At 49.6% G+C, this 238,329-nt stretch overlaps 23 protein-coding genes across 47 annotated transcripts; 8 read left to right on the top strand and 15 right to left on the bottom strand.

Annotated features, from left to right (window-relative positions):
- Positions 1–4,773: 4,773 nt before the first annotated feature.
- On the top strand, positions 4,774–19,671 carry LOC120948528 (scavenger receptor class B member 1). Its single transcript, XM_040364959.2, has 10 exons — positions 4,774–5,716; positions 15,585–15,676; positions 16,651–16,814; positions 16,963–17,107; positions 17,520–17,720; positions 17,799–18,026; positions 18,109–18,226; positions 18,318–18,484; positions 18,593–18,718; positions 19,269–19,671. The coding sequence occupies exons 1-10, from the start codon at positions 5,440–5,442 to the stop codon at positions 19,476–19,478; spliced, it is 1,728 nt and encodes a 575-aa protein (XP_040220893.2). The 5' UTR covers positions 4,774–5,439; the 3' UTR covers positions 19,479–19,671.
- A 132-nt stretch (positions 19,672–19,803) lies between these two features.
- Positions 19,804–55,309, bottom strand: LOC120948527 (uncharacterized). Its single transcript, XM_049607200.1, is given in 23 exon segments — positions 19,804–20,256; positions 20,342–20,458; positions 20,551–20,723; positions 20,860–21,570; positions 21,709–21,716; positions 21,929–22,532; positions 23,363–24,046; positions 24,450–25,211; positions 25,358–26,362; positions 27,644–28,432; positions 28,890–30,161; positions 32,414–35,789; positions 35,865–38,594; positions 39,030–39,788; positions 42,399–42,833; positions 43,269–49,480; positions 49,552–49,764; positions 49,853–49,929; positions 50,001–50,301; positions 50,378–50,558; positions 50,646–50,764; positions 51,972–52,012; positions 54,275–55,309. Coding segments are annotated over 22 exon segments (20,622 nt in total). The 5' UTR covers positions 54,367–55,309; the 3' UTR covers positions 19,804–20,256; positions 20,342–20,380.
- A 1,033-nt stretch (positions 55,310–56,342) lies between these two features.
- Positions 56,343–62,590, bottom strand: LOC120961110 (uncharacterized). Of its 5 annotated transcripts, none has more exons than XM_040384780.2 (10): positions 62,485–62,590; positions 60,142–60,220; positions 59,725–59,825; positions 59,002–59,266; positions 58,680–58,884; positions 58,396–58,610; positions 58,155–58,319; positions 57,715–58,067; positions 56,871–57,631; positions 56,343–56,777 (listed from the first exon to the last, which is right to left on the bottom strand). In XM_040384780.2, the coding sequence occupies exons 2-10, from the start codon at positions 60,204–60,206 to the stop codon at positions 56,622–56,624; spliced, it is 2,286 nt and encodes a 761-aa protein (XP_040240714.2). In that variant the 5' UTR covers positions 60,207–60,220; positions 62,485–62,590; the 3' UTR covers positions 56,343–56,621. The 5 variants fall into 5 exon arrangements, with proteins under 5 accessions (XP_040240714.2, XP_040240711.2, XP_040240715.2 ...); XM_040384777.2 differs by lacking the exon at positions 62,485–62,590 and adding an exon at positions 62,089–62,391; XM_040384781.2 differs by lacking the exon at positions 62,485–62,590 and adding an exon at positions 62,081–62,390.
- A 419-nt stretch (positions 62,591–63,009) lies between these two features.
- LOC120952659 (hornerin-like) lies at positions 63,010–77,050 on the top strand. 8 transcript variants are annotated; one of them, XM_049611257.1, is made up of 7 exons: positions 63,010–63,345; positions 65,158–65,737; positions 65,817–66,172; positions 66,262–66,348; positions 66,425–66,525; positions 66,608–66,947; positions 67,025–77,050. In XM_049611257.1, exons 2-7 carry the CDS (start codon positions 65,183–65,185, stop codon positions 75,360–75,362), a joined length of 9,777 nt encoding a protein of 3,258 aa, XP_049467214.1. In that variant the 5' UTR covers positions 63,010–63,345; positions 65,158–65,182; the 3' UTR covers positions 75,363–77,050. The 8 variants fall into 8 exon arrangements, with proteins under 8 accessions (XP_049467214.1, XP_049467213.1, XP_049467212.1 ...); XM_049611256.1 differs by having other exon boundaries at positions 65,149–65,737; XM_049611255.1 differs by having other exon boundaries at positions 63,010–64,093.
- A 190-nt stretch (positions 77,051–77,240) lies between these two features.
- LOC120951920 (methyltransferase-like protein 17, mitochondrial) lies at positions 77,241–78,945 on the bottom strand. Its single transcript, XM_040370923.2, has 3 exons — positions 77,846–78,945; positions 77,482–77,762; positions 77,241–77,414 (listed from the first exon to the last, which is right to left on the bottom strand). The coding sequence occupies exons 1-3, from the start codon at positions 78,788–78,790 to the stop codon at positions 77,309–77,311; spliced, it is 1,332 nt and encodes a 443-aa protein (XP_040226857.2). The 5' UTR covers positions 78,791–78,945; the 3' UTR covers positions 77,241–77,308.
- Positions 78,946–79,044: 99 nt separating this feature from the next.
- LOC120951921 (uncharacterized) lies at positions 79,045–81,042 on the bottom strand. The gene is made up of 4 exons (XM_040370924.2): positions 80,015–81,042; positions 79,687–79,818; positions 79,354–79,615; positions 79,045–79,254 (listed from the first exon to the last, which is right to left on the bottom strand). The coding sequence occupies exons 1-4, from the start codon at positions 80,202–80,204 to the stop codon at positions 79,110–79,112; spliced, it is 729 nt and encodes a 242-aa protein (XP_040226858.2). The 5' UTR covers positions 80,205–81,042; the 3' UTR covers positions 79,045–79,109.
- A 1,113-nt stretch (positions 81,043–82,155) lies between these two features.
- Positions 82,156–115,332, bottom strand: LOC120949045 (protein Aster-B-like). Of its 10 annotated transcripts, none has more exons than XM_049606299.1 (8): positions 115,244–115,332; positions 103,602–104,559; positions 92,714–92,875; positions 86,576–86,793; positions 86,408–86,511; positions 85,951–86,344; positions 85,435–85,853; positions 82,156–85,362 (listed from the first exon to the last, which is right to left on the bottom strand). In XM_049606299.1, the coding sequence occupies exons 2-8, from the start codon at positions 104,324–104,326 to the stop codon at positions 85,054–85,056; spliced, it is 2,331 nt and encodes a 776-aa protein (XP_049462256.1). In that variant the 5' UTR covers positions 104,327–104,559; positions 115,244–115,332; the 3' UTR covers positions 82,156–85,053. The 10 variants fall into 10 exon arrangements, with proteins under 10 accessions (XP_049462256.1, XP_040221947.2, XP_040221943.2 ...); XM_040366013.2 differs by lacking the exons at positions 103,602–104,559; positions 115,244–115,332 and adding exons at positions 112,392–112,475; positions 113,585–115,211; XM_040366009.2 differs by lacking the exon at positions 115,244–115,332 and adding an exon at positions 112,392–112,476.
- LOC120949044 (ras GTPase-activating protein 1) lies at positions 111,033–128,200 on the top strand. Of its 3 annotated transcripts, none has more exons than XM_040366007.2 (8): positions 111,033–111,120; positions 121,947–122,357; positions 122,449–122,568; positions 122,660–123,645; positions 123,977–124,323; positions 124,393–125,305; positions 125,389–125,545; positions 125,613–128,200. In XM_040366007.2, the coding sequence occupies exons 2-8, from the start codon at positions 122,186–122,188 to the stop codon at positions 125,762–125,764; spliced, it is 2,847 nt and encodes a 948-aa protein (XP_040221941.1). In that variant the 5' UTR covers positions 111,033–111,120; positions 121,947–122,185; the 3' UTR covers positions 125,765–128,200. The 3 variants fall into 3 exon arrangements, with proteins under 3 accessions (XP_040221941.1, XP_040221940.1, XP_049462252.1); XM_040366006.2 differs by lacking the exon at positions 111,033–111,120 and adding an exon at positions 120,712–121,426; XM_049606295.1 differs by lacking the exon at positions 111,033–111,120 and adding an exon at positions 121,448–121,529.
- On the bottom strand, positions 115,847–118,776 carry LOC120949046 (protein prenyltransferase alpha subunit repeat-containing protein 1-B). The gene is made up of 3 exons (XM_040366014.2): positions 118,439–118,776; positions 117,132–117,613; positions 115,847–117,046 (listed from the first exon to the last, which is right to left on the bottom strand). The coding sequence occupies exons 1-3, from the start codon at positions 118,519–118,521 to the stop codon at positions 116,229–116,231; spliced, it is 1,383 nt and encodes a 460-aa protein (XP_040221948.2). The 5' UTR covers positions 118,522–118,776; the 3' UTR covers positions 115,847–116,228.
- LOC120949049 (iron-sulfur cluster assembly 1 homolog, mitochondrial) lies at positions 119,225–120,310 on the top strand. Its single transcript, XM_049606301.1, has 5 exons — positions 119,225–119,341; positions 119,422–119,475; positions 119,549–119,624; positions 119,817–119,891; positions 119,961–120,310. Exons 1-5 carry the CDS (start codon positions 119,258–119,260, stop codon positions 120,062–120,064), a joined length of 393 nt encoding a protein of 130 aa, XP_049462258.1. The 5' UTR covers positions 119,225–119,257; the 3' UTR covers positions 120,065–120,310.
- A 117-nt stretch (positions 128,201–128,317) lies between the features above and the next one.
- LOC120949048 (probable isocitrate dehydrogenase [NAD] subunit alpha, mitochondrial) lies at positions 128,318–131,560 on the bottom strand. The gene is made up of 4 exons (XM_040366017.2): positions 131,427–131,560; positions 130,302–130,466; positions 129,691–130,221; positions 128,318–129,608 (listed from the first exon to the last, which is right to left on the bottom strand). Exons 1-4 carry the CDS (start codon positions 131,451–131,453, stop codon positions 129,267–129,269), a joined length of 1,065 nt encoding a protein of 354 aa, XP_040221951.1. The 5' UTR covers positions 131,454–131,560; the 3' UTR covers positions 128,318–129,266.
- A 303-nt stretch (positions 131,561–131,863) lies between these two features.
- LOC120952646 (uncharacterized) lies at positions 131,864–133,177 on the bottom strand. Its single transcript, XM_049606300.1, has 3 exons — positions 133,032–133,177; positions 132,601–132,960; positions 131,864–132,522 (listed from the first exon to the last, which is right to left on the bottom strand). Exons 1-3 carry the CDS (start codon positions 133,141–133,143, stop codon positions 132,062–132,064), a joined length of 933 nt encoding a protein of 310 aa, XP_049462257.1. The 5' UTR covers positions 133,144–133,177; the 3' UTR covers positions 131,864–132,061.
- Positions 133,178–133,554: 377 nt separating this feature from the next.
- On the top strand, positions 133,555–134,415 carry LOC120952396 (uncharacterized). The gene is made up of 2 exons (XM_040371699.2): positions 133,555–133,695; positions 133,798–134,415. Exons 1-2 carry the CDS (start codon positions 133,570–133,572, stop codon positions 134,413–134,415), a joined length of 744 nt encoding a protein of 247 aa, XP_040227633.2. The 5' UTR covers positions 133,555–133,569.
- Positions 134,416–134,575: 160 nt separating this feature from the next.
- On the bottom strand, positions 134,576–135,335 carry LOC120952395 (uncharacterized). The gene is made up of 2 exons (XM_040371698.2): positions 135,132–135,335; positions 134,576–135,061 (listed from the first exon to the last, which is right to left on the bottom strand). The coding sequence occupies exons 1-2, from the start codon at positions 135,318–135,320 to the stop codon at positions 134,576–134,578; spliced, it is 675 nt and encodes a 224-aa protein (XP_040227632.2). The 5' UTR covers positions 135,321–135,335.
- Positions 135,336–135,484: 149 nt separating this feature from the next.
- On the bottom strand, positions 135,485–136,527 carry LOC120952397 (uncharacterized). Its single transcript, XM_040371700.2, has 3 exons — positions 136,306–136,527; positions 135,808–136,230; positions 135,485–135,729 (listed from the first exon to the last, which is right to left on the bottom strand). Exons 1-3 carry the CDS (start codon positions 136,318–136,320, stop codon positions 135,568–135,570), a joined length of 600 nt encoding a protein of 199 aa, XP_040227634.2. The 5' UTR covers positions 136,321–136,527; the 3' UTR covers positions 135,485–135,567.
- Positions 136,528–138,032: 1,505 nt separating this feature from the next.
- On the top strand, positions 138,033–171,504 carry LOC120949508 (uncharacterized). Its single transcript, XM_040366854.2, has 6 exons — positions 138,033–139,407; positions 156,147–156,446; positions 156,559–156,785; positions 168,044–168,424; positions 168,514–168,656; positions 169,543–171,504. Exons 2-6 carry the CDS (start codon positions 156,252–156,254, stop codon positions 171,225–171,227), a joined length of 2,631 nt encoding a protein of 876 aa, XP_040222788.2. The 5' UTR covers positions 138,033–139,407; positions 156,147–156,251; the 3' UTR covers positions 171,228–171,504.
- LOC120949509 (integumentary mucin C.1-like) lies at positions 160,587–161,392 on the bottom strand. The gene is made up of 2 exons (XM_040366856.2): positions 161,298–161,392; positions 160,587–161,230 (listed from the first exon to the last, which is right to left on the bottom strand). Exons 1-2 carry the CDS (start codon positions 161,307–161,309, stop codon positions 160,682–160,684), a joined length of 561 nt encoding a protein of 186 aa, XP_040222790.2. The 5' UTR covers positions 161,310–161,392; the 3' UTR covers positions 160,587–160,681.
- A 660-nt stretch (positions 171,505–172,164) lies between the features above and the next one.
- LOC120950425 (uncharacterized) lies at positions 172,165–173,679 on the bottom strand. Its single transcript, XM_040368429.2, has 2 exons — positions 173,038–173,679; positions 172,165–172,973 (listed from the first exon to the last, which is right to left on the bottom strand). The coding sequence occupies exons 1-2, from the start codon at positions 173,521–173,523 to the stop codon at positions 172,284–172,286; spliced, it is 1,176 nt and encodes a 391-aa protein (XP_040224363.2). The 5' UTR covers positions 173,524–173,679; the 3' UTR covers positions 172,165–172,283.
- A 2,138-nt stretch (positions 173,680–175,817) lies between these two features.
- On the bottom strand, positions 175,818–177,944 carry LOC120950427 (uncharacterized). The gene is made up of 2 exons (XM_040368432.2): positions 177,357–177,944; positions 175,818–177,265 (listed from the first exon to the last, which is right to left on the bottom strand). Exons 1-2 carry the CDS (start codon positions 177,495–177,497, stop codon positions 176,870–176,872), a joined length of 537 nt encoding a protein of 178 aa, XP_040224366.2. The 5' UTR covers positions 177,498–177,944; the 3' UTR covers positions 175,818–176,869.
- A 13-nt stretch (positions 177,945–177,957) lies between these two features.
- Positions 177,958–179,971, bottom strand: LOC120950426 (odorant receptor 4-like). The gene is made up of 7 exons (XM_040368430.2): positions 179,706–179,971; positions 179,291–179,453; positions 179,030–179,231; positions 178,664–178,921; positions 178,495–178,594; positions 178,160–178,420; positions 177,958–178,092 (listed from the first exon to the last, which is right to left on the bottom strand). The coding sequence occupies exons 1-7, from the start codon at positions 179,928–179,930 to the stop codon at positions 178,036–178,038; spliced, it is 1,266 nt and encodes a 421-aa protein (XP_040224364.2). The 5' UTR covers positions 179,931–179,971; the 3' UTR covers positions 177,958–178,035.
- Positions 179,972–181,146: 1,175 nt separating this feature from the next.
- On the top strand, positions 181,147–184,503 carry LOC120948234 (tryptophan 2,3-dioxygenase). Its single transcript, XM_040364356.2, has 7 exons — positions 181,147–181,340; positions 181,597–181,754; positions 181,830–181,963; positions 183,179–183,538; positions 183,622–183,871; positions 183,942–184,035; positions 184,110–184,503. Exons 1-7 carry the CDS (start codon positions 181,312–181,314, stop codon positions 184,261–184,263), a joined length of 1,179 nt encoding a protein of 392 aa, XP_040220290.1. The 5' UTR covers positions 181,147–181,311; the 3' UTR covers positions 184,264–184,503.
- A 108-nt stretch (positions 184,504–184,611) lies between these two features.
- LOC120948235 (cathepsin O-like) lies at positions 184,612–187,230 on the top strand. Its single transcript, XM_040364357.2, has 3 exons — positions 184,612–185,839; positions 185,929–186,297; positions 186,547–187,230. Exons 1-3 carry the CDS (start codon positions 185,364–185,366, stop codon positions 186,851–186,853), a joined length of 1,152 nt encoding a protein of 383 aa, XP_040220291.2. The 5' UTR covers positions 184,612–185,363; the 3' UTR covers positions 186,854–187,230.
- A 2,423-nt stretch (positions 187,231–189,653) lies between these two features.
- LOC120948233 (potassium voltage-gated channel protein eag) lies at positions 189,654–233,425 on the bottom strand. 3 transcript variants are annotated; one of them, XM_040364354.2, is made up of 18 exons: positions 232,671–233,425; positions 213,289–214,494; positions 208,931–209,051; positions 208,495–208,607; positions 207,776–207,907; positions 201,654–201,760; positions 200,893–201,036; positions 200,714–200,810; positions 200,455–200,609; positions 200,145–200,336; positions 199,594–199,752; positions 198,772–198,844; positions 196,564–196,763; positions 195,267–195,417; positions 194,684–194,993; positions 194,377–194,581; positions 193,018–193,299; positions 189,654–192,800 (listed from the first exon to the last, which is right to left on the bottom strand). In XM_040364354.2, the coding sequence occupies exons 2-18, from the start codon at positions 213,365–213,367 to the stop codon at positions 191,946–191,948; spliced, it is 3,375 nt and encodes a 1,124-aa protein (XP_040220288.1). In that variant the 5' UTR covers positions 213,368–214,494; positions 232,671–233,425; the 3' UTR covers positions 189,654–191,945. The 3 variants fall into 3 exon arrangements, with proteins under 3 accessions (XP_040220288.1, XP_049466906.1, XP_049466905.1); XM_049610949.1 differs by having other exon boundaries at positions 193,120–193,299; XM_049610948.1 differs by having other exon boundaries at positions 233,017–233,425.
- Between the last annotated feature and the right edge of the window lie 4,904 nt (positions 233,426–238,329).

Below are 238,329 nucleotides of genomic sequence, written 5' to 3'. Positions count from 1 at the left end.
ATGTTTATTCAATGAGGCAATTCATTACCTACTGCCCCCCCCCTGATAGGCTGACACACTAAACATGAAATCATCGTTGTAAGAGACAAAACCGAAATTCCCACCCACCCGCAGCCGCGCAATTTTCGGTTCACGCTCCGCTGAAAAGCTTTAGCGAAAAGCTTCTCCAGAAACGCTTAAAAGCTCGCTTTTGTTCCGAACCCTTACGACCGAAACCGAAACAAAAGCGAAAACCCTTGAACGCAAACTCCCTTGCACTGTGAGTGAGCTTAACGGTGGGTGAGAAAGAAACCTGCCCGAGCCGAAGCTTTTCTGGTCGTGGGTGAGTTTACCAAGTCACCCTTGGCGAAGTCTTCACTTGTGAGCATGTGCGAGCGAGCAAGCTCATTGACAGTGAGAAACCCTTAAAGCCTGAGGGCGGTCTGTGGTTTTTTATAGAGTGCGAAAGGCTTGAGAATGAGTAAAACAAACAGAAAAAGCCTCACGTAACAAACGGTTGACATGATATGGGTTTGTCGTTCGCAAGCGAAAGTATGAATGACTCTGGGATGTTGAATGACGACGTTGTGGAGAAGCTTTTTTTTCTGTCGTTTGAGTGGAGCTGTCTAGAAGGTCTAGAGCGGTACGCGCACCGTTAGCGGCGTGCGGCGTGGCCCTTGAACCTTGTGTTGAACGCAGGGCGGAAGGTTTCTAATGAAAACAAATCGATTCAAAACGTCTGTATCGCAGGATCGCACCGGGGTCAAACACCTGCCATTAATTCGATCAATGTGTGATGTTGTGTGTGTGTGGTGCTGTCTTGGGTGATGGAATGTTACTTTGTGTGCTTCTTTTAATGTAGAGAATGGTTAGTAAAGCTTAGGATATCTCATCAAATATGAACGTTCAAGGAACATCTTATCATAGTTCGAACGATGCTATTACGATTATTTCATTAAGTCTTCTTTTTCATTTGAATGTCTTGTATGACCTAAAAAGACTTTAATAAAACTCATTTAAGACTGACAGAGTCCCTCTACATAACTAGTTAAAACCATTTCTAGACCTTTATTTCTAGATATGTGATTGGTGCGGTAATGAAGTCAAAATAATGCTTAAGAATGATTAAAAAATGTTGGCTTGATATTTTCCTGATAAAATCGCTCGCGTTTGAGCAGAAATCAATGCCAAGCAAATGTCACTGTTCAAATACTTTCTTCTTCTTCTTTGGCTCAACAACCGATGTCGGTCAAGGCCTGCCTCTACCCACTTGTGGGCTTGGCTTTCAGTGACTAATTGATTCCCCCCATAGCAGGATAGTCAGTCCTACGTATGGCGGCGCGGTCTATTTGGGGATTGAACCCATGACGGGCATTTTGTTAAGTCGTACGAGTTGACGACTGTACTACGAAACCGGCTGTTCAAATACTTTATATTAATTTAAAATACATCAAAGCACATCAATAATATGAATATTTTTAGTGCAAACAATATCATTTAAATTAATACAGATTTGTCGTAAACGTTCACAAGTTGCACCAAAAGCTATTTCAATAATAATCATAACATGAAAAGCGTTTTGGAAATTGTCATTTATCTGTTTGTTATATGAATTATGAATTTAAAAAAATCTGTCATATAACGGAAACTCAAATCAACGATCATATCAATAAAAATGGATTCCATTGGCTTAAGATCAACAGGATGATCTAATTTTATTGATTTTGATATATTAACAGTTAACAGTAACATGGTTTTTACTGTATAGATGTGTTCCAAGTTCTCTTCAACTCATTCAAGACTGAATATGCATTCAATAAGATCAGTTGATCTTGATGCCTTACTCTCTAATGAAGAGTCTGTAAAACGTACTTCAAAATACGTTTACGGGTTGAATAAAGCCAGCCATCACAACCCCAATGCTGGTTTTAACACACAGTCTTGTAAGCATCTTCAGCACGTTTGAAAGGTTTTACAACTGTGTTGGGCTAAGAGTGTCAAACCTGTGTAAAGGTAAGAGGTAAGATTTATCATCAGCATCAAATTTTAAAGATTGTTTAGCATCTTCAGAAGACATGTTGGCACCTATGTGACAAAACTATGTGGCTTAGTACAGCCATAATAAACCATTTTTTACATTTGTTTAAGTGTAAAAGGCATAGGAAATGTTTCATGGGACAGTAGCGTTGGACTTGGTCATGATGCTCGTGCCCAGGTTCCCATTCGTAATTGGTTCACAATCCGAGAAATCAGGAAGCGTCAGCGAGTTCCACCTGGTAACTGACCATTCCGAAGCTTTAGGTTTGTTTTTGAAACATCCTGTAAATATGATCCCCCTTGTCCGGCTCTCGGAAATGGTGTGTTTTTCCCCGCGAGGCACCAGCCGGTTGACGTCGTTTTAGCTAGAACGCCTATCACCTAGAAAGGCTCTTTAGCACGCACGTGAGAAACGGTCAACATTTGTACACACGCTACAAAACCACATGAGTCAGCATTAATATTTATACCGTAGTAATGGACGCTATCGGATTACTGCATTCTAACACTACAGCTACAAGCACAATCCGCATCTCGACATCACGACTCGGATATCCTCGGTTCGGTGCACTGCACTGCACACACAGGTGACGCTTAAATGTGTAATCAATTATCCGCTTCCCAGTGACAGTTGGTAGGAAAATATAGCGCGCTCCAGTGCATCCACGGTTAGAAAAAGATATCAAGATATCAGAATCTCTCGGAAGCTCCGAGCGGGACCAATTACTCACGGCGGAACGATGATGAGCCGGCGCTTTCGCGTGGAAAAGTACTCCGGTGCGGTAAGTTGTAAGACGCCACCGCAAGCATTGTGTGAGTGTTTTTCCCGCGCACTCACTCACTTACTCACTGTCTCTCTCTCTCTCTCTCTGTGTCGTGGGCGCACTCCCGTTGCGGAAGAGCACCCCATAACGCGGTGCATAGTTTTCCGGTTGGGCGACATTCGGAGGGATTCCCCTGAGTCATGAGCGGGTGCGTACGCGAAGGTCACACACTCGCGCGCGGCTTGTTGTTTTGTAATCGTGGAACGCTAACCGAGAAAAGGATGTCGACGGCATTCTTGGCTCAACAAGAAAACTAGTTTTGTGCGAGACACTTACTACGGTGGATGTCGGTGGATCCACTTTCGAGATGAGATTCCCAATCCACAGGCCAATCGATCAGTACGCGCCAGCCGGGCACACGATAATGAGTTCACGCGACGCGGAAAAACAGTCGCTTCCGAAGGTAGCCAAGATGAGGAACAAAGGCAAATGGGTTGCTGACATTGGGTGGTAGGGGGTCGCACGCGTATGTGTGTGTGTGTGTGTGTGTGCACGCATTCGCGTGCGTCAATTAGCTAACGAGCTAGCGACGACGAACTCTAACTGTCCACGTTTGGACGACGAGAACTGTCCACCATCGCAAGAACACCGACTAACCCACATACACGCACAGACGATGCACACATACACAGGATGGGGAGGATGGGGGGGGGGTCTCCGATGGCAATGGAGTGCAGCTAGAATTCAAGTGCGGTTAATGCACCTCTCCCAACCGCACACAAATGCGCCACACAAAGTTCCCTATTTCTTGCATCCTCTCGCCAAGGAGTCGCACTATTGCAAGGAAGTGTGCGCGTGTGTGTGTGGGTGTGGGTGGTTCGGTTGTTAGGTGGTCTGGGTAAGGAAAGGAAGATATCACGGTTCCGATATCCGGGTGTCCGTACCGTACAGCCACGGTGTGACCTCGACCCCAGACTAATTGCAGTGTGAGTGTGAGTGTTTGTGCTCCTGTCATACGGCAGCGGTAACCATTATTAATTTCGTCTAATCGCTGTCCAAGCGGCGGCTCCAAGGCAAGGGATCCGATAGTGCACCTTGTCGTGCGTGCGTGTGTGTGTGAATAATAACGGCATGTGCACGGCACTTCCACGCAGTCGAGGGCAAACAGTGTGATCGACATTTTGCCTCAGAAGCTTCCACAACATCCTTGCCTGCATCCAAGGAGGTGTGTTAGAGAGAGAGAGAGAGACAGAGGGAGAGTGAGAGAGAGGGAGAGCGCGCTAAAAGATCGTTCGGCAGACAGGTTGACACTGGGACGAGCGTGTGATGTGAGGGTGTTCATTGACGTTTTCTTGCGATTTTACTAGCTGGACCTCACCGATGGAGCGTCACAGCCTCCAGCAGCTCCAGTGATGTTTATTGACTCACGCGCATACTGCAAGACGCCTCCCCCCCCCCCCCCCCCCTGCACACCACAAACGGACCGATGCATCTCACGAACGCGGTGGTGCGTACGTACAGATTGCACCGCCTGTGCTACCGCGTAGTAGTGGGTACACGCACTGCACTCACGAGTGCATATTCACTCGCTCGGACCACTAGCACTGGACCGACTGGGAAGGGAAAGAGGGGGGAGGGAGGGGGGGGAGCTGCAACAGTATCAACTGGTTTTGCAATGGTTCAACTCTTCTACTACGACAACAACCACTGCCACCGCGCCCCGCCATCCCTTCCCATTTAATAAACCACTGTCCTTTTTCATCTTAAAACGCTGAAGCCACCGTCTCGTTCGCACACACACACACACACCACGCGGGGTTCGAGTTCCAGCAGGTTCCAATCCGGACGGATCCATCCAGCGTGTGTGTGTGTGTGTCTGTGCGCGCAAGGCACGGCACGGCAGCTACGGACAGCTATGGGCCGGTGTGTGTTTGTATGTGACCCGGGGAAGGTGAAGAGGGAGGGTTACTTAACGCACACGGGCGGGTGCAAGTGCACTACAAAGAAGCCCGCGCCTGAGCACTCGCCACAGTCTACTACCGCGCGCTCATCACGACGGACGCAGAACGATCGCGAGCGAACGTACACGAACGCGTGCAACTAAACAGAAGCGGAAAAAGAGAAGAAACAAGAACGCTTCGAACTCGTCCGAAAGGAGTTGAAGTCCTTCCCGTTTTCAACTTCGTGCAGCGTGCTTCGTGTCAATGCTGGTGAATTGTGTGCGGTGCGATGCGATAACGATTCCTGGTGCCCCTGGCGCACGCGTCCATAGTTTATATGGCTGATTTGTCCTTTTTCGAGCAAGGATAAAGCAAGGTTTTGTGATTGCCGAGTTCGCGTTCTGGAGTGATTTTGCTGCACAAGAGAGTGAAAGATAGACAGTGTGAGAAGTGGAGTGACACCGAGCTCTGGCGGGGGTTCGATTTTCTGTGCTGTGGGATTTATCAACTTTGTGGGTGGGTTCTTGTGAAAGGTGCAAACGGTGAAGGAGTTGCGAGTGGACGCTTCCATTTTTCGCTTCCAAAAACGGCGTAGTAGGCTTAGTGAGTGAGGAGCGAAGGTTCCGCATCCTTGGCGTTTGGCTGTCAGTAGTGCTGTGTGACAAGTGAGCAAGCATAAAACACATACAAAAAGAAGGAGAAGAAAACACCACCACACCATGCGTGACTTTGCGAGTCTGTTCGGCAGTCAGTATCAAACAATATTCGGCGGCAGTCCGAGCTGCGCTGGTGGCAGTTTGGGCGGTAGCAGCAGCGGCAGCAGCAGCAGTGGAGACTGTTGCTCCTCGTCGGGCGGTGGCGGCAGCTCCGGGACGTCACAGCGCCGCCGGTCGGTGAGCCTGGGCCCGTTCCGGCGCCGGATTCGGAGTGAATTTTCCCTGCTCGACTATTTCTTCCACCAACCGAAGCATGGCCGACACACGCGCTACCCCAACCGTAAGTATGCCGCAGCAGCAGCAGGGGGGAGAGTGGTTTTGCATTTGTTTAGTAAATTCGAGGACGACAGTGTGTTTGGCGGAAGGAAAATTGTGTCTCGGCTTGTGCGGAGATTCGGAACCCCGGGCCAACGGACCATAGTCGGAGGCCTGCGCGTTTGCGTTCGTTCTGGCTGCAGCAATCCCTCCCCGTTCGATGGATGGATTGCACTCAAACCGGTGCGGCCCCGGTGCCGAAGAAATACCACATTCTCGTGCCCGAGACGCAGAAGTCGAGCCGCGCACACACACGCAGAGACACGCCGCGCCGATCGTCGTGAGTGCAGGGTGGGGGGGGGGGGCTTGACACTCGGTGCGCGAGGCGCAATGCAAACGGAAAAACAGGCAGCCTCCGAGTGCTCGGGTGATCTTTACGGGAGGAAGAGGGCAGAGAGTGTGCTGTGAACGAAGGCACGAAGGGACGGGGAAAGGCAAGACTTGGTGTGCGGGATGTTGCAATCATGCGCTCGCATCGAAGGGCAACAAGTGTAAACCCATCGCCACCCGATCACCCGATCCGATCGGTGTCCAAATTTTTGCGCCTACCTACCGATCGCGGGGACCCGGTTTTCTTCTTCTTCTTCTTCTTCTTGTGAGAAGGCTAGAAGACTTTGCACGCATAGTATGCTGCAGCGTGCAGCAGCAGCAGCACCATGCAGCAGTGGCAGCACTTTGTGCAAAGGAAAAGGAAAACCTGTACCGAGCCACACACAAGAGTGTTGGCGCAACAAGCTCCGACATCTTGATATGCGCGCACTACACATTGGCTGGGTGTTTTCGCGGCCCAGTGCCTTGTGTGTGACAGAACCTTCCCAAATGTCAAACGCCCGATGTTGTTTGTTTGGAAAATTCCACTCGATCACCGCATTGTTGCCTGGCCCGGGGTACGTCTATTTCCGCGTACGCCACACGCATACGACAACCAAGACATTCCCCGCAGGCGCACATTCTTTGCGCGTGTTTAACCTTAACCGCATGGTGTACCTTGTTTGGCGTATTGTGTCATAGGGCACCATCTCTCTCTCTCTCTCACTCTCTCTCTCTCTTTCTCTTTCTCTCTCTATTTACCTCTCTCTCTCTCTCTTTGTACCCCTCTCTATCCCTGTATCTGTGCTGTCCCGCCGAGACACCCCGAGATAGCGCCCGATATCGCCTAATTGCCGGGGACAGTAACGACCATTCCATTCGGCGGGGTTGTAAGAATATTGAATTATATGCATGATCCGACCCGTCCACCAGATCGGACGATCATTATTTTCCACCACCACCATCGCTACCGTTCACGGTGGTGTTTTGTGCATCTTGCAGTTACGGAGATAAGTCTTGCTAGAGCTCGTGTCACGTTGCGAAGAATAGCTAATTTCTAGTGTTCCGTGTGTACACAGCTCTGCACATTCACTGTCGAACAAAGCACGCCATTCAACCGGCACAGGATGCACGCCGGACTGATCGCTTCAACTTGGGTTGAAGGGTGTGTTAGTGTGCCTTATGTTCTGCTGTGCCTCAGTGTCTCAGTCCCCGGGGATGCCGAGGTGAGCGACTGGTGGCTGAATGGCCAACCGAACCGTTCGAACAGGCCAAACCAGTATTTGATGGACAGCGCGGGCTACACCATCAATCGAAACGCGCCCGTGTTTGCTGCACGCGCTCCGGGATGATCGTTCTTGGTGGAAAGGGGGGCGGGGGTGTGGGCGTAATTTGTGGTTGATTGATTTTAGGAAGCGATTTCGGATTACAGGTGCTTATGCTCACGTTTCAGACAAGCCGCCATTGGGTATGGGATTAATGGGACATTAGCAGTAGCTGAGTAGCTTGGTCCTAGGAGCTTTCGCTAGCGATTGGAATCATTTGGTGGGTTGCCTTTTGATCGTATGTTGTATAACGTCCATTTGTTGGTATTAGCGGCAGGAGTGGCATTAGTAAACAGGGTAGAATTACATTTCATCATGCCTTGCCTACCGTGTGCAGTTAGTAGAAAGGTACCCACTCTCTCAGTAGCAGCCTGCTTTAGGGCGCAAAAACGAACACTGTGCAGAATATGTGCGCGGAAGCAGTTCGACGTTTAGCAGGTGCACAATCAAACCGGTCCCGTGGTGTAGTTGGCACGGGGATCACCTAATAATAGGGACCCATTCCAGGGTTCGGTCCTCGAAAAATGAGATGTGATTTTGTGATTGGGGTTTTGTAAGGAGATTAGTAAAGGGAAGGGTATATAGAGCCATATATCATCTAAAAAATTCTTATCCAATAAGTGGGAACCCTTGAGCAAAAATGAGAAAATCGGTTCTACACACTACACTAAGCTGTTGTTGGTTGTGTCAGGCGCGTTTGTTTTGACGGCTGTGCTGCTAAACTGTTGCGCCATCTATTTGTCAGAAAAACAACTACTTCAACTTTCAAAAAACAACCTTTACGTCACTTTTAACAGCGTCAAGCCGATAATATCTCAGCTGCTTACAAAACTGCGATAAAAACATACATTTTATAAATTCCATCGGATAGATTCTAACACCCCCTGTTGGCTGATACGCAAACAAACCCCTCCAACGTCTCCCAGCTCCCCAGCTAGGACAACGGATAACGGATCGGACCCCCCCTCCTACCCCTTCTCCCAGGGCTAATGATTTTAACCCTTAAATGGTTCCTTGAAGAATGAACGGTCGTCGGGTAAAGGGCACGTAATGGGGCAGCTGCGACGAGACCATTACCATATCCTGTTACCTCTACCGTTTTGACCCTCTGCTGCACCCTGCTGACCGATTGCTGAAAGGGAGATCCAAACACGCACACACACATACTTCCCTTACCTCCCGCGCCCTTTTCCGCCCTTTTTGCATACGCCCGTAACGCTTCGTTTGCGTGTCATGTGGGACACAAATGTGTACCGATAATTATCAGCCACACACAGACCCACTTCATTGCCGCTGTTCTACGCACCCTGCCTCGCACCGCTGGACGCGTACGCCGATGGCCAATGTCGTCGGAAAGCGACAGCGACGACGCAGCAGATTTCTACCGACTACCGGCCGTCGTGCGATACGTTGTTTAGCAGCAGCAGCACCGTCGGGAAAGTTCTCCACTTTAATTGACTGTTCGAGGGTGTAGGTCGACAGCCTGCGCAGTTCTCAAACGTGCAAGGTTGGCCTTTCCGGGAGCGCGTATGAGGAAGGGATGCGCGAGATTTGAATGAACGAAGGGATTTGATAAACGGCGCACGCTGTTTATGCAATTCCGAGCCGGTGTTACGTAACGGTGGGGAAAGGGGGGGGAGGGGGAGCGGATCGCCCCATCACGCCGGGGTCGGGAGTCGGGATGAGCTTGCAACATGTCGCTCGTTTGATGCTGGATCCAGAATTAACTTCAGATGAGTGCGAGCGGAGTCGGGAAACAGTTGGGTTCTGACGGTTTGCTATGACGTCGGTATTTGTCCGTCGGTCGCTGCAAGTGAATGCAAATGTTAATTGCTTATTTGCCGTTTAGGTTGATAATGTTGCCCGTTTAACCAGGCTCGCATCTGTAGCCCCAGCACCGGACACTGATGATCGATTCGCCTTCAGGATCTAGCCGAGCGTGCGCTAATGAGTTCAGGTGCGCCGCATGCGTATGACGCACCAACGGCCAGAGGAATTTAACGCCAATTGGGTGGCAAGATCAGGGCAGCAAGAACATACACATACACCGGAATGTTGACACACAGCAAGATCTGGACGATTCGATCGTCCTGGCCGGTTATCTTCACCGATCACCATCGCCAGGGTCAAGGAGTACCTGTTTCTTTCGGTGTGCGCTGTTTTGTGTTCGTTTTGCATTTTTACCGCAACCCGCCACCGGCCTTCATCGGACTGGCTGGCCATCGTTTTCTTTTTATTGTTACTACTTTTCATGGCCAATAATTGTCGCTCCCTGAGCGGCCCGCTCTCTCACCGGCCTGCCTGTCAACTCGGTACTCGGTGCGATCGCGATCGTCCTGAGCTGATTGTCACACGAGGCACTCGAGGACAATTAATTACGCGTGCTGAACTTCAATCTTTTGCCCGCTTTGTCGTTTGGATGGTGGACCTTTTTTTACTAGTCATTTGGTGTGTGACATTTCAGTGTCATTTGTGAAGAAGTGCCTTGATGGATGGGTCTGTAGATAACAAACAAAAGAAAGAAAAGCTCACTGATAAGTGATCTGCACCGGTACACTCCTTCAACGGTGCGTTTTTCAACACGAAGCCACACACTCTTGCACGTCCTTCTAGCGATTTCCCATTAAGGCAGGTTTGTGCCAAGACTCTCGTCCTTCGAGGCCATCTCCCCGTGGCAAGAGTGTATGGGTGTGTGTGTGTGTTTCAATTTCGCTTGCGCGTCTGCTCGCGGAAGGTGAACACCGATACGCCTTTACGCAAATGCAACAAAAAAAAAACACAAAAACACAATAAAAAAAGGCCCGATAAGGTTACACACGATTAACGGAAGAATTACTAACGGTCGGTATCGGGAGGAGAGCAAAAAATGGCCCCAGCCCCCCCCCGAAACAATACACAAACCGGCTGGAAAGTGCACTCGCAATTATGATTTCCACATGACTGGCTAGCGATAGTGGATCGAAGACCACCGCACCTCTAAGCGGTCGGACGCACACTTCACCTGCTGCACCCGATGCACCTACCAAGCACACACACGCAGAGTGCAACCTTGCAACATTCGCAAGTGTCTCTTGTGGGTAGCGCTCTCCGTTCAGTGTGTGTGTGTGTGTGTTGTCCAGTCAATGGAGCGCGGCAAAATACGACCGCCGCAAGAACGGCTCTTCTTGATGGGGGGGGGGGGGGGGGAGATCGGGGGAAAGGGAAGAAGGGGTGGCCCCTTGGAATGTGTGCTCGTACATGAAGCATCTAGTCGATAAGCATAGATTTTCCGAATCGGTCAAATGGCTACACTGGTGGGGAGGAGATAGTAAGTCCCAAGGTCGAACGAAGCTCGCTTCGGCATGCATTAGATTGGAGTTTCTTGTTTTTCTCCATGCCCTGCTAGCGTGTATGCAAGATAGTGAGTGTATGTATCAGGTCGGTTCGATGTATGTTTTATTTAATTTAACAAAAAGAGAGGGATTAATTGCACTGGTGTGTGAGCCAACGCTTTAGGGCATTGAGGGTACAGGCCGGTTAGGGAGGGTTTGTTGTTTTTTTTTTTTTCGTAAACTGGTATTAAAAAGCCCTAAGAACTGCAATTAAATATCATGAGCATCGCCCCATAAGCATATATGCTTGTACATGCCTTGGGAAAGGAACTCAATCAATGTTTATTGAAACTCTGTACTAGATACTAAGATTTTCTGAAACTGACTCTGCTGAAATAGATAGCGGATCTGGATCATCAACTGAATTGTATTATCGGTGCTCATCTGACAGCTTTTTGACGATTTTGACAATATATTTGACGATTTTGTACTGTTCCTGACATAATTCACATGCGATTAAAGTAGAAGATTACACTAACAGGTGAGATTTTCAGAAATAGGCTAACAATTACAGTTTGACTTGGGGTTTTGGAATGGATTGTTGACAGAATTCGAGCTGCCAAAGGTCATACTGCATAGGATCAACATAGTTGATATCGTAAAATATCCCAATTTTGGAGATAAGCTATCTCTTCTCCTCTCTATGTGCAAATTCTAGCTAGACCTAACGGATATTAATTAGGTTTGTTACTTCCTGGATAGAATGACTAAATGTCTACCCGAACGATCCATCTCAAGACTGAGATTGATACAGCTACAGTTTTTGCATCAGAATACAATTTAAGGATCAATATTGGTTCAGAATCAGATCCAGAAATGACATGAGTAGGGGTTCAGTTTCAGGAACGTTATAGGTTTGTGATCACTTCAAGGATCGATATGAGTGCAGAACCAATTCCAGCACCAATACGGGTTAAGCATCAGTTTTAGGACCAATAGGGATTCAGAATCAGTTCCAGAGCCGGTGTAGGTTTAGGGTCAGTCTCAGCATCGATATGGGTGCAGGATCAGTTTCAAGATCAATACAGATTCAGCGTCAATTCTATGTCCGGTATGAGTTGGAGTTCAGTTCCACGGAAAAATATGGGTTAAATATCAGATCCTGGACCGACTTGACTTCCAGCAGACGGTGAAATCGATACTTAGATCACTAAGAGCTCTCAAAGATCGCGTGTGCAAAAATCAATCTTCAGAAAATCTCCCATACAAAACTAGCAAACAAAAATAACATTATCTTGCAAGATGCGAACAAGAGCAAGAGGAAGCATATACCGCACGTCAAGAATGACGCATCCGGCAGAAGCAACCTCGCCAACCGTACGGCATACGGCTGTGGCGGTGTATGCAAATATAGTCCGCGGTTAGCTGTCGAACCAAAGCAAGATGGTGGCTTACTGTAAACAATCCGCCCGCTTCCGAACCAGTCCCGGGGCTCGCTGCGCGATGTTAAGGGCGCAATCGGTTGATTTGAATATCGAATAGACGGATGGATGGACACTGACAACACCACAACATGTCCCGTTGCCGTGGGGGGATGTCGTTCGAATGCAAATCGTCCCAAAGCCGTGTGTGTTTGTGTGTGGTCAGTGTGCGTGCGTGTGTGCATGATGGGCTCCCGATTATAAATCACACAACGCCTCGCGTGTAATTATTTTATGAATCTCCTCGACCATACCCAGGAGATGGTAATTTGCTGATGAATGCCTTCGGCCGAGTCGATCGGCTCACGTGTCGGCGGTGGCCGATCCTGTTTGCGTGTGCTGATTGATGTTGTGGCAGATTGATGGGGTGTGGCCGGCCAGAGTGCTGTTGTTGTTTCCATTGCTCCCAAAAGTCCCAAGGACATGACATTTAGCATTGCCACTCATTACCGTAGGGCTTTTCGACTTTTTTTTAGCGTCAAGTTTTGGGAGAGAATGGTTGCGATCCAACCTCCAACTGAAGAACGGATTGTTGCACGCAGTCGTTCAATTGCGAGCGAGAGTGTATGTGAATGAAAAAAAAAACTAGGCTACACACCACCATAATACCCCCTACCGTTGGGTATGAATGCCTTGAACATTTTGACGATGTTCTTCTTTTTTTTTGCTTCTGTACAAGCTCTTTTAAATATTTGAAACCATTTTTGAAGCGCTATCTTGGGGGGCCTGGCGTCGATTTCGATTGTTCGATAATAAAAAAATGCGGCCATTTTCATCGAATCCAAGTAACCTTCGCTGCGTCCGGACGGAACGTTTTGTTCTCTTTCGATAAAAAACATGCATTTTATGATTTCTTTCGTCCCGCGCCGTTGTAGTAGGCGCTGATTGATCGCAATCACGCGATCAAGTACGATTCACCCGTGGCCAGTGAAGCGTTACGACTGATTTACGCATTTATGTTTGATCGCTAGCAAATTGATGTCTTCTTTCGGCGGCTTGTGGATTCAATGATACGGTTGAGTACCCCTGTAATTAATCACCGGTTCCATCACACACCCCCTCACCATTCAAGAGGTGTGGCCGGTATGTCCGGCGCACATGTCATTAACACGTTTTTGGTCGCCGCGGGTGTTGTGCGGGTGACAGCGTGCAACCGATCGATGGGCATTTAATTGCCTCTCACATGGAGTGAACTGTGGAATCGTTTTCTCGCGCTTTCGTTTTGGCCCTTCGAACCGGATTTCTGTGCAAAACTTCTCGGGGCTGGATTAGTGGTGGGTGCAAAACGTGATGTCCGCTAATCGATCGTACAGTCTGCTTAAGGATATGTATGGGATTTGTACGATGTTCCTGCTCGGTGGAGGATCATGTGGGCCCACCGATCAAGATCCAGTCTGGGCAAAGCTTCTCACGCAAAGCTCAATTCCAGAACGCTAATCTCACAGCACTGTCACCCCGGCAGAGTAAGTAGTAAGTAGGATTGAACTTTAGCCCTTCCATGCTGCAAACTACCTTACCTGATCTGTCTTTCTGCACAGCCACAATTACGGCGCTCATTGATGCGCACGAGTGCTAGAATGATTGCAACGGTCCTTTCCCTTTCCACGCCTTCTCACGCCCGGGGGGAGGGGGAGGTAATCGAGCTCGGGCGGAACAGGTTCAACTGCAACTTGGCCGGTCAGTGAGCGGTGCAGTGGTGTGGTAAATTAGCCAACTAGCTAATCCAACAGTGGTACACAGTAAATCGTGCTGTCGATTAGTAGTAGCAGATAAATCATACACACGCTGTTCGGTGCGGGAAAAAGGATGATAGGTTGGTTAGCTAATCTACCGGAAGTTCACGTGTTGGTGGCATTGTTTCTGGTGGTCGTTCCTGGGCACGTTTTAGCAACACCTGCTGCAGATTGATTTATAATTGTTGGATTCACGGAAGGATGATTAAAGGATGCTACGCGCATAACGCGGTGATTAATGATTGGTTCTAGGGAAATGTTTTTTTTTTTTATGAGGGGAAAAAAGTTGATTTAATCACGATTCTTTGGCGAATGGCGTTCAATGCAGAGCTGTTTGTTTTTTGCTATTAAGGTAAGGTCCCACACATTAAAGAGAATTTAAACAGTTCTAATGACAGTGACCTTTAGCATCACGTTTAAGGAAGTACGCCTCAAATCAATTTTCTCGTCTTTTTTCCATTGCCATTTCTTAGAGTTGACTAACACCCACTAACACTATCATTAAAATGCGTTTTATTTGTATGACTAAGGGTTTGAAAGTATTCCACCCCAATGGACATAATTATTTGAATTTGATGATTCATAAAAATAATATACACAAGATGTGTAAGCAACACGGTAATTCGCTATGAATCAGTTCAAAATAGTTTTACAGGGTGTTCGAGGAGTTCTCATAGTTGTGGGACACTTTAGTAACTCTTTCTTACGGGACGATGAACTTTATGCCATGTGAATTGGACTCTATAGCACCGTTGTTGGACAAATCCAATAAAATTTTCCAAGGAGCCTGTCCAATAGGGATGCCACACTGTCCAATTCCCATCATAAAAGTTTTACTTCCAACAAGATAAAGTCAAATAAGTGTCCTACAACTATGAGAACCCCTAGCAAACCCTGTATAGAAGACGTACCGATAAGTTTGTAGTATTTCGAATCGAAGTTGAACGCTTTTTGTAGTAATGGAACAACATATGCTCCAAAGTTTGTTGCACAACTTCTTCCGATGTTTTAGGTACATTTCGGCACTCGGCTCATTGGCCGCTATTTACGCATTGGTCTAGTTTTCGGATTAACCGTCATTGGAGAAGTGCTGGTCGCGCGGGTCAGACCATGCTCCATCGACCAGAACAAACAATAATTTCAAGGACCAATGTCTAGACCAGGGGTCTCTAAACTACGGCCCATCTGATCGTGCGATTAGAGTCAATAATGCGATAACTTTCTAAAGGTATTTTTGATGTATAAATTTTGGATTTTTAAAGCATAATCGAATGCTGTACAAAGTTAAAAATATTCAGCTATTATTTTCCCCTATAAAAAACGAACGTTACTTTTAGTTAAGGAACGTTTGAATCTCAAGTAGGACGCCTGGAAGTTTGGTCGCCTGGTCAAAGACCTTACAGCGAGTGAGATAGAACATCCCATAATGGTTATTTTTAGTACTGTTTAAGCTCTCTTAGTACTGTAGTTGCTCTCAACTACCCTCTCTAAATAATAAGTAGTAAACAGATGGGAACATCTGACACTAAATTGCTGCGATTTTAATATAAAAGTTAGTAGTGAATTTCTATACAATTCTTCAATGCGAAATAACTGAATAAGACCTGTTCAAAATTTAAGATCCTTCCCACTTAATTTAATGTCCCTTCTTTTTCTCTTTTCTCCTTCTCACAGGAACGTTTATGCTTATGGCCGCCGGCTTCATGCTCATCATCTGCGGTGCGCTCATTCACATCCTTGATCCTTATTTGCTAATATTTAAATGGGTAAGTAGTAAGTAGTAGTAGTAGTAAATGCAGAGCAACTTTGCTGTAACACCACAACAAGAGCGACATTTGCGTGTGGTTTACCATTTACCATGATGCGTGCTTTAAGAATACTAATGCGTTCGATTAAGTTTCGTTCCCCCGCGCTTTGCTATGAACGAGCCTCTCAACTTCATTGACATTCAACGCCTGCCCTGATATTACCAATGCATTACACAAAGCAAATGCAATCAATTCTGGTTTGCGTACTATTGGGGGGTCTTGCGGGAATTTTACGCAACATTAATACGCACCCGATGAAAGTTCCCTCACAAGATGGATGGGAATGAAGGGAAAAAGAAAAAAAAAGAAAGGAAAAAAACGACGACGACGACGGCAAATCAACCAAATTCCTAGTCGGTGGTTTTCTTTTAAAAATGCATCGCGCTTGTGGTACGCCGACATTTTTTCTTTTATTTTTTATTTTAATTTTTTTGCGCAAAAACTCGTCCAACCGCTCTTTGTGTTGCGTACTTTCGGACTAGACCTTGAAAAATAAATGCAATAAAAAATGCACACCACCAACGCGCGCGCAGTACTCAACGCCTCTCCTGGTGAACGAACTTGACGCGACGAAAAAGCGCCCTGTTTGTGTATTGAGAGTGTAGTGTGTGTGTGTGCAGCATATGCACCCGGTTTGGACAGTGATTGGCATTCCGAAACACGAAACGCGCATCTCAACAACAGCAAACTAAAAACTTGTCCTCTCCGGGTCGGTCCCGGTTGTTCCCTACGCGCACAATCGTCAACGTCTTTCCCTTTGCGCCGTTATTTGCGGGACCACCATCGCCACCACGTAATTGCCAGGAGTAGGAAAAACAAAGGAGTGTTCCTGTGTAAACTGATCGTACCGGTTTTTTTTTCCTTCTTTTTCCCCTTTTTCCATTGCTGCTCTGGTTCGGTGCCCCCCCCCCCCCCCCGTTCCCTCTCGGCAGAAACTAATCTTCCAGGAAGGGTCGGAAATTTTCAACCTCTGGCGCACACCGCCCGTCGATCTGTACATCAAGATCTATCTCTTTAACGTGACCAACGCGGAAGACTTTATGGCGGGCCGGGCCGAAAAGATGCAGATCGAGGAAGTGGGCCCGTACGTCTACAGGTGAGCGTCTACATTCCCCAGGTGCTCCAAGGACAAACGCGTACGATCGCTCGCAAAAAGGGATCGATCGATTGTGTCGATGTTGCTTTACCCCTTTTATTGCGGCTTCCTGTTGTTTTTTTTTAATGCTTGTGTGTCTATTTATAAGGGAGCTGATGTCGCACGACAACATAACGTTCAACGACAATGGGACCGTTTCGACGAGACCGCACCATCCGCTGATCTTTCAGAAGGGCATGTCCGGCAACCTGCGGGAGGATGACGTCTTTATGATGCCCAACATTGCGCTGCTGGTAAGTTTGAGAAGTAATGCGATCGACGCTAAGCTGTATCTAACTTCGGGAGGTGGCCAAGGGACATCTAACATACCTTTTTCCGTGTCTCTTCATCATTAAACCGGTTAACACAATGATGGCAGGTTAAGGCTTAAGTCGTCCTTTTCTTACTAATTACAAACGCAAACTTGCAAACTGTAGTAAAGAGTCTGTAATCTTCTTTCCCGAGGATTCACACTTCTCAATACGCACACACTTATTAACCAAAAACCCTTCCCTCGAGTGGAAACGGCTTGTATGTTGTGGTGGTGGTGACGGTGGTGTAATGCCTGGTAAGTATCTCTTTCTCTTCCTTTGTAGTAACTTAATTTAGTTTAATTCTAAAAATTGCTTCATTCTTCTCGCCCCCCTCCCCCCTTCCTTTTTCTAGAGCATAGCGCACGTGGCCGCCAAACAGCCGTACTTTATCCGCTGGCCAATCAATCTGCTCATACGGCAAACGAAGGTGCAGCCGCTCGAGCGACAGACGGCGCGCGAGTTTATGTACGGCTATCCGACCACGCTGACCACGCTCGGCTACACCTTCCTGCCGAACTGGATATCGTTCGACAAGGTGGGCCTGATCGATCGGGTAAGAATCGGGGCGCACGAACGCGGAGGTCTTCCGTTTAGCAGAGCACTACTAGCTTCTTCCTTCACTTCTCCGCAGATGTACGACTTTGATGATGATTTCGAAACGTTCTACACGGGGGAGACGACCGCGAGCGTTTCGGGCCTGTACGATACCTACCTCGGGTCGCCGGACCTAGCCCAGTGGAATGGTAGCCATTGCAGCAACATCCGCAACGCGTCCGACGGTACCAAGTTTAAGAGCTTCATCGAGCCGGACGATCAGCTGCTGTTCTTCCGGAAGAGCATGTGCCGTGCGCAGATACTGGTGAGTAGTGAGTTGCTTGAAACAGCAAGAACAAGAACATTAAAGGGAATAAATAATGTGACATTCTCTTCATTTTTTTTAGATCCAAAACGGTACCGACTACGAGGTGGACGGGCTGAAGGCAACCAAGTTTGTGTTTGAGGAAAATGCGCTCGATAATGGCGAGTACGATCCGCGCAACAAGTGCTACTGTCGCAAGGGTAAGGATTTGCCGTTTTTCTCTACTTTTGTGTTACAAAAAGATATTTTTTTTTAATGTAAAACCCTCTTCCCAACACACACACATACCAGGTAACTGTTTGCCGCGTGGTTTGATCGACGTTACCAGCTGCTACTACGGCTTCCCGATCGCCCTCAGCTATCCGCACTTTCTCGACGCCGATCCGAAGGTGCGGTCACACGTGAACGGTTCCCGGCCGGATCCGACCGCCCACCGGAGCCATTTCATGATCAATCCGGTAAGCAACAACAAAACCAGCGGCGAACATTGTCGTTCAGAATGAAGCCCCTTTAACGCCACCAACCATTTGTTATGACTGTTTCCGATCGCACTCGATGGCACGCAGATATCGGGACTTCCGCTGGAGCTGTCGGTCAAGTTCCAGATCAACATGGTACTGGACGATCTGAGCAGTATGGCGCACTGCGAGAAGTTCTCCAAGCTCGTCGTACCGGCACTCTGGTTCGAAATTGTAAGTGTACCGTTGTACTACCGGTTGTTGTGTTTCCTCCTCCCAGGGGCATGTTCATCTCAACGCGCATGAGCTTTTCGCCATCGTCGCCTCCATCGCCGGTGCTCATAGTAACTATAAACACTATCGCAATGTTTCCATTATCCTAACCAAACCGCATGGCCGCATGTGTGTGTGTCATTCATGTTTTCGTTCCATTGATGCCGGCTTGAGAACGGAGAAAATGCAAGTGTGTGTGTGTGAGTGTGTGTGAGTGTTTGTGCTTGTGTGTATGCGTGTACCAAAGAAGTACACACAGAAGACATCCCTCCGTCATCCGCTTTCTCATACACATTGAATCTCACAATTGCGCCTTCCCTTCAGGCGAAGACTTCATTTCGATCTTGTGCTGCATACAAAACCACCCGCCGCTCAATGTCGCGTAACTGGAAATAGGGGTGTAAAAACCCCCCTCTAGCCCCATTGTGACCGTTATTAACGTTTCTTTCTTTGCTGCATCTCTCCCTTTTTTCGAACTTTTGCTTTTTCCTTTTTCATGCGCCTCCACCAGATGATGCCAGGGCTGCCGCCAACGCTGCTGTCGCGCTTCCTCTTCTACCTAAAGATACTGCCGTTCGGCGACCAGGTGGTAAAGCACAGCCTGCTCGCATTCGGCGGCATCCTGCTGCTCGTTGCCATCACGAAGGTGTCGCTGACGCTCTCGTCCGCCTACTCGTCCGCGTACCGCATCTCGAACGAGCTGCGGGAAAGCCTCTGGTAGCCTAGGGGAAAGGACAGACAGGCACACACCCAACAACAACAACAACAACAACACCAGGCCAAAACTGAATTGCTTTCATCTCAAGAGCGGGGTGACAAGCATGCAAGACTAGTTTTGTAGGAGATTTCAGCTTAATTGTTTTAAGTTTTGTAACTAGGCTAAGGCTAGCTGTTAATAAACTGGCTATAGAGCACAAGTAGAACCACTCGGTCTAGACTCCGTCTAGCGGCTCCAATTGCTACCGCTAGCGTACAACAGATGGCGCTAGTCGTTTGCGTTCGGATACGGGCAGTTCAAGGTCATGGGTACGTCCGTGCACGATAAGTTTCTTTAAAATCGTTTCTGTTTTATTCATATACAAACACGAAAGCTTCTCTCTTTAACTAAATGATTGGGCGTTGGGGGTGGGAGGGGGGGAGGGGTTGTTGGGAGAAAAGGACAAGAGAGTGGGGGAAGAGAAGGGGGGTTCATAAAACTTACTAAAAAGGTAAACAATGTTTCTCGCAATGCAATCTCTTTCAAGTTTGAATCATCCACACGCAGATTCAGACGTTCGATGCGTTTTAAGGGATTAAGGGGTGAACATGGCGACGAACTATATATATACTGCCGGCTTGTGCTGTTGTGCTGCCGGTTCGCTGTTCACGCCAATGATGCTGATGCTGATAATGATAACTTAGCTGCTCCTAGTACCACCACACTAGTTCACTTCGCTTTTTTTTATTTCGCAGAAGCAACGTGGCGTCGTCAAAACACAATGTAACATTCCAAAATGAAACTAGAAAGGTTGGAGGAGGAGAGAAGAGCCAATTAGAATGTCGATTTACTGCCCAATTGCTTAAACCTCGAATCCTTCCGCTTACCTACAAGTGTAAAGTTTCAGCGCCCTGCTTTGCATGCATTTATTTCCGGCCCTTATCGGGTGCATCCCGATCAAGATCGTCCTCCAGGTGCTTCTTGTAGCCCCTCGGTGGCTTGATCTGCGCGGGGAGAAGAAGAATGAAGTAAAAAGCTCATTAATCCGGCCCGGCGGTGTGCGCCTTCCAAACCAAGGCATCTCCCTCGCACGTACCGATACTTTAGTGAACGAACGATCGATGCCGTGTCGATTTCTGGCCACGATGAAGTAGGCACCCTCGTCCGCGACCACTGCCTCCTTGATCGAGAATCGAATGTAGTCCGCGTGCACTTCCTTCACCGTTCGCGGCGAGTTGGTCAAATCCTTCGTGCCCTTCATCCATTGAACTGTTTGAACAGGGCGCCAAAGAAGAAGTGAAAACACGCGGGAGAGCGAAAGAAAGAGAGAGAGAGAAACAAAAAAGGGAATACGCTCATTAGGGGGCTTGCTTCCGCGTCGACCAGGTTCACTACCACCACTTACTCTTCGGTTTCGGGTCGCCGATGATTTTGAACGCCATCGACAGCGTGTCGCCCTGTCTGATCTTGATCTCGGGCTGCGGCCGGGACATGAAGATCGGTGGCTTCGCGCCCTTGATCGCGTTCGGGTTGATGATGTCCACGTTCGAGGAGGATTCCGCCTTGCCGAACGCGTTCGTCGCCCGGCACACGTACCGGCCGGACGCGTCCATCGTCGCCGCCGTAATGCAGAGCGCAAACAGGCCGGTGCCGTCGCTGTACGTGCGCACCTTCGGCGGCTTGCCGGTGACCGGGTAGCGGTCGCGGAACCACTGCACCTCACAGTTGCCCTGCACCTCCACCACCAGACAGATGTTGCCGCCGGACGGGATCGAGTAGTCGGCGAGGCCCTGGTAGAAGTGCGGCAGGTTCGGGTTCCGGTGGTACACGCTGTGCGTGCGCTCCATCAGCACCTTCTCCTTGCTGACGAACTGCACGTTGTGGCTGATCGCGTCGCTGCAGCCGCCGCTCTCCGCCTCGCACGTGTACGTGCCCGAGTCTTCCTCGCCCGGGCTGGTCACGATCAGCTTGCAGGTACCGTCGGCATGGTCGTACTGCTCGTACTTGTCGCCCGGGATGATGTACTCGCCGTCCTTGATCCAGGCAATGTTCGGCCGGGGCGTACCGCGCACCCGGCACTCCAGCACGATCTCGTTCGAGTGCAGCGAGTACGTTTCTGTTGCGTTTTGGTGGAAATATCGGGTGGAAATATATCGGGAAGGAAAATTGACATCACGCCCAAGAGGCAGGATTAGCATGGGTTTGGGGGGGTTGGGGGATGGTTCGATTGGCCTCCAGGTGACATTCTCGGCACCTTCAGTTCTCTTGCCCGCCGGTAGTCATGTAGAGCACAGGTACGATTTATCAAAACGGACACACGCAAACACACGGAACGACAGTTACCGATATACACATATACAGAAGAAGCGTACACACACAAACATGGAAACACATACATTCGATGGGAATTTGACACACACAGACACACAGGCAGCGGTTACGGACTAAATGGTGCTATCTAAACACAAACAAACACTCCAGCTTCTGCCCCCGCTTCTACTTCTGCGGGGAGTGCCTAAAACCGTCTCGTCAGCGTGTGGCGGTCCGGTCGGGTTTGCTTCGTCGACGACAGCCGTATGTGGTCCAGCACGAGAATGCAACAGTTCGTGACGTCCTCGCCACAGTCGTTCCGCACCACGCACTTGTACATGCCCGCCTCCTGGTGCGTGATGTCGTAGATCTCCAGTATGCTCATGCCCTGGTGGCGCGAGATGCGATACTTGGCCCCGCTGCTCAGCTTCGTGTAGTTGTGCACCCACTCGATCTCACAGTTGACGCCCCAGAACGAGCAGACCAGCAGCAAATTGGAGCCGCGCTTGACCAGCCGATCGCGCAACACCGTCTGCACGATCGGTTGGTACATCTCGAGCGAGCTGTGAAGCTGACTGTCGTGGCCACGGGACAACGTCGTTGCGAACGTGTCCATCCGGTAGTGGTACGGGTAGGTTTGGGATCGTTTACCACCGACGGTGGTGGTGGTGCGGTCCATCTCGGTGGACACTTGAAGCTGGGCGGTGCGTTGGGATTTAGATTCTTCGCGAGTCGTAGTTGCCGCCGATTCCGTTGTGCTGGTGGTTGCTGTGGAGAGGAATAAGAGAAATGATTAGCAGAGGGACATTAGAATAATCGAAGAACATGGCAATGTACTATTAGTTAATATACTAAAACTTTTGAAAGGGTTTTCAGCGGTTCTAATACTGTTGGCGCACTTCCAGAACTCTTTGTGATGTTATATCATAATCGATCAAATAAAAAATATGCGATTAATGTATCACAGAGTTTCAGAACAGCTGAAAACCCCTGTAAAGCCCACTAAGGCAATACGAAATTCAATCATCAGTCTCTACATAGTGGTTCTAGTGCGTTAAAGATGTCATAAGAATGCTGCTGAGCGATTCTTGCTTGGTCTAATGATTCCTATTCTTATAAATTCTTTGCAATGAAAGCATCGACTGGCTCGGTTGTCTATTTGATAGAGGCACTGGCACCTACAAGGTCGGACAGGATAGAATCCCATCCAGAACTTTCCTCCCAAACCTTTTACTGACGCAACTGGTAGACATACGAGGGGAAGTCTAACATGAACGCGCGCCGATGTTGGCCGTTTTACGCCATAGTACGTTAAGAATATCTGTCGCGATACAAACAATCAGTTGTGTGTAGCGTAATTGGTACAGTACATCAAGTTGTTATCGTGGAGTGGTGATCAAAGTCTATACAGCAGCACCTCTCAATCAACAGAAAATGATTCTACAAAATTGACACACTCTCTCGAGAACGATTGTTTGTTTGTGTTCAATCTGTCCACTCAAACCCCCCCCCCCCCCCCTTACAATGTTCCAGAGTGTTTATAAACCCATTCCAAAGTGGTTGTTCTGTTCTCCATCACAACAAACGGGTGTTCTTACCTTGCACGGCACCACCGCCAGTGCTGCCCCTGCCACCACCAACGGAGTGCCGGCCGCTTGCCGCCGTATCATCCTCCATCGTCTCGGTAAGTGGCATCACCGTCGGGCTAGTTCGCTTGATGCGGGCCCAGTCGCGTGAACGCCATTCCGTCCGCTCCACCTTCGTCAAACCCTGCTGCTGCTGCTGGTCCGCTACGGTCGGCGATTTCCGCATCGTTGTGCCGGTCGTCGTCGTCGTCGTCAACCGGTCGTAGTGTGAGAGGTAGCTGCGACGCTGTCTCGCCGCAACGTCTGAAGAGGTTGTTACATCACGAGCCGACGACTCACCGTGGCTCAAGTGGCCAAGCCCCTGCATGGAACTGTAATAGTACGGGCTGCTGCTACTGTTAAGATGGTGGTAGCTGCTACTGCCCGTAGAGGCACGCAACGATCGACGATGCTCGAAGGTCGTTTGCCTGCTGCTCTCACGGCTGCTGCTGCTGTACGCATGATGCTGGTCGGCGGTAGTACCGGTGTGCTGTTGATGTCTTCTGTAGTACTCCTTCACTTTGGTGTGATCGTACCCGGCACTTGCCGTCGACCGTGTCGAAGACCGCTGATGGGAGATGGTACTGTGGCCACTGACAGTAGCGGTGTTAGTATACGATTTGTCTGTGTAGTGATTTGTACTGGCCTGCTGGTACTCTGGGGAATCAAAACATTCAAAACAAGTGTAAGATAAACACACACACACATACACATACATATCTAGACATGTTACCCGGGCCGGAATGTGGCCGATGCTCTTTGTGTTAACAGAGTACAGTTGCTCACTGGTTATCGGTGCTGCTTAGGAATATAGAAAGACCCTTCTGCTTTGACAGACAGATACGTGCAGATACGGTCCGATGTAACGCGGAGACCGCTCAAGGTAGTGACAGTAGTTGACAGATAGATATTGACAGCGGGGATTAGCTAGTGTACGGTTTAGTAGTAATAATCAGATACTGAAGCAGTATGCAGGCAGTGACAGTCCCGGCAGCTGCCACCATGTTTGACCCGGGTGCTGCCGCCGACTGCTAGCAGCAGACGCCATCAGGCTCATTACCTAGGATGTTGCTAGCAAAGATTGGCGGAACGAACTTGGTGTACGGATTTTCATAAACAGTAACCGCCGACTTGGTCTCAATGCTACCGGCGTAGTTGCGCGCCTCGAGCTTGTACGTGCCGGCGTCGTCCGTCGTGACGTTGACGATCTCGAGCGTCACCTTGCCGTCGCGGCGCGTCTTCTGCCGGTACTTGCGGCCCTGCACGAGCGGTATGTCGTCCTTGTACCACATGAACAGCGGGAACTTGCCGTCGACGTAGCAGGTAAACTTGAGGTTCGAACCCTCCGGCACGGTCTTATCCTGCAGCTGCGTAATGAACCGCAGCTTGTACCGGTAGTCGTACTCCTTGTCGTGCTGGCTGCGCGTTTCCGACCACTTGATCAGCGCCTCGTCCTCCGGATTGTAGTCGCAATCCTTCGCCCGCAGGTGCCGGCTCAGGATGGGCTTTTCCGACTTCTTGTGCAGCTCATCCTCGAACACCTTCAGCACATCCTCGTCGCTGTTCTTGTAGTTCAGCCAGTACGACATGTCCGTCTTGTCGACGCTGTTCTTCGCCCGGCACACGTACCGCCCGCTGTCCTCCTTGCTCGGCTGAAAGATCTTCAGCAGCTGGCGGCCGTCCGGGTACTTGCGGAAGTACAGCCGGCCGCCCGTGTTGTGGCGCATGAACACGCCCTGCACGATCCACACCGTCTCCGGTTCGGGATCGCCCCGCACGCAACACTCGAGCGTCAGCTCGTCCTGTATCGGGTCATACTTTTCTGTAAGGGAGAATCAGGTGGAAATCAGGAAAACAGTCCAGAAAACAAACAAAATGCTCGCAATGTTCGGGGGATTTCCCTCGCTCGATGTCCGACCATCCGACGTTTTGCCGACCGCTTCTGCCTCCTCTTCATCTCGTGCATACCTTGCATGGGGCGGGTAAAGACCGGCGCTTCGCCCTTAATCTCCGTCTTCTCCACCACCGACACCGTGCACGTTTGCTCGATCTCACCGTAGGTCGGGCACTTGGCCACGCAGGTGTAGCTGCCCGCGTCCCGGTACTTGCACTTCTCTATCTCCAGCACGCACGTGCCGCACCGCATCGTGGTGTGCGTCAGGCGCAACCCGTTGCCCAGCACACGCCCGTCCCGCTTCCAGTAGGAGCTCACCTCCTCCGGGCACTTCACGTACGCGATCAGCCGTAGCGTCTTGCCCGGCTCGACCCGCACGTTCGCCATGTGCGACACAAAGTCGAACTTTTTGCGCCGCTCGAACTCTTCCAGCGCTACCTGCGTGCGGGACTTGCGCCGCTTGTAATGCGGCTCCGGCTCGGGTTCCTTGGCCGGGGCCACCGGTTCCGGCTCCACAATCTGGACGCTACGCGGCTCTGCCGGGGCTTGCGCTTCCGCCTCCGCTTTCGTTTCCTCCTCCGGCAGCTCCTTCACGTCGGGCAGCTTGGGAGCGCGCTTTACCTTCGGCGGTCCCTCTCCCTCCTCCCCACCTTCCGCTTCCTCTTCCTCCTCCTCGCCGCCGTCTTCCTCCTCATCGCCGGCTTCGCCATCGCCAAAGGTGGGCGGCGGCTCGACCGCAATGTACGATTCGGCCTTAAACCAGCCGGGCCGCTTCTTGGCCAACCACTCGAAGTACTGCTCCTTGCTGCAGAAGTCGACCACATGCTTGCACGTCGCCTCGCCGACCGTGTTCGTCGCGATGCAGATGTACTCGCCATTGTCCGTGTACGAAGGGTCGTAGAAAACGAGCGACGCGATCGTGTGCTCGGCCGTCTCGTCAAAGTGCTGCGAGATGCGCATGTGGCTGTCCGGGTAGACGCCCAGCTTGATGATGCCCTTGTACCACGTCAGCGTTGGCGTCGGATTGGCCCGGATCACAAACTCCACCGTGAGGATGTTGCTGTACGGGTCGTAGTTTTCTACATGCAAAAAAAAGAGAGCGGGACAGTATGCAGAGGTGTTAGAAAATAGAGTGAAATGTGTGTGTTGCACCACCACTGCTTTACTTTACATCCTGATTACTTGCGGTTCGTCGAAAAAGATGAATGCACTCGCGAGACATTAAGTATCTATTAATTAAACTGACAGGGTTTCTCTAGGCAGCCCAACATTCTAAGCAAAGTGTATGGAGACCAGATCACTTCTGCGTATGTAGACTCAAGCAAAGCTATCAGTTTCCGTAAAGATTCATTTCAAAGTTTCATACAAAGGTCCTTGGCAACCGTTACTCCCCTCCTATCAATCTCTATAGAAATTCCTATACATGATGACGTCCAAAATCAGACTCATAAGCCTACTTGTAGTCTATCTAGCCACCTTGTTAAAATCCTACTTCAAGGTTAAGAAATCTCAAATGAACCTAGTCCAACCAACCAATGACAGATTATTCTACTTAAGATTAACATTACTGAACGTTGAAATGATATGTTTGCTTATGGCTTGGAGCTGCCCAGAGAAACCCTGTACTATGAACTACATACAGTTCATCACATCGTGTAGCATGAGCTACAACACAGAAGTTTTCGAATATCTTTCCAATGTGAACAGCATTAGTCATCGTTCGCAAGATGTTTTTCAACAACTGTCACAAATATTATTTCCATCACAATATTTGTTTAGCTCTTTATACATGATTTTCAAAACGTCACTAACTGAATCCAGACTGTGACGTGTTAAGTCATATTTAAAGAATTGAACAAATATTGTTATGCAAATACAAGGTTCACCGAGTCAGTACCTAAAGTAAACAGCTCTATTCAACGCTTGCCATATGTTTTTCAACAGCTGTCACCTATTGTATTTGCATCACAATAAATCTTTAGTTCTTCCACAAGATTTTCAACACATCACAATAAAATTTAAAACTCAGTCAAAAGCTTGTGGTGCGTTGAAAGTCATGTAGAAGAACTGATAACTCACTGTGTTGTAAATACAACAGACATGTGACAGCTGTGGAAAACATCACATGATGTTCCACATCGGAAAGAGGCTCTGCAAACCCTGCAATGCATGCTATAGCTGTTGAATATCATATCACAAGAGGCGAATAATGCTGTTCACATTGGAAAGTGCATCGAAAACCCCCCATTGTAAGTGTGCACAAGCTATATGTCACGAATAGGTACCACCACACCCAGTGCTATTATTAGCTATGCCCCAAAATCTAAACCAAACTAGCATCGGCATCGGCGCAAACTTACCTCGAACCATGCGCACGAACGTGGGCGCAAAGGTTTGCACCGTGTTGACCGGCTCGACCACCGTCAGCCGGCACACGGTTTCGATCTCCTCCGTCGCGTTCTTCGCCTTGCACTTGTACTCGCCCGCATCCTTCACGGTGACATCGTTGACCCACAGGCAGCCGTACGCGCCCCGGTGCATGTCGTTCATGTCGACGATGTGGTCGTCGTACTCGACTGGCTGCCCGTCCTTGAACCACTCCAGCGTCGGATCGAACCCGGTGGCGCAGCACATCAGCTTCAGCCGGTGGCCGGCCACGAGGGCCCGGTTGGTCAGGTGCACCGACCACTGCAGCTTGTCCCGCTGGTGCAGTATCTTCTTGTGGTAGTAGCGGGCCATATCGCCCCCGATCGGCGGCGGCGACGGTGACTTCTCCGGCGCCGTTCGCCTGTGCTTGGCATGGCCACCCACTTCCGGTGGTGGCGCGGCCGGTGCTTCGCCCTCTTCGCCCGCGGGCTGTTCTTCGGTCGTCGGTGCGGCGGGTGCTTCGACGGCGGCAGGAGCAGGAGGTGGTTGTTCCTGCGGTTGAGCTGGCGGAGGTTGGGGAGCGCCAGAGGGAGGAAGTGCGGCATCGCCCGAGACGGGTTGTTCGGCTGCCGGAGCATCGCCAGCAGTTGCGGTAGCTTCTGCTACTGCTGCCGGTTGTTCAGGGGTAGAAGCAGTGGCAGCAGCTTCTGCTGCTTGCCCTTCACTTGCAACTACTGCCGGTGCCTGCTGCTGCTGCTGCTTGTCCTCTAGTGAAACATCATCTTAATGTATTAGTAAAATGATACAATACATCGAATTAGAATCCACCGCCAATCGACTATCACGACAACAGAAGGACACAGAGACACAGCTTTAGTGATAGCTCCGATGGATATCGACCGATGTGTGACGACGACGTGCGGCTACGACAGTAGGACGGACGGGCACAGTGACGACGACTGCTACACGCACACCACGGGCGAAGTTACACACACACACAGAAATACAAACAATACACATACACAAAAACAATACACACAATCGTAACGAAGAGTGGCCGGCCAATGCCTGGCGCGTACACTGTGCGGCTACATGACTCTATATCGCAAAAGAACTGCTCGATGGTCGAGAACTCCACCACCTCAGCCAACACCTGGAGCCCCGGTAGCATAAACACACGCTTGCACACAGCCTACTAGCCTACTACTACTAGCGCTTGGCAGGCAATTTTGGCGTTACCTTTGATCGAGATGAACGTCGGCGGCGTTGGTTTGGTTTCGTAATTTTCGTACACCGTCAGCGAGGTGCTGGTGGACGTTTCGCCGTTCTTGTTCTTGATCATGCAGCAGTACTCGCCCGCGTCGGCATTGTCGATGTCCTTGATCTCCAGGCTGAGCAGGCCCTCGCTCACCTTGAACGTGTGCTTGGTGCTCTTCTCGATCGGGTCACCGTTCTTGAGCCAGCGCACCGTGATGCCCGGGCCGGAGATCGTGCAGGTCAGCTTCACCGTCGAGCCCTTCGGGGCGGCACGCGCCTTCAGATGCGAGATCACCAGCGGCGGTCGCATCATCTGGCGCTGCCGCTGCCATTCCAGGTCGCGCTCCCGTTCCGTCATCTCCTGCGTGGTCGATTCGCGGCGCGACGCTTCACGGGACTTCTCTTTCTCCTTCGCTTTCGGTTTCGCCTCCGCTTCCGCTTGCTGCTGCAGCTGCAGTTCGAGACTGTCGATGCTCTTCCACACCGACGGATCGAACTCTTCCTTCACCGGGATCAGCTCTACGTCTGAGTCATATTCGGGCTCGGGCGGTGGCTTTATCGGTTCCGGCTCGGGCGTCGGCTCCTTCGGCGGGGGCGGCGTCGGCGCCCGAGGCGGCTCGGGTTCGGGTTCCTCCTCCTCCTCCTCTTCCTCCTCCTCTTCCTCCACCGGTTCCGGCTCTGGTTCCGGCTCGGGCGGGGGCGGCGGCGGCGGCGTCGGCTCCTTCGCGGACTTACCTGCCTCCTCCTCCTCCTGTATGCGGGCCAGCTCGGCGGCCGCCTCCGCCTCCGTTTTGGAGTGCTCCTCGGCCGGCTTCGGCGGCTCGGGCTCGACCATCTCCTCCTCCACCACCACCACCTTGACGGTCGAGATGTCGCCGCAGCTGGCCGGATCCAGCGAGCACGAGTCGGTGAAGAACAGCGAGATGTACTCGTCCACGTTCGTGACGCCGCCCGAGATGTCCATCACGAGCGCCTTGTCGATGATGGCCTTCTGGGACGCGACCTGCTTCTCCGGCCGCTCGCCGATCTCGAACGGCGACTTTTCCCGGTGCAGGCTGCGGAAATCGCGCGGCGAATCGCCCCGCCCCGGTATCTTCAGCAGGTCCAGCATCGTCGGCTCGGCCGGCGTCACCTCCACCTGGACCGGCTCCTCCGGCTGGTTCTTTTTCGACCGCGACCGGCGCTCCCGTCTGCCCGTCATCGTTTTCCCTTTTTCCTCTGTGTGTGTTTCTGGTGCTATCCGGGAATTACCACCTTACAACCTTACCCCTTCTCTTTGCGACGGCGTAGCGCTCCACAGCATACACTTACACAGACACACACACGCACGCACGCACGACACACAAAACACACAGACACACGCGGAGTTGGATGGTCGCCTCCCCTGCAGAGGCGCGATCAGCGACGTCCTGATCGCTGACGATCGATTCCGGCGCACCAACAACACCAACCACCACCAGTTCTCAGTACCACCAGCAGCTCCACCTTTCGGAAGGGGGTCGGGAGAATCTGGGAAAATTGGACAGGAGAAATTAGAACGGAAATGGAGTACTACACAGCACCGGCACCAAACCACCGTGTTTTGGGGGAAACTTTGGAAACGGAGAGCCCAACTACGGGCAACAACCACACAAGCAATTTTTGTTTTTTTGGGTATATTCTTCCCCGAAATCTCGAGCCAACCCACCAGCGAGACCGTGACGACACACTGTACAGGCGAACGCTGTCGGAGAAGTGAAGCGCACTTCGCACGGTGCAGGGTAGTTCAATTTTCTCGGCTGGTACGAAAGGTACGAACCATCACACAAATCCCCACAAATCGGTACTCACTCCCTCACATTAAAAAAAAAATCCCCACCGGACGTGGACACAATGTTAGCGCGAGGCCTAGAATCGGGGGCTACTTTGCTGCGTTAGCTAAAGCGCGCAACTATGTCAATCGGATCGTTTCGATCGGATCTGCTGGTTGCCGAATCGAACCCGAAACCCGACCGACGCCGAGACTTGGGGAGTTTAACGTGTATAGTTCGGTTTCGTGTGATGACGGAGCCTGCCACTATTCGCTATTTAGTGGTGACATAGTTTACGCGACATAGCTGGCTGGCTGTGACATAGTTTAGCGATGCGCTGTTCTACTTTATCGCATTATTTATAGGCATCTGATGACACCGACGTGTACGCGCGCCCGCCCCAAGGTGCGAAAAGAGGTTGTTTTGCTATCCCTCCCCAGCTCCGAGCTTAGTGGGTCAATACCTGATTGATTCAATGGCGCGCACGCAGCGCAACGCATATCCTATATATCCCATCGTCATTCGGCCGATTGGTAAGCACAAGGCATGTGGGCACACGCCGTACAAGATGGCGCACACCCCACCATCATGTTGAGCGGATGGTATGGCTCGAAATGGGCTTAAATAACATTGCGTTTAGCGCTTTAATTGATGTACAGGGCACTGCATTATCGGAAGCAGCGTAGGCGGGAAGGCGGGTGGTTGTTTTCCTTATGTTTTTTTTTTTCTTCTAGTCCTTGTGCTAGAGCTTTCCTTTGTTGAGAAAGGCATTATTTTCACTTGCACGAAGAAGAAGAGCAAGTACACGCAAGTCCGACAGGGGTTTAGCCGAAGCAGTTGCCCGATAACGATCATCCCCGTACCTCACGAATGCAAAAGGTATTTCTGGGTAATCTGCCAAAACCCTAACTGCGCACAGGGCTGTGGCTGTGTGTAATGGCGATGGGATTATGCCAAGTGTTACTACTGCATGCGAGGTCCACGAGATCTGTGAGTACCACGAGAGCCGACAGTACTCGGAACATTGGATGCTGGAATTTGCGTAAAGGATCCTGAAAGTAACATTTATAGTAGTAGCCGTAGGATAACCAGTGAGACTATTCCTGTTAACATTAGAGATGGTAGTTAGAGCATTGGTGATTTGTTCAATGGGAGGTTTGGGCGTCGCGGCCAGCTATGATCGGAATGATCGTCTCCGCCCACAGTAACATTGAGAATATTTCTATTGAAATTCCTTGAGATCATCCCCTGTTAGTAATTGAATCGAGCCGACCAACTACAGAGGATCTCTTTTACTTGATGGACAGAATGAATTCCTCGGATCATAGTCACACGGAGCTATCTTCGAACATGTGTATGTAGGGATATTTTTACCCCTAACAGTGTCGCACGACTGCAAAACGATTGTAATAAACGCTAGACATTGTCCACCGTTCGTCATTTCGGATGTTCCGCACATACGCTTTGTTCCGATCGCGACACCATGCCACCATGCCATGCAGCCAAAAATACTACCTACAAAGGGGCAGACCGCGGTTTGTGTGTGTGTGTGTTTGATCGATAAAATTAGTTCCCCGCACAACAAGTGCGACATGTCCGAAGAAGAAGCTTTCCGTCCGCCCGCGAGAAACCTTCATTGAACAAATCAACCAATCAACAAGTTGGGTTAAAAATAGAAGATGAAAACAAAAGAAAACCACAACAAAAAACACGTACCCATTTGGTGCGGTATGCTGAACGACGGGCAGATGATATCATCGCTCGTATCATACACCTCGACGGTGCACTTGTTGAACGACTGGCCGTAATTGTTGAAAACGTGGCACGCATACACACCGGTATCCTCGTACTCGGCGTGGTCCACCTGCAGCGTGATGAGCCCGTTCTTCTGCACCATATGGTACCGCCCGGTTGGTGCGATGTCGCTGCCATCCTTCGTCCACCGGACGTCAATCTCCGAGTCCAGCACCACGCACAGCAGCTTGAAGCTGTGATCGCGCTCGATGAACACGTTCTTCAGGTACACCGCAAACGATGGCCCGCGCTTGGACGGTAACGCGCCCAGGCTGCACCTGGACGAGCTGCGGGGCGGATCGTCCCGCTGCCCGACCGGGCTACGGGTGGCATGGCGCCGTACCGCATCAGCCCGGCTCTGCTGCGCGTCTACCGTGCGGCGGGCACTTCTTTCCCGGCCACCGCCCGTCATCGATTCCGCCTCGTCCGTAAGTCCCTGGCGTGCGGCAATCAGCTGGATGTGCGTCTGTTCCGACTTTTGCTCCCGACGCACCTCCTGGCTGCTGGCGATCTTGTAGTGCGTTATCAGCTGCTTCACCGCATGTATCGCATCCAGCGTGCTGGTGCGGGTGTACTTCTCCTTGCTACCGATCACTATGAACTGTTCCTCGCTCAGACAAAACTCGATCGTGTCGAAGATCTTGAGCAGTTGCAGCTGGTAGCGCAACAGCCAGTCGGAAATCGTCCCATTGCTGCCGAGCCTGCGCATCACGTCGCAGTACCGCTCCAGAGACTCTGCTAGCAAACGAAGATACTCGACGGAGTCGAGCTGCAGCGGGTTCACCGTTAGCCGTTCAATTACCAGCTCGAACGCGCCCAGCAGCTGGTCGTCCTTCTCGACCAGCGTCTGCAGGCAGCAGGTCGTCCTAACCTGCAGCATGACGCTCTTGAGCGTGGCCAAATTCTTACGAACCATTTCCAGCAGATCCTTCTGCTGTTCCGTCTTGCTGTGCAGATCAAGCAGCGCCTTCAGCAGCCGGTCCAGGCTAAGAAGTTGCCGCTTGATCTCCTCCACGATCGTAACTTCGCGCTCATTGCGCACCCTGGTAAGGTGCTGCTGCGAAATTAGCGATACGATGCGATACAACTGTCTCAAGTTATGCTTCAGTGCCGGATTCAAGGCTTCAGCGTCTCCCGCGCTCGTGCTTGGCGGCAGAACGCTCACCAGATCGTGCACGGGAATGGTAAGCTGCTGCAGAATGTTTACGCAGGTCGCGTAAGACGGCTTCTGGACAGTGGCCACCACGGACGGATGCAGCAGGGTTAAGGATTTACAAATTTGCACAAAGTAGGACTGTACGGTCTTTGAGGTAAGATCTACCCGATCCGAACCGAAGTTCAGCTGAATGTACTCAAGATCCTTCTGCAGCAACTGCAGTTCCACGCTCGTTTTGCTTAGCGCGAGTTCTGCTTCTGCCTGCGTTGAACGTCTTTGGTAAATGCATTGTCTTACTTCGGTGAGCAGTACCATTACGGTTTTGTAAAGTGTGTAAACGGTTCTCCATTCCGTAACTTGAAGCTGTTCGCTTCGTTGTGGCAACTGGCCAAATGAATCCACCAATTGCAGAAGGCTATCTTCCAGCACTTTCCATGTCTCGGACTGCGCTGAGTAAAGGTCAATCTGAGACAAGGTGGTGATCCATGTAGCGATTGGAGCGTGGAAATGCTTCACAAGTGGCATTTGAACCTCGCAACGCTCGAGATCGGCAGAGGTCATCATGCTAAGCTTAACATTTTTAAGTGCAGAGGACAAATTTTTTCCCGCACTATTGGTTAGGAACATACGCTTGATTTCCAGCAGCAGTTCATGCACATTGTCTAGGACGGTTTGAACCTTAGCAATAGTCTTTTCCTGCTGAATAGTATCTTCCGATTTCTTCATCATCACCACAGCGGCTTGCGCTGTATCTCCTATCTTCCTCTGAACTTCATCTTCTTTCTTTTGCTGCTTAGTTTCATTCGTTTCCTGTACCATCCTTACCTCAGCTTCTTCTGTTTTCTTGCTCTTTTTCCTTATCTTTTCCTCTTCCGCCTTCTGCTTAGTATTTTCTTCTTTCTGTATTGTCTTCTTAGCTTCGTCTTCTTCCTTTTGTTTCTTTGTTTCTGCTTCCGCCTTCTTTTGTTTTGCTTTTTCCTTTTCTTCCTTCTCTTTGATTTCTTCCTCATCTTTCTTCTTCATCTTTTCCTTTTTATTTGCTTCTTCTTCTTCCTTTTTCTTCTTGATGTCTTCCTCTTCCTTCTTTCTCTTAGCTTCTGCCTCGGCCTTCTTCTTGGTCTCTTCTACTTCTTTTTTCTTTCTAGCTTCATCCTCTTCTTTCTTCTTCTTGGCATTTTCTTCTTCCTTCTTCTTCTTGGCCTCTTCTTCAGCCTTCTTTTTCTTGGCTTCTTCCTCTTCCTTCTTCTTCTTGGCCTGTTCCTCTTCCTTCTTCTTCTTCTTGGCAGCTTCTTCATCCTGCTTCTTCTTGGCGTCTTCCTCTTCCTTCTTCTTCTTAGCCTCTTCTTCAGCTTTCTTCTTCTTAACTTCTGCCTCTTCTTTCTTCTTATTGGCTTCTTCATCTTCCTTCTTCTTCTTAGCTGCTTCTTCTTCTTGCTTCTTTTTGGCATCTTCCTCTTCCTTCTTCTTCTTGGCTTCTTCCTCTACCTTCTTCTTCTTGGCAGCTTCCTCTTCCTTCTCCTTCTTGGCAGCTTCCTCTTCCTTCTTCTTCTTGGCGTCTTCCTCTTCCTTCTTCTTAGCCTCTTCTTCCGCCTTCTTCTTCTTGGCATCTTCCTCAGCCTTCTTCTTCTTGGCTTCTTCCTCTTCCTTCTTCTTCTTGCCTTCTTCCTCTTCCTTCTTCTTCTTAGCTTCTTCCTCTTCCTTCTTCTTCTTAGCCTCTTCCTTCTTCTTCTTAGCCTCTTCTTCAGCCTTCTTCTTCTTGGCTTCTTCTTCTTCCTTCTTCTTGATTTCTTCCTCTTCCTTCTTCTTCTTAGCCTCTTCTTCAGCCTTCTTCTTGATTTCTTCTTCTTTGTTCTTCTTGACTTCTTCTTCTTGCTTCTTCTTAGCTTCTTCCTCTTCCTTCTTCTTCTTGAGTTCTTCCTCTTCCTTCTTCTTGATAGCTGCATCCTCTTCCCTCTTCTTCTGGAACTCTTCCTCTTCCTTCTTCTTCTTAGCTTCTTCCTCTTCCATCTTCTTCTTGGCCTCTTCCTCTTCCTTCTTTTTCTTGGCTTCTTCTTCAGTCTTCTTTTTCTTAGCCTCGTCTTCAGCTTTCTTCTTCTCGGCTTCTTCTTCTTTCTTCTTCTTCTTAACTTCTTCCTCTTCCTTCTTTTTAGCTTCTTCCTCTTCCATTTTCTTCTTGGCTTCTTCCTCTTCTTTCTTTTTCTTAGCCGCTTCTTCCACCTTCTTCTTGGCTTCTTCCTCTTCCTTCTTCTTAGCTTCTTCCTCTTCCATCTTCTTCTTGGCCTCTTCCTTTTCCTTCTTTTTCTTGGCTTCTTCTTCAGCCTTCTTTTTCTTAGCCTCGTCTTCAGCCTTCTTCTTATTGGCTTCTTCCTCTTCCTGCTTCTTCTTGACTTCTTCCTCTTCCTTCTTCTTCTTGATTTCTTCTTCTTCCTTCTTCTTGGCTTCTTCTTCAGCCTTCTTCTTCTTAACTTCTTCCTCTTCCTTCTTCTTCTTGACTGCTTCCTCTTGCTGCTTCTTTTTGACCTCTTCCGCTTGATTCTTCTTTTTGGCTTCTTCCTCTTCCTGCTTCTTTTTGGCTTCTTCCTCTTCCTTCTTCTTCTTGGTTGCTTCCTCTTCCTTCTTCTTCTTAGCTTCTTCTTCAGCCTTCTTCTTCTTAACTTCTTCCATTTCCTTCTTCAGCCTGACTTCTTCCTCTTTCTTCTTCTTCTTGGCTTCTTCCTCTTCCTTCTTCTTCTTGGCTTCTTCCTCTTCCATCTTCTTCTTGGCCTCTTCTTCTTCCTTCTTTTTCTTGGCTTCTTCTTCAGCCTTCTTTTTCTTAGCCTCTTCTTCCGCCTTCTTCTTGAATTCTTCCTCTTCCTTCTTCTTCATAGCTGCTTCCTCTTCCTTCTTCTTCTTGGCCTCTTCTTCAGCCTTCTTCTTGGATTCTTCCTCTTCCTTCTTCTTCTTGATTTCTTCCTCTTCCTTCTTCTTCTTGGCCTCGTCTTCAGCCTTCTTCTTGACTTCTTCTTCTTTCTTCTTCTTTACTTCTTCCTCTTCCTTCTTCTTGGCTTCTTCTTCTTCCTTCTTCTTCTTGGCTTCTGCCGCTTCTTTCTTCTTCTTGGCTTCTTCCGCTTCTTTCTTCTTCTTGGCTTCTTTTTCTTCCTTCTTCTTCTTGGCTTCTTCCTCTTCCTTCTTTTTCTTGGCTGCTTCCTCTTCCTGATTCTTCTTGGCTTCTTCTTCTTCCTTATTCTTTCTGGCTTCTTCTTCTTCCTTCTTCTTTCTGGCTTCTTCCTCTTCTTTCTTCTTCTTGGCTGCTTCCTCTTCCTGCTTCTTCTTGGCGTCTTCCTCTTCCTTCTTCTTCTTAGCCTCTTCTTCAGCCTTCTTTTTCTTGGCTTCTTCTTCTTCCATCTTCTTCTTGGCCTCTTCTTCTTCCTTCTTCTTCTTGGCTTCTTCCTCTTCCTTCTTCTTGATTTCTTCCTCTTCCTTCTTCTTCTTAGCCTCTTCTTCAGCCTTCTTCTTGATTTCTTCTTCTTTCTTCTTCTTGACTTCTTCTTCTTGCTTCTTCTTGGCTTCTTCCTCTTCCTTCTTCTTTCTGGCTTCTTCTTCTTCCTTCTTCTTTCTGGCTTCTTCCTCTTCTTTCTTCTTCTTGACTTCTTCCTCTTCCTTCTGCTTCTTGGCTTCTACCTCTTCTTTCTTTTTCTTGGCAGCTTCCTCATCCTGCTTCTTCTTGGCCTCTTCCTCTTCCTTCTTCTTCTTGGCAGCTTCCTCTTCCTTCTTCTTCTTAGCCTCTTCTTCAGCCTTCTTTTTCTTGGCTTCTTCCTCTTCCTTCTTCTTCTTGGCCTCTTCCTCTTCCTTCTTCTTCTTGGCAGCTTCTTCATCCTGCTTCTTCTTGGCATCCTCCTCTTCCTTCTTCTTCTTAGCCTCTTCTTCAGCCTTCTTCTTAGCTTCTTCTTCTTTTTTCTTCTTGGCTTCTTCCTCTTCTTTTTTCTTCTTGGCTTCTTCCTCTTCATTCTTCTTCTTGATTTCCTCTTCTTCCTTCTTCTTCTTGGCCTCTTCTTCAGCCTTCTTCTTCTTAGCCTCTTCTTCAGCCTTCTTCTTCTTAACTTCTTCCTCTTCTTTCTTCTTAGCCTCTTCTTCAGCCTTCTTCTTCTTAACTTCTTCCTCTTCTTTCTTCTTTTTGGCTTCTTCTTCCTTCTTCTTCTTGGTATCTTCCTCCTCCTGCTTCTTCTTGGCTTCTTGCTCTATCTGATTTTTCTTGGCTTCTTCCTCTTTCAGATTTTTATTGATTTCTTCTGCTTCCTTCTTTTCTTTATCAAGCTTAATCTGTATAGCTTCTTCTTCTTTCTTATTCTTAATGGCCCCTTCCTCTTCTTTCTTTTTGTTACTTTCTTCTGCCTTTGTCTCAGTTTCTGTTTCATCTATCTTTTTCTTATATTCCTCTTCTGATTTCTTATTGCTGACTTCAGCCTCTTCTTTCATCTTCTTGGCTTCTTCTTCATCTTTAGTCTTCTTAGCTTTTTCTTCTTCCTTCATCTCCTTATCCTCTTCCTCCTCCTTCTTTTTCTTGGTCTCTTCCTTTTCCTTCTTTATCATAATCGCATTATCTTCTTTCCTAATTGAACTATTATGTTTTTCTCGTGCGTCCTTCTCTATTTGGATACACTCACGGATGTCGTGCTGTACATGAGTGACCGTCTCGAGCAGTTTGCTATGAACTGTGCCCTCTTTGGCCTGTTCCAATGAATGCTCAGACTGTGCCTTTTCAAGCGACTCGCACATCTGCAGCAAACAATCCTCCATCACTACCGTCGACTCTACTTGAGCCGACTGCAGATCGATGTTCTTCAAGGTCTCGGTCACCTTCGCAATAGGAGTTGCAATGGCATTCACCAGCTCAATGCTCTCAAGCTTCATAGGCTGGCCGACGAGCTCGTTGATCGTACTCTCCAAAGCGAACAACGGCTTCGACACCTCCTTCACTACAATCTCTGTCTGGATGAGCTGTTGGACATCAGACAACGATTGCTTCAGTGACTCCAGAGCGCCCTGTTGCATCTGAGATGCCTTGGCCCGAGTGTCTTTCTCCATCTGGATACACTCGCGGATATCGTGCTGTACATGAGTAACCGTCTCGAGTAGTTTGCTATGAACTGTGCCCTCTTTGGCCTGTTCCAATGAATGCTCATACTGTGCCTTTTCAAGCGACTCGCACATTTGCAGCAAACAATCCTCCATCACTACCGTCGGCTCTACTTGAGCCGACTGCAGATCGATGTTCTTCAAGGTCTCTGTCACCTTCGCAATAGGAGTTGCAATGGCATTCACCAGCTCAATGCTCTCAAGCTTCATAGGCTGGCCGACGAGCTCGTTGATCGTACTCTCCAAAGCGAACAACGGCTTCGAAACCTCCTTCACTACAATCTCTGTCTGGATGAGCTGTTGAACATCAGACAACGATTGCTTCAGCGACTCCAGAGCGCCCTGTTGCATCTGAGATGCCTTGGCCCGAGTGTCCTTCTCCATCTGGATACACTCGCGGATGTCGTGCTGTACATGAGTGACCGTCTCGAGCAGTTTGCTATGAACTGTGCCCTCTTTGGCCTGTTCCAATGAATGCTCAGACTGTGCCTTTTCAAGCGACTCGCACATCTGCAGCAAACAATCCTCCATCACTACCGTCGACTCTACTTGAGCCGACTGCAGATCGATGTTCTTCAAGGTCTCGGTCACCTTCGCAATAGGAGTTGCAATGGCATTCACCAGCTCAATGCTCTCAAGCTTCATAGGCTGGCCGACGAGCTCGTTGATCGTACTCTCCAAAGCGAACAACGGCTTCGACACCTCCTTCACTACAATCTCTGTCTGGATGAGCTGTTGGACATCAGACAACGATTGCTTCAGTGACTCCAGTGCGCCCTGTTGCATCTGAGATGCCTTGGCCCGAGTGTCTTTCTCCATCTGGATACACTCGCGGATATCGTGCTGTACATGAGTAACCGTCTCGAGCAGTTTGCTATGAACTGTGCCCCCTTTGGCCTGTTCCAATGAATGCTCATACTGTGCCTTTTCAAGCGACTCGCACATTTGCAGCAAACAATCCTCCATCACTACCGTCGGTTCAACGTGAGCCGACTGCAGATCGATGTTCTTCAAGGCCTCTGTTACCTTCGCAATAGGAGTTGCTATGGCATTCACCAGCTCAATGCTCTCAAGCTTCATAGGCTGGCCGACGAGCTCGTTGATCGTACTCTCCAAAGCGAACAACGGCTTCGATACCTCCTTCACTACAATCTCTGTCTGGATGAGCTGTTGGACATCAGACAACGATTGCTTCAGTGACTCCAGAGCGCCCTGTTGCATCTGAGATGCCTTGGCCCGAGTGTCTTTCTCCATCTGGATACACTCGCGGATATCGTGCTGTACATGAGTAACCGTCTCGAGCAGTTTGCTATGAACTGTGCCCTCTTTGGCCTGTTCCAATGAATGCTCAGACTGTGCCTTTTCAAGCGACTCGCACATCTGCAGCAAACAATCCTCCATCACTACCGTCGGTTCAACGTGAGCCGACTGCAGATCGATGTTCTTCAAGGCCTCTGTTACCTTCGCAATAGGAGTTGCTATGGCATTCACCAGCTCAATGCTCTCAAGCTTCATAGGCTGGCCGACGAGCTCGTTGATCGTACTCTCCAAAGCGAACAACGGCTTCGACACCTCCTTCACTACAATCTCTGTCTGGATGAGCTGTTGGACATCAGACAACGATTGCTTCAGCGACTCCAGAGCGCCCTGTTGCATCTGAGATGCCTTGGCCCGAGTGTCTTTCTCCATCTGGATACACTCGCGGATGTCGTGCTGTACATGAGTGACCGTCTCGAGCAGTTTACTATGAACTGTGCCCTCTTTGGCCTGTTCCAATGAATGCTCAGACTGTGCCTTTTCAAGCGACTCGCACATCTGCAGCAAACAATCCTCCATCACTACCGTCGGTTCTACTTGAGCCGACTGCAGATCGATGTTCTTCAAGGTCTCGGTCACCTTCGCAATAGGAGTTGCAATGGCATTCACCAGCTCAATGCTCTCAAGCTTCATAGGCTGGCCGACGAGCTCGTTGATCGTACTCTCCAAAGCGAACAACGGCTTCGACACCTCCTTCACTACAATCTCTGTCTGGATGAGCTGTTGGACATCAGACAACGATTGCTTCAGCGACTCCAGAGCGCCCTGTTGCATCTGAGATGCCTTGGCCCGAGTGTCCTTCTCCATCTGGATACACTCGCGGATGTCGTGCTGTACATGAGTGACCGTCTCGAGCAGTTTACTATGAACTGTGCCCTCTTTGGCCTGTTCCAATGAATGCTCAGACTGTGCCTTTTCAAGCGACTCGCACATCTGCAGCAAACAATCCTCCATCACTACCGTCGACTCTACTTGAGCCGACTGCAGATCGATGTTCTTCAAGGTCTCTGTCACCTTCGCAATAGGAGTTGCAATGGCATTCACCAGCTCAATGCTCTCAAGCTTCATAGGCTGGCCGACGAGCTCGTTGATCGTACTCTCCAAAGCGAACAACGGCTTCGACACCTCCTTCACTACAATCTCTGTCTGGATGAGCTGTTGGACATCAGACAACGATTGCTTCAGTGACTCCAGAGCGCCCTGTTGCATCTGAGATGCCTTGGCCCGAGTGTCTTTCTCCATCTGGATACACTCGCGGATGTCGTGCTGTACATGAGTGACCGTCTCGAGCAGTTTGCTATGAACTGTGCCCTCTTTGGCCTGTTCCAATGAATGCTTAGACTGTGCCTTTTCAAGCGACTCGCACATCTGCAGCAAACAATCCTCCATCACTACCGTCGGTTCAACGTGAGCCGACTGCAGATCGATGTTCTTCAAGGCCTCTGTTACCTTCGCAATAGGAGTTGCTATGGCATTCACCAGCTCAATGCTCTCAAGCTTCATAGGCTGGCCGACGAGCTCGTTGATCGTACTCTCCAAAGCGAACAACGGCTTCGATACCTCCTTCACTACAATCTCTGTCTGGATGAGCTGTTGGACATCAGACAACGATTGCTTCAGCGACTCCAGAGCGCTCTGTTGCATCTGAGATGCCTTGGCCCGAGTGTCTTTCTCCATCTGGATACACTCGCGGATGTCGTGCTGTACATGAGTGACCGTCTCGAGCAGTTTACTATGAACTGTGCCCTCTTTGGCCTGTTCCAATGAATGCTCAGACTGTGCCTTTTCAAGCGACTCGCACATCTGCAGCAAACAATCCTCCATCACTACCGTCGACTCTACTTGAGCCGACTGCAGATCGATGTTCTTCAAGGTCTCGGTCACCTTCGCAATAGGAGTTGCAATGGCATTCACCAGCTCAATGCTCTCAAGCTTCATAGGCTGGCCGACGAGCTCGTTGATCGTACTCTCCAAAGCGAACAACGGCTTCGACACCTCCTTCACTACAATCTCTGTCTGGATGAGCTGTTGGACATCAGACAACGATTGCTTCAGTGACTCCAGAGCGCCCTGTTGCATCTGAGATGCCTTGGCCCGAGTGTCTTTCTCCATCTGGATACACTCGCGGATATCGTGCTGTACATGAGTAACCGTCTCGAGTAGTTTGCTATGAACTGTGCCCTCTTTGGCCTGTTCCAATGAATGCTCATACTGTGCCTTTTCAAGCGACTCGCACATTTGCAGCAAACAATCCTCCATCACTACCGTCGGCTCTACTTGAGCCGACTGCAGATCGATGTTCTTCAAGGTCTCTGTCACCTTCGCAATAGGAGTTGCAATGGCATTCACCAGCTCAATGCTCTCAAGCTTCATAGGCTGGCCGACGAGCTCGTTGATCGTACTCTCCAAAGCGAACAACGGCTTCGACACCTCCTTCACTACAATCTCTGTCTGGATGAGCTGTTGAACATCAGACAACGATTGCTTCAGCGACTCCAGAGCGCCCTGTTGCATCTGAGATGCCTTGGCCCGAGTGTCTTTCTCCATCTGGATACACTCGCGGATGTCGTGCTGTACATGAGTGACCGTCTCGAGCAGTTTACTATGAACTGTGCCCTCTTTGGCCTGTTCCAATGAATGCTCAGACTGTGCCTTTTCAAGCGACTCGCACATCTGCAGCAAACAATCCTCCATCACTACCGTCGGCTCCACATGAGCCGACTGCAGATCGATGTTCTTCAAGGCCTCTGTTACCTTCGCAATAGGAGTTGCTATGGCATTCACCAGCTCAATGCTCTCAAGCTTCATAGGCTGGCCGACGAGCTCGTTGATCGTACTCTCCAAAGCGAACAACGGCTTCGACACCTCCTTCACTACAATCTCTGTCTGGATGAGCTGTTGGACATCAGACAACGATTGCTTCAGTGACTCCAGAGCGCCCTGTTGCATCTGAGATGCCTTGGCCCGAGTGTCTTTCTCCATCTGGATACACTCGCGGATATCGTGCTGTACAAGAGTAACCGTCTCGAGCAGTTTGCTATGAACTGTGCCCTCTTTGGCCTGTTCCAATGAATGCTCAGACTGTGCCTTTTCAAGCGACTCGCACATCTGCAGCAAACAATCCTCCATCACTACCGTCGGCTCTACTTGAGCCGACTGCAGATCGATGTTCTTCAAGGTCTCTGTCACCTTCGCAATAGGAGTTGCAATGGCATTCACCAGCTCAATGCTCTCAAGCTTCATAGGCTGGCCGACGAGCTCGTTGATCGTACTCTCCAAAGCGAACAACGGCTTCGACACCTCCTTCACTACAATCTCTGTCTGGATGAGCTGTTGGACATCAGACAACGATTGCTTCAGCGACTCCAGAGCGCCCTGTTGCATCTGAGATGCCTTGGCCCGAGTGTCTTTCTCCATCTGGATACACTCGCGGATGTCGTGCTGTACATGAGTGACCGTCTCGAGCAGTTTACTATGAACTGTGCCCTCTTTGGCCTGTTCCAATGAATGCTCAGACTGTGCCTTTTCAAGCGACTCGCACATCTGCAGTAAACAATCCTCCATCACTACCGTCGGCTCCACATGAGCCGACTGCAGATCGATGTTCTTCAAGGTCTCGGTCACCTTCGCAATAGGAGTTGCTATGGCATTCACCAGCTCAATGCTCTCAAGCTTCATAGGCTGGCCGACGAGCTCGTTGATCGTACTCTCCAAAGCGAACAACGGCTTCGACACCTCCTTCACTACAATCTCTGTCTGGATGAGCTGTTGGACATCAGACAACGATTGCTTCAGCGACTCCAGAGCGCCCTGTTGCATCTGAGATGCCTTGGCCCGAGTGTCCTTCTCCATCTGGATACACTCGCGGATGTCGTGCTGTACATGAGTGACCGTCTCGAGCAGTTTACTATGAACTGTGCCCTCTTTGGCCTGTTCCAATGAATGCTCAGACTGTGCCTTTTCAAGCGACTCGCACATCTGCAGCAAACAATCCTCCATCACTACCGTCGGTTCAACGTGAGCCGACTGCAGATCGATGTTCTTCAAGGTTTCGGACACCTTCGCAATAGGAGTTGCAATGGCATTCACCAGCTCAATGCTCTCAAGCTTCATAGGCTGGCCGACGAGCTCGTTGATCGTACTCTCCAAAGCGAACAACGGCTTCGACACCTCCTTCGCTACAATCTCTGTCTGGATGAGCTGTTGGACATCAGACAACGATTGCTTCAGCGACTCCAGAGCGCCCTGTTGCATCTGAGATGCCTTGGCCCGAGTGTCCTTCTCCATCTGGATACACTCGCGGATGTCGTGCTGTACATGAGTGACCGTCTCGAGCAGTTTACTATGAACTGTGCCCTCTTTGGCCTGTTCCAATGAATGCTCAGACTGTGCCTTTTCAAGCGACTCGCACATCTGCAGCAAACAATCCTCCATCACTACCGTCGGTTCAACGTGAGCCGACTGCAGATCGATGTTCTTCAAGGTTTCGGACACCTTCGCAATAGGAGTTGCAATGGCATTCACCAGCTCAATGCTCTCAAGCTTCATAGGCTGGCCGACGAGCTCGTTGATCGTACTCTCCAAAGCGAACAACGGCTTCGACACCTCCTTCGCTACAATCTCTGTCTGGATGAGCTGTTGGACATCAGACAACGATTGCTTCAGCGACTCCAGAGCGCCCTGTTGCATCTGAGATGCCTTGGCCCGAGTGTCTTTCTCCATCTGGATACACTCGCGGATGTCGTGCTGTACATGAGTGACCGTCTCGAGCAGTTTACTATGAACTGTGCCCTCTTTGGCCTGTTCCAATGAATGCTCAGACTGTGCCTTTTCAAGCGACTCGCACATCTGCAGTAAACAATCCTCCATCACTACCGTCGGCTCCACATGAGCCGACTGCAGATCGATGTTCTTCAAGGTCTCGGTCACCTTCGCAATAGGAGTTGCTATGGCATTCACCAGCTCAATGCTCTCAAGCTTCATAGGCTGGCCGACGAGCTCGTTGATCGTACTCTCCAAAGCGAACAACGGCTTCGACACCTCCTTCACTACAATCTCTGTCTGGATGAGCTGTTGGACATCAGACAACGATTGCTTCAGCGACTCCAGAGCGCCCTGTTGCATCTGAGATGCCTTGGCCCGAGTGTCCTTCTCCATCTGGATACACTCGCGGATGTCGTGCTGTACATGAGTGACCGTCTCGATCAGTTTGCTATGAACTGTGCCTTCTTTGGCCTGTTCCAATGAATGCTCAGACTGTGCCTTTTCAAGCGACTCGCACATCTGCAGTAAACAATCCTCCATCACTACCGTCGGCTCCACATGAGCCGACTGCAGATCGATGTTCTTCAAGGTCTCGGTCACCTTCGCAATAGGAGTTGCAATGGCATTCACCAGCTCAATGCTCTCAAGCTTCATAGGCTGGCCGACGAGCTCGTTGATCGTACTCTCCAAAGCGAACAACGGCTTCGACACCTCCTTCGCTACAATCTCTGTCTGGATGAGCTGTTGGACATCAGACAACGATTGCTTCAGCGACTCCAGAGCGCCCTGTTGCATCTGAGATGCCTTGGCCCGAGTGTCCTTCTCCATCTGGATACACTCGCGGATGTCGTGCTGTACATGAGTGACCGTCTCGAGCAGTTTACTATGAACTGTGCCCTCTTTGGCCTGTTCCAATGAATGGTCAGACTGTGCCTTTTCAAGCGACTCGCACATCTGCAGCAAACATTCCTCCATCACTACCGTCGGTTCTACATGAGCCGACTGCAGATCGATGTTCTTCAAGGTCTCGGTCACCTTCGCAATAGGAGTTGCAATGGCATTCATCAGCTCAACACTATCCAACTGCATGTGCTGATCCCCAAGCTCGTTGATCGTACACTCTAAAGCACTGAGTGGCTGCTCGATGTTTAGCGTAGATGATTTAGCTTGCATAGTTTTTCTGATTTCTATCACGCTTGTTTTTAGCGAATCTAGTGTACTCGTTGATACAGTTTCACTAATATCCGTACTCTTTACCTGCTTTCGCTTACCAGTCATTATCAACAGATTCAAATCTTCACACAAGTTCTGACACAGCAGAGCCATACCGTTTTCATTACTTTGCGAATAATCGTCCGCAGCAGCATGGAGAAACTCCAAGGAAGTTAAAACCTTGCAATGATCGAATGAATTATTCATGATCTGATCTTCCACCGTCTCACAGGACTGGCGCATAGCAGTTGCCAACTTCAACAAAGATGCAAACGCTGCCTCATTGTCCGCAAATACGGACTGCTCGTGAGTTTTCAAACACAAAGTTGCACACTCGTCAAACTCATGCAAGCATTTCAGCAACCGGTGAGCACTGTCAGCATCTCCCAGCAGTTCGGAGAAATCCTTCTCCAAACCTTCTCTCATCCGTGCCGAATCGTTATGGATAGAAAAGAGCGCAATCTCATAGATGGCCTTGCGGCGTTCCTCCGTCGCCGTGACGGAAGACTCCCTTTCAATCAGGAAAAACACCATCTTTCTGGCGTGCTGCAGTATGTCCTGCCGTATCTTCTCGTACTTATTGTTCGAGCGCATATAGCTAAAGTGCTGCAAATTGTCATGCACGTTCAGGAAAGCCGTCGACATGTATGACAGCATCTCCTGCTCGGACTTCTCCTGCAGCGCCAGCTCAAGCTTCGTCAGATGGTTCATCAGCAGCTGAATCAGCACAATCTCCATCCGAGCGCACTCCTCGTCGTCGATCGAATCGGCCGTGTGGATGCAAAACAGCCGATTGAGACAATCTTCCAGCCGCACAAACACGTCCCCATTGCGGGTGTACTCCTTGCTCGTGCGCTGTATTTCCTCCTTGAGGTGTACGATCATCTCGTAAAACTCTTCAATCTGCTGCTCGAGCGCCTGATTGCTGCTGTACTCCCTTTCCGGCACATGGCGCAGCTCGCTCGACAGCTTCGACAGGGCCGCCTTCATTTCCTCCAGCGGCACAAACATATCGTTGAGACAGGTGATCACCTCCGCGTACGATGCGCTCGCCTCGACCAGCTCGACCAGGCTGCTCAGCTCGGTAACGGCCGGTTTCATTTCCTCCGCCACGATTCGCTGCTGGCGCTGCTCGGCGCTCTGCACCAGCAGCACCTCCGTCTTGTTCTTCAGCTCTAGCAGCACCTCCGTCAGCCCAAAGCGGGCAATTTCCGACCGCACGTTGCAGCTGTCCGACTGCGAAACGATCGTCAGTATGGTGGCGAGCGACTTCTCGAACTCCAGCACCGTGATCTGCAGGTTTTTGATCTGCAGGCCGCCGATCGGTTCATCCGCCTTCAGGATGAAATCGATGTCCTCGAAGATGGAGCGATTGGTGACGATGCTGGACAGGTCCTGCATCGCCGCGACCGAGTCCGCCTCCTGCAGGATGCGCTGCGACTGGATGCTTTCCTGCGCCGACTCGATGCTCGTCTGCACCTCCAGCAGCGCCATGTAGATCTTTTGCTGGGTGACAAAGTCCGCCTCCGGCTGCTGGCCGGCCAGCAGCCGCATATCGGTCAGACAGTTCAGGATCTGCTTACCGCAGCCCTCCACAATGCAGACGCTCGTGCGGTACACGAACGTGCGGCTGTACCCGCCGATCTGCACACACTTCTCCACCACGCTCAGCCCGCGGGCCAGATGTTCGACGGGGCCGAGCAGGTTCTCCAGCACCACCGGGCGGCCGGCCAGCTGTTTGTGCAGCTGCTGCACCGGATACAAGATGTCGGCCAAAATCTTCTCGCTTCGCTCCAAGAAGCTGGGCGTCATGGCAAGGTCCGTCTGATTGCGAACCTCCTCCCGTATCGAGGCGAGATGGAAGACGACCGTCTCCACCAGCGAAAGCAAGCGTTCGACCGTATCCGCACCGCCGGACGCTGCTCCTCCGTCCGTCGTCTTGGCCGGGCTCGTCAGTACGGGCAGACTGTCCCGGCTCAGTATGCTCATCATCACGTCCTGCTCCAGGTCCGAGTGGTCGGACGGGGTCATGCTGCGGAACTCGTCATGCTCGCCGCTGCTCTGACGGTGCGTCCGCACCTTCGACGACGCGATGCCGCTCTCGAACGTGAACGTGTTCTCGTCGTGCATCTCGTCGATGTCGAAGTCGGTGCGCCGATCGTCCTCGAACACGTTGCTGTCCTCGACCACCGGCACGTCGATGACGAGCGCCTCCATCACCAGCTGCCCGGACGTGGACGTTTCCTTCACGAACCGCAGCGACGGCAGGCTGGTCACGTTTTCGTTTTCGTTAATGTTCTGGTGCAGCTGGTCGGCAAACATCTGCACTATCTGCAGCGCCTCGTCGTTCGTCAGCTCGGGCGTTTCGTACAGCGACACCGACACCTCCTTGCCGTCGAAGGTGAACGAGATCTCGCCCCGCCCATTGCTGGCCGCACTCTCGTACGACGCGGCCGTATCGAACATCTGCGACGTGCGCTCCTCGTGGATGGTGGACAGGGACGCGTCCTTCACTAGCGGGCCAGCAGCCGCTCCATCCGGTGGGAGCGGCCCTTCGTCCGCTATCCCGTCGTAGCCGTGCAGCGAGGCGGTACTGCTTACCGAGCCCATGCAGTTGACCGCCTCGCACGTGTACGTGCCCAAGCAGCACTTGCCGTCCTGCCCGGTAATGATGCGATGAATGTCGCCCGGCTTCAGCTCGGTCCCGTCCTTGTACCACTTCAGCACCGGCTGCGGCACGCCGATCACCTTGCACTCCAGGTTGACCGTGCCGTCGCGCAGCATCACCGCCTTCAGGTTTTCCAGGAACTTCGGCTTCCGGTAGTGCTTCGGTATGATCAGCTTCACAAAGCAGGACGTGCCGGCCTGGCCGAACTCGTTCGACGCCACACACTTCCACTCGCCCTGATCGTCCAGCTGGGCCACCACGACGTCCAGGTGGTACGTGTAGGTGCTGTCGTCCGCCGTCAGCTTGCAGTTGTCCGAACCGTCCACCACCAGATCGTCCTTGTACCAGCAGACCGTGGGCTTCGACACGGAGCTTACCACCACCGTCAGGCGGAACGGTTCGGAAATGTTGACATCGCGGCTGTTCAGCCCCTGCTTGAACACGGGCGCCTGATTAACCTGCAGCAGGTTTAGCCACTCCTCCTCGTTCAGCTGCGCCTTGATGTCGTTCACCGAGAGGAAGGTGGTGCTCGATGCCTCGCCGAGACTGTTGCGGGCCACGCAGCAGTACGAGCCGAGCGAGTTAACACCGGTCAGATGGTACACGTCCCCCGGCTTTAGCTCCCGGCCGTCCTTGTACCAGCGCAGGATGGGCGTCGGGAAACCGATCACCTTGCACTCGAACGAGACGAGCCCCTCGTCCGTCATGACCGCTTTCAGGCCCTCCATAAACCGGGGCGCACGATAGTTCCGGGGCACTGGGAAGAGGAGACAGAGCATTAGCACAAACTTTCTCCCAGCACGTTTGCCACTGGCACCGCATGCTTACCGTCCAGCTCCACCACATTGGTGGTGATGCCGATCAGACCGTCCTTGCACGTGATCACGCACTTCCACTCGCCCGCGTCGCACAGTTCGGCCGCATTGATGTCGACCAGAAAGCAACCCAACCCGTCCTCGAATATCGAATACTTTTCGTTCGCTTCGATCAGCCCATTCTGGTTGTACCATCGCACACTGAGCGGAGCTGCAGATAGATTGACTGAAGAGCAGAACAGAAGAAAGAACCATAGTGTGAGTGTGAGGGGGGTGAGGAATGTCTTGCCACGTGTTTCCGATTGTTTACACACTTTTGCAACGCAGCTCCAGTCGATCACCTATTTTGCCCTTAATTCTTTCGAGTTCTTCGATAAACACCGGTGAAATTCTGTAATGGAAAGCACACACACACATTAGTGCAATGACGCAATGACCACCAGCGAACAACACCACCCATACTTATCGATCGTTTTTTCCTTCGCAATCGTGTCCTGCTCCTGCACGCGAACCTTCGAGCTGGAGCGGCTGCGGCCGACACAGTTCGTCGCCACGCAGGTGTACACGCCGAGCGATGCCAAATCACCCCCGTTGATGGACAGCCCGAACATATCGCCCGCCTTGATCTCCTTCTCGTCCTTGTACCAGCGCAGTTCCGGCGTCGGGTAGCCGATCACCTTGCACTCCAGCGAGATCGTACCCTGGCTGGTAAGGATGGCCCGCAGCTCGTCGACAAACTCGGGCGCTTTGTACGTTTCTGGCACTGTGAATGTGGAAAAAGTAGGTGAAAATCTGCTGTACCGAGTGGGGGCGGTTTTGCCCAGCCTCCTATTGCATACCTCGCACCGTTAGCTGCCCACTGCAGACACATTTGCCCAGCAGGTTCTCCGCCTGGCAGGACCATTTGGCATTATCTTCGGGCAGTACGGTCGCAATGTCGAGCGAGTGCAGCTGGCCCTTGCTCGTACACACGTACCGTTCCGACTCGGCGAGCGGTACCTCATCCTTCAACCAGGTGACCTGGCGCGGTAAAGCAAAACGGGAAAGCAGAGCAGAATGTACAACACATATCGCGACCAGCAGTGCAGGCGTGTACAGATACGATACCTTTACGTCCTTAGTGTTGGAAATGTGCACCGACAGTTTCGCTTTCGTCCCCACCAGCACCGTATAGTCACTAAGCTTCCTTAGGAAAAATGGTGCCCCAAAGTGTGGCGTTTCATCCACTGGAAAACAGAAGAAAACGGTGCCCCAAAACGGTTAGTTAGAATAGTTAATAATATTGTAGTAGGCTATGACTACTAGGACTACCTAACGCCAGGACTCCACAGAGCATAACGCCAGGACTCCACACAGCATAACACGGAGCGCAACATAACAACTGACAGCTGCCAAACGCTTCATAAAACGCTTTATTGCCGGTACCATGTTTTGAATATCCTTAGTAGGCCGCTCATTTTTCGTTGAAAAGCTACCAACCTACTGCGATGACCGATAGTTAATGAAACGCTTAACCTCCTTTCCCAAGCGTTTTCTCAAGCGTTTGGCAGCTGTCAGTTGTTATGTTGCGCTCCGTGTTATGCTCTGTGGAGTCCTGGCGTAACAGTGGGATTTTGCCTCAGCAATATTTCAGGGGGCAGCAATATAAAGGGGGAGATGTAGTAGGCTATGACTACTATGACTACCTAACAGTGGGATTTTGCCTCAGCAATATTTCACTTCCTAGGCATAGTAGCCTATGCCATGTTTAGCAATAAAGCAGTTCATAGTTAACCACCAAACTAGCAAGTTGGTTTTTATTTGCTCTCTGTGTGAACTGTAACCGCGCGGCTATATGAGGTGAAATATACAGCGAAATGAACTATTTGACAGGAGAAATATCTGACAGGTACAGCTAAAGGGTTGGGGGAGACACAACATCCGCTTTCGAAATTCGTTAAAAAATAATATCTTCTTAATCAGAACATTCCCTAATTCGAAGAAATTATGAACTGTTGACTGAAAATTGACGAAGTACTCGATATTGAAGTTATATAATGGATTTAATTACGATTTTGTGCACGTTATTTGTTTACATTGCACATCAGCTGATTGCTGTGATGCTTTATCCGTCAGCTATTTCGCCTGTCAAATAGTTCATTTCGCTGTATATTTCACCTCATGTGGCCTCGCGGTAACAAATGGCTGGTATTATTGAATCCGTTCGTAGCGGGAACGTACGGCGCTCACATGAAATTCTAGGGATGGCAACACATATCTTGCGCCCGGTTCTACAACGCCGCGGTGAATAACTGTAGCAACGATCTAGTACGTTAGGAAAATGAGTGTCGGGACGTACGCCGCCGCTACGAACGGATTCAATAATACCAGCCAATATCGCCGGGAACAGGTAAAAAAAGGGTGTCATTTGCTTTCATCGCCTCCTTAGCTTACCTTGGAATGTTTCCTCGCGCATCATCTCCACGTAGACGGGGCTGGAAGAGATGGAAAGAGAGAGAGTGAGAGTGAGTGAGTGCAGCTCAGAACTAGTGGTGGGAGCACGGAATCGGACCTAGCCGATTCCGATGCCGTGTTCGGAATCAATTCTGGAGTCGATTTCGTGGTTGACTCCGGAGCTGATTCCGGAATTGACTCCGGAGCTGATTCCGGAATTGACTCCGAAGCTGATTCCGGAGTTGATTCCGGAATCAGAATCGGTTTTGGAATCGGAGTCGACCTGGGAATCGCAATTTGCTCCGGAAACGGGATCAGAATTGACTCCAGAATTGGAATTAGCTCCGGATCAGTTCTTGAATTGAAATAAGAAGCTTCAGAAGCAAAATCTGTCCGAGAATCTCCATTAGAATGGATCTTTTACAAGTAAATTTGGATCTTTTGCGGCTATTAATAAGTAATCAAAACGCCTATACTTATGGAGATGCCGAAACTGATTCCGATTTCGAAGCCAATTCTAATTTCGGAGCCAAATTTCATTCCGGCGCGGATTTCAAAACCAATTCTGGAACCAATTCCGGAGCCGATTCCAAAAACTGATTCTGAACTTACTATCCACTAGTCGCTTCCAGCAAACTTCGGACCTAGCCGGAATCGATTCCGACGAAAACTTCATTTTTCCCATCACTACTCAGAACATCCTCGTCGGCTTCAATCGCAATTCCCGGCCACCGTTTGGCATTACACTCTGGGCCGCGCACAACCGCGGGTGAGTAAATTATTATGTAATGGGTCGAACGAAACCGTGTGTTGTTCGTCTTGTGTACGAGGTGTGCGGTCATGCTCTAAGAATGTCCAACAAAACTGCATGAGATCAGAGACGCCTGCTACGCCTGCTACGACTGTGTGCGGCATCATTTAATTAGCAACAACACACACGCGTCCCAGTGCGTAAGCAGCACACATGTCCCATCAATGTAGCTCATTTTCGAACTGCTAACCGACTAATTACGCGCATAATTTTGAACCGATTTCCTGCCCTGTGCGTCTGTGTCCTTTACTACCACACATTGTCGTTATTGCGCGAAGCAGATGTGTCGTCGCGCGAACGCGTTGTGCTGCTGCCGCCGTTCCATCTAATTTGTTGTGCAAAACCGTTTATCCATGGGCAGCGCCGTGTACGACCGTTGGACGAAGGGGGCTGGGCGCGTACGATAATGTTATATTTATAATCGGACCGCCGATGACGCGTTGACCGCCGCCGCCACAGCCGCTCGCAGTGAACTTGATCAGTCTGCAAAGTGTCGAAAATATTGCCCTCCCGGACATTAGCGTTGAGGGGGAGGACGCGCTCACGTTAAGTATTAAGTAATGCGCGCATGTGGGAGTGTTGGTGTCGTTCGAGGATGCGCGACCTCGCACGCGATCCAACCTTGCACGGATGGATGGCGTATACTCCAACAACCGTCGTCCAAATGGGGTGTGTGCGTGTGTGGACACGATGGACCAGAAATAGAGTCTGAAAAGGTGAGCACCAGCATACAACATTATGCTCAAGGATGCACACGAGACACAGTGTCCGGGACGGACGGCAACCCATGCCCATGCACCGTCCCGAACGTGCTGCTGCATTGCCATTTCGTATGGTTCGGTGAGCATAACAGAGAGCACGGAATACCAGCAGCTGTTGCAAGACCGGCCCGAGCTCGTCCTGGCGCGCTTAAAATATAACAATAATTAGCACAGGGCACACAGACAACAGATTTATGATTTCGTGGAACCGGGGGACTGGGACTGGCAGTGTTGGGGGGGGGGGGGATGGGAGGGAGGGTCACACCTATTCCCTTTCGATACGCCATCGATTGCCACACATCGCGAGCGAAAGTGGCGGTGCCATTGCAGCGAAGGTCACACTGTTTATTTTGTGACTGATTGTGACTATTGCACACACACACGCACAAGACAGGTCGGACGCCCGCAAGATGCCTGCCAGGACACCGACCGCCGATCACCGACCACCGATCGGTGCTGCTATTTTTAAGTCCACCGCCATCGCCGCCGACAGTGTGTGACATTGCATTGGGGTGGGCCACATCAAACAAATGGCGCAACGTTGGCCGTGAGCAGCAGCAGCAGCAGCAGTTTGAGGACCCAAGGACCACCCCCCCTCCGATATGCTGATCGATCCATCCCTTTCATTGATAAACATAAACTCACAAATAGCGGAGGGCCCTACGCAGTAAGAAGGGTCGAAAGGGCCCCATAGTCCATCGTTTTGCGACACATCCCTGAAACCCACTCACCTTTTCCGTTGCCGAGGTCCAATCGATATTTCGGTGCCATTCCCTTTGTACACCTGGGTGCCTGCCTCACCCTTGCAGCAGTTGCTCCCCATACTGTGGCCGGGGGCGGCGTCGTCGTCTCTGCTAGCAGCAGCAGCAGCACAGAATTTCCCTCAAAAACAAAACCTTCCTTCCGATCACGCAACTCGATCTCAACCAACCAAGCACCACGCGCCGCAAACACTTCACCTCTTCACTTCACTTTCGTTTAGTGTGTGTGTTGTTTCGTATTCGCTTTTCCACTTGGCAAGTAGAATTTCCAATTGGATTCCTATTACACTTTCGCGCAGAATGGTCCAATTGCTTAAAAACGATCGCTTTCCTACTTGAAATACTTTGCCTTTAACAGGCCTGGGGATGATACATTTCTCCCCCGGTACTACGGAAAATTCTGACCCCACTACCACCACCACCACCACCACTAAACACACGTCGATCGCGCACTGCTTCTTCACATTACGAAATCACGCAGACGAATGCTGCGAAATGGAAAACGTGGGAAATCGATCCTCCACAACACACACTGTAATCCCTGTTCCCTTTTCGACAGGTGTTTGATCTGGGCTGTGCCACGCTGATACTGCCACACACACACACGTTCTGCAGGGAAAATAAGCGAATCTCCCAAAAAAAAAGTCCCTTCCTGGTTGTGCGTTGTGAATTAGAGAAGCTCACTTTTTCACACACTTTCGCTGTTCGTTATACACTAATACGTAACGGGTTCGTTCGGTGATGTGTGCCCCGTCTTAAACTACACGTGCAGCCCAGTGTTCCGGGGGCGTGGGGAGTAGGCACAGCCCACGTTTTGCTTGCCGCGAAATGCTGGACGGGGAAGTTCTGTTTTTTTGCAGGAATTTCGTCGGGATCGTCGGTAGTATATCTTCGTCGTGTCGGAACGACGGAACGCGCGGCGCTTAACTAGAGCCACGACAGCGCTGTGTCTGGTTGCGCTGGTGCTGGGTACGTCCAACACACACGCACACAAACACTCTGGCTTGCTCTCTTTCTCTCTGTGCCCCCGGGTGCGCAAAGTCGTGTTTGCATGAACTTTTCCCTAGCGAACTATATTTAGACGCTTCTAGACCAGATCCAACAATAACGTATACTTTAAAAATAGTGTACCTAGATGGGAGTAGGGATAGGAGGGTATACACTGCTAAAATGTACGCACGCATACAGTGTGAAGGAACCGTTCCCACTAGCGGGGGTCGTCCGACAGTTCACTTTCGGTAGCGATGATAGTTTTACAATTTATTTTTTTAATTTAAGCTATTTTATTATTCGCTCAGTAGAAGAGCCAAGTATGACATTCTAAACATTGAAGATCTTAATTTGAGATCTTTTTTCAGATTTTTTATTCCAAATATTCAAAAGCCGTCGGTTGCGCATTTCAAATGTCATTTCAAATATCCTTTTGCAGTTGTCTCTGAATGTTTGGGACGTTATTCTACGTCCCCTGTACGCAACATACAACTCTGCCCTCATCAACGCCGATCTTTGCCGAGTTCAACCAGTCTGACCCAATTCCGATCAGTCGCCTTCAAGAACCCATTCATCACCACCCCGCAAGCATCGAACTATCGAACTAGTCCGGCTGCCTGTGCTATTCTTGGTGCTGCTAGGGGCACACACACACACACACACACACACGTGTACGGACGGGTATGTCAACCAGCATCAGCCATGACCATCCTCAATGGGTCGGATCCGGCCACAGTCCGGCGTGGTCTCGATCGGTGACCCTTCCCTACCAAAACGCGCACACACACACACGGTCACGCCATTGAACGCGCGTACGGGTAAAAGTGTCGTCAAAATATAGAACAGTGTAACGCAACCGGTGACCTTACCTACGGTGTCAAGTGAGTGGCGTTCTTCCCACTCGCCCACAGTAGCAACGTGCCGCATTCCTTCCGAGGGCGACATGGCGTGAACTTCGTATGTTTGGCCGTACCTTCAACGCAATTTTGGACATTCATCTTTTCCCCGTTTTCTTTCAACTGTTTCTCGATTTACACCAAAACAAGTGTTGCGATGTGTTGCGTGAACGTGTTTTGTGCTTGAGAATTATTAAATTATGTTATTTTTGCTTATTCTTTAACGGTTTTCCGTTCGGGTGTATGTGTGTGTGTGGTGTGTAGTTGTGTGTTGTGGTGTATAATTAGTTTAAAGTATTTCGGTTTGTTGGGTTTGTTAAAAAAAAAAAAACAGGCAATAAAATAAACTCTAAATCACATTAAGCGGGTACACCGGAGAGGGCGCAGAGGGCGGAGAGGGATGGAGCGGGATGTGAGAGTTCGATTCGATGCTAGGTTGAGTATCTTACAGTACCGTTCCTTAACCGGCTGATAACGCTGTCGAACGTTTCCTCCAAGCCCTCGTACACTGGAATGCCGTGCCGTTTGGCCAGATCAATCAAATAGGCCCGCCCGCGGTTGTAGTCTTTGATGGCGGAGGAGGAGAGCTGCAAAGAGGGGAGAGCATAAGCATAAGCGTCTGACCTTTGTTGGCGGAGGGGACGCCATTCACCCTCCCTTCCCCGGCCTTCACTACTCACTGTTGTGTTGTGCCCGTTCGGTGCCGATTCGTTCGAGGGAAGCATTTGCACGCACAGCACAACGTTGTAGCCGAGGCCGATGTAGTGTGCGGCCATTGTCATGGGTGCTAAAGATCGGGTTTCATTCGTGATCGCGAATATGACGATGCGGCAAGCGTCCAGCATGGCGGCATCATACCGGAGCGTGCTCTGGGGATCAAACTGTTGCTGCTGCTGCTGACCGGCGCTTCCATCACCGCCGACCGGTTGCTCCGGCTTGCCGCAGCAGAACCCTTCGTGCAGGGCCGACACGTAGTAGCTGAGATTGTGGCGCTTCAGCATCGGGAAGGCCCACCGCTGCCGCCAGCTCGTCTTCATCCAGCAGCTGCCCCCGAGATACACGTCCCGCGGCTCGATGCGCCCGAGCAGTGGTTCGCCGTCATCGCCGTCATCGCCGAACGGATCGCCGTCGAATGTAAATGCACGTGGTTCATCGATCGCGGGCGGCAGTGGCACGGGAGAGTGGAGCTTTCGCTCCTCCCCACCCGGACCCGCGTCGACCGATAGGGGGGTGGTGGTGGTGGTGTGGTTGAGTTCACTACTACCGCTGCTGCTACGACTGCTCGGTGGGCCAGCCACCGAAGCCGCCGCCGCCACCGCACTGGGATCGGTTGTACCGTTGACTGCGGGTTCGTGCCCACTTTTCGGCAACACAAACGTTCGCGGGCTCTTGAGGGAACCATTTTCAAACGGTGAAAGCTCCGGATTCGTGTGATTCCATGCTGGGAGGAACGAAAAAGGAAGCGAAATTACTTGCCTGGCGACAAAACAAGCCTCAAGCATAGCCGTGTGCGCCGCCTCGTACCTTGCAAATCTGTCAAATACACCGGCGGCTGCTGCAGGTTCGTGCCCTTGATCGGTGACGTGCAGTTGTGCTCGTAAAAGTCCAGCATCAGTATCGACACGCACGCGTCGATGATGCAAAACTCCTCGAAGCTGATAAGTACGCTTTCCGCGTCGCCCCGTCGGATGAGCTGCGTTTGCACGTCCAGCCCGGTCACCTCCTCGTAGCAGAGCAGAATGTTTTGAATGTTGCCCATCGTGCCGACGTTCGCCGGGTAGCCTAAGCTGCCGAGGGCCTGCTGACACTGGGCTAGATTGATGCGGGCCGACTCGGTCACATCCGCGGCAACGCGCTCGAACGTTCGTCGCAGGGAGCTACAAAAAGGAAGGGGAAGCGATTAGAACACGCAACGGGGGGGCGAACGCAATGATCGCAACGGTAAGGTGGGTTCCTCCATTTACATTAAGCGTGACGCTAGATTGACTGGCGGCTGCGGGCAGCAGTTCCCCAGCAGCACTTCCTTGATCTGCTCCAGCGCGGTTGGAATACTGTCCAGTACCGGTAGCCCACGGCGCAACACCAGTTGCCTTAGCATTAGCTGATTGCTCATGAGATCCATATACTCGCTGCAGAAAAGGGAAAAAATGGGGTTTTCGCTATTAGATGCTCCCATTGCTCAATGGCTTTCCTACTCGTACTTACTCTTCCAATAGCGTTTCATTGAGAATTTTCTGTCTGCTGGAGTACGGCAGTAGCACAAGCAATAAATATTTCGAGTTCTGGCCCGCGATGTGTGCCACCTCGATGGCCCCCGCCGTCGAGCGGGTCTGTGAGTCGAGCACGAAAAACAGCACCTTCGCCTTTTCCTTCGCTCGATGCTCGAGCTCGATCAGATCTGGTGTCCAGTGGGATACTTGCTGGAAATATGGCAGCAAAATTAAACCCCGATTAGCTCACTTCTACGCCCCAATCGGCTACCTGCTTACCGGATTGTAAAACGATATGCCCAGCCGGTCGAGCGTCGGTATGGCCACGTCCGCCCGCCAGGTCGTGGGATTGCAGGAACCGCCGAGAAACACCTCCGGCCCGGGCGACGGTTCCCCGTCCTTTGCCGTCCCAGCGTGATTTGCCAACACGCTGCCCAGTTCGTCGACGTTACGCGCCCTCATAGCATGGAACGATGACTGTCGGCTACAATGGCAATACAAGATACACATCGGCTACACGTTAATTAATGCTGTACTGGCGGGAGGGGGTGAGGTGGACGATGACGGTGCAGTCATGCGACGTAAAAAGGAGACCAACTACCCAAAACATTTCGTACAGGATGCTATCGCGGTGAACTCGCCGAACGTTAACCGTTCGCCCGGTGGTGATGGTGGTCGGTTCGGTCTGTCCTTTCGCTGCTGGGACGGTGAATGTTGCCGGTTTGGTTGCTGTTGTGATGGTGCTGCTGCTGCTGCTGATAGCGATAGTGTTGCGTTGGCCACCGGCGTCTGCACGCTGCTTGGACGCGTCGTGTTCATCGCCGGAGCTCGTGTGACATTTTTCATCGTGAACAAAATGTCCCGCACTGTGAGTGTGTGTGGGGGGGGGGGGGGGGGGAGAGCAATGAGGATGCAAAGAGAGGGAGAGAGAGAGAGAGCAAAATAAACACACTTTTTATAATTTGAGCGATTGCGTAGGTGGTGAAGGAATGTTTGAAAAAAAAAACACAACAGCAAAAATTACAACCATCGATGTGCGGTGCAGTTGGGGAATTCAGGAGGGAAGAGGATGGCACAGTATCGCTGTACCGGCGGGTACCGATCAGAGTGTATTAACGAACATAAATAGAAGATGATCGGGTTGTGATGAGTGCACCGCGGGACTGGGATAAGCAAAACGGAGTATGATGCAGGCGCACTGGGAAGAGTCAATGCAATGCGCGTTCACTACTGTTGGTTGCAATTTTGCCATTGCATTTTAAAATTTAAATTTAATGATAAAAGATTTAATTACATACAATCCAACACAAAAACATTGGCTTACCTTGCTTCCTAGAAAGGGACTGCTGCAGGTCGGCAAACAGTTCCGCGATGTAGGGTTGTTCGCCCGACTCCGCCCGTGCCTTCCAGCATCGGTAAGCGTCCCTGAAAGCAGGCGAAAGAAGAAAAAAAGAAATAAATTTGCAATTGCCATTGTCGTCCAATCGTCCAATCCGTTTCGCACAATTGCTCCGCTCCTCCATATCATGGCCGCCTTTAATCACATTATCTTCAACACGCGTGCTGCTAATATGACAACGTTGCAAAGCCCACTTTTCGTACGTTAATATTTGTTCGTTCCCCCGCCCGTTTCGCCTTATCGGGCCTCGGGGGGCATTAACGGAGCCGTAAATCAAATTCCCCACCAGGGCCATGAGCTGATCACACACAATTTCAGGGAAGGCGCGAAATCAGCTCTCACCTCATGAACGTGTAGCATCCATCGTGGTAGTTTGTTTTGATATCCAGCGTGCTGGGGCGCATCATGACCGTCGAGATAGCTGGAGGAAGAAGGAGGAGATAAGAGCAAAAAAAAGAAAAGTGAAAACACGAAAGTAAACAAGCCAGTCGGATTAAAGCTGCTAGAGGAATTAAATCATTGAGCCCTCATTGAGCCCAAGGGGGGGGGGGGGGGATTTTGTGTGTGTGATCGATTTCTTCCAAGACGAAATGTGTGCCAAGACACACAAACACACACACAAACACCGCTCTTTTAGTTTATAGTTCGGTTACAGTTTCCTGCTTCACGGCGCACACGCTGCCCGGAAGTGATTCACTGGAGGTCGCATAAACAACTGCCCCCTCCCAAGTGGGGCGTGGGAGAGGAATGTGAGTGTGCGCGGCCCGCCACGATCGCGCTTAAGCGTGTAAGTAAAAGAGAGTGATAGAGTGAGAGAAAGAGACAGAGAGAGAGAGAGAGAGAGAGAGAGAGAGAGAGAGAGAGAGAGCGCGTGTTCTTGCAGGTGACGCTGTTTTTCGTATTTTTGCCAAAGCAAACATTATAATGTTCGGGAACGGGACCTCTACTGGTCGCGCACAGCCTGCGGGGAAGGCTTGGATTGGAATAATTACAACGTGATTCGTGAAACGGCATTTAGCAGTCACGGCACCCTGACTCATCCGCGCACAGCACGGTAGAGAACGTGCCATGACACGATCACCCTCCCCCCTTCCCCCGGGTCAGTGTGGTGTGTTGGAACGCGGCCCTAGCAGGATGCGAGCGGTGGCCAAGAGGAGAGGAAAGACAATCGTCTCGAGTCACCACACAGGCGCGCACACACACACGATTGATCACCCCAACTAATCGGCAAAGTCGTTGGTAGAGAGAGAGAGAGGCAAAGGTTCGTCAGCAAACCCGCACCGTCGCGTCATCGCTACAGCATTAGATCATTCTGAGATTATCCGCACCAAAGGCTGACGCGCGAACGTTCGCTTGCGCGCGCACTCGCGCACACACACGCACGCACGCCTCTCAAGAACCGTTGGTCAAGCGCTCGGCCGTCCCCACGGGCAGCGTGTTTTGTTGTGCGTAATTATCTTTTAAGATCTTTATTTTGCGCGCCACTTTTACGCCTCGCCGATTAGCGCGGGCGAAAGGCACGGGACAACAGCGCAGAAGGCCATGGCTTTCATCTGCTAGTTAGAATTTGCGTGTTTTTTTTTTGTTGTTGTCTGCTTCTGTTTCGTTGGTTTCGCTCACTGGTACACAACACTACCCATTAATTCAAGTGCGTTTGTCATTCGGCGGGCGGTGTGGTGGGGAGTCACTTTTCGCAAACAGCGCGAACATCATATGGCCGCAAGGCGCGTCTCCACCCAACCCAACCGCACCCCAACCCACGGGGTTTCTGTAACGGGCGCGCGCGGTACGTACTTTTCAAACAACTGTGCATCACCGTTTAACCTTGTCCAGCTGGTGGTAAGGTTAACACCAGCGCAGTAGTAGTAGCACCCAGGCCAGAAAAATCGATACCGTGCAACCTGGAAAAAGTTGATCCGCCGTCCGTAGTTGCTGTTGTGTTGTTGTGTTGCGTGCGCCTCTTGACTGGGTGTTTGTGGGGAGAGGTTTGGTTGGCTGTTGTGCAGGCAGGCAGGCTCGTTCGTTCTCTCTCTCTCTCTCACACACACTCTCTCTAGGGCCTACGATATGTCTCCGACACGGTTCAAGGATGAGCACAGTGGGCACACGTGAACTGCTGTTTGCAACGGGCGCGCTCTAACTACTCCACGCTCCCGCCAGACTGGTGGACGACTTTCTCACAAACGACATCCGACGATAGGGGCATGCATTATCGCCGTACAACTCGGTACCACCACAAACAACAACGACAACTACAGTCGACAACACTGCACAGACTCACTACAGTACCAGCGCACAACAGCACACTTCCAGCGAGCGGAGACATTTGATCGACCGATTCACGCTTACGGCTACGAAAAACAGGGCAGGCGTGGGGAGGGAAGGGCAGCGCGGTCCTCCCTACGCTATGCTCGGTCGATGAGTGAAGCTATCCATCCAGGCGGCACACCGTACAGGCTAAGCATGCCATTCGCGCTTGATGTCGAAACAGTTGTATTTTTAGAACTGACGTCATACGCCAGCCAGATAAGCTTCGCCATTCGCTAGCCCCAGGGCCCCCGCACGGCGAACAATTGACCCGGAACCGGTCCGGCCCGCACTTCCTGCCGGTTTGGGCTGTCGAACGGGCGCCCCGGCCAGCGTCGGGAAGAAATTATTCATTTACAATTATCCAAAAACACTTACGGCACTCGGGCAGCGGTGCTGCAAATCAACAGACAAAACAAACTTTCCACACCAACAAACCCGTTTATTATCCATGCTTGACAGCACGCGCCAAGTGACGTTGTGTCAAACTGGCTGTCTACGGTGCCGGGCTGAGCGCTTGGTGCGTGCGCATCTGCCCTCGGCGGGGGAAAAAGCGGTTGAATATCGGGGAGTTTTTCGGTAATTTCATGAAAAAATTAATTAATATATGCTATAGGTATGCATTTTATTCGTAGAATAATCCTTTTGAGCGTTATGGCACACAGTTTTCACGTAGACATTGTGTCAACAAATGTCCAGCAATAAAAATCCCAACGGTTCTGGTGAGCGGATTCAAAAACAAAATCCCTCTAAAGGAGAACAGTAAATCAGGCTCATGTTATGAAAAATGAATGAGAAAAAATGGTACAATTTATCTACTTTCGTTATGGAATTATGATTAAAAAGCGAAAAAACGCCCGTGTGTCATTTCAAACCAGCTTCTGGCCCAGCAGCAAACGAACAGAAAAACGGACGCGCACCAATGTCAAGCCATTCGACCAGCGCCCATAAACGCACCGCCACCTGGCAGCTGAAGTTCTCAAAAGAAAGAAAAAAAAACGAGTCGAAGTATGCAGCACGCACCCTATTTTCGTTTTACTTTGTGCAAATGAGCGAAGAAATTGGCCATTTTATCAAGGCTGTTGAAAGTTGCCCCGCAGCGGGGTAGGCAGAGCAGTGACGCATCGGCTCGAGTGAACCCAAAGCGAATAATCAAACGCAGCAGCAGCAGCAGCAGCAGCTCCCAGCTCCGCCTTTCGGAAGCGGAAACGCAAACCGCGTCATCTGTCCCCTCTGCGCGTGAGTGTGTGTGTGTGTGAGTGTATGTGCGCGCGCGAGGGTCCCTTCGCTTACACCTCTGCGCTACGTGCCTGTGTGTGTTTTCTTCGCTTCTTTTCCTCCACTTCGCATCACAAAATCCGTCGGAATCCTTCCCGTCGTCGCACGAATTTTCCCGTGCCCGCGTCCCGCCGCTGCTCTCTCCCTCGCTACGAAAAAGCGAGCGAGCGAAAAAGGCGCAGCAATAAGGGAGTGCGAGCGAGCGAATGGGCGCGCGCGAGAAAGTGATGAACATGTATATAAATATTCACGACGAGTGCACCCCTGACCCGGTTACCAAGTGATATGTGTGCCCAACGCAAATGCCGTCTCGCTGGCTCCGGATGCTTGTTCTTGGCTGTTGAGCGTGTGCGGTGGTGAAGTGTTTTTTTTGTTGTTTTGCTCTGGGCGAAAAAGAATCGTCATCATCTTTCCCGCGAGTGTGCGTGCGTGCGTGCGTGCGTGCGTGCGTGTGTTTTGCAACGTGCTGGAGGGGCTGGAGCGGAACTTGCACACAAGCGCCTGTGTGGCCCAAGCGTGTGTGTAAATACGGCAGAACAGCAGCAGCAGTGGTTCGATTGCTTTGCTTGTGTGTACGGTGGGGAGCGCTAGCATAACGCACACACACACACACACACAAACAAACACGCTAGTCCGTGTGCGTTTGTGCGCCGCGATAGCGTTTGTGCGAGGCCCCGTGTTACCTGCAAAAGGGAGACCGAAGAAGAAGGTTCGTGTGTGTGTTATGTTCCGGAATATGCCCGAAAGCAGCGCCAGAATCGGTGTTGCGCCAAACGGCAGGGGACAGTGTGGCGAGGTGTGTTGAGGCTGTATGCGCGCAATTAAAACAATTTGTTATTAAAAAAGACAATCAAAATGGCGGCCGCTCGCGGTGCTGCAAATTCCGGAATGGATGTGTCCGATCGGCAGCAGAAGGATTAGCATACGCGCTCTCTCGTAGCGAACCCCCGTGTGTGTGTGTGTGCGTGTGAGATTGGTGATTGGTTCCAGCGGGGTGAGCAGTGGTGGTGTGTTGCGGTGAATACGTGTTTATGCTGTGTGCCGTTCTAGTGTGCTGTGCCCGTGCCCGTGCCATCCGGTAATAATCCTCCTCCTCCATTCTCCACTTCGTCCTCATCGTCGTCATCCTTCGTTTCGCTTCTCCTCCTTCTCCTCCTCTCTCGCCTCGTCCACGGTGAGAATCTATTTTTGCGAGCGGCCGCTGTCTAATTGGCGGTGCGCGTTTTTGCGCTGGCAAAACGAGTTAAAATTCGCATGAGTGTGTGTGTGTACTGTACGGCACCGCAGTGATCGGTCGGTGATGAGAGGAGGATTTTTTATTTCGTGTTGCTTTATTGCTTGCCGCACACGCTCTAATGTGTGTGTTGGTGCTTTGCCACACTTCCCGTGTGCTGGTTGGTGCCGGCAGTTGCGATTTTTTCGTTGCTGTGTTTTAGAAATAATATTATTTTTACGTTTTGGATTTCGAAAAGCTCTCTTGGCTAGCCCCCCCCCCCCCCTCCCCACCAGAATCATCGTTCAGCATTGCGTGTTAGTGTGCGTGTGTCATACGAGCGATTGAGCGTGTGTATGTGTGTGTGTGTGAGTGTGTTGCGTGTGTATGTTTGTGCTGGCAATGTTTACTATGATTCATTAGCACACAACACCGTCCTCTGGATGCACCTGCGTGGCTGCATTAATTTTTCGGCGCAGTAAACTAACGATCCCCTTTTTTCTCTCAACCCTTTCATCCTCCCCCTTCATCCAATTGCGTGTACCTACAAGTGTGTGCAGTGTGTGGAAGTAATTGGCGAGGAAAATGCGTGAAAATCCCGATGACGTGAGCCCGCAAGTATGGAAAGAGTGGATCCTGGAGGCGATCAGGCGCATCCGGTTCCAGAAGCAGCGGCCTAGCATACAGCGCATCTGTCAGGCGATCGGCAGCCACCACAAGTTCCACGAGGACATCGTGGCGGAGAAGCTGGAGGAGGCGGTCGAGGCCGGCTCGGTGCTGAAGGTGTACAACAAGGGGCTGCACTCGTACAAGGCGCCCACCTCGACCCAGCGGCGCGTCATCAACGTCACGAACGAGAGCAACCTGTCGCGGCAGGTGGCGAAAGCGGTCCGCGATCTCGGCGAGTTCGATGGGTCGTCGCAGAAGTCGATCGAGAACTATGTGCAGCAGACGAACAACCTGCACATCGCGCCCGACACCGACTACAAGAGCGTGATACGCAACGCGATCCGGATCGCGCTGGCCGAGGAGACGATCATGCAGGAGGGCCGGCTGTACAAACCGGGGCCGGTGTTCAAGCCGATCACCAAGCGCAAATCGACCTCGCCCAAAAAGCGGGGCAGCAGCAAGCATTTAGACGTAAGTGAACGTGAAAAGGGTTGTCCTTTTTACACGCACATATGTTCACAACGATCGTGTGTTTCTGTTTTTTTTGTAGCGTTCCGCCGAGGGAAACATGTGCGTGGTGTGCCAGGAGGCGGAAGGGAACGGGTCCGACGACGAGGGCGAACCGCTCACCAGCTGCAGCAGTTGCGGCGCGGGGCTGCACGACAGCTGCGCGATCGGGCCGGGGCAGAGCAGCCGGGCGGTGACGCTGTCGCGCCTGCTGGAGAAGGGCAACAGCTGGCACTGCGAGGAGTGCAAGGTGTGTGACGCCTGCTCGAACCAGGACGACGACGAGGACGGCGTGAAGGGTGTCTGTCTGCTCGACTGCTGGAGCTGCAAGAAGCATTACCACCTTTCCTGTCTCAGCCCGGCCCTGACGGAGATGAAAAAGTGCAAAACCGCTTGGAGGTAAGCAGCAGCAGGGTGGTGTGGTGGTGGTCCTGCGGGGGACAGTGTGAAAAACAGCGTCATTTACCGGTTATTTCCCTACCTTTCAGATGCTCCGACTGCTTAAGCCAATCAAGGGACAGTGATAGGAAGTCCAGCATAATGCGCCCGACAACCGGTGAAAAGAAGCGCAAAAGGTATGTCGCGCAGGGGTTACGGTTTACGGTCGCACTTACAAACGCGTTGATTCTAATTGATTCTGCTTATTTAAAGGTTGCTCACTGGCGACAAAGACCCCAAGGGAAGTTCGGAAGCTATCAGTCTACCAGTACCTTACAAAAGTGCATACGATTCTACCAACGAGGAAGCGATAGGTAACACTCTCCCCCCCTCCAATCGTTTTCATCCCCCTGTACCACCAACTAACGTCCCTTTTTCCCTTTTGCCACCACGCAGAAAAACAAACACTTCCGGAAGGTGTGACGCAGCAGGATGCGGAGCTGTACAAGTACGTGCGCGAACAGTCGACCAAGATCGTGGTCGGCGTGACCAAGGCGCCCACCATCGCCGCCCATCACAAGCACAACAACAACAACAGCGAGCAGCGGGGCCGACACTTCTCCCCCGATCGGGCCAGCCACCAACACCAGCACCAGGCGGCGAACAGCAGCAGTATTCTACAGCAGTCCCCATCGAAACTGATGGCAGCGCAGGATCGTTGTCCGGCGGCGATAGAGTTTGGCAAGTATGCGATCGAAACCTGGTACTCGAGTCCGTTCCCGCAGGAGTACGCGAGGTAAGGAGAAAACACGGCGTGTGTGTAGGCCACGGAAGAGATCATTAACCAAATTTTCACCGTTTCGCCCCCGATAGGCTGCCGAAACTGTTTCTGTGCGAGTTCTGCCTGAAGTACACCAAGAGCAAGGCGGTACTGCAGCGACACCAGGACAAGTGCTCGTGGCGCAATCCTCCGGGGACGGAGATCTACCGCCACGACGGGGTGTCCGTGTTCGAGGTGGATGGCAATGCGAACAAAATCTACTGCCAGAATCTGTGCCTGCTGGCGAAGCTGTTCCTCGACCACAAGACGCTCTACTACGACGTGGAGCCGTTCCTGTTCTACGTGCTGACGCGCTACGACCGCAAGGGCTACCATCTGGTCGGGTACTTCTCGAAGGAAAAGCACTGCCAGCAGAAGTACAACGTGTCGTGCATTATGACGATGCCGCAGTACCAGCGGCAGGGGTACGGGCGCTTCCTGATCGACTTCAGCTACCTGCTGAGCCGGGAGGAGGGCCAGCCGGGCACGCCGGAGAAGCCGCTGTCCGATCTGGGCCGGGTGTCCTACTACGCCTACTGGAAGTCGACCGTGCTGAACTACCTGTACGAGCACCGGCGCCGGGCGGAGGAGGTGTCGGGCGGCGGTGGTGCCGGCTCGAAGCTGCTTCCCCTCTCGATACAGCAGATCTCGCAGGAAACGGGCATGGTCGTGCCGGACATTGTGCTGGCGCTGCAGCTGCTCTCCTTCATCAAGTACCGCAAGATCGACCGGGGCGGCGGCTTCAAGGTGTACCAGCCGCTGATCTGCATCGACTGGCGGCTGGTCGACCGGCAGCACGAGCGCATGGTGCGGTCGCGGGCCCGCCTCGCGATCGAGAAGGAGTGTCTGCGCTGGACGCCACTGTTTTTCTCCAGCACGGCCTCGTTCTCCGAGCTGGACGGTAGCAACGTACCGATGGAGGCAACCGAAGCCGATGACGAGCCGGCTGGGGGAAGCAGGATAGGCGGTCCCGCCGTCAGCCCAAAGCCCGAGGAAGAATCGGACCAGGAGAAGGAAGAGAAGGCGTCGCGGAATGGGCCGCTCAAGAGCGGTGCAGCTTCACAACAACAGCCGCCGCCACCCCATCGGAAGGCGGGAGGAGAATCGGGCAGGAGGAAAAAACGCGGCCGCGATGTGTCGCCGCCACCGGAGCCAATCGTCAACTCGCGCGTGGAAAGCGACCTCCCTGCGCGCAACAGAACGCATTCGCTCAAGCTGGAAGAGCAGACGGATGAAGAGGAGGTGGCGGCGGCGGCGGCGATGCTAGCAGCACGCAACACTGCCACCGTGACGACGGGCGGCCGAAAGCGGGGCCGAGTGGCGCAGGACAAAGAGCCGACCAAGCCCGGAAGTGCCAGCAACACGTTCGAGCGGCTCCGCAAACGACGTCGGTTGGACTCGGAAGAAGCGGCAGCGGAGGAGAAACAGCAGCCGCCGTACGGCGGCAATCTGCTGAAGGATGCTTCGCCGCTAACGGGTCGATCGGGTGGGCTTCGCCGAAAGCGGCTAAACTTGCGGCTTTCCGACTCGGAGCCGGAGCCGGAGCCGGAAGCTGCCCCGCGCGTCATCGAAGACAGAAGGACAAAGGCCGGTAAACTGGCAGCACGTGGAGACGCCGGTGAGCCGGTGAATGGGGGCGTGTTTGGCCGTGGCCAGGCTGGCCGCGATACTGCGCTGGAGCAGCGCGCGTCCCCGGCGGCAGCAGCCAAACGAACGGGCGCCACGGGAATGCGAAACTCCAAACGGCTGGCCAGCAGTCCGGCGAATACGGTCGAGAGCGAGGAACCGGCGGAGGAAGCACTGGCGGTGGCTGCCGAGAAGGCGAAATCATTTCGAAGCTCCTCAACGGCAGGCACGGTGAGGCAGAGGCAGAATCACGCAGCGACAGCTACGGCCGGCTACACGTTACCTTCATCCTCCTCGTCCTCGTCGTCGATTGCCGGACCTTCTACACATTCCCCGACCAAGAAGGAAGCGGCTGCGGCGGCGGCAGCAGCAGCAGCAGCAGCGGCGGCAGCAGCAACAGCAACAGCAAGTGTTAACGCGACCAACTTGAGCAGCAGCAAGTTACGCCATAAAGCATCTCCTACATCGGGCGTAGGGCGCCATAAGAAACGCCAGGGCAAGAAAGCGATCGTTCCCGTGGCGGACGCCAGTGAGGACTACTCGTCGGGAGAGGCGGACGATGAAATGGAGGAGGAAACGCGCAGTGCACCAGCACTACCGCCGCCAGCATCGTCGGCAAGCAGCGTGGGCAAGAAATCGCCCTCTAAAACACCACCGTTCAGTGCCGGCACGGGCGTGACCAACAGTGTGGCGGACACCGTACCGCCCAAGGTGTCACCGCGCGTTCCACCGCCGCCCTCGAGCCCGGATGCAAAGGCAGCGAAGGGTGCCGCCGGCCCCAAGAGCAAGACAATAAGCGAACAGCAACGACGTGTCAAGGAGGAGGAACATGCAGAGCGCACTGCGACCAATGCCGATTCGTCGACGGGTGCTTTGGAGCGCACGGTAAACGCAAAGCAAAGCAACAGCGGCGAAGACGGCCACAGAACTCCACCCATTGCGGCTGAAAGCACCGCCGGAGCGGCGGCACTGGACAAGGAGACGCCAAGTGTCGCAAGTTCGGCGCCATCCGACGACAACCGGCTGCAAGGCTGTGAAGCGAACAGTGAAGCTGTTTCAGCAAACTCCAAAAAGGGCTCAGTGAAGCAAGAATCCAGCCCTTCCGCGAATCGTTTATCGGTGGAAGGTGGTCCGAGCTCCGTTATCAGCAGGTCAACGGGATCGGCCTCTGTGGTGGAGCAGGGCAAGGGTGAGCAAAAGGAAGGAGTAATCCTGCAGGCGCCTCCTTCCTCGAAAGCTGGCACACCCGAGAAGAAGGATGCCACCGGCTCACCGAACAAAGAATCCTACGCGAAAGCGTCCGAGCAGGCGAACAAAGAAACGTCCAAAGGCGGCAGCAGCAGTGGCGTAATAAACGAGCCCGCATCCCCGCCGCTCGTGAACGGAACAGTAGAGATCAACGAGAAAATCTCTGTGATAACCGAATCAAAAAACTGTCTAACGACCCATCCGACGGTGGCCGACACTGCTGAGCCGTTGCAGGTAGCGGCGGCAGCAGACGGCGGCAGCAGCTCCATCAACGGGCAGATGCAGAGCCCGGAGAAGAAGACCGTCGGAACGGGCACGGACACTGCGCCTGCTAGTGCCGACGGTGGTCAGATGAACGGTGTCCAGAGCTCGCCGAAGATGCAGAAGATGCTTGCAAACGATAGCGACAACAACAGTACAAATCGATCAGCGGTAGATCGTGCTTCTAGTAGTGCCAATAATACGGCCAGTGTTTTGAAGATTAACGAAAACTACGATAAACACCATCACAACCACCAGCAGCAACAACATCACGCGGATCCGCTCCGAAACCGGCCGAAGGTAATAGTGGACGGTATTACGAGCTGCTCGGGGGAAGCTAAAGCGAAGGAGGAACCGGCGCCGGATGCGGTCAAAGCGTCGTCCGACGTGATCCGGACGAGGGAAGAGCCCAATGGTGTGCCCCCAGCTGCTCCTTTAAACCACGAGCCGGGCAGCATCAAGCCGACGGCTGAATCTGGTATAATTCAACAAACATCCGCCATCGTTCCGACGAGCAGCAGCAGCAGTAGTAGCAGCACTACCGGCACAACCGTCCACGAGATGGCGATGCACAAGAAAAAGTTCATGAAAAGCATGGAAAGCTCGACCGACAACGGCTCGACTCAGCAGCAGCAGGTGGCGAAACCGGCAGCAACAGCTAATAATGACCAACCGGATCAATCCGTCATTAAGCAGAACGACGAGGTGGTGACCAGTGCGAAGATAGCGAGCTTTACCCACAGCAGCACCGCCAGTGCCAGCGTTACTGGGCCGTCCGCGCCAACCGATAGCGCGACCGTGCCCGCCACCGCAGACATAAAGAAGGAAAAATCGCCCCCGAAGGTAAGCGGCTCGTCTACGGTCGCGGCCGTCCTCGCGTCCTCGGCATCGAAGGGTGCAAAAAACGAATCGCATAAATTGGCGCCGTCGCACAGCAACGGCAGTGGTGGTACGGCAAAGTGTACCGAAAGCCCCGCCGCCAGTGTCGCCACTGCTTCGTGCGCCACCGCCGTAGTGACAAGCGCCGCTAGCACGCAGCAGGCGCTGGCGGAAGCGGGAAAGCGAACCACGTCCGAACCAAACCACGCCGGCCTGGGCTATGGGGCGGAACCAAAGACGGAATCGAAGCGTGGAAAGGATAAGTCGCACGCCGGCAGTGGTGGTGGTTCCTCGGGCAATGTCGGCGCGAACGCTTCGGAAGATGGTGGGCAGGGCGCGGGCGGTAAAACAAGCCGCAACAACTCCTCGTCTTCATCGTCCGCGAGCGACCACCAGCAGCCGCACGGTGGCAAACGGTCCGGCTCGACGTCGTCCACCAGTTCCTCGTCCGGTGCGAGCAGTGCGAAGGGAGGAGAGCACGCTTCCTCGTCGTCGGCCACTGCCGGAATGATGACGGCGACGGCCACCGCCTCCACCGCCGCTTCCAAGCGCTCCGAAGCGAGTGCGCGCAAGGAAGCGAACAAGCATAATGCCGCTAATGCGTATGCCGGGCAGCAGCAGGGTACGGGTGGCAGCAGTATTAACAACACCACCACCACGCTCAACAACCATTGCAAAGTAGCTCAGGCAGACAATCATCAGCTTCATCAGCAGGTGCAGCAGCAGCAGCAGCAACAGCTGCCTCAGCAGCAGCAACAACACCAGCAGCAGCAGCCACAGCAGCAACAACATCAACAGCCGCATCTACATCAGCAGCAGCAGCAGCAGCAGCAGCATGTTGCGCAACATCAGCAACACCCGCATCAGCATCATCAGCAGCAGCAACATCAGCAGCAACAAGCCTCACAGCATCAGCAACAGCAACAGCAGCAGCAGCAACAGTACCATATGAACGCGAAATCATCAGCTACCATGCCCCCGTTGCTGATGGACAGCAGTGGTGGTGGTGGTGGTGGTGGTGTGGGTATTACCCCGCCACCCCAATCCTCTGGACCTCCGATGCAAGGGCCAGCGAGTGCGGCTCCGGGTGGTATAAGCGGTACACCGAATAACATACCCGTCAGCTCTACGCCGCCAGTCGGCAATGTGCACGGTGGCAGCAGCATGATGATGCCGACCGGTCCCGGGATGGGTTCGGCCGGTGGCGGTGGCGGCGGCGGTGGAAGCACGCTGATGGGCATGAACAATACGCCTTCCTGCCGGACGGACAAACACGCGTCCAAGCACGCGATGCACGATCCGAAGACGACGATCGATCTGAACAAGATGACGCCCCAGTTCCCGGGCATCAACCAGCTGTCCAGCTACGCGCCGGCCCAGTACTATCCGATCGATCCGTACTACCACCAGGGCTACAATCTGATGCATCTGGACACGGGCAGCCAGAAGTCGCCGAACAAGTTCCATCTCGATCTGGCCACCAGCATGGCGTACGGCAGCTTCACCTCCAACCTGTACCCATCGTTCCAGCACCAAGAGCAGCAGTACCAGCAGGTACCGCCCGCTCCGGCAACGCCCTCCTATCAGTCGAAGGAACGGGCGAACGTCAAGTCGGAACGCAAAGGTGCTAACGCCGGCAGTGGCGGCAGTACGCTCGATCAAACGTCGTCCGGCACGTCCAGCTCCTCGTCCACCAAGCACAGCAAGTCCGCTTCGAAGTCGGGAGCCTCGAACGCTGCTGCAGCCGCCGACGATGGGAGCAAGTTTAAGGGCAACAATGCAGCGGACGTCCATCACCTATCGCAACATTCCTCTCAACAGCAACAGCAGCAGCAACAGCAGCAACAGCAGCAGCAGCAACAGCAGCAACATCAACAGCAGCAACTCTGTCCCTCGCCGTACGATACGGGTTTGCTGTGCGGTAAAGCGAACCAATACCATCATCTCACCTCAGCGCAAGCAATCCAGCATTCCCATCAACTAGCCCAGCAACACCACCAGCAGCAGCAGCAGCAGCAACAGCAGCATCATCAGCAACACCATCAGCAACAGCAGCATCATCAGCATCATCAGCAGCAACAACAGCATCAGCATCACTCGCAGCAGCAACACACCCAGCAGCAGCAGCAGCAGCAGCAGCACAAATCTATCCAGAAGGGTAAAAACGAGCCCAGCAGCAAGCTTAGCGACTCCTCCTGCATGGTTGCTGCCGGTGCTGCGGCCAAGTCATCCCCGGCCGTTACCGCTGATCCGTGCCACGCCGCCGTGCAGCAGCAAACGATGCATTTGATGGGCAGTGGGGCCGGTCCGAAGGCGGGCGGGTTCCCGGGCGGCGAGCCGGATCTGCACGGCGACGGTGCAACCGGTGGTGGGCAGACGGACCTGAAGCAGCAGGGCACGCCCGGTCCGGGCGGGGACCATTCGATCGGCGTGTACACGCCGGAATCGACGACCTCGAACTCGGTGCAGAGCCTGCACCAGTACGGCCAGTGCGACATAGACGTCAGCCAGCTGGGGCTGGAATCGCCCGCCAGCATAGCGAGTGACGTCACGTCCCAGAACTCGGCGGACGCGATCCGTCCGCCCAGCGTGGTGTCGCAGCACGGCGGCTCGATCGGTGGCGGCCCCTACTCGGACTGTTCCGTGCAGCAGCAGCAGCAGCAGCTTCAGCAACATCAACAGCATCAGTCACAGATGCACATGACGATGCATACGCACGTGCCGGAAACGAGCCCACAGCATCCCCCGCAGCAGATGACAATCATAGCCAACAACAGTGGCGGCGGCGGCGGTGGCGGTGGCGCTAGCGGCGGCACTGGCTCCGGCAATGGAGGTAGCGGTCGGGGCAAGCAGCAGCATCCGTCGCAGCAACATCTTGCCCAGCAGCAGCAACAGCAGCAGCAGATAGCGCACGGTGGAAACGGCAGCACGGGAGGGCGGCAACGGGCGTCCACGCCGAAGGTCAGCCGGAACACACCGACGCCGGGAGCGCAGCAGCGGCACCAGAGCCGCACGACACCGCCCGTAGTCAGCAACGTGATTCAGCCGATCGTGAGCCCCGGCCATCATCAGCAGCAGCACCAGCAGCAGCAGCAACACCAGCAGCAGCAGCAGCAGCAGGCGGCAATGCAAGCGGCCTCCCTGAATCAACAGCAGCAGCAGCAGCACCATCAGCAGCTGGCACTGCAGCAGCAGATGCATCAAGCGTACGGCCAGTCGCTAAACCACCAGGCGCACAGCCAAAACATGCACCAGGCGGCGGCCGGCGGGGGCTACCTGGGCGCGCAGCTCGGTCTGGCGGGTCAGGCACCGCCCTACCCGCAATCGCCGACCTCCTACGGCAGCGTGATTCAGCACCGCATGTCCAACAACCACACGCCGGCCAGCCTGCACAGTCCGCACCAGCGGCTAGGGGCGTCGCCCGTCTCCTCGTGCGCCGTATCATCCTCCAACAACTTCTACGTGCAGCAGCAGCAGCAGCAGCAGCAGACGGGTGGAGTGACGCTCCCCGGTTCCCACACTCCCATCCCGCAAGCTCCAACGCCCGCTCCCACGCCCACACCCACCCCGACACCACAGCTCGAACCGCAGTCCTGCCAGGGCGGTCCACCCGGCGCGGCCGGGCAGCTTCAGCAGCAGGGCCCGCAGCTGTCCTGCCTCTCGAAGCTGCAGCAGCTAACGACGAACGTGGACATCTGCCATTCCCCCGTTACGCCACCGCCGTCCGCCCACCATGCACCCCATCCGCACGGTGGGCCACCGGGCGGTGGTGGTGGGGGTGCAGGCGGATCTGCCGGGGCCGGTTCCAACCCGTCCGCCAGTGCGCCGGGTGCCGGGGGCGGAGGTGGCGCCGGTGGTAGCCACATGGTGGCGGCCCAGAACGTCGTCCGCAACATATCGACGCCGCCCGTCTCGATCCATTCGGCCCAGATGTCCACGATCAACTACCACAAGTACTACACCGGCAACATGAACATGCCGACGATCGCACAGAACGCGGTGGCGGCGGCTGCCGCGGCCGGAGCGGCTCGCCGCAATGCGGCGGCCGCCTCGTCCGCCCAGATACAGCACATGGCGGCGGCCGCGAACCGGTCCAGCAGCGTCAGCCCGAACGTGGCCATCAGCACGAACCTGATGTCGCCGTACGGGTCGCTGAACGGGTACCGGATGACGACGGCCGGCCAGTCGCCGGGGACGGGCGGCTACATCGGCAACCCGGCCGCCGGCTTCATCCAGAACTCGGCCCAGCTCGGCCCGGTGCAGATGGGCGTGATGAACATGCCGTCCCAGTACCAGGACCCGAGTGCCATCCAGCGCGCCCAGCAGAACTCGATGTACTCCTCCTACTCCGCCTACCTGCCACCGATGAGACGCTAGTAGTAGCAGTAGTAGTAGTGGTGAGGTGGCAAGCACGCGCAAAAACAAACAAACCTGACCGTGTCGTTTGATTAGGTTAGCGAAATGAGTTGTTTTGTTTCGTGTTTCTTCAGTTTTCAAACAATGCTGATGCGGAATAATGCGGGAGATTCGGCTGCGCTCCTCGCTCCTCTTGAGGCTAATTTGTAGGACTGCGGGGAATGGAAGATTTAACAGAAAAACCCATGCTGAAACGCCTTAAAAAGTTACACTTTCAGGCAATGCGGCGTATCGTTGCCGCCGAGAGGGTAAAATCCCACACCAAGCCTCCTCCACTATTATTCGGTTTAATGACTATTGTACTAAGCCGTAAGTCCAATGTTTTATTCCACACACACACACAACACACAGACGCGCCTTCGTTCAGTCCGTTGTATCCCATTTTTGTTTTAAGTCTTTAATACTGTAAATGCACTCACGTACACACACTCTGTATTGTTAGGGAAAATAGATGTTAGTGAGTAAACATAATGGAAGAAGCATTGGCAGCAGGAGGTGGTCAGCGAACAACAAAACACACCAGACACATACACACACAAGCACTAAAGATGGACGGGACGGGCGAGCGCGGACGCGTCAAGTGTTTTAGATACGCGCATGAAAAGATATATAGTTAAAGTTAAAGCAAGTATCGACTAAAAAACAAACAAACAAAAAACAGTAGCATAGAACTTCAGCAAAACCGGCTTCAGTTTGGAAAACAACGGGGTGGGGAAAAGTGTGAGCAACAACACACGCAGCTTGTACATTATGAAGGGTTTCATATCTCGATTATCAATTCGTGTTAGTATTTTTTTCACTATTTTTTTAAATATTCCTTACCTTTGGTTATTTCTATTTAGTTGTGTACCTCGATAGGGAGAGAGCGCGAGAGAGCGCGAGCAAGGAAGAGAGCGAGAGAGAAGGTGAGCGAGAAAGGCTCGAATTTAGTGCGCATACTGTAGGGATGGAAATGGATTTTAAACACGAACCGGGATTACAGGCCGCGTCTCTATTCTCGATAACGTACAACGTCTCGCGTCTCTTGCTCCAGTGGTTAAGTTAATGCTGTAGGAGGTAAGGGGGAGGAGGGGGTGGGGGAGGGTACGTGCGGTCCAGCCACCGCGTCGCTGTCCGTTCAGCTCGGCAGTGCGCAATGCTTTCTCCGCTCGAGGACGACGAGATCCGTTTTTTGCTTATCCCCTTCCCCCCCGGGGGTGGTTGCGCTTTAAGATATGTAATGTAGATAAGAAACAAACACCCAAGCTGTCGCGCTTCGAACGCCATCGTGTGTGTGTGTGTATGTTTGTTTCGTTTTTATTATTCAACGCAACAATACACGCGGCGCCCCGCAACACAGAGAGCAGACAGCGGTTAAGTTATGAAATATTAAGTGCGCGTGTTTAAGGTACGAAATGGACAGCACAAACCTGGCGTTTAGTGAGTTCGTCGCGCGAAATTGAGATTGCACACTCCCACACACATCCCGCTATGCAACACATCAAACACACATATAAATATATGGGAAATTAGGCGACCGCGCACGCTCGCTCGAGTTCCGATGAAATGCTCTAGGAGATGTGACCTATTACTGAATTCTGTACACAATACACACGCGCGCGCCAGTTGTTTGAAAAGTATAATAAACAAAACAAAATCAATCTACACAAGCAGCAGCCTACGCCGTGGGAAGAGTTTGTGCCATCCGAAGCGATCGTGTCCGAAATCTTCTGCCGGTTCCTGATTGGTCCAACATTTCCCTTTCGAAGCGTCCTACAACTGTACTGGGATAGGACCAGTTTTTGGAGTAAAGTGATGTCCTATAATCCTATCCCAAAAATCTTAAACGGCGCATTTTTAATTAATATACTTTTATTTCTCTTCTATTCACATCTAATCACAATTTCAAATCAGCAAATCAGTCCGCCTCAAGTCTCCACGCTGAGTTCGTCGTCCTCCGCGCCATTCAACCACTGGATACGCATTGGAAGTAGATCGCCCCACCGGCTAGCCTTGGCGCATCGATGTACAATCCTGAAAAAAAAACACGAAATTACTCAAAACTGCCATCTTGCCCCCAAAACGGTGCCCCGCCACTTACTGGCCGTGTTTCGACGTGGTAAAGGAAACGTCACGCAGCTGTCCGTCCGCCGCGCAAACGTGACACACGCAATGCTTGGAGCGCACCGCCGTCGGGCGTACGAGTCGCGGAAACCCGTGCGCACTGTCCGGAGGGTTCCTCCTGTACACCAGGTACGAGTAAAGAATGCTACCGTACTGATGTCCACCCAGGGCGGGAAAGTTGCGCGTGTAGGTGGCCTCAAAGTTGCACGGCGTACCATCGTCCTTGATCATCCGCGGGCAGCCCATGCTGTGGGGACACTGCAGGCAAAAACGATGCATTAGCTGGGACTGATTCCTAACTAGAGTGCGGCTCTCGCACACACGGCTGCCCGGCCACTTACCGGTGCGAAGAGATGCTTCTCGTCCGCATCGTGATTCCGCCGGATGTGATTGCGCACGCCGTCCAGCAGCTGGAAGCCCGCGTTCGAGCCTTGCTCCACCAGGATCAGATACTTGTCGAACGTGCCGTACAGCTGGTCCACCAGCTCGTACAGCCGCCGCCGGGACGGTTGATCGAAGAGCGAAAACGCGCTCAGCACGATGTCGTACTTGCGATCCGGGCTCGCCGGAAGAAACTGCCGGTAGAACACGTTCCGCACCATGCTCGCCCGGTTCGGATCGCCCTGGCGCAGCACCAGCTCGGCCAGATCGTTCGCGTGGCGCGATTTGTCCACCGACAGTATCTCGAACAGGTGGTCGCGCCAAAAGTCGGCCACCGCCCACGTGCCCGTACCGACGCCCGCCCCAAAGTCGAGAAAGCTGCGCGGCCGCAGCTCCGGATCGCGCTGGTCAATCTCGGTGAAGATGCGCCGCAGCACCGCGTACTCCGCATCGGACCGGCCGAACAGCTGCGTCAGGCAGCTGTACTCGTCGTGCAGGTCAAACACGGACGCGTCGTGCCGCCGGGCACTGGGCGGCGTCCGTTCGATCGCCCGTTCCGCACCCCGGTTCGGGGCCGTACCATCGAGCGGATACCATTTGCGCGAGCGAACACAATTGTTCAATCGTTGCCCATCGGCTATCAGACTCTTCAGTGGATGGTCCTTGGCGCAGCGGATCATCGCGTCGTGTATTTCCTCAGGCACCGCCGTATTGTTGCACTTGATGCGGCCCCGATGCTTGCGAGGCTTGAGGCCACCCTCGGCAATCGCTTTTTCGGTGGTCGCATCGAGCTCACACCTTACCTTGGTGGTGTACCGGAGCTTACCGAGCGTGGTTACCACAGAGCACAGCTGAAAGCCTTTGCTGCAGTGTGGCACTCTGAAGTTGCTTAGAAAAACACTCATCTTGTGATATTGTGCAAACCGGTGTACGCTGCGAAACGCGTGCACTGTTTGTTGTTTATTCGCACATGCTTGTTTACATTCGGCGAGCGCGAACTGTCAACGCGCGCTTTTGTCGCTTTGACAGCTGTGGCGGCTGAATGGAGAGACAGGGTTGTATCGCCTAGACAGAGCGGCCCAGAAACGATGGCGGCTAACTGTGAGCACTTTCGCACTTTCAGTCCAAAATTCAAAGAACACAACAAGCGAAACGCAAATTCGTGCAAGTGCAACGGAAATAATGTATTGTTGAAGTGTGAACATCACCAGCAGCAGCACCAACTCATACGACCGCTTCATCGTAATCTTCGATATCGTCCCCAGCATCGATCTCGGCCTCCAGAGATGGATTTACCGATCCTCCAATCGTTTCACCCGGCTTCATCAGCTTCACCCCCTTATCGCCTATCCGCAGGCAGTTGAACGATCTGCACCAAACAACAGAACAAAGTTACAGAAGAAGTAACGGTTTTAGCAGAAGCCCTTTCCAGAATGATCCCAGTTCGGAAGGCAGGGTCTCGGCTTACCTGGAAAACAGCTCGTACCCCTCGAAGTTGCCGTTCATCTCCATGCACACGTGCATGTTACGTCCGACAAAGTAGACGTCGTAGAAGTTGGCACACACCTCGATAAAGTCGAACCGGGGCGGATGCACGCAGATCGGTTTCGGGTTCTTCCCGCTGATGCGCCGCTTGGACAGTACGCGATTGTTGAAGATCATGCGAAACTCAAAGGCAAAGTCCTCGGGAATGTAGGTCAGGTTGGCGCACCCGTTCATGCTGAAAACACCTGCCGACGAGAAGTGAACCGTGAGCAAAACGGAGGAAGCTCAGAGTCCATCGAGGACAGGCGATAGTTACCCAAACAGCAGCTACAGATCCCGTGCAGACATTTGCAAGGGGTGGCCGATCCTAGCGGGGCCGACGAGAAGGTGGGCAGTTGCTTGCCTGCCGGTTCGGGAGCGTCCGCTTCCTCCTTCGATCGGGCAAAGGCTGTTGGGTTAGGCACAAACATACAAAAACTGTTGATTGTATCACAATTACACCTCGGATGGAGCTGGTTGAAGACTTGCTCCTCGAAAATTCCCCAAACAAAGTCATGAGTCACGATGTCCGGTTTGCAGAAACCAGTTTTATTTGGGAAATGGAACGATAGAAGCCGCTCAAAGTAGGCTTTGAGCATACTTACAGCGAAGAACGGCACGTAACTCCGCAGCGGACGATGGTTCCCAATCGTGGCCGAAAGACTGTCCAGTTGCATCGGAAGTGTCCACAGTGGCAAGAGCATCAGCCCCACCACCACCACCACTGTGCACGTTAAGCAACAACGCCGGCAGCAAGCAGCACGCAACCGCCATTAGCACCTGCTCCGTCGTCATCTTCAGCTTCAGCAGGGCGGCTTGAGACCGAACGAAAGTGAAATTTCCGCACCGTAACCGTCGATGCACACGCACCGGAACGTCCAAAGAGAAACTGACCGTGGCCCGAATCGTCGCGAGTGAAAACGGTGTGTCTCGTTTGACTGTGTGTCGTTGAGGTGGGAACTGGCGTTTTAGCGCGACAAAAGTGTGAGGCGAACGAGAAGGCTCACGGTGTGCGCGGGATGCTGTGATGTTTGCTGCCGTTGTCTGCTCGTCTGCTTTTATGCTTTATCCTGGTGCCGGGCGGTTGTGCTGCTATCCCTCACTGGGTAGCTGTGACTGCAGGTAAGCATTCAAACCCCTTATCTAACGCTAACGGGCAGAGCAGAGGGGAGAGCCATCAGCAGCGATAGAGCTGAATGCTGGCGAAAGTGGTTGGCCATCCATCGTCGTTTTGTCATTATAATTATGCTGCTTCCGACCACCAACACCACGGACTTGTTATGATAAGCGTTTCAGGCGACGGATGGGATTGAACGGAACGAGGGGGAGTTGCTGCAGTTAATGGTGCATTTTTGTACGTTTGATTTTTGCTCTCCTCTCTGCCCATGTTGTTCCAGAACAGTCCATACTTGCAGGCTGTGAAACACTTCAATTGAATGTATCGAACGCTAGGGACAAGCTGTTATTGAGGATGCGGGTTTTAGGAGAAGATAAACACTGCACGCAAAGGCGTTAGATTGTTAGCGAGCGGCATGTGGGCAGCAGCGATCGTAACCTGCATTGGTGCCGGACTAATTGGAATGCAGTAAGTGTTTGCATGGTGATGATTATACTATAACTGTTGGAAAGCCCAGTGGTAAACAGACGGCCCTAACAAAGCTGTTTTGTCATACGAATTGCCTACCTTAAGGCGTGCTGGATTGGTTTTGCAACGCGTTCTAAAACATGTGCTATTGGGGACTAATTCACTGTATTGGGAGTATATAATAGTTAAGGGCTCTAATAGTAAACACGTTTGCTAGATATCTCTTCGTCTTGGACCGTGTTGTCACAAGTGATACAGAGTCTAATGTCTCAGAGAGTTATGTGAAAAGTGGAACTAAAAGAAGTGACTTCAAGTGTTTTCTCTTACCTTATCATACGTCTCAATTAGTGTCGGGTTTCATGAATCTTTCGTTGAGATTCATTCATATGAATCTTCAGTGATGAGTGATTTGAATCTCGAGTCGAATCTTCCAAGATTCATGAAAAAGATACAAAACTCTTCAAAGATTTACGAATCTTCAAAGATTCATTAATCTGTAAAGATTCACGAATCTTCAAAGATTCATTGATTCATTCAAAGATTTATGATTCTCTATATATTCATGAATCTCCAAAGATTCATGAATCTCTTAAGATTGATGAATCTATAAGATTCATAAATCCATTAAAATTCATATATTTCTTGGGATTCATGAATCTTTAGAGATGTATAGGTATCCCCAAAATATTGAATTTGCCCAATCCTACCTACAAGTTGCCCATTGTCGGTTCAACTGCGTGGTACTTTCCAAGAAGTCTCAAAAGCCGGTAGAGTCTGGCATGACTACGTAGGTTGTTACGCCAAAAAGAAGAATAATAAAAAGCTCAATCTTTATGAATTTGAGAGATTTATGAATCCTTAGAGTTTCATGAATCCCTATAGATTCGTTAATCTTTCTAGATATAAGAAACATAAGATTCATGCATTTTTTGAGACTAATGAATCTTTTGAGCTTAATGAATCATGATTCCTTCGAGATTAATGAATCTTTCGAGATTCAAGAATCTTTCCAATCGGGATTCAGATTCATTGAATCATTCCAAAGATTTAATCAAATCCATGAATCTGAATCTGATTTACCCAACACTAGTCCCAATCATACGTCATACCAGCGAGGAGATCAAGTTCTTTCGGCCACCTGTTAGAACACACCCAAACGCCTTTTTTTTTTTCATAGTTCAAGATACGGGTTTATTAGCTTTTTCGTATGTCTTTAAATCCTACCATCATAACGTACCCATAACAAAAATACGAAATAAACGAAATAAGTCATACCGAAGGATCATCCTTCTACGGTGAACTCCCCTATTCTTCACCATCACGATATATCTTCCACCAACCGAAACCGACCAACGAAAACTTCACCAACAAAGAATTAAGCATTGGGGCGGAAGGGGAGGGAAGGAAATATTATGCAAATAAGGAAACGTTGCAGCTACTCTACACGGTGCACAGCAAAGGTGTAACCCAACAGACGGGGAATCGTCTTCAGGATCTTGCCACCTTCTTCTAGCGATCGTTTGTTTTTTTCTTCTGTGATTTACGTGCACCCTTTTCTTACTCTCTCTTCTGCTTCAGTACATTGCTTATTGGTTCTTTTCTAGCCCTGCATTCGTCTTTTTTTCTTTTTCTTCTTCTTCTCTCGCATTATCACCCGGTGTTGGTACCATCCGGCAGGGGCGCAATCTTCGCCTGATCGTCGCGATCCCATTTTTCCCTTTTTCCTTCATGTATTTTTGCATACATATCACAGACAATTTGCTTCTAGTACGGTTCCTCATCCTTTCCCAAAACCTTTTTTCGCTCTTCGGGCTTCCTAATTGATCATCCTTCTTTGCCCTCTCAACAACGCATTAAGTTTCCGCTTGCTCTTCTGTCCCTGCTCTCGTTTCTCTCTCATTCCATTGCATTGGCCTTCATCATTCGGACGAACGCGATCTTCTCTCCTGTTGCATCCCCGCGCCAAACCAAACCGCGAAAGAGATATATGCTATTGTGCGCCCATTTACATGCCCGGTACGGTATGGCGTGGTGTGGTGCAAAGTGAAGGGGGAGGATCGTCGCGCTAACATTCCTTCAGCCTCTCCTTGGGCCCGCTCGTGTGATAATTGATATGAAGCTCGGCTTCTACTGTTCGGCAGCAAAAGAGGGTTTTTGGTAAAGGCCAACGCCACCTTTGGCGGTGCAATTCGATTGCCAACACGTAGCTACACTCACACTGCAGATGTAAACTCACACACCACGATTGGGGCGGCCCAAAGAATGAGTTAGAGAGTGTTGCACAAATAGGACACACGGTGGAAATTGTGTACCTGCGTGTGTGTGTGTGCTAGTAATTAAAAATCATCCACGGCGTCACCTTGCCTTACTTTTTCGTACATTCGCTTCGCCTAACGTTTCCTTCTCGCGTTCATCAATTTGAACAACCGAAACCCGGTTAAGCTCTATGGCACCAATTGATGGTCGACGATCTGTGCTCCTCTGCTGTATTCGAAACGAAACGGCACCTACTGCTTACTAACTTAATAGTGAAGGGAAGGGAGGAGGGGGGGGGGGGTGGGCATAATTTGCCTATAAAACCATCACTAACAAACTGCACTCCACTACTGTGCGGCTGGGTCTTCATCCTCTGTACGCTTTGAGCAAAACGGTTTCCTTCTCTCATCACCCGTTTTTAAACCGTGTCTCTGCTACTTTCACTACACTTACATCTGCTGGGGAGGAGGGGCTTTTGTCTATCGTGTATCAAATCTAATCGACGCATTGTTTGTTGTGTTGTGTTGTATTGTTTGTCAGCGCAAATTGCTATCGAGATATAAATAGTTCCAAAAAACAACAAAAAAAACTCCGAGCGAAACCACGCTGCATTGGGTGGGAGCGCATGATAAATGAGAAAAAAACAACAACCCTCAAAACGGTCCCAAAAAACTGGTTCCACTGGTAGTTCATTAGGCGGCGGGAGTGTTTCATCTCTTTTCTTCATTTCAACTGTGAGTAGCAAAAGCAAATAAGAAAAAAAAATCGAACTGAACCCGAGCATAGCGGCTTCGGGATCGGTTTCCTATCGGCTTCCTATTGGTTTCATATCATTCTATCCTGTTCTCTTCTGGTCCGTAGACTAAACTCTGGGACACTACTACTACTAGGGCCTCTTGCGAGCACGCAAATACTACTTTCGGCTGGAACCCGGTGTGGATGAATGAAGGAAGAAATGGGTTGGTTATTGGTGTAGTAGTAGTAGTGGTGGTGTGTCAGTTGAGTTTTGGCCATTACTGTCATCGCTGTGTTTCGACTGTTGTCCCGCAACTCCCGCATGTATCGCGTAAAAAAAGAGCTACTACTGCTCACTGTACACTACCTGTACTTACTGCAAAGCGTGTAACCAATCCTCTCTCTCTCACACACACAGATACACCTCACAATACACGTTGGCTGTTCCTTTTCTAAGGTTTTCAATTAAAAAAAAAAAAACAAAATTCCTAAATCACTCATCACTCAAGCCGTCGTTTACATCGCCGTGCGCCGTCGTCATATGCCCGCACCAACACCTACAGCGCGGCTGCAGGCTTAAATGCATCTCTTCTTAGTGTCGACACGGTCACACCATCTTATCTTTCTTCCTGCGAGTGCGTATCCCTCCCCCCTGTACTTCCATTTAAAGTTAGTTATCAAACTAAACGGCGCACAAAAGCTTTTAATAATAAATTAAAGATCAAAAACCGAAAACACACCGTGCGCGTTCTCTCTGCTAAAGGTACAAAATCACACATGCGCCTCCCCTCCACAAACACGGTGGCGCATTTCCGCTCCAGTAACGTCCCGCAAATACACTTTGCGACTGTTCGCGGTACTCGTTGCCGGCAACGTAACTCCTGTATCGCTCTCCCTTTCACTTTCCTCGTAATGTAGTTTTGTCTGTTTCTCTCTCTCTCTCTCTCTGTCTTCCTTCATCGATCCCTTCCTACCTAGTCTTAGCCCGGGTAAGGGGTTGGGCCCTTTTTCCTATGCGTAAGCTGTGTCAGCAATCCCGCCATCCCGGACAAACCCATCTCACGCACGCTATGTGGCGTCCTCGTGGAAGTACTGTTGATTTAAGCTGCCACCGTCCCGATCGAGCACCACGCGCCCCGATTCGCCCGCAATCATCGCGCTCAGCAGCGCTGCATCGGGCGTGTCCTCGCGCCCACCGCTACCACTCCCATCGGTGCCCGAGTCCTGGATCAGCAGCGACAGCGTCTCCAGGCTCTTGCGCACCTTGATGATCTGCTCCAGGTTCGAGCTCAGCACGATCTGGGCCTCCTCTTTGCTTTTGCTGTGCAGCCGCTTCTGCCACCGGAGCACATCGAGATAGAAGTCTGTATCGTCACCCTAAAAATGAAGTTACCAAAACGTTTTAGTGAACTGAAGCCAACGCTTGGGAAAGTACGGAAAAAAACTCACCAATCGGATAGGCGGTGCGGCGAGACGAGCCTGCAGCGCGTAGATCTTGTAGGCCAGGAAGCAGGAGAACAGTGCCAGCAGGACAGCTAATATTAATCCTATGTGTATAATACCAAAATCGGAGGGAAGGATGTGCCGGAGCTTCTGCTTCAGCAGGGACAGTCTGCTGCGGCCGGCGCCGTCACCGTAAACACCACGACCTGCACCACCGACACCGCCGGCACCGCTGGCACCGATCGAACTGCCCATCGTCCCGTCGCCAGCGAGCAGCAACGGCAGCGCCTTGTCGCCTGCCTTCAGCCCCTCGAGGGCGCCGGCCGCAACCGCCACCTTGAGAATGGCTGGGCTTTTCACGATGGCGGGCGATTTGAGCAGCAGTTCCTTTTTAAGTTTCTTCTGCTTCAGCAGCACGGTGGAATCTGTGAACGGGAGGGGGGAGAAGGCAAAACCGACGCATTTAAAGCGTGTCCTTTGCTTGAGACAAAAAAAAGGGGAGAGGGGGTTGGTCCATCCTACCATCGGACGATTGATTCGTGCCGCCGCCCTCGGTCGCATTCAGCTGCTTCTCGTGCGAGTCGCCCGAATCGAGCAGGTCGGGCAGATCGTCCTTCCCGTGGAACGAGCTCTCGTTGCCGTCGTAGCAGCTGCTGTCCTCGTCCAGCGAGCCTTCCGAGCCTTCGGCGTGCAGCAGCGGGGCGAGCCGGGTGTGCTGAATGCTGCCGAGCGAGTCGCTGTGCGGCGTGGTCGCCCGCTCCCACACGCTGCACATCAGATAGTAGGCGGCTTCGCGGCTCAGGAAGCTGCCGAACACGTGCCGATCGTCGCGCGTCTTCACGCCGACCGCGTTCGGGAACATGTAGGCCGTCTTTTCGCGCGATATGTCCAGCACGGAAACGGTCGGTATCAGGAGCTGGGAGATGGAAAACGTTGTTGAAAACAAAACCCTTAACTTGACCGGCACGGCACACCCTACCTTCGTCACGTAGCCAAACACGTTCGAGTAGAAGGCGAAATAGTTCTGCGTGATGTACAGGTAGCCCTGCAGCAGGATGTCGCCAACGAGGGCGCAGGAAAAATCTGCAAAATAGAAGAAGCGCTTTAAAAAAAAAAGGTCAACTTCTTCCACCGAAAGGACACTTACAATCCAGCACCACCTCATCGTCCGGCACTTGCGCAAAGTGTTGGGCAAACTTTTTCTGCTCCCAGGACAGGCCGCCCTCCTTCTTCTTGTGGTGCTTCTCCGGCTTGTCCGGCTTGTCGACGCCCGCGTCCCGCGTGCTGCTGAACGATTTCAGCGGATGTGGACTAGAGCTGCGTACGGTGGACGACCGGGCCGACGGTGACAGCGATTTGAGCGATCTGGGGGGAATAAGGCGGAAACGACAAAAAAAGCAGTTAGAAAACACCACCAGCGAGTTCAGTGCGCGAGTTCCATTCGCTATTGCCCTTGATAAACGGCGACCTTATTGACTTTGGACACTGTGCGTGGCCTCCACCCCTCCGAAGGTCAAGATCAACGAGCGAGAGGAGCTGTAATGCAATCGATAGTGGGTGGGTGGGTGGGTGTCCATTATTTATTGCTGAGAATGCACCACTTTGGGATGCAACAGTCGGTCGGTAGTACCAGTGCAGTAACGTGGCATGCGGCTGCCCCCAATTAAGAACAGCTGTTACGGATCGCACTACCGCCTTCCGTGTGGGTCTCTCGCTTTCTCTCTCGCTCTCTCTGGTGCCACCACGTGTGTGCTGAGCGTCCCGATCGGAAGGTGTCAAGATACAACAGAACAACAACGGCCAGCACGCCGTCATGCAACAAGATGTACTAATTCAATTTGCATTCCATTTGCATCTGATTAGTAGCCTCGACCAGTCCAGGAGTTCCTCTGTATTGCGTTTTCCCACCAGAGACTGAGACTGGCTGGCAATAGCTGGCAATAGTGGTATTCTTTCACTTTGCGTGTCCAACATCCCAAAACGACCAATAAATTCCTTGCCAGCAAAGCATGCATACAACCGATGTTGGTGTTGTTTCAGCCATGCTGAGCACATAATTACAGCACGGTGTCGTTTTAGCAGCTGCTAAGTGAGCCGTTGATTTAGTGCGGTACCATTCCCTCCCGGAGGTTTCATTGCTTGCTAAATATTTTAAGGTAGAAATGGCACGAAAAAAGACTCACTTGTAGTCGCACTTATGTCATTCGTAAAGGAACTTGCCATCGATTATACAACAGTAATTAAAGTGGGTTCAGCTATACTATATGTCTTATCTGGCAAAGGTCTCCATCTAATTCTAACCGTTTTCACGCTTCCACTCCTGATACACTATCAGCATTTAGTGAGGCATTAACATTCCTGCTGATCGAAAAAAAACATAACCAAACTGATAACAGGTGCGCTTCTTACCAGGTGGAAAAGAATGTGGCGTGATCGATTTGGGAGAAACTACTAGAGAGATTGGAGGAGCTATCGTGTGCTCTAAGTGCTAACTGCTACCTTATGAATTAGTTTTATGGAATTGTGGGAAAATAATGGGATTTCTCTTAATCTATAGATTGCTGTTGCGATTACTTTTACCAGGTGGCAAAGGGACTACATGGCATTAGCTAGAACAAAACTGTCCCTGCACGCTAACCTGTAAAATGTGCTCTACGTGGGTACCTTCATATTGATTTTCAATCCCTTTTAATTTTGCACAGAACTCAACATGTCTTCCTGTGTAACCTCATTTACCTCGCGAATACAATTGGCACCACGGGTAGTATCATTGCTTCGCAATGTCAACTGATCATCCGGTTCAATTGTAACTGCCGTCTCACAATGACCACATTCATACCCATTGTACCAGGGCAATGGAGGGGTAGCACGTTCAACCGATTAACCAAACGATTCGACATCGCAATGATAAAGAACGTGTACAATCACCAGTTGTTACCACGTGTGTGTTTGTGTGCACCGTCATTACAAAAGCGGGAATTGTGTGTTGTCAGTGCTCAGCTTAATCTAAATTTAATCACCTATTTTTAAAGTTCATCTTCTTCTAAATTTAATCACCTTCTTTTTAAAGTTCATCTTCTTCCGCTTCTACACGGGCTCAGCGTTAAATATTAGATTTGGGATAAAATTATAGCATAAAACTATAGCACATATTGAATGCTATTAGTCCTACAAGTACATGACAACCTGAAATGGGAAAGAGTTTCACTGCGGACTATTAATAAAAATATCCGCAAACGCGGCACACCTTCTCTTTCGCTTGGCATGGTGCCAAGTTCGTTTGATTCGCATGATTGATTAGTCAATTGTTTATTGGCGCTTTTTATTCCGTCAGACGTTATAATATTCCTTCCCGTGACAGCGCGGTGCAAAGAAACGACATTTTGAGGCCAAGAAGAGGTTTAGCAGGTTAATCAAAGGCTCGATAATTGAATGACTTTTTTTGTTGTACATTATGCATTATTTGTATCGTGCTCTCCTTTCTTCCTTTGTCGTATTTCGAATGGATGCCAATGTTAAACTTGTCGTTTATATACGCTTTTTAACTGCTTCTCGTATTCCAGGCGCTGTGGCGTACCTGAAAGATACAACACGCCTATACTAGGCAGCATCCAGCACGACTCGGTTCGAATCTCGATCTTTACTTATACCCGCAAGTGATTGTTTACCTTTTAATAAAGCTCTATAGATTGGTTTGTGCCTTAAACAAAGCCTCGTTCTAATCTTACCGGTAAAGTGCACTATGTTTCCGCAACCGAACGCTCGATACGTCCTCATCCGCCTCGGTGGTGATGTTTGGTGTCGAATAGGCTGGAGTTAGAGGCATTTTGGAGCAGAGTGTGTCCTCTGTGTACGATTCTCTCAACAAAGAGTTCTACTCGATAGTATGTGTGTGTGTTCGTGAGTCACTGAACAATGCAAACACACAGGGAGAGAGGAGATGAAATCGATCTTAATTTGATGGTTTTCTCTTCGAGGCCTTTTCGATTCGTATATCGAAACGCTCGAGCAATAACAGCACACAACAGCAGTACCAACAACACTTTATTACGATTGCTTGTGCCGCCACCGATGAACTGCACACAAAAAAAAAAACGCAAGCCAATTCGTCACAATTGCACGCACGCACTACACCTCATTTCGCGATCGTTATCGTTCTGATCGTGTAGCCGGTTTTGAATGCACACAGCACCACCACCACCACTGCACGATGAAAGCGATGTTGTCAATTGCTGATCGTGTGCCTCTCCGGGACCGCGCTCGGGGGGGTGAATATGCTTTCATAACAGCAAACCCACCCTCTGCCACTACTGTACACACTCGTCGGCGGGGCAGTGGCACGAGTTCAATCAACAGACAACAAGTGTTCCTTCAACCGAAGGCCGTCGTCATGATCGGCTGGGCCCAGAATGGGAGCGCAACAACATCAACAAACACGGCACAGACGAAACCCACAACACGGACCGGCGACAGAAAGGGGCCAGCAGGCGAAGCCGACGAAGAAGAAGAAGGGAGAAGTTTCATCTCGTTTTGACGTTTACGGTGAAACACATGATATAGCAGTAGCAGCAACAGCAGCAGCAGGCGGTGCAACGAAGCACAGGTTGGACAACGAGCGAGCAGTATTGAAATCGTCTGTTACCCGATGCGGTAGTGTAAGTTTTCTTCTTTTTTTCTTCTTCTTCTCCTGTCACTTATTTTCCCACTAACGAGCCAGCACGACTTGAAGCGAACTTATTGTTGTTGTTGTTTATTTTTTTGGTTGACTGATAACCACCAGCATTAACTAAGCGCTTCCTCACACAAACGGTGCCCAAGACAGCAAGATAAAACTAGTGTGTAGTGTGTAATGCCTGTCGTCACAGTGCTTGTCAACGATTTCATATGCTGGCAGGCGGAGCACTGTACAATGCCGCACTTTACTCGCCCTTTGCGCTTTGGTCTTGGCAATCGATATGCGCCGGTCTCAAATATCACACGCTCGCTCTCTCTCCCCCTAATGTACGCACGCACGCATGTACTTTACCAGGCTGATATCGTAAATAAGGGGCATTGTGTGGCCACGACAGAGCCGTTTTCGTGTCGGTACACGATCAAACGATTTTTGAACACACGCTTTCTCGGCTCGGAACCGAATTTGCGTTGCCTAACTGCTCGTTTTGGCAGTTACGATCAAACGATGCGCGCAGAGGTCACTTTCTTCACGCAAAACCCACACACGCACGCACGAGTGACAGTGCACACTGTTTACAAACAACAATGATCACTATTTTCTAACCCTAATTGTCTACGCTGTCACCCGCCCGTGTAAAACCTGAGCGAGTGATGGTGATAGTAGTGGTTTAGTGTCGCCCCTGTCTATCCTGGCCACAAAATTCACGTTCACGGACGCGGTACTCCGCAAGGTTCAATGAAACACACTGACTGTGTGTGCGGGTGCGACTGTTGCCCGTAAGCGCTGACCCGAACGATCCCGATGCCACTTGAGAACTGAACTGTCATCTTGCCGCATGAACGCAAGACTGCTAAGAAAGTTCGATTCCTATCGCAAAGGTCCGGATCCCCCGAAAAGCCCACTGCTTCCAGCGGGACGCCACGTATCGCTCAATCTTGCTCTGTCTCCCTCTCGCTTTCTCTCTCTCTCTCTCTTGCTTCGGTTTGATAAGGATTATCTTATCAATGGGATGCCATTATCGCACATCCCCCGGCTGGATTGGTGCGTGGCCACAGCTGCTCATCCCAGAACCTCTCTCTCTCTCTCTCTCTCTCCGTTTTTACGTGTGGAATGATCAAAACATGTTTGTATTTTTGTTCTCTTTCTTGACAAACCATAAATCGGTAATGTTACACTCTAGCGAAACGTTTTCTTTCTCTCTCACTCTCTCTTTTTCGGGTTACCATAAATCGGTAACCGTTACTCTCGAGAACCGGTGATAAGCGCCATAAAATCGAAAATCCATACCCAACCCTCTCCCATTTACCCCCGTTTTACAGGTTCGTTTATTATATGGCACTTCTTTCCTCTGCTAACCTCCGGTAGAGGGAAAAAAGTAAAAGTCATCTGCTGTTTTGGGATAGACTTGCTAAATCATGATTTTTGTTGCAAAGCTACCAAAGAAACCCCCCTTACACTGATCCCATTCCCGCTGGGCGGAAGCATTTTATTTCCCTTCATCCCGCTTGTTGGCCGAGATAAGTCGGCAGAGCAAGCAAGCACGGGGTGTGTGCCAAAAATGGACTTACCCGTGACCCGATTGCGCCAATGCGCAACAAGCTACGCAATGGCATCACCTGCCTTTTTGTGGTCGGATGCAATAAAAAAGAAGGCTCGTCTTATCGAGGTATATGCCTCTACTTGCCAAGTATCTACTCTGTATGACGGGAAGCATTTTGTGCTGCATTCATTGTCAACACAATCGCCCGCTGCCGGCAGGTGCATGTCACAGCCAAGTCTCGTGTTTCGGTTGGATTAGTGTGACGCGGGGAGAAAAAAAAAACATGGAATAACAGCCGATAAGCCTTACTTACTGCTCACGTGGGCACAATGAAAATTGCAACAAACCAACCGTTCAGCCAGCAGGATCACACCCGAACCAGATTTCTGGCTGCAAATTGTACGCGTACCACCTGGTTGGTTAATCCTTTCTTCCTGTCTATGACAGATAGAGGGTGAGAGACAGTCGCGTAATGGTTCGCGGACGTGGTGTTGGGAAAGGTGTGTCTGTCGCAGGGTGTAACACCTGGCCGTTCGCCCGGAAGACCTGATAAGCGCGTGATCCCGCCCGCGATAGCGATAGCGGCGGAACCACTCACAGCCACGTGTGCGAAATTGTGCGTGCCGAAGTAGTTTTCTTTCTACCCCCTTTTGATGCGTTAGGCTTGATATCTTTAATAATTAAACACGGTTTATCGCTAGCCATTTTAATTTGTGTTTGCAATGTGGCCCAGCGGCTTTTTATGACACATCTACAGGGGTCTGCTGCAGGGCATTACTCATGACGGTGTCCTACAATCGAATCGATTGTTGCCAAAAAAAAGACGGTGCGTTTATCGCAATGAAATGATTCACACGCCAGGCTAAAACGCTCCATTCGTCTGATAGATAACGCCTGTTCCATTTTCCCCTTTGCGTTTGTTTCTAGTTGAAATTTAACACTGACTCATCTTTCGCTAAACAGGTGAAACCGGTGTTGCGCTTAGAGAGAGAGGTCTTTGTTGACTCTTCACTTTCTCAAATAAAAAGGGCCCAGGTTGGGAGTACACAGCAACCACCACTGCTACTTACTTGGGATCGCTCTTCGTCGTCGAATGACTAGGGCTGCGTGAGAGTACATTTAGGTGGGCCGCACCCTCCGGCTGCCCACCGGGGGTATCCACACTGCTGAGCGGTTCTATCGTGCTGGACAGTGGCAGGGGTCGCGTTCCTAGTCCCACACTGTTGGCGGATCTGGGAAGGAAAAGTAAAGAAAAAGGAAAACGTTTAATAAGCAGTGTCTTACAAACAAGCAGCACCAACAGCATACGTTAGTAGGCATTTTTGTAATATAAGGCAAAGATTTCATGCAATATAATGTTAGGTCTAGATTACACGGTTTTCGAGGATTATATAGACATGTTCAGAGAGTTGTAGATTCGTTCAGGCATATAATAGACTCTTTCAGCGAGATATAGAATTGTTCGGAAGTAGGCGTAGACATGTTCGGTTATACCAAAGTCTATATAATACAGAGGTCGATGCATAGCTCGCTTTTGGTCCACCATTTTGAAAGCTTGTTTTTGACACTTAGCTGAAAAAGTTTGTGAGCGATTCCACACAACCAAACACTTTTTAGGGCCATTTGTGCTTTTTCTGCACAAAATCTAGTGTAACTATACATTTCCTTCTCATTTACGTGGCATGGAGAAGTTTTTTCAATAATTCATCACTTGAAAACGAATAAAATCAGGAAACAAGCCTGTTAGCTTTGGTTCTCTTGAGCTACACATGATTTCGTCCTAATTTTGGGCACTGATCTTGTTATAATCAATAATTGTACTTAATTCTATCTTTTCTTGTTATTCGTCAACTTTTTTAAGTGCAATATTACGAACAAACGATGTAAAAATGACCAAAAATGCATTCAGACCAATGCATGCACAACAACTAAAACCTCAATGTATGCTACGATGAAACTATTGAAGCTTTTTCATCCAGCTGTCAAAACTTTCCCACGCTTTTTGATCAAATGTTCTGGACGACTCGACCTCTGTATTATATAAACTTTGGGTTATACTGTAGAGCTGTCACTTTCGTTCCCCTTGGACTGCAAGTTGGATCATTCTCATCAGAAGGTAAACAAACGGTTTTCGAAAAAATATGCTTTTTCAACTAATTTATGTATTCAACAGCTTGGAGAATGATTATTAGCTACTTTTAGGACTTTTAAGAATGAAAAATTGAACCCTGCGGCACAGTGTGTAAACAAAACAAATGACAGCTCTACAGAATCGCTGAACATGTCTACGCCTACATCCGAACAATTCTATATCTCGCTGAAAGAGTCTATTATATGCCTGAACGAATCTACAACTCGCTGAACATGTCTATATAATCCTCGAAAACCCTGTATTGTGAAATGGGACACTTTATTTATTGTCCCAATAGGAAAGGTTTCGTTGGATCAAATCCAGAACATAACTATATATTTTGAGATGGCTCTGTGGTCTATTCGAAAGACGCATTGGGTTCTACAAGGTCGAACGGGAACAATTCTCATCCAGAATATCCTCAGGTACTTATGAATATTGGAAGTTTGTTTAAAGGCCCGGCATGACCACGCGTAATTATTTGTAACTCTAAAGAATAAGATGAGTAGTTTCATGTTTTTTGGAAAAATTTAAGCTTGTGAAAAAAATGTCTGGCTTTCAAATGGATTCTTCTCAATAGGTTTTGAACAAATCTTCCTGGATGACGATTTTGGAAGTTCGCATTTTTTAGCATGGAAGTTATTCCATCACTTCTTGAAGTGAGCATTTGCTCCCTACATCCTTAAATTTCAAACACTTTCGATCTGTTCGATCTGAAACGATTCTGGGCTAGTTAGGCGAGCTCATCTATTACTTGTTTTATTACTGAGATTTGGAGGTTATTTGCCGTAATGTTTCCAAAAACACAGAACTCAAAGACCCTAATGAAGGGTAACATCATTTTTTTAAATATTAGCTGGTATCGCGAAAGAATTGGTTTAAAATTAACAGTCGTTAAAAATTAACCAGAGTCGTTAAAAATTGCTAGAATTTGGCATCGCGAACGCATTGAGTTCATTTGTTAATTTTAACGACTGGTCCTATGCCGTCGTTAAACAAACGACTGTCAAGAGCGTATGCGATACAAATTAACAGTCGTTTAATTATACTGCCCGATTTTTTACCCGTGTTTGCCTATATGCGATATCGAGCAGTCGTTAACTGTTTTGACGGTCGTTTATTTTAACAGGAATGAACAACAAATGAACTCGGTTAAACCAAAATGAACTTTAAACGACTGTTAAAATGTGTTCATTTATTCGCGATGCCGGCTATTATTTGCTTGAATATGTGTTTCTAAGTTTCGTGGTCATATCTGGACCCAAAAATGTTGATTAATCAACTCCCTAACTAACGATATTTACATGACAATTGAAATCAAAGGTGAGAGTTTAGTTGATGGAACTAATACGTGCTCCAGAATTAACTTGCACAAGATTATTACCTCTCAACGTCAATGTCCTAGTATACATCAAAATCGTCTCGGTAAAGTGGTCCATTTCTAAATGATCTAAGCTTTACTTCCTAAAAGCGATAACTTATACACAGCGCAACACACATAACAAACGCGCATGAAGGATGATTCCACTGCATGCAGTCATACATCCTGCGTAACCGGATCGTAATTTCTCCGTGCTATATTCATTGCAAAAATCCGTTCCGAACCCCCGTTCCTACGGCCCTTTTCCACGCATTAGCGCATCATAACGCAAAGCTCCCGATGCGCTCTCCTTCTAGTCTGCCGTTTGGTGAACGTCGTAATAGCGGACACGGAGTAACCTAGACCGACTTCACCAGCGAAAAGGGAACGCGACAATGAACTGTCCAACGTTTTTGCCGGTTACCGTTTAGCCGTCAGTAAAGTATAATCGATACAACAAGCGGCGGCTGCTGCCTGCAGGTTCACTTCGAAATTTTTCAACACCACCTGGGTGGGTTGGTGGGATACCTTAAAATAGAGCTGCAAGCCAAGAGGTCCGGGGACGCCAGCGCCGGTGTGTGTGTCTGTGTAATGGGATTATGGCCCACCACCTTAACCTATGTCCCGCCTCCCCACTCCAAGGTGTGCCACGTGTTTTGCGATGAAACTAGAGCACACTGGGACCGGGACCACTGCCCCATTCTATCCTATCCCCTCCCCGAAAACCAGAGTTACAGAAGGTAATGCAAAAACATAGAAAAAAAGAAGAAGAAATACGCAATCGCACAACGACGGGAAGGTGTCATTACGAATCGCGCCGTTCACCGCCAGCTCCATCGCCCGCCGGTCGTTAATTGTCTTGCTGATGACGAAATTTGGACACCAGGCGTGGTAAGAGATTAGGTACGCGCAACTCCCAAGTAGCACGTGTTGTTAAGCACATTGCATTTCCCCTCTCCTGTACAGTCCCGTCGCAACTGAGGTGGCCAACCAAGTTATCCTGGCGATTAGCGCGTCACTCAATTGCAAGGTGCAGAGCAGTGTGTATGTCTAAATTTATATGCGTCAAAACTGTCACAGCAAACCATCTGTCCCTTCCCTTGCGCCTGTACCTGGATTTACGGAGCATCATGCGACGGGCCTTGTACAGCCGCTTGCCAGCCGGCGACGAGGACGATGCCGACGACGTGGACGACGCCTCGGACGAGCCGAGCTTGCTGTTGCTGCGTACCATGACGGTGTTGTTGTTGCCGCTGGCAGTGCCGCTACCGTGGTTCATGCTAGCGATGCCCTGCACAAAGCACAACATGATGATGATCTCGCCCGGTACCACCACCCGCGCCTATCGCGTTGCTTGCTCTTGCTCCGAAACTCAAACGGTAGCGCGGTAGTGTTCTTTGCCACTCAAACATAAAGTAAAACCACTCGACGACACCCTTAACCCACCGATTGGACACGTATTTTACATGCTCCACACTCCGGTGGGGTTGTGTCCTTTTCGGGAAAGGGAAAGGCGGTTCCTATCGACGATAAAAGCGCGAAACCAGCACTGTATTACACACACCCATATACACTAACAGCGATCGATCACAGTCCCCGGTACCGGTTCTTCGCTGCTTTCACTTTTGTTCTTGTTCTTTTTGTTTTCTAATCAGGCTCTCTGCAAGAACACTACACAGGAGAGTAGAGGGAAAAATCAGCAAAAAAAGGGAAACGAACCGAATATTTTACGATTTGTTCCGTGTGTTCTGACAACGAACCACGCTGTGGGAATGTCTCGATAACACGACACACGGCCTGCTGCTGCTCGGTGCTGTGCCAAACACACTGTGTGCCTTAATACTTGTTGATGTTGATGCCATTTCTGTGTCCTACATAGCAGAATGTCCTGTCCCAGAGCAAAGGAGCGCATGGAAGAGTGAGTTTAACGCTTAAGCCGCGCTATCGGGTTGGAGTTGGAGTCAAGAGGTATTCGTTCCCACCAGAATGTGTACTCTCTGCCACCTCCAAATGATGAGGTCGGGCTTGGGGAGCCGTGAATTATGAAACGCGCTTGTTGAATAATTAAAAGCACCAACCTGGCCCCGACCGTATGGTGGTGGTGGTGGTATCACAAGGATCGACGGCAATGGGGAAAAAAAGGAACTTGGGTACCTCAAACTTCTCCTTCCTCTCCTCCGTTCGTACCATATTGCCACCTCTAATTTATGGGTGTACACGTCTGCTGACACATCTCGCTCTCCCATTCGCTCCCATCACTTTGTCAATGCACTGTCAACGCATTGTCATTACACATTGTCAAAACCACCGCCGGTAGTGGAGCGGAAAATACAGGTTTCTAGGCGGTGGGTGGTTCTACCTATCAGCATATTTGCGTAGCCCCCAAAAACAGATGTCCACAATGTGTGCGATAAGTCCGTGGCGCGCCCAGGTGCCAGGTGTCAAGGATGTGTTTTATGACGTGTGGCTCTGTGTGACCTGTGGCAGAGCGCGCCCCTGATATCATTGTTTATTGACGTTGTTTTGTGCATCTGCTGCTGCTGCTGCTGCTGCTGCTGTTGCTCTGCCGTCCAGTCCTCCTGCTTACTGTCAGCGAGCGAGTTTGCGCCGCGATGATAGAACAAGACGAGCAATTTCCGTTTCTTATCAGCCAGCGCGACCAGAACGACCATGTCTCTCGGAACTGATTACGATACTGTACCCACCAGAGTCAGGGGCTTAAAAAGAAGGGTACACTCTATTGGAAGACGCCTGTTCTAGGGAAGATTCTAGAGCCACGCAACGTCCTTCGTATGCAAAGATATGGGTGTTATTAGGGATAAATAAGTTAGCTCCTTATTAGAGTGATCCTTGTGTAGCAGGGAGACATGTTTGAAGCAGTGTCAGCCAGTCTCCAAACGGAAAAATCAAAATGCTTCCAAACGTGGCGACAGTTTGGCGATGAAACGAGCACTTGATTTCTTGCTTCACTGTGCGCTTCACTTCTTTGGTCAAGAAAAACGGAGCAAGTGCCTTCTTCTCGGTACAAGAAGAAATCGTGCAAAAAAAAGCATACCATCGTGCTCGTATGCCGGTTGCAGCGATAACCTCCTTCCCATCATTATCGACCCCCCCACATCCCAGTTCGGACTGGGTTTCTGCCGATTGGGTTTTATGGGCTTTGCGACGCGTAGTACGACGCGCAGGGCATCATCGCCATCGTGCCTTCCGGGGTGGCTTTTTTGCGTTTTTTTTAATCGCACATCAATACACGGGGTGCCCGGGTTGACGCGCCATGCTGGCGGTCTCGGGTGGTGCCGATGACCGACCAGAGAGACCCGGCCGGCATTATTTCGATCGACGGCAACGTGTGTCGGCCGTCATTTCCCCCATCAGAGCTGGTAGTTGTGGCACTGGTGCAAGCAAATGGATGCACACTTGCAGCAGCAGCAGCAGTACAGGAAGAGCAATGGCGACTATTCAACCGTGATACGATGGAGTGGCGTATTATGAAATCGATGTACCAGCCAGCCCACCCAATGCAATGGATGGGGAAATGCTCGCATTGAAGCAGGAAGAGGCAAGGAAACTACTAACCGCTCGTTTAGCCCACCGACACTTCCTACCGCGTTCGAAACCAATCGGATAGGGATATTATTATTGAGCGCTATTTGGTTATTCGACGTGGGGGGTTTTTTGTGCCTACACGTGTACTTTTGCACACTTTCGAACGAACTGTTTCTTTTTTTTCTATCCTGTCTGTTTGGTTGTCAAAAAAACATGTCGAATTTAAATTATGTTTCAATTTAAATAACCAAGGCCAATGGAAATCCTTCCTCGCTTGAGAGACGCGAGCAGGTCGAGGAAGAAAATTACAGCATACGTCGTGTTGGTGGGAATGGAAAATAGAGGAATAGAATACAATGAAAGGGTTATGTCACGATTGCACGAATAAACTATCGCCGGAACGATAAGGGGCGAAGAAAAAAGGAATCTGGGAAGAGTTCCACGCCGGTTCCCACTATTTGCATTATGTTTGCACGGATTGTGTTGTTTCGCTTCCGAAAACATTACGCAAATTCGAATGCAACGTTCATCACACATGAGAAACAACAGCACTTTGCCGCAATGGAAATGCGACGGTGGAGGCTTTGGTGTATATGTTTGAACTCGCAACCCCCACGCAATAAACACACTTAAAAATGTGCGATCGTACACTTCGATGCTACTCGCACACTTCGCGAAAATTGCCTTTTACATCTTCACTGGTGACACGTTTACAAACTATGATCGAACACTAATTTCCACACGCTTGTAATAAAACCATCGTCAGCACAAACAACAACAAAAAACCTTTCTTTTCCGAAACGTACGAGAACGACGAATGCGTTAGCGCGCGCGACCGAAACCGGAAAGCGAACGCGCAAACCCACCGGCCCACAGGACAGCACGGTTAACAATGGCAGCAGCCGCCGCTCGCGATCTCCCGCAAAATGCTGCGGACTGTCGAAGCAGCACAACCCGGTGGCAACGTGGTAGTGTGTCCACGGCCCAATAGTGCTGTAGCTACGCGTAGCAGTTAACGGTTCGCTGTGAGGGTGTTACACACCGCGCGGAGATGCGCCACTGACGTCGGGTCGGGTCGGGTCGGTCGATCGGCCGCTGTGCTTTGGCGCAACTCTCTCTCCCCAAACGCGCCGGGCCAAGGGGTGCTTTCCCGCTGCATTGTCTCTGCTGGCGTGTACATTCTCACTCTCAGTGCAAACTCTATTTGCTCCACTACCGTAGTGTGTGTGCTGTGTGATGTGTGTACAATGGCGAAGGGAAAAACATACATCGTAGCAACAGCAGCGGAGCTTGATGTGAGTGGATTTTCCACGCGTTTTTTTACATCACCCTCTTTTCGCCGGGGGAGAGTGAGTGAGGTTTGGAGGTGCGAAAAGGTTGAAATAATACGCTAAATTCCATTCGTAATTAACTTATACACACACACGCACAGGCGGTAAGATCGAACCACGTTTTCGGTGGTGCGTAAACGCGTCGTTCAGCAAAATGGCGACACAACTGGTGGTTTGTGTGTGTGCGCGCGCGCGAAGGGTTGTGATCGATGCACCCGCACAATTTGAATATGCAACACACAACATGGCCAAGCAAATTAATGTGCACACACCACAGTGTGTGTTCACCCGCTTTAATGTGCTGCTTGTAATGCATTGTTGGGGATGCGCTTTTGAACTGTAATTGGCGCAATTAGAATTAACCTTTCGCATACACATTTACATTAAAATCAACCCGCCGGTGCACGAGCTGTACGAGGAAACCCAGTGCTTAACGGAAGGTAGTGCGAAAGATCACTTTAACGTCCATTCACCCGAATGTGAGGCAAAGCAAAGCGGGTGGCAAAAGAGGCAATAAAACACTCCCCCTTGCCTTCCATTTATCAGGCACTGTTAGGCGTTAGAATTCAACGTTCCCGCAGCACAACACTGAGGAGAGATCGTTCGCCGTGTGTGTTTTGTTTTTGCTGCGTTTTGGGGTGGAAAATCCCGATTGGAATGGTGAATACTCCGTTGCCAATATTGGCCAGCCAAACCGGAAATCACACGTTGTTCACAACGGGAGGTTAGTTTTTGGAGGAGTATTTTTTGTTGGTGTTGCTGTTTATACTCTGAAGTGTGGAGCTTAAGCGTATCGGTACTTCATCTGGCCGGCCATTTCGATCGCACGCGCGCCTTGCTTCATTCGCCAACTGGACAACGACCCGTTTTTTGCACCACACCGTTGACCTCATTACGCGAGATGTGCGCGACGGCGGAACGCAATGTTCTTTTTTGGCAAACGGCAAATCTTCTTTCGCGCGTCCCGCTCCGTTATCATCGTTTGTGAGATTTCAGACAAAAAAGAAGAACACTATGCTTTGCTAATTAATGGCACACTCAGCCGGCAAGAACCGTTTGTCTCTGTATCGCTTCGGTTTTTGTCATTCGGTTTACTTTAATGGGTTTTCGGAGGAATTGTTTTTTGTCTGTAATGCATTGCGGTCCATATTCCAGTCCGAATGTATAATGTCGGTTGGGCCATAAAACTGTGCCCGTTACACCATCGTGAGACAAGAGGCACGAACAAACCATCCAGCTCTTTTTTTTTTTTTTCTTTTTGATAGAGCTTGGTTTGCCGTCGGCGTTGCAGTGAAGTGGAACCTCAAACCCCGGGCGAGGGCAGGCAGAGGAAAGTAACGAAGGAAGTACACGAAACGCCGGAACAGAACGCGCGTTTGTAATCCACATTTGGGACGCACACACGAGCGTTGACGCATTTCGCTTCCCTTTTGGTGTTTGAAGACGTAAAGAAGTTGCTAACGCACACGCATTACCAAGTGCGGTGGAACTCGGGGACGTACACCTGTCCAAAAACTGATCTCGAGCAAGTGAACGAGTTCCTCCTCCGAGAACTGGTTTACGGTGTTGCAGCTGATGATTGCCGTCGAAGAGAGTGTTTTTAATGGCTTCATTTTGTGTTGGCCTTTTCTCAGTCGTGTTGGTCGTGCCATAGGCGGCATCAAGGAGCACTTTTTTTTTGGGAAGGAAACTACGAAATAGTGCGTCTAAATGGTACATTAAAATGTTATTTAACCACTTTTCTGTTGGGAACTTTAGTCCAACCAAAAGTCGTGATCTTGAGCTCTATTATTCTTCTTTTTATTTGACGCAACAACCTTAGCCAATCTAGGCATAGGCTTTTAACCTTTTGCGGGTTTGGCTATCTGTCCTATAGTATAGCAATAGTAAGAAGGTCTAGTTCTGAGCATGGGAAGCTCGATCCGTACAAGATTTGAACCCATAACTGGCGTATATTTGATGACTGTGTCACGTAACTTCCGCAGAAGTTTACTGATCTCTAGATTGCAAAACGAGAGTTTAGAGCCTGACAAATTCTCTGTTGACTACTGGAATGTCTTTAGTATATCAAAGTTTATCAAGTAAATAAAGAAGGTAAATAAATACATTTTCGACTGGAAAGGTTAAAGGTCACGGCGGTAAGAGTAAGTGCCCTTAGCACGTGTAAAAGCACCGTTCGACATCACTGTCAAGTTGGTATTGGTGGGAAAAAACACTTCATCAAAATGTGGACACAGAACCAGAGCACCACCCACTCACTTGCTCGCTCGCTCTCTCTCTCAGTAAAGTGAGATCAAAACCAAAAGGTACCAAACACATCAACAAAAAACTAATATCAATCACCTCCAACCGCTCGGCGACGACCTTGACCTGAAAATGGGCAGCAAAGTTCTTTTGATTATTCACCCCATTATGCTGGCCAGGTTTCGGTTTGAGGTGTGGCCGGCAAACGCTCACCACTCACCGCCACCTATGCTCGCTGTTAAGTATGCTCTCTTCTGCTTCTACTCCTTTCCGCCTTCCTCTATGTGCTCGCTAACTCGATCCATCCATCCCGCCCATCCGTGCGGCCTAATCCATTAGAAGTCTATTTCTGTAAGCAGTCCCGGGGTGCCAGAACGGTGAGCCTTACTACCTTACTACGGAGACTACGGGGCACATGTCGTACACTATTTGCTGAACTCATTTCCATATTGCTTTTTTACACACTGCGGTGCCGTAAGCTAGGCAGGGGAAGGGAGCCATTTAATTAACTACACAAGCCTACGGGGATTGCTGATTGCTAATACGGGGTGTGTATTACTGATAGAGAAAGAGAGAGTGAGAGAATGAGGAGGGTCACACCTAAAACACAAGCTCTACATTAAAGAGAAAAATAAGCAAATTCCCAAAAAAAAAGCATGCAAGAAAAGGTTAAATGTTAAGCTGAGTAAACCACAAATGGATAGAAAAGCGAAAATGAGACTGGCTTTACATGATTTGAAATGAGTTGGTGCAATAATGATGAAAGTCGTCGAACAAGTAACGCTTATTTTTAGCTCCCTTGTGGATTAAAAAAACGACCTCCCATTTGGTAAGGACGGGGCGGGAAGTTGTCAGCGAACCGAAGCTATAACACATTCGATGGCCGCACGCCAAATGAAAACTCGTTTTGCATTCGCAAGATTGATGAGCTGTCGAGATCGGAAGGTAAAGGTCAGAGCGATAAAGGCTTGCCTCTCGGCTTGAACCGGGAACTCCGGGGCGGCTTAGAACACGCTAGCGCTACCGCCACCATCCGAGATTCGCCATTGGGGCACGAGGATAGAATGGAACAACGCAAAGCCAACGGTGGGCGTACCCGAGCACGAGAAGGTCTCGTTGTGTGCCACTGATAAACCTAACCATCCTTCGCATGGGCCGAGTTAAGTGAAACACTCTGCTCCCCACCAATCCAATCCAATCCAATTGTCAGTGGCGGGTGAAAACTTAAGCGGATATTATGCACACAAAAAAGGTCATCAGTGTGGAGCTGTGTGTGTGTGTGTGGTGAAGGCAGGGATGTTTGTGGCTAAAAGATAAAAGCAGAAATAGGGAACGGGAACACTCACTTGGGTTGTCCGGGTCGGGAGGAGCTCGGCGGCTTGCCCGCCATCGGCCCGCAGCCGGTCGAGTCGGAGTGCACGCGCCGATGCCGCCCGGGACCGGGCACTCCCAGGCCCTGGGCCCGCTCGGTCGCGTCCAGATCCTCGTTGAAGATGTCGCCGGTGCTGTGCCGCTTGGCCGGCACCTGCTCGGGCAGGAACGCATCCAGCACGGGGCGCTTGCCGCGGGCCCCACCGCCGCCCCCTGCCCGGGCCGCGTCTTCGTCCAGCTCGTGCACCACGTCACTGTCGCTGGTGCAGGACCGCTCCGTCAGCTTCGGCCGGGTGCGCTTGAGCAGATAGCTCAGGCTCTGGCGGAACGAGTTGCCCCGCTTGAACGGTGGCGGCGGCGGTGGTGCGACCGTCCCCGGCACCAGCAGCACCATCGTGGCCGATTCGGCCCCCGAGCTGCCCGTCAGCAGCTCGTCCGGCGTGCCGGCAGCGGCCGGATGGCGCAGTATCACAATCTCTTCCGACTCTCCGCCGCAGTGGCGGTCCTCCTCCGAGTCCATCTCGAGCAGTTCGTTCTGGGCAGCGTTTGCCGACGCGCCCTTCGCCTTGGACGAGCCCTTGCCGATGCGGAGCCGGCGGGCGAAGTGGGTCAGAAACTTGCCGGAGCCCTTTTTCGGCCCGTCGGCGTAGTACGACGGCGGTTCGCTCGGCATCGAAACCATTGCCGCGGCGGCCGGCATCGACACGGTTTGCGCCTCTCTCTCTCTTTCTATGGTCCCCGTCTCTATCACTTTAAGCACTACTCACACACACACACACGCACACTGCACAAGGGTTGTGGTAATAGCACGGTTATTGCATCGCTGCAGTTCAGTTTTGGTTCACAAGCCACTCTTCATCTTCATGCGGCGATATGCACACGGCGGCGCGGAACCACGGTGAATGTGAGGACGACGATGGGCACGTACTAAAACTGCACCGAAGAAGAGAAAACCAACGTGGTAGGAGAAAACTGAAACGTTAATATCGGGCCTCGAACTGTCGTCGACTGGCTGTACTGTCCCCTTTGGCGAGCGGCAGCGGCTAAATGACGCAGGTCCACGTCATTTTATCGTGCTTACGGAGGAACCGAGCCGTAGCCGCCGCGTGCTGATGTGCTGCGTTATAAATTAATCGCACCGAAATAAGATCACACCGAAAGGCAAGAGAGGGGAGGGTGGGGGGACAAAAACACACGCAGACGAGAGTTTTAGCAGCTTATGACGACAGAGAGATGTTTTGCGCTCTGGTAGGCGTTAATAATAATATATGTTTACCGAATGTTTTGCTCTGTTTAAGCGGGGTGCGATCAAACATCAACACACTTCGGTTCGAAGAAGCAAAATTCGCATTTAATGTGTGATTAATCGGACATATTATGGTGAGTGAGCGAAGTATACAGATGAATCACATATGCATACTCACTCTAGTGCATCTCTTTTTTGCTTCTTTTAATGATCTGGTCAAAAACACGCGTTTGGAGCACACTCCTAGCTTAAAATAGTAATGACGAATGGGGACAACATTATCTCTTTCGTCAATACGTTTTTTGCTGTATTTCTTAATCTTTAGTAAAAGTAACCAACACGGTTCAATTGGCAAAATAAAAGCCTTCTAATCCCTCTATTACCGGGTTTTCAGGGGTTTCGTCCAGAAAGAATCTCAACAGGGATATTTTTACGATTTCTGGCTATTTTTTTTTTACATGGAGTTTAATTTTTACCCTGCTTATGTGTCCACATTCCATACAGAACCACGCGCCGGAACATACTAGTCTGGCAGAAACACACGTTTTTGTCAAGAATTGGCGGAAAACGTGTTTTGAAACGATGTTGTCAGTTAAATAGGGAACTGTTTGCAATTTAAAAATGAAAAACAAACCTTTTTTTACAGGGTTTTCCAGGAGTTTTCATAGCTGTGGGACACTTTATTGACTATTTCTTGCATGAAATGAACTTATTGTAATGGGAATTGGACTCGCTTGCATCCTTGTTGGACATTTGGAATAGGAATTTCCAACAAGCTTGCCCAAAAAGGGTGCCATAGAGTCCAATTTCCAACGTATGAAGCTCACTTTCAATAGGAAAGAGTAAAGGAAGTGTCCCACAACTATGAGAACCAATGCAAAACCCTGTAAGGTACAATTGTTTGCCCGAAATTAGCCTAACTCAATATGGCGAATCACAACGTATGAACAATACAACCAACTGACACAGTGCAATTGAAATTGCAGCATTTAAAACACCAAAGTGGCTGCCCGAAACATGCGCTAAGAAACCCTGTAATTGGATTGAAAAAAGCCTACCGATGCTTTTGCTACAACCCAATCTACGCAATGATTAGCGCTGATAAGACACGCTCATTGCCGCGGGTTGATTCGCTAATTTTGTCGCCATCGTCGTCGTCGTCGTCGCCATCCCGTCAGCTGATCGTGCTCTGCTCTTTGCGCATCACCAATACATCATTGCGCTACGCAAAACAGCACAGCCGCATAGAGTTGCTCCTGCGTGTATGTGTGTGTGTGTTTGCGCGTGCCGCTCTGCTGCTTGATTTTTTCTTGCTTTAATCATTGCGCGCGGTTTTTTTTTGTTGTTTTATCATCAGCCATGTTTTCTGCCCCACCGCGTGTGCTTCTTCTATAGCGTCCGAGATAATCGGCCATTGCGCGAAAGGATGGCCGTCAATCAGTCAGCGCACACACTTATAAGCGCGAAACGTATATACATGATTGTCGCGTCCGGTTTCTCCGGTTGGCTAGTTACAGCAGTTACGGTGAGAGAGAGGCCAGCAGAGGTGTGTGTGGGGGTTCGGTGTGTGGTGTGTGTCAAACGGTCAGCAATAAAATGAAAGCAAAACGCTCCCCGGGTTCCGTTGGTGGCAATTAAATGGATTTGCAGCAGCAATTATAGTTACATGGCGGGTGCAGTCGGGATGGCTGCAAGGTGCATCATTGGATTTTCCCATTTGTTGGTGGAAATGCCGTGTGTGTGCTCTTTTGTTAAGGGTGAAAAGAGACTTCTGCAATGCACTATTCAGCATCTTTAGTTCAGTTAGTTAGTTCAACAGTACAGAAAAACGCCAGAACAGCAGTTTACTGAAAATAGGCCATTGAAAAAGGAATAGCAAAATGTAAATTGTGTTTAAGGCTAAAACTAATAGAACGAAGTTATTGCCATCATTCCCGTTGTCACGCTGAGTACGCTGTCCAGCACAAGTCCCTAAGATGACGCCTTCCACAACCGTACACACCCATGTATACAGCATCCACCGGCGCGGGCCAAGGGTGACACAGAAAAATGGCACACGGCTACTTCATTTCTCCGCGGCGTTTTCACCTTCCCGCCCCTTTCTCTGCACCACCGCACTTTCTCTGCACACGGCGCAGCCCGTACACGTGCAAACTGTACATTTCTGTGTGTCTTGAGTGTGTGTTTTCTGGGAGTTGAACTGCAAAACTTCATCCACTTCTTTCCTCAGTTCTCTCTTCAGCAAGGGGGAAGGATGGTTCTCCGCCACATAACGGTTTAACCCGCCCAAACGCCGCCCTCCGCCCTTCCCAAAATTCGCGTTCAAGATCGCGAGATCGGCTAGCACACGCTGCGCATGAAAATGATATTAATCTTGTGGATGCTGTTTTTCACCGACGTTGTGTTATGTTTGCGTTTTCCCCCCGCTGTCTGTCTGAGTGTGCAGACACTACGCAATGCTAAAAATACGGCACTTCGTGTTTGGTTGTCCGTTTCTTTTTTTTGCAATTTCCGCGTGTGATTTTTGATGTGTTGCTCTGCTTGCCTGCCAGCTCGACAACAACACATCAACACATCAGCACGGCACGGTCAGATGGATTCGAATGCGCAAAAATAGTGAATCAACAGCCCCATATTTTCAGTTCTTTGCCTTCTGCTTCCTGTCCATTGCTTCCGATCATGTTCCGCGAGTTGATAAAGCAATGCGCGCGGCGCACATCAAACCAGCGTCGTGCGCGACCCTGGTACATTTGCAATTCGCATTGCATTGCGTCACTTACTACACACACAGACACACACAGCTACATATCACATGCCTTTGCTTCTTTCTCCTTTTTGGTAAGTCAGTGAGGGTTGATTAGAAAACCAAAAGAAGAAAAAAAAACACCACCTTCATCAACCTTGTTTACCTTCGCAATCATGCAAAACCGTCGTTTGAAAGCCTTACTACACTCGTACACACACACACACACACACACACGACGGTTTTTGCCCAACTTTCTCATCCGCTTTTAACATCAACCAAAATGGGATCAAATGTTTGATTAAATTTGGATTTGGAGCACAATTTTTGCCAACGTTTGTCGTTGAAACCAAAGCAAACACACTCACACACACACACACACTTCGCCACAGAAACAACGGGCGAAAGCGAAATTACCAATGCCCCAAAGATCAGCGCGCTACTACTCCGCGGCCCGTCTTTCTTCAAACACTAATCCACGGCGAGTGATCGCGATGATCCGCGAGCGTACTTTCAAACAAATTATCTACTCTTCACACTAACACACACACACAGACACGTGACACTTTATTATTTTGTGAGACTCCCCACTTTTTGCGTGATGCAGACGCTCTTTACTCCTTCTCCTTTGGGGAAAAAGGGGGCGAAATAGATCGCCCGAGTTCCGTGAGCCGTGAGCGAGAGCCAATTTCCTTCCAACTACTCCGGCCACTCCGGCACTAATCGCAACCAACAACTCCGACGCTCGGTGCGTGAATGTGACACCGGGGCCGCCCAGCCAACGAGGGGAAAAGCCGCGCACGACGCTTTGCTTGCTGGTTGATGTCAGCTTTTGGATCGCAAAATGCTTTGCAGCGGAGCCATGCGCAAACGCAAACTGGGGAGGGGAGTGGGGGGGTGAGTCCCGCCACCCGCACAGTCACATTTGCTGTTCTTCCTTTATTTGTGCGTTTCTCCCAACGCCTGCAAAGGAGTGGTAAATATTTACCCAAAAACCTCAAACTCGGTTCCGGCTGTGCTTCCACCGCCGTACGGTTTGCGCAGTTTGGCCACGTACGGTTTCTTAAGGCCGGGCTACATTGATCGTACTCGCAAGCGTAATTTTGATTTTCACTAGCGCACCTGGCGGCGGCTGACTGAAGCATTTTGCCAAACAATTTGGAGCCGCTTCAGAAAATACGTTATTTTTCTATGTTTTTTACTAAAAACGGAGGAGAAAAGTTTTGTAAAACGTAGATACACATGTTTTGCACGCATTGCATCCATTTTTGCAATGGAAAACGATGGAAAAACTACTTAATTTTGAGATCCGGCATGACCATTCCCTGGATGACCAAAAATAGCTTCCACCAGTCGCCGCCAGATGCGCTAGTGAAAATCAAAATTACGCTTGCGAGTACGATCAATGTAGCCCGGCCTTTACAGTTTTCGTACAAGAAAAATGCGCTGTGTGTGTTCACATCGCTTGTTTGAAGAAAGGTTGTGTTGGAACCGTCGTAGTGTGCGTGTGCGGGTCGGTGGTATTGCCCGTCGGAGAGTTGAGAGAAAGAGCCAAAGGGGGTTGTTGTTGCTGCTTCATCGGACCCCGATTCTCTTCCTTCGTCTGGAAGGTTTCTTGGCGATTGGGGCAGATTTGCAACCTGAAATGGGAAGCTTAGACCAACCGAAAAGCATCGCTTGCTACGATCATTCTGAATATTAGCGCAAAACAAACTAAATTTCCATTACAACGAGCTCTCCTCTCTCTATCAAGGGTACCATATCAAGGGTTAATATCGCTGTATGAAGCTTTCGCACATTTGCAACCCTCAGGGAACAAAGAGAGCAGGTAAGTCACCCCCTTTTTCTCTCTCGTTTTCACTCTCTCTCTCTCTTGCACGGTAACTCTCTTTTACGCGCAGCACCGGCAGCTGCAAGAGTGTGTTAGTAGAGCATGCTCCACCGTAACGTACACGCACACACACACATATGCGTCTAATGCTTAGCAAACATCAACACCCCCTCTCCCCAATTGCTCCCTCCCCTCTCACACAAACCACCCGCCTGTAAATACAGCGCGTGTGTATTGGTAGCAATGCAATCGTTATTACTTCCATCCCTTAAATCAACCGCGCTCCAATGCCCCGATTGCCAACCCCCCCAACCCAACGTACACAAACACACACACACAAACAGCAGTTGTGCAAGATAAGCGATACAGGGCGATTAATAATCATCGTTATTTAAGCTGCTAATTATCGAACGGCAACGCTGCATGCGCGCGGCAATCGTTGCATTTGCAATCAACCGCTAGGTGGGGTGGACAGGTGGCAGTTGCCTGGATCGCAAAACAATAGCGCACTGTACAGTGGGAAGAGAGAACAGTAGGAACGAAGCCACAGCATCACTTCCATTGTGACACGACCCCTGCCAACTGTGGACCACAATGGACGACACTAAGGACCACCGAACGGTTTCGAGGGCAAGGTGCCGGTGCGAAGGTTGTCTAACTGGGGTCCACGTTTGCGGCTATTTGAATTTGTCTCGTTCATCAACTGAAGATTATTGACATTTTGCCCGCTGGCACAGCTTAAAACAACACACAATCACACATTTTTTACTTGTTTGCTGTACGTCGCCTATCACACATACGTTCTCTATCACACACTGTTGTGGACAGACCGCTGCCTCATCCTGAGGGCTCGCCGTTGACAGCAGGGCTGTCATCCGGTGACGTCCTCAGTGAGGATCGCGGCGCGAGAAGGACCAGTCGTCCTCTCCCCGCATTGCGTGTGTGTATGCGTTATTGTGTATTACGTGTTATTGTATAACGATACCAAAGAGTAGAATAAAATATACATATTCTGTTTGTGCCGTACACACCACCGTCTCATGTTTGTTTTGTGCGGACACAACACACACACTACCAAACACAAGCACGCAGGTCGCCGGGTCTGTCGCTTGGCAGAAGAAGAAGCTGCGAACTGTCCACACTTCGTCGCCACTGTCTCACGGAGCTGATGATGAATGGGTGGCAGGTGGTGCACGTCTGCTCTGACGACTTTGGCTCATCAACACGCACGGGTCAACCCGACTCCCCCCCGGTCTTCTTGACTGCTGTTTGGTGACTGTTGGACCATTATTTCGGCCGAGCAGAGCCACTCATGGCACCATGCTGGTGTTAGCACCTGGAACACCTGCTCAATTGCTGCACGTTGTAAAGCCCCCGCGGGGTGTTGGCGGCCAATTCCTATCTTATCAACGCGCCCAACACACGCGGTTGTGCTGGCCACGCCACACTTGTGCCACAGCTGTGCAATTGCTTCTTTCCGTTGTTTTTTTTTTTTATTTATTTCGCCATAGCAATCAATAAAAATCACAGAGCCCTTGTGGGTGTGTGATTATTTTCCAAAGATATACCCCGCGCTCGCTCACCCGTAACAACGCGTCATTCAACCCGACGGAAGGATTATTACTGCTATTCAGGCTAAGCGGGCGGTGTGTGTTGCCAGACAACGTTGCCGGGGTGAGTAATGTTATTGCCTTTTTTTTGCTTTTTTTTGGGACTTGGGACGATGAGAAATTAAAATTCAATATTCATGATCCGCAGAACAGAATAAGCCCGACACACACACACACACACACACACACACACACGCCGAGAATCCTTTCGAGATTGAAAACACTTTTGTGAGTCAGTTGTGTGTTGTTGCTACTCGTCGTTGGCTTGGCTACAGTTCAAGTCGCATAAACAGAGCTTCTGCCAAAAGGGGAAGATGGTCGTTGCAGCATTATTGACAAGGGATTTAGAATCAATTCTAACGCCGCCTGCTGCATGCAGCGAGCGAATCGTTGTGCAATGTTTATTTTAGCGTTATCCAACATGGTTTCAAGTTTGCTCCTCCACCCCGAGGAAATGGGCGTAATCGACTAAGTCGTTGGCTTTTTTTTTTGAATTTTTAAACTCAAATGTCGTCTCTTTTGAGTAGTTTTAATGTTTTTTATTTATTTACTAAAGCATAAACGTGATTAGTGGTTAAAAATGGCAAGAGTAGCTTTCATTTGCTACACCACGGCCCCAAGGTCCACTCCGCTCGCTCGTTACATGGCGATAAAATTGGTCCTTCGAACCGGATAGCGAGACTTGATCGCTTGGTCAGTGGCACGTGCAGTTGTTTGCTGTGTAAACAGTTGTATTTTTTTTTTAATAAATATATAAAGAACAGGAGCAACAAGGAAGGAAGAGCATTACTTATTCGAATGGCAAAATGGTACCAGTACGATTGTAGTTGAGACAGTGTGCGGAACATGAATGTTCGAGTATTACGGCAAAGTGTGTGCGAGTTTTTGAGTGGCGGTGGTGGGTATGGAGGGTTGGGAAATCGCTCATGCAACAATGAAAAACTGGAAACATTTATACACAATAATGCATACAGTCTAGTGTGTTAATGTATGTGAGCGTGTGTATGTATGTATGAAAGTGAGTCCTTGAAGGTTTTAAATTACAACAAAAAAAAACAGCGCTTAGCTTTTGAAGTTTTTGTTTTACTATTCTATAACCTAGAGGTACATCAAGAGAATGGAATATAAGAAGAAAATGCATTACTCAGCAGAACACACACATGCATTTTTGTTGTTGGTTTGTGTCCTTTTGCAACAAGCGCTTACTCTCTCTCTCTCTCCCTCTTTCTATCTATCTCTCGCTCACTCTCTATCTCTCTAACTCTCGCTCGCTCAGCAACGCCAACATAATACATATGGAAGAGGTGGCCAAGTGGGCGGCATATACACACTTACCCTTCAATGTCCAGGCGAGCACATTCGGCTGCAACAATTCCGCCCTTGGCATGGAAAGTTTTCGCTAAGCCCTTGCGGGGCGATCTGGAACGAGCCGGACGGTAAGGAGGGTGTGTTGGTTTGGTGGTGGTTGGTGGTGAGGGGGCGCTTAGTGAGTGAGGGTTGGAATATTTTGCGTAAAGTCCCAACCTCGCACACTAATTCTATTCACTTGCTTCTGCTTAAATGGTATGGGGTGAATGGGTGGGTGGGGTCGGGAGGGAGAGGGCGATGAAGCAATCATGTTGTGTCTCAATTTTGAGCATAAACTATCCTTGGACTGGCGTTTGTATGTTGGCAATGAATGTGGTGTTATGTTGTGGTATGAGTTTAAAGCCATTTTTGCATGTGCGTGTGTGCGTGCGTATTTCTGACAAGCACTGTGGAAAGGTAATGAAGATGCTCCAATGCTTTTGTCTGCCAAAAGTCTTCCACTGGCAATGGATTGAAGAGCAGTCAGGCAAGAATTATGCTTCCATGCTTCCAATCGTTGCTGAAACTCTCTATTCTACTTCTCTCCAAAACTATGTCAGGCTCAAGGAAGCAGGTAAATCTTCTCTCTCGCGTGCCTCAAGTTTATGAATCGGCAAATTCTGACTGCTGACATCCTTATCAGCTTTTCAAGAATACATAGAAAAGAAGAGAAAACAGGAGCAACATTGATGGGCTGTCGTAGGAAGGGGAATGTTGTTCTGAAGCTCTGTCCTCATGAAAAAATCAGGACATACAACCTTCCTAAAGTGTCTCTGGAAGCGAAGGCAGGGCTAGTGGAGCGGGTGGGAAAATCAATGACATAAAAATGTGTTTTACTCCAATTATGTAACGGAACATGAACATATTATGCTGACAGGGCACCCTTGTCAGAGGAGGGAGGGAACTCTACCGGGCATTCTCTGCTGGAGCCCGACGAAACATTCCGTGTGACAGCACGATGGTATATGTGTTTCGTTGTGTATGAGAAGATGTGTATCTCTGGGTGTGTAAGGAGCTTTTACTTCTTCAATTGAGAAAATGACGCGGAGAGGCAGTACAATGAAGTTGGGGGTGGGGGCGGGGAGATTCACTGAGCAGAAGGAAGCATGCTAGGAGATGATATTAGAATGGTGGCCGGGGCGACGACTAACGCCTAGCCAGCCGTGTCTGGCACCACGTACCCCTTGAGATCGGCCAGGCTACGGTTTTTCCGCAACATCTTGCTCCCTTTCGGTCCTGTGTCCAACGGACTGCTTGTGGAGATGGCAAACGAGCGTAACCCGCGTCACCGGATCGACCGGACAGCTAAATCACATCACACCCCCGGGACCAGACTCACTGTCGGCCCGCAAAGTCTTGCCGTCGGTCGGCCGTGCCGCAAACGCGCCTCACCGGAGGACAGTTCATCGTGGTGGAATTGGGCACCGATTGGCCACACACACACACGCACAAACACGCACGAACACACACACACACACAGGTCCTGTGTTCACACTACCATCGAACGATAGACAGCAGGCGGCGGCGACCCTATTGGAAGTGTCCTTAGGCTCAGGATCGAACGCTCATGGCTGCGTGACATGTCTGTCTATTGCCGTTTTTGTTTCACATCCACGACTCACTGCCAAAGGACCGTTTTTGTATTACGCTGTTCTTCTTCTACCACTAAATTCAATGTGCTCGTGGCATTGCTCGGCTGAGTGGGAGCTTTCTGGCCATTTCCCCTGGAGGAGCCTGTGAGGAATCGCCTTTCCAGGGCTAGCGACACACAGAGACGCACACGACACGACACAACAAGCCTCCAGAAAATCAGGTGGAAGACTGCAAATTGCACACCACAGGTCTGTGTGCCCATCATCCTCGTCCTGGCTGGCACGGTACCTGTGATCTCTCTCTCTCTATCTCCGGCTCGCTCTCTCTCTCTCCCTCCCGAACTCTCTTTGTGTGAGCATTTTTGCTCAAACACTCTAAAAACTCTTCCTCGCTCGATCCAAAACGGTTGGAAACGGTCTCATTTTCCACTTGCCGGCGTTCTAACACGCATGTGTGTGCGGTATTCATTCTTTTACGCCCCACACACGCACAAACACACATTCCAACGTGGAGAAGACGGTTTCCTTTTCGTTGTACGTGGAAAGGGAAAACCGTGGCGATGTTTTCCTTCATTTAATCGGAAAATCAAAGTCGTAAATCGACATTTCGCTCGAGCAGAGCGATTTAAATTGGCAGTCACTCCCCCAAAGGACTCCCAACTTTTGTTGTTTTTTCATCCCGCTGCCCCCCTCCCCCACTACCCTCTAACAGATACATTTTCCATCCCTTTCCTACCAGCGCGTCGCCGCTTGTGCTCTGTGTGATGTAATCGTTTCGCTTTAAGGGTTTACGCACACAGCGCGCTCTCTTGTAGCGGTTCTTCGATTTTCTTCCCTTTTGACAGGCAACCCGCTCGGCCAACACAACCCTTTCCCACGGTCCCACTCCTCGCCTGATGGGGCCGTCACGGTGTGAGTTATTGGTGTGAGAGATTTCGCGTAAACAACGCATTCTAACAAACTGCTTTCGGACCGCGGAAAATCTGGCACCGTACTACGCAATATATGAGGGGGACGCTTGAAAATTTGCCACCCTTCCATTTCATCCACCACTTCCTCTTCTTCCCCAACCGCGCCGTCAGCGGGCGCTGGTTGTTACCATGGCGATGGAGGAAAATTGTGTGTTTCGCTAACTACCGCCACTTTTGCCACTAAACACTTTTTCCATAAGGTCCTGCTGAACGAACCCACAGTCTTCGATCCACCGTCACATTGATTTGTAATTCTCTTTTTCCGATAAATACTTACTGCCCAGCGCCCTTTTTTCTTCTATGCAAATTCACGCACCGTTCTTCAACAACTCTTTTTTATTTTGGTTTTGGCAAACACTCCAGCACACAGCAGCAAACCGTGGGGGAGCCTTTGTTCCTTTGCTTTTGCTTTTTACACCAAGCGGAAACGGTTCCGATGGGCCGTTTTTACGTCGATCGTCGCCATGGGCCGTCGCACGCTACCGGCGCCAGGGTACACTTCCGGGGGACATATTTTCATTGAAAATTTCCGATTTTACACTCTGTCACAACAAAATATGACAGCCACCATCCGCTATGCGCTCTGTACTGTGTGTGTGTGTGTGAGTGAGAGAGAGAGAGAGAGCGAGAGAACGGCCGTGAGGGAGATGAAATCGGAAAATTTCCTTTTGTGCAACAGTGCACACACAAACCACACGCACACACTGGCACGGGCGAGGTCTGTTGCATCGATTGCGAAAGAGAGCGAGAGAGAAAGAGTGAGAGAGCGAGAGAGCATGAAACTTATGGCGTGGTTAGACGAACGATTCAGCCGAGCCAAAAGAAATAAGGAATTTATATTCAATTTCGGCCATTTTTTTCCAATCAGAATCTGCACGTGTTTCTATCTCAAAATTAATTTCATTTATTGATTGTTAAGGAGGTAAAATTCACTACTACTTATTGTAATTCTGCTTGTGCCAGCACACGCACACCACAGCTGCCGACAGGATGAGGGGTAAGAAGCGTTCGAGGGGAATTCGTCTCCTGGCTTCGCTTTTGTTTTTGAACATGACTGCACATTTGTACACTAGAAGATTGCGTTCGTTGGATGGGCTAACAACATAAACTATCCATAAACTCTCATCGAAAACTTAACATCGTAAGCTGTAGCTGACGGGATCGAAGAAGCGAAAAGGCGCAGGCCAACAACGGACACTAGGACTAGGAGGATGAGAAAGCGCGAATGTGAGCTACTGTTCCTAGCACAATCCTAGCCCGCCCTACTGCTGCTGCTGTCCCAGCTCGAGCCCCAGAAACAGTTTGCACCACTGGCCGTGCCGTGGGTCGGTCTGCGTTCGGCGCAGCTCGTTCGCTTTCAGCGCCTGGAGAAACGTGCTCGCGTCCTCATCGAGCCGCGTAACCTTCGACAGCGGTTGGGCGCAGTATCCGCCCGGGCTGGTGTACAGGGCGGCCGTACTCGAGGTGTTTAGCAGCCAGCCCGGCCCAACCCGTAGCCGATCGATCAGAAACTTCACCATAAACTTGCGATGGTTTTCGAGCGCTTGCGACACGCTGTGCAGCGCGGCCAGCTCGCCGCACAGACGCAGATCGTACGCGGCCAGGTTCAGGCAGTACAGGAAGGTGCGCACCCGGAGTTGGTTCAGTTCGTGCTCTTTGGTAATGGCAGGTAGCAGGTAGCGAAGCAAATCGTTCACCGTGGTGTCGTCGGTGGGTGATGGGACAGCGCCACCACCACCACCACCACCGGCCAGCGATTCGATCAGCTCGCAGAGAGCGTTGTACTTGCGGGGGGTGCGACCGGCCGCTTCCGGCAGCTCCTCGGTACCGTCGTCCTCCTCGTCGTAGTAGCACAGCTCGAACATCTTTGCCAGCACGAACTGCCGGTGGTTGTAGCAGCTGTAGTCGTGGATGTGCTTGCGGATGAACTTCTCCGTCCGGTACACCTCGTACTTGAGCAGGTTGGGCGCCTTCATCAGCACCCACTGCCGGTGGCACCAGGCGTGATAGTTGGTGTTGCTCTTGTCCGCACACTTTTCGCACAGGCTGATCTCGAACGCCCAATCGATCGCGTCGGAACCTGTCAAAGAGAGCAGATGTGGGTGATAATGACGGTGTCAAAGGCAAAGGGTGTGATTTTGACCGCTCCCCTGCTAATTACTCACTCTGAAACAGGTACAACCAGCGCCGGTACGCGAACGCTTCGTTCGATTTGGGCTTTTTGCTGAGGACGAGCGCCGAGAAATGGAACTCCTTCGAGATGTCCAGCCGGTTCTTTGCAAATAGCTGCCGGCGCAGGTTCCAAAACGTCGCCACATCCGGGTTGATCAGTATGGCACAGTTGAGGTACTTGATGATCGGTACATTCCCACCGTTGGTGCACCCGCCGGTGCTGCTGCTGCCTCCGCCCGGCCCCAGACCTCCGCCGGACAGTTTACCCTTGTCGGACGCATTCCAAGGGGCCGACCCGCAGCCAACCGGGAGTGCATTCGACGACAGCCACTCGTTGCGGTACTGCAGTATCAGACGGTGGGCGTACGCGTACACACACTCCACGCACCACGACTGTAGGCCGAGATTATGCTCCAGGTGGATTACCGGGGACTTGTTTTGATTCAGCGGCATCGGTATGATTTCGAATCCAACTCTACGGCGAGAGAAAAAAAAACGAGATGGAAATAGAAAACGGAAATGAAAGGGAGAGTTATTTACAGAGACAGCACACGGACGGGCGAGCGAGCGCGTGTCCCCACACTGGCGCAACCCAGCAGGGAGAGGCTGGAGTTTCGTCTTAATCAAAATAAATTGCTGCCACCAATTATGCGGAATTACGTTCAATCAAATGTACGCGCCCGCTGGCTATGCTCGCGCGCAAACAGATCGTTTTGCAGGCAGAAAGGGGAGCGTTTGCCTATCCCTACCGAGAGAAGGTTTGCACTCGCGTTTTGCGCTCTTGCGCTAGGTCTCGCTCAAGGCCAAGACGCCGTACCTTCACGCGATACGAAAGACGAAAACAATCATCGAGAGTCACAAAAACATAAAGGAAGCCGTGAAGGACACACTACGGCAACGATCGGGCTTTTGCGCGTTTGCGGTTGTCCAAATGTTGGAAGAACCCGTGCTGCTAGCAAGTGCCACGAATGCGTGCCACGAAAACTCGCGCACACGGCACAAGACTTTCGCACAAGCAGGCGTGCCTTTCTTTTAATTCTTCGCTTAATTTATTTGACCTCTCAGGCGCACGAGATCATCAGTGCCGCCGATGAGCGAACCCGAACGGCGGTCTAGCGATGCGATGCTCCACTTTCCGCGTAATCATCTCGCGGAAGCACACACCAAACAGAGACACGACGATCTCTCGAAGGCTCGTTGGTGTGTCTCGGAAGAGGCCCATTCGGTGCCCCCCATCAGCTCCTAAAGAGGACTTTGCCAGGAATTTGCCCACCAAGCAGAGGTGGCAGGATATACTTACAAATCCGGATCGCGCATGAAAACGGCATCGATCTCGTTGATAATCTTCTCGCTGAACGCGGTGTCCTCCTCGTCCTGGCCCATATTGATGACGATCGCCTTCGTTCGACTGTGGGGCAGGGAAAAACACTGATTTTCACGAGCACCTTGTCACCCGCCTTTTGTTTGCGCCTTGCGTGCTGCTGGTTGTGTTGAGGGACGGGAATAGATCGTCCTGAGATGAATTTCAAGCATCAATGAACATCTTGTTGCCTTTTATATACTGTGTTGGGGTGGTTTCGGTTGATATTCTCAGCCCCTGGCACAAACAATCTCTCTTCGCGGAAGATGACAGCTCGATTCAGCTGAGAGGGAGAGAGAGCGAGAGCGAGTAAGAGACGCACTGTTATTGTTCTACCATCTCTGTCTTTTGTGCGCTGTCGATAAAGACACGCTGCGAAAAGTTGAATTGAATTGCCCTTATTTTCATTTTAATATTCTATTTTAATGAAAAACTGCATCGTCTTTAAATATTGTTTAATTGTTGTTTTGAGGCTCACATTAAAACGTCGAATAAAAACCGCCACACAATCAAAACAGGCCAAGTTACGAAACCAAAACAAAGTACCCCCCCCCCCCCTGAAATCAGCTGTCAAACGCCTGGTGCTGTCAAAGCAGATCTGCTTTGGATATTTCAAAATCGAGGTGAGAGTGCGGCCGAAGGAACACAATTGTTGTGAAATAGTGATCGAAAACGTAAATAAAATAGTCATCTCCACGCATCGCTCGCTACAGAACAGCACCCGGGAAAGGGCGAGGGCAGTAAATTTCCAGTGAAACAATGGCCTCCAAGATTGTGGCCACCGCCACCGTTCGTGCCGTGAAGCATCGGAAGCTGCTGCCGATGAGAGCAGCACTGTCGCTGGTAAGATATCGATCGAGCTGTTTTGGAAAAAGGACATTAAACGTTTCATTTGCTTTCATTGTCTACCTTCCCCACATCAGACACCGGCAGCAGTAAACAGGATAAAGCAACTTCTTGAAGGCAAAAACGAATTTGTAAGTGCATTTCGAACCTACGATGCCTGAGTGTGATGGTTATTGATTGCTTTTATTTTCATTTTATCTGCAGATCGGTCTCAAGGTTGGTGTACGACAGAGGGGATGCAACGGATTGTCCTACACGCTGGATTACGCTGCAACGAAAGGTTCGTAGTATACGTGTTTATATGTTTTCGGTCCAGGAACAGAGCAAGCAGCATCGCCCTCATTTCGGTATTGATTACATAAAACCAAAACAAAGCGGCATGCTCTGGCCGAGTGTGTGTGCAGTGTCATGACGTTTCCCGCGACCAAACCGCACCATTGCTAATGCTTATTTTTCCCCGTTTCAAATGCAGATAAAATGGACGAGGAAGTAGTGCAGGACGGTGTGAAAGTACTGATCGACAAAAAGGCACAACTGTCCCTTTTAGGTAGGTAGACCATAAAAACTGACCAACTATGGGTGAACGTGTAAAAGAAGACTTGTGGTTGGTTTCTAGGCACGGAAATGGATTACGTTGAAACGGACCTGTCGGCGGAATTTGTCTTCAACAATCCCAACATCAAGGGCACGTGCGGCTGTGGCGAATCGTTCAGCATCTAACGAGGTAGAGCAGCAAACACGAAACACTTTTAGACGTACTGTAAGTTGCTTCGCGATAGAAAAATGGGATCGCTCCCTTCCTTCTCGGGACGACGGTCCCGCTACTTTCTCGTGGCTTATTGTTTTAGATTTGTAAAATCTAGCGTTGAACAAAGAGAGAATCACCTTGTCCTGTACATAACATAATTTAGCTTGTTAGTAGCGTTATTTTGAGTGTAATAAATTAGCCGTGTTGAGTACCTAAAACAGTTTTTTCGGCTTGTTTTCTCGCACCGCCCGATAGGAGCGGCAGCGAACGGGAATCACGTCGCGACGCGCGAAAGTAACGAACCCGCTAGCATCAACGCGCACGTAAACAAGCCGTGCGAAAGAGATGGGGCGATGTGAGAGCATCGAGAAGATTTTCTCCGCGGAGATGCAAGTCGTACTCTTTCTCTTTTCTGTCTCGTCTCGGTTGACGATATCTCCCACTCACTCACTCTTTCAGTCGCTCGCCCTGGGGTAGTATTACAGGGTTTCACACTTTATCTCAAGACCGCGGGACCCCTTCCCGAATCTGTCTTAGCCAAAGCCAAGACTGCGGTATGATGCTTGAAAACGTTGATGATACCTGAATTCATCGGATGCAATGCTGAATCTGCGGCACATTTCTCGAAACACACTGGTCCGCGCCGAGGACATGCGGTCGAATATTTTTTTACACGGATAACCTTTGTGTACATCAGTGTACTGAAAACAGTGAATTATTTTTTCGTGTTTTTACCAGAAAAGATTATTTAAACAGTTCAAACTACTTTCTTAACACTTGTAAATATTTTAATTAAACAAATATGCATTCACTCATTTTATTAAATTGCCTTTTTTTGGTAAAAAAACGAAAAGGATAATTGAGTGTTTCTAATAGACTGATGTACACAAAGGTTATCCGTGTAAAAAAATATTCGACCGCATGTCCTCGGCGCGGACCAGTGTGTTTCGAGAAATGTGCCGCAGATTCAGCATTGCATCCGATGAATTCAGGTATCATCAACGTTTTCAAGCATCATACCGCAGTCTTGGCTTTGGCTAAGACAGATTCGGGAAGGGGTCCCGCAGTCTTGAGATAAAGTGTGAAACCCTGTAATCATCACTATCGCACGGGACGGGAAAGTCGACGTTAATCACGGTGAAAATTTTGGACATCCGCGAAAAAGTTTCCGCTGGGAAAACCGCTCTGGTGGTACCGTGAAAAAGTATAAACTCACCGCCCCCGTTCGCAGCACAGAAATCCGTATTAGCATGCCGTAGCCGTGAGCCGTGTGTGCGTTGTGCTGTGTTGCGCTGCCAAAAACCAGGGTCCAGGTCGTCTGGATGGGAGTGGATGTGAGTGTTCGAAATATGGAGATTTACTAAACCCCGTCAACATCACGGTTTTGGTTGCCGTCGCTTTTCGCTTTTGTTCCTCCCCCGACATCTGCCGTGGTGGGTAAGCAATCGGGGGTGTGTGTGTGTGCAGGTGTTGCGGGAATTGCAGGAAAAACAAATCGATTTCCATTTGCACCGAACGCGACGGAGGCACACACAGGGCAGCGCTATCTATGTTTTCCTCTTGTGTGTGTGTATGTGTGTGTGTTCAGTGCGTGTACATTGCCCTGCGGGGTCTCCGAGAGTTGCCTTTCCAAATATGCTTTGTATTTTTTTTTTGTTGCTTCGCTTCTTTTTTCCCACTTCTGCCCCCCACACCCGAGGCCGAGGCTAGTAGTGCGTTGCGCGGAAAAGGGCAACCAAACCTTGATATCTCTGCGTTTTTTCTTTCTTTCTCCACATTCTTTATCCTAATTCCTCGCGGGGACGGCTCCGCTTTGTGCTGTGCTCTTCTTGTTTTTTTTCTTCTTTTTTCCAGTTGCAGTACCACCCGTCGCAGATTCGTCATCGTGGTGCGCTGCACCAGTGTAATGCACTAGCCCCGCCGCTGCGGCTGCATTCCGTTGCGCTTGGTGCCGTGGTGCCGGTGCAAACAAAGGAAACGGTGTGAGCAAACGATTGCGTACGACTTTGGTGAAGCAGAAAGGCCGACGGAGAGAGAGAGAGAGGAAGTAAAGAAAGGAGAAAGGGAAGTAAGATTGACGGCGAACAAAAGGCATGGGTGACATGATGCGGTTAAGCAGCAGCGGCGGAGCGCTCGGCGGCGGTTTCCATCGCGACAAGCTCGGCTCACCGTCGACCGGCTCGGAGGACGGCGGTGGTATCGATCTGGCCGACATCGCCCAGGAACTGGACCAGGACGAGTTCGACGGTCCGGCCACGCTGAACGGTATGGACTCGCTAATAATTGGACTTTCCCCTGTTGTTTTTTTTACTGTTGCTCCGTTCGTTATCATTTTTCCACATTTCCCTCGCACCAGGTGCATTCGACCGTCCGGCAATTACGGCTCCCCCGGAGAGCGAGTGGTACCACGGGCGGCTGGATCGGTACAGTGCCGAGCAGCGGCTAAAGTCGACCACCAAGCTGGGCAGTTATCTGGGTAAGAGCGGGGTTGTGGTAGCTTGCAAGCTTTCGACGTTAATCAATGGTTGGCTTTTTTTCTCCCCTCCTGTTTACCCCACCACAAACAGTGCGCGAAAGTGACCGCAAGCCGGGCTCGTACGTGCTGAGCTACCTGGGCCGCACCGGCATCAATCATTTCCGCATTACGGCGGTGTGCGGCGATTTCTACATCGGCGGACGGCAGTTTTTCTCGCTCAGCGATCTGGTCGGCTACTACACGTCGTGCAGTGACCTGCTGAAGCGCGAACGATTGGTACAGCCAGTGCCACCGCCGGAACCGGTCAACGACAAGAAGCGGGTGGTGGCCATCCTGCCCTACACTAAGATGCCCGACACGGACGAGCTGACCTTCCAGAAGGGTGACATCTTCTTCGTGCACAACGACATGGGCGACGGGTGGCTGTGGGTGACGGCCCACCGGACCGGCGAGCAGGGCATGATTTTCCGCGAGCTGGTCGAGGATCTCGATCCGGCCATCGATCCGAACACCGTGTTCCCGTGGTTCCACCCGACGTGCACGAAGAACGAAGCGGTCGACATGCTGGTGAAGGCGGGCCCGGGCAGCTTTCTGGTGCGGCCGAGCGACAACTCGCCCGGCGACTATTCGCTGTTCTTCCACATCAACAATCAGATCCAGCGGTTCCGGATCGAGAAGAAGGGCGTGCGGTATCTGATGGGCGGCCGGACGTTCGAGTGCCTGGATGCGGTCATCAACCGCTACCGGAAGGAGCAGATCGTGGAGGGCCACACGCTGATGCACCCGGTCATCAACGGCAGCCAGCCGGAGTACCATCCGCCGACGAATCTGGCGAGCGCGGCGGAGAAGATCTACGCGACGCTGCGCGAGTGCCGCGACCAGAACATGCTGAAGAAGACGAAGGGCATCAAGCACCATGGCTATCTGCTGAAGAAGTCAGACAAGACGGCCAAGTGGAAGCAGCTGTTCTTTGCCCTGCTGGTGGAGGGTTCGGAAACGCACCTCTGCTTCTACGACAGCCCGAAGAAGACCAAGCCGAAGGGTTTGATCGATCTTTCGTGCGCTTACTTGTATCAGGTACGGCGGGGAGGGAGACGAGTGTGATACAGGGATGTCCCAGGAGTGCTCATAGCTGTGGGACACTTGATTGAATCTTTTTTAAGTGAAATGAACTTAATGTAGTTGGAATTGGACTCTTTTGCATCCTTGTTGGACAAATCCAATAGGAATTTACGAGGTGCCTGTCCAACAAGGGTGCCATAAATACCGATTTCCATCGTTTGAAGTTCACTTCCCATAGGAAAGAGTCAAGGAAGTGTCCCACTATGATGAGAACCTGTGAGGTGAACGAAATGGATCAGGGATTTAATCTTTTATTTTCCTCTTTTGTCCCTCACAAAAAATACAGTGCCATGAATCGTTTTGGGAGCGGCAGCACTGCTTCCAGATCGTCGAACGGGCGCTCCCGTGTCTCGCCACCATCACCTATCTCTGTGCCAACAATCAGGAGTGCTACGTGGAGTGGATATCGGCCCTCAAGTCGCACTGCGTGTCGCAGCTCAGCAAGGCGCAGTCGAAGGTGCCGCGGCTGCGTGAGCTGCGCTGCCTGAATCTGCAGATACTGGAGGCGCACCGGCTGCCGTTCAAGCTGGTACCGCATCCGTACTGCGTCGTCTCGCTCAACCAGGTGAAGGTGGGCAAAACGCGCGTCAAGACCGCGCCCGATCCCGTGTGGGAGGAGGAGTTTGTGCTTGAGTAAGTGGCGCTGAGCGGTACGTTCGCGAACCGGACGGCATTTTAATAAAACAATTTCCTTCTTCCTAGTGACGTGCCGCCGGATGTGGTGACAGTTACGATCACCGTGCTGAGCCGGGGCAAACGTGGCAAAGACTCGGAGGTCGCCGAGCTGACGGTCGATCTGTGCAGCCTGAAGAACGGGCAGGAGACGGAGGAGTGGTTCCCGCTGAACGGCATGACGCCGATGGGCGAGTGGGGCTCGATCCGGCTGCGCATCCGCTACCTGGACGATCTCGTGATGCCGTGCGAAGAGTACAGCCCGCTCCAGCAGCTGCTGGTCGAGTCGGAGCTGAACGCGGTGCGCGCCCTGTCCGAGATCTGCCACAACGATCGCATCCCGCTCGCCACCTCGTTGCTGAAGGTGTTCCGGCACGAGAAGCGCGAGACGGAGCTGCTGCGGATCCTGTGCCAGGCGGAGGTGGCTCGGGAGAACGAAACCTCCACCCTGTTCCGGGGCGCCTCGCTCGCCACCACGCTGATGGATCTGTACATGCGGGCCGAGTGTACGCTCTTCCTGCAGTCGGCCGTCTCCGACACGGTGCAGCGGATACTGGACAGCAAGCAGTCGGCCGAGCTGAATCCGACCAAGATGGACGTGAACGATGACGCGTGCTCGAACGCCGAGTTTCTGCTGATGATACTCGACCAGGTGACGCAGTCGATCTTCACCTCGCCGGACGCGTGCCCCCGGACGGTGCGCTACATCTGCAACTGTCTGCAGAAGGCGGTCGTCGCCAAGTGGCCGTCGCCGAGCGAGCGGCTGGTGCGCACCCGCGTCGTCTCCGGCTTCATCTTTCTGCGGCTGCTCTGTCCCGCCCTGCTCAACCCACGTCAATTCGGACTAGTCAATGAAACGCCACACCAAATGGCGACCAGGTCGCTGATCATGGTTGCGAAATGTTTGCAAAATCTGGCCAATCTCGTCGAGTTCGGCGGCAAGGTAGGAGTAGCAGCAAGGAGGGAAACAGGCTTATTTCTTTGTTTAAATGCTAATGAGCGTTCCTGGTGTCATTTCAATCGCAGGAACCGTACATGGAAGTGGTCAATCCATTCATCTTAAAGAACAAGGAACGCATGATCGTGTTTCTGGATCAGCTGTCCTCCGTCACGGATCCGAACCCGCCGCCGGGATGCATGCAGGAGCAAAGCAGCTCCTCCACACTGTCCAGCTCCGATGCAGGTAGGGCTGAACGTGCGCTCCTTTTGTATGCTTTTCGCTAACCCAATCGCTTCTGTCTGTCACACAGGTCGCGAACTGGCCACGCTGCACCACATCTGCGTATCGTATCTGCCGGAGCTGCAAGCGATGAGCAAGACGAACAACGCACTCAAGAAGCTGGTCACCGTCACGGAAATGCTCTCGAAACATAAGCTTAAGTATCGCGAAATGATCAGCTAATCTGCTCGCGCGCACGCGCAACCCGGCAAACGCAGAAACAAAAGGGACAACCGTGATTGTCCTACCCAAAAAAAAAAAAGTACGCAACGATAGCAACGAGGTCTTTCTTCATACACGTGCGCACGCACGTGCATGGTGTGCAAAATTGGATAGGCGAACCCCGCTACGGTCTATGTGCAGCAGTAGCTTTTGTGTGTTGTGTTTCCCGATCGCCGGTTTGGTGAATGTTTTAGCGAAGAAGTGGAGTGAATCTTTTGTATTTTTCCCTTTTATTCCAATTGCAAACGTTTTACACCCGCCGATTGCTACTACTATCCCCCCCCCCTTTATTACGATTTGCCTTCCTGCCTGTGAGGGCTTTTTGTGTGTGTGCGTTTGCATTTGCTTTCCCATTTTTTTCTCTCGCGCGTGTTGCGTGTGCCGCTCCCAGTGTAAGCGAATTGATAACCGGGTACACTCACTCAGGAGAAACTAACTTTAGGCATAAGGACGACTGATGAAGATGATGATGATGATACAGACAGACAGTAAGCAGCAGCAGCAGATGTTGTTGTCGTTTGGATGGTGATAGTAAAAGGATACAAAACAAAACAAAAACAACCACAAGACAACCTTATTGGGAATCATTTCACGTGCTCGCGGCACAACGCGTGCTCTTCTCTTTTTGCTTGGTTGTGTGTGGTTTTCTGTGCGAATCAGTTATGGGAAAAGAGCCACCCTTGTTTTGATTCCATGTTTGTCTCACTAAATCGACTGATTTTCTATGTTTGACCCCGATAGTGGTGCATTGCATTGGTAAAATAGTATCAAATATTTAAACGCATATACGCAATTATATAGACAGAGAGAGAAAGAGAGAGAGATCTTACGCTCTACTGGTAGCGAATCGATACGCTGTAACGTTGATAGCAAAACAGATCCAAGTAGCACGTGATTTTTGGTGTCGTTGTTGGTATTCTTTGGTATAGATGATGCTGCCCAAGTCCTCGTGTTTAAGAACTTTCCTTTTGCCATGTGCTTTTTTGATAGTTTTTTCAAGCATCGTATATATATACTGTACTGTAGACCCATTCTTAATAACACAGGCGCTGTATGCCTGCGGTGGTATATCCGGTGCTCCCTTGTCTTTTGGACTTTTTCCCATGCGCAAACCGATCCCCTGCTTACTTCCAAATCAGCAACACGCTCGAATTTACATCTATTTGCCCTTTCTGAGTTTTAGTTTCGTTTTGAAAATGGACAGATGATGGAAAATGCCCATAAAAAAGCCAATAAGCACAACCATTTAGGTAGGGGTAGCATACACGCCACTGCTGTCGGCGTAAAACTTTACGAAAAGACACATTTTGTGCGCTCGCGATCGTTCGTGCGTACGTTTTTGTTCTTTTCTTTACTTCTTCTCCCAGCATATAGAGATTAGATCGGTAAGGGCCACACCACATGCATTAACAATCCAGGGATAGATTTAGAATTAGCGGAAGGAAAAAAAATGAAAGAGATAAAACTCACACAAATACACACACATACACATACACAAGCAAATGCAAAATCAAAACCAGAAGTTTATTCTTTAAGGATAGGGAAAAGTCTTGCGGCTGAGGTGGTTTTGTGTTTGCCGAACAAGTGAACCATAATAATAACTAATTAATAGCAGTAATAATAATCGAACAAAAACGGTGCACCGTGAAGGGGGAGAAGCGACAAAGACAACACCGGTGGGTTCGGGAATGCGCGCACACAAATCTCATGCGCATAACGAAAATGAAACCAAAAACTATTTTTTATACAGTCTCACGCGTTTTTGCAACACTCAAAAGGCCTTTTCAAACACGGGAAGGATTTTGGGTGCGATTTAACTGTGCTCTCTCTCTCTCTCGGTTTTCGCTGTGTAATTTAATTTTCGGATGCATTATGAGACTGCAGAAATGTATTCTATGCCTCTTTTTTATATTTCTAATTACGTGTATTTTGCTAACGTTCTTTTTTCGAGACTGGATTCGAGTTATTTCTTTTTATCTGTTTGCTTTTTTTTTAAACAATATTCTGCGCTTTAGGCGATCAATTATAACACAATATGTAACACGATAAACTACTAGTATGAATAGGGGGCATGGGAAGGCACCCGCTAAAAACCAGCTCCAACCGAGCGCAGGAGTTTAATAACGGAAAAAGGTGGAAATGGATACACGGAAATGTGGAGAAAGACGACGAAAGCGGTAAAAATCGGCGGTACTGCTTTACAAACAAAAGAAAAACAGTTCTTCTTCGCGGATGCATTTTAATACGAATCGAAAAATATATACACAACACACACACACACACACACACACACACACACACACACATACATACGATTATTTAGAACCAACTATAACATGCTACGGATAATAAAGAAAACCAAACTCCCGGTACGATAATACTCTCTTCAACCTTTAACTGCGTCGTTTTCCTTTCTTTCCTGTGGCTTTTGGATGGAGGACGGGGAAATGTGTGGGAAAATGAAAACTGCCGGCAAAAGGAGTGTTTTTTTTTGTTTTGACAATTTGAATCAACTAATTTTGAGACAAGTTTTATTTCGACTTTTTGGTGAAACAGTTCCGCGCATCATTTCGCGTGTTGTTCGTGTTTACGCATGCGCGCGCTCGCACCGCAGCTTGTTCGTTTTTCGTTTCCAACGTTCAGTTTACGGGTTTTTGCTCTTCCACTAATGCATTCAATTCTCGTGGGGCAGGCAAAGAACACCCATCCGAGGGGGGTGGTCGGGGCAGCCTAATGACTAATTCATAGAACAAAACGAAAGGGGGAAAGCTCCATTCTGCAACCTGACATCCTAACATCACAACACCTTCATCCTCCGATAGAGGACGAAATGCGCCAAGCTGCGTCTTATTGTCTGTGTCTGAAGGAAGCGGAAACGGATGGCGCAGGCTGTGTGAGTGTAATGTTCCAGTTACTTGTGGGGCAGGAGTCAGACTCGTTTGCTCGATACTTGGTCGGTTTTTGGACGTATTTTGCCGGGTGGTTAGGGTGTCTTGTTCATCCTAATACTGGTGCCCATGTCTGAAGAAGCCTACATGTCGCGCGGGTGCTCCTCGGATGTGGGGTACATTTGCTGTTACTGCATTGGAAAGAAAACGGGCGCGCCGGGACTGATCGGTGGATGTGTGTGTGTCTGTCTGTCTGTCTGTTGGTTTGTGTTGGATTCCGTTTGCTTTTAAAATTACAAATAAATAGTTCGCTAGTTACTGCATGGGTGTGTTTGCATTCCTCGTACGATCCTTTGCTTCGCAATTCACTAGAAACAACCACTATTGTAGTACTTCCTCTCGCTCTCTCTCTCTCTCTTTTTCTCGCTCGCTCGCGTCTTGTTTTTTTATGGCGTTTGAAGGGTTCGCGCGCGCGTTTTCTTCTATCTCAGGCAGGCGTCTAGGACTGGTAGGAATTTTTCACCCCGCAGCCACAGCCTACTTGCGTCGCCGGGGCGGTGACACGCGCTTTTGGTTTACTTGATTCTATCGCAGATGGCATTGGTGTACTCGGAGCACTTGGCCTTGCCGCCGAGATCGCCGGTAAGGTACTTCGCCTCCTTGATCGTCTCGAAGCAGGCGCTCTGGATCTTGTCCGCGTGCTGGTTCAGCTCCATGTGCCGCAGCATCATCACCGCCGACAGCAGCAGGGCGGTCGGGTTGGCCAAATCCTTGCCCGCGATGTCGGGCGCCGTGCCGTGCACCGATTCGAACAGCGCACCGTTCAGGCCCATGTTGCCGGACGGCGTGAGGCCGAGCCCACCGACCAGACCGGCGCACATGTCGGACAGAATGTCACCGTACAAGTTTGGCATCACCTGCGGGGAAGGAGACGCACGACGCGTGGTGTTTTAATTGCTGTTGCCCCCTGTGTTTAATCCCATCATTCACCCGACTTACCAGCACGTCGTACTTGCGCGGATCCTGCACCATGTTCAGGCAGACCGTGTCGAGGTAGCGCTCCTCGAACTTGATCTCCGGGTACTTTTGCGCCATGTCGCGGCAGCAGCGCAGGAACAGCCCGTCCGACATGCGCATAATGTTGGCCTTGTGCACCACCGTCACCTTCTTACGGTTGTTGTCTTTGGCGTACTTGAACGCGTACTCGGCCACGCGGTTCGACGCTTCCTCGGTGATGAGCTTGATGCTCTGCACCACACCGTCCACGATCTCGTGCTCGATGCCGGAGTACTCGCCCTCGGTGTTCTCGCGGATCGTCACCACGTCCACGTTGTCGTACAGCGTCTTGTAGCCCTCGAGGCTGCGGCACGGGCGCACGTTCGCGTACAGGTTGAACTCTTTGCGCAGGGCCAGATTAAGCGACCGGTGCCCCTTGCCGACCGGCGTCATCAGCGGTCCCTTCAGGCCGACCTTGTTGCGGTTCACCGAGTCGATGGCGCCCTGCGGGATACCGAACTTTCCATCGGGGTTCTGTTGGGCGAAGGAAAAAAAAAAGGTTGACTGCGTGTCCAGTTCGGTTGCATCGTACCAAGCAAACGGGTTCCACTTACCCGCACCGGCGTTACGTCGACCGTTTCCCATTCGATCGGCACGTTGGCGACGGCGAAGATCTTCTGCACGGCGGCGGAAATTTCCGGCCCAATGCCATCCCCCGGGATGAGCGTCACTTTGCGCGTGCCGGACGCAAACGTGCGGGCACCGAACGGTGCAACCGTCTGAAAGCAGAAGGCAAACACACCACGCGCGAAAGGTGAGAAAAATTTGTCAACGTAAAGTTCTCCGTTACGTAACGGCCGCGTTTTAAGGCGAACCAGTCTTCAAACGGGTACTACGGCGGTGGCCTACTACACACTTCACACATCGAGCACACTATCTTGCCCATCTCCCCGCGCTTATCTTCCCTACATATCCTCTCCCCCACTAGCCTGGATTGAGCACGGATTACTAACAGCACCATCAAAGCCATCTTACGAAGGGGTTGTGGAAAATGAGGCTGTGTGTGTTTGTGTGTGACTACGTGTGACATTTTAGCATTTAGCATTTACAAAAGCGGTGCACATTTTGGCCAATTTGGTTATTTACTTGAACGATCGGTTCGGCCCGCTTAGCATTGGTGGCTGCTGCCTTGGAAACGGTGCTGTTGGTGGAGGAGGAGGAGGAGGAGTTGGAAGAAGAAGAAGAAGAGGAGGAGGTTATGTAAATCTTGACCCAGTTGTCCTTCAGTTGGGCGGAAAATTTCGCCAGCAAGCTTCCAAATTCGCCATCCAACTAGAACGGAACACAAAAAAAACAAGAACACGGAAGCGGACGTTGGGTTTTTGGCGTGTGAGAGGGTGTGTGTATGTTAGCATGGAAATTTGTTTTTTTTTTTTTAGCGCGCGGTGTAGTTTTCCCCCAAGCTTCTCAGGCACCTGCAGGGAAGATTTCTTTGCGCAACCGTTTTTCTTCTCCTATGGATGGTGGGGGAAGGAGAGGTAGAGGGTTCGATGTGTCTCTCGTGTCACACACACACACGAGCGTGTTTTTCACGCGAGCCAGCACCCCCACGTTGCACCGGCAGCAGTGAGCACCGGACAAAAGGAACCAGCTCCCCGCCCCATCCCACAGCAATGCGAAACGGCAGAATGTTCACAAACACACACACTCCTAGGTATAGTCACATGGGTTTTCCTTACAATTTTCTTTATCAATCGTGCCGCCATGCTTCGTTTCACTCTAGAACCAACTGCGTGCTTTAATCGACGGACAGCAGACGACAAAACACACACACTCGGTGTTGTGCGAGGCGATCTTGTGCGCGAAGGTTTTTGCCGTCCTGTTCGCGCTACAGTGGCGGGGTCGGTTCCGTGCTCGTGCCGACAGTTGTCTCGCTCTCGCTAAGCGCGATGTTTACTGTCGGAGCTGTCAGTCCGCGGCGGTGTGTTTACTGTACCCGGTCGGCTGCTCTACTGCTGCGCTGTGCGCGCGGCTCGCGAATGACACTGCAAACGGATGAGAATTTAATTTGAAATTAAAATTATAAACATTACGAATTTTGCTACTGATATCCTTTGAAACATTAGAACAGGTAAGAGTTTATGTTTTTGTTGTTTCGTATGGCATTTATTTCGAATCAGAATACATTTTCTGATCGTTAAGTATACCAAAAACACGTGGCCCTCCTAGCTATCCCGAAACGGATTCCAGGACATTCATTCTAAATCAAAGCTTTATCAAGTTGAACCTTTCTATTTCCATTCAATTCGAAATCCCATAGCTCATTTTATTCACCCCATTGTTGTGTAGCTTTTTTAGCGTACGAAACGACTCCTCATACACGCCGGCGCGAACCGGCGGATTTTGTCGGTGGCTGCGACCGGCCACCCGTCCCACGCTGTCCGAGGATCTGCAGCAGAAAGTTGTACACGGCCATGCTTGCCTGCTGGTCGAGCGTGCTACTGGCGGGCCGACCGGCCGGCTGACTGTTGCGGCGTGGCTTGGTAGGCCGCTGGTTCGCCGCAACCGGATAGTACGACCCATCGTCATACTCGTACACGGGTCCGCGGCCTCGATAGATGGGGCGGCGCTGCGGCTGCGGCACGAACGATTGCACCGGTCGGCGGTTGGGCGCACCGTACAGATTGTACCAGCCCTGCAGCGGGGACTGGGCGCGGGGCCAGAGCTTGTTCCATCCCTGGTTGCCGCGATTGCCGGTCGGTCGGTTGTTCGCCTGCGAATGCATCCCGTACATGCCGGTGTAGATGTTGAGCACAATGCCCGGTTGGGTGGATGCTAGTGTAAGGGTAGTGTGAGGGGAGAGTAAATATAAGTATCTTTGAAGCGACACAGTGGCAAAGTGATACTACTTACGCCTCTTGGTTGTTCTAGTGCCGGGGCGTGTAGTGTTCAGCAACGACAGATTCGTTCGATGGTCGTACTTAGTACTTAATGGTTTACCGCCGGACACTGCCGTGACGGAAACGTTCGACAACACCGGATAGACGATGGTTGGCTCCTCATCGGCATCGTCGTTAATGGGCATCGGGGAAATGGGTACTGGGTTTATGTTGGTCGTCTCCAGGAAGGTTGCGGTTGATGTCTCTGTAGTCACACTTTCTGTTGCCTGTGTCACACTGTCTGTTGCCTGCGTCACATTTTCAGCTGTTGTCCCGGTAGTCACCGAGGTTGGTGTCGTTGTAGTGGTATCATTTGTTGCGCTCGTTGCGCTTACTGTAAGATGTAAGAGGGAAAAGCCAACAAATTAAGGATAATCCCGTTTCATCTGCAAATAAACATAGTACCTTCTTCGTAATAGTATTCATACTCATCTTGCTGCGTTAACGCTATTTGCGCAACGAACGAAAGCGCCACTAGATAGAAAACCAACCGCGAACTGGCACGTGTACTGCCCATGTTTAGATGGCAAACAGATGGGTTTAAATCAGGCTACATCCTTTTAAGGGTTTCCATCCACTAGCCCCCATCGGTGTAAATAGGCTCATTAATAGGATATTAATAAGATTTTTAGAGCTTGTGTTGTCTTCCCTCATTATCTCAATATTTGGAACAAATTCCAAATTAAACGATTTTTGCTTAGTATATCTGGTTGTTGCTACGCAGATTAATATCTAATGCTGAAAGTGTGCACATAATTGAGCTCTCGTTAGCGATTTTAAACCATTTAGTAAGGCTCTTTAATCACAAACAGTGACAGACGACCTTTTGCTAAACAGCGAAATAAAGAGCGGGGATTTTTGGAGCAAATTTCCGCTTTTTACCAACCACGTCGAAGGTTAATTGAGATATAATTCGACAGCATTCTTGTCCGTCCTTCGCTAAATGGAGACCACAATTTCCCTAGCAAAGCCTGTCCCAGAATACATTTGCACAGATCATTACCCGTTGTTCAGTGCAGTGACGAGGATGGTCGTTTCCGTGCGTACAATCGTGCTTCTCGTATTGCTGGTACTGTGGGCAGGGTGAAAGTGTTAAGATCTTCCGGCCAATCCAATACGAGTAACGCTCTTTCCTCCCCCATTTTTCCAAACTCTTCTCCACCACATCCAGGTGACCGTGCCGGGAGATGACGCCTTCTTCCTAACCCTCTACCGAGACCAGCCGACCAGTATGGCCTGCCGCTGGTACAACATGCCAGCGTACGCGAACGCCATCAATGGGCAGTTTCCGTCGACTGGCGGCGGGCTGGTGAACAGCTACAACGGCGGTGCCAACGGCGCTGGAGGGCTTAGCTACCTTGCCGGCCTAGCCTCCATGCTGACCCGGCTCTATCCCGATGCATCGATCCCCGTGCCCGGCAGTTCCTCACAAACGCGCCCCCGCGTGATAGTGCGAGTCGACCAAACGGGACCGGCCGGCAACAGGTACCCAGCACAGGGAGTCTCCGGAGCCGGTGCGACTCAGGTGCCGGTCGCCGGCGGTACTACAAACCGTGAGTTAGACTATGCCGACCCCGACTCGGGATACTATTACGATGACGGGGACGGTTACGCCTACGATGATGATTACAGTGCTACTACCGACGATGGGAACTCTGATACGTATTATGACATGCCTGCAGCGCCGCCTGTACGCCAGGTCGGCAACGTCCTACAGGAGTGGTACGCGTCGTCGGCACCGACCGTTGACCCGTGCAGCGTTTGCCTGCTAAACATGTTGATGGGATAATAAACGAAGGACCAATGCCAATTGTGCTGAATTTCAAGTAAATTGACAAACTGTATTCTTCCCATCCGAATCCTTAAATCCCATTTCGGGTAAAGCTTCATTATTGCGAGACTTTATTGCAGTGAAAGTTTAGGTGCGTTACATCGTCCGCTACAACCTTCTACCAGTACCAATATTCGATGCGTCGTGTCCCCGTGGTGCTTGGGGCATTGGAGCTGAGGGCACGGGAACCCGCCAGCATGCTGCGATAGTACGGTGGCATCCTGCTCAGGGACGATCGTCCCATGCTGCGGCGACGTACAACGGTCGTCGCCCGTACCGGCATCGAGCCCCAGTCATTCATGAAGTACCAGCGCACGATTCGGTTCGCACGCTGCCGTCTTGTAGGTCCCGATCGTCCGGTAGGTGTCGGTGGAAACACCTGCCGTCTTTTGGTCGGCTCTGTGGCGGGCGTTGCGGTGGTCGTTGGCACCGTTTCCACGTAGCTGTAGTCGGGATATTGGGGCTGCGGATTGACGGGCTGTGGGTTGGTGGGTGCCGGATTAGCGGGCGCAGGATTGCCATAATCGGGGTACGCATTGGTGTCTTTTGGAGTGTCCTGCGGGTAGTTGGGATAGTCGCTCTGTCCGAGCGACAGGTCAAGAAGCTGTTGAGGCAATGTTTGAAGATCACTTAGAAGTTCTTCCCAAAAGTGATGCTCAAGGCGCAGATCTTACCGCTAGAGTCACCAGCAGCTGGCACAACATCGCGAATGCTTGCACTAGCAGTGAAAACCACCGTTCAAATGCTTTCCAATCTAGGCCCTGGGGTACCTGTGTTAATCTTGCCCTGCCCGCACCCATTAACGCTCGCCACAGTGGGGAAGGAGAAAATGTCATTTTAACTGCCCGATCCGATTCGATCATTTACTTCCAAAACGACCTTGGCAGCCGCGAGTGCCGAGACTGTGTTTGTGCATTTGTTCTGCGTTTGTGATTTAGTGGTGTTGTTGTTGTTCGAATATTATTAGCTTTCCGATGACGTCATGACGGCAATGGAGAAGAGCAAACCCGTTCCAAACCCGATCTCGATCGATTGTTTACAACTTGATCGTTTTATTGATGAATCATCACATTTGCATTTTATTCTCAAAATCCTCCAACGCGCTCTGCCTCACTCCTGCTCGTACTTCTCCGATGTAGCTTCAAAGGCTAGCCGGGCCGCTTCCTGTTCCGCCCCGATGCGCGCATGCTCCTGGGCAATCTTTTCGTACAGCGAAAAGTGGCGATCCTTCGCTTTCGCCACCGCCACCGTGTCCTTGGGCAGTTTCGGTTCCTGCAGGGAAACGAAAAGAAAAGGGAAAGGGGTTTTTGCATCAGCCTGCAGCAACCGGTTGCGTACAGCAAAGCTTACCACCGCCCGTCCGCTGTGCGCATCGGCATGCTCTTGCGCAATCTTGGCGTACAGGGCGAAGTGTTTCTCCTGGGCCCGGGCGACCGCTTCCGTCTGCTGGGGCGTCGCGGGCAGATGGCTCAGCACCGGGTAGAAGCCGTGCGAGTCGGCCGTATACTCGACCGTGCGGACCTGATTGCGCGGATCGACGTAGGAGAAGGAGCCGCGCACCACTCCGCTACCGTCCGACACCTCGCTGTGCGTGCGATCCACGTGTCCTGGCGAGCGGCCGGCACTGTACGTGAAGGCGTACGGTTTCGGCGGCGGTGGCAGTGTGCTGGTCTGCCTTTCCTCGTACTCTTCCACCACCACGAGCTGGGGCTTGTGACGGGTCACGTCACGGCGGCCAGCATGGCAGCACACTACCAGCGTCGTCACCAGGAACTGGACGGGCAGACGGGAAAAAAACGGCAAATTAGACGCATTTCACATGCAGATTAATCACTTCCTCTTACTTACTGCGAGCTTCAGCATCGTTGGCAGCAGCAGCAGGTGGCAGAAACAACTTCTACGTGGTCAGGTGGCCAGCAGGATCGATACACTACTACAGACAGGTCCGTTTAGCAAGCGTTGCGCGTCGGCACTGATCGTGTGTGGGGAGCCAAGCCTTTCCAAAGACCTTCGCGCACCGTCGCTGGCTGTGAACCGTCGTCTTGCGCGACCGGGGACGCCGGGGTGGTTTTCGGGCTCGGATTCCATCCCCTACCCCCACCCCTCAGTTTGTTGCGCGCATGCAAACACGCAAACCGAGCCGAGCTGAGGCGTTTGCATGAAATAGACACATAGACATGGTGGAAGGGGAAGAAGTGTTTCTTTATACGGCTTGCATAAGCCATGCCACGGAACGGTGGGATGAATCGCGGTTGAACAACCGTCGTGAATCAACAGTTCATTTTGCGCTTGCATAGGTGCAGTGGAGAAGCTTTTGTTGGGGAGCTTGTACACTAATGCACGGAAAAAGGCAAGTGGTTGAGTTGGAATTACAACGAAACGGAAGAAAAATATTACTTTGTAATATAATGCACAGAAAATATTAATGCACGGAAAAAGGCAAGTGGTTGAGTTGCAATTACAACGAAACGGAAGAAAAATATTACTTTGTTGCAAGTTATCTAAGGCCTTTTTATCTAAAAATCAATCCAAACCGGTTAGAAAAGCAGTCAAGAATAAGCTGATGAAGCAATGCTGCTTAGGAGCTGCTTGCAGCTAGTCGGCAGCGCTGAAGCTTACGATATCTTTAAAGCTACTGGAAAAGCTTTCTTAAAGCTCAAACGGTTAGCATATTTTTCAAAAATGGTATGCATGTATTAAAAAAATGTTAAAACAACTAAATTAAAAACTACCTTACTACATTTTTTCAATTTAATATGTGTTTAACACAATATATACGTAATATTTTGCTTATATTAAAGAACGAGATGCACAAAATAGAATGTTACATATTTTTAGAAGATTATACTTCTTTGATTTTCTACTGTATTTGATTTTTTTTTTGTATGTTCTTCTTTGTACTAGAATTGTTTGTTTTGTTTTTAAATCTAATTTAATTTATTTATCTTGTTTAGTAGAATTGCTTATGCGAAGACTGCTTAATTGCGAAGAAATTTGTATTTTGATTTGAATTTCTTTTGGTTTCATTAAAAAATAACACAAAAAGCTAAAAAAAGCTCCCCGCAAAAGCTTTCAAATACCGCTCAAGGGGTGACACTGCCATGCTTGAAAGCACATCATTAAGTGTCTTACCCGCAGGAGGAAGGGGAGCTGGGAAAGGGGTAAAGATTCGTTGCCTTTAAACCTGTTTCTCCTTCCTCCGGTTGGAATGTGGCTGGCACGAAAGCGCCCGAACGCCCGAAGCCATCAAAAGCGGGGTTCATAAAACATGTCTTAAGATGTGGTCGCACACACACACACTAACAGACATATCACCCTTAACGACCGCTACGAAAGAAAGAGAAAGAGAGAGAGAGATCGAGCGAGGAGCGGTTGGATGACGAAAACGAGCGATCGTAAGGTCAGCCAGCAACTTGATGCGCCTACCTCGATCGCGAAGAATAAGAGAGAGAGAGAGTGAGAAGGAGAGAGAGAGAGAGAGACACGGTTCATTCCGTCCGTTCCCTACGAGCGACTTGTACAGCGGAGCGTAGGGAGAGCCTGAGCGGGGGGAAATGCCAGCCGTCGAGGCCATTCCCAAGATCTGTTGCCGCCCGCCAGCCAAGAGCGCACACGGCCGTGTTGGTGGTTCAGACTCCCAGCGACCGTCGAGCAGTGTGGCAGCGAGCGTTTACTGTGCTGGCGACCGACCGGCTGAATGTTGGTTCCGATGCGATTTGGTTGCGATCATACTCACACACCCCGTTGTTACCCCGTACTGCAGTGAGAAGTGAAGGGGAGAAAAAAACAGTTTTGTAAAAGAGCGGTGAAAAATTGGCCAAAACACAACCCGTGTGTGTGTTTGCGTGAGTGTTCCTGGTGCGGTGTGCTTGTGTTGGCGCTCAGAAATGCAACTCAAAACATAAAGTGCAACCCCCGTCCAGTGTGTGTGCGTGTTTGTGTGTGTGTGCATCGCAAGCGTCTTTACTTTGCGCAAGCGACAAAAGGAGAAAGGAGCCGCCGCGGTGCAGTGTGTGCCCTAGTGTGTGTGTGTGTTGCAGAGTGTTTTGTGCCCAAGAATTACGGTGAATGTGCATGTGCAATTTCCATCGAAAACCGCATCACCTTGCCGCGTAGCGGGATTCTGCACAAAAGGCCCTTTAAGCTTGTGTTAGTGTGTGTGTGTGCATGTGTGTTTTGCAAGTTGGTGAAGGTGTTTTGTGCATTTGCATAGTGCAGCATTAGCTTGCGCGTCGTGTTGCGCCAAGTGCGCGAACATCTAGGCAGCCACCAGGGGAAGGCAGCACAAGCCTTGCAGCCCTGTCCCTGTCCACCCTCGTCCCATTGCTATCCGGTTTGGGCCACGAAAGCTACCCTACATCGTGGCCCGTCTTGGTTCGTGTTTGTAAGAATTGTGCAATTGCCACAGCTGAGTGGAGGAGTGGTCTGTACAGGCGGATTTGTCTGTGGTGGTGGTGATAGATTGTTTGTTTAGCTACCACCCAACCCCCCGCGAGCTGTTATTATACTGGAGTGTCCACGGTGTTCGGGCGATTTTCCTCATTTCCTCGCGCGCCAATCGGTGTGCAATCAACATCACACTTTGCGGCGCTGGGCAGGTTTTAGAATAGCTATCGTACTAAGTGCTGTGTTGCTGTGAGGAGGTGTGTTCTACAGCCACCCACCCAACCACCCACTGTAAGCGCGCGCACACACACATACAAAGAGATCGACGCTCGATCGTTTCTAAGCCGCGCTAGAAAGCGCCTTTGCTTTGACATTCTACCTCCGCCATCAAGTGGTGCCGTGACTGGGATCCCGTCGTCACACCCCTGCGGATCAGCGAGACAGAGGAGAGAGGAGCGGAGGCAGTCCGTGACTGACTCCGTGCTCGCGATCGGAATTTTAAGCTCGGCAGCGTGTGGGGTGGCAGAGCGTGAACGAGCAAAGAATTTTAAGCAGGTCGAAAAGGTAAGATTACTACTTCGAAAAGCCAACCAACACCAACTAACAACAAACTGAAGCTTGATGGTAGTGCAGGCTGCCTGCTTGCCGTATCCAGGGGTTCATTTTTCCGGTTCCAACAGTGCGACACCCTTTTCCAACAGAAACACACACACACACACACACATACACTTGTCTTGACCGAATCTTCCCCTTTTTAGATTACCACTCCTCTGGCCGGCCGTTTTCTAAGCGCCCGTTTGCCCGTCACCCTGGGAGACCTAGTTTTGTGGCCGCACCATTCCTATTGCGTGAACCTCCGGCCCATTTCTCTCCTTTTGGTTGCTGTTCGATGGCACAGCGTGCTTTCTCCCCCCGGGCTCGGTTCTCGGTAGGGAAATCGGACGTCCAACAGGCACAAAAGAGAAGGGAAGGGTTGTTTTCTCGCTCGCTCGCTCTCTCCCTGTGTTATCGGTCGGTGTATTTCCGACCTGGAAAAGTCGACAGCAATAAAAAAAAACACACGAAGAATGCTTTTATGTTTGGCTGTCTTTAGCTCTGCGTGTGTGTGTGTGTTTGAGTGCGATTCCAGCTCACCGTCATTCGACGTAAATTCGTTAGATTGCTCTTTAATTGATCTTACACAATTCTTCCCGTCTGTCGCCCATCACACATTCCGGCTGTTTTTTCCGTCTTTAGTGCGCTTGCCAAGCGTTTAATTCTGCTTGTGCCCGTCCCGCCATCGTCGACATCGTTTCTTGAGCCGTAATTCCTGTGGAATGTGCGTTCTTGCGATACGATACGAAGCGAGAGAGAGAGAGAGAGCACAAGAGAATCAAACCACAAACGACGAAAGACTTCAATGCACGGTTAGGGCGCGCAAAGAAACGAACCCGGAACTTTGGTCGGCCGGTTCGCCCAGGTGGATAAAGAGACGAGGCAAGACGATGATGATGATGATGATGAGTGAAGGATTGCTCTTTGGACGTTCCTTTTTTCCCCAAACGCGGGCATTTTCTTCGGCTTCGCGCTTACCAGAAGAGACCTGTGGCGCTTGATCTCTTGATCGATCGACCGTGCAACGGGATGATCACATCGGGGCCGTAAAGCGAAATGAAGATAGAGAAAGAAAGAGACAGAGAGAAGGGAATGCCTCAGAATGAAGTGAAAAAGGGGTACAACAAAAATCAATTAACTCAAGCCTAGAACATGTGTTGGACAGCGTTACCGGTTATGTAACACACAGGGAAGAAGGTGATCGGACCCCCAATCCGCTGGAACGGTACCGAACCCCAATATCGGATTATTAGCATTCCGTTGTGTGTGTGTTTGTGTTTCTGTTTGTGTTGTGTCGTTTTGTACGTTTTGTTGTCGTTTGTTACACATTAGAAACATCGCTCGCTGTACGATGCAGCAGCGCTGTTAGTATGCAGCGGATGGTTTGGTTCAGAATAGCGCTCCGGGTTCGGTGGCCTTTGATTTTTCTTCCACCCCTCTACCCCTCTTTTTGTATTACAATTTACCCCCTGCCCCCTTACAATTTCGCCCCGCAACTAGAATGCTCAGAATCAACAAAAATGAAGCGTATGCTGATTTGATTTATGGCGTAATTGTACGGGCGTAAGCTTCAAGGCGAACCCATCGTGTGCTCACGCGGTCGTTTGCCTTAGCGACGCAGAAGCGGCACCCAGAAGCCACCGCGCGGGCCCGGGCTGTGAATACATATGTATGTACAGTTTGTATTTGTGTACGCCAGCACACACGACATCGCCAATTCGCATCATCGCTTATGACATCAACGGTCTACGGTTGGCCCATCATCATCATCGTCAGCGCCAGAACCGGGCCGTTGTTTTTTTTACCCTTTAGAAACCTCTTACAAAGAGAGAGAGAGAGAGCGTTTGCGTGTGTTTGTATTCTTGGTAAAACACTGACACTCCAGGGAGGGAGGGGAACAGAGGGTCAGGCGGATTAGCTAAGCCGCGTCTCTTGCCGCACCGTGTTGCCACCAATTAAGGCAAAATCAACTCAACCAAGACGAAGAAAGAACGAAAGTTTATAAATCATTCATAAGCTGCCTTCGCCAGTGCTGTTGTGATGTTTCGCTTTTCCACCAACGCCGCTTCTAGTGGCTGCTTTCCGCCTCGGCAAACGGCAATCGGCAGCTTTTGGCAAGCCCCACACTGCCCGAAGAATTTTGATTCTACCCGAAGAGCCCTACGCCTGCCACTGGGTGTATCATTAAAGTGGAATAGATCGTCTATTCTTAGCCTCAGCGTTTGGCTGCGCCTGTCCGTCAAAAGGTTCTTCCCGGGGTTGAGTGTGTGTGTTTTGAATAAAACCAGATGAGTTCATTTATTACTGCAACAACGCGCAGCACCATCATTAAGGGAAGCGTGAGGGAATTAATGTCGAAATATGAAAGAGCAGGGTACCCAACGAACACGCCAAAAAGGGAGAAAAAGGTAACACGACGGCACAGATCAGCGTCATAACAGTATTTGGCAAGGGGAGAACATGTAGGTGCTCTTTGCACCTTGCGTCCTGGCCGTTTTTTTTCCATTGGAGGTTTCATTCCTTTCCTAACAAAGCGAACAGAAAACGGACAAACGGCTTCAAACGGTATTCGAATTACGCATCCTCGCTTACCCCGAACCAGAGGGCCAAAGTGTTAATAAGGGCAATAAAAGTAGATTTTGCGCACTTGCGTACTGAGTGTGTGTACACAGAAGAGAAAAAAACATGCTGTAAAGAATAAACAAGTTCTTCGTTTGCGAAGAAGCACCACTTCCTTCCCAGCGCAGAGATGCAGATGTTGTTTGCCGAAAGATCTTCGCGAAAGATCGTGAAGCTGGAACACATGTTGGATGAGCCTGTTGTTTTTTCCGCTTCTATTTAATTCGAGCGCCCAAAAAAACCTGATTAACAAAATTGCCCACCAAGCAGTAAGAAAAAAACAAGAAAAAACATGGAAGTTAGTTGGTGATGGTAAATTTAAAACGAATCAAAGCGCAACGCAATAAACGTTCCGGAAGATGGTGGTAGATGCTGGTTGATGGTGGTGAAAAGCTATTTAGCAAATAATTGTCACTTTTTTGGGGTGGCGATCAACAGTTTCAATCACCCTTTTAAGCCGGAATCGCGATCACGACCGCGCTGTGTGGGTCCGTTTCGTACCACCCCTTGGCTTCGGGTGGGGTTCCTCAATTTCGCACACCGCTGGGCACATTTTAGCGTGAAAGTGTGAACACACAGATGATTTTTCGAGGGTGACAGATTTCTCCCGCTCAGCCAGCCGCGCCACAGCGTCATCACAGCGTGGTGATCGAAAGCAATAATGGCAATCATCTCTGTCCGTTAAGTATGGAATTGAATCGAAGAATGGAATGAATTATATCCGGGTTGGGATCAGCGTTCAGGCAACAGTGTGTCATACATTCCATCGGTTTCCCTTCAGTTTCGGTGCTGTTCGACCGGGAAGGAAGCAATGCCCACTTCCGGGCAGCAGAAAGAGAGCAACGATAATAAAGAAGCAAGCAACGGAAGAAGGTTCCGGCATGATGTCTGGGTGTGTTGCTCCAGTTTTCGTCCCACTCTATCGCGGTACACACACACCGGGCCGGTTTTCTGTCTCCGCAACGAAACCGCAGCTAATGTCACCTTCGTTCCCGGTCCCGGTAAGCTACCAGCTCTTTCCGGTGGCCTCAATTTTTAACCGATTGGCATCCCGGCGGGAGGGGGAAAGGGCTTGCAAATCTGCTGTGCAGCGTCGAAATTTGTCACGGTGGGAAAACAGAAAAGGAAATTCACCGCCAGAACCCACCTTGGCGCTCCAACAATGACGGCTTCGGTTCGTGTCCCATATTCCACTCTCTCGAAACGACCTCCTCGAAAGACTTGCACGCTCAAAAGTGACGAACCCCTGCCCCTACTGTTTTCTTCACACTGTCTTTCATTCATTGTAGCCTTTTTCTGTTGTTGTTTTATTCCATGATTGCATTATAAAAAGATTTCCTTTTTTTCTAATAATAATTAGCCAACACGTTTTCCCGCTTTCGCTCCCACCCATCCCAGCGCGTAGGAGCGTTGGATTAGCCTTTGTCACAGCTGTCCAATTTTCAAGAGCTCCCCGCTCGCGATTGGTCCATTAGGGTTTACCTAATTTTTCCGGCTTCTTTCACAGATGATAAAATAAAATTAACCCATCACAAGCTCGCCGCACCCGAAAGGAATTGGTGGCTCGCGATAGAGGCGGTGGCCGGCGGTGCCATTCGAATGGGAAGAAAAGAAAGAAGAAGGTTTCCCCCGCTACCACCCTTTGAAACGACGAAACGGGGTGAAGGCGCGTCAATAAAAGCGACACGCCTGCTCGTTTGCAGAAAGACGGGCGGGCTGGGAGGGTTGATGATTTGAAAATTTTCCACACCCCGTTGGGAAATGGGTGGGAAAATTGGGGTCGAACAATGTGCGCCCGTTGATGAGGTGAGGTGTTGTAAAGTTGAGCAGCCAGTGTGTGTGTGTGTGTGTGTGTTTTTCCTTTTTTACAACCATGTCTCATGTTTTCCTTGCGCTTTTATTGCACACCGGGTGGAATGGCGAGTGCTTCCGTTTCGGGTCACCACACTCCGCGCTGGCATACGGGTCCGTTTACTACTCCGCGCTGGCACACGATCGCAACTAGGAAGCACTGTAGGGAACTGTGCTGTTTTTGTTGCCACTGGCTTTTCCTACTTCACAATGCACGCGGGACGGGTGTTATGCTGCTGTTCGATGTAGGTTTTTTTCCTTTTCTTTTCGCAATACGGCACGGCACGGGTGTGCGCTATCATTGCGCTATTTTGCTTTACGGTCAGCTGGCGGTTGATGGCCGTTTTCTAGCGCACACCGAAAGTTCATTCATTTATGGCACACCGGGTCGGTACATTGCAATTCCGCTCCGGACTCCTTGAGTGTGTGTGTGTTTGTGTTTATGGAGCGAGCGAACCAATTCCGCTTGACCGATCAGCTCGGCCCTCGAACTTGTCATCCACGCGATCGTGCTCCTTTTGCTGCTGCAGTTGCTACCACAGTTGTTTTGCTTTCTGCTGCTGCTTGCCTGCTTTCCCCCGATTACACTTTTACTCATCCGTGTGTGTTTTTTCCCTCTCCCTCTTCTTCTTCCTCTTCTTCTTCCTTTTTCTTTCACTTTCAATACCCCCCCTTCCCTCCCGCTTGGTATCATTTTTCCATTTTTGCCAACAACATCCATCGGTGGTGGCCGGTTTTTCGGTGCTGCTGCTGCTGCTGCTGCTTTGCGTTTCTCTTTCGCTTTCAGTGCTCGGTTTCCGCAAACATATGCCCAAAGTTTTTCCGGTCCGATCGCGGCTGGCCAGCGTTTTTGCTTTCCTTTCCGACCGGCCGCACGATCGCTCGCCCGCTCGCCCCGAAGGTTCGAGTTTCCATAGCGGGAGCGGCCGAAGAACGCGATCCTTCTTCCTCGTGCTTGTTTTTACCTTCGCGTTTTTTGTTCGATTAGTAATGCTTTGTTTGGTTCAGTACCACCCGGAGTAGGGTGCGAGTAGTACACCGATGACCATAAGGGAAGGAAGTCGCCGACGTCGTATTGACGATCGGAGCGAAAAATGTGGTTTGGAATTGTAAAACATTTACACACAAACACACGGAGAAGTGATACAAACAAAAAAAACTACAACACATAAAACACATCCACTTTCTTCACGTCTTCACCCCGATCACCGTACACTCCGAAGCGCGGAACACAAGACACAAGGAGTTCTGCCAAACGGGCCGCGACCGCTTTCGCAGTGCAGCAAGAAGCAGCACACGGTGTAGCGCGCTAAAAGATACAGACACAGCACACTCAATGCGGAAACTGGAAGTACAGGTTCGACAAGTACAACTTGTCCGCCGCGCCAACGGCCCGAACAGGTCCGGCCGATTCATCTCGTCCGGGTTCGTCGCTGTGTGTGCCTGTTTTTTGCTGCTTTTTTTGCTAATAACACGCGTCACACGGCGGGCGAAAGCAAACCCCTTTCTATCTCATCGCCCTGCCACATTCCACCAAAAATCACGCCCAACACTACTCCAATGGTTTGTAATTAGTAAGCACACACAATCGAGCAGGGCGAGGTTGCCCGGCCAAAGTTCGAAAGTGTACGATCACTTTGATTTGTTGTCGCCTTGTAAATGTGCTTTTTTTCACAGAGGTCGTTGTTGCACCTACCCGGCACAAGGAAAGTAAAAACAAACGTGGCACGTGATTCATAACGAGTGGAGCGTGCAGTGTTGTGCGCTGTGCCAGCGAGAGAAAGAGAGAGGTTGGCAAGAAATTGCCTCGCCCCTTAACAAATATTATAAATTATGATGCGTTGTTTTTTTATTTTTATTTTTTTTTGCAAACTTTTATCTGTTTTCTTTCGCATCAACCCGTCGCGGACAGTTTCGCGTATCGTATCGGTGGTCCGGTGGAATATCGTTTTCGCCTTAAAGGTCACGGTTGAATGGTGAAGCAAAAACGTAGCCGGCCGAAGCCATTTGTAAGCCATTCGGTGGACAAAATATATGCATACGCCGATCCGCTCGACAATCGGCGTCCTCCTTCTTCCTCGCCGCAAAGCGGCTGGAATTCCAATGTCACCGCGATAATGACGCGTTGCCGCGGCGCAGAAAACGACACAATTTCAATGTGACATTCAGGTCCGGTCCCTGAAAGGGGTGCAGAAAGACGGAGCTAATGACAGGTGGTGGTGGTGATCTCGCACAGGTTCCGGTCAATAAAACACTCGATCACTCGATCACTCGATCAGCGGCGGGAGTGAGAGTCGCGATGAAAGTTTTTGGCCTCGGTTTTGCGATGCGAGGCACCATCCCGTACCTGGGGACCATCGTCGTCGTCCGCCAGCCCCAGTGATGATGACTTTGCGCAACAGACACAAACGAACGTCTGTCCTTCCCTTTTCCTCGTCGCCGTGTGGCCATCGGTCGTTCCCGGTTTTGATGTTTGCGACTTTCTCCAACTTGGGACTCTCTCTCTCGCTGTGTGTGTGTCGCTCTTCAATCTCCTGGGCGGAAAGGGAAGGGACCCGGGACCCACTCAACTTCACCTGATTTCGTTCGCAAGCCGGGCGCAACTTTCATTCTCCGATACGGTGCGCCGGTTTTCGGTGCATCTTTTATGCTGCCGTTCAGTTTTCTTCAAGCCTTCACTTCACCCGCAGCGCCCTTTTTATGGTTAGCTCGGTGGGAGCTCAGTTGGTAAGAATTGGCTCCGAGGGAAGGGGCTGGGTTTGAACAGCCCTCACTCACTGTACAGCCCTGTCACCCTTATAAGGGAACGCACGAAACAGGGGAGCCACTACCACTTGGACACACCCTACGGGCAATCATCATCTTCATCTCATGCCATCATCATTATCATTTCCCTTAAATTGGATCTTCACTTGCACTTGCAACCCAGGCTGACTGTGTGTGTGGGTTCCGTTTCGCATTGGTTTCGTTGCCCAACAAGTGCATCCGAGCTGTGCGGCAGCTCACCATTGCTCAAGACGCTCCAAGAACCCGGCTGCGGTGGCGGCTGCGGTACGGATCTGGTTTCGGTCGCATGAGCACCGGCGGTGCGGTGTTCATGCTTCACGAAACACTCCACCGAGACAGCACGGTTTGGTGCTGCTACGACGACTTCAGCTGGTACTTTGGTGAAGGTGTTCGCAAGGGGAAGTGCTCTGCTGTTGCAAGATCTCACCACCGGCGAGCAATCGAGCGTGTGCCACCACTGGCGGGCTCGCACGCGGTGTCATCATTGGACGCTACTTGTACTTTCGTTTGTCCGTGCGTAGGTCGTTGAGCCACGATTGACCCCGATTGGCCCCGCACATAACCCTTAACGCCCGAGTGGCATCATCATCATCAACAGCCGTGCTCGATCGTCGTCGATTGGTGTGTGCAGTTTTGCTGCGCGATGTTTAACGAACGGAAAAACACGTTCGCGGCTTTAATCGTTCGTGAGAGGATCGTGATGGTGGATGGTGTGCAACAGCGGACATTTGTCAGCACAACCTCCCCAACCCACTGCCTAGCGGGTCTTAAAGGTCACCGGACATGCCCGGTGGGATTGCCTAATTAACGCTTCGCTTTTTTACCGTGTGCTTATCGTGGGGCCGTTCGATCGAGAGGCAACGATCAATGCATTTTACAACACTTCCCTCGAAGCACACAGATACATGACGCGATTGTCGAGGTGTGGAGAGCCATTTGGCAGCAGTTGTCATACGGCACACCATTAGTCGAAGGGAATTTCGACTGGGAATGTGTGTCGCCCCACGGTTTCACATCGTAGCTAGCAGTCAGCCAACGAGCCACCTTTCTTCCCACACTTATGGTGGCCCCCTTTTTCTTGCCTTTCTTGCCCACGCCGGGAGAAGTGTTCTCTGCCTTGCCTCGGGGGGGAGGGGGATTGTGTGGTTTTTGGTGAGACTTTTGTTTGCGTTCCACCGTGAGCTGTTTTGTTTTTTTGGGGGGAAAGGCCTAATTTCCCCCTTTTTCTGCCGCCTCTTCTGCAGCTAACGGAAGTTGTTTGGGCTTTGGTATTTTCTTTTCTATTTTCACTAAACAACGAAACAAAAAAAGAAAAGAAAAGAACTATTGAGATAGGAGAGAAATACCAGAGCATCAAAATAGGCAGGCCCAAACAGAGGCATCTTCGGCAATCGTTGACCCAATCAAACGAAAGCGTCATCATCATCGTGCCCGGCTCGCGGTTCCGGAGGCGAAATGCAACGCCAGCCGGGGGACGGGTAACCTATTTGGTTGCTGATTGAAAATTAAAACGCACCGCGGGAGTGTTTGTTTTTCCACGCCAAAGATCGCCTCGCCCACCTTCACACACACACATATACATACACCGGCTGCGGATGCGGATTTGATTAGGTTTTATTTATTTCGCGGTCTGGGTTAATGAGCTTTTCCATCCACCTTCCGACTCACATCCGACGCCGCTGCGATGAGTGGGTGAGAGAGAGAGAGAGGAAGAGGTTTTATTTTTTACGGGGAAAAAGAAGGAGAAAATCCGAACTGATGGATGGAATGGAATTTTCACACCATCCACCGGCAAAGAAAAAGAGTAAACATCGGTGGGAGGTCGTTTCGTGACGACATGGTTGGGTATGAATTTCAAGGATTCCAATTCAATTTTGTGGGCCAAACGATGACGATTCGAGGGTGTTTGATCGGCGATCATCGGGTTGTTTGGTACGCGGTTTTGATTGTTTGCCGAAGCCGAAGAAAATTGTGTTTTTTCTTCCAAACACGCTAAACGATGCGCAGTGGCAGCGGCGGTAGCCTTCGGGGTTTGTTTGGCGATACAACGGCCACAAAAACACTCCAAGCGTGATTATGAAGCTGTGAATGAAGGCTTGAACACCCAAGGATAAGGAGGGTGGCAGGCGATTATTAAGGTTTGGATGTGACGAATGGTAAGAAAAAGCAATTATTGGGCAATGTGATCAATCAAACCTTTTTCACCTTGCTGTTTTAATAGCTAAAATGCAGCGTTTTTATAAAATGGACTAAAAAGGTTTTAATAACGAAAGCAGAGATTAAGTAATAAGCTCTTATGAAAATGTCCATACGACGAACGAGGTAGTTATTTATTTTTTTCGACATAAACCTCATGTTATTATAGCTTGTGTTGAAATAAAAAAATAAAACAAAAACCCTTCCGAAACCAACCCGGAACCCTTTCCTAACCCCATTCATCTTTTTCAAACACATATTCTCACGTACGCATCAGCTCGATTTCGTTGCTCGGCTGACGGCTTTCGTTGCTAACCCAACCCGAACCCATGTGTGAGGTTTTTTGTATTTTTTGTACGAAGCTACCTATTTGTTTGCATCAACAATTAGCACGCTTCTGATAAATGATCACCACCACTCTGGGCGTAATGTCTCTATCACGTGCTTCGAGACAGCAAAAAAATAGCGCAACCATTTGCGTCGTACATCTCAACATACGCACACACACACACGAGTAGGACAGGAACCAACTCTTCCAATCTCAGCACGAGTTTGGGACCGTTGTTTGGTGGGCCTTCAGGTACACCTTGACAGTGAGATTGCAACAAAGCAACAAACAAACAAAAAAAGCCATGAAAAACACATTGCCCACTGCGGTTGATAATGACGCTTTTCCGATTCGGTAGCTACACTGCCGCGCGGTACGCGTGATCGCGGCTGCTCCACGAGCACACACAGCAAAGGTTGGTGTGATTATTGAAATTGCCTTCACGTGACACGCTCTTCCCTTGCGGGATCGGAATCGAATGGGAATTCGCTGTGGCTTTGGTTTTTTTGTCGAGTTCGTCGCTTGCTCGCTGGCGCAGCTCTTTTCTTTAAGGGTGCACACAGTACGGTGGCCTTTATGGATTGTCTACGCTTGCTTGTTCCTGGTGTTGGTGGTGGTTATGGTTGTTGTGTTAGAAATTCGTTTCTAAGCGACGAACCCGATGGGGGATGGCGTGCTATCTCATTCTCTCCGTTTGAAGTAGGCCAGCGAAAAGTGTTCGAAATCGTGAGAACGACCATCAGCACCATCATCATGATCATCATCAGTATGATCATGGAGCAGCAGCAGCAGCAGCACGGATGGTAGTTTTCGGTGTGGAATAAAACGATAGCAGCGATCACCATCACCACCAACCGCCATTTCAATACCAAGAAAGGGACGTGTAGTCTTCTCCATTTGCGCAAAGCCGTTTCTATTCGTCCAAGCAAATGTGGCAAAAGTATAGCGCGAGCGCACGATAGTTGCCAAAGATTGCCAAGGTAACGAAAGAGCTGCTTGCACGGGCTCGTTCGCTCGCTCGGCGGTTCTTTTTCCCTTCGAAACGAGAAAGGAGGGGGGCACGGTTTCGATGACGGCGAAAGGGAGCACATAATTTCATTGCCAGAAGGGTTTGATGCTTTTTTTTTCTTACTTCACAAAATTCCGAACGCTGCAGCATTCCACGTTTGCGTTTGGCGTATGCAATTTGCCGGATGATTGGTGAGGCTTCTACCGCCAGCTCCCTTCTACAAACGCAACACGCTACGCGAGATTTTGACTACAGAATGCGGGCCAGACCTTGGGGCCATTGGAAAATGATCGAAACTGGAGAGAGAGAGAGAGAGAAGAAGCACAATCGTATGCGTCTGCGATGGCCACCGGAGCAGGCCGGTTCGCTTGAGTGTCGGATCGCTGTTGGTAATAAGCCATAAATGGATAGAGATGGCGTTTACGGGTGAAGTTTTAACCGCCGACAGGGTAGCGTAGGGTAGGGCAAACATTCTTTGGATCCTCTTTCGCGAAACAACAAGCTGAAGGTTTTGTTTTGCCATTCTGTTATGTTATTATTAGAGTGAATTAATCTGCCAATCGAGCGATGCCGTGCGTGAAGCGTTTTCCATTAACAATCTCGAGAGGTTTGGAGTTGGTCGCGGTGTTGAAATGCTTTGAACTCCATCAGCAAAATCACGGCATGAAATCCATCTTAATTGCTTTCAGTGATAGAAGGGCTTTGGATCCTTTGGTTTTTTGTCAATTATTGTTAATAATTTGAATGGAAAATTTAGAGCACGACAAATCGCTCATTAACGTTCCGAGAGCAGAGAACGAACCCGTCGTAATGGCGGCCTTTTTTCAAGACACCAGCACACAAAAATGGGCAAACGGTTTTGAGACACAAATTCGATTCGATTGGCGACGTTTGCAGGGTCCCACGGCCTTCACGGTACACGAGGCACGAAAATACTAATAATAACTGCCCCCGGACAGCGAGTGTGAGGAATGGAGATTTTTTAAAGATCAAAACCTCGTCTGTGTCTCCCCCTATTTGTGTGCCTTCCTATGATAGCCTTTATGCTTCACAATTGCAGACTCCGCTCACAGCAGTGTAAAGCAGTAATTTGATCTAGCGCTTTTGTGTGTGTGGTTGTTCCTATATTGCTGCTGTTTAATTTAATTTAACGTCCGTTACGATGGAAAATGTGCTGCAGATTGACGAACAATGCGGTTCGCGTGTGGTACGTATGAGCGACGATTGCAGCATAGTTTTTTGTGTGCCAAAGGCTGCTGCTGCTCCGGTTCACTGTCATTCTCCCATACTTTGCATACCACCGTGTGGGGTGTATTATGCGATGTGTTGGCTGTACACTGTTGTGTTGTAGTTGCTGTGCTCCATTCATTCGTCTTCTCATTGCTATTACTGCCAACTGACTAACAGTGGATGGAAGCCGCGGAAGGCGAGGTGATCATGAGATATTTCAATAATTTTCCCTCAACATTCATTTCCTCCCACTGAGACCCCGTGGTGCTGGCCGCGTGATCACACTCCTCCACTCATACACATGCCTCTATGACCGTGCGTTCCGGGAGCGTTCGTTTCTTGCTTGATTGCTTACCATCCACCCCGTTCGTAATGCTAACAATAAATGGGGGTGAAAAATGCAAAAAGAGAACAGTGCAACCCTTCAAAGCTGTGGCCAACAACATTACATCGAGTGTGGCCAGATGATGCTTTGCTCGCCAGCCTGCCAGCGGGCGATGGGTTCTTTCACTGCACAGCCGTGCAGATTTGCAGATTGATATCTGCAATTAAGTGCACTGGCAAGTAGGCGCCCGCCACTGGAATGACAGGCCACTCTCAGGGCACAGGGACGGGGACGAGGGAGGGGGGGGGGGGGTGGAAGGGAGTGATCATTAGAGCGCGGGAGGCCTAAAATCAAGATCAAACCCCAAGGCAATCGAGGGGCTCGTTCACGTTGTAGCTGTGGAACCTTTTTTGTTGCCTCCCTTTTTGCTCGCTTTTAGTTCACATTTTGTGTGAGTAGTGCCGGTGGCACTGGTGGCAATAAAAGCGCGAGCCAACAACATACAATAGAATACGGAACATTTACAAGAACTAGAGGGACGGACACACATACACGCATGGACGCTTGGGAACGAATTCTTTTGCACATTTTAGAGCAACAGTTGCGTCTAGTGGCAAGCAGCCTTCAATAACTCGCGTCGCCCGCCGGAGGCTGCCGGAAGGCAAAACCGCTCAAGAACGCTCACGATGGGCACGGTTCAGCGGAGAACAATTCCAACCGGTACGCCCGGGTAATAAAGGTCACAGAAACATGGTTCTTGTGTTGTTTCTGTATTGCATCACCGCGCTTTTAACCAGCCGCTCACCAACCAACGTGTGCCTTGGCGTGTGAGAGGAAGAAAATCCCCCTCACAGAAGAACAGAGTGTTTAATTTTTTGCCGGTGACAAATTAAACGGCACACCGAGGAAGGTGCCGCTCCCTTAGAGGGGGGTTGAGGTGGCCGCAAAGGAAGAAAGAAGAAAAAAAAACTCGCGCAACAATTGCCGGAACCGTGACGAGAGGTGATTTGGTGCGTGACCTGGACCTGGTTTCCTAATTGTTTTTCGGTGTACCGTGCGAGCGGTGTGAGTGCACCAGAGGTTGCACCTAGCTGCATTTAGTGGAGCGCTACAGATTGGGAGGCCCATTGCGGTTTGGTTTTAAGGTGGAAGATATGTATCATCGTGGTGAGAAGGGCACAAGTGTTGCATATGTTCTGACTGTGTGATACGTGGCATCTGATTCGCGGTGACCCAAAAGGAGGATCTATCGTTTCGATCTAAACAATTAAGCTGAGCTGATTTCGGTTTGATTAGGGCTGGATAATAGACTTAGTGGGCTCATTATGTGTGCACTGTTTGTTGCTAACAAGGTCTGTAGGCGGAATAATAGAGCGAGTCTGAAATGTTTGTCAAAACAAATTATTCCTAATTGAGATGAAGCGAGTACTAAACTCGCGTGATTCAATTTAACACTATAATGAAGGTGATCTTTTTGTTTTGTACACCATTGGCTCATTGTTCCGAAATCACAACAATCCTCCAAAAGGTGGTTCTTTTTCGATTTTGTTTCTGAATAATACGGGCTATTTAAACATTCGTTCTGCGTTTGAAGTGTTAATAGAATCATTGGTTTCTTCCACACACCTTCTTTTACTTGGCGTACCGTCCTACGCGGACATGCCGCCTGTATACAGTAGTGATGTGTCCTAAGAACCAGAACCGTTCAGAAGAACCTACGTTCATTTAATGTTCATAACGTTGACATTCAGCTCTTTATAAATTATAATGTACTGAGTTGTTCATAACAAGTATGACCTAGCCGTCGGAATAAAGAACGTCGTAGTACGCCAGTTCGTTCATTTCCTCCAATACAAATATGAACGTGAACCTTATGACTAGGACGTTTCCAAAAAGAAATAAAATGCCGAATAATGCTCGTGGTGCATCAACTGAAATGTACGAATGGATTGCGATTCAAGGACAGTTCATCTAAATCAGGGCTCTCCAAACTTTTCTGTTCGCGGGCCACATCGCTTCGTAAACAACTTTGTTGAGGACCATTTTAATGTTACCTTTTGCTAATGGGAACATTTTAATCTTGTTTTGACAAGCAAATGAAAAAGTGAATATTTAAAAATTTGTAGGGGAAGGTAGGTAAAGACGGACACGTTAAGGGAAATGGTAAAAATCTAGGGATATATAAGTGCAACGACCATGAAAATGTGCATTCATTATCTTACACTCATGTTTTATCAGAAAATGTGTTGAAATTTTTAAGTTTCCATCGATTTTTGCGTTTTTTTCATGAATGAAAAACATGTTTTTTTTCGTGCAGTTTTGAAATGTTCGGGTAAGACGGACACCTGATATGGGAAAGATGGACACTATGAAGGGTAAGATGGACACCTGTAGAAAAGGTTAGAAAGTGAAGAGTTTTACAATATTTTAACAAATTCTATCGCTTTCCACGTCCTGGTACGTTTATAAACCAATTCTTGGTCTATTGCAACGGCGATTCATTCAGCCATGAATTTAGGAGTTGTAAACGGCGCTTGTAATATATCGTAGAATGCAGAATCTAAATCATTATTTATATATCGCGCACTTACCGCTGACGTTGCTCTAGCTTACAGAACAACAGTCTAGAACTTCCTTTTAGGAAATTACTCCGCAAAAAGTCCACGACCCCAGTATTCATGAGGACTTGTTAACAGTTTAATCCATTTTCCACCATGTCAAAATTCAACATTTGATTTTTGTAATCCAATAGAATTTCTCATCTATTCCTGAACAATGTCGTATAAATGCCTCATCTTTTTATTGCTTAAAGTTGTCCAAGTCGTGAGAAGATATTGGATTTCGTGAAGCGCCTCATCAGCGTCGAGCGAGTAATAGCATGGCTACTACTATGGAATGGCTACTATTTTTACTGGTGTTTCATTTCTCGCTTATTTATTACTTTTTCTAGTTGCGTAATGGTTTATATCTTTAAAATACCCTTATTTAAGCTATTTGAAGAAATATATTCATCACCAATTGATATAAGATGTAAAAAAATCAATAAATTCGGTGTCCATCTTTCCCTACAACAAGGTGTCCGTCTTTCCCGCTTTGGTGTCAGAATGTTTAAACCACCAAAAAACAAAATTTTGTATTGCTTTTATCCTCGTTCTTTCGCCAGTTTTTTCATTAATGATCACGACAACCTATTCATGGAATAAAACTTCCCAAAAAATAAAAAATACAAGTTGTAGAGCTTAAGATCGGCAGTAGTCAATATCTTTATATTATTTACGCCTTGAATTAGTTAAAAAATTAAATTTTCGATGAAAGTTGTCAAAATAATTTACTATTAAAGGATAATGCAAAATCATCGCGGGCTGCATTATAGTAGTGATGGGAAAAATGAAGTTTTCGTAGGAATCGATTCCGGCTAGCTCCGAAGTTTTCTGGAATCGATTTCGGATAGTAGGTCCGGAATCAGTTCCCAGAATCGTAGTGGGCTCCGGAATTGGTTCCGGAAACGGAATCGGCTCCGGAATCTGAATCGGCCTCAAAATCAGAGTCGGTTTCGGCATCTCCTTAGAATAGGCAATGAGGTTGAACGTATTGATGCAGCAAAAAATCCAAACTTACTTTGAAACTATCAATTCTCATGGAGATTCCCGGACTGATTTCACTTCTGAATCTTTTTATTTCAATTCAAATACTGATTCTAATTCCGGAGCTTATTCCAATTCTGGAGTAAATGCTGATTTCGTTATCGGAGCAAATGGCGACGCCCAGGTCGGTTTCAATTGTGGAGTCGAACGTGATTCCGAAATCGGCTCCGGAATCGGAATTCGATTTCAGCATCGGAATCGACTCCGGAATTGATTTCGAACACGTAATCGGGTAGGTTTGATACCGAGCTCCCACCACCACATTATAGGCTCTCGAGGGCCGTAGATTGGAGACTCCTGCTCTAAATGAAAGAACTAGTACACGTTCACGTTCATGAAAATGAACCGAAATGCCCAGGCCTACTATACAGGCAATCTAGAGTTACACAGTCAACCCGTGCTACGGGGAAACGGTCCATTGGGGTCCATAGACTTGAACCCACGAAGGCCATGTTGTTAAGTCGTACGACCTGACGACTGTACCACGAGACCGACCCATACAGCTCTCATCCCTGTACACCTGGATTGAGTAAATGTTATAAAAATCATACTTAAACATCATTTTTTGTCATTACTGTCTTGTAAAAATTGAAGATAAAATGGTTGTAGTGTTCATTGTTCAGATCATTACTCTAAGGGTTAATTTAACCTAAACAAAGTATCATAAATACCACGTTAATTGTACGATTTTTTCGTTTTTTTTTCTTCTTTCCGCCACAGGTTGGATGACCAGATGATGTAAAAAACAACAAACAAACAATCAACACCGCCCTATTTCCCCGTCGCAACCCGTAACAAACGAAGCATCACACACTGCCACACAGGATGGCGCTCCGCCTGCGCAAGGATGTGCAGAAAGCATCCTACTACGTCTGGTTTCTCGGCGCCCAGGAGGCGAAGGCGCTGCGCGGTACCCGCACCCTGCTGCCGATGATACCGCGCATGGTGGAAAAGTCGAAGGAACAGGAACCGCTGAAGGTTACGCTGCAGGTTTCGCACAAAGGATTGAAAATTGTACAGGTAGGGCGGTGCACCACAGCAGTGTGCTTAGCATGGTGTTTGCGCGTCACCCACGCGCTGCAACCAACCTACAAAACGGCTGCGTTGCTTACTTTACCATTCCCATTGACAGGGCTCGGCCAAACACTTTATTCCGCACGGAGCGATCACCTGCTCGGTGCAGACGGAAGACATTGTCGCCTGCACGCTGCTGCTGTACAATCCGGCCACCAAGTGTCCGCTGCACGTGCACGCCTACCGCTGCGACTCGGAGCTGACCGCCCAGGCCCTGCACGACCAGCTGCAGGTGCTGATCAACAGACCGGAAAACCAGAAACGATTCACCGAACTGGAAGCACGGTAAGTTACACAGTAGTCGTCGTCGTTTGTCGCGCCGTTAGTGTGGCACAGGGTGGGCCGGTTTGGCGACCGTGTTTTACATACGAAATAAATAATGAACGTAATGGAGAAGGAAGTCAGTCGAGTCGAGCAGCGGGCTGGTTATGCTAGTTTGCCGTCGATCGTCCCATACACTGTAGAGAGAGGCAGAAGAGCGAAGTTGTTGCCATGTATTTGCTTCCAGAGAAGGAAGTTTTTGGGACCGAGGGCTTGTTGTTTTCGTTGCTTCGCTACTCCCGTCGCGGTCCTAATGCGGTTGATTTGTTGCTTCGGAGGTGAAAAAACACTTGCCCGTAGCAACACAGCTAACAGTATTATTGGGCTGACGTGCGTAACGAATGTCGACAAACTCCCGTTAGAGGACGAATCGGGTCTGTGGCTGGAGGCTTGATCCAGATTCGATCGACGTCAGATTGAAGGCGCGTGTTTGTTGCTGTACCGTCGTGCCCTACTGCCGGGGCAATCTCATCTCCCGACAACAAAAAAACAACACCCGGAAATCGATACATTAATACTGTGTTTTAGAATTAGTTTATCACTTTTTTTTTCATCTTCAACAGCATCTTGCAATCGATGTAAATTGCACCCTTTAATCTCCGCTTTGTGTACTTTAAAGCATTAAGCACTGCATTAAGAGCGCTCTTCTCGCTTCTCTGTTTAAACCGGCGTGCAGCAGTTGTTCTAAAGGTGTTTTAAATATTATCCCACCACCACCACCCGAGCATAATAGAGCAATTTATGGGAGAAATTTCGGTGCTGCAGCTAACGGTATGAAAATTCACCCCGAAACGCTTCACTCAACTCACTACACCTCCCCGGTTGGGAATGATCGTACCAGAATCATAGCTGCGATCATACATAATCGCAATCAACAAATCTTCGGTGCCCCGGGGAGTGGCCAAGATGTGTTAAAACAATCCGTCAAAATATGCTCCCTTTTTGGGGGGTTCCGATGGGAAGGTTCTAGCGATCATGGGGGGTGCGATCGCTAGAAGTGTTTTTTTTCTTCATTAGTTTGCTACGATTACGATCGTGTCCGTTACCACATTTCGCAACTGATTGATAGCCGTTTTGAAGTGTTTCAGTGTTCCAGTTGTGCGGGTAGGGCAAGAAATGGTCCCGAAAAATGTCTATAATTACCGAACCGCTTCACGCACAGGCTAATGCCCGATCCGTTCAGACGGAGGGTTGCATAACCGTGCGAGCGCACTAACGGTGGGTCTTTCCTCTCCTCCCCGGGGGGGTTTTGCGAAAAAGACGCAAATAATTAGGTAAAGCAGGAGTAACTAACAGCAACTAGCTGTAGCAACTAGCAAGTAGTGAGTGAGTAAAATAAAGAAAAAAGAAAAAACCACGCACAAGCCGTGTAAAATATCGTCACATCAGTTACGCGTCCAAACCTCAACACCAAACAAGAAAAAATCCCCAAAATTACACCGTTGACGCATTTTTCGCTCGCCCTGCTGATGGTGGAAGTGTAACGACACTAGACGCTGTAGTAAAAGGCCTCTCCCCTTTTTGGGGGAGCGCCAAGGAAAGGAAAGTGCGACACACACACACACATACAAAGTACAGGTGAAAAATTATCTCACCGCGTAATTAAAATGCGCTGAAACCGTGGTGGATTAGTGTCGGGCGCTAATCGTTGATAGTGTGTGCGCGGTGTCGGCGTACCGCTTCAATCAAACGCGGCCGGTGTTGGTGGACGGTTTCACACGTAAAACTGGGTTTGGCGGGATGAGGGGTCTTGCTGGGTGCAATTGGGTGCGAAAAATTAGAGAAATGGCTTTGATATAGCAATGGCCAATGATTCGCAAACTCTGAGACAGGGAGCAAGAAAGAGAGGAGGCGAAAGAGAAGAAAGGTGGAGTGGAAAAGTGTTAGTAAGACATGGAGGACTGGGAGGCCAATCTTTGACCGGGTTGTTGTTTCTTCTTTTTTTGTTTGTTGCCTTTTATGCCCCCCCAAAGTGAAACTGACGATTTTGACGTTTACGACCATTTTAAGATTTATTGCTCTCTTTTTCTAAGGCTTTCTCTCTCTCTGTCTCTCTATCTTTCGCCATCGGCCGGTCGGGGAGTGGTCCCTGGTAGAGAATGGGCTTAGTGGAATGTCTGATCTGGTCACCTCAAACCTGAGCAGCGAAATGCGGGTATGTGTGTGTGGACCATTTTCTTTTTCGACCGCTTCGGTATGTATTGGGAGCGGCCTTCCCCACCTCCCATCTGGTGGAGCACATGGGGGAGCTGTGGGATTATGAAATGCGATGCAATTGGTGGCAACCGATCAAACGATCGACGAACATGCGCCTGCATTATGCGTGTCTCTTCGCCAGCTGTGTCTCGGTGCGTTTTGCCTGCGTAAACGGCCGTGCCTTAAAAGAGCGTTTTTTTGTTGCGTTTGCTTTCTCGTGGCGAGGCGTTTGAGCCACCTGTTTGAGTGGTTTGAGCCGTTTGAGTGATGCTGTACACCAGCACCAAGCGTCGTGGTTTGACTCGACGCGGGTCGGTGATCTGCTGATCTGCAGCACTCGCTGCTCGCTTACGTCGAGCAATTACCGTTTTGGACCAAGTTTTGTCTAATTACCGCTCACCACAGTACGATCTGGGTGTGTGTGTGTGTGTGTGTGGATGCTGCCATGTAAGCCTTCGGCTCGTAAAAACAGTCCATTAGTAGTTGCCCAACGCCAGCAGGCCAGATCCTTATGGTGACTTTCACTGCGCTGGGCTTGTTGGCAGTTTCGCAAAACTAGGTGTAGATGGGTTTGCCCACTTACCCCGGGCCATCGAGGAATGTGACCGATTTCGTCGCGCTGGTGACAACGGCACCATTTAGAAGCAAAAAAAAAACATGCAATAATCGGGCCCTTAACCGATAAACCCGCTCCGGGAGAAGATGCCCAAGTCGGTCATCGGTCGGGCAGATTACATCACGGTAGTGTGCGCGTTAACGGTTTTGTTAAGAAAAATGTCTGTCATTTGCCACCGATCGGCTCGCGGTGGCGGCTATTCGGATGGTGACAACTGTTGCGCAATCGTTTGCGCATCGAACGGTCGAGATGGGGTCGATGGGGTGCAAGACACGGGATGCCGAGGCCGATGCTCGTCTCGTCGATAGCCCGATGGGCTTCTGGGCTTCGATACGTGCGACCGCACAGCACGGCTGTGTTGCGTAACGTCTTTTATCGATCTCGTCCCTCTCGATTCGAGGCTCAAGGTATTGAGGTATCGAGGACGAGGTGCAGTTCTTGGCGCTTGGGCACGGGCCGTGGCCGGGGTTTCGTTTGCTAATGAACGCTAATCAATGGCCCCATTCTTGTCTCCTTCACGGGGAAATCCTTTTGAGGCACAGGCGACCGGGTAACGTAATCGGGTGGTTTTGGGCACGATTGGAAACGGGTTACGGGGACAAATAGTGGTAGCGACAAAACCAGTAGCAACGCTAACACACTACTCGAATGACATAAGCAAAGCAACAATTTTCATGCTAGATTGAAACGCCCGGAAAGAGTTTCGCTCCCAACCAACGGCCCCATGTCAAAGCGTTTATGTCATGTTATTTAACTGTCAAATCACATCAATCGCTACAAGTGAACAGTTTGAGTAGCACAGTAAGCAGCGCCTGAGGACAACGCCATTTAGGAGCAAAAGTTGCGTTCCAAAAATAGTAGACATCCGTACGTAATGATTATTGCTAGTTTCAAACACATTTCCTCCTCGCCAATGCATTGCAAGACTGATCACACTCGACCACTGAGACCGCTGACTCCGTTTGCATGGTTAAATTTATTATCGTTGTGCAGTTTCGGTTACATACATGTGTGCTTCCCCTTTTCCACATTTCCCGGACGCATCGGCTCAGCTCGAGCTCTCCGTAAGCGCGTCGACTGCTGGCGCAACGGTGGTGCGCTTTCTGCGCACCCGAATCCGTATCATTCCCGGGCTAGGGCCGGGTGTGGTCGTGGTGACCTTTTTACGGCGCTTCCGCACCATGTGCGGACCGGCAGTAGAGGACACACTGTTGTGTGACTCCGTGACGGGTGCCACCGTCGTTACCACCGGTGTAGTTGCATTGTGCTGCTCCTCCGGGTAGTCATATTCGGGCGGGTTTGGCTGTTCTTGGGGCTCCTCTTCGTACTCCACCGCGGCGGCGGCGGTGGTGGTGGTTGCGTTCGCTCCCGGTGCTACCGTGCTGGTGGACGACGTGGTGCTTATCGTGCTGGTCGTTTCGGTTGTGCTGGAGCTTACGGCAGGATTCTCAGTGGTTGTCGTGTTGGACGTGTCGGTTGTGTTGCTGCTGGTTACGGTCGTTGTGGGTTGAGCGTTGAAAAAGCTGAACGGTAACGAGTACAATTGATACCCAAAGAGCGACAAAGGCGAAACCGATGTCGTCGTCGGTCGGGGAGGCTGAGGGAAAACTCAATAAAAAGTAAGGCAATGTACAAATGGTGCACAATGAAGGGTGGAAACTTACCATGCGAAGCATAATTGGAGGAGTGGTCGTTCGCACCTGCGGCCGTTGCGTTGTGGTTGTTCGACCGGGACGCGTCTAAGGGACTCATAGATGGATCCAATTAGAATGATGTTGGAAAAATAATGGTACTTTACTTACCGTAGGACCTTGTTGGATTTTCTGCAATCAAAAGGAAAAGCTTTCAGTTGAAGTCGCGTTTAGTAGAAAACACAGATCAAACTGACTACCTACCTGCGGTATTCCACGTGGTTTCGTAGTTGTCCTGCCCTGCAAATTGTACAAAGTTTGTAAATACTTTGTTGCAAAAATAATGTATTAGAATCGTTTTCTGTTCTTCATCTATCTAGAGCCAAAGTTGTCAAACATAGCTTACAAGAATTACTCCCTGGGACTCTATAGGAGGAAGCTGTAAAAATGGGAACCGAAAACAATTCTTGTACACACCAGAATCCATCATTCAAACAGTTTCAACTTACTGTTGGAGGCTATATGGAATTATGGATTCAACATAGACAGAGAGAGAGATAAAACGTATCATACATTTAGCTTCAAATTGGCCATTTTAAGATGCAACATGTACCTGTATGGATTTGGCTGTAGTAGTGGAAACTTTGCCGTTCGGTCCGCTGGAAACTCTCTGTAGAAGTTTGTTTTGAGGGATTTTTATGAAAAAGCATTACGATTAATGTTTAGTTACATTATTAAAACAACACATACCAGAGCCGTTTTAGTAGTTCGTGATGTTGTAGTTGGTGCTTTAGGACCTGCAAGAAGCTGCTCGGCGGATATGAACAAACACACAACATTTAACGTTTAATCAAGCAAGGGCATATTTTGTTGTGTTACCTGACCGGATCGTTTCGTAGTGGTCGATGTTCTACCGGCAGCGTTAGAAGGCTACATAAAGGACAAGGATAAAAGGTATTTCAATGTGTCTGCCAGTAAAACGTACATTTCTTCAACTCTTAAGCTACCTGTGCGGAGCGCGCTGTTGTTTTGCCTTTAGCGACCGTCGTAGTAGGCTAAGAAATGGCGAAAACACTCAAATGAAGGCAATAGAGAGATGAACCATTCCACGAAAGCTTACCGTCCTTCTGGTGGTAGTGGTCATCCTCCCACTGCTAGGCGTTGTTACTCTGGGTGCCTGCAATATTCTCCATTGTTTCGTATCGTTCGCGTTAGATGCGACATCATCATCCGTAGTAAGCGACCCTAACGACAAATTCTGACCACGTGGAACGAGATTCAGTTTACAGCTGAGCTGCCGATTCCAGCGCACTAATCACTCACCTGGCAGAATAGACAAAACACTGCCAACAGTAACCACTTGGGCTCCATCGCTTCCCAGTAGTAGTAGTTGTTGTTCTGCGCTACTGCATTGCTCAAACGGCACTGGAAACGGTGCGGGTAGAAAGCTTACATTAAATTACTTACAATACTGTAATCGAACCAGCTTAATGTGAACCGAATACCTTGTAGCTTGTTTTGCGCCACCACTAACGAGCTATTAACGAGCGTTTTGGCTGTTAGGGTGTCATTTTGGTATTAATCCGAACTGGTACATTTGACATTGAGCTGGTGGGAATTAACAGTTTCCAAGCGCAAGGTTCGGCATTCGCATGCAGTGCGACAAAACATCATTGCCATTGAAGCTCATCCTCCAAAACCAATCCAATGATTTGTCAGAATCTATTAGCCAAAAGGGCTTATTACCCTCAAAATGACAAAATAAAAGCTCAACCACCGAAACCCTAATATCTGGCACAAGCGGCTCTTTGGGCCACCGCTGGCTAATGGGTGCGCTTCCAGGAGGACGCCTTACTTATTGCGCCGTGTGGCAAAAGATTAGCATATCTTGATCGAATTAAAGCGGGATTGCACCATTTCCCATGGCGCTAGTGGAGTAGTGGAGCAGTATTGTTACGAACAAATCCATTAAATATAAGATGCCAAGCCAGCTCCAAAAAACCCCCGAGCAGGGTAACTACACTTACCAGCACGGGGGGATACGGACGGATCTTTTTGGTCAAAACCTTGACGATGAGCGTACGGAGTGAAGAAACAACCATCACAATAGCTGCACTACAGTTGGAGTGCGTCGTTTTCATCTCGAATTTATCTCGAAATGATCGCATTACAAATTACCACGACCCGCTCTATCTTTTGCTCCCCCTTCGCTGATGATATCTGTCATCCACCCGGCACCCGGAATGGGGCGGATGATGATAAAGAAACGAAAACTATTTCACATCTCACCCCGCCTTATTAGTATGGCCCTTACCCAGAGGGGTGGGGAGGGGGCGGGGGCAGGAAAAACCTTCCTTGATGAATTGAATGCAGCACCCAGCAGCATTTCGTAGCGTTTTATTTCGTGTTCATGTTTTTTGCATTTTCCCGCCACCAGTGGCAGCAGCTGCACAAGCTGTTTCCCAGCTGCAACCGAGCGCTTGTGGCGCTTGCCGCTCCTCACACTTAGCGCATTGTAATTATTGCCGCGAGTTGATGGATTGAGAAACCGTTCATGCTCTTGTTTTGGTGAACTGCTAACCTCTCAACCTTCTCTCCCCCTTTTTGCGTTGGTGGTTTTGCGGGACCACTGCACCTGGGGGGGAGGGCTGCATTAACGGCTATTGCACGCCCCCGAAGATGTGGCCTTATCCAACGCTTTCCACGTTGGATTGAGGTCAGCTACAGTGCGATCGTTTTGTGCGATGCCGACAGATTGGTTTTGGCCGGGAAAGATGATGGAGCTTAGAAAACGGCAACACTTAGAAAAACCAGAACAGAACATGTTCCAATCCGTGCCCGTGGTCCCGCTTGGCTTTGTTCTTGATAAAACCTCGCCGCATGTGCTGTCTCGAGGCACGAAAATTTCAAACATTTGCACGAAATGCAAGAATCTTTCGCTCAAGTTCACATTAGGCGGGAGGGCGTGTACCCACTGTACACAAATAATTATTACCCGCCCGGTGCTTGTATAACAACCACACGCTCGTGTGGCACTCGACTGTGATCGACAAACACGTGATCAATCGTGCACGATCGCATTGAACCCTCTCCTATGCTAACGTCGTGGTGGAAAGACGCCCTCCCCCCCAAAAAAACAACAAAACCATTCGGGAATCGGAAATCGTGAGCCGCGATTTAACTCCACCACGGCGAGAGGGGTTTATTGTTTCATCGTGCGTTCATATGTGTGTAGAAAAAGTGAACGGACATTGCCTTTCCGCTGTAAAAGTGTTTGCTTACTGGACCGCTTTACTGCTGCACGATCGAATTTGATCGGGGTTAAGTGGCGCGATCGGGTTGACAGTTGGGATGGGTTCACTTGGCAGGGGTGGCGGAGTTCATACATAACCTTCTTTCGGGCCGGTATTGGACAAAAAAGAAAACCAAAAAAAGAGGAGTGAAAATGGCAGAAAGCTGGTAATGAAGATTTATTTCAATAGTTTGCGGGAGAGCTGCGGGAATATATTACACAAAAAGGGGAACACACAGACAACACACAACACTACAAAAAAAAAAAAAAAAAAAAAGAAAAAAAAAAAAAAACAAAAACAAAATGCGGTAAAGATAACTTTGTGCCGAGCAGAATTGGGAGCAAACACTTTCATTCAATCACACGCATGCGTACGATAGGGCAAATGCGAACAAATCCATCCATTAGCATGGAAACAAAATTTCTACAAATTTAACTAAAATCCTCTTCTCCCTTTTCTTCCGTTGGCTCTCACCGTTGGCGGCGGCTTGCTAAAATATTATCGTATCGATTTCACGCGGGAAATTATTTCTATTTGCTATCTTATTGCCCCTCCCCTCCCCCGGTGCACTTTCTCTTCCTTCACGTGCCAGGGCGAGAGTGGCCGCCGCCGACTCGCGTAATTAAACGTTGGTTAAATTTCGGAAATTTATCTGCCTTTTCATTGCATCTCGCCTCAGCTCACTTCCTACCAATCTGCCAAAAAAAGGCTGTGTATGTGTGTTTGTGCGTGTGTGGAATGAGCGTTTCAGATCAATCACCACAAAACACCGCCCGCGACTAAAACAGCGGCCGCCGAACGGGAGGGTACAAAGTTCAACGGTTTCACTTTCTTCGGCGGGCCAGCTTCGGACCTTCCCTGAAACCGATTGGCGTTTGGTGCGCGAAAAACGGCGGAATGTAAATCAAACTATAAACTGCGATGCTTACGAATTCGCTACCGAAGTGACTTTGCTTTTTTCTGTTTTTTTTGTGTGTGTTGCTCGATGGAAAGTTGAAGACCGTTTGCCGGATGGCGGTCGTGTCGTTATTTGTTTGGTATTGGGAGTTGCAAAAAGTCTCATTTTTGCGCATGGCGCGTACGAAGCAAACGGATATGTGACCCTGCTCCCTGGACACGTGTGTGCAAACTTTATTAAATATGCTTGCTAGGTAGCTAGTGGGACGTGTGTCGTGCCTTCAAAACCACCGCACCGGACACCAAATGGTTGCAAAAGCTGGAATTTTGATTTGCGGGTGCGTTCGTCGTCTGCCCGCGCGCGTTGAAGTCTTTCATTTTGTAAGCCGCTCGGCGAGAAGGGCTCGTTTGCTCTGTTAGCACTGCTCAAGCCAAGCCTCAAACTTTACAGCCCGCCAGATCCGATCGAAACACCGTCAAGTCCGTCAGTCGTGGTGGGTCACCGTTTTTTTGTTTGCTTTTGTTTTTCGAATTAGCATCATTATTGCATCGACAGCGGCTGTGCGTGTGTGGTTGGAATGTGCGTAGCGATTATGGTTCGGATTTCAAGTCCCCAGTATAAGGCGGCATCGGAACCGTGGCCGCGTGCTCCATCAAGAATTGCGCAATGAAATATTTCAGAACGAAAGCGGAGGCATAGCGTGTAGCGGTTATTTCATGTTTTTTTTTCAGCACCAGTGTCCTTGTACACCACGCGCCTCTACCACAGGAGACAGTGAGTGAGTGTTGCGTTTTGTGCTGTCTTACCACGACGATCACGAACATTTAATCCACTCACACGCTCACTTACACAAGCATGGACGGTCGCACTTTTCATTGACGAGAGATTTTATCAATTGCGCCATGCCCGGCGGGTGTAGCCATTGAGCAAAAACAAAACAAAAAAACACGGCTAAAACGGAAAGCCAAGATGCGATCGCACATTCCAGCACATGGGGGGGCAGCCCCGTTTTGGTCGGAGCAGCTAGGCAATTCAAAAGCAAAAACCCCTGCGCGCCTATGCTGAACCGAACCGGGCGCGTGCGAGCACACCGATCAACTATCACTTTCCATTTTCTTCTTCAGCGCTCTCACCCGTTCTTTCTTCTTGTGGTGTGCTCGCGCTTCCCACTCTCCCCGTCCGGTCTCCCCTTTTAGGTGGGTTTGGTTCCATTTCCGGCCCCAGCCCGAGCAGTGCTTTGCGCGAGCTATTCACTTGCTGTGCTTGAAACTTTTTCCTTCCCAGCGTCGCCTGGCGCAGTGCAAAAAGGGCGTCGCAAAAGGCAACCACGGCTGCGGGCCTTCGAGAGGAAAGTGAATCTGTCCCACAATCACTCACACACACACACACACACACACACACACACACACACACACACACACACACACACACACACACAGAGTCTCGAGCTCGTTGAAAGCTATGACAGCGAGGAGGTTACTGTTGCGGCTTGCGACCGCTGCTTGTTTGTCCACATGGCGGTGGCTGCGCTGTCCGCTAATTTAGGTCAACAGGTACTGCTGCTGCCTTCCCCAGCCGGGCCCTCTTCTCGCCCCCACAAGACAAAACCGGGCCCATACCATACCGACCAATCCATCTGCGATTTATGCTGCACAAAGATCAATCGGCGACCAACGGCACGGGGGTTCGTCGCCACCTGTGCCCGTTCCTTCTGTCGTGTCGCGTTTCTCAATCAAAACGCCCGTGTTTGGGATGGGTTAGGAAATCGAAAAAAAGTGCCGCCGCGTTGTCTGCTGGCCTAGATGTCAACGGCTGGCGTATCGAACAGCTTGCACCATGCTCAAGCGGGCTCAAGTGTGTGTGTGTGTGGCAACCGTTTTGCACTAAATTGAACCGTGAGTCAGCAGCGGGCCAGCTTTCGATTCCACGGGCCGCGCTTGCTATATGTCAAAGATGCGAGCGACTGTGCCGAGTATGAGCTTCATCAATTTATTGCCATGACAAGGCCCCATTCCCATTGGAATGTTTTTGTAACAAAAAAAACGAGCCCAGCAGCTTCTCAACCGATCACTCCAACTAAAGAGCGGTCCCGAGAGCGGTGCGAGCAATATTAATCATCCTCCAAATATCCGGCCGAAAAAGGGTGAAATTTCTCACACACACAGGTACCGAGCCCGACCCCCTGACAGCGTTCCCTTCCCCCCGCGGGTCCTCTTGCTGTTGTTTGGGGATGATTTTGCGCGCGCGGCGACGGGAAGACGCGCCTCGATGCGTGCGGTTTTGACACTTGATCGAGCCGACTGTTTACTTTCACATTTTTCGGGAGACCCCATCCTGCCCGCCCCTCTATCCGTATCATCGCCGACAAAAAAAAAGAGCTGAAGATCTCGTTAAGGGTGCGCTAAGAAAGCATTGCCGTCTTAAGTATCGCCCGCGGGCTTCCCACAACAACCGGCCCACAAATACGAAGCGAAATGAGCAAAACGCGACGAGTCGCCCTTTGCGGAACCTTTCACGCTCACCGGGAATGTCACAACCGAAATAAAAAAATAATAAAAAAAACCAACCACAATTCATTTCACTTTCAGGCTCGGTTTGGCGGCCCAGCTAACCGGTGGCCCGTGCGGTAACGGTGCCGCCGCCGGCCCGGTCCCGATCGGCGATGGTGCGCAGGGGCGCAAGCGGATGCCGCGCCGGTTCGAGTCGCCGCGCCGCTTCCCGGACTCGTCGCACGGCAGCGACACGGGCACGGCCAGCACCCGCGAGTCGGAGTGCTCCGAGGAGCAGCAGCACTCGCCGACGTCCGGCGGGCCAGTGTCGCCGCTGATCAGCCAGTCCAAGCTGTACGATTCGCTGGCGGCCGAGCTGCGGGAGAAGCTGAGCGGCGGTGTGCCGCTGCTGCTGCCCGCGAAGGACCCGGAGCACAAGAAGGAACCGGTGCACGGTGTCAGCGATGCTGCGGCACGACGGTAAGAATCAATGCGTTGTACCATTCCTCCTAAGAACATTATCGTTTAACTGTCCTCTCTCTCTTGCTCTCTCGCTTTCTCTGGTATAGTTTCCGCAACGGATGTTTGACCGGATCGATCACACCGTCGGCGGGCGTCAACCAGAAGCACGGCGTATCGTCCCGCGGATCGTCCGGGATCGGGTCCGATCTGGCCCCCAGCCCGGAACGGCACGAGCCGCAAAGCTCCAGTGGTAAGTAAGCGGACACAAGGGAGGTTCCTTGATGGGTTCATTCGCACCTTGCACCACGCACATACACTCTCTCGGTTGATTTATGCCGGCAGCTGCCGCGCGGGGTGAATAATTGCGCGAATTACACCCCATGCAAACGTGTTAAGCCAGCTTTCTCACGGGGTTAATTAATTAGAGATTGATGTGGCTGGTTTCCCTGCGCTCTGCTATGGTTTAGCATGCAAAACCCTCTGCCCCTTCGCGCCTCGGTTGTGCATCTTCCACAGCTGCAGCACCATCCCTCGTACAGGTTGGGGCGCACAAACATACGCAGAAAGACAAAACAAGTCAAACCGGGCGCAGCTCGTGATGCGATTACTGTCGCTTGAACTTTCACTGCAGTACGTCTGCAGGGGTTTTGTTTTTTTTTTGTTTGTAGTTTTTCGGGCCCGTGGAAGGCTGATGATGGTAAGATCAATTTGTTTGCCTTTCCAGTAGGGGAACGGCGGTCACCGCTGAGCGAAGGGCGAAGGGCAATGCGCATCGTCTGTTACTACCGGTTTTTTTTTTGCATCATGAACACGCGAGCCATTTGTGTCAAATCGTTTAGTCAATTCCGGCTGCAGCGTTGCAGCCATGCGCAACACTTTCTAATGATGCAATTTTGCCGCCCCACAAAACACAATAAAAACGAAGCAAATGAGATGAGTGGAGGCTGGGGGGAGGGGGGGGGGGGGAAGGAGGCAATAAAAACAATCAAAACGAGCTGAATCCGGGAGCGGAACGCGATGAACCTTCAAACCTCACGTGCTTAAGCTGCAATTGCATTGCTAATGCGTCATGTGTGTTTTTCTTTCCTTCTCTCTCTCTCTCTCTCTCTCTCTCTCTCTCTCTTGCCCACAAACAGAGGACGAGTGGGTAAACGATCAGGAACCGGCGCTGAATGGCAGCTCGCTGCATCATCATCCCCATCATGCCGGCGGCCGGCCGGTGGACCGCTACCTGGACGATCAGCCCGTGACACGCATGAGCAAGTACCGGGAGGCGGCACCGCCCACCACGACCTACCTGTACCCGAACGTGCGCGACGAGCCGAGCCGGGCGCGGCACGGCCGTTCCTCGAGCCGCGAGGAAGATCGCAGCCTGCAAGGGTCGGTCAACTCGCGCGAGGAGGAGGTGAAACCGATCATCACCAACCACACGCCGCGCTACCGCAACGCGTACAAACCGGACGCGCCCGGGTACGGGCTGGAGGAGCGCAAGAAGAAGATCACCATCGAGGACGGCAAGTACGGGGACGAGCGGGACGGTGGGCGTAGAGGTGGCCGATATCCGCCGGCTCACGAGCGGGAGGAGGATGAGTTCGAGTACGGCAAACCGGCGCCACCGGAGCAGACGCGCCGCTACTTCGAGGAGGAGTACGAGCCGGAGCGCTACCGGGACAGCTTGACCGATCGGCAGAAGTACCGCGGCAAGGAGTATGGTGACCGGCGCGGTCCGAGCTACCCGCTGGCCGATGGACGGTACGCCGATGGGCGGGAGGACTATCGGGACTACTCGCCGGAGCGGCTGCCAGTGTTGGGACGGTCGGGCGGTAGCAAGTACACCGGCGCCCAGGATCATTTCGGCGAGCGGCGGGAGGATTTCAAGGTCGAGCGGGAGGCGTACCATCGTCGCTCGTCGCCCGTCCACAAGTCCGACCGGATGCGGTACGACGACCCGACCGACAGCGTGGAACGGCGGCCACTGTACCGGGCGAACGATCCGCACGACGAACCGGGCGCGTACCGCGAGGAACGGCGAGCCTACCCGAGCGCCCGCGACCTGGAAGTGCCGAAACGAACCGGCTACAAGCTGGCGGACAAGTACGAGGAACGCTGGCGGCAGGAAATGGTGACCGGGTACGGGGACGCACCGGAGCAACCGTCCGGCCTGCGAACGCGCTACCATCGGGATGATGCGGCCAAACACGGCCCACCAACGGGCCCGGCAGCACCGCAAGTGGACACGTGGAAGCAGCAGGAACCGCGCAAAAAGTCGGTCGAAATACGCACCAGCTCGCCCGAGTCGACCATGCACCGCATCTCGCCGAAGGATCGGTTCCAGACGGCCAAGGAAAAGTTCCAGCAGATGGAGCGCGAACGGCACGAGCAGGAGCGGCTCGAGCAGGAGCGGCTGGAGCGGGAGCGGCTGCTGCACAGCAAGCGGGCCGTTGAGCACGTAGCGCCCGTCGCGCGCCGTGGCTCGCTCGAACCGGCCCGTGACGTCAGCTCGCACGACAGCAATGGCTGGAGCTCGGACGAGGAGCTGCCACCACCGCGGGGGCATCCCCGCTCGAACGGTAGCTTAACGAGCGGCACCAACGGCCCGGCCGCGATCGGTGACCGCCCCGGTGGCTATCGGGAGCTGGCACCGGAGGAGCGGTACCCGGGACTGGACCGGGAGGGCCACGGTGCGGGACGGCGCATGATGCCGGCCAAAAGCTTGACCAGCCTGGTGAAGGGCTACCGGCACAGCTATGCGGAACCGCGGCCGCCGCCAGTTTCGCGCAGCAGCGGGCGCGTTGGGCTGGCCGCCGTTAATCCGTACTGAGCGCGAGCGTGAAACAGACCGCGGCCCGCCAGTACGGACAGTAGATGTCAGCAAATACTCCCTAGACCCTAGACGGTTATGTAGACGGTTATAATTGTTTTTTTTTCTTTTTGGTTTTCCATGTGCCTTATAGTGTTAACGGTTTTTGAAGCGCATATCTTAAACCCACCGGCTGGGAGGCGGGGCGAGCAGTGCCGGCGGTGGACAGTGTACATTGCAAAGGTTCTATTACTACATGTACGATTCTTTAGAGATAATAAAGCCACATTATAGCCGAGTTGTCGTGTTGATTTTGTTTATATTAGGTATATTCTTAAGAATGTTAACAAGCTCTTTTCGACAAACTTTGACACTTTTTTCTTCGTCTTCCAATACTTTTTGCATCTTTAGAACATCCAATTTCAGTGTTTCTTTGTACGTTTTTGCAGGAGTAGTAGAAGCTGTGGGTTACAAGTGAACAAACGGCCTCCGACATCTCTTGACTTCAGTTCATATGGGAATCCTTACTCATTACCTTTTCAGATCTATCGCATTACTTTTAATCCTTGGGATATTACTTAGTCAAATACTCTACAGGGCCGAAAAGTGTCAAAAATGCTGATGTTCTACTATGATCCGAAAAAAAAGAAATCAAGAAATCACTAAAAAGTTTGTATACCACCAATGTTGTGTTCTTGATGTGTTTCAGTTCTTGATGCTCCAAACTTTCGTGACGCCCAGAAACGTTCTTCGACTTCTACACCAACCTTACTATTTACTAACTCTACAAACCCCCCCCCCCCGACAAGTGGCTTCCGTTAGAGCATGGTTACCATAACTTCTACTAAAGAATGATTTCTTACGGCATACGTTGTCTCTCCGTTCAATAATGAATAAAAACTCCCCAAACAAAAATAGCACATTCGTTAGTACCTCAACGTCTCATTTACACTGTTAATACTTTTGTTATTTAAACTTTTTATTCAAACTCATCCACATCTTCCTTAACCTAGACACAGTCTATCAGATCCGATAAGAGATACGCGCAACGCAGCACCTCCAATGCTTTGTTGTGAATCACTTCTTGTAAGGATGGCGACCCATTTCATCTAGCAGGCGGTTGCTGATCCGCTCCAGGTGTTGGTTCATGAAGCACAGATAGAGGGCAGCACTGGCAGCCAGCACGAACAGCACCGCAAACAGTGCTGTCAACGTAATCCAGAGCCACTGTTTCGGGCTGATTGTTTCGTAGCTAGCAGGAGGGTTCTGTGTAGTGGCGAAAAACGTCGTCGTCGTTGTGCCGCCCGTCGTCTGTGCGCTGGAAGTTGTTGGTGAGTTGCTGTTGTGTTGTTCAGTGGTGCTGGTGGTCGGTTGCAAGGAGCTGTCATCACGAGGATTATTGGTGGTGGTTGTTGTTGGTTCAACTGTGGTGGTAGTAGTAGTAGCAACAGTCGTTGTTGTTGTTTGTTCTAACGAGCTTGTCGTCAGCTCTTCGCTGACTTCCGTTGTAGTTGTGGTTGCTGCTTCGACGTCATCAGTTGATAACGCAGCGGACGTCGTTGTCTGGACCGGGGAAGTTGTGTCAGGTTGTTGAGTGGTTGTTGTCGCTGGCATTGTCACCGTGCTTGTAGTTGACGGCGGCACGCCAGTTGTCGTTGAGAACTCATCAATCGTACTACACTCTTCCGTTTCTACCTCGTAGTTAAATATGGTCAGATACTCAATGGCCAAGTCGCTTCCGGCGTTGATGTTGGCTTCAATTTGAATCTAAATTAACAAAATAAATTAACCATCGACTCCTAAGGCCGTTCCTTCACGCTCACAACCTTACCCGAGCTTGTTTCACCGTTTTGTTAAGCTTCTCGCGAAAGTATCCCCATCCATCGGTCGAAACCTTAGTGCTCCAGTACTCCACCAGCGTCGGCTTGTTGTCTGGATCCGTATGCTCCTCGTCATACACACGCACCTCGAGCATGGCGCCACTGTCAAACACAAGATTGTAAGCCATGCGCAGCTCCGTTTCGGCATTAAACGCGTACGTATTCACAGTTTCCCCGCACGTTAGTCCCTGCCAGCGATGGGACAGATAGTACACCGCGTCCGTCCGGTACGGTTCGAAATGGTCCGACTCGTCGTACCGCTTCGCAACAAACTCCTGCATGTATTCACACTTGCGCAGTGAGGACACTGTTGCCTCATCAAAGTCCAGCTGCGTGCAGGAGGAGCCCTCGCGCACGTCTAGCGCACCGAGCGTAACGAACGCCATCCCAACGACACACCACACGGAACGCGCAAACACTTGGCTGAGCGGCAGCATTTCTACAGTTCCACAACCAACACCACTGGCTCGGTCTCTGGCTTGAGCGGAAATTATCTGGCGCCACCTTGGTCTTCACCCTGAAACCAGCCACACTGCTGGGCTGTTATGTTCTACTACAGTGTGTCAATCAGTATGTAACGAGAAGGTGCACCGCTCCAACAATGAATGTTCTTCTGGTGACGTCTTTATAAGTCGGTTATCGGACGGCGTCCGGCTCACTGTCACCACTCGATGTTTAGTGGTTTGATTGATAGTTTTAACCCGTTTTATTGCCTGCGAGGACTTCAGCCCGAGATGGCACCTTGCACTTCGGGTTGAAAGTTGTATTCCATTCCCCAGCTCACCCTCTTTTTGACCTAGCCGCGAACAATACAGGGATGCAATTCGTTCGAGTACATGCGAATCACCTGCCATTAATAGTGGACTATTATTACACGATTGCGTTGGTATGATGCTTGATCTGATCCTGTACTGTTAAAGCAATCTTGGAATGCCGCGGGATTTAATGGCGGCAGATGATAACGAATGCACTTGCAGCCCTTTGTTAAGCGAAGCTCAAGAGCGTAGGCCATGGTTTTGCTGGAGAAACTGCTTGATTAGCCCGCTGTTAGGATAGGGAGTCGATCGGTTGTAACTACAACCAAGCTCAAGGTGATCTTATCTTTCCCGATATCTAGCACCAGATGTCGTTTTGAGGTTAGGTACATATTTAGAATCTTGTAGGATGTTCTGTAACTCCAACAGCAAAATACTTGTCAACTACCACAACCACTCGAGCCGAGCTGAAGCACTTTGTCAATTTGTCTCCTGCCCGATATGTCTCCGGCCTCTTATGCTATCAACTCAATTTCCGATCAATCATTCGTGCGTTTTAAACTAATCACATCTCGAGGACGGTCGGTTCGTACCGCTTTCAATCACCGCCGCGTGGCCTTATCAGCCGGCCCGGAGTGAAATCTCAGCCCGTGACCCGCCCGCGACTGATATGATGCGATGCGTCGCTTCGTTTTGGGAGCGATAGCAGAACGCGACGGCTATCGCCACCGTACCTTTGCTATCGCTATGTTCAGTGTTACCGTTGATAGTGTGCTGGTGAGAAGGTTGGTCGTCGATAGCACGGGCCACACCACAAGCCGGAACCGTTCACTTTGCGCTCTCGATTCGGCAAAGGGAACTTTATCGCTTTATCAGCTTCCTCTATGTGTGTAAGCGCGGCTTAACTCGATGATCCTTGCTTACCCTGCATCCATCGTACGTGCGGTGTGTCGGTGGCAATTTGGCTTCTACCTGCCCAGTCGGCAAGACACAAAACGCGCTTACGACAACGCGTACGTCCTATCAGAGTAGTGTTGTGTACAGTGAAGTTGACAAAAAATGAATCCTAGCACGATTCGACTACCCAATCTAGTGATGTGCGTCTGTGCAATCGTAACACTGCTACTACCTTCAGTAGCCAGTGGCCATGTCATCCAGGCACAGGAACGAGCCGGAGAGGCCACCCCACTCGCTGGAACCGATGCCGAAACGGCCTGGATGGTGACCGGGATCATCTTTATCGTTCTGTTTGCGGTAGCCGTCATCGTGTGCATATACCTGTGGTATCTGCGCAACGCGAAGGTGAAGGAGCTGCGCCATCTGCAGAACCTGCGAGCAGGCAAGGATCAACAGAATGTGTGGTACGGTGGCAATGGGGGCGGTGGCAGTGGTGCACACATATGAAGGGAAAGGAAGTGTTATGTTGAAACAAAAAACAGGAGTGATTCACGGAGGTCACAAGCTCACTGGAACATTGGCAGCGAGGTCTGGTGAGTGCGTGGTGAGGGCAACTGACATCGCAGGTTTGCCTCACTATCTTATCGTGCGTGTGAACGGATTCTTCGGAAACGAAACCGACGGAAAGGAGAGTTGCACAATAAGCGGACGGTGATGACGAATTTGTGTTGGCGGATTTTGGTGCTTAAGTGTTTGTGTTAAGCTTACGAAGTAAGGAAGAATGTTTTGGTGTAATGTAAAGTGTGTAAAAGTGACGGCAGATGTGGAGAAGCGGTGACGAATAAAGAAGAATTGCTAGAGTATCTAACGTGCTGGAGTGATGTGTCATTGGTTGGGTTAATTACGGTCAAAGGATGTAATGCAATGAGCAAGAGTCTTTGGTAGTTGAATCCAATATTAGAATTGGCGTAATTAGAAAATTATTTCGAGTAACATGAAACAGACAGTTCTTGTTCCTCCCAAACATCTCCCTAAACCCCCACATCAGCACAACACAATCCCCAATTGGTGTATGTGTGTTGAGTAAGTGAATAATTGTACTTTCCTTTATTTATCGTTTGTAATACACATTTAAATTATTGTTTAGCTTCAATACATTATTATTGCTGGTGGTTAACGTTTCTTACGCTTATTGAGATCTCCCGCCGGAGTCACGCCACCGTGTAAACCTTGCGACGACGCTTCCTGGATCGATCTGTAAATTGATGTCTGTTTTCCGCATCGGCTGAGCAAAAACATAGGCTAATAACACGCACGTCCGTCTGAAACTATGCACAGACGTAGCTGTCGGCCTTCCCTTAGCGTACGATCAACTAAAGCGACATCGAACTATGTGCACACAGACAGTTGCACACACAAAACAAAAACCCATACAAACTATAGATATCACAATCGGTTTCGCCCTCAAAGACGCACACGGCAAACAATGGCCAATTCAGTTTAGTGCAAATAGCAGCCTAAAACAGCGCTCGAGAAGTGAAAGAAGTGTACTTTTTTGACTAACAATTTGGATATTCTTTTCGTTTTTTTGTTGTTGTTGTTGTCGTGTTCTGTTGCTGGAAGACCGATCGCTTTAACATGCAAGCGCTGAAAGAAGAGGGAGCGTCAACAGAAGTGGAAAGCCCTTAAACATTAAACGTGTAACATTGTAAACCTCGTACGCACAGCTAACATCGAACAGTGGGAAGCAGAGAAGCAAACCTGGGGCGTAGACCTGGGTAGAAAGGATACACACTACTTGTAACAAGATCCGAAAGTATCGAAGCGACTAACGATTGTATAATCAAGATATCGTCCCTTTTCTTTTGCAACGTCGGCGGAAAAGGGTTCTCCTAAGCTACGATTGCCACTGGAGCTAGTATGTTGGCATGTTGGCTGGGATAATAATAGCACACACTTCGTTCTGCCTCATAAGCGTACATCGTTTGCATCGACAGGGATGGCAGTGCCTTTCCCCTTTGCTGCTTGTTATTCGTTGCCAGCCGAACAGGTATTCGAGCAGAGTGTTGGTGTTTTGTCGTTAGTTTCGTTCATCATCAGCATCGTCATCGGCATCGTCATCGATCCCGTCTTACTTGGCAATCTTCTTCATCTGATCCGTTTGATGCTTCATGGAGTACGTCGCATTGTCGGCTTTGTGCAGCAACGAGTCCAGCTTGTCCAGCTGGGACGTCACCTTGGTGCCGATGTCCTGTGCTGCCGCTTTGGCCACCGTAGCGTCCGAGGCTGCGTTCAGATCCTTCATCGTGTCCAGCGTGTCCAGCGCGTCGTTGATGGACTTTCCTTCCGCTGCACCGGCGGCCGGTTCGCTGCTGGGCGTGGACGGGCGCAGCTTCAGCAGGCTGGTCAAACTGCCGCACGCCACCTTAAACTTGTTGATCTTTTGCTGCGTCGCGGTCAGTATGTTCGTCAGCTCGTCCATCTTGCCCGACGTGCCCTGCAGCGACTCGCCCTGCAAGTCCACATCCTGCGGAAAGCGTTAGGAAATGGGTTTGTTACAATAGTGTTTTACCATACGGTAGAGAACACAGGTTCACCGCCCCCCCCCCCCCCCATACCTTCAACTGCTCGGTGAGCTGCTCCTCCACTTCCGTCTCCTGGCGCAGCTTTTGCTTCTCCTCGAACTCCTCCCGACTGGGATGGGCCAGCCCGAGCAGTTCCGCTCGCATACACTCATACTCGTACGTGCCTTCTGCCATTGTGTTTCGACTGTGTGTTCGATTCGGTTCGTTTGGATTGTACTGTTGCGGTGCTTGCTACCCTAAAAATAATGCTGGTGCTTACTACCCACCCGCCGAGGAGGATGATTTGTGTTCGGCTAAGCAACGGTACGGTTTGCTACTGCTACACAACGGGAATGCTACTACAGGGGAAGAATGTATTTCGTCTTTGGGATGTTTTTTTTTTTTTTCGTCTGTCAATGTCTTATCGATTGGCGTATGTCACTGGCGTGTATTGTTCTTCGTGCAATGCACGCACTGCGCATGGCCGTACATTTGACGTGGTGGATGGCTTTTAAAATGGCCAGTGCAACATTTTCCGTACAGTAAAACAGTGTAATGAGGGGCGAAACGCTTAAGAAACCTATTTTTATTGTGTGTTTTGCTTGCACTGCGTGCGAGATTCAAATGCTTTAAATACGTTACATGTAATGCGTATTGTATACATTCAGGTGATTGTTGTTCTAGACGCGCCTACAGGGTATGCAATATGTGTGCTTCAATACGTTATCACAAATTATTGCTGATTGATGGTTTGCAGTAAGGTAAAGTAGGAGTAAGATGTACTGCTTATCTAAAAATAAGATATAAAAAGGTAAAATAGTATTTTGCAAATTTGTTTGAGGCCCAGCAGTTCTTACTCGCTGAAAGGTTTGCAGCGTAACCATGTAAAATTTGGACGCCGTCACACCGGTAGGCTTCTGGGCTTTAACCATGAATGTGAGAATGTCTTTCTGCAGCTTCGGATCGGCCAGATACCAAGGAATGTTGTAAATATGGTCCGACACCAATCGCGCCTCCTCGGTAATTTGTTGGGCGTACCAGCAAAACAGAAAGAGCTGCAGGATGGCGCCTGGCAGGTAGGTAACCGTTTTGAACGTATCCTCATTCCATCCGAACACCTGGTATGTAAAACAAACAGATTTAAATAAATCTTTTGCAAACGGGGAAGGTAAATCAATGTTCAAACAGCTACCATAGTTAGCTCATATAGCACGACGCAAACCAAAATCGAGCTGGTTAGAAACTGCGCCATCAAAAAGAAACTGAAACCATCCTCCAATTGTTCGATCAAGCTGAAAATAAAGCCGTGTAAAACAATTAATGCACAACAAGGCACGCCCTGAGTATTACTACAAACGTACGATAAATTGGTTTTGTGCTTCAAAATGATTTGTTTCAGCTTGGCCTGCAGTTCGACATGACTCTTTCCGGCACTCAGATCCAGTCCCAGCTGCTCGATTTCAAACTTCAACACCTTGAACATCATTTTAATGTGCATGACAAGCGTCGAAAACAAGCTATCAAAGCCACTGAGCGTTAGCGCCAGCAAGTAGACTCCGATCAGTATGAAGAAATACGTCCACGCAAAGCTGGTCGTGGACTCTGTACTATAAGCGAACCTGCGAATGATTGTAAAAGTGTTACGACAGTTTTAGTGTCTATTTACTCTAAATCCGATGGAATGTTCCAATTATGCTGAGAGTTTTGTTTCCCTATTTGATTCTCACCTGGACAAGTACGGTAGAGCGATAGTGTAGTTGGATTGCTTACCGTAAACTGCGCTGTGGTAGATCAACTTGAACAACGGCATTGAACTATACTCGACGCAGATAAGCAGGAAAGAGGTCGTGTAGATGATGACGAAAATTTTCGACTTTTTGGCAGTGGTCGTAATCAATGTCTGAATTTCCAGGTGTTCCGATTTTGCACCTAGCAGAACGGTTAAATTATTCACAACATTATTCGTAATAGTTGGCTCTCTTACTTACATTCGTCCCATGCCACCTGGACCTGGTTGATGAGATTGATAATTTTCCCCCGCTTTACGTTACATATAATCATTTTCCCATTCGTTAGCAGGATTTCCGTAATGGGTACCAGTACTGAGATGAAATCTATAAGGCTTTTGGTATCTACAACTAAGTAAGTGAACTGTAGCGAAAGGTAAAAATGGATTATTTGTTTTGTTTGTTTCAGCATTTTCACACGAAAAATGATCTAATGAACAAAAGAGGCAACATAAAAGTGAAGCCAAAAGAAAACACACGATTGCCATACGATAAACAGTTGCTAACCACTGCATTGCAGTAGGCCGTCTCATTCACTCTCACCATGCAGTGCGAATTGCATACCCTGCGGCGCAAGCAGCACGGATAATCGCGAAAAGGTGGGTCACACACTTACCTGCGGAACACACAGCGAAGCGATTGGGATGAACGTCAGAAACCAGTATACGTACAGATCAATTGTGGAATTTTGAATCTTTGTTGCCATACCCCGAGATATGTAAAGCATCGCCATCAACACGTAGCGCACCTCGTGCAGTACCAAACGGGCCATTTGAAGTGTTTCTTGTCGACGGTCGCTGCAAGTCACTACCCTGTACTGGAATGGCTTTGCGGCCGTCATCTTACCTCAGTTTTATAAGATATTGCTGCTGCAATATCTAGGGTACCTTGGTACTGCACAACGTTTCCCGGTTGTCTTACAAAGACTATGGTTAATATTTTATAAGGTTTGTTTTTAAATTGAAAACTAATCACCGTCGGAAGCGGAAACACCTGCCCTAATCGCTGTCGCCGAGGAGTGTTCCAAACTCCCATGCCGTGTGTCGTGCTTCGCGTGTGTAGATCTGCATCGGTTGTATGGGGGAGTGTAGCACCTGTTGTTGCATTAAATCTGGTAAAATGTAATGCGCTTCAGCGAGCCATTCGAAATTATACAGTACTTGTTGCGGAAGTTTAGCTGTGAGATTGACCGATGACATGTTTAATACGATTAGTGTACAAATCGGTAAGTTTATATTCCTACTAGTGTTTTAAAAAAAGATGTAGAAATTTGGGGTTTAAATAAAGATTTTGGAGATTTAGTTATGTTGAGGAATCGAAACTCCGATACAATTAATTCCCAAAAACCTGAGTGAGTTGTACTCAATGTTCTAGCTTCCCTCAGTGTCGTTTACATTCCCCGTTTCGATCCCGCCGAAAGCTTATGTTGAACTTCCAAAACAGCATGAATTTCATTGGCTTCTTCCGGTATGTGTCGGCGTGCTTTGCCTGCTTTAATTTCCCCTCCCACCTCCCCCCGTCCGATAATCCTTGTCGAAAATGGCTTCGATGGCATGCTTCCAACCAACTGGCAAGCATCTCCAGTTTGATAAGTTCTAGCGCTACCGTTGCCATCGGTTTTGCCTGCGCTATTAATAGGTAGTAAGTCTTTCCGTGCCGTAAAACCGTACGCATGATGATTTCAACCAGTTTCGAAAGCGAGTAGCGACCGTTATCAGCTCGCAGCCGCCCAAAACCATGCGTGCCGTGCGTCTTATCGAAGCATCTGCACCGAATGCATGTCTGCACGTGATTCGTGCCCACCGCAAGGGGTACAGCTTTTGATACAGCCCACACGGGTACAGATGCCACACACGAACCCGATCCCTATCATGGTGAGCGTACGATCGGTCACGTTACAAAGATTGCCATATGTCGCTGCGGTTCGGTCGGCGCTCTCGCCAGCCTTCGCGTGACGTCATCGTGCACGAGAATCCTCCGCGAATCCTTATCACCTAGGCGGCCGAGCAGTGTACCCGCGGTACCACACGCACATGCTGGTTGGTGCTTGCGAGTAGCAGCAGCAGCAGCTCGACCAGCGGTTTCAGTTGACATCGGGCTACCGTACGGTGCGGATCGTTCCCCCTTCTTTTTGGTGAAAGCAACTCTACTCCCAAACTAAAACCTTCCAAGTGTTAGAAGTCGGCGTGTGACGTGAAATACAGAATACAATCCTTTTCACAATGAGCTGCCCAATGAGAAGTGGTTTTGTGTAAGTTGATGCTGCCGTTGTTTGTTGCTCTAGTTTGGTAGTGGCGTACCTCGTGGCGTATCTAAGCAAGCTGAAGCCCATTAAATCGAAGATGGGGCGATGTGATTGGGCGCCAGTGCCAGTGCAAAAGTGTTTATGCTCGCGCTTCACTTGCGTCTTTGTTGCATCCATCCGGCAGCAAACATCATTAAGATCATAGGTGCGATTAAGGTGAAGCTAATGGGTTTGTTTGTTTGCTCCTTTTCCACAATGTCAGCGATTCGGTGCAGGGTGGACACCATCTCGGGTCGGAGGCGGGCATGCTGTACGGCGAGTACCTGATGCTGGACAAGGTGCTCAGTGCGCAGCGCATGCTTTCCGTCGAGGGCAAGAAGCCGGTGCACGACGAGCATCTGTTCATCGTGACGCATCAGGGTAAGTACACGGGGAAATGCGGGGCTCGGAAAAAGTTCCTGTGGTTAATGTGTGGTGGTTTTCCTTTCTCCGAAGCGTACGAGCTGTGGTTCAAGCAGATCATCTTCGAGCTGGATTCGATTCGCGATCTCTTCAGCACCGAGCACATCGAGGAGTCGCGTACGCTCGAGATTCTGAAGCGTCTCAACCGGATTGTGATGATTCTGAAGGTAAGTAGGTTCTAAGACACTGACGGATTGAATTTCTACACCAAAAGACTCAAACGCCCATTCAAACCTCGCCCTAAACTTTGGGCTTGTCTATCCATTGCTTGTCTAAATCTCCATCAAACTGTCTAAAACTAGACGAATGAAGCCTTAATGAACTACACGCGCCACCAATGAAATAGATATCTATGTCCGGCCAGCCGACATAGGAACCCACATTAAGGATATGGGACGAGCGTTGGAACGGGCCGGGGGAACGGCCATGACCACCACCCAAAAGGCCAACCACACGGCGTAAAGAAGGAAACACAATCTGTGACCGGTTCTGAGAGGGTGGACCCAACACCACACCAGCCCGGCGACAAATCGTAACGGCACTCGGGAGGAATGTTGTACTCCAGCGACACTGCACTTGTGCGAGTTCTTCGACGGTTTGTTTTGCTTCTGTTGTTGCGTTCAACATTATGCTGCCGCCTGGCGCAATGCGAGAAACATTACCCTGCCCGGTGACGGAAATGGGCCACAAAACTCAAAGAAATCATGTTCCCCTGCTCGGTTGGCTGGAGGGTTTTGTGTGTAATGGTTGCTTATGTTTTGCTATCGTTCACCCGCCACCGACCGCGGAGCAGTTAATTGGCAAAGGTTGGCGTTTGGTCCTGCAAAACGTTGGTGCTGGTGCGGTTGATCATGCGAGAAGCCATGTCAATGACTGGGCGCACGCTGCCGCATGGTCCGCAAACGGAGAGCGAGTTTTTGTTGTGCGGTTCCAGGAATAATGCGTAATTTTCGCTTCTGCCAGGCTTTGCCGGAAATTGTACCGGCGAGATAATGAGCACCGCGTAGTTGATGAGAAACCACGAGGTTAGAGCGACGGATTCATGGTTTTTTGTGTGCTTTGAGCCACTGTCGGAATGTCTTGTCCAATATGTCGGACAGCGAAGGAGGACTCGTTTTTAGTGGATGATTATTGCCGACAGTGATTAAATTCCGCTTTAACTGTACGGCCAGAAAATCGACGCGCGATGTAGTTTCTAGTGAAGAAGCAGATCAACAGCAACAAAAAATGCTGATGAAAGAACAACGGACAGCAATCCCCCTCTTATCAATTCGGGCCTGTACGCTGGTCAAGAATTGTTAAGGAGTAAAAAACGGAACAGCCAAAATCGAACAAAAAACATTTACGCTTCTCTTCCCGCTTCTTCTTTCGGTTCAATCTAGCTGCTGGTGGATCAGGTCCCGATCCTCGAAACGATGACACCGCTCGACTTTATGGACTTTCGCGACTACCTGTCGCCGGCGTCCGGCTTCCAGAGCCTGCAGTTCCGGCTGCTGGAGAACAAGCTCGGCGTAAAGTCGGAACACCGCGTCAAGTACAACCAGAAGTACACGGAGGTGTTTGCCAGCGATCCGGGCGCGATCGAGCGGATCGGTACCACCGAGACGGAACCGTCGCTGGCCGATCTGGTACAGAAGTGGCTGGAGCGTACGCCCGGGCTGGAGCAGGATGGGTTTAACTTCTGGGGCAAGTTTCAGGAGAGCGTCGAGCAGCTGCTGGCCGAGCAGGAAGCGAGCGCAATGGTACGGGTGCAATTGGTGAATGTTTTGAAATAGTTGGGAGGAAAGTTTTAATAATATCGCTTTTTGGGTTGCGCTTTTCGCAGTCGGAGGAGCATGAGAACGTGCGCGAGTATCGGCTGATGGACATTGACAAGCGGCGCGAGGTGTACAAGTCCATCTTTGACGCGCAGGTGCACGATGCGCTGGTAGCGCGCGGTGAGCGTCGCTTCACGCATAAGGCGCTGCAGGGTGCGATCATGATAACGTTCTATCGCGACGAGCCACGGTTTAGCCAGCCGCACCAGCTGCTAATGCTGCTGATGGACATCGATTCGCTGATCACCAAGTGGCGATGTGAGTATGGCAACGGAGGGTGGATTGTGAAGACATTAATGTTCCTTTACTTGCTCTCTCCCCGGGACAGATAACCACGTCATTATGGTGCAGCGTATGATTGGCTCGCAGCAGCTTGGCACCGGTGGCTCTTCCGGATATCAGTACTTACGTTCAACCTTAAGGTAAGCGCGTTGTCTGAAATGTATAAATCTTGCCTGTTGGATTACTACAAAATGTCTCGTGCATCCCATTTCAGCGATCGGTATAAAGTGTTTCTCGATCTGTTCAACCTGTCCACGTTCCTGATCCCTCGCCAGTCGATACCACCGCTCACGAACGAGATGCAGAAAGCGCTCAACCTCGCCTGGGGATCGCCGGCCCACTTCGCACGCAACGGTTCGTTGCACTAATCTAGATCGGGGAAAACACAGCCACAACCCTCAATGCCCCAGCACCTTCAAGTCTTCTTTCACCGAGCGGCAAGCTAGTTGATTGTCGGATAATGGGTTGCCGGTAATCTCGTTGCGGTAATATCATATTGCAACCTGTCACCCGTGTATGATATAAGGCGACCGTTTTCGGTGCAAATTGAGAGCATCCAAGATGGCCTTTCTCTGTTTGCCGGGGAGTTTTGTTTTGTTTTTTTTTTTGCACAGATAAGATAAACATCAAGGTTAAAGAGGGATCGCGGTCGCTCGTGGCAAACCGTGCAAATAGACACCCATAAACATGCTTCTATTTTGCATACCTTCAGCAGGGGGGGGGGGGGATTTTGTTGTTTGTTGGGCGCAGAAGAAACATGCTAAATAAAATATACTAATGATAAGCACAAGAAGAACAATAGGATGCAAATAGGTGTATTGAAACACTAACGACGGGAAGCAGGAGAAGCCCTGCAAGTTTGGCCAGACACCATTAATCAAAGCAGCGATCGGGCGTTGGAATTTCGAGACGCTACAGCAACAGAATCAATAAAAAAGTCGTTCCAAAAATAACACAAACACAGCGTAGATAAGCGTACTTCACTGCTTCACATGGCCAGCGGCTAATGGAACTGATTTGCGTCTCATCTTGCGTAGCCCTCAGCAAAGGTTCGTGGCTTGATCTTGAATGAGTGGTTGGATGAGTAATGCGGCTCTCTCGGAAATCAGCAATTCTGTCAACGAATCTGTTCTGCCGCACGGACCGAAAAACGGCTCGTTCCGTTTCGCTTCCCAAAACCCGTGCTATAACAGCGAACCACGCACGACTGCGAAATCCGATGCCGTCTGCCATGTGTCGAAGCGGGAGGTACCTCACAGCGCAAAAACAACAGCGGGCGAGACCTGCGGGGTCAAGCGTGCCACGGCCTGATAAGCCTCGGAGGATCGAACCAACCATTCTGCTCGCCAGTTGGCTGTTTGCTCAGTGCAAATGCAAGTGCCACAGTAGACAGACGTACGCGTGCGTGTGTGTGTTTGTTTAGCCCATCCGACAGCCGACAGCCGGGGCGGAGACACACGGAGACACCATGACGGAAGTGATCGAGATGCTGATGATCATACTGATCGTTACGCTCTGCTTCCTGATGATCCCGTTCAACACGAAGCCGAGTGCGGTGATCGAGTCGCGGCGCAAGTTCGACGTGTTCGTGCGCCTGTACGACAAGCCTTATCGGGGGGATGCGCGCGAGTACGCGTACCGGTTCCAGATCTTCCGCACGTCGCTCAGCAAGATTCGCGCGCTGAACGAGTGGGCCCGCGAGGCGAACGATACCGCGATCTACGGCATTACGCAGTACGCCGACCTGACCGATCGGGAATTCGTCGCCCGCCAGCTGGCCGACCTGCTGCCGGACGAGCCCGGCGGCGGTGCGGGAGGGCCGCGCGCCTACCAGAAGTACGTGATCGAGTCGCGCAGCGCGGAGATGAAGAACGACATCATATTCTCGCGCGCTCGTCGCGATGCGCTGCCGGCGGTGCGCAATCTACCGCCGAGAGTTGATTGGTATGTGTGTGTGATTGTTGTGCTGGTGTGTGTGTGTGTGTAGATTGAGTTGATCTGTGGCATTTTCTGCTTCTGGTTGTGTTCGGCAGGCGGGAGCAGGGCGTCATCTCGACGGTGAAGAATCAGGGCGGCTGCGGTGCCTGCTGGGCGATCAGCGTGGTCGACACGATAGCGGCACTGGCCGCGATCAAGCGCAACGATCGCAAGCTGATCGACCTGTGCCACGAGCGGGTGGTGCGCTGCGCCGCGAACGGTAACAATGGGTGCGACGGTGGCGACACCTGCCGCCTGCTGGAATGGTTGGCGGAGGAAAGCTACCGGATCGGGGCGGCCGAATCCTGCCTGGAGCGGAACCTGGCGGACCAGGAGGGGGGGCTGAACTGTACGGGCGAGTCGGGCGTTCGGCGGGAGGACGGTGCGTTGAATGCGACGCTGGTGAAGCGGTTCTCCTGCCAAGGGTAAGTCCTTGGAGATTGAAGTGTTAGGTTCAAAGTCAGTTGTTTGTTACACTTTTAACCGGCAAGAGATGTAATTCGTCTCTAACGGTGCAAAACAACTGCTTTTTAAAATGCATTTTGCATACCTTTAGGCGTATCCGCAACTAGTGTTGCCTACATTCGCCTTAAAGTATGCAATTTGCGTGTTGGTAACGCAGCCGCCACAAGCAAACGCTGACTGATTTTCGCTTCCATTTCGGTGGCTGGTAGCTTCGAAAACGAGGAACATCTGATGCTGCGCCATCTCGCCACGAAGGGACCGATCGTGGCCGCCGTAAACGCCATCTCGTGGAAGTACTATCTGGGCGGTGTGATACAGTACCACTGTGATTCGGACTACGAGCTGCTGAACCACGCGGTCGCCATCGTTGGGTACGACCTGAACGCGACCGTGCCGTACTACATCGTGAAAAACTCCTGGGGCCCCCGGTTCGGCGACCATGGGTACGTGAAGGTGGCGATCGGTAGGAATCTGTGCGGCATTGCCAACCGCGTCTCCTTCATCGAGCTGGTGTGAAGGGTGGTTTGAAGGTGCATTGTGATTGTTTTTTTCATTTAACTTTAATACTCAACAAATTACATTCTAACGTATTGTGTTAAAATTTACTCACCCAATTGACAACCGTGTGGAAATTCACTGTTATCTTTAGCTTGTAAGTAATACACACCGTTACGTTCATTTATAGCAAGTATCGTTTTACTGTTCGGACTGTTCCCATACCTTCGATGCGTGGCAACTATTTACAAATCGTGTTAGCAATTGGTTTTACTGTTGCATTCTTCTCTCTATCTGTCTCTCTACTTTTTTTGCTTTTGCTTCCGTTCTATAACTGTTCATCCTTCTAATCTCGTACCGCTAATAAAGAATGTGTACACACGCTCTTTGCAATCGTTTTCCCAGCGTGTTGCTTATTTATAAGTTTCTTGTTCTGCAGTCCCTATCCCCTGCTCAGTACGGGGACTCTTCACCGCGGTGCCATCGTTCTGTTTTCTCTACTTGTAATGCACTTTTCCGATAACATAATTCTATGTCAACGAAAGACGACTGCCAGCACAATAAAGAGAGCTGCAAAGCACCATAAATGGATGTTACTGTCTACTAAAATGGTGAACTTTTCTACTACTTTCCCACGCCCTGAAAACTGAATTACTTTCAACGACCACCCGCTTTGAGGCGCTGCTATTGGTGATATTTAAACGTACGCGTGAAGAAGGTGAACATTTCTACATTGCTGTCGATGGGCGGCAATCGTGAAGATGAAACAGATTAAAGGCGGAAAATTCGCTTTACCTAAAAGCGATAAACGATTCGAAGATAAATACTACTGCGTATGCACTTCCTTTCCGCCCTAACATACACTCTATGATCGTAATGATTTGGTTCAAAGAATGGCTTTTCGCCGGCTCAACCGCACTTTCGTCATGCCAATTTAACAACTTTATCGTTCTAACTACTCAGTATATTTGTCTTTGCTTGCAGAAGATGAAGGTATTGTTTATGTATATATATATATGTGTGGTTTATTTTCTCTGCCACACCATGCTACACTCGATTTACGTGTTTAATACTCTTTAACGCGCGCGTCCCTTAAATAGTGCCCCCCCCCTCCCTCCCTCTAAACCCACCCGCGACGGAGCATAACGGTTATGAGCATCGATCGTTTTTACCGCTCCGGGCTTGCATGTATTGTATTGGTGATTGTGTATATGGAAATATGAGTGTATATATGTATATAAATATCATCATCAAGCATTAAGCGATTGATTCACATTCTGTTTGTTAAAAAATAAAATAAAGAGGAAGAAAAATAGGGTCGTTAGTGTCTGTGTTTGTGTGAGTGTACAGTAAGGATACAGTGGACAGATAGAATTATGCTACATTTCTCATCCCTTTCGTCGACCATCGTTCAAGTATAGTTACCCGTTAACAAGAATAGTGGTTTTTCTGCTTTGTTTGCCAACTGTTACATTTCGCTCCATTATTATAATTGTTATTATTATTATTGTTATAGAATTCCACCGTTCGTGTATGTGTGTGTGTGTTTGTTTCTATGTAATGTAACGGTACCGAAGGCGTGTACTCAAAATTGCTACAGTTTAATAGTATTATCGTTTTGATTTATTATTCGCTTACAGCAAGCGTACCGGTATCGGTTATTATTCCCTTCATGCGCTCTTCCCCATCCCTCCCTTTGTATGATACCCTTCCCTTAAGCTTACTCCCAAACTTCGCTTTATAAAAGTTGGTCTGCAGGTTGTCAAGTCTCTGTGTGATTTTTTTTCCTTTCGGTAAGAGCATTAGCGTAGAGCGCCCACCGTTTGCCGTCGTGCGATTATTAAGTATGATGCGATGCGAGTTTACATTGGTATGAATGCTTGCTTTTCTGTTGCTATATAAGGCGATATAGTACTGTGAATGTGTCTCCGAGCGAGTGACTTAGTGTATGTATGTGTTTGTGTGTGTGTAGGTTTGAGTGACTATCTTAACATACGATTCGAGCGTGAGAGCGTGAACAGCGCTCAGTTATAGTACATCCACCGCATGGGGTGTTCTTATGTTTAACATGTTGTCTTTTTTTCACTTGATCCTTCCATTTACTATTTATACAGGAAACTGTTTTGTTTAACGGGGTTTTTACAATAGTTTTAGCTAGTTTTAGCTACTCGCTGCACCAATGAATCGTTGTGATGCGGTCGATTGTGCTAAAGCTTGCCAGTGTTCAAGCATATCAGCCTAGTCGAAACGCGGAGAATGGTATGATATACTCGGTGCATTGCCGTACTGTTTCCTAGCATGTGTGCAATGAGCTGGGTTTTCTGTAAGCAATTTTCTAATATATAAATAGATACACAAAAACAAAAGAAATTGGTGGCAAAAAATGAATCATAATAGTTAAAGTAGAACGCCTGCAGTTATGCAACTAAAACTAACATGGATTAATAATAAATGTAATCATTTCAAATCAGAATTATCAAATTTTACAACATGAACTTAAAGTTACAAAACCACATTGGATTGCAGTTGTAACAAGAATGATACACATGCTGGAAAAACAAATCGACATACAACAGCGCCTTAAAGTATGCAACTCGTATGACAAATTCGCCCATTGCATAGAAGCCGCCCAAAACACAAAATTACCTTATCAACACCTTGCTAGTAACTGAACTCTCTGAAAATCAATATTTTGTCTTATGTGCGCAGTATTTGCGGGAAATGACGAGTAAGGAACGAAATTTTCTTTTAAAGATTACAGAATCACCATCTAATGGAACATTGAAATTAAGCATTTTCATCACAATCGTTCACGAGCCAATTCTTTTCTTTGTTTTTGTTTTGCACTAGAGTAAAGATCTAAATGTTAATTAAGTACGTTTGTTTGATTAGCGAGCCTTCTTCTAACTAGCCAATCGAAGAGTGCGAAAAAAATACAATTTTAAGGTGCCGGGTTGGGCTGAAATACCGAACCCACCTAAAGCAAATAATTCTACGCAACCGTCGTGAATATTTGAAAAGAAATCAAATGTTCTATTTCCTAACAGCCTAAATTCAATATTACAAATACTCTTGAAATGGTCATTTTTAATCATTATGAAAAATAATGGTAAAGTTATTTTGATAAATTAACGCTATCTCGATTCTCGTATGTAACAGTACTCCACAGATCTTTCAATTCCACCTATCGCAGCTGTAAATATGTTACTTTTTTAATGCATTATTTTTTCTTCTTACTCACAACTGTTCAACCGTGGCCGTTTCATTGCACTAGTATGTTATTTTCCACTACACTTGCAACAAACGAACGAAAGGCATGAGCAGGTGCCATTGATTCGATTGTTGCTGCATTTGTAAAAGAGATTGAATGTCTACTAAACATGATTGTAATAATAAAGACGCTTCCGACAATGGGGCAGTCATTTTAACCTTTCTGCTAGTGTATCAGCTAACCTAGTCTTATGTCCAATTCCTGAAACACACTCCGACGTGAGAATACTGTCCGTAACAGGTCCGTGATGGCTACTATGATACAAACGTCCAGACCCGGTTGACAGTAGCGACCCGGTGACGCAACAGCGCAATGGCTGACAGTTGCTGCTAGTTGTAAAAAGTAGGTAAAGATGGCGCTGCTCACCAATCTTGATAAAGCATGCTGCAGTTACAGTGGCTGTAGTTTTGTAAAATTAACAGTCTTCCTGCTTATCCGGACTGCTCTAGAGGCTGCTCGTATGATTGTGAGTGTGTGGTGTGTGTGTGTAGTCTGTAACCCGTAACGTAACCCATACCGTTACGTCCGAACAGAGACGCCAAAGGAGCTCGAGAAACCATATTTGAACAGCAGAGGCGCAGAGAGGTTCAAGATAAAGCTGTTCCACCAACCATTGGGCCGGCTAACCCAGCCCCAATTTGGGGGGAAAAAACAGTCACCCGTGTGTCATCTAAGCCTAATCGCACGGCATGTGTGCTCTCTCCTTTTTCCATTCTCTCTCTCTACTGATTGCCATTTCTGTTAAGTTAAAGAGTGGCCGAGCCTTTACTGGCCGCTTTCTGTCGCACTACGTACCAGCTCGATCCGAGCATTGTCTTACAGTGTGAAGGGTAGATAGAAAAACCCGGGGAAGTAAAAGAGGGGCATCGAAAGAACGAAAATAGAAGGTTGTAGCAAGAGAGAAAAAGGGAGAAAGAGAGGGAAAGAGAGAAAATGGTGTATAAAAAGTCTAGCCGATAAAAGTCGGTGCGAGTGTGTAAGTGTGTGTTGAAAGATATTAGTAGTATCCTGCTTCGTTACCTTCGTTTGCTAATAATCCGTTCAATATGTCTACGTACGCTACTGTTTTTGCTATCCTGTTCACTTCCCTTCTTCCCTCCTCAAATCCAGCTACTAATAAACACTTCATGCATTTTCTATCCCTTACTATCAGCTTACTTACTTACACCTGGCAAACGCTACTATCCTTCATCCTCTACCGTCTGCAGGAAGGAGAGAGAAAAAAGGTTCGAAGAACCACCGTACAGGTCGCCTGTGAGTAAAAACCTATAGAATCTATTCGAATGCATCACGAACGCAACCGCTACCGGTAATAGATATGTGTACAAATTGGCAATGTACTGCCCGATGGACCGAAAGAGACCGAAAATACACCTACACCCGAAACGCAAGGTGGCAAAGAAGGCAAGCGGTCCTGTGCGGTAAGTACGGAGTGGTGGTGAGTATGGTGGTGAGTTGGTACGGTGTGGAATGATGATTGGGTAATTCGATTGTCGCTGTGCGGTCTGTGCTGCTGCTGCTGCTGATGAGCGTTTGCGTGCGCTGGCGTGCTGGCGTGCTAAAATGCTGAACCACCTCCCCATTTCCCTCCTCCTTCTCTAGCGCAAAACGAACTAAGCTGGGGCGGAGATGCAATGGGAGAACAACGGCGCTGTGCTCGACATGTGTGTGTGTGTGTTTGCTGTCCTGATCGATCGAGAGTGTCGTCAGATCAGCGTTTCAGATCGCGTGGTCCGCGAGCAGAGCGGGAAGCGCGCGCCGCTTGCAGGAGCGCCGGATGGAGCGTGGCCACTACTGCTGCTCGGGCAGATGGTCCGCCTGGTGGCGCAGCAGTATCCGGGGCTAGAGGAACTCGCGCTTGCGCGTGGCCGACGTGGACGGGAGCTCGCTGTCCAGCAGGCAGGTCTGCTCCGGGCTCTGCTTCGGTGGAGCCGGCGCCTTGCGGCTTTTGGAGCGCCGCTTGCGCAACAGGATCGGCCCGAGCCCGTTGCCGCCACCGGGACCGATCGCTGCGGCGGTCGCCGGACTAAGGCCTAGTGTGCCCGGGCCGGCACCGGGCGGGTTCGGTGCCGCCGGCGGTACGATCGCGCCCGGCACCGCCACCTGTGGCGGTACCGCGGCCACCACCGACGGCATGTCGCCCGGCGAGCTCTGGCCGGACGAGTCGATCTGGATGCGGTGCACCAGATCGTTCAGCAGCTCCTCGATCCGGCCCATCCGCTGGGCCATGCGCTGCATCTCCAGGCGCACGTCGACCTTCATGTCCAGGACCGTCGCAATGAGATCCCGCTGGGCGAGCGTGGACGGCTGCTCCCGTAGCCCGGTGTCGTACGTGTCCGAGGTCGTCGAGCGCGACTGGGCCATCTCGATCTGCCGCTCGCGCTCCAGCGACAGATTGCGCTCCATCTGCCGCTCCCGCTCGCGCTCGCGCTCTCGCTCCCGTTCCCGCTCCCGTTCCCGCTCGCGGACGCGCTCGGTCGCGGCGGTGTCCAGCAGCCGGTCGCGCTCGGTCGGCTGCCGCTCGAGCGAGGGCGGCTTCACCAGCTCCCGCTCCATATGCACGACGGGCCGCTCCGGGGGCCGGACGGTGCTGCCGGTGGCCGGTGTGTGGTCCGCCTCGCCGCCCTCGTCGATCGTGTCCTGGCGGGCCAGGGTAGCGCCCGGTCCCGGCGACAGTTTCGGCGTTTTGGGGAAAATCTGCAAAAAAAAACCCCGAGAGCGGGTTGATGGGGGACAAAAACAGTGGAAAAAAGAAAACATGTTAGCCAATCGCACGGTCCTGCTTCCGGATGGGGTTGAATGTGCGTGAGGAACTGCGAGTGCGCTATCGTTTAGTGTGCATGCATGCAATACCCACAAAACCCACACACACACGCACGCACCCACAAAAACGCACACGCGCGGAACGAGCTACCTTGTTGCCTTGACCGCCATTACTACTCGAGCTCGAGCTCGCTCTACCTTGTGCACTCTCACGTAAGCTTTCGCGTGCACTTAAACTTCTAGACACGGCTACCTTTGTGCTGGTGTCGCTGGCCGAATCGACGCTGGAGCTGCCGAGCAGCCGGCCCCACTTGCTGGCCCGCGGCCCCTTGGCCGACGGCGGTCCGGACGAGGGCGATGGCGATGGCGACGGGGACGGGACGGCGGTCGTGAGGGCGCGGGTGTCCTCCGTCAGCGTCAGCTTGGCCGGCAGCTGTAAGCAGGATAGATACATGTGATGAATGTTTTGGCCGGATGACGGTAGCGGGGGAAGGATGGCATTTTAACGTGGAACCGGGAATGATAAGGATATACTATAGAAACTAGAAACTCTAGCAGGTACCACAACACAATTCGAGCTACTGTAGCCAACCAGTGAAACTGCGAACGTGTACGTAGCTCTAACACACCAACACACCATCAGTACTGTCACTAAGCATACTAAGAATGTGGGACAGGGGTCTTAAAGACAGGACAGCACTTGTGAGGATCGGTACTGTCTTTCTTGTTTTCGTGGAATTTAATAATGTGTACACCAAACCAAACGGAACAGTCCTACATACAAGAGTGTTGATGCAAAACGGAAGAGGGAGCACGTGCAATCGTGCAAACGACAGTCACTAAACAGACAATAATGTACTTGCGAGAGCTTGTGTTGTTTTTGTGATGTGTTTAGTGTTCTTAGAGTGAAAAATTGCCAATTCTATGGACTGAACATTTACTGCAAGCTTCTAATTGTCGCGATTGAGCGCTCCGTAGAGTGATACATTCCTTCCTGCAAAATATCTAACACCTAATAAATATACCGTATGCAACATTGAAACAAAAGTTTGGTAAAAATAATAAACAAACAAATTTGTAAATGCACTAATATCTAGATTACAAACACATCGAAAAACATTAAAACAATCCATCTTGCTAAAACTGACAAGCAAACAAGCAATGGAGCAGCATTTGCTATGCGGATTGCATACATTTAGGCAATTACAAACAGCGTGCTCGTTTGCTTGTCACTTTTCGGCTTAAACTAACCACAAAAATTGTACAGAAGATTCTTCATACTCATAAACTAACATTGAGTACTACCTACTAACACCGATCAAACGACAATCATACGCTAAAAACGATCCACGGGTACACGATCCAATCGAATTTTAAAGGACATTTTGATTGCTCATGTTTATGGAGGAGGATAAAGTATCGCTTTATAGAGAATGTTTTCTTAAGCTTTACCGTGTGTGTGTTTTTTTTTTCAAGGGAGAAGAGTTTAGTTTTAGTGTAAAATATTCACCTTTCCTTTGTCTGTATCTGTGTCGCCCTTCTCAACGTCGCTTTGAACGGAACCAGTTTGGTCCTTGGTTCCTTGTGCATTTTGCTGAGCTCGTCTAAATTTTGAAAATATTTTTCTTACCAGGTGATCTTGACTAGAGCCCAGTTGTGGTTCGTTCTTCCGCCTCTCCGCTAGCTCTTTCTCGCGCCGAACGTCCGCTACTTTCCTGTGTGTGTGTGTTAAATTTATACATTAATTTAAAAGGTCAACATTTGTTCATACTTTAAAAGATCTAGGCGACGAAAAGGAAGGAAAACAAAAATCTTACCTAAAGATTAGTCGATGCCTTAGGTTGTACGTTAAAACTAGATTCCTCGCAAAACTATTAGCAAAAGCCTGATAAAAATCTAATACTTCGAGCAGCTTGTCTCGCTTTATCGCATGTAAATCACAGTAAGTTAACGCCCGTACGTTGGCTGCACTTTGCCCCACAGCCGAATCCTTCCAGAACGAGTCGCCGAACACGTCGCCCTTGCCGAGTATGGCGACCACCTCGTCGTCCTGTATCACCTCCAGGCTGCCCGTCACGATGAAGCACAGGCTGTCGATGCTTTCGCCCGTATGATAGAGCAGATCGCCTGTGACCGGGAGGAATGAGAGATTGGGGGCAAGCAAAACCACAATCGTATTATTTAGCTAGCTATTCTTTTCCCATACGCATTCAGGCCCGCATGGACTCCGAATAAGCTCCCAAATGGACGGTGGCTGGATGGATGTGCAACCCGTTATGCTCCCATCGCCGGAAACGGAAATCAAACGATGGAAATGAAAATCAATCGGAACCGATTCGTGCGATGGTCCGGGATGCGATCATCTGGTGGCCACCGCCGAGCCGACCCCGTCAAACCTACCCGGTGCCGAGTGTGACATGCAGAAGTGCATCGCCAGGGCCCGGAGGCAACCGTCGGATGCTAATCGAAAGGCCGGATGCTCGTTAAATACCTTCCGGTTCAGATGGACGCAGATATCGGCCTTCATGTCCTTTGGGCAATAGTTTAGGACCTGTGAAAATTGGCGGAGCGGGTTAGCTGGCGGGAGAGAGAGTTAAATGTGAACGTGCCTGGCGTGCCGGCTGCAACAACAACACTCCGTGGACGCTGGTCGGAGGAGGGGGATATAAGCAAACATACATAAATCAGCGCGGCCTCGCTGTATGCCAAAGCAAACTTTAGTTTATCGCTCGAAACGATGCGACGATGATGACGATGATGATGATGGTTACGCTTGCTGGTTACGCTGCCGGTGTTAGGGGTTGCGCAACTATTCCCGCGCGTTCTTGTTGAGGTCAAACCCCGCAACGTGGGATGGTTTGAATGCGAGACAAAGAGTTGCATATTTTATTCCCACTGTTGGGGCAGTGCTTTTCCGAATCCGGCCAGTGGACAGTGTTTGGTTAATGGACGCCATTTCGGGGGAATTCGGTGGAAGAAAACACGTCCCCTAACGAGTGCCAGTGTTTGATCAGCAGCGGTTGTAAAGCAGTACTATGCAGCACTTTACTTTATCAGCGAAATTAACACTTTTTTGGGAGAATATTGGAAGTAACAGTAAATGAATTTCCCCCATTTCATCAACAGCCATGGTTTAACCCAGTGTGCTTTTCAGCGTTTAGTTACTCAGCTGAGCAAAACATCATTAAAATATTAAAGCGTTGCTTTGCTACACAAATTGCATAACGAAAGGCGCAGCCGTTCGAAGATCCACAGCAAAACGCCTGAATCCACGCAATGCCATCTTTTCAACATGTCGTTAGCTCGTTCGTTCGTGATTTGTCACCTGGGCACATTGCTCGCTATCAAAGCGGATAATATATATTTTGTTTTTCGCCCCCTCCCGGTAAACGGGCTTTTAATACTTTACGCTTAATTTGTAATGGGACTGCACACGCGTGGCCTGAAATGGATGTGTATATAAATATAAAATCCTCCCGAAACCGAAAGCTACCCTTCGCCCCCCCCGGGGGATTAATAACTCGCACAAGCCAACTCCAGCCTCCGTGGGTCTGCATCTCGAGGGCCATTCGGTCGAACTTAATGGATTTCCAACGAAACCGCACCACCGGTTTCCCGCCGACCTCTTTCTGTCTCCAGCGCGTCACGGGATGCGTGTTTGCAGCAGCAGCAGCCGCCAGCGCCAGTTGTTGCTTACCTTGTCCGTGTCCAGCCCCTTGGTCATGGCCCATGTTGATACAACATAGTCCATAACGCGCTCGCTCAGGGCCTTCGGTACCTCGTGCAGCTTCATGAACTCGCGCACGTTGTTCAGCATATCGTGGTACTTGGCGGTGGCCGATGTCATTTGCTGGATGATGGTGGTAACGTGACCGAAAATGGTCGCGTACAGCAGAGCTATTGGGTGGTTGTTTTTTTGTGGGTAGGCGGATATTGGGTGGAGGTAAGGGGATGGTAAAGGTTTTATTTTATTTGGTTTGGTACGGGCAGGGGCAGGAAGCAACACCAGGACATGGGGTGAAGAGAGAAGGAAAAGCGCACCACACAACGGTGGCAGTGTAGAGAAACAAAACAGACCAAAGTCAGTATCGGGCAAAAACGGATCGGGCCGCGGGCCTGCCGTTCGCTGAAACGCTCGAACGCGCGGTGGGATCGGTGAAAGAAAGGTTGGACATAGGAACAACACACACAGCACACGCACACACGCATAGAAAAACTAACACAAGCTCCGAAAAATATACAGAAAGATTGGGAAAACAAACGAGCTGGCGGGGAAGATGTGCGAAATTGTTGGCGGGGAGAGTCGGTCATGAAATTCCAACAGCTAGCGGATTGGTTTCGTACGGTTGTTGGAAACTTTTTTAAATGCCACCGAACGGAAGCCCAGATGAACATAATAAATCTTCTCCTCCCAGCGAATAAAAAAACAAACGAGTGTGTTGGTGGTTTTTCCTCTTTTTTTTCATTCCCTCTCTGTGTTCGTCTTTTATAGAAGCAGTAATAAGAAAAGCCTTTTGGGGCTTAATTCGCAAAAATACACACACACACACGTGTTGGTCACGTGACACATGGTAAAAAGGTCACGCGTGGCATTCCGGAAAGATGACGGCGGCAGCGCACCGAGACAAGCGAAACCGAAACGACCGATGCTGCCGGCGGTACATTTAATTTATGGTACGGTGCTGCTTGTGGGTCGGAGTTGGGTTGAGCTGTGACATTTTTCTAGCAAAGCGCGAGGGCGGCGAAAAAGACGATGGAGAAACAAAAACAAAAAAACTACACGGCTACGTTTTCTTTCGGTTTTATCTAGCTAAAGCTAATGGCGGTGGGCAGTGGTGGTTGGTGCCGACACACACACACACACACATACGGTGGCAACAATGATCACGCAACACATGGTGGACATGGTGTATTGCTCTGGTTCTGCAAACGAAATACTTGTTTGATTTCAGACCAAACGAAGATCACTCAAAATATGGTGATTTTAACAAATGAAAAATAAATGAAAAATATGAATGAAAAGCTAAATGAGACTAAACGAAAACAAAGATAAAACTCATAAAAGAGAGCACGAAAATGTTAAAAAATAAGATAATTTTATAAGAATTATTTAAAAGAGAGAAAAAATGAGTATAAAAGCAACAAATTGAGGGAAAAAACTTCAAATGAGATGAAAATGGATTATCCGAAACATAATAATAGTGCCAACATACAACACGGAAGGTACTAAAATAAAACAAACAGAAAAAGAAAGAACACAAAAGCATGAAACAAATACACAATGGGGGAGTGGGGGAGGCAGAATCACGTAGCGATACAACATACGGAACCATGGAGGCGGCGAGATGAGCTTTAAAGTAGATAAAACGTACGCTTAGCAAGAGGGAAGCAAAAAGTAAGCCGACTTCACGAAACACGAAACAGTAGGCGATGGTGTGAGTGTATGAAGTGTGAAAGAGAGGCCAACATGTGACTGTATGGGTGAAAACGGGACAGGGAAAGCGGAAAGCTGTGTGATGGAAAGCTAGGATTTGGGTTGTGTTTCTCCCCTGGGCCCCTGTTTTTCGGTCTAGTCGGTCACTTTGATCTCCTGCAATCGAGAAGCGCGCACTTTCGCGATAAACGAAAGCCTGTGTGGTTTTCTCTCTATTTATTTTTTTGTGTGGATAAAAATAACTAAAAACTTAATCTACTCAGAGGACACGCAAGCTAACGCAAAGGGGACGGTAAGAAATTAGCTCAAGAGTGGAGCAACAGCAAAACAGATGGGCTTCGGGCACCACCAGCACACGGTGTAGGAAACAGAACAGAACAACACACGACAACAACAAACGAACGAAAGAAAAAAAAACCCCCTCGGTAATCAAACAACAAGGACGTGGCAACGGAACGTAAAACACTGCACCTGCAATTATCATCATGCAGATAGTGAATACCTTCTCGTTGTCCGTCTCGGCAGCAACGTTTCCGAATCCGACCTGAAGCAGTAAGGATGGCGAGGCGCGTGTGTTTGTGTGGCGTTGGGGGGGGGGGGGGGAAGGATATTTGCGCCGAAGTTTTGATAACGATCGAACGGAAAGGAATCGGAAGGGAAAACAGGGCGGGATTAAGAGAAGAAGAAAAGAGTACTTTACATTAGGATTGAATTATCTCGGCTGGGCAAATCGTGTTCGTGCAAATCGTTGACATTGTGGACGGGGAGTCCTTCCCGAGCTGTCAATCATCCACACTTTAGCACACGTTCAGGATCGGTTCTGTCCACAACTAATCGCCTATTTGTGTGTGAGTGTGTGTGATTGTGTGCACATCTCGTTCGAGTGACTGAAAATAGAACACAAAGGCACCGGCACCGGGGGTCGTGCTCTCGGGCCCATGACGGCCACCAAATTGGTTAAACTTTCTAGCCGTTTCTACACCGGCCCGCGCTGCTGCTGTGACGCTACGATGGGACGTGGTGTGCCCGCCTGGGAGTGCACGAATTCAATTTGGCGTACAAAAACCGACCGTTTGCTGGTAGAGCCACGGTTGTTATCTCGGGTGGCGGCTGTCCCGTCTGAAAAGCGGCCCGAAGTGATGATGGTGCGCTGGGGAACAGTGTGTCCCTGTCAGTGTGTCATCCCTTTCGACGCGATGTGGGATGTGGATCCCCTTGTTCACTGTGGACTGTGCTACCGACGGAGGGGGCGTTTCGGAGGGGGTGAACGGATCAATAGTTTAATTTGCTTACCGATGTCATACATGTCATGGTGAAGTACAGCGCCGTAACGTACATCGTTTTTCTCGACGGACCGTTCACCAGCTCCGGTGCATTGGATTCGTTGGACCAGATGTACGAGTACGGGCTCTGGGTAACGTTCGCCAGCTTCCACAGCCAGCTGTACTGTACCTGTGGACGTGCATGGGGAGGGGGGGTGATGGGGATTTCAACGGGCGAAGAGATAAAAGAGAGAAGAGAGCGCGTATTAGCTTTACATGTGCAAATATGTGTAAAATGTTAAGCGATCGGGTGCGGAACGTCGGTCCCGGGTGTTAAGGGACGACGTTGGCTTTGTGCTGGATTTGATTTAACCGGTGCATTGGACCGTTTTCCATGTTGCATGTTGCATGTTGCGAACAGTTTTCTAACAATGTCTGCGGTTGCCCGCTCGGCTAGTGATTACTTTTAAGTTTCTAATTCTCCTCCCGCGCCCAAAACCTATTCCAATTGCAGCGCAGGATGATGGGTTAATTGTTTGCCATGCCACCATGTTCCTGTGTACCCCGTAACGTCCACCTTACCCCGTTGTCGGCATCGCTCCGCCCGATCGAGTACCAGATGCAGGCCAGCCAGTGAGCGACCAGCATGTAGAAGCACAGCAACAGTATCAGCATGGCCGCACCGTACTCGAGATATCGATCCAGCTTCCGTACGACCCGGCCGAGCCGCAGCAGCCGCACCACCTTGAGCGCACTGAACAGCGATCCGATGCCCTGGAAGAGTGTGGCGAGAGAACGAAAGCATCATTAGCATTATGTGTGTGGAGGAGGGAACCCTCCACCGTTTTGGGGGTCCAGAATTGTCATCCGCAAGATGATGTTAAACGTTTACATCTTCATCGTGGTCGAACGCATTGAACACGTCGTACGGCAGACAGCTGAGCAGATCGATGATAAACCACGACTTCAGGTAGTTCATGCGGATCACCTTCGGGTCGCTCACGACCTCACCGCCCGGTCCGACAAACGTGGTGTGAAAGTTAAGCACTGCAAGCAGGTAGAACAACGAAAAACAAGCCAAAAGTAAGCCATTAACCACGCACGACCGCAATGGGCCATCAACTGGGGCCGGGGGCGATGGTATTCCGTACCGATGTCTATGAAAAATATTACATCTACTATCGAGTCAACTACCAACAGTGAAACATCCTCCGACGTCTTGTTCTTGAAGGCTACGTTGTATGGTACCTGGGAGAAAGTGTGACCATTAGTGGCTGTGTGTGTTTGTGTGTGTGTGTGTGTGCATTGCATTAGCGCATCAGCTACTTACCATAATTGCAGTATAAAATGTTAAACACAATATCACCCAATCCCAGATTGCTTTGAATGCACAATAATGCAGTAGTATATGCGGCGGCGTTTTCGGCGCTTCCTGGCGATACTGTGGCATAACATCGGCACTTAATGACATCATCTGTGCAGGGTGATGAGAGCAAAAATACCAACAAATATAATTAAATGATTAGAGGATGCTCTGCCTCCTTCGATCCTTAAAGGAAAGGTTCAGTGGCTTGCTACGTTTGGAAGCTCCTGTATCCCGTTTGGAAACTGATCAACAATCCTTCAGCCCTCTCTCTATCGCTCTCTCGCTCTCTCTCTCTCTCTCTTTCCCCACTCCATCGTGTTGTTTTGCGTCTTTAATCCCTTCCCCTCCCAAAATCTAACCCTCCCGAAGAAAGGACGAAAAGAGGGGATTGGATGATTTAAAATTAAAATTGTAATATCAACCCAGCGCCATGATAACAAACATCTGAATAAATAATGCACGGAATCGGGATCCACACAGTGGTGGACCCGACCCGGCCAGGTTGCACTTATTTTTCGAAAAAAAGCCCCCTCCGTTACTTCCTCCCCAGCCTCTCGTATGGAAAGTTACTGCCCTCCCGGGGGCGAGGTAGTCCTTTCTACGCCTTTTAATACGAAATTAGATGGATACGACGGCAACGGTCGAGTTCTGATGACGCGACGAGCCGCCACCGGACATTACTTAACCCACTTACGCGCGCGCGCGCGCTCGATGGCAGTACTTACATGAGCTAGATTTGATTGCTTAGTAGGATCCTTTAGCGTAGGCAGGTGTGCACTGAATTGACGGCTTCTGGTCACGGAACGGGCCAGCTTGGCGAACTTGGAGAGTCCTGGGATTGGTTGGTTTGTTTGTGTGTTTGTTTGTTTTATAGAGCGAAACAACCGGACCGTGTTTCGGGTGGGTGAGCAGAAGAGGGAAGGAGAAAAAGAGAATATTTAATTGCAGTTTTGGGTGAAAAAAACGTCCTTAAATCACCAAAAAACGGTCAAGCTTAGTGTACACAACTGCAAAAAACAACAACTCCGTACAGCAAAATGATGCAACAAGCGGCTTACGTGGGATTTTTGAATGAATGGGATAGCGATATCTCTATACAAAATGTAACCGCAGTCGCAGGATTTCGAGAAAACAAAAAAAAACAACATCTTAAGCCTATCGTACACGGAAATGGATGGATGGTTGTCCAAAAGGGCATTTCAACCGAAACGCCTAAATGGATGCAATGCGCACAGCAAAGAGGCGCAGTTTTTGGTGGAGCTTTGATTTGAGCAGAGCTGTCCTGTGGGCGGATTTCGAGGTGGATGTGATTGAGTTTACACGGTATGAAACGCTGTTTACAACTTGTAGCGAAAAAATGCATAATGAGCTCAGGCGCACAATGAATTAATTTATGACACCACGTTTTCATTAGCGATTGTGAATGCAATGTGACCTGGCATAAGCTGAAGGGAAAAATTAACAAAAAAAAAAAGATTCGTAAAATCTGTGCCAAAGCTGCAGAGGAGTGTAATAAATAACAAAACAATTGAAAGTGTGGATCGCACCGATGGGAAATTGATATTTGGCGGTACAATTTATGTCAAGCGATATAAATCAGTAGCTCAGGGTTGGAACGCAAACAAAAACGAATACTTTTTACCAGAAGTGTTTGGGGAGAGCGGTCCACGCAAACAACAAATCATTAGAAGAGGAAATGATTAATGGTCCTTTTTTGCTGCTGTTGTTGTTGTTGTTGGGTAATGCTATCCTCTCTTGATGGTATGGTGGAACGGTTCCAGAAACGGGAAAAGCCGTTCATAAAGAAAGAAGCGCCTTAAAACCTACTTCATAGATGATGGTGTACTACTTATCATGCGTTTGCCGTTCGTCTTCGACCCGATTCTGTTTATGGAGCTATGAGAGTATACGGCCTTCATTCACCCTACCACACCATTTGCTATCACGTGCGTGGTGCCTGCCTAACCGTTTTGCTTGTAGCAAATCAAAATTCATTTGAATTCAATCATCAACATGAATGCGTGCACGGGTTGAGAAAATCCACCTCTAAGAAAAGGCAAATGGTAAAGCACGCCCATAAGAAACCCCCCTCACACGCTCATCCTTCTTTGCTGCCGGAGGATGGTAATGTAGCCGCCCGTTCGATTTGCACAATTCAAAGAACCCCGCATTTCGCATTTAACGATAATCTTATAATCCTGTAATTGTATTCAAACATTATCGTTTGCAGCGTCAGCAGACCCGGGTTTTGGGCGAAACGGCTTCCAGTTGCCCTGGCAAGAAAGCATTAAGCAAACAACAACAACAGCAACAACAACGCTCGGAGAAAGGTCATACGGTGAAAGCTCATCATCTGGCTGCCATTAAAAATGTACGCGCACCGTAGCATACATCGTGCGAATGGACTCAATTCACGCGGGCAAACGCAGGACGAAGCGCTCAACAAATTGCCATCCACTAGAAATGGGGAAGGATGTTCAAATAAAAGGTTTGAACACTTTAGTTTTCTTTCCTCCCGCTTGCGCCTCGCCCTTTCCCATGTTCGGGAATCATTCGAAGCCACTCGGAAGTCGAGCAATCGTATAACCTCCGTTCCGGGTGGTAAAAGATCCTGCCTCCACCGTCCCGACTGCTTGTAGAATGATTCAAAGGCGTTTGGGTCGTGTCGGCTGGGCTGGGTTCACAACCTTTCAATAATTCCGTTAACGTTTCGAATCGAACGAATCGAGCCTTCCTTTCACCAACTAACACCGCTTCCGTTCACTGAGTTTGGTTTGCCTTGCCTTCCCTTTTTTGACGTGCGGTTTTGACGTTTTGTTTGCCGAATCGTTGTCATTCACACAAATCAAAAGGCATCAACTAAAGGGGGAAAAAAGCAAAAGAAAAACGGAACGGAGTGATTGGTAGCTTTTTCCATGGCAAAAGGGCATTCTAGAAAAGCCCGTCATTCAACACCCATTTCTCTCACTCTCTCACTCTCTCTCTCTCTCGTGTTCTCTATATATCTGTTCCCGCTATTATGCCATCAACAATCATGGGGGAGAGCGCGGTGTTTTTCTTCATGCTTCCGGCCGCATCACCTCAACACAAGCCCCAAACAAAGGGGCTGGGATGGCGGCGCCGAGCCGAGGTTGCGGGATCGGGTTTGGATAGGTTACAATTTCCTGTTGATCATGGCAATTGGTGGCAGGCGAGCTGAACTCCTTCGCGCTCCTGGCTGATGGTTGGAAATCGAGAATTGCTTATTCAAATTTGATTAACAAAGAAATCAAGCTTCCGGGGACAGGGGGGCACAAGAGGCCGCTTCTGGCAACCACGGCCACGGGGGTTTAACGATTTTCCTCCTACGTTCTTTTGCGCTCCATTCTTCTTGGCTGGTGTGCACGAGCGCGCTAGAAGCATGTTGCATCATTTCCCAACCGCCACTGCACGATTCCGGCCAGTGGGACAATCGAACCAAAGCGAAGCAACCTTCGAACGAAGAGGTGGAGTTGTAAGAAGCGGCAAGAGGGGATTCCGTTCGTAGTCGCTTCAAAATTGATCCCAATTCTTTTGATGGCGTTGATGGGAAAGCGCCCTTATGCAATCGTCGCCGATTGACGGGCGCAACCTGTGAATGCAACAGTGTATTCGGTGCTTCGGTCGTACTATTTCATCCATTTTTAATGTGCCTGCTGTTTTCATTCCGCCACGATAATATAGCTGTGCACAATGGGGCGCGAGAGTTACGCAACAAATGGCTGAGGGGAGGGAGGGGTCGGAAAATATTTCCCAGCAAATGACTGGGATTGCATTTTCCGCCCTGGCCTCTGGCTCGGACGTGTACAAACGACACGGCACTGAACAGTGATCGCTGGATAGTTTGCTTCCTTTTGCTACGCGCATTGCATTAATTAGGGCGCTCTGTTATGCGTGTTGCATGCATTGCGGGGCTTAATGCAAACTGGCGCACAAAATATGCAAAAAAGTCAAGGAACCCATTATTAACTGTTCGATAGTCTGCAAGGAAGAAAAAACTTTCCAATTAGAATATTTTTAGTCTTGCAACAAGCAGTTTGGATGGAATTTGGACTCCATTATAAAACATGGCATTTGCATTCGAGCATAGACAGGTTGGGCATTTCATCATTGCAGACCGTAAACAACACCGACCCCCCTTCTTCATCGGTTGCATGCAGTTGGTCGGCTGCCAGTCGGCGAAACAGTCGGAAATTCCTATTGTTGCACTGTACATTCCGATCAGTGCCGGAAATTCCTCGCACCCTTCGTACAAACCGCACACGGTACGGCAGCGTTCGAAGGGGGAATTAAATTCTACATCAATTCCGTACAGTTCCCACGTGCCATTCCGTGCCGCTTGCTTGCCGGTGGTTTTAAAGCCACAATCTCCCAGCCAACGACAAGCGCCGCTTCGCCCATCGCCCATCAAATATTGACTTATTGCCAATACGCGTCCACGTACACACACACACACACACACACACACACACACACACACACACACACACACACACAGACCACCACCATTGCCCTACTGTAAATGCCGCCCGTTTCCAGCGGGAACTTGTTGCTGTCAATGTTCGATGTGCTGTGGCAGCGGGGAGTCGCGAGGTTCAACGTCGAAAACAATAACGCCACTCAGAGACAGTCGGAAAGCGAAATCACAAGCTGCCATGCGTTTAACGGCGTGCTTACACAATTTCCGTTTTAGTGCTGCTCTAAACTGGCTCAGCCTTTCCCGCTTCGGCAGGAAAGGAAATGCGCCGGGCGTGCCGTTTTCAACCCCAGCCGACTGACAGCCGACCGACAACAACATTGTTTATGACCGCGCAATTTTCCCAACAATAGAGAGGCGCGCTCCCCGCCAACGGGAATAAGTCAAAGTTTCTTGTGTCTTTTGCTTTCGGGCGGTTGTGTAGTTGTTTGAGCGCTCTTGGGACGATTTTTGTTTGTTTGGGCGATCCAGTTTGGGTCGAGCAGCGAATGTAGAATAAATCTTTAGGAAATGAATAATATGAGTATGAACATTGCATAACTTCAGGCGTTTGTGGAATCACGAATTTAGAATTTTTGAAAGTTACGCCCCTCAAAGTATGCAATTCACACGACAAAGTATGTCGCTAAGTTCGATTTTAGCCTGCATACGCTTTGCTAACCGTTTTTTTTAACGCTCCCTTTCTACCAGCACCGTCCCTATGGGGTTGTTTTCGTCGCAGGCATGACATTTTAACTTTTCCCATTCCCCACATTGCAAAGGAATAGTTTCTATCCCGTACGTAAAACGATTTTTCCCTTGCCACCTTGGCGAAGGTCGTGAACCGACTGTAAGCACAAGCTCCATCCTTTTGTTCTCTCTTGCAACCACTCCTCCCGCCCTTCCGGTTGGCAAAAGTTTACCGAAAAATCAAGAAAACAAAAGCAACTTTCGCAAACCCGCTCGGAAGCTGGGCGGCTACGGCACCAAAAGCGTTCACGCCTCCAATTTCCGTTTTGTAAAGTTTTCTGCGCCGCGGTCGGCACACGATTGAGCAGCTCCTCAAGTGTCAAGCGCCTTTTCGGTAGGTACGGTAATCGGTTGACGGAATTAATTTATTCGGGCCCGAGCTAATTTAATGCCATGTTTAATGGCACAGGGGCACAGCGGTAAACCCCCATGCCTGGCGCGATGGATTTGGATTTGTGCGCGTTTTGTGTGCCTGGTGGTTTCGGTTACGATTTCAAACGTGTGCACAAACGGCACCTCACAGCGATTGAAAAGTTCCAAAGCTCGTACGTCAGCTGTACGCTTAATTTAGAACGGTGCGAAAATAGTTTCGCTTAATCGAAGCGTGGCGCTAAGCGAAAGTGGCAGTTTGATTTGTTTGATTGGCACTAATGAGAAGCAGCGTACGCAAATGGTTTGGTTTGGCAAACTGTCTAAAGCGTCCGAGGTTGTAAAACTGTGGAAACTATCAAAAAATGTACTAAAGAGCGAATGAAGCAATTATAGAATAAAAAAAAGATTGCAAATTGTTTCACAACTTCTACAGCAGCTTGCGCACAACCGCAGTCAAGGTATGAACGCAAATATAGCAAGAAAGTGTTTAAAAAAAAATAATAAAAAAAGCTGGCAAAACTCCCTATCCGATCAGCAAACTCTCTTTAGCAGTAGAAAGGAGCAAAGTGAAAAGTAAGTGGAGAAAGGGAACAAAAACGACAGAACACGATAGAACGTAACACTTACCAAGAACTGCTTGCGTACAAAGAAAAGGAAGAAAAAGAGAGAAAGTATCGAATAGAATAAACCGAAGCGAAGCACAGACAGAGAGAAAGTCAAAGTTGCGTTCAAGAGAGAACAAAACAGTTCAAAACAAAGCCGGAAACAAAGTCCAGCACGGTAGGATCGATCGAAAAACGAATGAAAACAATAAAACAACAACAATACACTGATCAATTTTGCTCCAATTAGAAAAGATGATAATTTGTTCATGTTTTCTTTCCCCGATCGTTCGTGTCTTCCGGGACTTCCGGGTTGCGTGATTCCCGGGTGTGCCCCATCGGCACGAACAACAACCGAACGCCAATCGTTGTGTGCGTGAAGGTTCCATGCAAGTAGGGCGCGATTGAAGCAGTTAGAGCCCGTTTCCACAGCCCACTCTAATGTGTTTCTGGTAAGATATTCGGTCGCTTGAATACATTTCCCAATCTTTCCCAATCACCACATGCCTGTTCCAACGGCGAGGCCGTTCACATGATGGATGATGTTTGGTTGCTCCACGGTTTTTGTCCGAGTCCGATGACGACAACAAAGGGAACAAATCGTCTTTTACACCGCACACCGCAGAGCAGTTACCCTGTAAACACTTACCTCCTTTCGTGTCCTCGCTGTCGATCGGTTGCTTGAGGGCGGTAATGTCCCGAAACGTCAGCAAAAACAGCACAACCAAATCCCGCTCGTTGCGAATGGGAGCGACCTGGAGCAGGAGCCATAGTGGCGTTTCTGTTGCAGAAGAAGGAAGCAGAATGGAGGAGCATTAGTAAATCGTGGGGACAAGGAAAAATCGATCACTAGAAGCGGTGGTGCATAATGGTGGTAATGATACGCGTCTCGACCATTGCGACCATTGTGACATTGGAGCAGTGTCGTGGGAAGTGCCGATCCGTGGGCAACGGAGCCACGACAACGAAGACTAGCAACCGATCGATCGGATTCGGATCGGAAAAAAAGGCAACGCGCGAACACTACTCGAACGTACTCGAACCTTTCGGAAAATGGCCTCCCTCGCTTCCTGTGCGCGCCTGTTTTTTTTTTTTTTTGAACAGTCATCGTGACCGTGACATGGCGGCGCAGCGTTCGGAGCGTGCCTTACCTGGCACGACCGGGGGTCCTGGGACGTCCACCAGGTAGGTGCTTCATTAATCATCGCGCCCAAACACTCCAGAGCGCGTATCGATCAAAACCCCGAACTTAATTGGATCAAGAGTTAAGCCGGGCGGTTTCGTTCGTTCAGTGCTGTTCAGTCGGACCACAGGGGCGAGGGACTGTAGTCTGCAGTCGAATGTGTAGGTATCCGTGTGACTACTTACTGTTTTTCTTGTAGAGTAGCACCTCGAACTGGTCGTGCTGCTGGTGCTCTAGCGCGTACTCTACCCGGGCCACCGTCTCCTTCTCCGTCAGCTCGCCGTACATGAAGCCGCACCTAATGTGATAATACGGGAAAAAGAAAGGCAGAAGGGGAAAGCCAGCAAAATGAGATATGCGCTAAATCGGATTTCGAGCCCCGGAGGGGGAGGGGGGAGCACCATGTATGGGACGCAGCACGTGTAATACGCTCTGCGCGCTAAAGCATTAAGCATTAGCGCGTATTTTAAGGATCCAAGTACCGCTGCTGCTGTTACTTTTTACCTTTTAATCTGCTGCGCCCTTTCTGTAGGTGTGGGTGTGCGTTTTTTTTTAGTTCTCATTTGTTGCAATTTTGTGCCCTTTCCCCAGCCCCCAGATAGACCACTCCGGTCGACTTACCTGCATGACTTTTGCATAACTTCAGCACGATTATAGCCGCTAATTTTACAGAAGGCCTCATTGCAGTACACGATGGGGAAATCAACGATTTGAGCGTTAGCCAATAGAAAGGAACTGTCCGCTGGAATGAGAGTAAAGAGAGAGAAAGTGAGTGTACAACGAACTGGTGGTATAATTTGTTGTCCTATAAAGAGGGGGGAGAGGAATGCAGAACTAACAAAAGGATAATAATAAGGATGATTTAACAGCAGCTTAACTGATAAGGGTAATTGAAGGAGAAGGTGTAGCAGAAGGACTCAGGACTCGCTAGCAGTTATGATCTACTCATCCTATGTATTACAAATAAAGAGTAGTGTATGGCACGACGATGCCATATACGATGACTATGACACATAACGATGACATGCCTGTATGGGTAATGGGATAAAATGGAAGAATTCCTGATATACTGACACAGCACAGTAGGCGAGGAACCTGAAAGCTTCACTTCAAACCAAACGCTAAGGAAAAGCTCAAATATTTTCCAATTATTATCCTGCCCTCACGTTTATTTGTCAAATGCAAAATTTATTATTTTGCCAAGCGTTCAATCCATGACACAGCCTTCCTTATTTTAGAACTTATATACAATATTTATTTCCAGCATCTCGTTCTACGCCACTGCTGTAACATGTTGAAAAATTCCAACAGGCCTCGCCGCCCTTCCTGTCGACTCACTCTTCTCAAAACACTTCACAATCTCATATTTTCATTGCATCTATTTAATAAAGCTCCGGCTGTCAAACTGTACCAGCCCTGTATGTGTGTGTGAGAGAAAGAGTACGCCCCATCAACATGAAGCGCACTCGGCACTCGGGATTGTTTGCAAATTCCTTATTACTACTGCCGGCGTCAACCACCGACGCCAAACCAACCTACCAACCCAATGGGGCAGATGAGGAGGAGCGATAGCGGTGGTGAGGGAGCGGACATTCTTCACGTTGATTGATTTATGCAAAAACATTCAACACAAGCACCCTTCAACCGATGGGATCGGCCACTTCAGCTAGCGCTCGCCTTGGCAGCCGTCTACAGGCAGAAGAGTGCCCAGTACTCCGCTATCTGTAATGAGGACGATGATCATGGTGATGCGGAGGATGATGCTTATGATGGAAGTGTGTACATTTAACTCGACGAGAGAGGGAGAGAGGGAGAGGGAAAAAAACCTCTCAACAGTCCTGAAATGCGCTTTTGTTCATAAATTGTTCCGAAGCTTTCCGGAAAATTATCATGCCTGTCAGGGCAAATGGATAGGAACTACCTCTACTGATAAACCGTGGTGATTCCACTGCCGTTCAATCACATTCCAAACGATGCTGCTTCGTATTCGTTTGTTCATGTTTTTTTTCCAGTGTATAAAGAAAAAAGATGGTTCCAGATGGTTGTAATTTTCAATAATAAATGGCGCTGACGTTAACAAGCGGGATAGCATTTATCAATCAGCCATCAATCTTTCATGGTAAGAAAGAACGTGTCAACTGTTAGGTGTGGGTTTGTATCCTTAGGAAACACAGTCCAAACTGCGAAAAAAGAAAAGCATCTGTAGGTGAACGATCAGGGAAACGACCAAAAAAACCTAACTCGTTTCCCAAAACGTGAGCTTTTGTCACTTCTTCCTGCAGCAGAGACAATATGAGGAGAACTAAAAGTCGACCAAACCTGACGTTTTCCAAAAAAGGTTATAAAAACATCTTACATTCGATTTCGCTATATTTTGTCTGTAAGTTTCATCTATTTTTCGATGTTTGACAGTGCGCATCCGGCCCGGGTTGCAGCTCAAGTAAAATTGAACGTGAAATGTTGTGTTTTTTCACTATTTCATCAAATATTCATCTGAATGTAGCTAATCGTACACGAAAATATAGAAAATTTAATTCCTCAACTACAAAAAACAGAAATGAAATGAAATCTCAAACTTTTTAATCTAGAAAACATGCTAAAATAATGATTTAAATGTATTTTCTTGTGATAACTCGCTTTTCATTATTTTTTTTCACAGTAAAAAAAAGCCGAAAATGCACATAACATATCATGTTAGCATGTTTCATGGATTAAATCAAATTGAAGAATTTAATTTCATTTCTTTTCGTGTACGGTAAGCCATATTCTGATTAATATTTAGTGAAATATAGCTATGATAACAAACATTTCACTTTCACCCGAGCTGTAACCCAAGATCAATATTTGACTGTTTGTTTTGTTTTTAAAATTTAACGTAATACCTGAAACTATATGTTTCAAAATTGCTTATTTTAATGAAGAAGTTAAATATTTATTTGATACATAAAAATTTAACAATTATTCTGTCAATGGGGCCCTTCACGATTCTAGTCAGCTTTTTGTATGGAGTTTGACAGTTGGAGGCTGAAATCATGTAAACACTCCATACAACACCACACACAAAACTAGCCTGCAATTTTCAGTCTAGATTATTCTAGCCTCAAAGCTAGAATTAGATTCGAGTACCTGCTCGAAAAATGGTAAAACAAGACGGTGTTTACATTCATCCCAAGGTGCATTAAAGAATCAAAGTGTATGCAGTCCAGGTGGTCTCATAGCATGTTTTTTTACAACCAAATTGGAATATCACTTGTTGACAGGATGGATGAAATTTTTTGTTCAAACAAACTTTCTGGTGGCTTGACGAATACACATAACACTCTTAAAATCTTCAGAAGCAATAAAAATCAGCCTTCTAAATACATTCACCTTGGGATAAGCCCACCTGTGTGTTATACCCACTTAGATAACTGCTCGAAAACTGTTCTATAATGCAAACAGCTGACAGGCTGAAATTTCAGCCTACGAACTTAAAACAAAAAGGGCCCAAATTTTAGAAAATTTAATGGAATGAAAAAAGTTGCCTTGTAATTTTAGGTGTAAACAATGTCTTGAAAATTTATGAAAATTAATTTATTATTTCACAAAAAAAAAACTATTCTAATTACAGGCTTTTATTGTGTTTTTCTAATGTGAAATTACAGTTGTCATAAATCTGCTCAAATGCCTTGCAAACTTGGCATGATTCCAACAAGAGTTATAAATTGTCGACTTATATACAAAAAAGATTGAGTCAAAGATTGATGCGTTAGAGGCTAACATTGATGCCTTAGAGCCAAAATTTACCGGCAACGACTGAAAACCGGCGGTTTGGTTTGCAATTAGCAACTATTGATGGTATTTCCGAACGAAACCACCATCCCTAATGCATTCAATCCTATGTGTTTGCATTGTACCTCTCGCCTGATTGGGACGGGTTTGTCACTTTTGCCACGGACAGAGTTCTTCTTTACAATCGACAAGCCATTTGCTCAAAGGTTGACAAAATTGTAAACTATTTTATCGCTGTCGCCCACCACGCGCCTACGCGATGAAAATACCATTTTATGCGCGTTTTTAGATTATTTTAATTACCGCTTTTGTGCTGACACGCCGAAGAACAGGGCAATAAAACGAAACCCATTAGTGTAACCGGCATCTCAATGTTGCGAGAGCTGCGACACTGCGATTTTAACACCACATCTTGCAAGACAAAAGCTTACCACCGGGAGTGGTAACTTTCTTTCTCAACAATCTGAGAGCTTGAGTGGATGTGTGTGTGTGTGTTTAACGAAACAACATTTGCACCAGCTCAGCAGGAAAAACCCCCCGGTACGAGCTTCTTAACGGCAATCCGTCACCTAAACAAACACACAAACCGAACACACTGGAAACAAACACGGTAAAATCAAAACAGAGCAGCTTCCTCCAGCGCTGAGATGGGCAGGGGTGGCAAAATCGAACGATGCGCTTTTACTATTTGGGAAGGGCAGCGAAGGATGCAGCCCTCACACACACGGGGTGGGAGTAAAGGAATTGGATTTTCCCGGGCATGACGCAAAAGAAAAAACGCTGACGAAAGGCGAAACACAAGAGTGCGCCATAAAAACATTGCTTTCGTCGCACCGTCCCATCGTCATCGTGGCCGAAAGTGGGGGGGAGGGGGGAGGGACGTGTTGAATTTCATCGCCTTTCCCATGCCCCCTCTCACCGTCCTTTGTGGGTGGCCTTCGACACACACAAACACTATGGAGCGAGTGAGTGTGGCCATTTATTTAGGACGAACATATTGACCAACCGTTGCCACTGCTACTGAACCACCGTTGCTTTCATCGACTGCGGTCCCCCTTCGGTTGGATGGATGAAAATGAAGGGGGAAAGGTTCAGTGAAAATCATTACCACAGGAGGGTGGAGGGATGTAGCGAGGATCACACATATCCGTGGGAAAGAGGACAATCAAAACGGTTAGAGTGGGGGAGGGTAAGGGTCCAATACTTACGCTGCGAGTTCGAGCGCCGGATAATGTTTTCCAGAAACGTGTTCTGGGGAGCGACGAGCCCCCTCCGTCCGCCGGGCATCGTGGATCACTGGCGGGGTGGGAGGATGGGTTCGAGGGACGAGGGTTCGGTGCCGGTGAGCGGGTAGTGGGGCAGCAGTGTTGCCAGCGTGTCTATGTTGCCTCCAGCAACTCGCCTTGCACGCGCGTTACGCGACTACGATCGATTCTTATCAACACTGGCCACAGCACGGCCGGCCGTGGATGAGCATACTGGAACCTGCACCTTGCTGCTCACCCTGCACACACACTCACACAAAAGCCCACACAATATCTACACACTATCACTATCAGCGGAAAAAAGGAACTTGGAACTGATACTTGTGCCTCGCGCTCAAAAGCCCTTTCGCGCTGCCGTTTGTAGCTTGAAAAGCTGAAGGACTTTGTGTGTTTTTCTTTTCTGATTCGCTTTCTCTTCTCCTTCCACTCTTTGCACGTTAATTCTGCTTGTATTTTAATTTTTCACAAACACAGCCACACACACACACGCGCGCTCGAGTTGCTCACTTGGGCAGCTTTCACACGACACCACCGTGGACGTGCCGCGATCTGGTCGGTTCGGTAGCAGCACCGACGACGGGTGGATGAGCAGGGTTGCTGCTGCTACTGCTTCTACTGCTGCTGCTGCTGCCGGACAGGACGTTCACCACCCACGCGTACATGTTCGTACATTTGCCGCGTATAGTGGCAATTACTCTGCAATCACTGCACCACCAACACACCACGCGTTACAACACCACTCCAGCCACACACGCACTTCACTGTGGCACTTTTCTTACATGCTTGACTTTATTACACATATATATATATAGATCGATGTGGAGAGGAGAGAGAGCGCGCGCGGTGCACTTCGAATTTACATCTGCTAATCGATATATCCCGCGGCACTGGCGAAACAGGCACACAGTGTATGTGTGCGTGTGTGTGTTTGCACAATATCCAGGAAAGGCAGGATATGATGATGCACACACAACACACTATCGACCGCAGCCGCACACACAGCACAACAACAGTAGCGCACTTTCCCTGCAGCACAGCAGCACACTATCGGGCACTGGTTGGGCTGGGATTATAATTCATGTTGTTTTTTATTCACACACATTTTATACACACCCACACACAGTTCACTTTGCGTTTGAAAACTCTATCCTGAAAAGCACGGGGAATATACAAAGGTGAAAGAATTAATAACATTATTCTTTGTGAATGCGAAATGACTATCGATCAGAGAAGGGAAGGAATTTGCTGGAGAGAGTATGAGAGGAAGAGCGAGAAGCCGCCACTGCCCTATTATTTTAATTGTACCGTTCACATCTTCAAAGTCACTTGTTATGAAGTGGTCCACTTCAGTTTTGCGAGGAAAAACTACATAGTCTTGTTACACGAAAGGTACAACAATAGCAACAAGGGCCTTTGGGTCCGAATGAGAACACTGCTGACGGCCGGCGGTGTGCAGCGCCGACCGCTTACGCACGGATCTATTCAGATAAACACGAATTATCGCTTCATTAATGGATTTGCTTTCGCTGCCACAGCGTATCGCACTGCGTTGGTTTTCGAATGCAAAGGATTACAAGGATTGGGAAAATTTTACCAAAACGGATCTCTTGAATTAATGTGTTAAAATGATGTGTGCTCATTTCTGACTTTTATGACTATTTACATATGTTCTAGGTATCTGTAAGCATTGTTATTGTAACAAAAATGATTAAATGGCCCTCATAATTATAATACATTCGATACTTGCGCTCCATTTATAGTCTGTTCATGTTTTAGTGCACATGTTTTCTCAGAGGTTAATAAATTTGTTTGAACCTAATTGCAACTTGCTGAGACTCTTATCGCACTATCATTATCGAACAACCACCAATCATTACATTTTGCAACACGAGCAAACTATCAAATCGCTCCCTTCCCACTACACTTCCGATCCTACTTCTGAATCCTTGAATCCACACCAAACCCGTACCCGCGCATGCCGCCACACAGCAAATTCACACACAAAAGCTCTCGCCGCTTTATGGACGTGTCACCGGCATGCAAAAGACACAAATTCTAACATTTGAATATACATTACTTCCCACACACCAAGGGAGCACCCACCCACCCAGCTTCGGTTCAATCTGATGATGAAAACAGAAATAGGGAACATCATCCTTTTTGCTCGTACCGTGCAAGGCAGCCCCATTCCTTCGCTTTTCTGGAACGGACACCTAATTAGGTGGTCCTTCATTTGAATATTCCATTCACCGTGTCACCCCGTGGCAAAAACGGTGGGGTGACGGAGGTTCATAAAGTAACAATAAACGGCAAACAAAAAAAACCCTTTGAAACTCAACCTACAACCTCCGTTGACATTCATGTGTGTTGTGCTGTTGCTAACATCATGTACGCCTCGTGTAAGGAACAGTTTCCGCAAAAGTTTGTACCCCGTTGTGGCTCATGTACCCCCCGTCCTTTCTCCTTGCTGACTGGAAAGGTCATTCCGGGTGGACCTTCCGGGAATTATCACCCCTGACAGTGTACGATGTAATGCGACACACTAACCTAGCCGCCTACGGTGGCCAACTGCGCGGGTCGACGACGCATGCAAACCGTTAATATGTGGCGCATATGTGATTGATTGAGGTCACCGCATGTACAAATGTGTGTGTGTGTGTGTGTGTGTGCGTGAGAGAGAGAGAGAGAGAGAGAGGGAGGGGAGAGGGGAGAACACACATACAGCAGAAGGACAATGATTGGCCTGGCTTCCGCGTGACCTGGCCCCGTGACGAGCGCCGTAACAGTGGCGACCTTACTTGGCGTTGCAAACTCACGGTCATTTGAAAATCAAATACTCTCACGCCTGGGTAATACCGCGGGTCGGTTCCCCATACCACCCCGCCCGCCGGGGGTGTTGCCCCCCATTAAAAGGTAGGGTAACAGCGGGATGGCGCAGGGTAGCGAGAGTGTTTATAACATTTTTTCCTTCTTCTTTCTCCTCGCCCTCTCGACGGTCGCCGCACGTCACCACCCATAAATCCTGCCCGTGCGCCATAAATTTTGCCTTGAGGCTTATTTATGCAAATTTAGCCTTCTTGCTACTCAAAACCGTTGCTCGTAGCGTGTGGTTCACCTAAACTATTGTGTGTATGTATGTGTACCTGCGCGCGCGTGTGTGTGTGTATAGGTGTTTGGAGCACCTAAATACCTTGCCGATGTTCCTGCAGGAGCGAATGAGAGTGAAACTAGGCAAGGAACCACCGGGCAACGCTGCAGCTACATACACACTTTAATTGAAGTTTTACTGCTATACCGAATAGATTGCACAACCAGGGTGGCCACCCTTCCCTTACGCTCTCACGCTTCCTCACTCCCGAAGCGGAAGTTTAAGGATAGTTCACCCTCCCTTAATGGCTTCCAAACCTCCCAAGTATCATTAAAGCTCGGTAAGCCTCGCAATGAAGTAAGCGCTGGGAACTGATTCGAGCGTTTCAACGCCACAAACGCACACACACACACACACACACACACACACACACACACACACAGCGTGAACGAGAACGTGGAATAAGGATTTGGTCCGCTGTGAATAATTCAATCCAGCAATGGAAGTGTGCTGCAATGGAGGTGGACGGGCGTGCAAGCATGAGCATAAAATCCACGCCTCTATTCATCATCCCGAGCGCCGGGATCCCGCCGGCATGTATACGGGACCGCTCGCTTAAGGGGCAGTTAAAATGAGCGACGTTGACTGGAGCATAACCGTACCTCGGGCGGTCCTACCTTGGATTACTGTGTGCGGTCCTTTATCCCGTGCCAGAGGATGGGTTATAAATAGAGGGTTACGTTATTTTTAAAACACAGCACCTTTAGAAGCAGACCGCCACTGTTTGCGGGCTATTCAAAGCTTCGTGCTCTATGCTCGCTCGATGAGTGATGGAGCTAAATATATACACACACACAGACACGTGCGCGCGCGCGTCCAAACACCTGGATGTGGTGTGGCGGAAGCGGAAGATGGAAGCAGTCTATTGAGTTATGCATATCTACGCTGAATGACAGGAAGCAGCACAAAGCTGGCTTTAAAGCATGGGATTGTAGGGCGCGGCCGTGTTGAAAGAAACCATTGATTGCTATGGAAACTATCGCGTTAGTGGTTGTAAAGGGTGCAGATAAGATTGACTCTAATGAGATGGAATCATCCCAAGGAGGTTACAGCTTATGAAATCAATCTCACGTACGTAGTAGTGCAGTATGAAAAGCAGGGATTTACTTCAAACCGTTGGAATGGAAGTAATATTAGGAATTAACAGTTCTATTATATGGGGAGTTTTACGATTCCAGCCAGTGGTTCTACACGAAGTTTGACATTTGCCGGGTGTAACTTTGAAGCCACACGCCAGGTTGTCATAAAGCGTACATCAATCTGACCTAATGTAAACTAATACTGAAAAGGATAGCTCATATATGAGTTAATTCTTTACTGATATTTTGTAGTAGATATCAACAAAATTGGTTTGAGATAGATTAGAATTGACAAAATCCAACATTGAAGGGGAGCTTTTAGGATACTAGCCAGCTGTTTAATATGGAGTTTGACAGTTGGCGTCTAAAATCATACCCACACTCTATGCAAAATCAGACGCAAAACTACTCTCAGTATTTCTGCCTAGATTATTTCTGTCTATCAAATATCTAGGTTGGTGGTCTGGGTCTGGTCTGGTGGTACAGTCGTCAACTCGTACGACTTAACAACATGCCCGTCATGGGTTCAAGCCCCGAATAAACCGTGCCCCCATACGTAGGACTGACTATCCTATCCTGCTATGGTAACCAAGGAAAGAGAACAGGTCAATGCGTTTAGAGTAAATTGACAGAAAGCCATGGGAAAATTTTGATAGTTAAATTGATCATTGTTTAGGTTAAGCGATGAGCGAATGAGAATTTAGTTCAGCATTATGCACTCATTTCCTTTTAGAATATTATAAGCCTTAGAATCCAATTAGAATATTACATGGCTGATACTATCCAAGGATCTCTTTTATTCGTCGCCGGGTTATAAGCAAAGGACGATGAGCGTATTGTATTCCGATTGGATGTTTCATTTAACTCTCAGTGTTTAATTGAAAGTAAATAGGACTTCTTTTACCCAGTTGGAACATGTACTGTGCTGGCAAACAATGAAAAAGTTATCAACGTTTCTGAGTCTGTAACTGAGAGTACGGTTGTTGTGCCAAAGAAGAAAAATATCTAGGCTATATTGAGTCAAGAAACACTAACAAAATGTATTAAACAATTTTTTTTTTAATTTTAGAAATGTAATACAGTCTGTATGACTTTGACTGAAACCCCCGAAATGAAGTAAATCTCTTCTCAACAGATACTGCTATGAAATTGCACCAAAAATAATCATTTTAAAGCAGTCGACAAACCGACAAAAGCCTAATTGGATGCCGTCCTGCATTCATCCAACTGTGGCTTCTGAATCGCAAATTGTAAGCTCGGTGAGAGTTAATAACAGATGTGTGGGTTTTGATAAACATGTTAATCCCCTCTTAAATGGCGGTGCGAATCACACTGCTAGCGGCCAATGCAAACGGAGCGAAAGCTCTCGATCACTACAATCGGCCGGCAATCAGGCACACATCGAACTGATTTTCCTTCGATTCCTCTCCGTAGCCCGGAAGCCGTAAATTTGATCGACCATTTACGGTGCGATTCGTGAAGCATCAGCTTCCAAGCTTGCCCGGCAGCACGATAGAGAGAGAGAGATAGCGAGTGAGGGAATAATTGCAAAATTAATTGCCAGCTTAAGGAAAAGCACACACACACGCACACACGTATACGTCCGCATGGTAATTGCATGACGCCACCGTTGCCGGCACGGTTTATGTCGCCAGCCGGCCCCTTTCCCCCCTCCCCGTTCGGCGTCATGCGAAGCCAGAGCGCACATAATGATACCGAGCGAGCGGGCCCTAGTTTTCTTCGCCATCTCCTCCACACCGACACCGGGATACGCCGGATCGAGAATGCTTCCCTGTGCCCTTGCTATGTACCGGCATGATAAATGCTGCAAAATCTTCCACGTACGTAGCGGCGTATGCAATGGCGCCGGTGTCGGTATCCTTCGGCAGACCGGGGGAGTCTGTCGTTCGTATTCAGCCAGCCGCCTAGCATCCGTCTGCTGCTAAAACGGAGCTGAGCTGCTGAGCTGAGGGTGTCGCTGGGCCACCAATCCGGCCACCGCATGACTATTTCATCAGCGTTCTCAGTCATGGCTCGTGGTCATGGCTCTCCCACCATCATGGGATGATTTCATTCTCCATCAATTTGTTCCTCCAGCGTCTTCGGAGGTGGTGCCGGGCAGATGTGACAGCAGATGTGTGACGCTACTATGGCGCGCCACAGTGACACACACACACACAGATAACTAGGTAAAACAAAAAAAGGAAAAAGCAACGGAAACGGTTGCACACAAAAGCAACCAAAAAAGTAAGATGAGCTGGAAAACCGAGATTCCGTGCGACAAAAGTCATCCACACACACCCACATGAGAAGGGATCCGGTTCATTGTACGTACGAGGGTGGGGTCAAAAATCGATATTCAGATTATCTTGATTGTACTTCGAAATGGGTGAGGATGGGTTGTAAAACAAAAACAAAAACTCTTACAACTCCAACCGAAAACGACCCAACCTTGGAAAGGCAAAACACACGCACATACATTGACCTTTTGCTTTCGTTCCGCGTGCATAATCGAGCAGTGGACATTAAGGCGAAGTGTTATGGGCAGCACGGCCCCCCAACACAAGAGACCGGGAGCGGAAGAAGACAACATTCTTTTACGGTCAAACCGTCACCGTCCTTTACCGGCGACTGGGCGCCCGCTTCCTACGCTGGACACGCGGTAGGAAGGTTGTCGCAAAATCGCATTCAAATCAAGGGGTAATTTGATCGCAGCAACCATCGATTTGGTTTATTGCGTTTTCCCTGTGGTTTCCGCTGGCCCAAATTATCACCGTTTTACAATTTTAAGCAGGCTAACTCGGGACAGGAACCTTCCCAACCAGGGGTGGGTGCGATGTGTATATATTTTAGGCACGAAAAAGGGTATCGTTACAGTCGCTTCATCAGTTCACATGATCAATGACCGGGCGTAATGTATCTACTCCCTCTTCACCCTGCAGCCGGGTGATGCTGAAGTGCGAAGAAGCTCATTTAGTATTCATTATACAGTTTTACAGGCAACAACGAACCGAAAAGCGGATAAAGCGAAGCAGTTTTGCAGTAGAGGGAAGCCTTTCCTTTGGCCCGCTGCCATCTTAACGCGGCTGCTGGCGCGGTCGCCTCCAAACATCATCCATATTCCAATTTTCAAACGATACCCCCGGGGGCCACCCTGGGAGACGGACTGAGCGAGAGAGTAATCTTGTAATAAAAACGATCCCCGTGAGCCGTTTTGTGGTGGGCTTGTCTCGCAAAAATATTTAAAAAAAACACACACACCACTTTTAGACGATCTCGGCGTTCGGCTCTCACTTTGTGCCGGCGGTAATTAATTTCACTCAATCCACGGGCGCGGATCCGCGCTTTTTACGACGCCCAAAACAATCCATTTGCTGTATCACATTATTCACTGTGCGGGGAGCAGGGGGTGGGTGGTTGGCTTTCTGTTCGAAGCGCGAAATAATAAATGAATAAATAATTTGCATTCCCTTTGCGTTTTTTAATCTCCATTCCCTCCATTGTCTGTTCTTCCAGCAGCAACAGCAGCAGCAGCAAGTTTCTTTCAAAGTAACAGTTTTTGGGGGCTCTAAAATGGAATCGCTCAGGGAGCTAGGGGGGGGGGGGGGGGGGAGTTGCTGTGGTTTAGGGATATAAGATAGAGCAGTCCCATCACCATCACCACTACCGCCGCCGCCACCATCGCCAAGGATTTATCGCCTCCTGGCATCAGGAAATTAATGTTAACACCGCACGAAAAACACACACGTGTAGAGTAAGCTCCGCTAAGCTAGAGCGCTGCTCCACACTTGCCTTTTGCAGACACATTTGTGCCAGATGGTACGCGAACGCGTAACTCCGGACTCATATGCTCATAAGAAAATAGCAGCCAACACACACACACACACGTGGTGTCCGGGCCCGCGATGGAGACGCTTGGTGTTTCACGCACGGGCAGCATTCACACCGCAGGAAGCCGTTTGCTAAAGTCAATTTCCTGTGCAAATTTATCTGTATTTTGCAAAAGCGACTCCACAGACAAAGGGCTCCAGCACACACACACACATACACACCTTTGTGTGGGATGGTTGATGGAAATTTTAAATGTATCCGTCGTACCCGTAGTACAATTTGGCTAATGTGCACAAGATTATTGCTCCACAAACAACGCTGGACGACCGTAATCGGTTTGTTAGGTGGTGCGTTTGTGTCCTCCACAGCCTCCACACACACAGACACAGACGACGACGATCGATTCCAACTCCTTCCAACACGAACAAAGATGTTGGTTGCCCTGCACACTGTGCTGGATGAGTGTGAAAAATGCTCTCGCTGTCAAGTTCCTTCCTCTACCTACGCTGCTGCGTGTTTGGTTTGCATGAAGATGTCTTCCGTTCGGTGTGACAGACCACCACCAGCACCACTACCGCTTACCCTCGCCACAGTTCGTTGGCTAATAACAGAGTTTTCTCTGTTGCTAATAACCGTTTTTGTAATGGCACTAGCTCTTTATTGCAATGCGCACGCACCCTGCCCTTTGCTGGGAAGGTAAGACGACGACTAAGGCACAGGCACAACGTTCACAATGGTGGTGGTTTCCCCCGCTGTAGCCGGGGAAGAAACCGAAACAGAACGCAACGCCAATCTCCGAGCACTGGATGGTGGCATTTCGCATATAAATTTGTGTCCGAGTGTGTGTGTGTGTGTGTCTGTGAGTGGGTGGGAGGAGTTTTTCCTTCTTTTGTTTTTGGCTTTCTTGTGATGTGCGTGCTTCTTGCCCTTAAGTGTGTGCACAAGCGTCTTCTTGTCTTTGAGAGACTTGCCATCGGCTAACTGCTGGTTCGTTCTGTATTGTATCCCCCCCCCCCTCTTTTCCCGCTCCTTACGAGTGAGTTGTGTGAGTTGTGGGATTGGTCAGACCAAACACTGGCGACATTTATCGCCTGCTCCAGTCTCCAGGGTGGAAAAGGAGGGGCAAGGCACACTGAACCGGGTCAGCCCCGGAAAGATACCAAACTTTGTTTGGTTTCATGGGTTTTTGTATTGTTTTGTTGCCCACCGGCTCTAGGAGTGTGTCTGTGTGTTCTTAACTACTTCCACTCGCATTTGGACAAGCACACACCAACACACACTGGCCGCTAGAAGTCATTTTATTGTGGATTGTGGTGACATTGTCATTTTCATTCCGTCTACAAGGGTTCGGAGTTCTAAAGCATCCCAAAACGCCAACATTGGGTAGAAGCAGGTTCTATTTCCGTCTTCCGTTTGATTTCGCTTACTAATTCTTCCTCCCCAAAACTCTTATCGTTCACTCACCTCACCCCAGCGAGGTGTTGGTGGTTTTTCGGTCGTGTAAAATGAAACAAGCCAGAAAGCTTTCCAAAAAAAAGCTAAACAAAGACAAAGAGACGACAAGTAGCTTGCCAAAAACACATGCTCGCTACAGAACAGGAAGCCACCAGGAAACCCCCATCATCATCGGGTAAGCTGTCATTTTTACATTTGGCGTACTGGAAAAAAATGCCTGCGAAACACGCACCGCCTCTGCTGTAAGCCAAACAAAAGAAACATTATAAAAGTCACCGACAGGCGCCGTCGTTTCAGTTTCGGGATTAATCAAAAGCAGCACACTGCGAGAGCGGTGCCGGCAAAACATTTGTTGTTGGAGAAGTTAGAGTGAGAAGGGAAGATAAATTTCAATTACATTTCGTAACTCACACGAAACGCGGGCAAAGTAATGACCATAAAAATTGTGCCCCCAAAAATGGGGGTTTTTCCCCAAGACTTCTGTTTGCGGGCGAGCGCGGGCACTGGTGGCTAATGGGTTTAGTGGGAGGGGGGGGAGGGGCAACATAAAGGTGTACACATTCGACACGAACTCGTTTCTGTATCTAAATGTAGCACGAACGTGGGGTTTCTGCTTTTAAGTTTGGTAAACCCATGTACCAGACCTTATTAAAAGGTGTAAACAAGCGCTTAACAATGCTCCTTCATGTGGGTAGTTCAGGTTTACCACACAAACAGCGAATGATTTTCCCCTCCTGAAGGTATGCTATTTTACAATACAATACGCCTGAAGCTATGCAATTGGAAAGATAGTGCAGGCACCTTTTTGAAGCTTTTGCAGCTCATGAACATGCTATTTTGTCTCGCTTCTCAAGTCCTTTTGTCCCTTGGGACCATCAAACTCGTGCTGGAGCTCACAAATGCCACCAAAGTTTCCTACCGAGTGTACAAATGATTAAGCAAAAGCACCCCCGAAACACGTTTGGACAAACTGTACTGGTTTGATAAGGCGCGTCGCGCTCAGCACGAGCGTGTTGCATGCAAAAAACAACAACTCATTTGCTCGAAGATCCATTAAATGGTAGCGTGATGGGGAAGGGGGAAAACAAATTCATGACAAAACAAACGCGCACGGCACGGTCAAAACTTTCGCCATTTTTCGACATTTTATTTGTCTACGGTACACGCTCCTCCCCCTCTTTCCTTCTCACTCCGTTTCTCACTTTGTACGTGTGCTTGATATTGTTTCTCGCTGGTGTGCCGTTGGTTTTCGAGAGCTTTGTTTTTCTGGATCGCGGTCGGCTCAAGACAAGATGGTACAAGATTCCTTTGGCGTTGCACCAGCCCAGAGGCAAGAAAAACGCTTGCTACAACGCCAAATGAGCAGAGTGGAAGCGAGGTTTTTGCTTGAGAAACAACGTGACTGACGTCATTGTGAGTCTCGTTTCGAAACCCATAAGTGGAACGTGTGAAGTCTACACTAGCCGAAAATGGCTTTGGTTCCTCGTGCCCGGGGACTCGCCCGGTGGTTGAAAGTTTACCCATTTCTCTGCTTCAGTTTGAACGTGTCGTCCCTTCATTCGTACGCTCTACCCGTAGGTTTGAGTTCGTGACTTGCAGCACACCCCCCATTACCAGGCCACTACGTGTGTGTTTGTGTTCGCTCTGCAAAAGGTCAAGGTATGAGCGCGTTCTGAAAGCTTCTTACCATCAACAGCAACGTTGCTGCTGTTGATGATGCTTATCGATTACCACGCCCCGGGCTTCGATTTCGGTCGGCGTTTCCCAGCAGCAACCGGTATCGGTAGCAACGGGTGGGAAAACCATGCCATGGTTTTGTAGGATTGGAATTTTGCACGCAATCTCTCTACACACATACACCTATTTATGTCCTTGACGCACGATCATCTCGAGAACGGAACAGCCCTCCTTATTAATGAATTAGCCACGCTCGAGTACTCACTTCGACTGCTTCGAGTCTAGAGTGGGGAAACGTTCCCCCGACCCACACCATAGGCCCATACTTGAAAGGCGCACGTACCCCACCCCATCGGTGGTAAATGAGGAATCATTTAATCATGCTCATCAGGGGTAGGCAACGAAAGGCAACAAAATTGGGGCTTAAAATTTATTGGGCCACAGGCTGAAGCGACTTTTGCAGAACTTTTGGTGCTAACAAGAGAGGCAAAAAGGCAGCCGCATGGAAGCAACTTTCAATCGATCAGCTTTAATCGGAAAAGGATAGGTTTTTGGGAGGATGGTTTTGGTGAGCATGTTGGAGTGAGCGGGTTGTGCAAACTGTCACCCAAAATCGACCAAAGACATCCATTAGCGTTGAGTTGTCGTCTCTGGCTGTATCAGTTGAGCCGCGGATGGATGGGAAAAAAGTTGCGCTCTAGAAGCAATTAAAAGAAAACTTTCCAGTTGATTTATCGTACGCAGGTAGGTAAAGTTGGACATCTTTAACGAACGCAAAGTGAATGGTGTAGTGTTGAAAGCGGAATATAATCCACAGTAAGTAATTATTTTAGTTCCTCAACTGAGAGCATTGTTAGGTAATTTTGCCATGTCGGTTGCATACTTTTAGGCGGATTTATCGATTCGACAGCTCGGAAAGTCTCTGCACGCTTCAATAGTTTTGTATTTTCAAACTTAAAAAATGCAAACGCTTCAGAGCACTGAATAGTTTGGGTATACATTTTTCTTCCCTTCGACAAGAAATTCCCTATCTGACACGATCGGAAGCATGTTCATTTGTATCCGAACCGTGTGCATTTATCATGCCCGTCCGTATAATGAAGCGATGCTAAAAGCGATGCTAGCAAAGTAGCAGCAGAGCGCACCATCACCACCAAACCATCACCGAACTTCATGACGTTGCTACAATTAATGACCGAACCAGATAACCTACCCACTTCGTCCCAGGCCTGCCCCTGCCATCCTCCCTTCCTTCAAACACCTTTTCAACACACTGTCACCGGGTTTCCTTGGCCGGTCAACGCGTCGGCCACACATATGCGCCCGCTTTTCGGTTGGCTGACTTTTGGCTGGCACCGTGCCAACCGAGGCCATAAGCTTCTGGTTGAAAAGTGCATCGCTGGCCATCGTACGGGAGTGGTGTGTAAGGGCGGTAGGATGGGGCGAAGAGCGGGCAGAGATGCCACCACTGTTGTCGGTGGCCTGTTTTATGAAAATGGACATTAATAGCTACCACATAATGGCTGTTACCACTCCAGGTAGGTGCTCGGGCGGCGAACAGTAATGTATGAGCGTGTGCAACAATCTACCGCACGGCTGGTGATGGACCGGCGCGGTTATCATAAACCGTGTTTCGGTAGGCAAATACAAGGAGCCGAGATGAATTATGATGAAGTAGCGGGTAGGATACGGGGTGTACATACGGCAGCACGCACGAAATGTGTATGAATTAGTCTAATGAAGCGAAAGCCACATGGTGTACCTACGGGAATACATCGCTGGTTTGTTGGGGCAATTGCGCCTTAATGTATGCAAGTTTTAGAACAAAACGCCTAAATTTATACAAATCGTGAGACAAGTCTATCCTATTCGATAAAGAAGTGTCGTTTACTAGCAAAAGCAATAAATTTGAACCTGTCTTATCGAAACAAGTTCGTTTTTATAAGCTTAACTTACAGACGATAACAAATCATTGAGGTTCGCACAGCAAACTACTGCTCCCAGAAACTGCGCAAAGATAATTAGTTTTTCCGCACGTTAATCACACCCCCAATACATTAGCGCTTCCCACGCTTCCATTTTAAGCCATTAATCCACACACACACACACTATCTTAATTTCGCATCTTTTACAGCTGAAGGACATTGTTTTAAATTTATGTTCCAAACCGTAACCAAACCAACCCATCCCCACGGGAGCCTCAACGGGGAGTGTTTGGGCGAATGTTCGATGCAATTGCTTTATTTCACCTTTGTGCCGTGCAAAGGCAATCAAACGGCAGCAGCACGACCTGTTTGCCTCTGGTGGGTAGAGTGCATTGTATAGTTCGTGTTCGCTTCCCACCATCTCGGGGCCTTTTGGCTCGATCTCTTAACGGGCTGCCTGTTTGTGACACTTGCTTGATTTATTTGCTGCTGCTAGCTAGCTCCAGCAAGCTCCTCCGGAATCCGACGAAACCGTTGCGCTTGACTTTCATCCGGTAACTAGTTTTGTCTGCTTCACTCGTGCCTTGGCACATGGCTCATGCTCCCACCCGGGTGCACCCGGAGGGAAGATACTTCCGGGACTGAACCACACAGAAAAAAGGCAAGCTCCGAGCAGGAGTGGATAAACGAAAGCGTCCGCTTTAATCCTTTTGCTCGCTATCTCTGCCCACTCAGTCCACTCGTGCTCGGCTCGTGTCTCATTATCGTACCGCTTTTCTGGTGCTTCTGTTTTCTTTGCTGTTGCTTTCTTCTGCTTGCCTTTTCGCTTGAGTGAAACCCCGAATGGCCCCAAGGAATGGGAACGGATGGGTTCTGTTGCGCGTCGGTGGCACCAGGCGACAGACTGATCGCTCGTTTACGTCAGCCTTTTGCGTCTTGCAGCGACGGGGCTGGCAGGTTCAAGGCTGACAACGACCTCCTCCACTCTCCTTTCCTCCCCCTTTCTGCCGTCGTTCCGTAATGCTACCGAGTGGGTGAGCGAATTGCACCCGCGCCGTCCCCGACATTGGACGTTGGAGGCGCCCCCCATGCGCTCGCACGGAAAAGGTGGGTTTTGCTATTGTGTGTCGTGCGGTTTGGCAAAAGGGATGGCAATAAATAAGATTACTTAACTTTTTCGTATCTTGTAAATTAGTTCGAGTGCTCTCCCGGTCCCTCAGGGTATCGCTTGTGCCCATCGCTGCGCTGCGCTACGTTTTTGCAAGAAGTTTTTGCCATTTTGCGACGTGTGCCTCCTCTCCTTTCACCATTTGTTTTGCACTCACACCGTTTTTTGTTGTTGTTGTTGCTGCTACTGTTGCCAGTACTTTTGAAGAGGATCGGGCAAACATTCCAAGCGTAACCGGATCTGCGTCCTTTCGGGCAGTGTTGCAGCCGCTGTGCCGCGCGGAAGATACTTTCCCTGTGGCCCTCCGGACGTTCGAACAGCGAACGTTGAGCGGGAAAATAAATCTTCCCTTCCCTTTCCTAAGGGCCGCACACGATCACGCGCTCACACACACACACACACATAGACACAGACGCTCATGATTGATTGTGCGTAATTATATTTGTATTATGATGTCCACCGCCCGATAGGACAAATTATAGTAATGCCCTTCAACAAAGTTGCTCTGTTTGTCTTCATTCCGCTTCGCTCGTTTGCTCGACCGAGACAGAGATTTTCCACCAACTAGCGTAGGGAAAGTGCTTCACGACGGGGACGGGGGAATTGAAAAAGAAACCCCACAGGAAATTACGGCGCTTTTTTCCCTGCCAACCGTTAATGAAACAAACAAAAAACACACTCACACACAACTTTCTTAGCAGCAAAAAAAAGAAGCTTTTTCCCCGCACAAAACAATGGAGCAATGTCCTGGGCGCGCCAATTCCAGGCTCCATCCAGCGTGCCTTCTGCTCCGGTTTTATGTGCCCATTGCTTCTTTGTACCTCGCTGGCACGCAAAACCAAAAAGAAGAAAAAAAACAGAATGAAAGAAAGCAAAACTGTTGGCATCTCGAGCACGGTGTCCGCCACCGCGTGCGAGGGTGCCTGGGCCTGTGTTTGATAGGGGACCGAAATAATTTTAGCCCCACTTCCCAACCGAAGCGCTCCACTAAAGAATAATAGAAAGATGAGCTTCATAAAATACGTATCCCGGTGGCAGCTACAACTACCAACAGCAGCAGCAACAACAACAGCAACAACAAAAAGAACAAGAGAACAGAAACCCCCGGACCACTTGCTATTCCCTGGGCGTACGGAGAGCAGTCAACAAAAAAAGGGGACTAGAAACGCCCCAAAACCAAAGCACACAGGCTGTGCGCGTGTACGGGAGTGCCAGCATCATACATTCACCCGCAAGGTAAGAACCGGGTACCTGGACCGAGGCTTCTTTGCAACCATTTGCTGTCAGCTCCACTCACACACTCACAACCAACCGCTTGGTCGTGCCAGGAGCAAAGATTCGTGCCAGGAGCATTCGTAACGACCTGTGGAAGCTTTCAGCGAATATAGTGTGATGTACTTAAGTGGGGCTGGGCTGCGCTATTTCACCCTCCAGGAAGGTGCCGAGCTGACGGCGGAGAGACGGATGATATGCTGCTACCGCTTGGCGGCAAACGGGCTGGACTTTGGATGGGTTTAGGTAATTACAACTATTCTGCTGAACCACGGGATCAGCCGTTTGCCGGTGTGGGTTGCTTTCGTTTATTGGATTGATTGTTGGCTATTTATGTTCCCACCGACTGTAAGCAGCGATTTGTCTTATCAAAGGTGTTTGGGAGGCTATCCACCGTATAAACGGATGATTGAATCGGCAAACGGAATCAATATCCACTGATGCAACTATCTCCGAGCAAATTGAGGGATAAAATGGCATAAAAGACTGATTTTGTAATGCTAATTGCATACATTTAGGGGTCATCACTCAATTTTGCAGTGAATTATGCAATACGCCATTAAGTATGCAATTTGCATGACATTTACATGGTTCTTTTTGTATAATTTAACAGATGTATGCGTAGACATTAGGAATTTAATACGAAGAGCAATAAATATGGAATTTTTATCCCCAAACGAGCTCCTGCAAAGCCTCAGCAATAGAAATTAGCAAGCTTGCATTGTACAGCATTTCAAATCAAGGCTCCCAACCTTTGCAACACATTACCAGTCCCATCTTGACGGGTAAAACAATCCTCTGCCCCATGTAACCCATAAATTATGAAAAAAGATTACGTTTGAGAAGCGTAATTTGCTCCCCTTTCCATTGGGCGAACATCCCACCTTACGTAAGCCGTAAGTTGTCAGTTCCACCCGCACATATGGTACAGCGAAACCATGCACTAACCATTACCATGTTTGCAAAACATTGCACCGATTCCTATCTCTTTTTTTCTGCCCTATATGCATGCATGAGAATGCCGGGGACAGAACGACAAACGCGCCGAGCGTTTTTACCTTTGCCGGTTCAGGTGCACCCAAAAACCCCTCGCTGCTACAAACTAATCCACAAAGGCAATCAAAACCATTATGACCCATTCAAAATTTAGTAACTGCGACGTACCCAGAGTGTACACACATGCACACAGAGACGCGTGTGTCGAATGCAGCTCAAGCATGGCGAGACTCAATCGTGTCTGTAGGTGAAGCGGCCCCTAGAATGCGCTTATTTCTAGCGCCCCTGGTGCACCAAAATTCCAGCGGCAATCCCAGCACAGCCCAGTGGGTGAGCGTTCAGCAGGACTGGCCACACGACAACAACAAAGCAAAACAGCGCTAAAACCTTCACCATTTGACCCAAAACCCAAGTTGTTCTCGGTACTTCACCTCTTCGCGTACTTCGCAGTGCACACACAGACTGGTTCCCGAGCGATAGATGACCTCCCGCCGACACACATGTGGGCGTTCTTCATAATTGATAGACAGCGCCGACGACGCAGCCCGGCCCTGTCACAGCGGAGGGCTTGAATGAAAGTTTAATTTTGTCATAGCGCAATGATTTCTTCTGCAGTCTGCAGCAGGGAGCGCAGAGAGAGGGGGGAAAAACACAACCTGCTGTTAGAGGATTTACTCTGCACCCGTTCTCTAGACGCTCAGATTCAGTGTGGCGCACCGTTCGGCACCATCGTCCCTTTCGGCAAGACGCCCGATTTATATCGTTCCTCCTTCGCTTTCGACTTTGGTTCCACGACGGTCGGACACGTAAAGACGTGCCCATAAAATTCTTCACAAATGAAAGCACCCACAGGACGGGTGTTTGATATATTGTAGTGCTTGGAAAAGCTTGGAAAGATCTCAAGCCCGCAGGAGAGCCACAGCTTTAAAGTGCTGCAGTTAACGACCTCATCTTGGAGGAGCTCATCGGTCCATTTCACCGGTTCAGGTTGGGGAAAAATCGAACAAGAATTGCAAGTGTCTCTTGGTGCGATGACTGAACCTTGCGGCAGTTTCCAGTAGCTCCCAACAAATGCAGAATATCTTTAAAACCAGTCCCTTTTCGGGAGGTGTCTTCGTTTTCCCCGTTCGTGCGTGAGAAACGTGCGCGCACAGGGTTTTGTTTTATAACCGCATTAAGCTCCGGAGCTCCGTTCAGCGAGCTGCTGCTTGTAATCTGATTATCTGCCCCGGTTTGCCCGTGCACGCTCCAAAAACGAGCCTTAAAGGCAGTCGGCTGGACGCACCAAACGTCGCCGAAACTCCGAACGGAAGAAGAGAGGCGGAAAAACGCCCTGCTTTTGGCCATCATCACCACGCAGCACGGTTGCTCGTACGTAAAAAGAAAACAACGGAAGTCATCATCACGCAGAAGGCGACCCCGGCTCGGCTCGGGGAAAGACTGCTGGTTGGTTTGCATCGGGGTTCGTTACCAACCCGACCCTTATCACGGCAAGCTCGAGTGTGCCTTGGCACGGTTGAAACGCTTGCCATCATTTCCTCGACGATGAACCAAGGACCCTCCTCCCTCCACGGCTCTAATCGCCTTGGGCGTAATGAGAATCATGCAACACACACATGCACACAAACACGCGCGCGTACAAAAGGACGAGAACAAAGAGAAAAGCGTAATTTCGGTACGCCATTTCGGTTGGCGCTTGGGCCGTTTCGCGGAGAGATTGTGCACACACGTGCGTGCGTGCGTGCGTGTAAATGGAGCGGCGCACAGTGCTGCAGTGGAGCCTTGGCGCTACCGATACCACACACTTAGACACACACTCAGACACTGTTAACTTGCCCATGTAACCACAGTTTGCGGCGGTCCGACACACTCCAACCGCGAAGGCAGCTGTCCACCCCAAGGGTTGGCGTGTGTGTGTGTGTGTGTGTGTGGCGTAACATGCCTAGTAGTGACACGCTCACTAACACACCAGCAGGGAGAGGGGGTCATAAGGGGTCCCAGGATCGCCACTTAGTAACACCACACAAACACACACAGACACATTGTTGTTGTGGCGTTCATTTGTCATGTCGACTCCAATTCCGACGGGGCTGGTATCCGGTTTCGGGAGGGGCAGTAGCGCACGTGAGGGTAGGATAGGATGTCATTACCGTCCGTTTCGAAACTTGGCTCACGAAACAAATACACACACACACGGCCTTCGCCGATAGTAAATGCCCCCCCCCCTGTCTGTCCTTTCCCGTTTCCGTCCCCAAAGTAGAAGAACTTGACCGCGGCCGACTGATCACCGTGGCTGTGGCTATGTGTGTGTGTCTTTCTCTTGCTGTAAAACACGGTGGTAGCGAAAGTTTTGCTTCCCCCCCCCCACCTCCCCCACTGTTCCTTTTTGGCTTCCTGTCACGCCGGGAGCGGCAAAGGCCACGACACACAAAGGACTTGCACCCAAGTGGCACCCCACCCACTTTGGTGCTGGTTTTCGCTTTCGCGAGGTCTGCCGTTTCCAGCCACACACACACACCTGACCTAAGAATTACTTCAAACACACACACACACACACACACACACACACACACACACACACACTTGGAAGGTAGAAAAGTAGTTGGATGACCGTTCCGGTTCGTCGTGACACGTCGGCAGCCTTAAGGTCGCGCAGAATTGTGATGGGAAGCCCTTGCATTTCCGTGACGTTTTGCAGAAAGGTGAAACAGTGGACATTACGACAAGCGCACACTGCACACACACACACATGCACACGTGAGGATTCACTTTACCTTTTTTTTTTGGGTTGTAATTTTACACCACACTTTCTACCAACTTCCACTTTACTGAAACCGAATTGGGGAGAAGGGCACCGTTTCTTCCCTCAAAAAACCGGACGTGCTGAATGTGTCTTTCACGGGCTCAATTGCACGCACACACATGGGAACACTCATAGACACACACACCCAGAAAACAGTGTCAACTTCAGCAAAACGTTTTCCTATTTTCACTGGTTCACAATTTCTCGCACAAGCTTCGCGACCGAGCGCACGGGAAAATGTGCCCCATAATCTTTGCAAACTCGCTCGAGGAAAGCCCGCCCGCCCCTCTTTTTTTTTGGCTGGCCCGAGCACACACATAGACACCGCGGCACGGCACCGCACAAACAAGGGGATGAAGTTTTTCGCACCCAGCTTCACTGCGCCCTCAACGTAGACTGACTTCCTGTTCGGGACTGCACGGCACGAACGACACAAACCTTCCTTTACTCCTCTCCCCCATCCCGTGAAAGCACGAACACGTCCATATCCTGCGGGACACGAACCCCAAAACCCCACCACTCTGCCCTCGCGTCTCCTTTGCGCGTCATGTCTTTGGGAGAAGGCGCGATGGTAAAAAGCTTTCCCCGACGCGAACGACACATCTCGCACATCCTTGCGCTGAGGGAAGAGGGAGTTGCGGCGGCGGTGGAACCACTTTACTGGGCAGGCGCACTCACTGTCTCGGAGCGCGTTTCGGCTTTCGTAGTCCCCCGTTTTGAACGTGTGTGTGTGTGTTTTTGTTCTTTCGTTTCCACTATTGTGTGCCACTTTTCGGGAAACTTTTCATTTCTACGGAACAAAACGTGTGCACGAACGCACACCTTTGCTCCGGTTCGTTTTGCGAGGGAGGAGGGGGGGGGGTGCCGTTCGGTTCGAGCCACAGGGTGTTTCGGACGGTGTGCTCAAACGGCGGAGGCAAATTTGTAATTTAACGTATTATTTAAAAACATGTTTGGAGACATTTGAAACGATTCTACAAACCACCAGGCGTTTGGCAGGCGGATTGCATACTTTTAGGCAAAATTTTCCTTCTGTTCAAATGGGTTTAACTGCTCAGAATTTTTTTCTTTAAATTAAAATAACTAATCTCGGTTCTCGGTTTTCTCAATATTTTTTACATCCTGAATAATAACATAATGTCAGTAATTTACAGGTACACAAGACTTTGTAAGACTTTTAAGTTCATATGTCCATATTTGTCCCACTATTCAAACACGCAGTTTCTTTACAAATACAAAACAAGATATACTCGTCAAAAGCGTTTTCAAAAATGTAGCAAAAAATTAAAGTTAATTAACGCCCCCAATTCTTATCACTCGGCGCTAGAGAAGAAAAAAAAAGTTTGAGATGCTTGAGAAAATTTAAAATGGAAGCAACAAATGACAAGCAACTGAAAGGCTTAAATCGCTACCCCATTGACGCATCATCAATCATTTAAGATTTGATTTTTTTCCCCCGCACACACTGTTGCTTGATTATGCTGATGGGCATACATATTTTGCGATAAGAGAGCACGCAAGAAACACAATCCCACAAAGTAGAGAATACTAAGTAAAAAAATGTATTTAAAATCATTTTATGTAAAAGTGATTGGCCTTCGCGTGAGCAGATTTAGTTTAAGTTTATCACTTTTTTGCAACGATTTTCGTTTTCTCCGCTACACCGAAACAGTGCCAGACATCAGAAAACAAATCCGAGTAAGTAATACGATCTTCACTCGACAATCCCCTAAACGGTAACGGTTGCTTCTGGGTATTGTAAAAAACGCTGGTTGTAAAGCTTCCCAGTACATCCTTCGCCACAAACACACTTCTATACGCACAACGGCACGCAAACACACAAACATTGTGCGAGTCCACAGTACGCATGTCCAGTGATGTCTCGCGCCACGAGAGTGTGTTTTCCTTACCAAGCGAAACCTTTCGCCTCGTCAAAGGGGGCCACCAACCAGCAGGGTTGACAGGCCCTAGCACCAGCAGGCACACAAAAAAGCATTCGACACCTTCTTCGTCCTTCCGATACGGCACACAATCACTACTGAGCCACGGCCAGCACACTTACACACACTCTGTTTGTCAACAAGCGTCACGGAAACGAGGAAGGTGTTACTTTGCTGCGCGCTGTATGTAAACACAGTTATTTTTGTAAGCTGCTTAGCAAGAAAAAAAACGGACCCCACTGCTAAGATTCGACAAAAGTTGCAGTTTTAAAGTGCTAGAGGTGAATTGGTTGCGTTGAAAGTGTGTCAGTGCGGTTTGGATGTGCGTTTTAAGCATCGTTAAGGTGAGAAGAATCTTAAGGGGTTTCGCGACATTAACTGCGTAGAAGAAGAAAAAACTGGAAGCAAAATTGTTGCGTAGAATTTAATGCGCTCGTGGCAAAAGAGGTAAAAAAAATGTGATTGACAAGGGGCACGATTACATTGTGGAAGAGGGAACAAAGGTAACACAGCTACGCCAATTTCCTATCAACAAGTTTTACGCCTAAATGTAGGCACGACAAGCAGCACGGCAAGGTGCGCGAACGGTACAGTAGTGTGAACCGCAACTCGTACACTGTACAAAATGGTTTGCAAATATTAGTGTTTTTCATCAGACTGTTTTTGAGCACATTTGGTAGAGAAATTTATAAAATTCGTTAAAATATAAGATCATGAATGTTTTTACAATTATATATTTTCTAAAAAAAATCATTTGCCATAAATGGGGATTTAGCGTTGTGTTTTGATTGCGTAGCTGGATTTTTTTTGTTTCCACGCAAGTACGTCATCAACGCAGCATCCCTTCAAACGAGTTTGAACGTATTTGAGCGAAAGTCAACGTAAGAGAGAGAAAAAGGGGTAGACAAGCTCAGCGCACGTGTGAGCATCTTAGCGCAGCATGAAGATGCCTTTCCACGAATGCTAAGCAACATCTTCAATTCAATGAGTAGAAAATAAGATATATTGATGTTTGTTTAAATAATGATTCCAAAAACCGTATAGTTTTGAGGCACTTTAGGGCAAAATTGTTAGTAATTGGTTATTACTGTAAAATATAATGTAAAATATAATTAAATCAAAAATAGAAAAATCCGTCACATATACAGTTAAATAATTTTTAAAAATACTCTAATTAATCTCTCTGCGCAAACAACCCGCTCAAAACACTCAGCAACATTCCCCTACAGTCTACAGAAGAACGCACACACACACCAACAAAGCCCGTCCAATCAACCCCCTTTCGCAACACATCTCTTTACGCGCGCACAAACACATATCGCTACCGTAGATCAACCCCCTTAAGCACGCCGGACCCACATCACATCATATTTACGGCGCGGCACGACCACGAGACGCGTCAATCTGCAGCGAACCCTTCAACTGGTCGGTACACAACCCGGTACACAATCCAACCCTCAAGGCCTGTGGTGTGTAGTGTTGTGCTGCTGTCGCTGCTGTTGCTTTCATCTCGCGTTCTCGTGTGCTTTTTTCCCCAGTGGCTGTGGTGTGCTCGTGTGTGACCTGTATTGCCGTTCCGACAACCGACAAGTGAGTTAAGCGTGCGCATTTGTTGTTAGAAATATTCCTCCCCACGGGCTGGGAAGTGATTGCGCGTTCTAGGAAGCAGTGACAGGGGTACTCGCCTTTATCCACGCTTGCTTTGCTACCGCGGTCGTAATGTGATGCGGCGCGTGGTAATTATACGATTTAGCCGGCTGGTTTGCAGGTGTGTGTGCGAGTGCGCAGGCCCGCTTTCTCCATGCGCGTAAAGTGTGTATTGTGCAAGCTTCCCGTGTGTGTGTGTAGAGGGCCCGATCGATAGGCAGACTGGCCGGCCGATATCCATTTGCACGTACCAAATACATGACCTACGGCAATACATCGCAACACGAGCGGCAAGCAGATTTTGAGTGGCTCTCTCTGTGTGAAGCGCATTGCTCGCTTGCATCCATCGGCCCCGTACGGTTGCTGGTGAGGTCATTGAATTGCGCGTCCCGTGCAGCGGCTGCGTCTAACAAGGGGTTGTGCAAAGGACGCGCGCGCGCCGGTGTGTGTGTGTATTTGATTCCTGCGCCGGTTTCACGTGCGCTGGGTGATAGAGAAAGAGTGAGCGAGAGAGTGTGTGAGTGGAGCGCGCGTTTCGTATCACATTGCGACTAAAATTAGCACACCGCACATCTCTTCCCGAGTGCGAGAGCGGAGGACGATCGTCACCCTGCAAGGCCAATAAATTTATCAGCATTTGTTTTTTTCACTTTCACGATTTGTGTTATGTGCTGTTGGCGATCGGCGATCGGTGCGTTAGCGTCTTGCGCTTAAATTATGAGCCATGTGCGCCTGCTTCAGCTGATCTCCGGTTGGGTGCCCGTTTTGAAGGCCGTTCTGATAACATTTCACTCCCTTCGGGAGGGTGCATTGCTTTATCGATCTTTCGTTTGGTTCGATGGAGTGCATTGGAGTTGGGCAGTGTTACGAATGGGTGTTGTAGCAGCATACAGCGAAGGTTAGCCGCATCCACACGCGGAAGCGAACGGAAGCCACAAAACGGAGCGATGGGAAACTCGTTTTTCTACCTCCGCTAAATGCCACTCGCATGGAACCGATCGAGTCTAGGGCAGGGGTAGTAGATTACAAGCACCGGGTGAAGAGAACATACCAATTAAGTATGGTTTCTCGGGGATTCTACACTTATAATTACACACACGATGTAAAATCCTCCACCCAACCGACAGCATGGCGATCGAGCTTGAAATAGTGAAGGCAAACAGTTTTCAGTTTGTTCAAACACTTTTATTTGCTGTATTTTGTTCCGTTTTTTTTTTCTACAGCAAAAAAAGCAGCATCCGTCGTTGATCATCTCCGTCGTCTATTTAGGTGCACGCGATGTTCGGACGGGGAGAAGAAAAAAGAAACAAAACCCCCTACGCGTACGCAAGCACAAACGCAAAGCCATAAACTCGCCCCCAGTCTCCGCGAACACGACCGTCACAAAAAAGTATCAAAAGTGGGAATGGGACGCGGTAGAAAAATGCATAACGAAAACAACGAAACAAAAACAAAAAAACATTGAACCTCGGCGACGATGGTTGGACTTTGATCAGCAACAGCAAGATCACAACAACAAGCGTCGATCGGCGGCGGACGGTTTTACTTCTCCCTTGCTTTACCGCCGCTTTCGACGCGTATCATCGCAGCAGGCAGTGCTCGAGACCGGTCCCAACCGGTAAACATTCACATGCTGCTGGGTGTGTGTTGATGTTGCGTACACCCGTGTCGCTCTTTTGTGTGGGGAGCAATATCGCGCGCGCGTGGAGACCGCGAAACTGTGTCACGAATCACTACGGGAGAGAGAGAATGCTCGAGAGCAGCAGAGACGTCCCCGGATGGGGCAAAATTGTTATTTTTGTAGCGACAAATACTGGACAAGTCAATTTGGTTTGTGTGTTTGTGTGTGTGGTTCGCTTGCTTAGAAAGGTTCTACATGCAAATCTTAAAGAGAACATAAAACGTTCAAGCAACCCTTTTTACGCTAAGGCGATAAGGCACATCGGTCCAGCAAATATTGCTCGTTCCACTGATGATAAGCAACCTCTTCGCCGACACAAAACTATTGTTCCGTTTTGCAGTGCGCGATCGTTCACCGACGCT

Source organism: Anopheles coluzzii, chromosome 2 (assembly GCF_943734685.1).
Source record: "Anopheles coluzzii chromosome 2, AcolN3, whole genome shotgun sequence".
NCBI classification, from domain to species: Eukaryota; Metazoa; Arthropoda; class Insecta; order Diptera; family Culicidae; genus Anopheles; species Anopheles coluzzii.
Note: the sequence above shows the minus strand (reverse complement) of the source record. Positions and strands in the feature narration are given on the sequence as shown.

Coding starts and splice junctions, on each gene's coding strand:
- LOC120948528 (XM_040364959.2), top strand. CDS start 5,440: ATGCGTGACTTTGCGAGTCTGTTCGGCAGTCAGTATCAAACAATATTC. Junction 5,717..15,584: donor ACACACGCGCTACCCCAACC/GTAAGTATGCCG, acceptor TCCTTCTCACAG/GAACGTTTATGCTTATGGCC. Junction 15,677..16,650: donor ATTTGCTAATATTTAAATGG/GTAAGTAGTAAG, acceptor CCCTCTCGGCAG/AAACTAATCTTCCAGGAAGG.
- LOC120961110 (XM_040384777.2), bottom strand. CDS start 62,125: ATGTCTCCGCTCGCTGGAAGTGTGCTGTTGTGCGCTG. Junction 60,221..62,088: donor AAGTGTGCTGTTGTGCGCTG/GTACTGTAGTGA, acceptor TTCTTCCTCCAG/CTATCTCGACGGTCATGATG. Junction 58,611..58,679: donor GCATATCGTTTTACAATCCG/GTAAGCAGGTAG, acceptor CCATATTTCCAG/CAAGTATCCCACTGGACACC.
- LOC120952659 (XM_049611257.1), top strand. CDS start 65,183: ATGCGTGAAAATCCCGATGACGTGAGCCCGCAAGTATGGAAAGAGTGG. Junction 66,526..66,607: donor TACCAACGAGGAAGCGATAG/GTAACACTCTCC, acceptor GCCACCACGCAG/AAAAACAAACACTTCCGGAA. Junction 66,948..67,024: donor TTCCCGCAGGAGTACGCGAG/GTAAGGAGAAAA, acceptor CGCCCCCGATAG/GCTGCCGAAACTGTTTCTGT.
- LOC120951920 (XM_040370923.2), bottom strand. CDS start 78,790: ATGAGTGTTTTTCTAAGCAACTTCAGAGTGCCACACTGCAGCAAAGGC. Junction 77,763..77,845: donor AGAAGCATCTCTTCGCACCG/GTAAGTGGCCGG, acceptor TTTTGCCTGCAG/TGTCCCCACAGCATGGGCTG. Junction 77,415..77,481: donor ACCACGTCGAAACACGGCCA/GTAAGTGGCGGG, acceptor TTTTTTTTTCAG/GATTGTACATCGATGCGCCA.
- LOC120951921 (XM_040370924.2), bottom strand. CDS start 80,204: ATGACGACGGAGCAGGTGCTAATGGCGGTTGCGTGCTGCTTGCTGCCG. Junction 79,819..80,014: donor GTTACGTGCCGTTCTTCGCT/GTAAGTATGCTC, acceptor CTAACCCAACAG/CCTTTGCCCGATCGAAGGAG. Junction 79,255..79,353: donor GGGTACGAGCTGTTTTCCAG/GTAAGCCGAGAC, acceptor TGTTTGGTGCAG/ATCGTTCAACTGCCTGCGGA.
- LOC120949045 (XM_049606299.1), bottom strand. CDS start 104,326: ATGCCGGCCGCCGCGGCAATGGTTTCGATGCCGAGCGAACCGCCGTCG. Junction 92,876..103,601: donor TCCCGACCCGGACAACCCAA/GTGAGTGTTCCC, acceptor TTTCCTTCCCAG/ATCCGCCAACAGTGTGGGAC. Junction 86,345..86,407: donor TGTTTGGCTACGTGACGAAG/GTAGGGTGTGCC, acceptor TCCATCTCCCAG/CTCCTGATACCGACCGTTTC.
- LOC120949046 (XM_040366014.2), bottom strand. CDS start 118,521: ATGGGCCAGGACGAGGAGGACACCGCGTTCAGCGAGAAGATTATCAAC. Junction 117,614..118,438: donor TTCATGCGCGATCCGGATTT/GTAAGTATATCC, acceptor CTCTCGCCGTAG/AGTTGGATTCGAAATCATAC. Junction 117,047..117,131: donor CTGGTTGTACCTGTTTCAGA/GTGAGTAATTAG, acceptor TCTCTTTGACAG/GTTCCGACGCGATCGATTGG.
- LOC120949049 (XM_049606301.1), top strand. CDS start 119,258: ATGGCCTCCAAGATTGTGGCCACCGCCACCGTTCGTGCCGTGAAGCAT. Junction 119,625..119,816: donor GGATTACGCTGCAACGAAAG/GTTCGTAGTATA, acceptor TTTCAAATGCAG/ATAAAATGGACGAGGAAGTA. Junction 119,892..119,960: donor GGCACAACTGTCCCTTTTAG/GTAGGTAGACCA, acceptor GTTGGTTTCTAG/GCACGGAAATGGATTACGTT.
- LOC120949044 (XM_040366007.2), top strand. CDS start 122,186: ATGGGTGACATGATGCGGTTAAGCAGCAGCGGCGGAGCGCTCGGCGGC. Junction 122,569..122,659: donor CAAGCTGGGCAGTTATCTGG/GTAAGAGCGGGG, acceptor CACCACAAACAG/TGCGCGAAAGTGACCGCAAG. Junction 123,646..123,976: donor CGTGCGCTTACTTGTATCAG/GTACGGCGGGGA, acceptor CAAAAAATACAG/TGCCATGAATCGTTTTGGGA.
- LOC120949048 (XM_040366017.2), bottom strand. CDS start 131,453: ATGGCGGCACGATTGATAAAGAAAATT. Junction 130,467..131,426: donor CACGATTGATAAAGAAAATT/GTAAGGAAAACC, acceptor TTCTGCTTTCAG/ACGGTTGCACCGTTCGGTGC. Junction 130,222..130,301: donor TCGACGTAACGCCGGTGCGG/GTAAGTGGAACC, acceptor TTCGCCCAACAG/AACCCCGATGGAAAGTTCGG.
- LOC120952646 (XM_049606300.1), bottom strand. CDS start 133,143: ATGGGCAGTACACGTGCCAGTTCGCGGTTGGTTTTCTATCTAGTGGCG. Junction 132,961..133,031: donor TGAATACTATTACGAAGAAG/GTACTATGTTTA, acceptor TACATCTTACAG/TAAGCGCAACGAGCGCAACA. Junction 132,523..132,600: donor CACTAGAACAACCAAGAGGC/GTAAGTAGTATC, acceptor CCCTTACACTAG/CATCCACCCAACCGGGCATT.
- LOC120952396 (XM_040371699.2), top strand. CDS start 133,570: ATGGAGACCACAATTTCCCTAGCAAAGCCTGTCCCAGAATACATTTGC. Junction 133,696..133,797: donor TCGTGCTTCTCGTATTGCTG/GTACTGTGGGCA, acceptor CACCACATCCAG/GTGACCGTGCCGGGAGATGA.
- LOC120952395 (XM_040371698.2), bottom strand. CDS start 135,320: ATGATCGAATCGGATCGGGCAGTTAAAATGACATTTTCTCCTTCCCCA. Junction 135,062..135,131: donor AGCTGCTGGTGACTCTAGCG/GTAAGATCTGCG, acceptor TTGCCTCAACAG/CTTCTTGACCTGTCGCTCGG.
- LOC120952397 (XM_040371700.2), bottom strand. Junction 135,730..135,807: donor CGCACAGCGGACGGGCGGTG/GTAAGCTTTGCT, acceptor GTTTCCCTGCAG/GAACCGAAACTGCCCAAGGA.
- LOC120949508 (XM_040366854.2), top strand. CDS start 156,252: ATGGCGCTCCGCCTGCGCAAGGATGTGCAGAAAGCATCCTACTACGTC. Junction 156,447..156,558: donor AAGGATTGAAAATTGTACAG/GTAGGGCGGTGC, acceptor TCCCATTGACAG/GGCTCGGCCAAACACTTTAT. Junction 168,657..169,542: donor CGAGCCGCAAAGCTCCAGTG/GTAAGTAAGCGG, acceptor GCCCACAAACAG/AGGACGAGTGGGTAAACGAT.
- LOC120950425 (XM_040368429.2), bottom strand. CDS start 173,523: ATGCTGCCGCTCAGCCAAGTGTTTGCGCGTTCCGTGTGGTGTGTCGTT. Junction 172,974..173,037: donor AAACGGTGAAACAAGCTCGG/GTAAGGTTGTGA, acceptor TTGTTAATTTAG/ATTCAAATTGAAGCCAACAT.
- LOC120950427 (XM_040368432.2), bottom strand. CDS start 177,497: ATGGCAGAAGGCACGTACGAGTATGAGTGTATGCGAGCGGAACTGCTC. Junction 177,266..177,356: donor AGCTCACCGAGCAGTTGAAG/GTATGGGGGGGG, acceptor CGCTTTCCGCAG/GATGTGGACTTGCAGGGCGA.
- LOC120950426 (XM_040368430.2), bottom strand. CDS start 179,930: ATGACGGCCGCAAAGCCATTCCAGTACAGGGTAGTGACTTGCAGCGAC. Junction 179,454..179,705: donor CTTCGCTGTGTGTTCCGCAG/GTAAGTGTGTGA, acceptor CTTTCGCTACAG/TTCACTTACTTAGTTGTAGA. Junction 179,232..179,290: donor CCAGGTGGCATGGGACGAAT/GTAAGTAAGAGA, acceptor CCGTTCTGCTAG/GTGCAAAATCGGAACACCTG.
- LOC120948234 (XM_040364356.2), top strand. CDS start 181,312: ATGAGCTGCCCAATGAGAAGTGGTTTTGT. Junction 181,964..183,178: donor GGATTGTGATGATTCTGAAG/GTAAGTAGGTTC, acceptor GGTTCAATCTAG/CTGCTGGTGGATCAGGTCCC. Junction 183,872..183,941: donor GCTGATCACCAAGTGGCGAT/GTGAGTATGGCA, acceptor TCCCCGGGACAG/ATAACCACGTCATTATGGTG.
- LOC120948235 (XM_040364357.2), top strand. CDS start 185,364: ATGACGGAAGTGATCGAGATGCTGATGATCATACTGATCGTTACGCTC. Junction 185,840..185,928: donor CTACCGCCGAGAGTTGATTG/GTATGTGTGTGT, acceptor TGTGTTCGGCAG/GCGGGAGCAGGGCGTCATCT. Junction 186,298..186,546: donor AAGCGGTTCTCCTGCCAAGG/GTAAGTCCTTGG, acceptor GGTGGCTGGTAG/CTTCGAAAACGAGGAACATC.
- LOC120948233 (XM_040364354.2), bottom strand. CDS start 213,367: ATGCCCGGCGGACGGAGGGGGCTCGTCGCTCCCCAGAACACGTTTCTG. Junction 201,037..201,653: donor AGCAATCAAATCTAGCTCAT/GTAAGTACTGCC, acceptor CACCCTGCACAG/ATGATGTCATTAAGTGCCGA. Junction 194,582..194,683: donor AGGCATCGACTAATCTTTAG/GTAAGATTTTTG, acceptor ACACACACACAG/GAAAGTAGCGGACGTTCGGC.